At 42.7% G+C, this 209,127-nt stretch overlaps 7 protein-coding genes and 3 long non-coding RNA genes across 23 annotated transcripts; 4 read left to right on the forward strand and 6 right to left on the reverse strand.

The window, feature by feature from the left end:
* Positions 1-5,950: 5,950 nt before the first annotated feature.
* On the reverse strand, positions 5,951-14,829 carry npas4l (neuronal PAS domain protein 4 like). The gene is made up of 10 exons (XM_018680231.2): positions 11,624-14,829; positions 11,369-11,517; positions 10,218-10,381; positions 9,895-10,040; positions 9,704-9,803; positions 9,184-9,448; positions 8,985-9,094; positions 8,393-8,528; positions 7,005-8,281; positions 5,951-6,892 (listed from the first exon to the last, which is right to left on the reverse strand). The coding sequence occupies exons 2-10, from the start codon at positions 11,467-11,469 to the stop codon at positions 6,864-6,866; spliced, it is 2,328 nt and encodes a 775-aa protein (XP_018535747.1). The 5' UTR covers positions 11,470-11,517; positions 11,624-14,829; the 3' UTR covers positions 5,951-6,863.
* A 96-nt stretch (positions 14,830-14,925) lies between these two features.
* On the reverse strand, positions 14,926-41,508 carry klhdc3 (kelch domain containing 3). 3 transcript variants are annotated; one of them, XM_018680235.2, is made up of 12 exons: positions 41,356-41,413; positions 40,713-40,803; positions 39,564-39,805; positions 38,151-38,327; positions 37,794-37,909; positions 37,638-37,709; positions 36,023-36,236; positions 35,452-35,538; positions 33,709-33,817; positions 21,518-21,591; positions 20,661-20,739; positions 14,926-18,503 (listed from the first exon to the last, which is right to left on the reverse strand). In XM_018680235.2, exons 3-12 carry the CDS (start codon positions 39,715-39,717, stop codon positions 18,437-18,439), a joined length of 1,149 nt encoding a protein of 382 aa, XP_018535751.1. In that variant the 5' UTR covers positions 39,718-39,805; positions 40,713-40,803; positions 41,356-41,413; the 3' UTR covers positions 14,926-18,436. The 3 variants fall into 3 exon arrangements, with proteins under 3 accessions (XP_018535751.1, XP_018535750.1, XP_018535749.1); XM_018680234.2 differs by having other exon boundaries at positions 40,713-40,767; positions 41,356-41,402; XM_018680233.2 differs by lacking the exon at positions 40,713-40,803 and having other exon boundaries at positions 41,356-41,508.
* Positions 41,509-52,427: 10,919 nt separating this feature from the next.
* LOC127143392 (protein myomixer-like) lies at positions 52,428-53,452 on the forward strand. Its single transcript, XM_051076543.1, has one exon. It carries the CDS (start codon positions 53,201-53,203, stop codon positions 53,426-53,428), a length of 228 nt encoding a protein of 75 aa, XP_050932500.1. The 5' UTR covers positions 52,428-53,200; the 3' UTR covers positions 53,429-53,452.
* Positions 53,453-53,570: 118 nt separating this feature from the next.
* On the forward strand, positions 53,571-81,084 carry LOC108885782 (spectrin beta chain, non-erythrocytic 5). 6 transcript variants are annotated; one of them, XM_018680236.2, is made up of 34 exons: positions 53,571-54,081; positions 54,661-54,753; positions 55,988-56,116; positions 58,790-58,936; positions 59,457-59,648; positions 60,440-60,526; positions 60,754-60,872; positions 60,966-61,080; positions 61,174-61,251; positions 61,339-61,454; positions 62,815-62,977; positions 66,448-66,593; positions 66,703-66,799; positions 67,268-67,417; positions 67,669-67,818; positions 68,348-68,604; positions 69,668-69,797; positions 70,116-70,310; positions 70,769-70,921; positions 71,824-72,041; positions 72,374-72,557; positions 72,651-72,806; positions 73,120-73,497; positions 73,708-73,827; positions 75,579-77,558; positions 78,138-78,272; positions 78,362-78,436; positions 78,533-78,619; positions 78,727-78,818; positions 78,919-79,004; positions 79,091-79,154; positions 79,255-79,472; positions 79,964-80,104; positions 80,199-81,084. In XM_018680236.2, exons 1-34 carry the CDS (start codon positions 53,584-53,586, stop codon positions 80,456-80,458), a joined length of 7,209 nt encoding a protein of 2,402 aa, XP_018535752.1. In that variant the 5' UTR covers positions 53,571-53,583; the 3' UTR covers positions 80,459-81,084. The 6 variants fall into 6 exon arrangements, with proteins under 6 accessions (XP_018535752.1, XP_018535756.1, XP_018535754.1 ...); XM_018680240.2 differs by having other exon boundaries at positions 80,202-81,084; XM_018680238.2 differs by having other exon boundaries at positions 66,706-66,799.
* Positions 81,085-86,184: 5,100 nt separating this feature from the next.
* Positions 86,185-89,675, reverse strand: ntpcr (nucleoside-triphosphatase, cancer-related). Of its 2 annotated transcripts, XM_018680243.2 has the most exons (6): positions 89,568-89,667; positions 88,850-88,880; positions 88,540-88,702; positions 88,347-88,449; positions 87,550-87,759; positions 86,185-86,946 (listed from the first exon to the last, which is right to left on the reverse strand). In XM_018680243.2, the coding sequence occupies exons 2-6, from the start codon at positions 88,863-88,865 to the stop codon at positions 86,869-86,871; spliced, it is 570 nt and encodes a 189-aa protein (XP_018535759.1). In that variant the 5' UTR covers positions 88,866-88,880; positions 89,568-89,667; the 3' UTR covers positions 86,185-86,868. The 2 variants fall into 2 exon arrangements, with proteins under 2 accessions (XP_018535759.1, XP_018535758.1); XM_018680242.1 differs by lacking the exon at positions 88,850-88,880 and having other exon boundaries at positions 89,568-89,675.
* A 1,216-nt stretch (positions 89,676-90,891) lies between these two features.
* map10 (microtubule associated protein 10) lies at positions 90,892-93,599 on the reverse strand. Its single transcript, XM_018680250.2, has one exon. It carries the CDS (start codon positions 93,499-93,501, stop codon positions 90,979-90,981), a length of 2,523 nt encoding a protein of 840 aa, XP_018535766.1. The 5' UTR covers positions 93,502-93,599; the 3' UTR covers positions 90,892-90,978.
* Positions 93,600-94,246: 647 nt separating this feature from the next.
* On the forward strand, positions 94,247-171,305 carry LOC108885784 (signal-induced proliferation-associated 1-like protein 2). Of its 6 annotated transcripts, none has more exons than XM_051076493.1 (21): positions 94,248-94,579; positions 122,259-124,038; positions 127,687-127,820; positions 129,132-129,320; positions 133,742-133,916; positions 134,116-134,219; positions 135,521-135,678; positions 136,323-136,899; positions 142,493-142,767; positions 148,482-148,736; positions 151,903-152,049; positions 153,548-153,651; positions 153,812-153,900; positions 155,158-155,531; positions 157,331-157,612; positions 160,690-160,828; positions 164,074-164,293; positions 165,710-165,841; positions 168,237-168,354; positions 168,970-169,045; positions 169,459-171,305. In XM_051076493.1, exons 2-21 carry the CDS (start codon positions 122,529-122,531, stop codon positions 169,603-169,605), a joined length of 5,205 nt encoding a protein of 1,734 aa, XP_050932450.1. In that variant the 5' UTR covers positions 94,248-94,579; positions 122,259-122,528; the 3' UTR covers positions 169,606-171,305. The 6 variants fall into 6 exon arrangements, with proteins under 6 accessions (XP_018535765.1, XP_050932450.1, XP_050932452.1 ...); XM_018680246.2 differs by having other exon boundaries at positions 94,249-94,579; positions 168,967-169,045; XM_051076495.1 differs by lacking the exon at positions 165,710-165,841.
* On the reverse strand, positions 108,945-114,122 carry LOC108885787 (uncharacterized). Its single transcript, XR_001961292.2, has 3 exons — positions 113,776-114,122; positions 113,587-113,678; positions 108,945-112,532 (listed from the first exon to the last, which is right to left on the reverse strand). It is a non-coding gene; the product is annotated as an uncharacterized LOC108885787 (long non-coding RNA).
* Positions 171,306-177,633: 6,328 nt separating the features above from the next.
* Positions 177,634-182,568, forward strand: LOC108885789 (uncharacterized). The gene is made up of 4 exons (XR_001961293.2): positions 177,634-178,620; positions 179,737-179,828; positions 181,577-181,667; positions 182,334-182,568. It is a non-coding gene; the product is annotated as an uncharacterized LOC108885789 (long non-coding RNA).
* Positions 181,662-187,504, reverse strand: LOC108885790 (uncharacterized). The gene is made up of 5 exons (XR_001961294.2): positions 184,980-187,504; positions 183,880-183,943; positions 183,405-183,477; positions 183,147-183,208; positions 181,662-182,360 (listed from the first exon to the last, which is right to left on the reverse strand). It is a non-coding gene; the product is annotated as an uncharacterized LOC108885790 (long non-coding RNA).
* Positions 187,505-209,127: the final 21,623 nt, after the last annotated feature.

Consider the following 209,127-nt stretch of genomic DNA (forward strand, 5'->3'; position numbering starts at 1 on the left):
AACGCAGTACGACTTTATTCAGAAATATTAATATCTACACAAGGCATATGTTAATCCAGATATCTTCCAAGTGTCCTGCAGAGAATGCATTATTCAGAAATGCAACTGGAAATCTTCTTTACTTGACTGTGACTTCAGCAGTAGCAGAACTCTGCCGTTGAAGGACGTGAAAGACAATGATTATACGGCAACAAAGAAAATCCGAATGTGGAGATCAAACGTTTTCCAGCGCATCAAAAGAAAAGCTGGAGAAGAATCTTTGCTAATGAGAGTTTGAACAATTACGCTTTAAAATTCTTTTTAAAATGAGAAGAATGGAGTAAAGCAGTTGACTTGAATATTGTCTCTGTTATGCATGAGCTGAGGCCTTGTGCCCTTTGAAAGAGTTGCACCGTCAGAATTATTAATGAAGGCTAAACCCAAGCTAACTGAGCGTTGAAAAGGGCCTGATGATTTGTGATGAATTTTAAATTACCATCTACTCGCCCACACAGACAAAGAAATAAAGGCAAGATAATTTTACAGTCCTGCCAGTCAAGTCGGATTAAATCCAGTAACAATGACTCATAAAATGCCATACAAGCTTTAAAAGACAAACCAATGACAAAGAGAGACCTGTTATATGAAATATCACAACATACGCTCATGGTGAGGAAATGTGACCAACTACATCCACAAGTGTTCCAAAAAAATCACTGTGCACCTGGCAGCAACATTATCTTGGATTATATAACAAAAACCCAGTAAGCTCATCCACAACAATACAGCCACTGACAGGTGAAGTGATCATCTCGTTACAATACAATGTTCTGCTGGGAAACCTCGCGACCTCCTGGCATTCATCTGGATGTTACTTTAACACGTACCGCCCACCTAAACATTGCTGCAAACCAAGTACACATACCACCATGGCAACAGCACTCCCTGACAGCAGCAGCCTCCCCCAGCAGTGCTGCCACCACACCACAACAACTGCTCAGAAATGGCTCGAGGAACACGACAAAGAGCAGAGTGTTGACCTGGCCTCCAAACTCACCTAATCCCAATCTGACCGAGCATCTGTGGGATGCACCGGAACAAGACAGCTCCACAGAGGCCTCACCCTGCAACCCACAGGACCCAGAGGATCCACTGCTAATGTCCTGGTGCCGGACACCACAGGACAGCCTCAGAGGACCTGTGTCCATGCCTTGAGGGGTCAGAGCTGCTTTGGTGGCACAAGCAACCTACACAGAATTTGAAGCTTGAGCTTGGACCAAACAACAAAAGCAAAAATCTTCGGAATGGATTAAAAAGCGAGCAATCGTTAACATCCTGCTAACTATCTTACTGCCTTTCCACATTAAAAACTGGCTTGTCAAATCGATTTACAAATTTCACCATTTAATTAGGTATTAATAATTTCTGATGAAGCTATGCATCAATTATGCTGTCATTTATAAATCCTTTTTTATTTGATTCTATCTATTGATGAATTAATTTACTTATTTTAATGTCCTAATTGCATCTCAGTTAATTAACAGCTTTTCAGATCATTTTCAAACCTCTCTGAGCCCTCCATATGATCCAGTCCTTCATGTTTATTTGTGATTACCCCCGGGGTTCTGCAGAAGTGGGGAGATAAACATGTTTATGATACATGGCCTGTATACATGTACAGCACACATGGTGCATTTCTGGCTGTACGGCCAAATGCGGGTAAACATTAGTAATCATTGCCATTTTCATCAATTACTTTAAACACCCACATCACTGCACCAACAGCAGTGCTTGAAAAATCAAACTGTGTCTTACAGAGATCCACCTACCATATGTGCTGCTGTATATTGGAATTCCAGCACAGAGCATTGATTTTCTGAATGCTGGAGGTTGAGCTTATGGAGGGTAAATACACAATATATAGAGAGACTTTCCTCCCTTAAAACTAGTAGTGTTTCTACTGCAGGAAAAGGAACTTAAACCTAAACCTATGAAAATCTGCAGGAGATCCATGTGAAGCACAATATTACATCCAGGCACGTATACTGAAGTCCCTAGTGGAGAGATTTATATGAGAAAATGTTTTTTTCAATAAACAAGAATATCCATCTACAAAGAATAACATGTTTATCAAATCATGCCACAGTGGGATGTTTATGTCTCGTCTGTGGACAGGTGCTTTGCCTTAAACAGCAAACTCCTCCCTCAAAGAGCACAGACGAAAGTAAATCAAATATTCATATGCAAGCATAGGCTGCTGTATGTGATCTTCTCCCTGGTTGGCTGGCCTTTTTCTCATGAATATCAACAGGATGTTGACTCTGCATGACTGGAATCCAGTGTTGAATCAGGGCTGTGGCTTCAGGCATGGCAACAGGAGGAACAGGAGGGGTCCTGAAGGAACAGGCCGCCGTCTATTTTGGGTCTTTTTGTTTAACCCAATTACAGTGTCGTTGAGCTCTGACTGAACCAACACCAGTCAGGTGATGTACCTCCTTTGAAAAGTGGGACAATAACGATACAGACATGGAAATGTGATGCAGCCAAAACAATGTCTGGCTGTATTATATGTTGAGACAAGGAGAAAATGAATTATACACTGGGAAGGTTCTCCTCATGGAGCGCAGAGAATGAAAAGGCAGGTCCAGGTTAACGTGCAATAACAGCTCAGGTCTCCCTCATGACAGCACGCGACACCTCTCTGTGACCTTGGCGGGTATCCTCTGTGTCACGGCTTCCATCTGCCAAACAATCCCAGGGCAAAATAGACAAATCACATTCTTAGCTGGATGGCTTTCCACATCTTCATCTATTTCAAAATAAATGTATACCCCAAGATAAGCTTTCAATAGAGCCCTCAAGCCTGGTGACAATAAAAGCATGAAGCCGGTAAATAAACGAAGACACGGCGGCGCCACCTGAGGCCCTGTTGTCTGAAATCAGCGAGACTTTCAATTTGGAGAGTTTTTCTTTGCAAGTAAATGAGGTAATCATTTGTGAGGAGCCACCGGTGAGGCAGGATATGAAAACCTAGCTACTTGTGGGAGGCACAGCTTTGAAAAGAATCTCATCCATGAGCTGCTCTGTTTAACTGCAGTGATGCGCTTTTCCCTCAGCATCCGCCCTCCAGCCATCCACCTGAGAAGGCACTTTAGGAGCTACTGAAGTAGGGCAGACGACAGTTTTGCCTCGTGTTTCTCCTTTGTCACTTCTACTGTATGGCATCATCTTCAGCCGTAACGCCGGTCTTCAATACCAGATATGAATCATAGCATCATCTGAATGCATTTCATCATTCACTACCACTGGCAGACTCCTACACTACTTCACCACTCCTGTGAGGCACAGATTTAGTTAATTTAATTTCACATCATTTTAATTTAATATCAGAGAGACAGCAGGGCCGCCTGTGTAATTAAGTGATACATTAACCCAAGTTATAGAGATAAAGTGAGTGTGTTCCTGCTTTTATGTATAGATAACATAACTATACATACATATACACAGCCAGTGTTCCCAGTAGCAATGGGTGGACCACCCTCTCGAGTGCTCCAGTGTTATGCTGAAGTCTTACACAGCTTCAATATATACCAGATGTCATGGATACAAGCCAAGCCAAGCAGTTACACTTTACATGCTTTGCACATACATCACCAAGGTCAATCACACAACTACACAACAAAGCAAAATGCCCTGAAACAGCATCCACACTGGCCTGTCTCTCCACAGCTTTCACCTTGTACACAGCAGGTCTGTCACAATTCAATCACAGCAAGCAGACAGAGACATAAAAGTCTTCTATTATTCTACCTGCTTTGTTGTCCAACCAGCCGACAGGTCACTCCGTGGTCTTCCCTGCAGCCTCAGCTTGACCCGGGCCTCGGGAGCGTTGTGGACTGAGCGGGAGAGGAGTCTCCAACTCACCTGTGCACGTGCTAGCTGCACCGGCGTTAACTACCGGTGTCCTCGTTTGTTATTCCGATTCAGTTTTGTAGAAGTTAATTCAAAGTTAGTTGGTAAGTTGTGAATTTTTTATACTGAGTGCGAGCACGATGTCGATGCAGATACCTTAAGTTTCCCCAACTACACGACATTTGGATTGCGCACTATTTTGCAAGGGCGCCCCCCATGGACGGAGGCCTTACCAGAAAAAAACTGGGTTTTCAGCGGCAATTAGGAAACACCGCAGCAATTTCTTCCCTAATCACGTGTGAATGTTTAGCGGTTAGAACAATATATACTGTGAATAGTAGTCTTTTTAATACATACATAATACATACATACACTGACCTACTACAACCACTACTACCTCTATTGCTAATAATATCCTGTTCTAATTATAACCATGAAACCACAGGGATAGAAAAGTGCCAAACTCTCTTTACTGCTGTATTTGTAAACTAATCTGTGGAGACATGGGAGTGTTAGGTGTTAGAGGAGTGTTCACTGTGTGTGTCGGTGAAGTGAAAAGGTGGATTTTTGCTGTCTCCTCGGTGCGGACAAACACGTCAATGCCATGGACTTGGTGTCATCATGCCTCAGGGAAATCATTATTGTTCCAGGTAACGCTGAGTGATGCAGGAAGACTGGAGCAGAGCAGATGTGGGGACTTGTTAGGAACTTTATTTGCCATTGTACCCTTCAACAGACATCACTCTTAATTAGGTCTCTATGGATAACACTAGGCATCTGGACTGTTTGCTCATGAACAGAGTGAATGATGTCCTTTTGTGCTCTTTTTGGCACACTCACACACACACTCACACTCACACACACCCCTCCTCCACATTATTTCAAGCTTGTTTAAGTAATATTACACTAATGGCATGCAGATATCTGTGTTAGTGGGAAGCTGTTGGAGCCATCACTCCATCTAGTGGCTGTTTTAACTTGCATGAGAAAAACATGGGGGCTCTGCATTGCACACACTGCACCAGCAGCATGACTGTAGTGCCCCCTGTGAGCTTTTTGTTCCACATTCATGCACATGGACCAAGTGCTACATCTCTGTTTAACCACGGCGATCCATCAGTCACCTCAGCGCCCCAGTCAAGTCACTTCTTTGTATAACTATTCATTTATGCATTGACTCTGCACATCTGTCCAAATACGTAATTGATTCCTCTGTGTACAGTTTATATGCTCTCATTGGTCTAACCTGCTACAATATGTAAAAATCAATGGAGCACTGAGGAGCCCGGTGGATGTTGTACTGGGTCTGGTGATCCCACCACAATCTGATCAGATATGGAGAAGGTGCACATAAAAAGACACAGTGAACCCATTTGTGATAAATAACTGTTCCTACAAAAAGTATATTTTTAAAGCTGCACTGGTCAGTATTTTTATATTAACAATGACTCAAGTTATTAAGTGTAATGAGAAAGGTGTCGTTTTTAGTGATGAACCCACAAAGAATTATCACCCTCCCTCAGCTCAGCTCTATGGGCTATTTCAGTGTTTTTCAGTCCATTGTTTTAGTTTTATGGCCTGCAACTTTACTGTTTCAGTTCACTCTCACCCCTCCAGCCACAGTAGGTGGCTGTTTTTACAGAAAAAACTTGAATTGCATAAAACAGTTGCATGCAATGCAATCCTGCCCAGCACAACAGCTGATAAGCAAAGTAAGCAACTATCAAGCACTTATCAGCTAAAAAGGCAAATATTTCAAACGTGAATACTCAACTTATATTCATCAGACTTGTTGATGGCATGTTGTAGTGCCTCCACGTAGCCAAAAAGTCTATAAATTCTGGTTTTTAGACACATGCAAATTATCCTCACTGCTTTATTTCAGTCAGGAGGATGTACTTACCAGCTTGGCACTAATGGAATAAAAGTCAGATGAAGTACACGAGGTGTTTTAAAGTATTAATTTACAGGACAGTCATGTATATTTTACATCTGCAATCAGTTTTTATGGAGAAAATATATTTAAAACTCTAATTAATATATGAACAAAGACCAAATGTATTTTTCTTCAATTTATTTCAATTTCAAACATGTGAAGCAAATGAATAACACGATAACACTGAACATTAAGACATTTACAGTTCCAGTACCGTGGAAAATATTTATCTGGAATGCATGAAGTTTCACACTGTTAAGTGAATAAAGTTAGATCAGTGTGTTCATTACCTAATAAATACACAGAACTCTTAAAAGTCAGACTTGGAATGTATTTCGATGCACCACTGAGGTAGGTGTTGTAGTGACAATCATCATTATCTCGCTGCTCGCTGACTGAGGTTGTTTTCTTTATTCATAACAGCTTGAAAGAATTAATGGCATGCCAACAAAAATGAGATACTTCAAAAATAAGGAATGGAAATATTATTTTTAGCAAACTTAGCAAACTGATAAGTGTCTTGCCTGCATGTTTTAAGGCACCTGAAAACGAGTATTTAAAAAACTTTGTTAGAAGGACTGATCATAGCTCACCCAGGTAGCTTTGAAATCTAGGTAATATTCCTTTAAACAGCACATCTCATTTATAAAATTCTTGTGCCAATGACGTGATAAAGTGCTCAATGGTAAACTGTGGTCACTCAGTATTAGAAGAAAAATATACCTCCATTTCAGTGTGTAAGTGTTGACAGGCAGTTTAAAAAGTACCTTTTTCATAAAATATAAGACATCAGCAAAACATTAAACACAGTTGACAGCAGTCTGGAGGAATGAAGACAAAGCTGCAGTCTCGAAGAAAACAGAATCTACTTTAGATTCTTTTCTACATTCAGAAATAAGTCATCTGGGAGGAAACAGTGTCTCAGCAAAGATGTCCTTTAAATGTCTTTGCTCACATTCTTCTTTGAATCCAGCGAAGGAAGGTTGTCCTGACAATATGTCATACAAGTGATAGTACAGTAAGTCACAGACTTATTTCAGTACAGGTTTTCTTTAGCAAGTCCATCTGAAGGGAGACAGAAAATAATATTAGTGAAACGTATGTTTGATGTGTATAACATTTATAAAGAAAAGAGGACATCATTAGTGTCGTAGTTGCACTGTTTGGTATAAATTACCTTGCTGAAGGCTTCTCTGCATGTAGTGGTTGAGTTGATGCAACCCAGTGTTTTGGTCATGGTGTCCCAGCTGCAAACTGAAGGGATCCATGGCAGTGAACTGCTCTGCAGGCAGCGGGTCCTCTGGAGTGGCCGTGGAGAGACCCAGAGGCTCCTGCTCCGAGTGATGGGGCCCACTCCTGCTGCACACTAAACCCTGCTGGTAGCTGTATGATACAACAGCAGGGCCGGACGTGCTGCCTTTTCTTGCAGCCATGTCCAAGTCTTTCAGGATGCTGTCGAACATGCCATCATCAAGGACCAGCTCACGCTTTAGAGGAAGGGCTGAGGGGAGAGGAGGGTGATGGGGCCAGTCACAGGCGGAGGGCAGGGTGTTGGTAGCTGCAGGTTGGGTCATGTTTTGAAGCGGGTTCAGGGTGTGATACATGTCGAAGCTGCTGGCCAGAGAGGAGATCTGCTGTGCCAGAATACTGATCTCTGCCTGCTCCCTCTCATTGTACTGGTTAGACTCTGTGGATGTGGGAGACTGGCTGGGGGTAAGAAGACTGGAATGCATAGGCAACACGTGGTGGGGCACATGATGCACTTGGACAAGGCTGCCCCCTTCTGGCTGCTCTAGGAGGCTGAAATCGTCTTGATGCAGAGCACAGTCCACTGGGCTCTCACACATGTCGGACGCAGACAGGCAGTCTGGAACTAATCGAGCATCAGATGTACAAGCTTGAAAATCATAGGCTGGAGATGAGGAGGAGAGTGGAGAGCGGGAAGTGAATGCACCAAAGGCCCCCTGGTCAAAGGTTTGTTCAGCGGCTGCAGGGAGGGAGTCGGAGGGCGACTGGTGACAGGTGAGCCCTGCCTCTGGGTAAGAGTAATAGGAGGGAGAACCCTCAGGGGAGGACAGCAGCTGATCTGTGTATCCATGCACATCCATCAGGAGGCCATGGCTGAGCTCCTCCTGCTGCAGAGAGCTGGAGGAGTCTGGGCTGTAGGGAGGGGTGAAGAGAGCAGGGCTCTCACCCAAGGGAACAGGTGAGCAATCGCCTTGGGAGGAGGCGCACGCCACATAGTATCTGTCTTGCTCTGACTCCCTCCTAGCTCTGGCACCTGGCTCCTCGCTTTGGCTGTCAGATGTCCTCTGCCTTTTAAAACATTTAGTGTTGTTGTAGGTCTGAGAGTGAGGCGCCTGTTGAGCTGTAAAATTGCAGGAATTTGCCAGAGACGACGGCCTGAAGGCATCGCTGCTGATTTTCTTCTGCAGAAATCTGGCCTCTGTTTCACTACAAGAGCAGAACAATGTCTTATAAGTCAGAGTTTTTAAGTTGAAAAGCAGTGAATCATTCTTCTACACTTTCAGTACAAGTCTGCAGGAGAAGTCAAGTTTGTCATACCTGATGATGTAGTTAGCACAGCTGATGCTCTGACGCTCAGGATCCTTGTTAGCTTGAATGTAGATCCAGGTCCATGACAGATCCTCGCACTGCAGTCTCAGCACCATCTCTACCTGGAAGCCCTCATCTGTCTGCACTGGAGCGGACAGGGAAGAGACATTCATGGTTAGTGTCATGCAGGCTCAAAAGAAATCTGTGCTCCAGCCCTGAATTCTTAAAATAAACAAAAAATTTAAAAATCTACACAAAAATATCATTTTTTACTCTCACTTTTTTTTTTGAAAATTAATGCAGTTTTTTATGTCCCTGTGGAGCAGCTTGAGCTGATTCTTCTCAGAAACTGTTAGATTAAAAGATTAAAGGGAGAAAATCACCCTAAAGACTTGCAGACTGCTCACTTCATTAGAGAAACATCACTGTACCACAATTGTAGCTCTAATATCTATAATTAATATAATTTAATCAATAACTGAAAGTTATTTTTTCAAGTTTTATTTTTGAAATTTTAACTTGTTTATTGTTGCCACAGGCTGGTTTATAAGTACTAAGTGTCGTACAGAACAAGTTTTCTGGCAGTGAACTGTACACTTACTTAAACTTCTGTGAGAATCTGCACTTAACGAAAGGTCTTCAGGATGGACCAGACTGTACCACGACCGACCAATCATTTCATCTGCTGAATACCCCAAAAAATATACAACACTGAAAAGGAAAGACACACAAATATTTGTCAGTAACCAGCATAAGAACATTTTGATTCTATGTGTTTAAAGGGGAAACTGTAAATGCACCTGTCTGACAGCTGAGTGAAGGTCATATCGAGTGTGTGGATGCTGTTGAAGCTGTGGCAGAGGTGGGAGTCTGAGCTCCGCAGGTGGTTCACTGTGGGGGTGCAGAGGGCCACAAACAGAGGCTCGGTGGGGGGAGAGGCTGCACAGGAGGACGGACAGGGCTGAGGGAAGGACTGGAAGCTCCCTCTGACCAGCATGGAGCAGCAGCTGCCGTGTTGCAGCTTGAAGGCTTTGGAGGTTTGCATACAGCATATAAAACTCCTCTCTGAAGGAAGAAAACACAGGAGCTTGGTTTTAAAGCTTTACCATGAAGTAACTATTCCATTTTACGTCCAATTAACCATTTTACTTTAGAAGCAGCTCTCTGACTTCTCCATTACATTTTACATTTTGTCTGTAGATCAGGTTTTAACTTTGAGAGTATACCAGCAACACAGCCAGTGTCCATGCTTATAATTGTGGTAATTATACACAGAGTTTAAAAGCATTAGCATAGCAATTTAAAAGTCTTTATTGTTACCTGATGATGAGCTGTTTTTGATGTCCAGGTTTGATTTAACAACATCAACATCAGAGCGATCCACCATGTCATAGAAATTGTCTCCTTGAAGCACATCAATCTGTTAAAGTGACATCAGATCAGTTTTTCAGATACAACAGTGTTCAATAACTAGCCACTAAAAGATGTTCAATTCAAGATGCTGTACTCACCATGGACAGGCCAAGATACTCAGCTACATTTTCGGACACGTAGACCAGCCTCCCTTGGGTGGTAGTGACCAGGATGAAGCCATGCAGGGCTTGAAGAAAGGCCTCGTATGGCAGAGAACAGTGTGATCTCTCCCCAGCTGGGAGTCCTTAGAGAGGACAGAGGGAGTGGTTACACTGTAAGCATCTCTGCACGTTGTCACATCTGTTATCTTTGATATATTCCCCACAGTACTGCAAACGTAGTCCCATTTTGTTTGACAGTGACACATGCTGAATGAACAAAGACATTAAAGAATGACTGTAAGTGAAGTGTGCAGACTTACCCTGGAAGAAAACAGACTTCCTGATGTAGGTGCAGATGGCTGCCATGGAGTGCAGGTAGGAGAGACGCTCCTGGTCTTCCTGGGTGATGGGCAACAGAGCCCGCATATTCCTGATCTCACGATTGATGTGGTCCCGTCGGGCTTTGGATGCTCCTTTGGTTGATCTGTGAGAGACCATGATCGCTGAGGTCAGAAGTTGAAAGAAAACTGAGGAGAACTAAAATCTTCAAAGCCAGAGTTGTCAACTATTGCCACACTTTCATTTCAAAAACTCTGCCTGAAATCTCTCTCCTCCATGGAGCGAGCATGGAGGGAAAAAAAAGTAATTGGCCTGAAATGATCTAGCCTCTTTTTCACAATTCAGCCTGGTGTCTCCTCCCCACGAGCTGAAGCGGACTTTGAATATCAAGGGTTCCTATGGAAACTGCTGATATGAGAAGCTGCTGTGTCTGCAGCAGAGATGAGGGCTCTCAGTAGACTTTGTCTGTGTGATCAGTATCTGTCTGGGCCCATCCACAGAGAGCCTGGGGTTTTTATAGCTGCCAGGGTTTCAGCGTGGGCGTCACACACAAAGGAGAGGCTGGGCTGGGCTTCTGCTGCTCCCTTCATTGCCTTATAAAGTGGGTGTCCTCGGAGCGGGGCGCCCCACGTCACAAGGACACAGCAAGTGCCACATAAGGAGAATTATATCAGGCTGAATCAATATTAAGAATAAAGATCCAGAAAAAAATATATAATTTATAATGTGTGGGCTCTATTTCAGGATGCTCTACAAATATCAGACCAAGATGTGAAGACTGTTTATGGATATAACATTAATGTTATTCCACTTTAAATTCACATACACAACATGAATCCACAGTGAAATCTTAGAAGTGATGTTTTTGCAGACACCAAGTCACCCTCACTGAAGCTGTAGTCTGAAGCAGCCTGATGTTTCTTTTAAAGCAGTAACAGCATCATTGTGGTTGAATTAGTATGTATCACATAAACTACTAGGCTGCAGACTGGAGAGAACTGGATTAAGTGCTCCCTGTGGTGTATGCACTGCACGCAGAAGAGTCGGGTCTTAATTTTCTCAACAGGCGTGTGCTGGTTCAGCCACTAGAGGACGTGGGGCTCAGAGAGGAGGAGAGAGGAGCTTCACTGACCTGATCCTTCTGCAGAGTGAGCGGCGGTCATCCTCAGGCAGATGATGAGAGGTGCACGGAGCCTTTACATGACACTTGCAGGAGTTGCACCAAATAGTCATTTTGACGCTGAAGAAGCCAGTTGACGCAAAACACGCGCAGAATTAAATCTTGGTGTCAGACATGAGACAGAATAATAAGTCTAAAAAAGCGACCAAATGTTCCGCTTATCCTTCAAAGAACACGCTGAGTAAGAACTAATTAAATGATTATTACCTGAAACGCTGAAAATAACTGCCTTGAGTGAGGAAACTGTCTTGGCTAAAGAGAACCCGCCTTCATCTCCAGCATTACAGGCTCTAGTCTGGATGATGAGTGTCAAGCCCTGGAGTGCGTCCTTCCTTTTATAGCCCAAAACCCGACACCTCTCATCCAACTCAGCCGGTGGGCAAGGGGAAAAAAAAGCGCAAAATGGGATAATGTTACTTGTTGTTCCGCCATGACAAATGATCGAGGCGGGTTATATTTAGTGAAGTGAGCCCTAAAAATAAACCGTTCAGTGAATTAAAGTGGTAAAAAGAATAGATGTCATTAATAGAGAATACAGTTTGTGGCCAATCAGCGCCTGGAACTGCTGATCATAAATATGTTGTTTGTAGTGGAAATCATCAAATTAGCTCCAGTTTGAATTCACTAAACAAACACTATGGATTCTTTTTAAGAAGAAACTTAAAGTCTGTGTCTCCTGTTAATTCTCTCTGCAGCAGCTGTGATTAAAAAGTTAAACTCAACCTGACACCTTTTTAAACTCAACACCCACATTTGAAAACAGCCCTAACTTTTTTAAACCAAATTATTAAACTGGTGTGTTTTGTTGACATTGGCTATACAATGGTGGAAGAACTATTCAGACAAGTACCAATACTCCAAAGTAAAAATACTCAATTTCAAGTAAATGTTCTGCAAGTACAAAATTATTTCAGATAAATGTACTCAAGGGATCAAAAGTAAAAGTTCTCATTTTGCATAAAAAATGGTGCCTGTGGCTGATACATTTTATTATACTACATTATTATGTGTTTTGTAGCAGCACAAAAAGTACAGTTAACAGACAGAGCACATGAGAATCCTTTGTATGGAGACTGAGTCCTTACAGACAGGTAATACTTCATTTTCTGTAATGGACTTCCAAAACATTTCATCCATTCAAAATCAAGTTTAAGCAATTATCCTAAAATTAGGGAAAGCCATGAAGTGTTAAGGTAATAACTGTAATTTGGTGGATGTAATTTTTTTTTGAGTTATTAACCGAATAACTCAAACAGAAAATGTGGTTTAAAACATCCATATAAAACTCATCTAATCACTCCTGGCAGGTTTTTTACGTTTTGCGGTTTAACATCAATTTTCATGATTTTAATGACAGAAAAAGTGATGTGTGCTGCCTCGTCTGTTTAGTTAGAGCTATGATTATTATTATACTGTAGCGTAGCTGGAAAAGATTAAATATTTATGTGACAAATAAATTAAACTAAAATCCTCTTTTAATACTTCTATGAAGGGTTGCCACTTCTCTGTACTTTGTCATTGTGTGACTGTTATTGTTTTTCTGATAATGGAGTTTCATAGAGAAACGATCTTTCTCTTGACACAACCAGCACCAAACTATCAGTTCATTTAATTCCTCAACTTCACTAACAAAACCAAGCTTGGGTCTAACATCCTCCTCTCTCTTAGTCAGAAACATATTTATAGATCTTTAAGATCTTTTAAGATCTTTTTATTTTCCATGTCACACACTGGTACAAAAAATACCTAAATTAACCTCATGTTAACGCACCAACAAAAAGCACTGAGCACTGAGACTCCCAGTGTCCCATACACAGAGGCATAATAAAAGAATGTAACAGTCAGGTTCTCATTAGGCACTGTGAAAGTTAAACACGACAGCCTGAGCCCAGCTTGACAGTTTAACTTGCAATATCATTATCATTCAAGTCTCAGCAGAAAACCAGCTTGATGCATCATTGTTTAATTTCTGAACAGACTTGTGAGGCAGTCAGCTATGGCAGTTTGTCTTCAAAGGGCTTTAACTGCATGTGTATTAGTCACTCAATTAAACCCCTGCTGGAAGGGAATTAAGCTACAGGTCTGCAAACATGACGCACTGAGGCTGAGCGGCTCGGTCACTCACACAAAATTAGTTCCTGTAGCAGATGAATAGATTATGGGCATCACAAAACATGACTAAGGCGCACAAGAAAGCTCGCATTTTACAAAAGGCTGCCCGCCCATCTCTAGAGGAGTTATTTTTGTCAGAATGAAGCCTGCATGGAGGACTAAAGATTTAAGTTTGTCAGTGTCAGTGTTATTAAATGGTGACTTGTTGCTTTCTTCTCCATCATTTTTACACAAGTGTAACAGCTGCAGCTACAGTCCTCTAAGGGCTCGTGCTCCTTGAATGCCTCTTTTCTCAAATCCCCAATTTAGTGGCCTCAACAACACTGGGAGCGGAGAACTAGAACTTGAGTGAAGGAACTGGACAGGGATCAGGGGGACAAGACAAAACAAATCACTCTGAACAAATCCTCAGTCTGATTCTCAAGGGCCAGTGGGATCGTCTGAGTCCTGAGGGGAAATTAGAGAGTAATTCGCCCGAGCGTCTCCCTGCATTAGTGCCTGCGCTACGGGCCGAGGCAGGCTCCAGAGCCAGACAAGGGGGACCCAGCGCAGCCCTGCTTCCTGTGTGCGGCGGGGCCAGGCGGGACAGGGTGTCTCTGCTGCCTCACTTTAAGCTGACCCTCCGTCTGTGGCCTGCACTTAACACCGCAGATAACGCTGACTTTATAGCACGGGGCTGGTGACAGACAGGAACAAACTGCCAGGCTGCTACTGCTAGAGGAGGCAAAGATTGGAGCTGGGGTTCAGGGTGAAACACTTTCTAATGATAGCCCCCCCCACCCCCCAAAAGCAGCCGCACACATCACATTAAGTAGTCTGAGGACCAATGGGGGGGGTTGTGTGGCACCATGGCTTCAGAGTGCCCACTGAAGTAGACAGTGAGGGCTATCAGACGGGGTAGATGTGGCTGGTTTTGAGCAGGAAGCAGGGACGGGGGAACTGCAGGGTTCAAAGACCTGGTACAGTAGCTCCAAGAGGAGACTCCATTCCATAGATAAAGAGGTGGAAATTGGACACATCTGGCTTTTTTAAGACTTAAGTTTTGTTGAGGTTGCACATCGGACAGTAACACAGATGGCCAGTTCAGTCTTGACCAAACCCACACAGTTTTAGAAATCATCATCAGTCAGGGTCATTACCTCTTTAAAACACTACTAGCAAGACATTCCTACTTTTTGCTAACACGACTGCAGCAAAGCCTCCAAAGAATAACTGGACTGCAACTGTATGAAGAAACTGACCTTTACCTTAAGACTAAGATACAACCAATACATAAAATACTGGAAGGGATAAATGAACTACATACTGCATATGTGCCACTCAGATGTAACCTATTACATGTTAAAAAATTGGAAAACTCGACAAGTTCTGAAAATAAGTTAAAAAGGATTCAGAAGTTAACAACTCAAATTGTCTCTTTTTATTATTGATACAGTTATAAAGCATATTGCACAGGAAGTCCTGACCAACCTTGACAGATAGAATCCCCTCTAAAAATGTGTAAAATATAAAATAAAACAAAAACAAAAAGCATAGGAAGCCTGCACAGTTATGAAATGAATCAAAATACACTCCATACTTTGTTCTGTTGTTTTTTTCTAAGCATTCTTTGCTCTTTATGAATTATTCAACAACATATTGTCAGCCCTAAGAATAGCATACACTTCTTGGCATGTAATCAGTTGAGTCACATACTTCTGCTTGGCAAATCATTACTGCTCACACTGAATAACTTTATCATGAACATGCGCTATAATCTAATGATGCATTCATTTTGGTAAAACAAGAGTCACCCTGTGAATTTTACTCAACTACTTTGCTAAAGCCTTCTCACAAAGTTCAATGAGAAGTAACAGAGGAGCCTCAGAAAATGCAACTTGTATGGGGTTTCTACATCACTGCCATTAAAATGTAATGCCAATATTATTTAGGCAAAATTACTGACACTTTGTCATAAGCACTGCCGTACTGGAGGTAAGTGAGTGACCATCACTGAGGAAATTTGTTGTGCAGGGTTTTTTTTTTTTTGCCCATTTTGTCTACATTGTCATTTACTTAATAGTGACTTTATATCATATTCCTGAAAAGGTCTTAACTTAAAATACCATCACCCATAATCTTCAAGCAACAAGAAAAAGACCAAAATCCTGAAATAAAAATGACTCCCACATCACACATTAGAAAAAAAGAAATAAACAAATATTTTCAGTTTTGCCTGCAGCCATTTGGTGTCACATAAACAATTCAATTTGTTCACCAGAAGTTGTTGTTTTCATATATGTGTGTGTATGTGTGTGTGTGTGTGTGTGTGCGCGTGTGTGTGGACACACTGTTAGCTTCCCTGTGGTTTCACTGCATTACCTGTTGTACAGTCCAAGTAACTGGGGTACTGAGGAATTTCAAGTGTGTGATATGTCCATGTGCATGTGCAGTGCAGAGGGCGTACGACTCTCTGAGTCACATTGGCACCACCGGTCTGTAAATAAAACTCAGACTTGGTTTGGGCAGGCAAATGTCTCAAACTCTGGAGTCTACTTAGGCAAAAAGCAGCATCAGCATGTCTCAGCTCTGTAAGGCCTGACATGCCACGTTTGGCTTTAGTGCAGTTATCTGGCGACTTCAAACCTGCATTTAAGATTGTTTTACACTGCTTTACATGAAATACATAGATCTGTAAACATTTATGATGTAGGTCAGAGTTATTCAGTCCTGATGTTTGGGACCCAGAGCCCTGATGGGTTTCATTCTAACGAGCCAATCAAGGACTGACTGATTCAGATTAAATTGAACCATCTGGCAGGACAGAAAACAACAGCACACATTGTCCCAAAGACCAGGACTGAAAAGCACTGATGCAGCTCACAAGTTTTGTGGTAACACAGTTCCTATTCACATCTCAGTTTTGCAAAGTTTAGGGCTTTGTACTGTTCAGGACCAGATACAACAAACATCCATGATTATAATGTTAAAATAAATAGGCAGTATTAGTAACATCTCTTCTGCCTGTAGACTCATCTTCACCAAGTCATTCATTTCAACATCATGCTGTATTACTTATTATTCCTACTTATAAGATTTAAAGGATAAGCCTGGTGATATTCTCTATTTTCTTATAGTCAACAAAGACCAAAACCAGTGATAAACAAATTTAACGAGCCTGATGTATCTTACTCTGTGGACTTTCAACGTTATACAAAAACTATTAAAAACACATAAATGAGTCAGAGTTGCACTAAGTGACATGTTTCTTCATAACAGTGAAGAAATTACTTTCAGTCAGTCCTAGACACAAAGTCCTGCTGCCGTAAGAGCTCAAAAGTGCACCAAATCAGTGACTGAAAACAGCCCCCAACTACTCCTGTTTGAATAACAGTTGATAAAGAGTGTCCAGCTCTTGTAGCTGCTGTTATTGACAACATCAAAAATACAAAATATCATCATCCTTATCCTCTAGTTAAAGTAGACGGAGAAACAATCTTTAAAAAAGACCACCACCATTCTTATGTCTTCAAAGTTCTGTTCCAAAATTTGTTATTAGTATTAATAAAATAAAAACACAACCTGAATAAACAAACCCCAAACCCCGTTCCAAGTTATTTTCATGTAGTTGAGTGTGTAATCTGACAACAGCCCTTATGCATTTATAACATCAGCTCAGGTGTCGCTTTGCTCATAATTGTACACGTGCACGCTTTCCTGGTTTTTCACTCTGAAGACGCAGGTCAGGGGAGAGTCTCTGAATGTTGGATTGTCTGTAAGAGGAACAACTACATTATGCATATTAGTGATGATCTCCCCGACAACAACAGGCAAACTGAAGCAGGTGGGCTAGGATTATGTGTAGACGGGACCACGTGCTTATACACATACACAGTATATATTTGCATCGTGTTTTCCTTCCACATTTGGCACTGAAAAACAAACTACAGGGGTTGAGGGGGCAGGGCGGTGGCCGATGAGTCGCACTCTTCCAATGACATTGACATTTCTTGGAAGAATACAACAGACTACCACAAGTACAAACTTCCCTGTGAAAAGGCTTTTTTTTCTGGGAGAAGGTCGACGTCTCGTGTGTGGGAAGTCTTATTAAAGACTCAATGATACATGCTATTGAGGGAGGTAGATGGACTTGATTATTTTACAAGGCAGGTGGTTCGCCTCAGCCGCCTTGCAAGTCACCTTTGACACACTTAAGAGCAGTGGGGTGTCAGCCGAGTTATTATGAAATAGGGAAAAAAGCTAAGCATTAAAAACCAGTCAAACAGAACCTTTCACAAGCATTACACCCCAACAATAAATATTCTGTCTCCTTGCATCTAACACCTAAGTAGTTAAGTTAGCCTTCTCCTGTACAATAACTTCATTTGCCGTAAATGGACACGGTTTTAGGACCTAGTTTAAATTGCAACATATACAAACTCACGACCACCTCAGTCTCTTTATATCTAGAGCTGAAGGTTCACATCTGTTTCTTCGGGGAGATCTGTTGAGTGTGACATCAGGATGACGTCCTCAACAAAGAGGTTAGCTCTCAAGACCTTTGGCTGAAGTTCTCGTCTCTTCCTGTGCTTAAGATTTGAAGTCTATGATTATCATAGGCTGATTGGATTTCTAGAGAGGCTAGAAAGAAGAGAAAAAAGGTGAACAGGTGTCAACGATTTCTGTCTCACATAACCACCGTCTTCAAGGGTTAAAATATCCTCAGACACGAGAAAGCTTGTTGTGTCCAAGGAAGTCATAGGCAGGATATTTTGGTCAGTAATGAGTTTTCACTTGAAGAATGTGGAAAATAAATCCAATACAGATCCAAACTCTACAAAAACCAGTCCCTCAGAGCTCAGCTGATTAGAAAGATAAAAGTCTGGCGTCCTGACACAGATCTCTGGTTCTGCTTCACATTCAGCAGCATCAGCCGTGGGAGGAGAAGATGGGCCTGCTGATGTTGCTGTTGGTGGTCATGGCTGCCAATTCCCACCTGGGGTGGACAAGAGGAAGAATTAACAACAAAAAATGTTTTTCATCTTGAGGAAGATGGGAGGCTCCAGGATAATCACATTGTATGACCATACTACTGAATATATTATCCTGATGTTTTCAATAACCTTTTCTGATTCTGATTCTAATACACAACAGATTTCTATTTAAAAATCTACAGCACTAATAATCACGTAGTTGTGTGACATTTGCTCTCGCCCTGTGCTCCCTCTTGTCCGAGCGAAGGACTACGATGTGGACGAGGATGAGAGGAGGCCCCGCTGTAACATGAGAACCAGGAGCACGGGCTGACAACAGGGTCTAGTGCTGACCTGATGACAGGTCAGAGGTCGAGCTCCAGATTGTTATCACTGGCTCTGGTTTCACACTCACTCCCTCTCAACTGCTTTGTTCGTTTTCTTTTTTTTCGGTGCGCGTGTGTGTTTTAAGAGGGGAGATTGGCATTGGAGCTGGAGATGCCAGTGAGGGGCAAAAAGAGTCTTGTGACCCCACTGAAAACTCTCTAAGGGTTAGAAACACAACTGCAAACACTAAAGTGGGGAGGGTGCAAGGTGGTAGTGACGGTGTGAGAGAAATGAGAGGCTAAGAGGAGTAATTAGTATCATGTTCCACCAAGAAAAAAAACACTTAATGCAACCCCTCCATTTCAGACACACTTGTCTAATGAGCAACATCAGCTTGACAAACTCTATTCATTAAGGATATTTGAGAAATGGTTTTATACTTGAAATGGACAGACTGAATACTGCAGCAAAATATTATGCTTTACATTATTGGGGAAAAAAATCATTGATTTCAATGAATGTGAACCTGCCAATTTAAAAACACCACTTTGAACATTTCACCTTAATATGCAGCCGAGTAAAGGAGGCTGACAAGACAGGAACTGCTGACAAGACACTATTTTAGATGCATATTCTGCCTTTACATGCTTCAAAATCTAGTTTAAAATCTCTAACACAGTTATTACAACTTCCCTACCCTGTGATTACAACATCACAACATGTCAATGTGATGCTCTCCAACTTTTGAGTCTCTCTCTCTCTCTTTCTCTCCCTCTCAAAAAAAGAAGTGTCAAAATAATTTTCCAACTTGTCAGCGAGAGGGGGAAATTATGTATTATTAATTTAATTAATCACAATGGGTTCTTGAAGCAACAATGTTTGCCTTTTACTTGTACTGCATCTCCATTACAGTGTCTTTAAAAGTCTCAAAAGGTGATGTTTTTCTCTGAGAAGGTAGATCTTTGCATTTATTATTTCACTGTTGTTTTCCGGCTGTGAGTATGAATTTAACTTGGAGGAGATGCATAAAAGAATCAAAGCAGGTTACATTGAAAGTCCTCTCTAAGATTTTCATCATGATGCCAGAATAAAAGAGTGTGTGTGAGCATGTTCTAAGAGTAAACTACTGAGCCAGTGACTAATACTGTTACATCCTGTCTGGCTGTGATGAAACAGAACCATTAGCACCATTAACTAAACTCTACCAAGCACAGGTAATTGATCATTTCACAGCTGGCTGTCTAAAGTAGCAGCTTGCAGAGAAATTATTTTCTATTCTATTTATTTTTCCCAGAACTTTATTAAAATAATGCAACAATGATTTGTGGAATATTACAAACCCGCAGAGGCTCTTCATTTTGCTGATGGCACAAAATGAATGAAAAGTGTTACTATTTTGTACCCACATAAACAAAAGATAAGTTTCTGTCACCTAGAAAAGAAGTTTTGCAGTTCTTGCAGCTTATAAACATTTTATCAAACAGAATTGTTTTTCGCATGTCAGTGCAGCACTTTACGTGCAAATTGCACACAGACAGACAGATAATGAACAGACTGAAAGCATCATGCAGATTATGCTAATGTTTAATCGTGATTGTCTGATTGATTATATAATTACATACAAATCTTACATGTAGGGACTTAAAGTAAAGTCAGACAAAAGCTAAGTAAAACTTGCACTGGTTAAATGAAGGATAATGAGTCATAATTTACCTCTTTGAAAAACAGCCTCATTATTCAGAGAGGCAGAGTGGTGGCAACAATGGCAAACATAATACAAACTGCATGAACATTAGTATGTCAGTTCTATGACAAAACAGCACTAATGTTTGAGAAGGGGATGCTTGTCTGACCTGATATCATGTGGGAGTCCGGACTGCTCCAGACTGTACTGAATAACAGCTATTTTGCATAACGTCTTCAAATTAGGGCCTGAAAAGAAGAGGAAATGTAATGAGTCACAGACTGATCATAGACACTAATCACACTCAGGCTAAGAATATCCATTTCAGCTGTGGGAATTCAAAATGGAGACAGGCAGGTCATATGTGAGAATCTGCAGATGAAAGGGGTTAGCTCTGCTCTCCATGATGTAAAAATCACCATGTTTTGTTAACAGCACGCTGCAGAAAAACAGCTCAAACAAACAACAGAAATCACACATGGGAACATGTAGAACATGATGATGCTGGTGTTAAATTAACTTCATACACCAATCATCTTATTATAAACCTCCTTCCCAATGCTAATTACAAACTTCCTCTCTGTTACTATCACCGTCATGGTTGCTCCACCATATGGTCAGTGATAAACAGTGCGAAGGCACACGCGACTGGCACGTGGAGGTGTATGCCACAGGGGATGCCACTGGGTACTGCCAGTCCCATACGGTCCCTGTGTCCCTGTGTAAGCCCACCTACACACACACTAACTGTGCCTTGACAGCATTAACGGCTACCCCATTGCTGGCAGGACATGGCTATATTTGGTTGTCTGTGAGACGGAAGTAACCCCATGTGATAACCCAATGCAGGGCCAAGGCCAGGCTTACTAGGTGAGAAATGAAGCAGTGCTGTAAGGAGGGTACTGGTACTGTAACATTTATTGCAGAGATTGACAGATATCTTATTTAACTGAGCAAGGTGGCTGAAAATACTGGGATGGTACATGGTGACTTGTGTATCTGGAGGATAATGACAGGGATACTTACTGAAGTCTAAGATATACAGGTCTGAATGATCCATGAGGTTAAATTCATCCCCCATTCCTTGCTCTGGACAGGGACTGTAAAGAGAACAAAGAATTATTTTATAAGATTAATGCTGTCAACAACAACAAAAAAAAACATTGAAACAAACTATTTACGAGTGGTCAAAGCTTTAAATCTATCCAGGGGGATAACAGCAAGGTCTCAGACTTCCTGTCTGTTTTCATAAGCATGAATCACACAATGTGTCAGTCACAGAATTCCCAGCAATTAGGTACCAACAGTGTCCCTAACACTAACCACCCTCTCACCATCTTTCTTTAGTCACTTAAGTTCATAGTCAGGGAGCTGCAGATTGCTCTCGAAAAGAGCAGTACTGGTAACACAGCGCTCTGCTCTCCTTATCATGTGCGGGCATGATTTAAGCCCACAGGAAGTTGAGCACTGCAGTGAGACGGCAGGCTGGTCCTTGCTGATAGACTCCCAGACCTGTGCAGCCGTTGATATCACTGCACATCTGTTTCCTGCCACAGCTAAGCACACACACACCTGTGACACACCTGGTGCACCACAGCTTAAAAAGCTTAGCTGTGTCACAACTCTCTTCAGTCATCATCTTTGTACCAATTAGTCAGTTATCAGTTAATTAAAATGCAAAGCATGGCCTCTTGGAAGGAGAGCATATAAAAACGCACAGGAAGCCACAGCCTGTGGGATTGAACTAATATTTTAAGGAAGATTTATTCCCACAAGGCAGTGAGTATATTCCTGTAAATGTATTCGATGCACCTCATTGCTTTATATGTAACAACAGTGCACAAAGAGACCTGTCTAAGTTGGAAGATGAAAATGCACATTATAGTTTTACACTACCCAGAGGACAGTTTCAACCAAACAGGTGCCTTCACCAAGCCGTTTAGTGTCTATGAATATCTATCATGTAGAATAACTGAGGGATTTGGCAGCCAGAATTGGTCCTACAGAATAATTTCACAAGATGCTTTTCTGCTACGCATGGACTAGCCACTGTCTGGCAAGTGTCCAACTGAAGACACCATCAGACACCACCACAGTACTGCTGAAGCAATTTAGCAGAAACTACTTGTTTTGAATTGCTTTGAATTGCACTTGTTATATTTCCCCTTTCCTTAAATACCTTTCCATTTTTCATTCTTGCCCCAAACCACCCTCTTGCTGAACACAATATACTCTCTCCTCCTCTGTCTCTCCGCTCATCAATCTCTATACCTCTTTCCCGCTGTCCTCTCCATCGCGTCTCCCTTTTGCTGCGTGTTCAGGATGTTGTAAGGGTTTTACGTTGCTAATCTTCCCTAAACAAACACTGTGGTGGCTTAAAGCGGCCAGGAGAGGTTTAGAGCACGAGCGCAGTCGTCCCAGGGGGCCAGCTGGGGAAGTCATTACGCCCCCTGCCCCCCAGGGAGGTGATCCACCCGGGCTTACAGCATGAGCCTTTATCAGAATACCTGCAATCACCCAAACCCCCCACCCTCCCCCCGTCATCATCAGGCTGTCTACTCCTGGACCTGCAGTTCATTGCCAGCTGTAACATTACTGTGCCGATTAAAATGGCAGTTTTCAATTCTGGCTCATTAAAATCAAGAGCAATGCAAAATATCAGGACTTTATAACAGTTTTAAAAAATACTACTGTTGGAACTGATTGATTGCTACAAATGCCATCTGAATGAAATTACAGTAATTAAAGTCATTTATTAAAACAATCAAAAACACATTTTATATAAACTACTATGAACACTGGTCATTGACTTTCATGGTGGCATTGAACCTTGTCCAGAGGATATTTACTAGGACTTCAGACTGAAGTGTCCTTACACACCAGCCAACAGTCGGCTGCTGGATGCCACAGAGCTGTCATTAAGCATCTGTGGTCCCAAAATAGCCTGTAGTCTTTACTTTTGCAATGTGTCTGTCATCATTGGCTCTAGTTTGTCCTTATCAACTGCTAGTCACAAATTCATTTTGTTGAATATCATGACCTTTATTATGAAAAGGATAAATCCAAATGACTTTAGCTATATTAGATACTGTAGGTGAAGAAAAAACACTAACATCAACAGTCTGTCTTCATTACACAAGTAATGAAAAGTAGCATCTCTATCTAAAGCACACACTGTGGTAGCTGTCAACTACTGTGCAAGCTCACATGGAGAAAGGGTACAGGCCTTGGATGCTGACGCGTGAAAGGGAGCAGATAAGAGGATGCTTTAACAGGAGCAACGAGAGAGATGAAGATTGCATCCCCTGGGACAAGGCTTTCTCGCATGCTCATGGATAATGACAGCCCGGGTGTGAAATTCGGCAGAACATTAGGGCATGGTAATGCTTTATTGGTCACTGCAAAAAGGAAGAGGCTGAAGAGGATCATAGAGGCAGAGGAAGGAACAAGGAGGTGGTTAGGGGGTTCTGATAAGCTCCTTTTTATACAGCCTGTACAGGACGGGAATGTTGGGCCTTTATTCCACCTCATTGTTCTGTGTTAACAGTATGAAGACAGAATGGGAGGCATTGCTGTAGGTAGTCACACAACCAAATCAATGTAACCTGCATTGCAGGACACTGTTGTCTTATATGCCATGCATTTGATTGCCAAAGTGCAATCTAAAAGTACTCAGAGCTGCATTATGCCGGTTTGGTTTGGTTCAGTGTAAACAAGCAAAGCCGGCATAATGAGGGATCTTCTTAATGGCAATATAGCAGGATCTGTATTTAAAAGGGGCTATAGACTGGCAGTAGCTGGAAGCGGGAAAGTCACAGTGTGTGACTTTATGCAGTGTCCTGGTGTTTGATGGGTCACTTTGTTACTCGATCAGCAAAGTATCACTATGTGTGAAAGTGCTCCTCCCCCTACGGCAGTAGTGGTTCCCAGTCTGAATGAGGCCTGAATGATGCCGCTCCCCCACTAAAACAACATGGGTTGCTATTTCAAACAACACTCAATGAGGGTGTCTAATCACCCAATTGCCAGGCTTTTCTAGCAATGCACTGCCTGCTCCACCTCATTATCTTCCACTGAGGTCTCAAAACGGTAGAAGAAAGAGCTGAACTACTGTCCTGAAACTAATGAGGGAGCACCACAGAGCCTGGGAACGCTCCGGACTCTCTGAGGTGTCCAGGAATTTAAGAGCCCACAAATTTTGCTAATGACTTTCAGAAACAGCAATAGTGCAAATAAAATGACGAGAAAAAGATTGAGAGTTGGAGGAAACTCCAGCAGTGACACCTTTGCTTTCCAAGTCTGTTTTCAGCAGCTTCATTGGCCATATCCTCATTCTTGGGAGTGATACGATCTGCATCCTTTTCCTTTCTCCACTTCCTATTGAACTTTGGTCCTTCAGAACCATCTAGTGCACAGGAACTCATCACGCACTACAACTTCCTGCAGAGGGCCTTATCAGGACAGCCAGACATGCATCAAATTATTTCAGCAGCACTTAAGTATTGAGTGAAAACATTGGGAACCTGCTGGGAACAGGTAGTATAACAAACCAAAGGAAAAAAAGAAAGTAAAGTACTTCTACATCAATACAGTATGCAACACATGAACCATGACTAGATGGATATAAGTATAATGCACACAGCACTTTAAAAAAATAATTTAAGGAATATAAGATTATGGCTGCGCAGTGGCAAGACTGTGAGGTAGGTAGAAAACATTTCTCCCTTTGAGAGAGCATTGATTTTGCTTCCCAAAGTTTTAGCTGTATGTATGACAGCATGCAGCCATGCGATTATTAAAAATGTCAAGTAATTTACTGCAAGTAGCTGCAATTATTTGGTAATAAAATTCTTTTGACTTCTTACCATCACTTTAAAGAAAAACATCTTATTAAATGACAAAGCCTGATAAAAGGGGTTGACTGGACTGTTAAGAATCCTGCAAGAGTTGGCAACGGTAAACTAAGCTAAACTTTCTTAAACAAATCCAACAGACTTAGTTATCACAGATCGATGGTTTCCCGACAATTTCTTCTGCCTTAATCTTCACTGTCTCACCTCATCTTACCAAGCTATCTGTGCACCCTCCTGGGCAGTGGCTGGACAGTGGATTAAGAGCTGTAGCTGCCCAGACCTAAGCCCCATGCAGAGGGTGAGATACAAACTACAGCTGGCTCCCCAAAAGATACGCTTGACTTAAGATTAGGCAGAGGAGATGCCAGTCGCTAGTGAGGCACACATGCATCTCAGATTGCAACCCCTGTGGACAAAATGTAGTTGGACTTGGTGGGGGTACTCGAGAGGAAAACTGGCCTGACAAATCTCAAGCAAATACAAATTCAGCCCCTTTTATCAGGAGAGGATGTTAACAACCTTGCTGCCCATAAAACTGTGGAAGTGGACTTTAAATAGTGTTACAGGACCTTGAACACAGCTGGTTAATATACAGGGGAAGGTCTCAAGGGGTTGTCAAATGCTCCTCTATAGCTGGCAGTTTCATTTTGGAAAAATAAGTTACTTCCTCTATAGCCCCAATCTTCACCTGCAGCTCAAGACTACAACTCAATGTCAGCCATCAGGTGACACTCATATCAGGAGATACTGATGAACATACAGTGGCTACAGATCATAGTCATAGTACATGTGTGGTTATGCTTCATGTCTTCTATCAGAATAACTAATTAGCTACTTTTGCAAGCCAACATAAGCTTATCTTTTCATATCCTGCTATTTTACTATTGCTACAAGTGTTTCTCCTCATGTTTGTCAGATCATTCTCTTTTACTAACAAAAGCCTTGTAGTGTTTCAGCAAAGTCTATTTTACTGCCAAGCTCTGTTGTTTAAACATGACTTGCTGATTGTGAACAAATAGACAGATATTCTGTTAAATCATTTGGCTCGTGTGTTTTGTTTGTAATTTTTACTTGTCTAGATAGTCTGGCATTGTTCTACAGAAGGGGGCTGAAACCACCAGGAGGTGTTTTGGTTGTAATGACAGTAGTAAATCTAGTTAATTTAGACACGTCAATTTACATGGACAACAGCATCACAAATAGGTGACACATATGCAGGCTGTTTATCTGAGCCGCTGTGCAACACTCAACCCTATGACACCTTAATGTATACAGCCTATTAGTGGGTTAAGGAGGGTTAAGATGCATATGAAATACTATCATGAGCTTGTCTTTGAAGAGTAAATCACAGTGTTGCTGTGCTGCCCCAAGGTCTTGTCCTGCCACGTGCGGGATGCCCCGTATCCTGTTGGGGTCACCTCCACTGTTTGACAGGTTTTATCTCAGGCATACGAAACACACACACACACACTCACAGACAATTAATAAAGGAAACTTCTGCAGCCTACCCTTTGACACTAAAGGCCAAACGACACCACGTGTGCGGCATTAAAATCTATGGTGTGTTGATAGGCATGTCTCCATGGAGCCATGCTCCATTGTGGCAGATTTTAATTACAGGCTAAGTGTAGTAAGTGCTTAAAAAATGGCTCATATTTACATTGAACTATGATCAAAATAGAACGCAGGAATTTTCATGCAATGCCTAGCAAGAGGAAAAAAATGCTTTAGAATTGTTCTGCCTTGGTCCCATGTTATGTTTAGTCTAACATTTGAACTGTCAGGTTCAACAATGATAACAAGCTGCACTTTAACCAGCTAGGCTATCACAACAGCTGCCCCTTCAGCCATTGATAAGCTGTAAAATGGCCTTGTAGGTGATATCGAGGCACCAGGCTTTTGACCCTCCTGATCTACTAAACAAAATCACTGGACTCTGCAGTTGCTCTCCAGTTCAACAACTTGCTGTTTTGAAATGACCAGTTAAATTCCACACAGATTAAATATCATGGCGAGATTCTGGTGGATTAAACAAGAGGTTCTCTGCTGGGATGTTTTGGCTACCAGTGAGATTACCTGGTATGTGGTCTCCCTCTTTCTCATAGTATATAGGAGCCACACACTCTCCCTACCTGAATGCTTGCAACAACTTGTTTGAATTCTGCGTTAAAACTAAAACAGACTGAAGCCTACAAACAAATTATACCTAATCTTATATTTAGAAATTTTTTACTAAACCAGGGTTATGAGCAGCAATGTTTCTGCATCTAATGTTAGGAATGGCGTCAGTATGCTTTCCATCTTTGCTCCATGTACCAAGCCAAATGCATATTGCCAAATGGGACACATGCGTTAGGGCTGGCAGAGCAAGTAAACATGTGCGTGTGCATGTGCACCACTCTGACGTCAGCTCGACAAGAGGAGCTGTGAGTCATTAAGTCATGTGAATACATCCAGACACATGGCACACTACACCGGAAAAGAGAGAGAGATGGAATGGGACTCAGTGTCCTAATAGGAAATCTCAGCAGTGACCGACAGTGGCTTCCACAATTTGACTGAAATTCTGAACCAGGCGGAGTGATTCACAGAGACTTTGATATTTGCGGTTTTAAAATAACCTCCTTTTGAAAAGACCCCAAAACAGAATGGAGTGGAACACAAACGTGGGGACAAAGTCACATTTAGATGTTGGCTGCAGCTGTGACTGAACTGAAAAGAGACAAAGACCTAAAATCAGGCCGAGCCAATATCATCCAGCTACAGAGCTGTGTTTGCAGACCTCTCATAGATGTTTAGAAAGGTAAATGAATGTTTACAAAATCAGGAAAATTAATATCTGTGGTAGAGCTTTAACCAACATTTATTTTCATTACTGATTAATCTACAGGTTATTTTCTCAAGTACACAATTATTTGTTTGATCTATAAATTATGTAGATGTATATAAATATCTGTGGAAAGTACCCACCAAGAGTTCTGAGTCCAGTGTAACATATTTAAATGTCTTGTGTTTGCTCAACCAACAGTCAAAACTTTCAGACATTCAGTTCACTATAAGTAAGACGTAATGTAACAACAGCCACTATAAAAAGATAAGGCTGCAGCTATAAACCTCATTCCCTGCAGAAGGCACAAGTATTAAAACTGCAGCAGCTGTTACTTTCTTTGTCTGTAGGCCATGACAGCAACATTTTCTACATTTGCAGGGCTGAGCTGGTGGTATCACTGCTTTCTTTCCACGCTAGTATTAGCATCTGACCAAAAAAGTTCTCGCTTACAGAGAATCTGCTGTCAATTATGGTGTATCTCTACTACCAGTAACCTCATCATCCTTTGTCTGAACTTGGTTTCTCACATCACTGGATTACATAACAGTCAGAGCCCTTACCTGGGCCTGCCTAAACATAGTGATGACAAGAGACTCATTCATCATTTATGGCCACTTCTGCACTGTTAGACCTAAACTGACACCCACTGGCTGCTGCTGCTCACTGTGAAAGCCAATTAAAACGCTTTTAAAGAACTCTCATCATTAGCAGTCCATATAAATGTGTGGAAGGGCCAAAAAAAGCATACAAACCCAATTCTACAAACGACTGGGACTGTTTTAAATCTTAACATTTAGACAGAAAAGTAAGCCTTCAATTGCAGAGTGACATTTGAACATAAAGAGGTGTTTTAAATCAGTCATCATTACAGCCTTCAGAGAGATATGAATACCCGTCAATATATTCCCTAAATACAATAATGGAATGAATACGCATCGTCATGTCCAAGTAGTTCAAGGGCCAGTGCCAGATTTCCCTTCGCAGATTCCAAGCTGTCTGCTCCCAGCATGCCAATCTGTCATGTCCTTGTTCACATCCTGCCCCTGATAGGATGCCCTGTTCCCAAGCTCAAAATGCCTCCCGATTTAGCCCAACCTGAGCTTGTCGTAAGCAATTATACACAGAGTGTGATGAATGCCAACAATGACAACATAAGCTCAGCAGGAGATCAATAATCTATATGGCACTGTCTTCATGTGCAACTCAACTTCAGCTGTGTTCAGTTCCTCGGAAGGTGAGAAAATAAAGTTAGCATAGCACGTTGGGTGTTGCTTGTGTGCGTAGGTTAAGGTCAGTGCAGGTGGAGTTAGTCATGCACGGGTCGTCCTTCGTGGGGCAGTGAGCAGGTCTCAGTAAATGAGTGTAGCAGAGGCGCTGAGGGTATATCAAGTTGCACTCTGTGAGAAAGAATGCCCCCTTAGGTCATAAATCAGAGATGGGGCAGAATTTCGCGCCTCTCTGCAGCTCAGCAGGCCTGTTTACACTGACGAAAGTGGCACTCAATAGACTACCACTAATGCTCAGCCTGTCATTTACACACATGCATATACGCTCTGCTGATCTACCTTCAAAGAGGTGCAAGTGTGTACCAAATAAAATACTCAAAAAACAGAGATTATACTGCACTTAATCCTGCTTTATGGCAACCAATTTAATAACAACTCAAGAGAGAAATTCAATGCAAACATGTTCTAACATTAAACACTTGGTGAATTTCAGTCATAATCTCATCTTTATTCTCTGGAGTCCATATTGTGCTGTTGATGTTTGTTTTACAATCATGTCACACCTCAGTGTTACGTCCAGTCCAAAGTATAGCCCCTTTGAAAGCAGAGGGCTCTTGGACTTAATAGTTTTATTGTCCTTCACTAAAGTGATAAATTATTCCTGAACAAATTCCTGCAAGTAAAATAAATATCATAAACTGGGAATAAATATCAACAGAGAGGTTCTGTTTTGGATCAATTTGAAAGGACAAGCAACCCAGAAAAACAAGATGTGGACCATAAATTTCAACACAATTTCCTTAGCAGACCTACCAAAATGAGGAACCCACAAAAAAAACACAAGCAAGGTGTCCAGCAAATAATTCACGACAGCCTGTGTGAGCATTTGTCAATTGCACAGAGACAGACACCAATAACTTTTTCGCCCTGTTAACTGCTCTCGTGTTGTTAGGTCATGCAAAAATAAACACAGGAGACAAGGCAATGCCTGGTTTTCAATATAATGTTCTCACTAAATGAGTTGTGTATAATGAAAAAACACTTGCTGTCTAATTTTAAATCATTGCAAATAATGACGTTAAACACCAACTGAACCTCAGTAAGAAAACTTTCTTAGTAAAGAACAGAAAGCAAACAAACGACTGTGGCAAACAAATGTGTGTGTTTGTGTGTCTTAGTATGTGTGCTTATGGCAGTTCCTGTGTGTAAGAGGCTTAACTGTGCTCATGTAAACAACAAACATGCAGTGCTGGTCAAGAAGAACCTGTGTGGCCACAACTCGTGCAGAGTCTGTAAGGATCATGCTCTAATTTGTACAGTAACAGGAAACAACATCTTGGTGGACTTAGGACAACAGAGCAACCACTGTACCACAAAGCCCTCTACTTTACAAGCAACACAAACAAAACAACATTCTCCCTAAATAAAAAAAATACTCTGGTAGACAGTAGAAAAGTTGAACCCTGGCCCTGGCCAATCTGCCCCAATGCTTTAAACAGGATGTTGGAGATATTGTGTGGTGTTTGATTTCTTCCTCTGCTCAGCCAGCACCCTCCATCATTCCACTGGCCCCCTATGACACTCCCTTTTCCAGCCCTATCTGCTAACAACAGGAAATCATGACTCCTTAAAACCCGTCCTGGACTAATCCTGGCGAGAAACCAAACAATGAATAACAATCTTCAAAAATAAGCATCGTCTTAAGCTCTTCATCCATTCAGTCGAACAATTTCTGCCTCTTCCTCAGTTCCATATCAATAATTCAATCCACTGACTTTTGACTGCTACTGTTGACAAGCAGAAGATTTTGTTTCTTACAACTAAAGTTACTAATCTGAAGTAGCCTTTACAAATAGATCTACTGGAGTGTTGTGAGAACAGCAAGAGTGTGTTTGTGGACTACATATTGCACTTCTCTAAAAATGCTCTTTTTTTTTGCATTTTTGCTTAATTATCATTACACATACTCTACCAATTAAAAGATACTCATCATTTTAATGAATATAATGCTGCGTCATAATGGCTAAATCTAGATTACGCTTGTGTATTAGGTTGTGGTCCTCCCCAAAAACTAACTAACCAGCAGATCCCCCGAAGCCTGAAACCCTGAGGACTTGAGGACCTGTAGACGTAGTGGGGCTGAGAGGACTCTTATCCAGAGCCTCCCGATCTTCACTATCAGGTTATCCCAGTGGGGCTTGCCTGATAACACCAGCCTTGCTGATAACAGTAGCCCAGGTCCTGGACTACTCTGGACCATGCTAATGCCATTAGCTACCTCATTACTGCACTGGCTGCTGGCCTATCACCAGCCCAGTGGCACCTCACCAGCTACGAACCCCCGGCAATCACTACTGTCTTACAGCCAACAAGGGACTCATCACAGACTGCTGTCTGCAGGAGCCAGACCCTTAGTTTAGCATAATGAAAAAACAGGGCGGCATTTCTCTTGAGAACACTTGCTTCATACACATTATGACGACAAACAACGAAAAGCTTCAAGAGTATGAGAATTTAACTTTTGACTTTTGACTTTTAACTTTTAACGTTTGTTTGTAAAGAAAGGAGTTTGAAGTGCACTGAAATAGTTATCGTTAATAACATTAATATTTGGTTGACTTTAGATTTGTGTGTTTAGATGTTTAAATGTGTGCAAAGCAGATAAAATGGGAACTGAACTCTGCCATTTGTCCAACTAAATTCAAGTTTTGTATGTCCTATGCTTTTGAAATGAAAGAGTGATTATGGTAAGATTACACTTTACTGAACAGTTCCTCAGGTGAGATTACATATTTTAATAGAGTGACCACTTCACTTTATCTTATCTCAGTATCTTAATATCTTTGTATATCTTTGAAAATAGCCTGTCGTTGAAAATCTAAGTAGCTTGTTATTTAATATCCTGGCTCCAGTGTCTATACCATTTCTCAGAATCAGGTATTTTCAGCTGTGCAGTAAAAGCCTGAAAAATATTTTCATGGCCAGAGTTGTTGTCACCAAGAATGTAGTTATACAAGTCAACACAGTCACCTTAATACACACCAGTCAAGTTCCTACAGTAATTTATTATAGCTTTGCAAAAGGTGACACGTTGTTTAAATGTTTGCTGTTCTCTTTTGAGGTTATAGTTTGGGAAACCAGTGAAAGTCTCCTCACTATGTTAGTTTTACCCACTTCAGGAAGAAACAGACCAAGATGGAGATAAATCCTAATTCTAAACCTGTATATATGTTTCCCAAAATAATACAATAGGTTTTAATAATGATAAATGCGTTCCTACAAACACCTGGATGCAGCGACAAGCAAGACTTTTCAATGCAGTCTCTTTTATTCAACTGTAATACCACGCAACAATGACTCTGACAAAAATAAACGAGGCATGTTGTTCATTATGATGGATTACCAAACTCAAGCAAGTTTTTTTGCAAGTTGGTTTTTAAGGTGCCTGAACAATGGTGTCTGGAGCCTATGACAAACACATTTTTCAGTCTGAAATACTTAAAGCATGGATCCATAGATCTTTGAAAAGTTCATGTAAACTTTTGACTTTAAGACATTTTGGATATATTCTAGATTAAGAAGCTGGAAGCTGATGACACAAATAAGTGGTGCCAGTTGTATTCTGCATTTAGCTGTGTGGCACCACTCTGTGGATGTGAAAACAACGGCTCAGCTGGCACATGGTGGTTTTATCAACATGTGACGTCAGCTTAAGCTTTTATCAAACAGTTCTGTGTGAGAAATGGATGCAGGGGAATGAAATGAAAAAAACAACTGGATATTTGAATGCAGAACAATTCAACTGCGGTCTCTGTGATGTCTAATCCAAATAACTGTTTTCTCCAACAAACTGGTAGACTTGAATGTCCTACATACATTATGTGCCTGCATGTACATATGCAAGTAACCTTGCTACAAGGTATGTGTCTGTAGACACTGAGGGGTTTTTATTTTCACCTTTTGTCCTTTAGGTTGAGGGGGTAATAAGGATGAAGAGTAGGGGCATGAATATGAGTGAATGTTTGGAAAATGTGCTCAACAGTGACTGAACTGTTTTGTAGTTATATGTGAATATATTAATATTCTTTAATTAGACATAAGATATGATTAATGATATAATTCTAAAGAACTAATCAATTAATTAATAAGGAATTTACCAAACTTTACCAACTACAATCAAAGGGGAAACCTAACAGAGAAAATACTTGGGAGCATTTTTAATTACAGTGCACATACAAACCCTTCAGATACAAAAATGTGTTTTACAGCACAGAAAAAAAATTCCAGTAATGATATTTTGAGCCTCACCTCGTTCCTCCAAAGAGGATGATTCGATCTCCAACCATACAACAGCACTGCCGTCTCCGAGGGCATGGGCCTTTCCCCTTTGGTTCCACCTTCTTCCAGGAAAAGGCTTCTGTTGTGGGCAAGATGAGAATAAAGTTGAGATAACAATATTTACGCATAATGATGGAAAAAGAAGAAAAAATAGATGCACATAAGCCTAGCTAACTTCTTTGATAAGAGATGGAAGACTCAGTAAAACTTTATATCCTTGCTTTAAATAGCCTGAGAGAGGGATCTTTAGAAGAGCAAATTGTGATGTCTGTTGGCTACGTCATGGCAACTATACAAACTCTCAGCCACTTAAAGTTACATCAATGTACTATTGGTATTGTGCCAAGGGAATAAGGATAAGTGAATGAAAAGAAGAGAGGAAATCTAACCTTCATTTAAACACAAAAATATTTCAGAAATAGAAACAAATCCTTTCTTCTGCTCAACTGAAGTGGTGATATGAGTGATGATGCTGAAGCTGTCTCAGTTGTTCCATATAAGGATGAACTGTGTAGCCTCACTCTCTCAGAGCCAACAGCATCATAGCATCTCTATAGCAACAGGGCACTCAGACTTTAGTGGATAATTATACTATAATTGAGGTGCTGCCATCTACTGGACTGCAAAGACCAGGCTTTAATGCTTAACAGCAGATATCAGGTTCACCCAGTAAAATCCTCTTCAGCTGGACACCAAAGATTATACAGAGTACTTCACACATTAATAACCTGTGATAAGAGGCTAACTGTTATGATACATATTCTCAGTGTATTAATAGTGTTATCTCAAATATGACTGAACACCATAATACACGGCTGCTGCAGTTTCCCATACCAATACCTAACATTAAAACAGGCAGGGGCAACGGAAAATTAGGCAACAGTCAAAGTTTATTTTCAATAACTAATGTCAGGTGCTGTGTTCAAAACTTTCATGTCTTCCATTACACAAAGTTAATCAATGTAAAATTATATTTTAATTGCCATATAGGACACTAAATTGTGTCACATCAGCTATAACAACAATACTTTACGAAGTGAACACACCTCAGCCTTTCACAAATACACTACAAACCTGAAATTTTCTAGACATTCACTGGCAAAGCTATATGCATGAAAGCAAACGTCCGAATCAGTCGGACCAGACCTGAAGTGGGCTTTATCCTGTCAACTCCCTAGTGTTAAGTCCATGTAATGTCAGAGTGAATAGAGCAGGTAATTATCGGGAGAATTCACAGCGAGTGAGTGGGTGTGTTGACAATGTTCTAACCTGCAGTGCTGGTCTACCTGCAGGCACCACCCCTCGCCTAAACCAAACGGAACATTTCCAGTGGGCGAGAACACGTCTCACATGGACGTATTCCAACTATGTGCTCATACTCTGGACACTGTCCGGAGTTCATAAGTGACAACGGATCAAGACTCCAGTGCCTGAATTGTTTTTAATTCTTTATATCAGCTCTGCCTGTGTGCATGCTTCTGGAAAAAAGACAAGGTTTTTCACACAAAAATGGAGCTGCCAGCCACTATCACAAGACTGCCAATGATGTAATGAGGGAGGAGAGGATTGTCGGCTTGACTCTCTACAGAGGAGTGAGGAGGAAAGTAGGTCAATGTCAGCTAACACTGCCAGTGCTGCATTTCCTCTATGGAGGTAAACAGTCATCAGCACAGGTAGACTCGCCCAATCTGACATTAAAAAGTAGTGAATCACCTGGATTAAATTTCCAGAGGTCGTTGAAATGCCGGTCCAGGCGGGCGTTGTATCCTCCAAATATGTACAGCTCACCGTTGTAGGAAACTAAACACAGAAAGGAAAACAAAATACAAACCCACCCCCAATTTTTATGGTCTAATCACAAAGATCAATGACATCTGCAGCACAGTAAATAGAACCATGTGGCTCAGTTAAATTAGCAGACAGTGTGGGCAAAAAATGCATTCTTGTGCTAAGTAAACTCAGAACAAATAACACTATTAATACTCCCACCAGACAAACAATAAAAAACAAACCATGCCTGAGAACGAGATGGAGAAAGGTCATACTGGAAAATGACTGAATTTTTACACAAATGAGTCACCACAATAAGCAAACTTGAAAATTATTCCATAAGTTCTTCCTCTTAAAAACATATTGCACACTATTCAAACTATGCTAGTTTAAGTGTCACATGGCACCCAGAGTTATCTTAATTGAGAATAATTCAGAGAGAAAGTAATTTTTAAAAAGAGATCATAACAAATTTGTTCATCATAGTGATTTCATGTTTCTTTTTGAGTCTTACAGGCTGAATGACTCCTACGTCCCTCTGGTAATGGCTGTGTTGAAGGGGTGCTCAGCCAGCAGTTGGTCTCCGTGTCGAACACTTTGATCTTGTTGCAGTAGATCTCGTTGTTGGAGTGGAAGGGACCAAAGCGGTCAGCTCGCCCTCCAAACACAAACATCTTTGTCCCGATGATGGTGGCTGAGTGGAAGTCTCTCCAGCGTGCTGGAGTGCCCTGTGAAGGAGAGATGGGAGATGATGCTGTGACTGTTATACCTTTGCACTCCGTAAAGTTTCAGTGTGGAGACAGAGCAGGACAGGTAGGACACTTCAAGACTTTGACTGCATTCTTAAATAACCTGAACTGCACCTTATACAATACTTTTAGGTCAAAATGTCTCTAAACATTCTATGTTTATCATAATCGTGAATGTAAAGCTTCATCTTCACACTGGCAAAATTGAAGTTTCTTCATGTAAACAGCACCACCTAGTGGTCCATGTTACCAGCTACAAAGGTACACAAATACAAACTTCTTTTTAGTCTCTCAACAATAATTATATGGACACTGTATAGATTTTTTTGTGGAAACTCAGGTCTGAATAATATTGCATCTTATACTGTCTGTGGTTACTAGTGAACAATAGATAAAAAAGACAAATATACAATGGTGAAATATGATCTCACTGAATGCTCAACAAAGGCATGCTTCTACTCCCTTTGCATTTAGCTGGCCTATAGCCATGGTTAAGCCTTTCACATGCCTTCCTTTCCAGAATGTGCTGCAATTGTTTTCCACAAATTTTATGCAGGCAAGCAGGCTCTTTCACTTGCTTTATAAATAGGGCAGTGGAAGAAAAATGAAATCTTGTAAAACAGAAAGGCTGTATAGATAATGTCAGCAGTAAAATATTACCAGCTTAATGTAAAAGATAAACCTAATTATAAATATTCAAATTTACTGTGCTCAAGGAAAAACACTACTTAGTGCAGTAGTGAAGTGAAAACAAACAAAATGTAGTCAGCTTAACAGCAAACAGGTTTTGAGTAAAAGCACAGCAGGAATGTTTGTTTTCTGAAAGGAATGCAAGTCTGAGAACATGCAGAAAAAATGTATTATTCAGTCACATGCACAACTAAATCTGTAAGCACCACACTGTAATCTCCTTGATGACAAATTGTTATCAGTTAGGGGCTAAAACTGTGGACTGGTGGAGAGAGTCCTTCCTCAACCAGTTCACCCTAGGGACTGGTGTCTATGTTTAAAACATATTTTACTAGAGTTTATCACATGAGCAGGTCGACTGCACACAAACACAAATGGCATTTCCCAAAAGGGGAGTGTATATAATCCTCTGTGAGGCTTTTTGTACTTGGCCACCTACCAGGGAGCTGCATTACATTGCAGTGTCTTTGTATCCAGCCAATCTGACCACTGGAAGCTTGTGCAGTAGCACTGCCAACCCCAGTAATAACCAACGGTTTGCTGATCTCCAACAGCGCTTTGAATGTAACTGAGCTTGTTGCCAGTCCATTCTATCTTTGTGTTTCTTTGAGTGAGAGCTTTGTGTCCATTTTTATTTGGACTTGAACATTTAATCGGTTTTTGAAGAATTAACTGGTGGTTGTAACTCACTCTGGCATTAATTAATGTCCAAACCATGGTGGTGGTGTCCAGCTTGTGGATGTCATTGGAGAAGCAGTCAGCCTGAAAAACAGCAGAGGAAATTAATTAATTCATGTTTGAATATTCAGAGAGCAAGTCCCACAGTGAAGAGTGATAAAGACTCACCAGCTGTTCATATCCTCCAAATATATACATTGACTTCCGCAGGACGCAGGCTGAGTGGCCATCCCTTGCCCCTGGAACAGTCCCCGAAATCTTGGGTGTGAACCATCTGTGGGTGTCTAAAAAGCAGGAACAGTTTATATTAACTCCAAGCACTCTTGCGAGGGACCTAACTTCTCATTTTACAGTACTGACATAACACTTGAGTCATCTGCAATGGAAAGCCATCACACACATAAGCAGGTGCAGTTTTCTCTCCCTCCCTTACTAACACAACCTCAACATCAAACAGGTGCATCTCGAGGAAATACAGCCTTAAACTAACACTTAACAGCATGAGTTAGGTGTGGGTCTACTTACTGACATCAAAGGCATAAAGCACATTGCAGGCCCCCTCTGTGTCGTTACGCCCACCCCAGAGGTAGATAATATCATCCAGCAGCACAGCTGTGTGGCCATAACGCATATACGGCACTTCACAGACACGCTCGTGTCCTCCCGTCCTCACCGGAGGCAACTTCATCCACCGCAAAGACACTGAACAGTAAAGAAAAGCATATGTTTGACAATATGTACTTAAGACAAACCCTAATGCCAAAATAAATGTAACTACATGGAACTTTCAGACAACCAACACATTTTAGTGTAAAGTAATAAAAAATAAAAGCCGCAATAAAAATTTGTGAAACAACTGGGAGCTACATGTACAAAGAAATTTTTATATGAATTATATAGTATGAAAACATAATGCAATGTCAATCCTCTGAATGAAATCCAAACTGCTTATTTGCCTGTGTGTTTTTATGTATTTTGAAAGGCTCAAGACAGAAAGTGAAACGTAAAATTCTTGAAAAAACAGACAAGTTAAGAAACAGGTTAAAACAAAACAAAGGACTTTACAAGACAGTGGGGACTGTAAGGTAGACATCAAAGAGAAGGAGCACAATGCAAGTGACAGGATAAAATGCTGAAACAATAGCTATGGTGGTCCCGTTTCCATTTCAATCAGCCGAGGGCATCTTTATCAAAGTTTGTTTCCACAGTTCCTTTAATGGCACAGCATTAACAGGTAGGCACAACCTACTTTAGGAAGTTGTAAAACCCTAAAGCAGGTGGCTGAAAACACAGAGGGGAAAATCTGTAAAATAGGTTACAAGGAAAAAAAGGGAACAGTTTTACAAAAGTTAGAGCAGCACATTTAGAGAAAACACCTGTGTTTGTGAGGTAGCAATGGAAAAACAACAGACAGAGAGAATTTCTCAAACCACAGTGGAAAGCTTGGGGGTTTTAATCACCAGCTGTACTGAGTTACCGTTATGGTGGTGAAGGTTCAACAAACTCTGAAACGCTCGCTTATCCTTACTTCCTAATTTGAAAAACAAATATTTTCCTACTTGGTTACAGATAAAACAGGGCATTCAAAGAGGATGACTTTTCACCTATTTAAAACAAATAATTTGAGCACATGCAAAAAAAATTTGAGTAGATAGGTAGGAATGTAAACCATTTCTCATAAATATAATGCATATACTGGGGTTCCAGTGTGGTCCTAACGTAAAAATGAAACACTTTTCACTGAAAAGCCAGAGTGCTCTTGAGACCTGAAAATTGTATTTTTTTTAATTAACTACTGTTGTTTTTCACTTAATAAAACAGTTGCACTCATTGTCAAGAAAATCAGCTGAAAACAAGAAATTGTTTCAAGAATTCATACGCCTAAATTCTGACACTTTCAAGAATATCCTCAGATATAAATGTATATTCACCACCTACCTGTGTTGAAGACATGCACATCAATCTGACGGAGTGTCTCGTAGTCCTCCCCAGAGCAGTAGCCTCCAAAGGAGTACACCTTGTGCCCCACCGCCACAGCAGCATGGTTGACTCTCCGCGGCCCTCCTTCTAGGTGCACCGACCAGCGCAACATTCCACGCGCAAGCACCTCTGTGACTGCCAGTCCTTAGACCATCACTTTGACGCCTGCTCAGACCCCATTAAGGCAACACCGTCGAAACCTGTCATGAAAACAAGAGGAGTAGCACTTTGAGAACAGTAGGGCAAACTGGGAGGGGCAATCAAAGAGAACACAAAGGGGAACTGTTTGTCCTCTTGGGCTAAGAGTTGCTCAGCTCTGCTGTTACTGACAAGCTCACAAGCCCCTGTATTATCTAAGCTGGGAGAGTATTTTAAGAGGTGATTAGACCTACACCTACCACTCTTATTTCTTTCTGTTCACTCTTACCCCTGTGCCCCCCTGCTGCACACAAAAGTTTTAAATATAGAATCATATAAATAAAGGAGTGAGTGTGTTTCTAACCTACTGAAAACAAAGTGATGATGAAACTGTCATTTTGCTGTACTGGCAGCTGGAGGGAGTGGATGGTGATACAAATCAAAAATGTCTAATGAAAACTAAGAACACCTATGTAAAGATCTGCAGCTCATAACTTGAACTTCAACAATAAGTTCTGCAAAGGGTAAAAAATGAACTTGTTATCCTCCATTCATTGCCCATGTGCCTCACAAAAACAGCCTGCAACTTATGAAAAACAAGTGATCCTGCCTCTTGCAAAACCCTATGTGCCCCTGCTTATTTCGTCTCAATGACTCACTTTCTCAATGACCTCCAACCTTTGTTTGCTCTTAAAAATAAACCCCCAGAAGACCAATTAGCGTAGACCTTTCTATTTCAAGCCCACGCATCTCTGAAAAGTAACACAGGCTAGATCTAGGCAACAAATAAATGTGAGTCTAAACTTTATTAAAGTATCTGTTTTGCTTACATCTTACTATGAAGGCTGAGAGTAAACTGACTCCTCAAAATGCAACTTACAATGGTGGCAATAATTGCCTTATCTTTATTGCAGTAATACGGTTTCCAGTATTTCCCTGATTTAATTAAACAATTTTAGCAGTCCTCACCCTGTGTCCTCCTCACGTAGACTTAGAGAACAGGGACATCTTTGTGAGAGCTGAGCTGAGTGGAAAACAGACTCTTCACCCTCCTGACCCACTGAACAGGATATTGTTGATATCAGATGACTAGCCATGGCAACTTCAAGAGACCACAGTGGCTTTGTACATAGTGCAACTCGGTTAACAGACAAGAAAATCGTTGCAACCTACTGCACAGGTCTCGCTGATTGATAAAGCTAATATAGACCCGGTGACATTGAACTGTAACACGGTTCCTACAGTCCAGTTAACGCCTCATACACAAGCTAGTCGGCGATAGCTATGAGACAGTAAACACACAGTTATAAGAAACGGTGACTAACCGCTGGAGTCGCTTGTCTCACAACATCAACTTTAAAAACAAACGTGTATCGATAATAACGCTCCTGCATCCAGCTGTTTGAGAGCCGACTGTCTGGGAGGAGAAGCTGTTGCTAGCTAGGCTAAAGCTAATCAGTATAAGCTACCTTATTTAGCTGTTAGCTAGCTAACCTGGACTAAATAAAAACCGAGCGGCAAGAGTTAAAATATCGGCTTTTATTTCCAACCTTACGAACCGGTTAGGGACAATATATGCAATAATATAATCAGAGGATTATGGTTTCGCTACCTTCTGGTCGAGTCGGTTGTGGTTAACTGGTGTTTAGACAGGCAGTGCTATCTAGTGGTGGCCCAAAACGAACGAACGAATCTTTTCTACTAGTGTTTTTGCGAGTTCGATACGAATCGAGTTTTTCGTCCTGATAAATGCTGCATCCGGGAAAAAGAAATTTATGTACCAATGTCAGACAGTAATTATTGTTAGTTTGCTGTAAAAGCACACAGGGAGCATCAACACATCGCTAGACTTAAATTAAAACATTAATTAAACCACGTTATGTGGCCTTTAGCTTAATGTTTTTGAAGGGATGATGAAGCATATTAATTCATTTTCACATGATACCAGCATATAATGTTAATGTATCTAGGACTCTTGTGACCTAAAAGTTGAACACTCAATACTCGAAAACCCGAAATACTCGATACATTAAAGTAACACTTCATCATCCCGGCACCAGTGGGAGGACCAACCGACTCTCGTGACGTGTTGGGCGGAGAAGCGTCCACTAGCACCCCCTGTTGGCTATTTTCATCCTGGAGAAAATTATTTTCACATTGACAAAACCCAGTGCCCAAACCTCTATTTGCGCTCGTTCTACGGGTTTTAATTAGTATTCATGTTTACACGTTTTTTCATCAAGGAATTCTTTCCATTCTCCAGGGAAAGGTTAAGTGTTTTCATGCAGCATGGCCTGATTAACCTGTTTGGAGGCCTTAGGCAAGTCCTACTTGTTGGCTAATGACCCCCACCTCCCGCCCCTTGGGTATTTTATGTTTAGATTTACCTGTTGCCTCCAGGTTTGACAGCAGCTTCATTATAAAGTTTGATTGAACACAGGAATAGGCCCCATGTGAGTGCAGTATAGATAAAACAAATACAACTAGATTCTGACAGAGGGCCTCTCTTTGAGACAGGGCCAAATGATTGGCTAATAAAGCAGTTGTTATTAGAAAAATCTGTGCTACAATGGCCAAAAACCAGTCCTTCAAATGACACAGCCTGATAAGAAATCATATTTTTTGTACCGCTGCTTATAACTAACTAATACCTACATTAAGGGGGTCAGAAGTCAGAAAGGTTGTGAACCACTGTTTTGACAGACTAAGTTGGTGAAGGAAGATGTTGGAGCAAGCTGATGTAACCCCCGTTCCCACAGCTGAAGGAAGCTTATTTCTGTCACACACAATAACATAGGTTCCGCAGTAGATGGTGCTGTTACACACATTTTGGATTACCCATGAGCTCAGTGAGCTGTCATAGCCCCTAATACATAGACTCCTGCCCAAAATGTTTTTAAGAATATGATCCCTACCCTAGTATTACTGGTCAGATAATGTGATCAGATGATCCAGTTGGTCTGGTTGAGGTGTACTTGGGCAATGCACTTAATAATCTGATACTCTGCGCTGGCTGCTTGCACGACAGGAATTCATAAGGACTGGAGGAGCATGGTTAGTTATCGCGCAGCATCCCAGGAGAAGTTGTTTAAAAACATTTAGGCATGATAGATGCATACCAACAAGGCCAGTGTGTTCAACCACTAAATAAGCCGACGACCTCAGATTACTCCCGTGTGAGATTGTGGTCAAACTGTGAAGTTATTAGGTATGAATTTGTGCTTGATATAAAGAAAAGTCCTTCATCTTGCAAATATTACAATGCTGTCAATAAATAAGAATGTGCTCTTGGGCAGCTTGCCTGTGTTGGAGAACAAAACAGTCTTCATCCGCGGATCATATGGGCATGACTGACCTAATCCTACTGTAACTGAGGCCCAGGTGATGGGGCTGAGGATAAATGGGAACAACTCTAGTGGAACTTTCTATTTTGTAGTATGTGAAGCCTGTCTCATACAGTGAATTTTAGTGGGTCCCATTAAACAGCCAGTTTCACACGTCTAGACTGTAAATATGACACCTCATGCAACTTAATTTTGCTACCTAATTTTTAAGAGCATTGAATTACAAAAGGGTGGCTTTAGCTTGGTTCCAAATGGTCAGGTTAGAGTGAAAGTAGAGCCTTGTAAAAGGATTATGGCAGCGAGGAGCCATGTTACAGCTGCCATGGATCTGCCCATATCACTGCCCAGGTCTGGTCCACTTAGGAGGAGCTTTGATTGATTCATTGTGTATAGGCATTCCAACCCCATGCCAGCTGCACGTCATGCACAATGGTGAGATTGTGGTTGTAGCTGCCCAAACGACAGCTGTCCATGGCTGTCCCCTGGAGCTCTGGTAGGTGATTACAGACCACAGATGGAAAGCCACAGAAAAATAGGTTACAATACATTGCAAGGTGTAGTAGATTCTAAAATTACTATCATTCAAAAATGTAAAACATCTAGATCCCTGTAGTTTGTTGCTTTTGTAGTATCATTGTAGGTGTAATGTCAGGTCAGTAAAAATCCTGTTTTCAGAAGTATTGCATTCTCTATCTCAACCTATTAGATACAGATTAAATTCTGATGTGTAGATCCCAAAAGCTGTCCACTCAGCAGTCCTTTCCCATACTCTACTGACATTACACAGTTGTTGTTAGATGATGTTATTGTCTGGAAGCGGACCCAGGAATTTCTGGAAATGGCCTGGATAAGTTTATTTAAATGATCACATGTCTGGGACACAGGATGTTATTTTGGGTAATTGTTTTGTTTTTGAGCTTGCACATCCAAACCCCAATATTGCATAATGATATGGGATATAATACACTGATATTATACTAAGGCACGCATACACCTCCGCCTATTAGATGTTGTGGTCTCAATCTATAATACTAGAATTATACTGACTTTTCACCAACAGAAAGAAAAGAAATAGAGCTGATTTGTTTATTCCCAAAGATTACACTTAAACCTGCTGTTATTTGGTTATTCCAGACGTTGATAATCTCATTAACATTTAGAGATTCTTGTCTTGTCTGACCCCTCTTTACAGACCTGATATGCGTGAGTGGTAGCTGCAAAAAGCGAGTTTCTTATCTCACAGGAACAGAGAGCCCAGCCCAGTGAAAGTCTCTGTGATCTCTTGCAGATACACCCAGTTTGTTCTGCCTAAAAAGTCAAGCCTGCCATCCCACCTGTCAGCATTTGCACACATTGCGTCACCCATCTGCCCTGCTGAGCCACTCTTTGACACATTTGCTTAGTGGTGTGTTTTACAAACTTTATAGCCAACACATGTGGTGTCTGTCTGTTCTTATGCCTTGACATAGAGAACAGGAGTTGCCCAACTGCAGCATAGCTCTGCAAGTCAACAACAACTGCTAAAACCAACTGTTGTTTGGTATTCTTGGGCAGGCCCAGTGATGGAAGCGCTTTGCAATGCTTTGTGGCAGAGAAAAATACAGCCTCTACTTAGAAATGGCTCATTTGGTTAACCTTTTTCTTTACCATGGCACATAAAAGTCCTAAGAGTGCTGTTATTATGAACAGTAAAACCAACTCCATGCAATATAAACCAATAAATGAAAGGAAAGAACTGTTTGTTGATGTTGACGTGAAAAACAACTACTATAAGTTCAGTTCAGTGTAATTCTGCAGCATTGTTTTTGCCTGCTTCTCTATTATATTCAACTACTGCGTGGAAATGGCCTGAAAATGTCGTTATTATGTTTTACACAGTAATAGACTTACTGAGGTTCCTCCACAGTTTCCACTATGTATTTCCATTGCATGGGCCCAAAATAAGTCACATTCTTGCAGTAGAGCACGCTCATGGTGCTGTGGTCATTACCTCAAAAATGGTAATACTCTATCTTTTTAAGTCTTAACTATCATTATATGGAAATATGCTTATAAATCCTGCTACGAACACAAGCATCTACCAGCTAAGGTCAGTGCTTTACTACAGCGTGCAGAAATATTCCACGGATGTTAAACGTACTGATTTGACTTCCGCTATAGCTGGATTAGGTCAACAGCATTAAGCAGTCCAGAATGATGTCATAGAGCATGATCTAAGCCTGTGGCCAGATGATTAAATCATACATTTTCCTTTAATTTGGGGGTTATTAAATGAACAGAGCTCCTCTCTGTGAGTTACTAAAGAAGACGATTGGTATGTGCCTTAGGTCATTTTCTCGCTTATGGCTCATTTGAATTGCTCTGAAAAAGGAGTGAAATTAGTACTCTGTAGCAGCTTTTTATTGGTCAGGCTATGTTTCCAATTACCAATTAACCAACAAACCGTAGTTTATAAGCAAAGTCATGTGGCTGTGCAGGGAGGCCAGTTATTGGACAAAGCTTGAAATCCTAACAGATGAGTGATTTAATAGCATATTATCATTTCCATTCTGGTCATAAAAACATGCAACAAAATGCTTATGCAGCTGTTAAAAGCAGGTTTGACCTTTGTGACTATTCTGTAGTTGATGTCTGACCTGAAAGTCAGTAAAGATTGAGAAAATAGAATTACAAAACCCATTACTGCATTGCGTTTGTGATAAAATGTAATGTTGTGTTTACTGAGAGTGACACCAAGATTGGTTTGGTTTAGTGAAGTAACAGAAATCAAACTTTAAGTGTTTGTTAAGCTTCATTAAAACTGCAGCTCTGTGGTTTACGTGGCCCTTGACTTCCAGGTTATGGAGCAGGTGTTAAGGGTATGTGGTGATTCTGTTTGTTTGTTTGCTTGCGGCTTCAGCACCGCCCGAAAAACAAACCCAAATGAAGAGAAGAAAATGTTTCTGGCTTCAATTCAACCACACAAAGGTGTGAACGTTCACTTATACCTTAAACCATTGTTATACTCCACCCCCCCACGATGATTTCACTATTTGATTTTTATGATGCTGTGTTATTGATGCAGTTTGGTTTATGACAGTGATACCAATACTTACTATGATCATATATAATGGGACAAAATAATTACCATTCCACAGGGTCTCTCAGATTGACTGCAACAGGAGAGACAACTGGCAGCAACAAGTATTTTCATTTGAACCACTTTAATTATGTGGCTCACTTTCTATTTTTGCCCCAAGAGAGCCCCACCTCCCCCCACTCCTCCTCCGACACATTTGGGACAGTTGTCTCATAGATTGCACAGCACCTGTTTTTAAACCCAATTGTTATCCCGCGCCCTATGTGAAGACACTTGCACCTGCTCCTATCATCCCCATATGATGCTCAAATATAGTAAAGTTTCTGTGTTCTTTCTTGTGATCCATGAATTTATCTTTTATCTGGAACGTGAGGAACTTTGTTCAGTCACATGTGGTCTCTCTAAAGCAACAGTTTGGCCTCAAATGCAATTCACATGCTTTTCACAATCCTGACATAGCTGCAACAATCTATGCCAACAGAGACAGCAGTCTGGATTATTCTACTAGTGAATAGGGCTTTGTGAACGCAAACACCCAGCAACGTGAACAATTTCTGCTTTGTCACTGGTAGCTCTGCAGTGAGGTAAAGGTTATTTGAAAGTAAAATGTCCACTAGTACTTTATGAAACCACAAATTGAGCCTCCTAAGTTTTATTCTTTGATGGTACCACAAATGCTCACAAATAGTGGCTGAACTTCCCAAAATCATAATATGTCTGTGTAAACTTCCATTTGCTTTTTAATGCCTTGAAAACCAGACAAACAATGTTTTGTCACTCTGTTTCATTCTGTAGAAATGTATCACTGGTGTAAGTGTGTTTGTCAGCTCAATCTTGGCATCAACAAGCCACACATAGCTCAGACTGGTGTCAGCAATGAGCTCATCCATTCCACTAACAGGAGGTGACATGAGTGAGGCAAACAATAACGCAGAACTTTCAGGTAGGTCCAGCTTGTTATGTAAAGCCCTCAAGGCCACCTTGTATGTCAAAGCAGGAAAAAAAATTACATTCGTCTGCCCTGTATTAAATCCAGACTCTTTGAGGTGAAGTGTAATGACGTCTTCGTGGGGAGATAAAATGAGTGTGACCCCACTGCTTTTCAAGGTTAAAGAACATCTGTAGGGGTTTTAACAAGTTGTCTGTGTATTTATTGGTATTTCCTTATTTACCTCCAATTAGAAAATGACAGAGAAGAATTACCTCAACCAAAACATTAAACTAATCTGCAACGCAATAGTGGTGTTCAAAAATGACTCAAGATGTACTTTGGCTTGCCTACATTTTTCCATTTGCCTGAAGCACTCAGATGAAACAGTTTTCTTTTTCTTCTGCTGTTTTTCTTGTGAAGTTTTGAAGTACATCATGATTACAGAGCAGATCCATCAAATGCCTGGAGATGTAAATGTTTAAATGTAAATATGTAGGTTCGCTTCTTTTCTTGATTCTTTGATTCTGCATTAAAAATGTTTAACAAGCCTGTCCACTTGGCAACACTGGTCCATTCACATGTCAACACACAGGCAAGCAATAAACTCCAGGCAGGCCGAAGCATATGATTAAAGTTCCTGTATGTGATTAATAAATCACACTGCTGGGTCAACAGAGCTTCCAAATAAAGGCTTAAGGCACCCTACTTGCCGCTGGAATGACATCAGAGGTCAAATGTTAAGTCTCCCTCTCCGGGTGATTGATATTTTTGGAGAGGGCAAAAATAAGGTGCAGCTTTTTTCTGTTATTCAACCTTTGATATGAGAAAATTGCTTCCTGCTGCCGGAGCACGGCCATGTGAAACTATGATGTCACATGATGGAGTGACCTCATCCCAACAATGAGCCTGACTGCCACCTGAGGGTGGCTTCAAATTGTACTCTGGGGAAGGTGTGTGTGTCCCTGCTTGCTGATGAAAATTTTAATCACAGATTGCTACAGATTGGAAAACGCTTTTGGCGCCAATTAACATTTAAACTAATATGAACACATGAAATAACAAGACTGAGCGTAGCAGCTCTGTGAGGCTGTACGTAAACACTAATGTCTGCATGCTAATATAACCACAATGACGACACTAAATGCATTAGTTCTGCAGGTGTTTGGTCGTAATCCAAAATGGAGGACTTATATTTTTAACCTGATGGTGGCGCTAGGTGGAAAGTTATGGGGTCACCACAGTTACTGCAATTTATCCTCAGGGGGACTTAAATATCTCTACCAGATAACATTCCAGTTTATCCAGTAATTGTCTAGATATTTCACCAACTGCATATTATCCCCTAAGTCGACAGGATTCGTCCTCTGGGGACTATGAGTGTAAATACAAATATCTAATGTCATGGTAATCCATCCAAAAGTTGTTGAGATATGTCAGCCTGGACCAAGGCAGTGGAACAACAGCCAGACCAACTTTGATTCCAAAATTTTTCTAATACGGCCAAACAAAATTCATTCTCAGTAACCCTTACACTTATTGAGAACAAATGATTTGATGGATGCCAATTTGTCATCAACTGGCCTCTAGTCCAGACATAAAAACACAAACTAGCCATGAAGTGGATACATTTGATAATCTACAAGTTTCCTTGCTGAGCAGTTGGATAAACCTGAATGTTGACATTGAATTATCAGCTTTTTCAGAGCCAGTGAAAGCCTCTTTTGATCTTAAACTTCTATAACCTCTCCAAAATCACTGTTTCCCAACTGTACTGCCTGATGTATTTTCCTAACGTTGAGGCCAATTGTTATGGTAGGGACAAGAAATCTAGGAGGTCTGAGTCAAAACAAAGGCCCTTTTGTCTTAAAGCCAGGTCTGACTCCTGCCTTTTTATTTTAACATACTTAATAACACAGGCTTCTGACACTGTTTTCTACTCATGATTCCACCTTGCTGCCAAAGTTGGAGGCTGAATAGAGCAAATATTAGAAGTTGCATGTTTGCATGGAGGAATGCAGAAAGAGGAGGCCAGAGATCGTGGCATTATTGATGTCAGTTACCTTTAAAAAAGCTTCTCTACATAATAACCACCTATAAATGTCTATAACATACCAAGATATTTAATAAGGTTAAATATATCTTACATAGGAGCATTTTTTTAAACAATGCCACTGCAGTTTAACAGATTAAAAAAATACATGCATCATGGCAGACAGTTTCATTTCATTTTCATTGTCTCTGCTTGCCTCTCTTCTGCCACATAAAAAAACTTGGCACTGTCTCTCTCTAAACAATGAGTACTAACTGACTAAGATGGCATTTTATTGCAAGTGATGTCATCCAACTGCTTGGGCTCTTCACGGTTGTGATAAGAGTGGACATGTTCAGAAGAAATGTGTGAAACAGGATTCCCAGGATTAAGTACCACAGGTGTGCGTGAACGTCAGTTGATAAGCATGCAGCCTCGTTAGGTCAAGTATAGCCTCAGGGGAGCATCAGAACTTGGTGTCACAATTATGCTGTTATTAAATCAATGATTACAGGATTCAGTGCTTCAGCTTTTATTTTTTTAAGAGGATTTGATTGAAGTTAACGTTATGAATTGTGTTCCAACCCATTCCGCTCTCAAGCCGAAGAGATCTGGGATAGGCAAAACCCATGTAGTAAAATGTTGAAAATGTGACTTTTGTAATGTGTTTATATTTCCCCATGTCTATGAACTGCAGCGGTCATGTTGTTCTGTTCAAGCACAAATCATTTCATTGTTAATGCTGTGTATTAGCCTCAGTGGCTGAAGTACAAAAGCCCACAGGCGAGCCATCTGAGAGGCGAGGTCACTGACAAGATGTGGGTTCAGACTTGTGAGCTAAGAACAAAGGAATTTAAAGCTATATAGATTAACAGATAAGCAGTAGTACAAATTAATGACCTCACATTGGCACTATTCCCTCCTGTCTTTTACATTGTATGATTCTTTGACATTCACAGGCTGAACAGTGAAAACAACCTTCTCTGTAGCCTTTTGTTCTTTCAATTCAAACAAAGTAAAAGTAAAACGTCGTCACAGACTCTGTGTGCTGCTTCTAAAGACTTAAAAATTATGGTAGTGATTCAAGTCTGGCATCCAACATTAACCAATACATTTCAGCCATAACTATAAAACTAATAAACAAAGACTTGCTTCTAATGATTTAAGAGGAAAGTTTTAGTCAAATTCAGTTGATCAAGGATGGTGGATCTGCGCTATGCAGAGCTGGAGAAGCGTCCAATGTTGGGGTTAGACCTCTCTGGGTACTTTAAAGCTCAGGCCAAGCGTGCCTGATGTGACACGCGAAGTCAGTATTTTCATTTTTCTGTTCCTTTCATATCAACCATTTTTAAATCTTCAAACCTTTTCTTTTCTGATCACAATCCAGAGCACAAACTTAATCTTATCTGTACTGAAACTTGACCAGCAGGCCGATCATGCCTTAGTGATGACATACACCAAGTGGAAAAGTACAGACCCCCTCTAGCTCCCATGCATATTCTCTCCTCCGCCACAGCTATCAGTCTCCTTTCATGCGGGCAGCCTCAGTGACATCACCCCTTGAACAAGTCTTCTAAGTCGTATTTACTGACTCTAATAAAATGGAAGATATCTTACAAGGGTGATCACTAACCAGGGCCTGTGGTGGGAAAGCATCAGGGTTTTATTATCATCCTGGGAGGCAGTGATATCAGCCATCAGGCCAGAACTAGTTTGTCTTTAACATCCAACCTCAAAGATGCAAATAAAGGAGGATGTCACATGTAAAGAGCTCTCAGATCAGATCAAGGCTGAGGTTTAAATTATTTGTAACGGATGTGGGCAGCATAGTTTAACATTACACACAAGATGTGAACGAGAGCTGTGAAGAGAGAGGGAGGACTTCCAGGGTAAACAACATAAGGAAGGTGTTACAGTAGCCTAATCTGACTTGGTTGGCAGAGGTGGGACACCTGGTTCAAATCTAATCTGACACTGACTCGGTTATAAATGTTTACAGGCTAAAACGGGGCATGCACAAACAGATCCTCCTGACTAAAAACAAAAGAATAAGCTTTCATATATTTCACTAAAGTATTTGCAGTAGGACTTTCACTGAGGAGATAAGGGTATTCTTTATAGCCTAAAACTGTGCAAGGCAGCTTTTAGCAAACAAGATTTTTCACTATGAAAATCCATAATCTAGTCAGTCAAGATTCTTCATGTATAAAGTTGAATAAATATATTACACCACAAAAAACTATAATAATAATTCCTCCTGGTGTTATTTTTAGGGTAGATCAAACAGTACTCACTATTAAACATGGATGCAAACAGCTCAGACCTGTAGCCTAATCCGTTTTATCCTTTTTTTGAAGTTATGTTCGAAGTATATGTTCTGGATTTTTCATTACTTGCTTTAAGATGTATTATAGACACAGCTGTGGATTGGCTGTTGATTTGCCTTTACACAGCATGATTTGCAAAAAGATGTTTACATATATTTCTTTTCCGACAACAACAAAAACGATCCTAAATTAAAAATAATCTCCCACATTTCCAAATGTTCCAACTGAACACAACCAACATTTAAGCATCCGGTGGTGTCATAGTCACGCAGTGTACTCACTGCACACATAAATCACACACTTTTAGAGTCAGTCACCCAGCAATATGAGGAAATGGCATTTTAAAGTTAGCCAAACCCCTTGAACTCCACCCATCTAGCCTTCCGTGAACACCACCCAGCCTGGGCAGAATTTATCTCTGATTTCAAGCTGCAACACATTAAAACTCTTCCTCAGATGACTTCATCATGAAACCAGAGCCTCTTTTAAAAGCATCATTAACTGTGTCGACTCCAGGGCTACCTCTGCCATATGGAGCCCTGCTGAGCTGCCCTGCTGTCAGCTCAAACAAAACAGTCACACTGGAGACATAAGAGCGCATGACTGAATACTTTAATGTTTCTGTTTCTGTTAAATGTTATTTTACTGCACGAGTTTTTATTCTGTTAACACTAATTTCAAAAGCACTGTGTTGTAAAATGAGGCGTGCAAAATGCTCGGTTTCATTACATTCACTGGGGTTTCTTTATAAGTGGCTGAGCTGCTCCTGAGAGCCATTGGACCAGGTGCAGGGGTCATGTCAGAGGGCAGCGGAGCGAGGAGTGAGAGTTCCCTTTTTTGGGAAAAAGCTTTCACCAGTGGAAGCAGATTCTCCCCTCTGCTCCCCTGCAAATATTTTCTCTGCTGTCTGCCCTCCTCAGTAATCCCCACTCCCCTCACACACACACACACGCTCGCACGCCACCCCTGCCATTCCAATCAGTCAGCCCAACATGTGCTCTGTTGAACCCTAGCCACCATTAAGGAGTGGTAGGGGTCATCATCTGCTTGACTGTAATTTGCCCCCCACACTTGTCATAACAGCAGGTCTGAGGTTTAAGGAGCAGAGCGACAGGGATGTTCTGCTCCATTCAGCTGCAACCTGTGTGACAACTGCTCCTCACTGATGGGGAAAGAGGAGGCTCAGAGCTGAGGAAAGCACTCTCACTCCTGGACCGGCAGCACTTACATGAGCCTCTGAAGCTTCTCAGGTTTTAGCAGACAATCCTGGATATTTTTTTTTTTAAATCTGCCACTGACAGACTTTTTCGTATTGCAATTTTTTGCACTGGAACAGAGCACAACGCCTCAGGGCTGAATCCGTTCCTCTGCACTTCCACGAGGTGGAGGTAAGGTAGAGGCCGTGTGGGTGTGTGTGTGAGAGAGTGTTTCAGCTGAGGATATTACCTCATAGAGGATAAGCTGTGATTGAAGAGGTCTAACAGAGGTCTCTCACTCTGACTCCATTACTCCTCGCTTCTTATCTGAGCAGATTTTCTGTTCGAGTTCAGAGGGGAAGTTTTGACAGCCAGGCTTTACAGCCCTCTCTCCGCTCTGTCGCTCCTGACAGAGAGAAAGAGAGAGAGAGAGAGTGAGTGGAGAGGTGGTGACTTCATCCCCTCTCTTAACCAACCCTCCTCCTCCCCCCTCCTTTTTTGAGCTTTCTTTTTTTCTTTTTCTTTTTTTTTGCACAGCACAGTCAGGCAGCATGCCAGCAGTTTTCATCTTGCTGCGGTCCCTGGTTATCAGGCTCCTCAGTAGCAGACTGGCAGGCTCAGTGGCACAGTTCCTCAGGAGAAGCCTCTCTACAGGCGCTGCCCACCTTGGCACGGCGCTGCGCCACGTCTGGGACCGCATTCGATCCCAGGAGTCCAAGGAAGCCATCCTGGGCTGTGTGCTGTGCATTCTCAACATGCACAAGAAGGTGGAGAACTGAGCTCTTCCTCCACTTTCTGTTCAACCCTCTTCTTGCCTGCTGAACAGAGACCGGACAACTGTTGAGTGAGGAGAGAGTACGAGGGGATGTGACAGACTTTTTTAAAAGCTCATTTGGACTTCAGTTTATTTTGTTTTCTTATCAGGACACTGGTCATGTCTGAAAGCATTGTGAGGAAGGTGCAGCCCTTCACCATTGGGACCAGACTGTCAGTCCCTGCTGTGCCAAAATGCCAGGATTTTACACAGAGTTACCTGCAGAGCCCGAGTCTGGACAACTGCACATTACAGCACAACCTGAACTCGCTCTACCTCAGCCGATCCCAGGTCTGTGCACATGGCCCCTGTCTGGTCTCACCCATCGTCAAGCAGGTAGCTCCCATGAAACACAACCAAGAGCACATGGCAGCAGAGGACCACCTGAACCAGAACGTTGCCTCTCCCTCTGCTGTCTCCAGATCCATCAAGAAGATCACAATCTCTGGGAAAGAAAGATCAGAGAACAAGATAACGGTGGGACCGGCACAGCTTTCTATCGCAGGGTCCACATCTGAAAACAACAATAACAACAACAACGTCACAAGCACATCAGATCCACATCTGCCCAGGATTGTAGGAGTGAGCTGTGAGAATAAGCCCAATTCTCAATTCAAGGTACAGTAAACACTTATGTATTAATGAAGCAAATAATAAAAATCACATACAGCTGTGATCTGTTTTAATATGGCAGCATAATCAAAAGACATTTTCTGGAATAAAAAAATGTGACAGACACAAAATTAGAGTTTTCTAAGATGTGTATAAAATGTCACATAAACTAGGTTCATAAATAAGTCATTTACTTTTAACTGTTTTAACAAAAATGCTCAAAAAGTATTTACAAGCAATGAACTTAACCTCAAACTCAGCATGGAAGGTAGACATTTTGTACATTTTGTCAACATACAGTTTGACTACAGAGTTCAATTATTTTTGAGGTATTAGTTATCATAATATATCATCATAAAATATCGTTTGAAACATGTAAAATCTTATAGTAATTATCTAAAGTCGATCGACATATTTGTTTTAATGAGTAAAATGTAACATTTATTGTAATTAGGACATTTTTCACAAGCACATGCACTTCTAAACCCTTTCTAAAATGCAAATAGCAGCTTACTGTTCATTTCTTTTCATTTACGACTCATTTTTAACGCTACCAGCTGCATTTCTTTCACCTTTGTGTTTTAGGTTTTACTCAGAAAAGACAGTGGCAGCGATGAATTTCAGCCCACACACGGACAAACGAGGCTGAAACTGAACGGAGATAAATCTGTTCAACAGGTAAGCTAACCGCTGGATTAAACAACAGCTCATATTCATCTTAAATTCATTTTCTGATAGTGGGTGTTTTGTTGTTGACAATGATGCTGTTTTCCCCTAACGTAACTCAGAGTGTAGAGAAACAGTTGTTTTGTTGTGAGGCAGTGGGGTCTCTATAGCCAGCTGTGGAGTTGATGAATCTCTTGGAGTTTAGGAAGTGAAGTCATGTTGTGTGTCCGCCAAACTCAGTTTATTATATTATACATTTGGAGCAAAGTTACACAGAGGTGGAAAACGAGTGGTGGGAGCAACGTGTCTTTGAACGCTTCACAAATAGCCTGTTGTTTCCTCTTGTTCGGCTGTAATTTATTAAAGCAACGGTGTACAGAAGAAAAACAGTATATGTATATGGTAGGATATTGTTTAAAGTCAGTGGGCTGTTGGATTTGGCCTGCTACTTGTTGAAGTCATCAGTGTGTGTTGAGGATGAAGTGCTGTGTTAGAGCAGACCCCGCAGAGGCAGGGCTCACTGGAAAACATGAGGTCAGGGAAGATGTTAACAAAAGAAAAGGCTTGCTGAAGTCAAGTCCTTATGGAGGCTGGTTATAATAACACACTGACACAGCAACGGCCTCATTTCCCCTTTTAGGACAAAAAACTACAGCAGTCATTCACGTCATCTCTTCTTCTGTAACCACAACAATACCTTGCTTTTCCTCTGCTCATATGTTATTCATGCAAATGGCAAAAAAGCCCATAATTACACAACTGAAGGTGGTGGTGCCTTTTACCCATACAGGGATGGACAAGTGAACGTGATCTGCCAAAGTCCTTTAAAGGTGATATGTTTACATGTAAGGCTGACAGACATCCAAGGATCTGTCCGTTCCTGCTTCCTTCATGTGCCCAGATGTTTCCTGATTGGAGAGCAGCAGGAATGCTTGTTGTGCCAGTCGCGTTCATTTCATCTCACGTAGCGCTGACAGTAGGTTTTTGTTAAAAGGGACCTTGGGGCCAGTCTGACACATGTTGGTAATATCTCTGGATGTGGGGGGAAAAAAGGTTTAATTAACATGAATGGACACTTAAATATCCTCTTATTGTGCGGTGGAGAGCTGTACCTCCTTCTTATAGGTTTCATCAGAGGCAAGAATCATCTGGTGTTCAGGTTTTATCTAATTAAAAAGGCTAATGTTGAGGTCAAATTGCCATCACACTTTCAACACTTTGTTGTTTGTGTTGTGTGCTCATACAGATCTCAGTACCTGAATCGCAGAGGAAAGAAAGTCATCTACACAGACAGAACGAAGCATCGGCAGCTGTTACATCCCAGAGTGACTGCTTCACTCAGCGCAACTCACTCTTCAACAAGGAAGTACTGCAGGTAAAATATGACATGCATACTAAACACACACATGCTGCATATGTTTAAATCATGAAAAGCTACTGCTGAACTGTTTCTGTCTTCCCTCACATAATTGGAAACTAATCAACTTTTTGAGGGGGCGAGCTTTTTCCACTTCGCTTTTCCAGAATATGCATATTTTGCAGATGGACATGTTTTAAATCATTTTAAAATTAAACTTATCAGAATCTGTCATTTCCTCTGATGTAAAAAAAAAAGAAAAGCTAAATGAAAAGAAGCTGGAGTGGGTTTATCTCAGAAATAACAAGTTAGATGAAATCAGAATGGAAGTTGCCTGTTGCATGACCCTGCGAGGAGAACAAAATATGTACTGGTTCTTATTTTGTCCTGAGAACTGTATGAGCTGTGTTCGGCTGAGGGAAGAGAGGGAGGGGAAACCGCCACAAGTGAAGCAATTATTTAGGGATGAGATCATTGTTTGGCTCCATCTCTTCACGCCTATGGCCCAGAGAGACTCAGCCAAGCAGCACAACTGGTTGTGTTATCTCATCACTGCGTCCACCCCGGCAATACAAGGACATTTTTCAGCGAGTTCGGCGGAGGGACATTTTGTCCAACAGTTGGCTTTGTCATCAGACCTCTGTTGAGCAACTGTCCAAGTGATAGTCCCGTTTACTTCCAGTTATGAGAAATTAATTTTGGATGTGTCTGCTGAAGGAAACATATGATGTATGTATGTGTTGAAAACAGCTCTGTAGCATGTCGTTAATGTTAACAAGCTTAGCAGCCCCTTTGCTCTTAGCTTGGACCTTGCGTTTCTATTGCTTTTAAAGGGAACAGCCTTTTGTATTTCAACTTTATTTGAGAATTTAAATAGCGGTGAGGTTTTGGTATCAGGGGATCTGCTTGTTTTACAGGGATTTGGTTACTTAAGTCAAGTCAGATTTTATTTATAAAACCCAAAATCACAAATCGCAAATTTGCCTCAAGGGGCTTAACAATCTGTACAGCATTACGACACCTTCTGACCCTAGACCCGTAAATCGGACAGGGAAAAAAGAAACTGCCATTTGCTAATGAAAGTGTGTTATTACAGTGTTACATTGCGGTGGAAGTGGAAGTGAGCTTTCCGGGGAGAGACTTTTAAAGGCCCCTGATTTTTCAAGCTAGGGGAGCAAAGCAGGTCACCACATGGAGAAGCTTCATTCAAAGCCATCTGTCTCTGAGGCTGCTCTGCAAAACATCTCGCCTTTCAACATCTCATTTCCATGATACAGAAAGTAGAGAAACTCCCACTCCCACAGTGTCCTCAGGACATTTTAGAAAGTGTGAAGATGTGCACACTTTGTCCTCGTTTTTCACTTAAAATGCTCAAATCTCTAAAAAACAGTCTGAAAAAGAGTGGGTTCTTTTTACTTTCACCAAACATGGAATTACATTTTTTAGTCGTGTTTTCCCATGTGGCCGCAGATTGTTCCTAAAAAATCAGAATCCATGTCACAGTCTGAACTGCATTCATTAGCTGTCGACACTTTGTGGCTAGACTAAGGCCCAACTGTACATTTTCGATAAACAGACCATTGTTGTGGAGAGTGCACAGGAAGAAACAAGGGAATCATAGACTTCCTGTATGAGGTCATTATAATGCCATGGGAGCCAGTGTGAGGAGATAGGGGCAGGCCTGTTTTGTCAAGCTCTTTTCCTTCTGTTCAATCCAGAAATACCTCCGCTGCCCCGGGGGCCTTGTAAAGTTAATGACCTGCCTCTTGGAGGAGAATTGACATCACATTTTAATTTCAAACAAAGACTTGTTTAGGGGACGTGTCATGTGCGCTCCTGATGCTTTATTGATTCAGAAGAGGGGTTGCTGCAGAGTCTATTATTCACACTAAATTCCTGGGGAAATAATGCTTTGATGTAATGGTGTAATGACTTATTTGTGAGCCTAATTGTTATTTGACATTCTGCAGAGTACATAAAAACAACACTGTGAACAATAAAGTTCTGCTGATTTTATCTACCGTACGACTCATTGGGGATCACTTTGAGAAGTGGAAGGACCTGAGTTAATTTATTTCTCCATTCGATTATTGTAACTCAGGTGGGTCGTGGACTCCCCTCACTGTGTTCTTTGCAGAAAACAAACATTTACTTTCCAATACTTTCTGATTTTGGCCACTTAGATTGCAGTTCTCACTCCATACAAATGTTGCCAGAGAATTTAGCTCTGCAAGACAAAGCCTTATGCAATGAAGTCCAGGCACTTGCCAAGAGAAACTTCTGCTCTGCATAATATGACACTGGAGAACAAAGGGCTGTTCTTGATGCGTCTGAGGCTACGTATTACTCTAAGTCAGGGAAGAAAATGTGGCCTGTTCTGCTCTCCTGATCAACAGATATAAGACTATGTTTACAACTATGACTACCACTTTGTTGAGTGCAGTGTCACACAACAGAGCTCACACTACCAATAGGCTGTAGATGAGTCTTGGGGGTGAAAAGCTCTAGATATGATGCATCATTTGACTTTTTACAGCAGAATAAAACATTAAGGATTTTATGAATTAAATAAAACAGAAATATAAATGTGCTGCTGAATCAGGACTATAAACAGACCTCTGTGGTCGACTATGCTGCGCACAGTGTAAGGCGTATCTTAAACATTTCGGTCTGTGTGTATTTGTGATGTAGGCAGAGGCGTGGATCAAAGGCAAGCTGCAGGATCTGAAGGATGGCTGTAATATTCAGCACTGCCCCCTGCAGGACTGGGAGGAAGCCTCACAGACGCTTCAGAGAGACCTCAAAGACTTTGAGAACACACTAATTCAACTCAACCAGGTAACAAAATGACTCAACACGAGGCTGAAACCTTACTAAAATATTACCATGTTACCAGAGCAGGTATGCCAGAGCCAAAAGAATATGATTATTTTAACTTTTTAGCAGGTAATGGGGATCTGAATGGAGCCATTAATCACTGTCTTTGGTGCTAAAAGAGTCTGTCAGCTCACATAACACATAACATAATGACGCTGTAGGCATTTCCAGACCAGAGCGAAAAGCAGACCCTCAGTGTTCCAGACGGTTCTGTCAAGTCAGTTTATACTTTCTCCCTCAGGAGAAATGTTTGGAAATGGTACATTGCTGATAATTAACCTCCTCTGACACTCAGACAGCCCAGGAAGGGCAGAAGCAGAACCAGGAGATTTTTCAAGGGTATGTCCAAGACATGAATGGCAGTTTTCCAACAGTCGAGAAGCAACGACTCTGACAAAGTTGAGACTTCAAATGTACTCAGCCACTGTTGTATGTTAGTCTGGCTGCTCCCATGACTTTATGTTTCTTTCTGTTTCAAAAGATGGGCGAGCAGTTGATCTGCAAGCTGAACCCTACGTCTGATCTGGTGAAGAAGCAGCTCAGCCAGCTCAGGGACCAGTGGCAGACCCTCAAACAGATGGCTGCAAATCAGACGAGGGCCCTCGGTGGAGCCAAGAACCTGCAGGAGTTCAACAAAAAAGTGGACAGGCTGGAGGCATGGATTAAAGAGAAGGTAAAAAAAACATTCCTCTCATTTTCTAGAGTAATATTAAGTGTAAGAAGATTTAACTGCAGATTGATGGCTATTTTTTACCCTTTTGCTATCCCTTTTTGAAGCCAGTTCTGTTGAACTATTGCCCAAAACCGTGACATATTTTAATAATGGTGGTTGTTTGTTTTTCAGCAATTTGCTCTCATTTTCAAATTTAACACTAATGTGAAACAGGATGAAATGTGAAGTGAGTGCTTCAGATCATTCAGTTATTTTTATACACCTTCATTTAAATTTCACAGATAGTTCACTCCTGAGTCGGAGTGAACAGTTGTAATCAACAGTTGCCAAGATAATTGGCACAAGAAACAGCACGGGAAGTTAGCTCAGTGTCCTGAAGACATCTCTTGTTTGTGTATATTCACCGGTGTAAAACATCTGCCTGTCGTTATCAAAAGGCAATCATCTAGTGCGTTTTAAGCCTGTGTTTATCCCTCTGTTCATGTCCATGTCTGGCACAGTGGGACTGGTGATTGATAATGGACCTGTGGGAACATAATGGAGGATGTTGCTTATCAAGTCCATAAAGCATCCATCCCTAGGGGAGACTGTATTCTCCATTTAGTTCCATTCTTTCTTCTGTGCATTATTATCAAGTTCAAAGTTTCTCTCCTAATGCTGTCGGCTATATCTGTTTAGCATCCTCCTTGGTAGCAGGGCTAATGTGGTTTAATCCTGGTGCCTCGGAAAAGAAATAATGGTTGGGTTCCTAATAAATGGGGGATATAAACACTGACTTGTACGTGTGCCAGCAGGAAGAGGAGCAGTCTCTGGTGAATGTCCTGGGGGAAAATGTTGACAAAATGCAGCTGACCAGGAGGATTTTAGATCTGAAACAGGTGAGCGTCGCAAAAGAACTATTAATAATTAACAGAAAAACATTATGCATGCTAAACAACATTCCTTAGGTAAACTCATACACATTCCCATATGTTAATGGTTTATATTTCAATTTTGTAGAGGTCTCCAGGTCATTTATCTATGGCAGACTGTAATTTGTCTCCCAGGGTGTATGGTAAAGACAGCTGAGGTCATAGTTGGATTGTGTTCCCTTGTTTCCCTGCAGGATGAGCAGCTATACAGAAACCTCCACGAGGAGATCAACCACTTGGCCCTAAAATTGGAGAAGCAAGGGAAGACAGATGGAAAAAACATCTCCAGCAGGAGGAAACACATCAATAAAATGTACACGTTGTCCCTTAAGTTGAACTGCCATGCTGCGTGAAGCATCTAATTGAAGACTGAGCTTACTTTTACTGCCTTCTGCTGTCTGTGTAGGTGGCTGAAGGTCCAGTCTCATCTGAAAAACTACCATGAAAATCTTCAGCTGGCACTGGAGGTGTCCTCGTTCTACCAGCAGGCTGATAATACTTTGTTTGCTATCAACAACATGGTAAAATTCCCTGGCAGCTTAATTGTTTCTTTTCCACTTAAAGCTGAGATTCCCATCTTACTCACAAATACTGTCACGTATCTTTTCTTTCAGAGGAAAAGCCTATCTGCATCCATAGAGGTGGACAGCTTTGGAGATAGAGAAATCCGTGACATTGCCAGTCAGATCATGGTAGGAAACATCTTTTCACCTCAAGCAGCATCACTTGGTCAGATCCTGAAGCCTTCTCTAACTAACCTACAGGCCTGTGTGTGGTAGATGCTAGATGTGAGTGTGTCCCAGCTGTCTAATCTCCATCCTGCCCTGGCCGCTGGCGTCACACAGAAGCAGAGTGAGGTGAAGGACTGCTGGGCACTTCTTCAGAAGGTTTTCAGGTAGGACAGCAGGCCAAGGATACCACCGACAACTTTGGTGGCCTTGTGAATATATGCGCCATTTCACCCAGTAATTGGTCCTCCACAGGTTTCCACTGAGCTGGAACTGTATTTTGCTGTTATTACTCTTCTGGTACCCGACATTAAAAGTCTGCACTGGCAAAACCTAGAAGAAGTTTTCCAAACGCAAATGAGCTTTCTCTCTCTCCTCCTCTCTCTCTCTTGATTAGGCGTGTTTAATTTGGGTTTGAATCATTGAATGATTATAAGCAAAGTGAAGGACCGGTCTGTCTGGCTGTCTGGAGACTGCCTGCCACGTGGAGCATCACTCACCACACACTTTTTGGTTTATAATTTTCAGTTTTCTGCTCTGCTTTGGAATTTGACAATGTGTTTGATTACTGTACTGGGTGACTAATGTCTTGGCTTTTACTGACTTAAGCTGGCAACATGGTTTGTTCTCCTCTCTATTAAAATCCTGCCGTCACCTTAAATAGTCTGTGAAATCTAAGACAAAACATGTTTACAAGAATATTTTGGAATTTTTACAGCATTTGTAATGCAGATTTATTGTTACTTTAATAGCCTACAGTAAGAATTCAGACTTTTGCATCATTATACTATCAGAAGCAACATCAGCTTTAATGAGCTCAGTCACATTTAAATGCTATGGTAAACTGAGAACCAGACTACAAGAAATGCCACACTGAATTACTGACACTGGTCACAGCCCTATAGCATGCGCAGTAAAACATGTGGCACTCCGAAATAATATCCAAAATTTAAAGGGCCATCTTCTATGAATGCATCAGTAAATTTCAAGGCAATCTTCCCACTGGATATTTGACGTAAAAGTGGGAACTTTGAGGTGGTGGTGAAGCAAGGATCAGAGGGTTATGAAATGTTATGATTTTGTTTTATTAAAATCATTATGATCCATCTTCTGGGGACCATGAATATTCATGCTAAATTTCATACGAGTCTCGCCAGTAGTTTTCACGTTATCCTGTATTGCATCAAAGCATTGGACATTGCAATCCTTATACTCTACCTGGGCAAAGAAAACTGAGCATTTTCCATGTTTATAATAATAATCAAGTCCACAGTTCTGACATCCATCTCCAGCAGCTCCTGCTTTCCAAATATTTCTCAGGCTGAGAGCTTCTCATATCAGCGGGCTATCTTTAGTATCCAAATATTACATAATCTCATCTGTCTTATCAGCTGTGTTTCATAGCTATTTAAACCAAATAACACAAACACTGGTAGAAAATTTCAGAGCCATAATTGGAGTTCATCATGGTCCTCTGAAGCCCTGCTGTCAGCACCACAGTAACCTCCTGCTCTGCTCGCCCTGCAGGAGTGACAGGACCACACTCTGTCCCTCTGGCTCCACTTTCACCAGGGAAGATGCTGACCCCCTGACACCGGCGCGAGAACCCCAGTGCAACGTGGGAACGGAGACACAAAGGATCATGGGAAAGGAGGTGAAGGAGGAACAGAATCGTCTGAAAGGCTGCGTGGTAAGTAGCTTCAGTATTTCACTCTATTACTGGAGAAACCACACTGTGGCTGTTGACTGGGAGAGAACAACGGCATCAGTGCTGGCAAAAGATGAGCTCAGCCTCTTCCAGTGCTACGACATCTGTGGCTGCAGAAAGTGACGCACTTTGTCCATTGGTTTGGAAAATGCCGGATTTACAATTTAAGCAGGTTTTTCCTAAATAACAGTGTTTCTGGAGTCTGTCAGATGTGCTGTAGAGCAGTGGTTTCAATTCTTGGCGCCCAACAAACAGCTGGTTTTCCATCCTACCAGCTAGTTAGTTGCACATCATCTGATGTCCCTGCTGTGAGGAAGCCATTGATAAGATGGTTACGATCAATACCAGTCTGGTGCTATATAGAATAGAATGTATTTGCTCTGCATCTCCAGACAAGAACCTCAGTCTGCAAATGTCATGAATATTGCCCTGTAGGAGTCACAGGAAGAGCTTTTAGAGGTGTTATTTACCCTGGCACAAAAATTCCATAAGTTTCCATGAAAAATGTCAAGCCGTGACTGTACAACATGGTTGAACGGTGGGCCAGAGCAAATAGGCTTTTCCTGTCGACCCAAAATTTCACTTTATGGTAGAATAATATCTTGGCTTTCAACCGGTCTAACAAAAGTACACAGTCATTGCATTAATTCTATATTAATAGATGGTCTGTAGGTTAATCCAGGGTGAGCGGTCTATCTGCAGAGCATGTGGATTTCTCAGACTCGACATTCCTCATCTTGGATGCCTACCAGCATTTTATTGAACACGTGGGTGCTCTTATAGTACTCCCACTGCCCATAAACCTATGAGGAAATACTATTTGCGTCTTTTAGAAGAAGACGGATTCAGAAACTTAAGTGTGTGGTATGTTAAAAACCAGTAATTATGTGTATATTTAGTCTTTTAAGTTAGCACATTAAACCTCCTCACAGTCCATGAGTGAATGCACAGTGGCTATTTGTGTTCAGCCCAGACGTATCCCACAATGCAATGCTCCTCTCCTCTTGTTGACCCTGAGTTCTTGCGAAGTCCCTGCTGAGCCTCTGGCCTCGTTTTGCCCAGTGAGAAAGTGCCCAGATCCTTGAGGAGAGAAAACTTCACTCTTTCCATTCTCCCTGTTTTTGTGGTTCATTTTATTTCCCTGCTCATGTTTGTAGGCTCGTACTCGCCACCTGTGACAGGAGCCCATCAGGCCGGCAAGCCAGGCTCAGAGTTGTTTCTCTCAACAGGCGCTGAGCTTGTTGGCTTGGCTGTCCTGAGTCCTTTCACTGCAGTTAGTAATCTTTATTGCCCCGGGAGCTGGGAGTTACCTGGGTGCACTGTCTGTGGGAGCCCCACTCGTTACTCTTTATGGGAGGATTAATGAGATACTCCAAACAAAACGCGGGAGCCCAAAGGCCAAACTCAGAGCCAGGCACAACCACCAGTTGGACAGTAAAAGTAATTTGTCACATACCTTCGCAGCGCTTTAACTTCAGCTCCTGGGTGTGCTGAATTGATTACAGTATTTTTAAGGTCTGTGGGTTAGTGGGGACTCGTGCTCGTATGCAGCACTTTCAGTGCATCTGCGGACACACGCACAGTTGATTAAAGGTAACTGCAAAGGTTTTAGTGTTTGTATGTGTATGAGTACATGCATTATAATCTAAAGGTCCATGTCTGTGTTAGCAGTGGCATGGCCTCTTGTTTCGGGAGGTAAACATGGCTATCGTCTGTTTCTCAAGCTAATTGTAGCCAGATGCTAGGGCTGCAGACCAGATGGGCTTGGTGCTAAGTGATAGTTCTTGGCTGACATCACTTCATAGCACACTGCAGAAAGACACAGAGGGGAAGAGGAGATCAGTCGAAAACAGATAAGAATCAACAGTACCAGATAAAAAGTATGGTGAAATACGAGTGGACGAGGCCAAAAACACAGAATACCACTGAATATGACAAAGAAAATCAATAAACGGTTATTTTCTGCTGAGGCTGACATAACTCTTTTTTATATGGCAGAGTGTGATGTTGAGTGCTCCACAGGAGTTGTTTACAGTCGAAGCCGCTGTGAAGGATGAACGACAGAAGCAACTATCTGAGGAGGAGACGTCAGTGATGGCTATCAAGCCTGTCAAATGAATCACACTAGGATGTTAGTTTTGCAGCTTTAACACATAAATGGGCTGATAATGTGCCTCTCTGAAACTCAGACTTGCCTATAAAATGACTGGCATGTTAGTAAATGATGTTAGACCCCTTCAATTTACTGCATCTCACGCATAATTTTGGAGGCGACACTTTTCTGTCTGACTCACTGCTTCTATAAGCCCAGTCAGAAAATAACGTGGTTAAATTAAAGCTACTCCATAAAACACTGTTATTAATGGTTGCTTTGTGCTTTTTGGCTGTTATGTAAATTCAGCATTTCAGATTTTTTTTTATTTGAAAGCATTGACAGATGCATATTTGCCTTTATATGTCATATTTATGCCAGCCAGATTTGGTAAGTAAAGCAGAAAAACACTTTATTTTCCTCGGTTGTAAAGTATTTGACAGTTATAAACACATTCTTGCACTGGTTCTGTTGGACCCTGTTGCAATACAGTGTTTTAGACAGCCCCTTGCAATGGACTACAGTTGGTAAAAAGACCAACTGTCAGGATATCCCACTCTGTAATAGTTCAGATACACGTAGCTCTCAGTGGAAACCCTGCTGCAGAGTCCTTTGGCCAACCTTTAAAATACTCAGATGGTTGTAAAAGAGGCTTAGTGGCTGTTGACGTCTTTAATATATTTCTGCACATAGACAAGGTCTGTAGCTCTAACATTGACCTTTCTAAAAACTCCACTGCATAGTTCTAGGTGGACGGCCATGGAAATCAGTATCTAAGGCTGAAAAAACACTGCTGCTATTTAATGAGAATAGGGGATAGGGGATTTAAAAAAGAGTTATGTTTCCAACTGCAATGGGTCTTTGGTGCTTTTTAGTCATCAGAGTGGTATAGCACATGTTGGCAACCTTGTTAGGCTTAATGCATTCATTCATAAAGCAATTATAATTTATTTAAACTTTTGCTGCCATCTGTAGTATTTTATTACAAACTTTGATGCTGTCAAACAGAAATAGCCGCTTGTATCTTTAGCCTAGTCTGGGTTATTTCACTGAGAATAGCCAGCCTTTGTAAGAAAGTATGCTTTGGGACGTTTACAGGAGAGACTTTACTCTACTGTGGGCAGCTGTCCATGTTGTCCAGCTTCTAGCCACATTGTAACATTCACATTAGCAGTGAGCCACAGCAACGCCTCATTGTCTAGTGACTGGTTACAGCATAAAACCCTCCATCTGAGACATTTATGCATCCAGTCAACATTTATTCAGTGGATGGCTGACAGCAAAAGCAAAACATTACTCACATGTCATGTTGCTGATCTTTTAGATTTTCCTACAGAGACATTTACTCTTTTGTCCACAGAGTACTGTTGAATGTGGGAGTGGTAGGAGAACACCGAGCAGCCAAAGCCAGGAACAGCAATCAGTGAACCACACCTCTTCGCCCATGGGAGACAGCCCTGCCTGTGCGCATGATGTCATCGTCAGACATCAATTGAAGGGGGAAAGGTGACATTTCAGCCTGGCTTCTCCCCCTCTTTCTCTCTCTGCGACTTACATAATGAGAGGTCTTTATGTAAGTCATAATTGGAGTCACATGTCTGTGTTTTCTTTGCAGCAGGAAGCCCAGAGCAGAGCCCAAAGTTGCCACTGCCTCGCAAGGCCACCCACAGCTTCACGTACAGCTTCAGAAGTTCACCGTGTCTGCTGACAAGGTGACTGACCCCTGCCAGGCACACCTGCACTTCCCTTTACACCAGAAATCAGCTTTCCAGACTGTGTGTGTACTCCACAGAATATATGCTGACACAGAAATGGTTCATCTTCTGTTAAATCCTCTGACCTCAACCTCAGAATCCATTACTATGAATTATCAAGTCAGCACTGCAGTTGTACTCATCAGTTATTACACCCTTCCCTTGTAACCAGCCACAGACATTATGTCACATTTTAAAAAGAGACTAAGTTGTCTTGTGTCCAAGTGTGACTTGTGTGCTACTGTTCTCTCATTTCCAGTAATTATCTTGATTTTTTAAAGGTCAGGATGGGCATCATGTCCTGGATCCCAGTCGCTGTGGCTCCTGGCAGCTAAATGCCATCTTTGTTGTTCTGCAGTCAGATATTCCTCACCAACTGTTCCTCTCTCAAACCTTTTCTCTGTTTGTCTCTCCTCTCCATGTCAGACTCTATCCTGGCTGAAAGACAACGTGTCCATGGCCACACAGGTTTGTTCAGTAGCCAGCTTCGAAGGGCTGGAGGCAGCCAGGAGATGTCAACACTCTCTGGAACAAGAAATCCTCACCAATAGAGCCAGGATAGAGGTGGTCAAAAGGGTACGTTGAGGCATACCATCACATTCTTAAAACATAAGCGCTGGATGAATGCCTTGAATAAAAATACTCCCCATATTTTACAAACTGGGCACCCTGACAGGTCTGGTTTGTGTATTAATCAAATAACGAGCTGACATTTCATCTGAGACAGCTTTAGTTACCCAGAGCTGCAGATTATGTCTGTATTTTGCAACATAAATCCCAGTCCGAAGTCATCACATGCTCTCATCAGTTTAACGCCCTTTTCTCAGGAGGGCCGCGGGCTGGTCCGTGCACAGCACCCAGGCAGCACCAAGATCGAGGAGTTCCTCGGCCAGCTGGAAGTCCTGTGGGAAGAGCTGCGGAGGAGGCACCAGAGGAACGCCATGTTTCTGCAGGTCTCAGAGGAGCTTGGTTTTAGGGTAAGGTTCATAAAATATTTCACAATAAGCAGTCATCTGTAGTCATACTGAGGCAATTACCCACCTCTGAAGTTATAAGGAAATTTGTGGTTTTGACGGACGATTCTGGATCAGTTCTTCCATTGTGAGACGCTTTACACTGGCTCAGAGCCTGCGCTGTATGCATACACTCATGGTTAGAGGCTCATTTACTTTTATCTTTATGACCTTAATTGGCAGAGTCTGTAAGGTATATCCTCAACAATTTATGAAGGCTAATCCAAGGGATATAAATTGTGCTTCCATATAATTCAATTAGGAGATGGAAAGAGGCTGCAAATCCACCCAGATTGATGACTTAGTTGGAAAGCGTAAATCTTTTAGTACAAACGATCTAGGTCAGAGCATGGTCTACTTCCATTAAATATACCTCTTATTGTCCTCTTGGTACAGTGCATCACTCGTTGTTTTTGCTGTGCACTCAATCACTTGCAGATCACAGCAGCAAAACCTCTACATTTATTAACCTTTCTGCTTCTTTACTGTATAGGTCGTAAAAGTGCTCCAGGCCCTGGGCAGTCTGGAGGCCTGGCTGGAGTCCGTGGAGCTTTCCATGAAGGAATCTGCGTTAGCAGGTGACCCTGAAACAATGAGCATGGCTGAAAGGGAGAGCTGTCTGCTGGAGAAAGAGGTGGCAGCACGCAGCCTGGAGCTCAGTGCTCTGAGGCAAGAGGTGGACCGCCTCCACGGCCACAGTCACCCACACACACGATGCCTGCCAGCACGCATGGAGGAGGTGGAAAGAAAGTGAGTTTTTCAGAGCAGGAGAGGGAAAGGTCAGGGGTAGCCCCCTGATGTCTACCATCATGGAAGACTCATGTTATGGATGAGTCTTCAGACTCTGGTCGTTTTGCTCGTCACTGTGGTCAGGAAATAAAGTAAGAATTCTGTCAGTGTTTCCAAGAGGTCACAGGTTTGGGCTTGCCATGTCTGTAATCCAACATGGAAGAGTTTATTCATAAAAGCCCCTGTTCTTATTTAAGACAAACAATTTCACCCCATAAACCACAAAAATATATATCATAAGCTGCTTTTTTCTCTAACCTGGCAAAAAATATTCTCCATGCGCTCATTCACTGCAAGGCTCAAGTTTATTCATTTGTGAATCATGCAGCACTTAGTGAGGTCTACCCCACAGTCCTGACATGCACTTCACCCACAGCTTGTCAGAGTGTGTCAGAGTCACCCATTCCATGTTTGCAAGATGACGCCTCTCTTTGGTTGGGCCTTGAAAGGCAGGTTGTTGCCATGGTCTCTCAGTAAAACCCTCTGATGTTGGCTTTTTTTTACTGGACATACCGGTGTCCATAAACACAAGTTCAGACTCTGTAAAGAACACAGATCTAACCAAAGAAAATAAAGAAACGGAAAGGGCTCAGTTTGAGTGTTTCCAGGGTGGGGGTGTTACATGGGGCAGGGATGGGACCTTGTGCAGTCTGAGGGACCATTGATGCAGGTAGAGGCTCTTACTAAGCAGCTGTAAAACAGTTGGGATGATGTCATTATTTAACGCTACATACAAGCAACTTAAGGCTCATTTATTCTGGAAAAAATACCCTTTCAGATGACTCCCTTTACCATCTCAAATATAAACTCTGCACGGACAGAGCACCTTCATGCCCTGAAGTACAGGATATGTTTATGTGACACATGATATATGATTACATAAACAGTGCTCCAGCATGGTGACTTGTGGTCTCTGTAATGTGGTTCTGCTGAAGGATGTAGGATTGTATATGCGGATGTGGATTACAGTCAAGGTGTAGCTGGTCATTAAAACATGCCTGCTTGTGTGTGTGTGTTTCCTCAGGTACCATCGTGTCCAGAGTGCCCTGACCCAGCAGAGCTCAGAGCTGCAGGACACACGGATGCTGACTGAGTTCCTGGAGCGCGTGGAGCTGGAGGAGAGCCAGGACGGTTGCCAGTTTAGCCTGGGCCAGGTGAGAAACATCTCATCAGAGGTGGTACTCAAAGTGGCAGGTTGGCCAAAGTTAAAACGGAAAAAAACTTTACTTTCCACTACCCTCTACTGAAGATATAGTCCAAATGAAAACTGTCAGCAGTGTGTGGTCTGTGGATTATTCACAGTAATGGGGACTCAGATAGGACAGTTAGATATGAGACAGATACAAATATAAACCTGAGCAAATAAAACCAAACGTATGTGCCTGACTTAAAACCACTATGGTTAAAATGTGTTTTTTATATTTGGATTAACAGACATAACAATAGCACCTCTCTCTCTGTGTACCTGGCAGCCTCTCCACAGTGAGATTTCCTCAGCTCCTACTCTGCTGGGACTCCAAAGCAGCAGCAGTGGTGAGCCCCTGATAGAAAGCATGGGGGACCCTGTGGAGGAGCTACGAGAGGCTGTAGAGATGCTGAATGACACTGTTAGGGAAAGAGGGCGATCTCAGAGCCACGACCAGGCCATCCAGGAGCTGCTGAGCAAGGTAAGGGGAGGGGAGTCAATTTAGACGGCGTGTGCATGTGGGAACTCTAGTTCTAGTTCATTAGAACTAATGGTTGCGGCAGTGTTTGTTAAGTTATAATGATCTTAGATGATGCTGAATGGTTTTTAAATCCCTCCACTTTTGTTACAAACAGCTGCACAAACCAATAGAGCCACATCTGGTTTCCTTTTGTCTGTGGCTGTGTACTTTAATAGGCCCCAAACGAGCCACCACTCCCCTTCACATGAGTACTTTTGCGTTAATTCGATTTATTTTTGGTAAAGCAGCAGTACACATGTCAAAACAGCACATACACACATGCTGGGAGGCGACTTCATGACACCATTTTTAACACTAATTTGCAATGTGGCTCTCATCGGAAAACAAATAATATACAGCAAAGTATAATGACTTAATGGCATCCTACGAGTACTCATGATGACTCTGTGCCCCGCCAGCATGCCAGCCTGGCAGTGCGTGTGGAGGAGTGCTTATGCTACAGCAAAGAGCTCAGCCTGGACATCCTAGAGAGGGAGACAGACATGGCCGTCCAGTGTGAGCCAGACCGCTGCGGCCTAGAGGCTCTGCAGGAGAAGCAGGACCACCTGGAGGTGAGAGGATGATGCCGACACATGTTGCAATTACTGTGTAAACATTTAAAATGATTCACTGGTGCTAATACGATCCAGTATTCCATTCCATTGACTCCGGATTATGGACTTTTTGCTCTGTGTAATGAAAAAGGGGAAGCCCCCCTCTCTTTCTCGCTCTTGCCTCCAACACATTGTTCCACAGTGTGTTTCCTGTTGTGCCAGATTTTCTCACATCTAAAAAAGGGCCAGCCCACCCCGCTTTGTGCTGTGTTTAATTTATTATATAAACTGCACCATGCAATCACACACATACACACATAGAGTGTGCAAAAGTTTATTATTCACACAGGATATTTATTTATGCTCGTGTGAGTCACTGTTCTGTTAGCTCTCAAAGTGTGTGTGCGTGTTTGTGAGTAAATGCGGTGGGGTGTGTACGTGCGTCCGAGGGTCACAGGGTTGGAGATGTGAGGTTGGGGATGGTAAAGTTCTGTGTGAGTCATTTTTGGGCAGTGTTATGTTTATCACACACACACACACAGCTGTCTGGACTTGATACCATTGAAGAGCAGAAATGACCTAATCTCCTAAACTGAAATAACTGTGCCGTCAGCAGACAGGCATTCACAACTCAGTGTTCTTGAGGCTTACTGTAGCTGAGAAACGTTATGAAGCGTTACTCCCAGAGAACCCTCAACGCTATTAATTACTGCCTCGTCAAAAGGAGAAAAAAGTGGTCAAGATTGCAAGCTTGCTATAGCGTGGCAGCCCATATGTAGACCATATGGTCTCTAGCTGAATAATATGCATAAAGCTATGGGGATGAGGTCATAGGCATACAGAGATACAATTGGTACAGGCTGTCTGAGTGATGCCGGGTTTGATGGGAGATGATAGATCTTTACTTTGATTCTCCACAGATTGACTATGAGGTCATCAGGGAGGAGGTAAAGGAGATGGAGGACCTGGCCTCTCGGTTGGAGGAGCTGTGCCCAGAGAGAGTGCACGCTCTCGGGGCAAAGATCCAGGCCACGCTGCAGGCCTGGACCGAACTTGGAAAGAGTGTGACGGAGAACAAATCACGTCTGCACGAGTTTGTGCAGCTACAGGACTTCTTCAGGAGCTACCTCGCCATGATGTAAGCAGGGTGTGGGGATGCTTTGACCCCTTTCTCGGGCCAGACATTCTTTCGTAATTCTCTTTGTGAGAACATCTGCCCATTACAATATCTTTTCAAGGAAAGAACAGGATGTTCTCCTTGTCAGCACAGGTCCCTGGTGAAATGTATAATTTAAGATGTGCTGAAGAGGTCAGTGCGAGTTTCCTGGGCCGAGTGTGACAACACGATGAATATCTGTCCTATCAGAGAAAGTCTGGTCATTCTCATGTTTTGTGAATGTATGGTTTTTATCACAGCTCTGTTCCTTGTCTCCTCACTGCCTCTTACCCCACCCCCGCTCCTCTGGGCAGCTCATGGACAGAAGACACCAGATCATGCATTTTCTCAGATACCGCCTTGCATCTTGGGAAAGATGGGCAGAGGCCACTGGCTGCAGAGCTGGACATGCAGATAGAGCTAAAGTTTGAGGAGTTTGATGAGCTGGCGGCCACGGGGAGGAACCTTTTGGCCAAAGACCACCACCTCACACAGATGGTGAGCAGGGTTACACACTGACTCACTCTGATACTTGAATGTATTGTTTGAGTCATTTTCCTGCTTTTACAAACCCTGAGTAATGTCTTGCAGGTAAGAGAGCGCATAGAGGAACTGAGGAGTATGCTTGGCTGGATCCTGGTGCACTGGAGGGCTCAGAAACAACAGTGGCTTCACAAGAAGAGCAGACAGGAGCCTTCACAAGATAACATTTATTCTGAGGCCACAACGTGCTCCCCGTTAACAGAGGTAAATGAGCAGAAAGGTATTTATTGTAGGATGGACTTGGGTCATAGTATGAGAAAGAAAGAATCACTGTGCAGCTAGAACCAATCCCCATCACAAATCAGGATATCAACAAAAACATAAAACAACTAATAAAGCACTAAAGCCTAATAATCGTCACAATAAATCACAAAACCTCAAAAATTTAGGACTGAAATATTGACCAGCTGTGGATGAAGAGCTGGGGAAACAATGACAGTGCCACGCCTAACATATGTTTCCTGCTATTGGAATTGTGAATATTTGTTCATTTTCCTTTCCATGGGTCCCTAAACAGAGTTCAGCTCCTGAGTTAGAGGCCCACCAGTCTCATCGGTCCCCAGTCGTCTCCTCTGATGAAGACAAATTAAAGGCAGCAGGAGACAGCCAACCCTCATCCCCACTTCCCAGAGAAGCTGAGAAAGAGGAGGAGAAGCAGGTAGAGGACGGGTACGAGGTCATGAACAGTATCGGACCACGGGGCGGCGAGGCTTCCTCCGCAGAGTCCCCCAAACCCTCTATTGTGGTCCTCAAAGAGCCCAGCAGCCCCGCACTAGGGGGCACGGTCAACCTCATCCTTAGCTTTGGTAACACAGGGGACAGCCAGGTTCAGGTGCTTGACCCGCCTGAAAGGACAGAAGAGGTGGTGGAGGACACCTCTGAGCCTGTCCACAGGGTGAGAAACGCACTCATCACTTCACACTAACACTGAACATTATAGAAGTATTACTGGCTACACACACTTCTTCCCCAAAAGCTCTGAAACAAATGATTCATTCATTCTCTGTAATGACATGCATGGGATCTCCCTCCTAGACTGTCTGCTGCTCATTCCTCCCTCTCCTTTGGCCTTCATATCTTCCTTTTTCCCTATTTTCTCCCTCAGCCCACTGTGCCTCAATCTTCTGCCTGTAAAAACTTTTGGAGGCGCTGCCAGGGGCTTTTGGAAAATACTTTGGGTAGTTTAAAGCGAAAGAGAAAGATTTATCGGCAGAGTGCAAATGAGGTAAATTGCGCGGAGTGAATTGGATTTGCATGCTGCGTCTCGAAGTGTGCCGGGGATGCATGCTGTGTGTAGTTGTTTTTTGGGGGCAGCATGTTCTACTAACCCGTGTTTCAAGGTAGAGCCAGTCTACAGCTACCCCATGTTATTGCCCTGTCTGTTAGCCATCATATTTGCACTCCAAAGACACTGTGGCGGGATAATTTACATTTAATGTGAGAAAAGTGAGAAAAGACAACAAACCATTTTACGGTCAGAACTCAGTATTTCCCACTTAACTCCACTCATAAATGCAAATCCAAAACCAAATAAAGTCTGTTTGTAATGACGTACATTCGGTCATGAGATTTAATGGGATGGGAAAGAAGAGGTGCTACTTTTACAGTCCATTTGTTCAAATATAAACATAATGAATGATATGCAGTGATACATCTGCTCTCCAGTAAGAGATCAAAAATCCGTCCTGTTTTCAGAGAGAAATATAACATGCATAAAGGAATTTATACCAAATATATAGTGTCAGGCCAAACCAAAAATCTATTTCAGTTACAGTAAAACTGAGTGTTGAATTGATTCATTTTCTGCAAATGAAAATACTGTATTTTACAGCATTTTATTTAAAAATAGACTGTGAATATTCTTAGCAGTATTGACATTTAAAAAGGTCATGTAACCCGCCTGACGCTCCAGTCCAGAGACAAGAGGAATTATCTACGTAAGCACTGAAGAGAAATGTGTATATTTTGGATTAATGTAGAGTGAATGTGGATCCATCTTTGTAATAATCTGTCAGCAGTCGTCTCACCCTTTCAGCTTGTCTTGTGTAAACTCAGATGAATGGTTAAATTCCCAACAGAAAATCCAACAGTGAATCAGTATGTTTACAATCCAACTTTCCTCCGGCATTAAAACTTTTCTTTGGACCCCAACTTGTTAAATGAGCCAGGAAAACACTGATGACAGAGAGAGAATGAGGGTGACGAGTAAGAAAAGCACACAGAGTCATCTCCCTGCTGTGAATGTTGACAGAAGCTCTCTCATCTTCTTCTGTCATTTCACCACAAGCCTGATGTAAGCCTGGTCTTGTTTGGCTCTCCGTGGCTGTGCCACAATTGTGCATAATAAGTGACCTCACTCTCACTTCCTGTGAAAGTTGTGCTCCAAAATGGCTCCCAGCAGGAGTGCACCAATACAGGCGCAGCCATTAGACAGGGAACTGGTGCTGAACTTTCAGGAACGGCCCCCAGACTGCACACCATGATTTATAGTCTGGGGCTTCCACAGAAACAAGAGATTAGTCACAGAGTTGAAAGGTCAAGCCATTACAGCTGGCTATGACGGCATGTGCAGCTACATGTGATTTTGATTAAGCCCTGCAAGTGTGCGATTGCAATCATGTCCATGTTCCTTTGTCCTTTCATCTAATTTTTTTGTCTTTCCTGTTTTTTTGTACATTTGCATCGCTGTATGAGGGTCATACACTCCTGAATCCATTGTTTTCTGGGATGTGTGGGGTGTAGAGAAACAGAGGCTGATGTTTGTCTCTGAAAAGTAGCTGATTGCCACAGTTGCTCTCATGTCATCATTCATCCGTAACACATAAAACAGCTCTTGTTCTCGCAGAGGGATGCAAAGCTCAGGCCTGCAGCACGCATGAGTCTCTCTGGGGTTAACCATTTACGATAACACATTGACAGCTTCAGTGAAATGACAGCTCATCAACACGCCTAATACCCTTTTCTCTCTTTTTATAGGTAAGTACCTACTTGCATGTCAAGGATAACAACTTGGCTGCGGCCCCTGTGTATGAGAGTATCACCCTGCCCCGCCAAAAGAGCCGCTCTGCAGCCTCAGCTTCCCCTACTTTCTCACCAAGCTCCTCCTCCTCACCACCTTCCTCTGCACCTGCGCCTCAGACGACCAATGTAACCTTCCACCCTCTGACGGGAAGCGGCAGCAGCTCCATCTTCAGCAGCCTCAAGAGAATGGGCAAGAAGAGAAAGAGAAAGAGAGACGCTCGCAGACACACTATTCAGAAAATCATGGGAGTGGAGGAGCAAACAGAAGGGATGCCTCATTACGCCTGCGAGACAGTCACATATGACACACACACATGGCCGCTGAAGGAGGACAGGAGGAAGAAGAGCTCACCAAAGGGCCCAGCCAGTGGGGATGGAGTGGAAGCTATAGCCTATATGAAGAATCCCTTGTTGAAGGACATTGATACAGAGTGTTCAGGAGAATACAGCATTACTCCATACGCTGTATCAGAGGGGCCAACCACTTTATCCTCCACAAGTCAGGTGAGAAGCCACTGCAGATTCCTCTCTTTGGGCTCTGTGCTGAGCTTCGACCTACCCAAGGACATGACGCTCATCCCCAGCATTCAGGACATCATTACAATCGCTCCCCCTGAGTCCAAGAAAGCAGCAGGGACTGATCCGGACCCCCACTCCCAGAGACACTCAGCCCTGAGCTCTTTCAAACAGACTCGACCCACTCCTGCCGTCACACACAGTTCATCAGACATCAGCTTTTCTGACACACAGACTGCAGCAGTTGTAGAGAAAGCTCTGTCTGACGTGGACAAGAGTTCCCAACCACCACCTCCTCTTTCTCCAGGAGAAGATGAAGATCAGACTGTACCATGCAACGACCTATCCAGAACTCAGTTCAGTCTGCACGAGGAGGCAGAGCAGGAGTGGGACAAAATGTCATCAGATGTTAAAACTAGTACAGCTGACAGGGATGGGACCAGCCAGCTTCGACAGCCTCCTATTTATGTGAACCAAACCCAAAGTGCAGCTGCACATAAACACGAGTGCCCTAGTGTCCACACGCTCATTCGAGATCTAAATGGACACCAGTACCACAAATGTGCAAGACCCCAGAGTCTGCGTGAAGAAAGCCCTGGACTTCAATGCCTGAGCCAAGCTTCTCACATGGTAGTGAATCTAAAATCAACAGTGAGTGTGAGTGTTCGTCAGGACTCAGTAGACTCTGGAATCTCTACTTCCAGCAGTATCAAGGTTTGCACTGATGCACCGTGTCCAGATATCTCACAGCCAAAGGGAGTGGTGGGGAGGCTCATGTCCCTTGAGGTGGGAGGTATAGACTGCACTAAAACAAGAGAGAACAGTGTCACGTCCTCAGGTCCATCTCCAGACGCTGCAGAGCAAGAAACAGAGCCTGTCCACCTCGACCACCAGCAGTTTGAGGAGGAAGAAGAAGAACTGGAGGACATCTGGAATCAGACGACTAACTACAGACAGAGCATCTGCTCCGACATCATGTACCAGCCCAACCAGGAAGACTCTGTTCCCTCAGACCAATCCAGAGAGCCTCATTCTCGGTCTCCTTCACCCAAGACCCCGGCTGTGCTCTACAGGAACCTGGTTACAGCCTCTGCACCCAATCTCCTCGTGGCTGAGTTCAAACTGCCGTCCTACATTCAGAGCCTGCTGGGTTATGACAAGGAGCAGAGTCCCAAAGGTCACCTCCCTCCACTGGCTGTAGGTGACAGGAGGTCCTGGGCAGCGTTTCCTAACAGAGAACCAGCTGCTGCCAAGACCGCGGTGACAGTGAACGAGACGGCGTCTGATCCGGTGAAGCTGCCAGATGTAGGCGACAACCAGAGATACATATATCAGTACAGAGAGGATGAGGAGGAGGAAGAGGAGGTGGAGGAGGCAAAGGTGGGGGAGGAGGTGGATGAGAACACAGGTTGTTCAAAGGTGAGGTCAGCATTTGATAGACTGTGATGTCTACACCTGTGAGACTGTGCTGTTACACCTTTTCCCTTTAAAGCGTCAGTTCACCCAAATTACAGGGGCCCTTATTTTTTCACTCTTACTGGTACAGCCATGCAGACTATTTTAGTTTTATTTGCCCAGGTTTTGAGAAATGTATCTTGGATTTCTGCTTCCACCATAGTAGAGATGAATGGCACTACCAATGTGCCTTTCCAGAAGTTTCCAGTGCCTTTACAGGTATCTCATAGCAAAGGTAAATAAAACCAAAAATATCTCCATGTCTGGATACCACTAGACGTTAGTGAGAAAATATATTTTATGTAAATTGGGTGAAGTGACCCTTTAACACACTCCTCTCATTTACTGGAAGTCTTATTCATTAGTTATAAATCAAAATGTTTTCTCAATATTAAGAAGCATGCCAATAGTTATTTGTATATAATGAATATATTTAGCAAAACTTAAACTTTAGATGTTTTATCAGTAAAGACAACACAGCTGCATGGACAACTAATATTTTTGTCACCAGTTATGACTGTGGCATCTTGTCTTTCTGAACAGGACCAGTCAATGAGTCTTCTGTCTGTTCATATGGATTTGAATGGGGCCTGTCAGCAAAGAAAAGCTTCACAAAGCTGGGATGACATGGAGAAACAAGAGGAGCTGATGGCCACAGGAGGGCGCTGTTTCACCCTGGTGAGACTTGTAATGCAATCTGCGCAGCTCTTTGTGTATTAGGAATACAGCACAGCTTGTATGATTAACCACAGTGTTAATTCAAACAGGCTGGAAAGCCTGAGATGCAGTCAATGGAGGGGACTCTGGAGAGGAAGCACAAGCTGCAGCTGGGAGGAAAGAAAGTAAGGAAAGCTCCATTTAGTGTTAAAGCCAGAGGCACAGTCAGCAAATGTAAAACCCCACAGTCAGCAACACACACGCTTATCTTATTTTCACAGGCACCCTCCAGAGGCTGGAACTCCTACCATGCTGTCCTATATAGACACACCTTGTGCTTCTACCAGGATAGAAAGGACACACTGAGGGTAAGCAGCAAAAAAAAGTATAGCAAAGAGCCCAGGAGAACAAAAATGATAAATAATTGAAGTGGATAGTGTGAAGCCAGTGATGATCAGCCAGTGCTGTGTTGCAGAGTTCTGCATGTGGCCTGCCGCTGAACCTTATGGGAGCTGAATGTTCACCTGCACCTGAGTACACCAAAAAACCCAACTGCTTTGGACTACGGTAAGACCGGAATGACCTCTAAATTACAGTGGTGTTTCATAGATTACACAGATTTAAAGGCAGTGATAGATGTTCAGACGGCTGTGTGTTTGACCCTCAGGCTCCGGGATGGGTCTGAATATCTGCTCAATGCCCCCTCACGCTTTATGATGAAGAAATGGATGATGAAAATACAAGCGAACACAGGTAAACATTATTATTTAAAAGCTCATTCATGCCAAAACTAAGTGTATGTTCCACTGGTGTGATAAACATGTTTTTTGTCTTAAAAGGTCACAGTGAGTCTGTGTCTTCAATATCAAGTGTCCCTGTTGATCAAGGCCTCCCCATTTCCTTGTAAGATATGGTGTTTAAACACCTGCTCTTCACAACCCTTCATTTCTACATCGAAATGCCTTTAATCCTGACAGTAACGGTTTATGAATAATCATTTCAGAAATCCCTCCCTCTGCTCCGGTTGTCATGGTCTGGTCAAATGCCACTGTCCCTCCCGACATGATGTCACCTCCACGTTCCCCAGGCGCAAACCACCGGGCGTCGCCCAAACCAAAGAGATTGTTGTCCTCACCAGAGAGTTCAGTCAAATGCCACAGAGTCACTTAAGGAGTTTGGATGAGCAGTCGACTGTCTCATCCTCACATGGAGGCTGCTGTGGTAAGGCCTTCTGCTGTGTGGACAAAAGCTATATTTACCTGGGGAGGGTTTACCGAACGTGCATCTGCTCCACATTCACACTTAGAGGACGGAATACAGGCACCACCCTCCATTGTTGGCTACTGAATATCCCCACTGGGCCACTCATGGTTAGATGCACTCCTCTCTGCTAGTTATTGATCGAACAGGATTTGTATTCATTCAGGATTTGTAATGATTTTATCAGCCAAGCTTCTTTACCCTTGGGGTGGAGCTTGAAAAGGAATTCAGGATTTAATTTAGCACTGCAGTGTTTCAGACCGCTGTGATAAGTGCTCTGGCTATCAAAGAAAACAGTGAATGGCTGTTGCAGGTGTTGTATTTACCACTAGGGGGAGCCAAGGCATTGTCTTAACACATAAAACAACTGGTATCACAGGACTGCACAGAAACAGCTCAGTAAATGTTTTACTTTCTGTTGCTCAGTTATTTAATTTTTTGTCCTTCTCTAGATGATGATGATGAAGGTAGGGTAAAGCAGACAGTGACTCACAGATTGTCTGGAGCATCCAGTGACAACTCCCCTCACTCCCCTGTCTTCAGTGGTCAGGACTGGCTCAGTAACAAGCGTCGCTCCCATTCCTTCACATCAGGTCAGTTTACAGTTATTAACCTAAATGTTCTGTAATGTGCCTATAAACAGCCACTCTTGTCTTCTAATGTTCTGTACACCTTGTTTCCTCTCAGCAGCTTACCAGAAGATCAAGCCCGTGTCACAAGCCCCTGGAGGCCTGGAAAGAGGCTCCAACTACTGTGTTACTCTGGTGGTTGGAGACAAGTCATCAGACAGCACGTCCATAAGCAGAAGCTCTGAGCCTCCACTGCTGGCTGCGGCCGGATGGCAGCAGGACACCCATCAGGAATCTGCTCTGAGGAGCTACGCCAGCCTGCCGCGACCTCGCAACAAATCCGTCTTTAAAAAGTTCTTTGGGAAAAGGGACCTCTGAGTTTTTTTAAGTGATGATTTTACAAATAGTTTCTAATGTGCAGTGCACATATACAAAGAAAACACTACTACTGACTATATTTATGATTGGAAGAGCTACCACAGTTTTATTTTTGATGTGTTTTATATAAATCACTTGTGGGTTGAAAAGCCTTTTTACGAGTATTTATATCACTCTTCTTTACTTTTCTTGTTCAGTTGAAAGGAACAATTCTGTGTGAGTGTGCACTGTGTAGTTGTAGATTAGTTCACTGAAAAACACGTTTTCCTGTCAGTCTTATTTTGTATTTCTTTTGCATTTTTTTGGATTGTGGTGTTACAGTCTGTGTGTACAGTAAACCTTCCTGCTCAGTGGACAATCAGTTTATAAAACAGCTTTAGAGAATGACCCCAGTGATATCACCATGACTAAGTTACATCCAAGTATTAACAGTATACTGAACTCCCAACACGTAGCGTACCAGATCATGACAGCTCCCCTCCTTCACATGTACGTGTGGCGCACCAAAACGTTTTCTTCTTACTTATACAAAAAGCAGCAGTTTGATACTGCTCCATCATTTGATATTAACACTTTTTAAGTACTTATTGTAGCAAAGACTATTCATAATAAAACATTAAAACCAATGATTTACTGTGAATCCATGAAGATACTGATTTTTCTTAGTGTGTTATTCAAGCTTTGTTGTCATCGCTGGAGGCTTTGAAGAGAAAAGGGATTAGATGAATAGAGATTAAAGGCCAGGCCAGGCTGAGAACATCTTCACATCATTAGACTTATTTTTGCATATTAAAAACCTGCCACCATTCAAAGACATGATTCAAACAAATCCATAATCAACACTGCATATATGCTAAGGAACCAAGCGTTCTCCACAGACATTATGGCTGCATAATGAGTCATATGCATAAAGAGTTTGCAAAATACTTGTGTTTAGCATTACAAAATATTCAGCGATTCCCTACAAGATGTCCCTACAGATTAGATAGTACAGGGAGGGAAAGGGCAAAGAAAGTGATCTATTTGTACAAATGTAAAGGTTCTAGAAGACATGATTTAGGAAAGGTTACATTTTTGTGTAAAGTGCATGCTTTGGAAATTGCAGGTGGCAACACTGTAAACAGGTTAAAATATCCTAAAATGATAACTGTTCACTTGTGATGTGTTGTATGAGAGATGCAGCTGAAGTTAAAGCACTGAAAGCAGTAGAAGTGTAAGCACTGATGGGGTCTGAAGTGTCAGCTGAAGTGTAAGAGCCAAAAGCAGGTGAAATCAGTGGAGGTGGAATAATGGATTTCAATCCCTGGAAGCAGCTGAATGATCAGTTTGTATGTGAGCACTCAAAGATGAAGCGTCAGTGAAAGGGAAGGATAAAAGCAGCTGAACGGTCATTTAGGGGTGTGGTTAAAATGTTAGTTGAACAACAGACATTAGGCCATGCCCCTGTGAAAAGTGCACCTTTCTCCCATTGAAGAGCAGCACTACAAAAAAATAAAAGGAGGAGGAGAAGCAGCATTGCGTTTTGGCACAACCATTACACCACCTTTCCATTCATAAAGCGCTGCCAAAAGTCACAGTGTGGTCTTGGCATGTATATATGCATACACACATGCACACAGCCGCTACAGTAGCGTATGGAATGGAAACAGTTTGAGAAGTTGTGCGTTTGTGGTGCAAATTTGTCAAAAGCATCCAGCAGAGGCATTAATCACGGCAAGTCAGCAATCTGCGAATCATTATCAAGACTCTATAGAGCTGAAACTGTATGACTCAACCTCTCACAGCACTGTGAAATACACCCTACGTTCGCTCAGTTTATATAGAAAAATCCCTATGTAAGTCATGTTCATGTGCCACTGCTATGATCTATATGCTATTAGTGTACTCCATGCAGGACAAGTTAATGATCCACAGTGACATACAGGATATGACTGGCAAATTCACATAGTTGCTTCATGCACATATGGCACCTATTTTCCTGACATGCATGGACTGCAAACATTGGGTTTTTTTCCCTCCACAATAAAGACAGTTTCTGTGTGTTTTTCTTCTCTGTCAAGTTTGGAATGACAGCCACATCCTTTGTGGCCCCGAGGGACGCAGCACTGGTCAATCGATTGATCACCATTCCCCTCGATCTTTGTGTCCTCTCCGCGCCCTCTGACCTCCACATCATCTCCTGACAGCTCCCACTGCTTCCCGCACAGCTCCGGGGGTTTCAGCCCTCCCCTGCAGAGACAGTGATGCGCTCATTCTGCATGTGAGTGTCACTAAACTCTGGGGGTTTTCACTCGGAGTTGTGGGAATATATGGCGAGGCAGTGGATACCTTCACCACAAAACACAACGCCCACACACTTCTCCACACTTTGGTTGATGCATTTCCCCTCTCCGACCACTAATGACAGCTCACATGACATATCCTCCCAAAGGTGAGGTAAAGTCCAGGTTTTGGTATGTGGTGAACTAAAGGGTGACTCACAGCGGTTACCACAGTCATTCAAAGAGATCCGGAGATCACAAGGTACTGTCAAGGTAGTGTAAGAGGAGAAGGATGTCCTCAGGCCCCCACCCCTCCCCTGCTGTTGATGGAAAATAGTCCATGTGGCATCACAAAGCCATCAGGTCAAAATAAATATAGATTCACGTCAGCATTTTTGGAGAATAATAAATCCTGCTCATTTCAGGAATAACAAAGAAGAAATTTGTTGAGATCATACAAAGATTTTCCTTTTATTTTCTTTCACTTCTTGTTCTTCTTTGAGCTTTGATCCTGAGCTCAAAAGGTAGTCCTGCAGCGTGGTGTGCTACTAGCCCGGACACAGGCTTTGAAACCCAACACTGTCTGCCTCCAGCAGCCCCGGGGAGCCCATGAAAGTGATGTAATGGGAAGACTGGTTTAGGAATCATCAGTGGTGGGCAGAAGGGTGGAATAGTGGTTAGGAACCCAGATCAAATGGCTTCATTTCCAAAACCTTTAGACCCCATTTGACATTAACAGCCCACCTGTCAAGACCAGCGGACATTAGTTCTGCTCATTAGCACAATGAGCTGAATTAGAGCTCGGTTATAGCTTCCTGGGAATATATCTGAAATCACACTGTCTGGCTGTTGTACTTTGCAGGCTATGCAAAGCCTTGTGGCAGAGACTGTGAGAACTCACGTACCCAGTACATGCTGAGAAACAACCTTGATTCAAGGCAGTATTGCTAAGCACTTACCATGTGCAGGCTTTGGCACTGAGAAATCTGACATCACAGATGCTAAGAAGCCTTAAGTCCACATCTTACAATAAATCATACGATCATCCTGGGAAATAAACAGTGAATTTGAAGTCCGGCTTTGGGAGAGCTGGAGCAGGCTTTTGTGTATCTCCCACATGGTCTCTGAACAATATGTCAGATTTTCATCTGATGTGTTTGGCATTTTGGCCAAGGGCTTCTTGGACAATATATCATAATATGTCCCCGCTCTACAGCTGTCAGTGTGCCTCCTGGGCTGGTACCACAAAGTGCAATAACTAGAGAGAAATTTCCTCATCTAAGCACCAGCTCCCCACCATCCACCCTCACCCCCTCCTCCCTCCCTCCAACCAGCAAGCTCCCTTTTGTCCTGGATTGTTGGTAAGCTCCTTGCATTTCTGTGTCCTCCATGTGTGGGGGGATAAAGGGTGGAGGGTGCCATACAGACATCTGTCCCGCAGATATGGTGCGTATGCATCCCTGTGATATGGATATTAATTCACCTCATATTCATTCAAGCTTTTCTATATGGTCTTTCAGGCCTTCTGCTTCAGACGCATCAACACATTCAAGTCCCCTGACACTGAATCCAATTGTTACAGTTACACACGGTTAATATGAATGAGCAAACCCACGGTATTTACAATAAAATATAGTAAGCAGGGTGACACGTCTGCACAGTCTTACAATAATAAGAAGAAATGTAATCAAAAATAATCGTTGCCTGTGCGAATGTTTGGGCACCCTACTAAGTCAGTAAAGTAAAAACTCCTCTGGCAGCCTGTGAACACTTCTTGTAGTCTTTCTATTTTTGATTTAGGAATTGTCATCCATTCCTCCTGCAGATCACTTCAAACTCTGAGATTTTTTTAGGCTGTCTGATGTTTAAGATCTAAACAGAGACTTTGAATGATCAGGTCAGGGGGCTGTGGGGAAAGCTCCAAAAGCTTCAGCTTGGGTTTGGTGAAGTGGTTCATGGTGGATTTTGAGGTTTTCTCTGGATCATTGTTTGGTTATAGAAGCCAGCCTCATTTAACTTTGTTGACTGACTGCAGGACCTTTGCATCCAGAATGTGCTGATGTTTAGTGGAATCCACTCTTCCCTGTATCTGTTCAGTGTTTCCTGTGCCACTGGTTTTTAGCCATTTTATCACAGGGCCTATTTTTAGCAGTCTATTTTAACCATTCAGCCATCACTTTCAGCTAAAGTGTTCCAACTTCTCTGCTTCCTTGCTAGCTTTCTTAACACAGCTGACTCAATATGAGGATATTGACTCTAATAAAAGAAGCCAAATGTCTGCTATTTTTCCCAAATTAGATGAGCTACTCCACAATCTTTACTTGTACTCACTGCTGTGAATGACAGTACAGACAATATGGCTTCCTAATTACATCATAACACATCAAATGCATCCACACACACACACACACCCTTTACTTGGTAAAACTGGCAAAGTCCTTGTCACTGTTACATAACCCATCTGCTGCCCTGCTGCAGGGTGCGGAGGATCACCTTCCAGCTCCCTCTGCAGCACTGCTTGGCTTTCCCACCCTGAACCATACCATCAACTCTAACTGCCTGTTACCTCTGTACCAACAATAACAAAATAATCATGTTTCCATGTTAGTTCAAAAATACAACCATAGCAATGTTGACTTTGAGGCCAATTTAGCCACTGTTAGTGCCAGTTGATCCAGCGGTACGTCAGCAGTGGCCACAGAACAGATGCTGGCGCAGCAGCACGTCTGACGCAGATCACAGCTGGCAGTTCTCTCTGCAGCCAGCCTGACAGGTTACATCAGTTATACAAGCAGTGTTAAAAAACCCTGCCAAAAAAGCCTTCCATGTATTTCACTTTCAAATGACCTGAAGACGCTTTGGTGTTGAAACAAATATCTTTACCAGAGGGTTTCTATTAAAAACCTTGATACATCTGCCAGACTTTGAAGCTCACACAGAGTCAGTGAGGTTTACAGTTGTGTATGATCAGTCACCTCAGGAAACTTGAATGTTCTTGAGCTTCTTCGGTCTCTACCTCACCTATTTCTAAAAAAAGATATTTAAGAAGAATATAGACACTTTGTCTAAAACAAAGAAGTGCCAGATTTAATTTGCAGCTGTTTCTGGTCTGTCACAGAGTTTGACAACACGTCTCATTGTATAACTCTAAACCCATCAGAGACCTCTTTTGTCCTAGAACATCAGAGTAAAACCCTTCATGAATGCACTCTGACATCTCTAAAATCCTATATTCAGTGATACTGTAGTTATCCTTTACTGTAAGCTGACTGCCCATGGACAGAAATTCCATTATCTCCAAGGACAGAGCAGAAAATATGCAAAACAAAAGTGAAGCGTATTTATGTGTACTGTTGTGCTGAATATGGAAACAACAGTAAAGCATATCAACAGTATGAAAACATTTACAACTGCTAAACAAATGACCAATTTCAATCTTTGACTATAAGAAATGAAACTGTCTCATTGTTGAAAGGAAATAATGGTTTATTTTTCCATTTCTTCGTCCATGCTAGTAGATGAATAAACCATGAAAGGATTGGACATACATGTACTGTTAAATATTGATTGATGTTCAGTGGGCACATTCACAGGTTGACAAGACAAACACAATGGAGGCTCACATAGCACAGGGCTAAATTCATGACAAGAGGCACTGCTTTGTTTGCTCGCTTTCAAAGACAAAGCAGCACCACTTGTCCTTGTGAACAAATGAATATTATGCACTAAAAATGAGAACTGCCCGCCAGAGTCTGGGTAAGACCAACAGCTAAATAAAAAATAAAACACAGCTGTTTTGAGGACCAAGCAGTCTTTTGCTCTGAGAGCATGGGGTATTTACACACTAACCGAACAATTCCCCTGCTGTGTTCCATCTCACAATCAATTATTCAGCATGCAATCCATTTTGAGGTTGCGTGAGGATGAAAAAAAAAGAATTGTGTACATAAATGCATGCATGTGACACACTAACTCTTTCAGCAGCTCTGGCGCCCATCAGGTTGGGTCACAACCCTGTTACAAAGTGTGTACAGACCCAGTGGATGGTCTGGCTGTGTTTAGTGTATATGCACTGACACAAATAAAACTTGTTGTCAGCACAAAAATACACACAAACTGCTAAGCTGTTCCCCTTTTAATAGCTCTGTATTAGGCTGTATGTTTTAGACAGTCTTGTAGTGCTGCTAAAATGTCTTGTAGAATAGCATTTCTGTTCTCCTTAGACACCTAAGTGGGAAAAGAAATGAGCAAAAATCATTACAGATGGTAAGTGGGGATAGTCTGTAGACAATGTAAAGTTATGTATATTATGTGCTGCCAAAGCTAAGTAATATGAGAAGTGTGACAGTTGTCTTGTTGTGTAGGATCTGAGCCTCAGAGGACACAATGTCCACTTTGAGATTATCAAACCACATGTTGTAAACACCAAATCTCTGACCTACTGTCTCTAAGTGAAATTACTCATCATGTTTGCCAATAAAAATGTTTACGCTGCTTCTTTACCTCACTTGATATAATAACTACTCCAGCACAGTGAGTACTTTGCATGACAATATCCATAACTGAGTCTTCCGTGATAAATTATTTTGACATCTGAGACCACCCTTTGTTGTTGAATCAGTCACGCATGATTTAGAGTTAATCCTGCTATAAGAGCGGGATAATGCGGGGCATGCCCCTTCTGCGTTAGTGAGCAGACTGACTACCCTCCTAAGACCAAGAGGATGCAGTGTAAACAGTGTCCTATGGCTATTGTGGGACTTATAAGCCCCTAAACTGACCTAAATATCTCTCTTTTTTTCCAGAGAGTGTGCTAGTGTTCGTACTCACAGTAAAGACTTTGACGTCTCTCCTGCTCCGCACTTCTTCCACGAGACCCAGTGGTTTACCTTTAGGGATGGGAATGGTGCCCAGGATGGTGCAGGAAGAGCCATCTAGGGTCTGTCTCACTGACCTGATGAACGACTGGCTGAAGAGCTCCATTTTGCCAATTTCGTCAATGACAAACACCTTCCTGCTGGCCCCAGCTGCTGACCCCACCTGCAAAAGAAACATGCTAACATTAGGGCAAATGCGCTGTCGATTCATGCAGATATGTGTGCTTGATGTTAGTTATGATTTGGAAATGAAAGGGAACCAGCTCAGTTTGCATATTTATCAATAAAAAGAAGAAACAGGTTTCACTGGTGGCTGTGTGGCTAATCTAACGTGTGGCGAAAGCTCATCACGTTAATGTGTCATGTGTGTGAATCTGATAGTATGACTGTGACAGTGGTTGCATGTTACACGCGACGGGTGCTGTGAAAAAGCTTTAAGTGAGATGAAAGTGGAGCATGTGCCGCCAAGGCACAGACACCTTCCTTTACAGCGCATGTGTAGGCGTCACTCCGGGCTCACTTACATGCCGGATTAATCACGGTCACTGACAGCCAGACGGCACCACGAACACTAAAAATGTCACTCTGGAATTTATGTGTTTGCAAGCTTCAAATTATTCCATCAATTCTAAGAAAATCAAAGGTTTGATGATTTGTTAAGTGGGGAGACATGGGAGGATTCAGCTTACTGTGATCTACTGATAAGGGTGAGTTTAGTAAAATAAAAAAAAGCACATGTTGCCATCTTACGTTTCTGAAGAGGGGGAGAGCCAGGTTTTCAAATGAAGGCAAGTCAACCACATACTGCCCAACTGTGTATTCCCGTCTGCCATGAGACGCACCAGCAACATCTCTGTACGTCAAGATGAAGTGAGTGTTAGTCAAAACACAGTGATAAAAGACAGCAGGTAGTTAGGTTTGGATAGGATGACAACCCCGCTACCTGATTCTGGACAGGTGGCCCCTCTCTCCTGTCATAGTGACGACATCAAAGCCGACTCTCCTGCCTCCCTCTCTGACCTCCTCTGTGTAAAACCCTTCAACACCCACTCCTGATGACACTAAAGCCTCGCAGGCTTTCTGGACCAAAGTGGTTTTCCCCACACCTGCAAGCAAAAACAAGAAAACAGCTGCAATATCACAAGTTAAAACTAGGGTACATGGATTTACTGTAAATGTACATTAATCATACTGGCGACGTTATTTTTTAATCAATGCTCTACTCAATGTATATACACCCACGCATGGATTACCAAATGCGTAATCCATTTCAGCCTCAGGGGCCTGAAAGGTTAAAGATGCATATGACCAAAAATATTCACAAAACAATGAAAATATATTCAAAATGGTCACAAAGAGATGCAAAATAACAAAAAATAGACACATAGCAATCAATACAGATCCTACCACTACAAATCCACCATAAAGAGAGACACAATACTACTACAATACTGATATGTCTTTTTCAGTCTGGGGATCCTATATAGGAGGGGTGGTGGGGCTTTTATCTCTCTGTGCCCAGGGACCCATTTTCTCAAAACTGGTGCAGTGTAATACAGCAGTCCTGCAATGAATAGATCCTGCTTTCATGACGGTTATAAGGCTCAGTTTGTGTCATTTCAATCAGTGTGGGTAGACTATAAAACAGAAACACCTCTTTCATGCAGGGAGGATTCATTGCAGGACAGCTGTATAGTCCAACTTATCTGTCAGAAGGAATTAATGGGTAAGACTGACTGAAAACCCGTCAAAAGTCATGTTTAAAGCGGGACTGCTTGTATGAACGTCTCCTCTATCTGTTCTCATTAAACCATACCAGTATAATTCGGTACTAGCCGGAAAAAAATAGCTAGAAGGAGCTAACTTTTGTCAAACTTTTACTAACTAACGTTTACTGACTGGGACTCTGCTTCTGGATTTACAGCAACTTTAACTTCAACAGCACCGTACACACTGGATGTTAAGTGTTACCTGGAGGTCCTGTCAAGAAAACGTGTTTGAACATCTCTGTTTGGAACCATTCGACGTGCTGCTGCAGCTCTTCCGTACACAGATTTTTGACGCATGCGCGATAAGCACTAGCCCTCAGCACTTTATTTTGAAAAATCCAGCATAATTCGGTTGTTTACGGGCAAATTTAACATTATTATCAACTCTTATACATTATTTATACAGTGTATAATTCATGGTTTTTAATTGTTTCATTTAATAAACAGGTGAACGATGAAAATAGTCGTTATTCAGCTTTATGCATGAGACGTCATCAGTTTTATATATTCATACATATTAGCAGTGATGAACGAAGTATTTGTACACTTTATTAAGTAAAAGGAGAGATAGCACTATGTAAAATATTTCATTAAAAGTAAAAACCCTGCATTTAAACTTTTGCCCACCGGAAGTAAAAGTTTGTTCTTTAAAATTAAAAGTACTTACTGTGCTGAATGCCCCCTCTTAATATTATATTAGGCGCCATTTCATTGGGTTACTACCAATGCATTTAAGTGTTAACAGCAGTTGAACATTGTAGCTGTTTGACGAATAAGTGCAAGTCGTGTTCTTAAAGAAGTTGTAAGTAAGATCTTTGTGCCACCAAACTTGGTTTCTTGCTAGGAGCATGTAGTGGTGATGGTGCTTGCCACAAAATTCAGCCATTAATGCGTTTGCAAGTTTAGAATATACCCTCTGAGCAGCGCTACATTTTTAGGGCAGTAGGCCGTTAGCATGCTAACTTCAGTAGAAGAAATCTAGCAGCAAAACACTGGCATTGCACTCCATGTCTGGAGACAATTCTTGGTGAGTAAATGAATGAAGTTTGATGCTGAACTTGCAGCATTTCAAATGAAAATCTAGTACATAATATAATAACATAATAACATAATATAATGTAGCACCAAATTTTCCACCAATGTAAATGGTTACAGTTTAGTTGTCCCACTGATTGTAACTCACAGTATCATGCAAAAACATAACAGTCTGCTTTGCTAATCAAACAATGTTAAGGGTAATATGCAAAGTAGTGTGTGGTGTTACCTGAAGTCAGGACCTGCTCTTGGAGCAGTAGGGAATTTTCAGTTTGTGACAACTCAACTGGGAATGAGAGCTCATAAATGAAATGATTTGCATAAATGGTGCATGGAAGGATTTTCTGTTCTCTTATGTTACTAATAGACTCATACTTTATACAAACGTCCAGTAGCATAGTGTTAACTGAGTGATTAATAGGTAAAATGACCATATTACATCCACAAAAAGCTTGTCTTTATTCAAAGTGATCATCAGACTTAAAATTTACATATTTGCAGGATGTGAACAGTACATTATGACGACTCATCTGTTTCAATAGATGATGTTTCCATAATGTAGAATGACATATTTTTCTTTACATAGTGTAACCAGGGAGCTTGTTGGCCACTAGCTCAGAGATATGCTGATACTCTTTTCTAAAATCCAGAGATCCAAGCTCATCCTCCAGTTCCTCTGCCTCTTGTGGTTCAAAGGAGGATACTGACTCTTGAGAAAATCCTTGAACTGTACCACTATTCCTGGTCGACTCACTCCTGTGACCTCTTGATGATATGAAACTCTCAGCACCGGAGCTCCTTTCCACTCTGCCACTCTCTGTCATCATCTGCTTTCTGGAGCATATGATTTGTAAGGGAGCTGACCGGTCTCTGTCACCATCATCGGAAGAAAAGCTGATGGCAGAGGCGTGGGTGCGAGGTCGAATGATGTGTGTGCCCCTCAGAGTCCGCTGTGGGGAGCTGGGGGCTTTGACAGGCACGGGGAGGTGTGCTCTCCTCTGGACAGATTCAGAACCAGAGTCGGAGGTGCACAAGTCGGGACGGACAGGAGACTTCGGAGTTTTGGGTCTAGAGGGCTCAGGGCTACTCATGGGGTCAGGAGAGTATGCATCACTGGGTTCAAGGCTGTTAAAATCATCAGCGTAGTCTGCTTCTTCATTTCCTTCTCTGCTGGAGTCTGAAAATGAAGACTTTCGGCTGCTCTGTCTGCTGCTTCCTGAGGATTCAATTTTCTCTCTATGCCTGTCAGATTCAGACCGGGATAGATTTGATTCACTGTGACGCTCGCTCTTGTCTTTGTTTTGGGAAGCGCTGTCGCTACTCACACTGGGGATATGAATACATTTCAAGTCTCTTCTCTCAGAAGAAGAAAGTTTTTCTGAAATTCTTGGAGAGTCACTGTCTTGTTTATCATGAACTTTCCCATGCGGGTTTTTCTGTTTAAGTGAGGTTGTTTCTTGGAGTGCACCGTCCACTGTGATGCCTTGTATCATTGTCTCAATATTTTCATCGAGACTGGAGCTCTGATTTAATACTGATTTCTTATTGCTGGACTTGATGATTTTATTCTTTGCCTTGCTTTTGGCCTTATCTGCCCGTGTTTCATTCTGTATCAATTCCATGCATTCATGGCGTTTTACTTTAAGGGGTGATACTTGCTTTAGCCTTAGATTAAATGTTTTAGTGGTTCCATAAACAAGCTTCTTCCCAGGAGATTTACTAGAGCTTTTACTCTCAGTCAAAGCCTCTTCTTGTTTGTCTTTCTTGTGTACAGATGTAGGCCTAGCTATTGGAGTAGAACAGTTTCTAGGGGGGTGTAAATGTTTAAAATGGGGACTTGTCCTCTGTCTGGTTTTCTGCAACGTTTTCCGTGGTGTGTCTCTGTGTTCAGCTGAAGGCTCTGCGGATGCAGGCCTGTAAATCCACGCTAGACTGGGATGAATAGACAAAGGCTGTTGTGGGTTCTGGCCATTCAACTGTGACAGCTCTACAAGAAGAGCATTTAGCAGAGGCAACTGTCGTAAAGCTTCCCCGAGGACATTTGGACTCGCCCCACTGGTTTCTTGGTTTCTCAATGTTTTTGCATCCTTTCTCATTCTCTGGTCTGTCGTTGGCGAACCTGGACCATCACTCTTATTTTCAGCCATCTCATCCTCAGAGCATGAGTCTTCAAATGTAAACGCCTCTGAGTCAAGAGTTAAAAGTTTGTAATCCCCACCTTCATTTTTGCTTTTTTCCTCTGCAGAATTACGGTAGTAAAGATGTGGGGGACAGAATACAGTTAAATCCTCCTCAAAATAGTTCTCAGTGTCTTGGACTGTTTGAGGAACTTGTGTTCTTGGTCTGTGTTCGATAGCATTGTCCTGATTATCCTCACTTATCAGGATTTTTGTATTTGCCGGTCCCTTGTTTTGTGTGTTTCTGCTAGCATCAGACTTGTCCAGGGTGGGTGAATTGACACAGTCAAGAGGCACTGATTCTGTAGATATGTTTCCCTCTTTGATGCCTTCTTGTACATGCTGTCCTCCATGTAATCTGGTGCTTTTAATATCCATCCTGTCCGTGATATGTGGCAGTAAACTAGCTCCCAGACTTAGCAGTTTATAACTCAGGAAAATCGATCCAATTTTCTCCCCCGTGAGGCTGCACATGCCAACAAGCCCCCTTTCTCCGTGTGAGGAGGGAGCAGAAACACCATGCTCAGTCACATCCTGCCTGATTCTGTCCATCACTTTAGCCAGTGATATCAGAGAGGAGCCAACTAATTTGGGAATCTCCTCTTTCACATCCAACACCATGGCATAGAGAGGGGTGTTAGATAAGTGGGTGTGCAGTGAGTTCAGGTTCATTTTGAAGAAACAAGATTTGCCTCTGTGAAAGGCGAATTGTCTCCGCTTGTCTTCCTCATGCTTTTCGGGTTGGTTAATGTCACCAGTTCTGTGTTGAGGCTGATAAATCAGCAGCGTTGGGAAATCTAGCAGTCGCACTCCAAGAGCCAGCTCGTCGGAAACATTAGTATCCCTCTCGATTCGGATATATTCCACCAAAAGCTCAAATGAGAACAGAGTCTCGAGATTATCATTATTATGTCCTTCTGACATCCTGGAAACTGCGTGACTGTAAAAAAAAAAGAGCCACCAAACTAACTAACAAGCTTTTAGCTAATCCGCTAACTCGTAGAGCTTTTAGCTTCCATCGGTTCCATGGAAACAAACGACTGTCGCGAGTATTTTACGTCATACAAAGTCCAGCGATACCTAAGAAATGTAGTTTCAGGGGGTCCTTCAGCTATAGCACTGATTTAAAATGAACTTAAATATCAAAAATATTTCGTAAACAAATAATGTATTGTGTGTTGTTTGTATTTATAAATACAGGTAATTGTGGGAGTCTCCATGGAAACAAACAACTGTCGCGAAGAATTTACGTCATACAATGCCCAGCGATATCTAGGAAATGTAGTTTCAAGGATGCTTTAACCGTTGCACTGATGTAAAACGGACTTAATTATCATTTATATTGTTTTTTAAACGAATATAGTGTTGTTTGTAATTTAAATACAAGTAATTGTGGGACTCGGTTTATAAATATAAAACAAGGGAAATAGAAAAATTAACAACTGCAGAATATCTCCTTAGATAAGGAAAACACAACATATTACAAGCACAGGTGCAAGGGATAGAGGGATGATAATTTACTCAGTTATAGTTTGTGAGAGCAACTTTTCTGCAGTTCACCAGATGGTGCCACTGTAGGGCTTATTGGGCTTATAGACTAAAATAGTCTTGTGGTGATTGGCAACGGAGCCACTGTACTTAGGTTACATGGCAGGCTCATTACTTGAATTTAACATGTGGTGGACATCAGTCTTGTTAGTCTCCTTTCCATATCTGCGCACAAACCTATGGTAGTGATTTGTCAGAGTGGACTGGAGTGAAAAACAGAGAGTTTGTACCAGCGTCGGGTGGGCGGAGTCATTTTCCTTGCGTGCTGTCATCACAGGAGATAGGTGCTGGATGGATATTGCAATGGTCCGCGCGACTTCATTCTGGAGGCTGAGACCGAAAGAGTGGGATGAAAGACCCGACTGCTACTGCTTCAACTGGTTTTACTCCTCTGGGATAATTAACAGCGTTAACAATCTCGCGACCCGGGCCAGGACACCGCTCACGTTGTAAGGTAAGACCCAAGTGTCCCTTTTCTCCCTCTGAACCGAACAACAAAGTAAAAAGTAGGGCTGTAGCTGAAAGTGAGGAGCGATACGCGCAGTGGAAGTAGCGAAAGGCGTACAGACTCACTGGCACATCGATGGTAACAGTGAACACAAAGGATAAAGTTACTTTCAGCCACCTGAGCAGAAACATATAAGAGCTGTAGGACATGATGTTTCAGCATTAGCCTATCTATATCCTATATTTGTGTGTATTCATAAAGTGTATGGCCAGAGCTGTGGTCTGTTGACTTATACTTGACTCCTGTTTGTTTGTTTATTTACCAGGGAGTACATTAGCCTCACATATAGACATGATTAACTGCAAAATGCATCAAATTTTATATGCATATTCCTGAAGGTATGCCATGTGATATGAGTCCCAATTAAAAAATTACGGTTAATGATATTACATGTTGACGTCATATTTTTGATGATGATGATGGTGGTAGAGGTGGTGGTGCTTGCACACGCGCGCGCTGGCAGTGGGGTGGGGGTACCTGGACTGGATTTTGCACAGAAATATTTTTGAATGAATTTGTTTAGTGGAGTGCGTCCATGAAAACGGTGGGGGGCGATAAAGGCATCATTGTCCAACTGGTCATTGGTGGTAAAGCCTTCTTGTGCCCAGTGTGGGTGAGGACCACAGCTTTAGTCTCACAGGCCATGTTTAATTGTTCTGCAAAGCCCAGAGTGTGATGTTTTCTTATTTATCTCAGCAGTGGTCAAAGCAAATCACACACTCCACCGTGCTTTACTGTTGTATTGTGTGCTTATTTGGGGGAAGTTTACTTTCTGTAGCAGTGGGATCTTGTCAGTACGTCCAGACAAAGAACAAGTTCCCCTGACACCAGAGTTGTTTAGATTCTTTGTAAATAATATCTGTCGGTTTGCTTGTATGCATACAATCTTGCTTTATTACTTGCTGCTCTTGTATTCAACATACAGAGCACTGTATACTCCACTGAAAGCGTAAACAAGTGAAATGTTGTTTGTCTTCCAGTGCCATATCCTTTGCTGTCTTCCTGCAGGAAGTTTATGCTCCACAATGAATAAAACCCCAATAAAGGGAAACAAATAGGCCCATTCTTCTGCTGGTGGCTAGCTGCAGACACAACAACTAGGTGCTCTGGGATGTAAATGCAAGTTTCCATCGCTTCATTTTCAGTGCCTCTGGATTTATGTCCTTTTGGCTTCACAGCTCCCATTTGAACAGATCAAGCATAAAGAGTTCCCTGCTCGTGGAGCGTTAAAATCAATAAGGCACCATTATTTTTTGTGGGGTTTTATGTCTGGGAAAGATTAGTTTTTCTGTGGGGCTGTGCTGAACTAAGTAGGCATGGGAGTGTTTTAAGATGGCTCCAGTATGTTCATGTCCTGTTATAACATTTAACATATTTTCCTTTAACACTATAAATGTTTAGCTTAACTCCAGCTGTCATAGGTCTGCACATCAGGGAGGCAATTTATCAACTGACCACTCTCCTGAAAGGGCATAAAGACAGCTGTAGTGATGTGTGAAGAATTTGCTGCTACTGTGCACAAAAGCAAAAAACAACCCAATTAATCTGCTCATTTTGTCTGTCATCATGCAAACATTTCTATCAGTTAACCTATTTTCCGACTGACTTTGGATTCATGCCTTTCCTCATTATGTAGATGCACACAATACTTAACCTACAGGGTCTTTATTTCACTTGATTCCTGGCTTGTTGAATTTTCTGTTGGAAAGTGTATCTTTTTGTCACATTACAGAAGGGAAGGCATGCGTTTTCCAGATAGATGAAGGATAGATTAAAGACACGCTCTTCCCTGATGTAGATGGAAAAGAGGCTGCCTAGGTACCACATCTCACCCACTGACAGCAGTGCACTGCTAGAGGGAGACCTATTCAGCAGCCATAATAATGACAGTGCCAACGAAAATCTTTCAATCTTAGTTTGAATAGAGATCTGTTGCATTCTGCCATCGATAGAGTGCAGAGAGGGCCCCGAAGAAGAAATATGTACTCATCTATTTCTAAAAGCGCCTTCTGCATGACTAACCAGACAATGGGTAATTGAGCTGGATAGATATGTCTTTCAAAATAAAGTTATGTGCACAATGTGTGCTCAGCTGAACAATAAGACACCTGTCAGGTTTGGCAGAGAAATGGCTTCCTGTGACATAGCCACAGGCCATATCCAGTTGTTATCATTGCAGAGCTGTTTAGGATGTCTTCTGGCCCTAGTGGGCTTGGAGACGCCCCACTAGAGTTACAGCCGTCATGTTGTGTTTGTGGAACAGAAATTGCCTGTAGAGATATTACCATAACACAGGACTGTCTGAGGGCTTTCTGGAGGTTTGGGAATTACTTAACAGCAGTGGCTGATTTCAGTCTTGTGGAGCACTGACCAGTCAGTGCACCTAGCACTGGCTGGCTTTCCCCTTCTTTGTCTCTGTTCCCACGGTGCTTTACTACCAGTGTGCTGACTAGTCATGTTTTGGAGAACAGTAGAAGGAAAAAAAAACTATTAAAGGACTTGGGTTCAGACCAGGTTTGTTAGGGGTGATGCATTTCTCCTTATTGTACAACAAAAGCATGCCAAAGCATGTGGCGCCCCTCTCCAACACCCCATGCATGTGACGAGGATCAGGAAACCTGGTCTGGTCTGTGCCGGCTGACCAGCTGACCGGCTGGCTGGCTGGCTAGCCAGGAGTCACAATAGGCCTCTCCAACCAAATCCTGTTGCTTCAAAACCAACCAACCAGCAGACAGGGGATCACATGCTGCCTGCTCCTGTTGTGAGAGCCAGACTTTCTCTTCGTTTTTTTTGTCAGGCTTTGTTTTGATTGCAGTCTGGATTTATGGAAGGATTTAGGCCCACTCATCACTGTCAGGGAAAGCACAGATGCCGTCATTAGGTTGATGTTTTTTTGTGAATCGATTCCTGTTCCACTAGGGTTTTGTTTGTGGTGGATGTGTGTGGTTTACAGGGCAATATTCATAATGTGCACAGTACAAAGACTCGGAATAAATCTTTTGATTTGGAGTGGTTAGATTTGTAACATTAGCAATTGCGTAAAAGCTCCTGAACTATCTTCCTTATCAGTGCCAGCAGCGCCTCCCATTAGTTTGGAATAAGAAGTAGCAGTAAATCTTTCATATGATTATCTGAGGAATGCTGAAACATGGTTACTGTTTCTCACTGCTTCAAGGTCAGCATGCTCTCTTAAGGTTGTTCATAATTTTTGTTTGAAGTCCACATCATACGACTTCTCACGTGTAATCACTGTAATGGCATTGATATGGCATTTTCAGCAGCTTGCTCAGACGCTGCCGTATGTCAGTGTGCATCTCTGGGATCCACGGGAAGATGCCAGCAGCCCGTCACAGCACTGTATTTCCACTCTTTATGATATGTGCACAAATGAGATGTTATAGCCTGTGGTACATTTCTTAAGGACATATGTGGATTGGCGCCCTGATGTGCCGCTTTGCTTGTTCATTTGTTTGTGTCTAGTGGATGTATCATTGGTTAATCTGACCTTACTGATGTGGTTAAGCCTTATAGTAGATACAGTAGATTAGACACAGATGGATGCCGTGTTCGTTCAGATGAAACAGCTGCCATTTAAAGATATTTTACTAAGAGATTTCTCCGTTGTACTTGACATGGTTTTTAAGGAGGAATGGGACAGTTTTCAGTTTTCAACATTTTGAAGTGTTGATGGCTAAGATTGGCTAACATAGCTGCAACACCAGCCTTTCCCATGTGCTTTGATTATCTCGTGTCTGCTCTGCTGTTTAATTTCCCACCGTCTTGCCACTCATCCAGTCGCTCGCTGTCGTGCTGGGCACATTTGAGTTGAAAAAGCTGTGCCATGGCTAGAGGGGAAGCTGCTGGATGGAGTAGATAGTAATAATGACCGAAGTCAAATGCTGAGCAGTGTCATCACCATTGCTGGCTCTGCTGACACACAGCCGAGCCTCTGAGGGATGGAGGAGGAGGTGAGATGTGAGGGCAGTGGGGAGGTCAAAGGTTTGAGCCCTGTGATGACTGACTTTGCCATCACTGTATTGCTGGACCATTAATGGAAGAGATTAAGCATGCATCCGGACCAGTGGATGATCTATGCTATGTCCTCATTACAGCTGTTTTGAAGGGCTTTTGTTGTTTTGCAGACAATAAATAAGCAACGACATATTGCAATATATCCATTCATTCGATATTACTACTGTGTCAGTGGTCATGAAAACATCCTCATATGACCAGCTCAGACCAGCATGGGCCTTACTGTTTAAGGCTGACCTTTAACCCTCCCTTATCATTTTACTATAAGCTCCATCCTACACATGCAACTGACAGACGGAGCTACGTATGATCTTTACTGCATGGTGGTGGCTTACAGATGTAACCCTGACAGTCAACACAGATCTAACTGTAAGATGTTTTTCCATCTGAGAGAAAATCATTAATCCTCCAGATAATCTCTTTGATTTTCGGACACAATAGTGAAACATGGGTCATCTCTGTTTATAAAGGAGGACCATGATCATCATAATTACTAAAGAATTTGAAAATGAAGATTTTTGTTTCCCTTACTCACCTCACCCCACTGGTTATGCACAATGGGTTAAAATAATGGTGCATTTATGCCTGTGGCTTGATCATAAAGCTGAAGAGCAAAATTGAAGCAAACCACCGCTCTCTGGCTCTGCACTAAATCTATTAGTCTTCCTGTTGTGAACGCACAATAGTTTCATTGAGGCCTTTCTTATCCTTTCACAACAAATTTTGCCCAGTGGACAGCAGAGCAAATGCCTCTTGTCAGAGCTGTGAGCAGGGGAGGATCACTCTTTGTTTCACCAAGCCAATCATTTAATGTCATTCCAAAAAAAACATCATTTTCATGCATTATGGATTTGCACCAGTCGAGCATATAGCATATGTGTCTTGCCAAGATGAATTATGTCTGAACCTCCTGTTCCCTTGGGGACTCATTAGTGTCCATATCAGGAATGTTGGGGAAAAGGCCATTGAAAGTTGCTGACTCTCCCTGCATGTTTTGTCTACATGTCTGTCACTGGGCCACAATGGAGAAAAAGAGCGCTGGCCAGTCATTAACCCGATGGCCACTGAGTCCAAGGACCAGTCGTGACCCATGGGGTTAACTCGGTCTGTGTTCCCCTCAGTGGGCCCAGACAATCGGGCCTACTGACCTCTGCGGTCGCGGCCAGCCTCCAATGGGAGATAAGAAGGGATTTGGTTTAGTGCCTGTGTGTAGGTGTAGGTGACAGGTATGGAACTTTAAAATCACATATACTAGATGTAAAATAAATTAGCATATTTAGATTAACCAATAAATTCTCAGTATTTTCCCAGCTTGTCTCCTGTCAACCAATCACCTGCCAATAAGAATGATAAAATAATGAATAAATAATGGGTTGAATTTGATGGTGGGACAGGATCGATGGAATTATTTCACAATTTGCTGTGATTCATTTTTGAATTTCCTTGTATTTATTCAGAGAATGATTTATTTCCTAATGTCTGCTAATATATTAGCCATGTTTGGAGCCCTAGAAGTTACAGTAAGCTTGACCTGTAGTTGTAGGATCTAGGCCAATACCGTGCGAAACCCTCCCATGCAAACATCTGCGTCCTTGACGGTCAAATCGACCTAGTGTAAGCCAAGGAGCAAATAGCCATCGGATGAGTTGTTTTAAAGCGTAGAAGTACGCTGACTTGTTTCTGATAGAGGTTGATTGTAATTAACAAGTCAAATGGAGCAGAGCCGTGACAGATGTGCCATAAAGTGCTCAGCTTTAGTATGTTTGCGTGCGTGTGTGTGGAAGAGTCATTGAGGCATTGCTGCTCGAGCCAGTATCCTTCACTTAACCTCACCAGTGCACTGCAGTGCCTCCACACTGTTGTTGAGCACAAGGTTTTATTGAAATTCAATTTGACCTACATGAACAGTAGGGTTGCTTCAGTAGATATTACACTGTGCACTGGAAGACAGTTTCTTTAAGCAGCGTTTCCTCAAGGTGTAAAGAATATCTAAGAATAAAAGCAAAAAAGGTTTTACTATTCTGTTCGCTATTGTTGTGAGTTGTCCTGTTCTGCTTTGTGTGCAGTTCTGACGGGACTGTACAAGTTTTCTTGGTATCAGCCTTTCTACAGGAAGGAAATTTCTCCTAAACAGCCCGTTATCAATTGTGAGAAACCGTCTGTTTTTTTGTTGGTTCCTTTCATGTTGCCAGCTCACAGACATGAGACAAATTAGAAACTGTTGTCACAGTCTGTAGTCTGTCATTGTGTTTTTTAAAAGCGCTGACGAAACATATTGGGTGGAGGATGTTATTCTTGTTTCCGCTAGTCTATAAATCAGATGATAATGAGTTTAGTTTACTGAATGTTACTGTATGTGGTTTATCCCGGGAATCCCAGAGCTTTAGCAAAACTTCAGGCCATTTGCAGATTCTTTTGCGGTGTGTTTTTCAAAGTGTTGTGATGAAATGTATTACTCTTGACTGTGTTATTCTTTCATTTGACAGCAGCAGCAAGCAGTCAAAATCTTTTTAGGTGTTGGCTAGGAGAAATCAGAGCATACCAACATACTTCCAAGAAGCTTCAAAATCAACTTCATACTGCTGGCAGTATCTTTGAAAAATAAATAATATGTCTCTTTTGTTCAGTTCAGATTGTGCTCTTGAATTATGCACACCATTAAACCAGGGCATCACCATGTAGCCTTTGTATCCACTTACTGAAGCACAAAAATGCCTGTACATGATGTTGCCTTTGGCCTATTCCTGTAACTTGCTGTTAGCAAAGACATGGTAGTCTGCAGCTATTTTAGACAAGCCTGAGATACTGGAGTTACTGGTGTGTGTGTGTGTGTGGGGGGAAACCCTCTTACACAGAGTAGAAAGGAAGGCTTAAGCAAAGAGGGGCTGAACTGTGAAGGACTTACAGTCGGCCCGGCCTTTCCTTCTACTCTGGGCTGCTGCAGCAGTGGTATGATGTGTTTAAGGAGCACCGGTCCAGCCATGCAGAGCTAATTCAGAGCTAGAGTAGTATATTCCATCTCGTGTGTTTTTTTTCTCTTTGTTTGCTACATCATTTTGACTAGCCTTCCTTTTATGCCATTTGTAAAGGCTGTTGACGGGGGATAATGATCTGGAGTGACAGTGACCTGATTTTTTTTTCTTTCCTCTTGCTTCTGTAATCGCACTGTCTGTCAATGTGGAGATCAACTGCTCCCCTCCTCCTCTCTGCTGTGGACGTTTGGAGGTTAGCCACAGGGGGTGGGACGCTGTGGAATCCACAGCTAGAGGGGCAACACATTTGACATTGAATGCTAGCCTTTATATGGGTTTACTGCCTTAAAAGAAGAAGGAGCAAAGGAGAAGGAGATTACATAACACATTCAGGCCAACACTGTCCCAGACACTATGTTAGATCCTAACAAGAGGTCTCTGTATAAGTAATTCTTACAATGCCCTAACAGTTACACTGTGTGTTCATTCAATGCTTACCTTCTGCAGGCTATGTTTACTGGAAGCCTGTGGAACCTCTCTGAAATGTAAACAGGACTGTAGGGCCACATACAGTTCAGCGCTGAGCTGCATGGGCCCAAGCCAAAACACAGTGAACACACAACTGCTGGATACACAGCCAGGTGCTGTGTATCTGACCACAGGAGCAGCTGTATAATTACACTGTTCTCATCTGTCTCAAGATAATCTGTGTTTAGGTGGAGAACACAAACACCAAAGGTCAGAGGTCAAGATAAGCTTCCAGCTTAGTAAAAGTTGAACGTTTGTGTCTTTTTCCTCCAGTGATACTCTGCTGGCTAAGATCTTTGTTGTCCACATCCATTCACTATGTAAAACTCCAGTGGTTAAATGCACATATGCCAAGAATTCACATTTTTTCCAGCAAATATCTCACTAACCAGATTTCCCCCAATCCCCTCCATGATTAAGGAAACAGTTTCTCATTAAATGACTCTAAACAAGGTTACCGCAGAAAGCCAACAATAATCAGGTTAGTTAGATGCATGTAAACACACTTATTCTCTTCAGGTCACACACGAAGATCCATTCTCTCAGGTGGTGACATTTGACATTTTCTTGGGGAGGGTAACGAGAGAAATGAGTGTCAGTTAATTGTTTCCTGTCATTTTGTTTAATTTTCACTGAAAGGCGGTCTGAGTCTGGGTTCCCCCGAGGAGACTTCTTACATTTCCCCGGACTCAAACGTGGCCAATCCCCTGGTTCGTCCATGCTGCTGTTTGTTGACTCCATGGATTGCTGCTGCTGCACCATTTCTTTGTCCCGTCAGTGTTTTTGTTGTTGGGCTGCAGAATCAACAACGTTACCATGACTACATTTACAGTGTATAATGTGATGGGTTTGGGAACCTTTTCTTCCCATTGACACTGTAAAAAGGCACACCTCTAACCTTGAGCCTCTGCTTCATAGGATTTTGCTCCAGGGAGTCCCATACTGGAAGTCTGTTATTGATTTAGTATTGAATGGTATTACTGTCTGTGCTTTCTCAGGGGCCATAGCAATGCTGAGAATTCAAATATTTCAGATTTCTTAGTTGCTGTTTGAAGGTCAGATTCATAGTGCTAAAGGCCTCTGTCTTTCTTATTAACCATGCAGGTTGACTAATATCTTATTTATAGCAGTAGCCCGTGGGAGTCGTCCATGTTATCAGACCCTGCTGGATATAACACCGCATTTCCAGTCTACCTAAATGAAAGCAGGACTTTCTGTTTGATTCTGCCGAGTTGGTGACCCTGGGTGCACGTTGTACAGCTGCCAGCGCCTGGTGTTCTCTCCAAATGCTGCCATCTTGGTGACATTCTTCAGAGCCTGCTGCAGTTTAGAGATAAGGAAGTGAGGAATAAGGAAATCGGAGCTTATTTGGGATGCTGTTGTAAAGTCTGGCCAGCTCTGTGATTAAGGACAGACACCTTCCTGTGCACATTTTTCATCTTGTGCCTGATCTCTGCTTGAGTGGGGTGGAAGTGCATTAAAGTATCTAAATCCAGCTCTTTTTATGTCATTCTGAATTGCATAAATATTGATGCTAAAGGACTTCCATGTGTATTCAGCAGTGAGGTCTCCCGTGAGGAAATTCTGCAGTGAGCAATACAACTGTACATCTTATGACTGTTGGGTTTTCCCACCCACCCCACCATTCTTTGTATGCTCCCTTCCCCCCCTTCATAAGAGCACCTCATCAGATCGTTGACCTCGATCGGTTCCGAAGGTCAAAGGTCACTCTATCACTGGGGGCCCTCACGTCAGGTCAGATCAGTGCGCTTGGCTCCTGGTGGAAGGAATGAATTCATCCGCACTCGTCTCCCTGGACACTTTTCCCCATTTAGCATTCAGGAAGGGGGATGGTAAGATGGCGGCATAACGACGTGGTAGCAAGAATAGAGAGAAGATGTGAAGGCGAAAAAAAGTATTCATGTCTCCTCTCCCTCTCAACACTTTTTATGTGTGGCTGTAAACAGGAGCTGATGATGACCAGTTGACTGGAGGAATGGGATGTGTGTATGTACTGTATGTGAGGTTTTTTGTTTATGCCAGCTGACTCCTCTCTAAATCAGTGAGATCAAGGATGTGTTGATGAGTGGCAGTAGAGAGGCAGGAGGAAATTTTAGAGTGCCGTATTTGCCCTGATGCTTGGGTATATCATTAACATTATTAATCAGTGCATGGAGACAAAAGCACATTGTGTGATTGTGGACACGTGGGCATTTGTACATGTAACACTGTGTGCATTTGTGTGTGCTTATACGTAGGTGCGCGTGGGTGGATGGTTCTCAGTGGGTGGTTAGTCTTTGACACCCTTTTAGCCACCACACCTCCCTTAAACACACCCACTGCATGCCAGGCCAGCTGCAGCTGTTGTGCCTCAATGCAAGAGATGTAGAAAATTTCTCTCACTCTGCAATTAGAGCTGCAGATTGCTGAATAGCGCACATTGCGATGTCCTAAAATTGCACTTGGTCGCCTTTCTACCACCAAGAACACTGAGTAAATAGAAACTGATGAGAGCAAATCGTGAATAAACCGGCCCCGTCTGCCTCCGAGTTGACAGATTGTGTTTTGTGCAAGCTGCTCCTTGTGATGTGCTGTTACCCTGGTTAAAGAAACCAAAGGGTGGAAAAAGGCCTCATTGATGGGGTGGGTTTCTCACGCCTGACTGAGAATGTTCGCTTTCCATCGAGTCAAGTGGTGTATTGTGATCTCAACCAAAGAAATGCAAATATATAGAACAGATGTACTACCTCTTTTTTCCCCGTTTGTCGGCGGGAGTAATCCCTCACTCCAGTGGAGATTGTGTTGGGTGCACTCTGGGTGCAAGACTAAAGTGTTAACAAGGGAAAAGCCATGTCACCCTGGCACATGTGATGGCTGCCCGCCTTTCAGGGCCTTTTCTCAATAAGGCTAGATGCTCAGGATGGATAAATGGGAGGCTTTTGTGGCCTTTGCCAGAGGGAGAACCACACAATGAAGGACACACACAGAGCAAGGTCTTTTCCAGAGAAAACAGCTAAAAGCAGCATTTCTACAATCCCTCCTCCTTTTTCTCTTTCACTCCCTCCTTCACTTTCTCCTGTCTTTCACTCCTACTTGCCTCCCCAATCTTTTCCTCCTCCGTGAGAACTGAACCTTGCTCCCATAATGTTTCCATAAACGGGCTGAGGGAATGGAAATAACTCAGACCATTTCCCATTGCCTCCCTCCATCCACTCTCCCCCTACTTGCAGTGTCTTTACAGGGCCACGGACGGTACTTAAGCACACTTCCCTTAATGATGCACAGTGTTTTACACTGCTCTGAGCACCAGCAGAGTGCACATTTAAAGCATCTTCTACACCCTGGACAAGGTAGCCTGAATACAGCTGTGCTGCTGCTACTTCATCAAGCATCACCAGGCCCTTTCACCACTGCTTTGAACAGGATGGAGGTCAAATTGATCCTCTGCCTTGGATTAAAGGACCACTGCATATCCTTCAATATGCCCAGGAGACACTGACTCAGAATTACTAGTTATTGTAGTCCTGTTTCATTCCTGTAATTCAGGTTCTCTTCCTCCTTTAATTCTTCTTTTGAGTCATTTTTGCCTTTCAGTATAGCCACTATTTCTCAGTCCCTATCTTTCCTCTCTCTGTTTGTCTTTTTTCTTTTACTCTCCTTCCCTCTTTGTGACTTTTGGCACATTATTGTCTTAACTGTCACGCTGTGGCTGTCTGGGGTTTTACATGTACAGTACATTTGCATGTCGGTTGCTGCCTACATCTGCAGGCCATCCTGCCAGGACTGGGCAATCTCTCAAGTGGGTGGCTTCCCTGGGAACAGATGTTTTTGATGCCACTTGTAGGGGAAAAGCTTTGAAAGTGACTCCATAAAAGAGATGCCAGCTGCATGACAAACCAGGGCCGCCTAGTTCTCAGGAATTCTTTCGGAGCCATTTCTCTCTGAGCTCTGGAAACACGGCCTGTGGAGAATAAGAAGAGTTTTCACTTAATCAGACTGTTCCCTTTGGAGAACTTCATTAATTACAGGAGGAAGTTGCTGTACTGGAACATATGTTACAGATGGCCACGGACTTAACTTTGGAAAAAAAAAATACTTCTTCTTCTTTGTCTTATTTATATTTTGGTATCTAGATCTCTTTTTCCAGTCTGTGAGGTGTGGTAAACTACCTACACATGCCAACAGTTACATTTCTAGATGTAACCCTTGTTATCCTGCTTGTTTGGTTGTAATGTTGCTTTCCAGTTCTCTAGCCAATTGTAGTGCAGGCACCTGGCATCCTCCATGGCCATTTAAAAGCACTGGCAACTTTGCCCATACTGCTGTTAACAGTATGGTTTCCAGCGTCAACTTTCCTTTGCTTCCTGACTGCCTGCTGCCACAGCACACATCCGTAGAGCAGCACCCCTGATCTGGCATTCAGCGCTCTCTCCCCTGCCAAACTTCCAATGAAAAGCAGCTCTCTGGCCAGTGATTATTATTCACGTGCTAATTTTAGCCCCTGCAATCGTCAAAAACCCTCATTATGCGCCCTATGGATGAAGCACGTCATCTGTGCCGCACACAAATGTGCTGAGCCGGAACTATTGGTGTCTGCCAACTTTTGCCAAAGTATAGTTTGTAGGTTGTGGTGGTAATGCTAGTACTCTGCCTCAGGAGTTTTGTACAGATCCTAATCACATGTTCATAGAAAATGAAAGAGCAAAACTGCAAAATATAAACAAGACTTGGATAAGCACTTAACTGCTGGAGGCATTCTCAACGTGCCAGTGGCAATGTCGTAGTGTTCAAAAATTAATCCATTAGTTTGTGCTGCGGTGTGATTACAGCAACAGAATTAAGTTTACTTTATCTGGTATGAACAGAGATCAAATTGCTTGCGATGATTTTAAAAGCAGTATGTTCTCAAACTGTAGTTCCAAACATTTTAGCCAGCTAGTCAACAAAAGAGTAGTTATTTAAATAAATGTAGATGTCAGAAGATGTAAAATTATCTAGTAATTTAAATGAAAAAAACTAAAATTAAAAGCATGTGTTATACTTCAACTACATGTATTTATCTAATGATTCCTCAGATTTATCCTGTGACCCCTTGGCGGGGAGTTTGGAACTGACTGCTCTGAAATCATCTGGTCCACCTTTTCTTTTTAGATTCTGTCCAACTTTTTTTTTTATTATGTTGCTTTGTTTTGCTTGAAACTCTGGAACAATGTGTCTGTCCCTGTGTTTACCCGATCACCACTCATCTCTTTGCTGCTCTCTGCTCCTCTCTCCTTTCCCTCCCTCAACTTTTTTCTGTCTTTGTTCTGGAGGGAGTTCTGCTGTCACTCAAGGCTGTCATATGCAGAAAAAGTTGCCTAGCAACAACATGGAGGGATGCGAAGCCACTGTTTACTCTCCACCCCCTCACCTCGTGTGCCCACTACCCCCTACTCTTTCACTCTCTTCCTCTGTCGTGGAGATGGAGTGGCATGGGAGGACAGGGGAGGCAGCACAGCCTCCTGCTCTCTGATGAATTCAGACAACAGATACAGAACAAACTGAGGGGAGGAGAGAGGGTGGAGAGAGGGAAGAGGAGGGGGGTGGAGAGGGAAGAGTGACATTCAGAGATGCTGTGTCTGCCTGTTGCCTACCAGCTGCTATTCCTCCTTTCCTCTCTGCAGGAGGAACAGGCTATTTCCCTAAACAGCCCCTCTCCCACTCTGCATAACTAAGGAGAAACTTGTCTTACCACAGCATGCTGTTATCAGCAGGACTAAAAATACTGGACAGCAAATGTATCACATGCCTGGCTATCGTCACACCCTCATGAAAGAGGGCTCAATCTAAGCGCATACAGGTGCCTTTCATTCTCTCTGGATTATTAAATGTCCCCTGGTGGAAGCAATCACAAGAAAGCCCTTTGTTCCTTTGTTCCACATTATGCCGTTTTAACTTGTTTAGTGTTGTAATTACGTAGCAAGGTTGAATGGCTTCCACACTGCCATTCTGAGTTTTGTTGTCTTTTCAGGGTGACTGTGGAATGACAAGAGGTTGTTTTCAGAAAGAGCAGTCTTCACTGCAGAAGTGATACAAGATTAAGACACCAAGCTAGAATTCTCCTAGACAATGTTGTTTGTATTTTGACCAGACTTTGCATGAGTAAGTTATTGCACTTGCTCATCTTACTTGATGATGATGAAAAATGGCCTCAGAATGATCTTGTAGGAATAGTTCATCATTATGGGAAATATACCTATTCACTTTCTTGCCAAAAATTAAGAGGAAAAGATAGATACCACTCTAATATAAATCTGCTAATGAAGCAGCTACAGCTCAGACATGCTTAGCTGAGCTTAGCTTAGCATAAAGATTATGAGCAGCATGAAAAGGTCAGCCATGGAAAAGAAATGTGTAAAAAGTTATGTAGCAACTCCTCTGAGTCTCTGTTGAGTTTCTCTGCACTCGGCCAAGAAATGCTCACATTAATCTTCTCATCTAACTCATACTTCTAAGCATATTTCCCAAAAGGTCCAACTATCCTTTACAACATGCAGTATGTGAAGTACACAGCTAATTTTCACTATCCAGCTCAAGTACAAAGCTTAACAGTTCTCAAATCCAAAGTAGATAGTTTTCAAAGTTTCCGAAAAAAGTTTGTAAAGTCTTGTCATGATAGAGAAATCAGAACCTTTGAGTCTGGTCGCTCTCATTTCAAATGTGAAGAACCAAAGTTAAGTGTCACACGAAAAACTAAAAGTACATGGACAAGCCTCTAGAAGTTCAGTATATTTATTTAAATGAGTCAAATCTCTCCACAACATTTGAAACATGAGCTGTGAACGATGTTTTTTTAGTGTTTGTGAATGTAGGTCGTCTTTATGTGTATCCGTTTGTGTAATGACTACCCTTGGTATGTAAATTACCCATCAGACCAGTCGTCCATGTGCAAACGAGCGGTGTTTGTGGGATTGTGTGTTCCTCCACAGGCCCCGCTGCACATGTGTGTAGGCTGATGAATAGTTTGTCTGTTTGCTGGGATGCAGTGACAAGAACTGTTAAGTGTTACCTCCTGGGGCTTCCCACTCTTCAAATAAAACTCTTTTCCTTCCCCTCAACTCAAATCAAAGCTGCGAACCTGCGAGCAGAGGCTGGATCAAAGCACTCTGTGGCACAAAGACCTGTACTTGCTGCCATTCATTCAGCTTGATTAAAGTCTGTCATTTCCTGCTATTAACATGTTCCTACCTCCAACCAGAAACAGACAGAGCAAAGCAGTCATCAGGAAGTGGTTAGAATGACACTGTTTTAGTGTTTTTCCAATTAAGCTCTGTGAAACTCAATTATGTTGCACTATGCAAGGGGAGAAATATATCATCAAAGCTCAATTACCCCACAGAGTTGATCTTTATTTAACTTCTTCGTGTCCAAATATGGCTGACTTCCTCAGAAATAACATGCTTACACATATTCATACCTGGTAGTTGCACAGCATAACTGCAGTCTTCTGGTTTTGGCTGTTTTTGAAGGTTAACGGCATCTTCCTCAAAGGTGCCTCAGTGGTTGCTGAGAAGGTTTTTATCAGTCTCCACACCCACATTTCATCACAGTTCACAGATAAAAACCATAAACACTCACAGTCACAAGTCTGCTTCACTAACTCCATGTCAGAGCTGTGACACACCACACCGACCTCAAACAACTAGTATCAGCAAACAACAACTGATCAAACACTTAATGACGACTGACGTTGCCTGATGTCTGGGATTTGAGTTTGAACACCACAAAGACCGCAGCTTACAGGCAGCTGACTTGCACTTGCATAAGAGAAAATAAGCACTCAGAAAACTGTATATGTAATACAAAAAACAAGAACACACCACTGTGAATCATAATAAGAAGAGAATGAGTTTGATTTAAAAAAGAATCGGTGCTGTACTGTTTAATCGTTCAGTGATGGCTCAGCTGTGTCTGGTTGTTTTTGTTTTCACCAGTTTCTAATGGGTTCACCTCTTCCTCTCTTCTCCTACAAGCAAACAACCAGGACTGACATTGTTAGTGCATAGCAAGGCAAAGCATTGCCTGACACTGCCATTTGCAACTTTTTAATAGACCGCTGGCTTATTATTTCCTTCCAGGCAGGCGCAGAGCGCACATGAATACCAGCAGTCATCTTGCAGTCAGCTGTAGTCTTTGCAGTGTGGTTTTATCAGGAGATGTGAGGCAGCACATCAGTCAGTCTGGGTTGGTGCTACTTCTTTGGCTTGTGTGTATGTAGGCCCTTAAACCTGGAGCTGTTTGCAGTGAAGTACTGGAGAGTAGCACCATGCAGAGTTAAGTCCTTTCTTTCTCCCATGCTTTCTCCCTTGCCCCCCTGTCTGTTGCCCCTGCTGAAGGTAGAAATATGCAGGCTCAGCATATGGCATGTGGATTGAAGGATTATAAGTTTTGAAAGAAGGGCAATTCCCCTCTCTGGTCATGTCTTTCTCCTCTTATCTCAGTGTGTTGAAGGTGGTCATGGTTGCTGCTTGCTCTGTTTGTCAGACAGACCTTTGTACCACGCTGTAGTTCATAGGAGAGGGAGCAGATAAGTGGATTCCTCTATCTCCCGCCGCCGCTCCAAATGTCAGCCATCGCAAGGAACTTGGAAGGTCACAGGCTTGACCTGGGCATCTTTTTCCGCGGGAACAATAGCTTTTCCCCCTCTTTTTTTCTTGTCCTTCCTGTCAGTCCATAGAAGCTCTGAATGTCATGGTCCACCCCTCCCCCCAACCACCAACACCCAGCAGTCCTTCTCCCCCCACCACCCAGAACAGCCACCTACTTTCCCTTACATATGCTAATGTTTCAGTCTCATTCAGCTGTTGGTGGCTTTGTCACAGGGGGAGGGAGAGGGTTGTGTGCATTAAGGGGCAGCTGTATGCATTTCGCTAAATTGACTCCCCAATGGCTGCCAGACTCGTCCTTATTTTACTCTCTCCTTAGTTTTTTTTCTGTCTTTCTCCATTTTCTTGCTCAAACTAGTTATTGGATAAAGGAGCAGAAGGAAGAGTTGTGGCGCCGGTGTTTATTTTAGAGGCTTTCTGCTGTGAAGTGTGGTGGATTTCTCTCTCCCCTGTGTGTTTTTGGGTGGCTTGTACTCAACAAGTGGCTGATGGATTTAATGCACTTGGATGGCATCTCCACAGTGGGCTCATTACCACAGTGGCTCACAGGGCTTTGTGTCCTCTGCTCTTAGGATTTATGGCTGTGATGAAAAAGGACTCTCTTAATCAGGTAAGCATGGCAACTGTTGATGTCTGATATTGGACTTTCATGTAATGGCCTAATATGGAAAAGTGTAAAGGCTAAATAATGCAGGCTGACCTCAGTTTTACCAGCATTTATGTGCAGGATAAGCATTCTATAAAGCGAGGGAAGTTTTATTTTGCAGACAATGGTATGTATGAGTAGTCTAGCCTGTGGTCTGTATCAGAAGAGGAATTTGTGAGTGTGTGTTTCTGGCAGACGCAGCACAAGAAGTTCTTCTGAGGTGAATAAATGAGTGATTCATCTGTGTATCTGTGCCTACTCCTGTCCTCCTTACAGTTATCTTCCCCCCTTGCATCTTCCGGTCGACTAAACTTTATTCTGTGTCAGCTGTGGAGCCTCCAGCTGCTGCCCAGAAGTCCAGATTGTCTCTCTTACGCCAGATTTCTGTCAGCAACACCAGGCCAAGTGTGAAAACCAAACTTTGAAAAGAAAAAGGAGTACCACTCAAGTGAGTAAGAGGAGGGAGAGATGGTCCGTGCACTGAAACATTCTGAGTTCAGTCAGCTTGTATAAATTCTGCTCCTTGATTGATGTGTGTGCGTCTCCGTCTTAACAGTGTCACACAGCTTACCTACTTCCCTCCTCTGCTGCACTGTTGCTCAGTGATAATGTGACAATCTGGACTCTGACTGACCTCAGCTGAGGAACAGAAGCTTAAAGGTTCTCAGTGCTTTCAATCTGAACTCCTCACAACTCTTTTCACAGCTTGCCTTTTGCGAGATGAGAATGCTCTTCTCACCATTTCTCTCCTCCTCCTCTTGTTTTCTTTCTACTGAGAGAGTGCACTCTGCTGACAGGCTGTCATTGGTATGGAAGTAGCTGGGTAAGCAGCAGGCTGCTGGGAAGCAGCAGAGGGGGGATGTGTGCTGATGGAAATAGGTGGTGGTTTATTCTGGAGGCCTGCTGGGCCACATCAACCCTGCACGTCCCTTTCTGTCTCCCATAGCAGAGAGGGCCGGTGTGGCTAGGCCCAGTTTTGGGGGGGACAGATGGTCCTTTTTGGAGAAGAGCCACAGCACAGTGCTCTCTGTTCATGGGGCTCCGCTGGAGCAGCCAGGAACAAACACGGTCTCCTTCTGTTGGGAACATACAGGAGCTTCAGTCTGCGAGACCTGAATAGGCTCTGGGAGTGACATCTAAAACTATGCATGTGTGTCTTGGGTGTGATACTAATGCTGGTTGTTACATAATGGTAACTGACATTCAGCTAAGTGCTTCGTGATAGCACTGCAAATCACATTTCTAATAACACGGTATTCCATTAGTCATATTAGTCAGTATTCATTAATATTGGATCAGAATGGGGACTCTCTGCTTTATCCTCTGCCAAGTTTACAACATCACTTAAATCTTTTAACTTGGTGCATTGTGGAGCTCTGTTTTCCGCGGTGCTTGTTCTTTGTTCTCATGTGAATAAACAGGGAAAATCTGTTGTCCTGTCTATTTTAATTCTCAGATCACCCTGAAACAACTAAAGGACAATGGCAGTGTGCTGCCTGGCAGGCGCTGGGCAGATAGCCAGCTGGCAGAGCAACAGGGCAGGAGACTCCCATTTTCAGTGGAGCCAGGAGGAGGTCTGCCTCTCTCCCGCACTACACCTACAGCCAGCACTGCCACTATTGAGCCGTTTCATATGAGGCTCAGTCCAACTTAAGAACAGGGGCTCTTTTCTTTTCATAACATAACTTTACCGCATAGTTCAGCTCCACACCTTGTCAGTGTGTGATTATGTGAAGCTACCATCAGCGTCGTGACTGTGGTTAAGGTCCCATTTGATGGATTGCTGTTAATAATTATGTTAATCTTGGCATGTAAAAGCCGTCATTCCAGTGCTGCAGCTGAAGCAAAAGATGTACTTTATGTTTGCATTAGAAATACTGATGAATGAAGTATTTGCTTAGTTGTAAGTGACTGAAGAGCACTCTAAGACCTGTTGTGGTTATTTAATGAGAATATAGCATGTGAAAATACTGCTAGGTGATTATTTTAGCAGCATAAATTCTGCATTTGAGTGAACACAGGACATGCTGTGGTGCTTCACAATCCAATCAATTACTTTGAAAGAGAAACAGAGATGAAAGATATGTGTAGTCGTGCAGCTAGGATCAGTATACACATAATTGGATTTACCTTGACTCCCTCTTCTTCTAGTTCGCTGGCTCCTATACACAATCATGGTTTTTCAGACCACTCTCTTTTCTGGCAGACCCCCTTTTCTTTGTCTGTAACAAAGCATATGGTCGATATTATGAGATCTGAATGTGTGCAGGAAATGAAAAGAATTCACCATTATGCGGTTTCTGTTGGGTAAATACTTACTGTTCCCTGAACCAAGTGAAATGGAGTCAGATCACGGGTGACCCCTGTGCTTTAGACTCAGCTGTAGCCAGCACATTCCAGATGGAGCTACTGCTAGCACGAAGCGGAGCAGACTCAGGGGTGCACTGGTGTAGGAAAACAGACTCATGTTCATGTAAGCTGCCTCCATGATAAGACAACGGCCAGAAATAACCACCAGTCCAAACCACAAAGTCCACGGCAAAGCAAACAGCTATCTTTTGTTTAATTTTTCCGGGTGAGAGCATAACTGTTGACAGATGAGGTGTGGCGAAATGACTGTGATCTCGGGTTAGCACTGCAGCCACGGGAGCAAATATCAGACAGTGCAGCTCATAACATATCCTCTTTGTCTGTTGTATTCCAGCTGTTGTCTGTCTTGTATTTGTGGAAAGCTGTTTGGTTTTCTTAGGAAGTATTGAAGTCTTATTCTGGTATGAAGCAACTTCCCTTTTACAGAGATTCCTGTCTGGGCTGCTCGATTCAGAAGAGAAACAGGTGAAAGGATTTTTACTTGAGTTTTATATAGATCAAAATGCAGACAGAGCATACAGAGTCTCTTTTGAAGTAGTGCTCATGCCAGAAGTTAGACTGCAGACACTGCAGTGTTTGTTTGATAGAGGCTGTGTTCTCCCTAAGTCCATGCACCTGGGGCACTGACTAGGCATTAGTGAATGTGGGCATTTCCCACAGTGCATTGTGAGGCCCAGCGCTCGGGGAATGATGAGACAGTGAGGGTATATGTTTACTCTGTGCTGTCTGACCTCTTTTTTATCTCTTCTACTGATTGTTCGTCTGCTGCTGGGTCAACTCAGGTCTGTGCGCTCTGAGATGTAAACAAAAAGCCTCTAATCGTCTCATTCTTGCAGAAGCTGCCTCTGCTCAGCCCCTCTCTCTTTACGCAAGCACACACACTGTGTGTTTGTGTGAGTGTGTGTGATTGTGGGCATTGCCAGGTGAATGGGGTCATGTGAAGATGGTCGGTAGTGATGACATGACACTCATATGCTCTCAGTGGAAGATTTTAGCTCAGAGAGACTCAGTACACACACACTGGCTGTCAGATATAGATGAGTAGTAGTAGTAGGGACTTTTAAAAAACAGAAATGTCATGTTGTCTCATGCGGTATGGCAGGTTTGCAAAAAATTAAAAGCCCTGGACTGGGTTTTGATTGATACAGTGTGTGTAGGCCTCCAGTTATAACTTCCAGCTTTTTTTCCCCAAAGACTCATTCAAAGCACCCCCAGCTGGTTGAAAATGTCATTTGATCAGTTGCAGTTGTAGGTATTGTTTTTGGGGTGCATATGTGACAACTAGAGCAACAATTTCAAGGCAACTTTGAAAGAAATTCATGCTATTAATATGTTCCACAAATACTCAAGGATCTATTGAAACTTGTTGTTGTTGTTGTCGTTTTTACAAAGCAGCTGGTACTTGTTTGCACATATCACCCTTCATATCACCCGGATTAGATAAGAAGTGCTGGTAATGTATTGTAGTTTAGCATTCACAGAAATCTCAAATCATCGTACCTGGGCCTGAATCATAGCCCAGATGCAAAATAAAGAATGTGCCAGAATGTTGTGTTTGAAATACGCTTCTAATGCAATTAAATAAATGTCACCAAGCTCATTTACTTGGACTGCTTATTGCTTGTTAAACATAGTTAATTGAGTTTTGAATGTGACAAATAGAAGAAGATTTTTAATGATAAGGGTCACTTGTTTTTGGCACATCATTTAAAAAAAAGCTGGCACACGTTCCCCTCCTCATCTGTACTAATCTTCGCTTCTGTCTCCTTGTTTGGTTTCGGGAACAAACACATCATCTCCTCGTCTGCTTTTTGGTGCTGTGAAGCAGTACAGGGACCGGGTCTAAATAATCTTCTCCACCCTGTCATATGAGCTGTTGACTATTAGCCGGTGCATCTTTTCATTACGTATTTCATCGTCAGAATTTCTAGACAGATTTGCTCAAAATGAGACGGTGGGATAAAGGGGGACTAGTGGGCAAATGGTGGGTGAATTCAGCTGCCTGTTTGGTTACTGACAGTCACATCCATATATCCTCTCTAATGGGTGATGCTGTCAAATTGCTGCCCATCACTAGTGAAGTATTATTTTTAATTCTGTAGCTTATTACTTATGTAACCCCACTTAACCTAAATAAATACTAAGCATCTGTGGTTGTTAAATTCTCATCCATGTGAATATTTTTAAAGGATAACTAGGCTGGATATGGTTTGCCGTTAGTTTCCACATATCAGGCTCGATAATGCAGCTGGCTGGAACTCATTTCATTGGTTTCCTTACCTCCCACTGAGGGTGTGACCCTCCATTCACACTGGCCATTAAAATCTCAGCATTAGTCCCTGCAGGCTATATTGGCACATCAGGGTGTTCAGTTGGTGGTCTGACCACAATAAGAGAGGGTGGAGTTAGATGATTGGGTTCTTACCGGCTCAGAAACAGTGAGTTATCACTGTGTACAGGAAGGGGTGTGTTCGGCCATTAATGGCAGGGCTCAAGCATCAGTGCTAATTTGAGTGTCAGCTGGTGGGAGATACCTCCCTGTTGTGAGGTTGAATTGTGGGACCAGTAGATGAAAGAGGAAGAAGTTGAATGGTGCATTTGGTTTTCTTTGGTCCATACTTTCATAGCCTCAGTTGGTGTAAGCAGTGGTACACACACACACACACACACACAGAGTCCTAACACCCCTTTACAAGAGTCCTTTCTGGTTATGGAAGCACTTGGGGAAGATGGTATGCCTGGTTTCCCAGGCCCCAGTAATGAACTCTCAAGGATAACATCGCCCAATTAATTGGTTCTGTGGTTTAATTGCATGAATGTCTTTGAGCAAGGTTTGGCAAAACTCCCATAGTTTTTTTCCCTCCCACTCCACCACTTTCACTCCTCTTCTTAACCTCACATTCTCCTTTGCAATAACCCAGTTAAGGTAGAGAATCGCTCCAGTGAAGCAGAAACAAGTGTTTTCATCAGATTGGTGATACCCGTGTCTGGTTGCAGGCATATACCCCTCCTTCTCTTGCTGCAAGTGTGCTGAATTTAATATCTATTCTGCCCAAAACCGATGCATATACCCCTCCCATTCTCACCGCAAGGTTGGAACAGCTGCTCACAATAGAGGATTGAAAACAGAGCTTCCACGTTGTTTTAAATCAACTCCTCAGAGGGCGAAACACTAACACCGTGTGCAGCTCAAATTTGATCGGATTTGAGAGTGGAGTGACATGGAATGTGATTCACTGTTTTTATTGTAAGTTTATTGAGGAATCAAATGGCGGGCAGTGAAGCATACGCATCGTGCCTTCAGGTCTGTTTGCTTTCCGCTTGGATTTTTTCCTTCCTCTGTGTTAATGATAAACACACTGTGACACATCCAAATGTCTGACTGGCTGCAGCATCTCAGCATAAAACAGTAGAAGGCAGGTAACAAGGTACTAAAATAAACGGGGGCCGTGAAAGTGCCAAGGAGGACTTGTAAATTTGCTTCACATAGTAATGCTGCCCGACTCACTATATGATGAAGCCCATGAGCTGGAAAATTGGTGTAATCGTCTTGGCCTCTAACCTACATTGCACCCTAATTTGGCTGCGGGAGGGGAGGATGACTGCATCACGACTTGGCCCCAGCTCCGGAGGTCGAGGCATCTTGGGGACAAGGCCAGCTACTACTTCCTGCTTGCAGAGAACAGAGGAGCATTAATATGGCTCAATTACACAAGGCTTTATTAAAGATAATTGGCCATAATAACAGGTCTGTGTTCACCCCAGGGCTCGCAGTGGCCCAGCAGCTTGGTTGGGGCTAAGTAAACATGTTTGACTTTGACCCGGGGTGCAGTAGGCCGGACACTCTGGTGGATGCCGCATTTGCGGAGGAATGTGAAAATCCAAGAAAGTGAAAAGTAAGGCTTGAATGTAATTGCCTCATTTGAAGGCCATGTGCTTTCTTTTACCCTACAATATGTTCTTGCTGAAGCTTTGCCAGTGAACCTAATAATATAATAACACAATGCCTTGTGTTTATATTATTCTGTATTCATGCACTGTGGGTGTAGTGGCAGAAACATACAGCAAAATTGTGCCTGTGATGTCCATACATATGCAGATCTTGATATTTTACACCAATAATTGCGACTTCTTTGTGACTTCTTACTGTTTTACTGAACCTGTGCAACATCAGTTCACTGAGTTCATGCAGCATAATATATTTTGAAAGGTCTAAGACATGTCATTATGTGACATGTTTGGCTTTTCAGAGAATCACTGCTACCTGAAACAGGCCTTGTTGCCAACAAATCAGGCATGTAAAGGATTTGGCATTCCACGTTAGAATATTTTTAGGGCTAATGGCACACTCCTGCTTCTTGAGCATACAGTATGTGCCTAATTTCCTGAAGTGCCGTCAGCTCTGAGTGGATTAGTCTTAATAATGTGTTTGCAACTGGCATCGAATAAAGCTTCAGTGTTAATGTATGCACTGCTGCTTTACAGAAAATCCTTGCATTACGATTTCATTTCCATAAATCTTGTTTGCAATTTCTCCTTTTTCCCCACTATTAGTTCAAGTATCTAAGGAGCTTTTGGATCATTTGCAAAACTGAAACAGAGCTGCAACCAAACCCAACAAAAAGACAGTCCACAGCTTTCTTCAGAGGGACCTCCTCTCACGTTTGTGTAGGAGTTGTAGAAGAGACTAATGAGAAGTCAGTCAGTCTAGCTAGCCCGCCAGAGATGGCTGACATCATGCCGAGTGTCCTGCTCTGGTGACACGGCCTATCAGTGATAGTGGAGTATTAATCTCAGGATGGTGGACAGAACATGTTCACTTCTCTGACAGCGTATTAATATCAGCCGGGCCTTTAATCAGGCCACAATGTCAGAGGATTATTTTAAGACCTGGCAGAACCGCTGGGCCACTCCTCTCTGGATGAACCAAGATGAAAGACAGACTATCCAACATCAGAGACAGAAAATGAGTTCATTACTGTAATTAGGCCTCTCTTTCTCTCCCATCTCTCCTTATCCATCTCTTCCCCCTGTTCACCAGGCCTTGTGTCTTAAACACCCATAATGGCGATGCATTACTCCAGTAATAAAGGGCTGTTAGCAAAGCAGACCGCCCACCCTCCATCTGCTGCCTCCTTCGTACACACAGCCACAAAGGGAAGGGCAGAAAACGGCCTCCTTCAGGTCACACAGAAGATAGATTCTGCTGACCATGTAGCTCGTGGCACTCTTGATTGGTTGAGGGAGCTGGGGGGTTGGATGTGTGGAATGAGACGTGATACAACTGTGTTCATTAATCACTGTCGTAGGGAAAGCAGCTAATAGAGGGAAGCACAGACCACCATGTTCACTGGTTTATCCTGTCCTGTCCTCGACGTTAAATAAAGGCCAGCTCACCCTTTTCTGACCCCGTGTCGCTACACAATCGGGGAGAGGCTGAACAGTATGAACATAAACAGTCTAGTCTCCTGCTTCTATTTTTTTCGCTGCAGAGGCAGAAATAGGATGCTATAGAACACAGCCAGGAATTAAAAGAATGTGAATTGATTTTAAATAGTGTGCTTTCAACACGGAATATTTGCACCAATGCCTGATGTATCTCTTGGGTTTTATAGCTTGATTTCTTTTCTAAGCAATGACATAATGCTGTCCTAACAATGATAAGAAGTGTTAAGATTTGGTTTGTCTGTCTTGACAACATTACACTGCTCTATCTCTCTTAGCTGCTCAACAAAGACCACTGTGAGAAGTCATTCATGCTGTTTTGTTGTCATGCACTGAGATTACAGTATGTCACTTTCTTTGTTCTTCCCATTCTTCCCAGTCATCCATAAAAAAAAGCCTCAGCTCGAGTGTCACCACTGATAAAGCTGTTTGCACAGGTGGCACATTTCGCTGTCACTCGCTCTAATTGTGAGTGTGAAAAGACAGTGTTCAGTCAACGCTTGACATTTGGGTGTTGGTCAGCATGAGTGCCATACACACCTCTGCTCCCTGTCATGCCTGGGAAAGAGACCTGAAGTGGATTTTGGTTGACAAGAGAAAGCTAAAATAAAATGTCTGACAGCAAGAATAGAAGATTAAGGGAAAACTATTTTGGATCATTTTCCAAGATTCTTTGTTTGTTTTGGCCACAGGACATTTCACATGGTGTCTGGGGGGTGATGGATAGTTAGTGTCAACAGAGGTCACTTTTCCTCCCTTTTCACTTTTGTTAAGCCATGGAATGAAATTTTATAAAGATTTCAGAATATATTAGTTGTAGTTATACCCGTTTTTGAATGGGAGAATTCACTTCTGTAAGTAAGGATGAATTGCTTTCTTTAGAGAAAATCAAATTCCACAACTCTGGCCTTTTCAGACACAGACTTTGTCTGTGTTTAAACTGGGAGACTTTGGCCTTGTTCACTTCACTGCAGCCAGTCAGATAATCCATTATTTATCATTTGCTAACTGCAACGGACAAACATATTCCCCAGAACAGTTCTCGTGGCTTCATTATGCATTCACATGACACAACACAATATCTCGCTGTCCTCTCTAAGCCGTGTGTTAAATACAGTTACACTACAGACAGTTTAGTGCTTGTGAATGATGCTGTGTCCATAATCAAACTAGTCCGAAATGGGAGTAAGAGGATTGTCGATAGTTTGGCAGTAGGCGCAACTGAGAGGGTATCATTGTTAGTCTACTCCTACACATCTGGGTCATGCATGCATTAACCTGTGTTTGGCCCGGGCAGAGGCGCATACATTATTATTACAATGTTTCCAACTCGTCCCAAGTGTATTTTGTCTACTCTGGCTTGAAGCTAATCTTGAAGTGGCCCACATTTTCTTCCCAAAATAGTCCACCCTCCTCCTTAACAGCAAATGACAGAGAAATGTAAACACTTGTCTGGAAACAGAAGCTATCACGTTAAAGGCCAGTGGACGGGGCTGAAGCAAAGCCTCTGATGCTGGGCCCGACTTTATCTATCACATTCACAGTGAAACCTTATAACGAGAACAGCTTTAACAGGGTTTATCATCCTCACTGAAGCAAAAAAAGTAGCAGTTCAGTACCCTGCTCTTGGTGATGTGGGGAGGGTTACTTGGTAACTCATGGGGTTTTCACATGATTGCAGTACTAGAAGAAATGAGGCACACCACCAGCCCCAAAGAACAAGAAAAAAGCATTTAGGTCAATGTAGGAGGACTCGCAGTCTCTATTGTGGTGTGGTGTGGTGTGATCTTCCATGCAGTAGTCAGGGTTTGAGGAGATAAATCCAGTGTAACACCTCTCTGACTTATCCCCACTGGACCTTCAGGGCACCTGATGGTATGGGATGGGATCGATGAGAGAGGAACCTGCTTGCGTTTTCTGGAGCTGCTCATTTCCTCTTGGAGTCGCGTTCAGTGTCAGTACACAGACCAGTCTTTGTTAGCGTCTTTATTACATTGTCTGTGTCAAATCGTTTTACGCAGTCGAACGAGGCTATACGACCAACCTGGCGCAAGAAAAGCCTACACATGGCTGATGTTCAGGGACATTACTTATGGATAAAAATGGAAACCATGTGAGTTTACAGCTTGTGTGTGTGTGTGTGTGACATCTGAAATACCCAAGAGGGAGCGAAGCTGCTTTTCAAGGACAAGCCGACCAGTGTTTTCACTCTCCTTCTCTCTGTCCTCAGACGTTCAGGTTAATGAATAAAACCGCTGATGTCAGCCTTTTGTCTGTTTATTGTTTCCCTAGTTGAACAAAACTGAACAACAGGAAAGGTTAAACTGTCTCCTCTGAAGTTACTGCAGTGGAGTGGACTTCATCCTCATGTTTTCATGATTAAATTATTGCATTGCTGTTTTTTATTTGTCATAGCCAATTTACCTCATCATGCTCTTGTTAATTTCCCCCCATAACCAACTACATCAGATAAAAAGACGAAATGGAATTGGCGTTGAATATGCAACACTATCCCTACTGTATAATTTGCAGGCCTGATGATGCTGCGAGCGGTTGGATGAGATCTTGGTACATGTGAACATTTAGCTGAACATCTGCCTCTTGTTGGTGTAATTTGCTTCACCACCATCTGTTAGGCATTGGCTGGAAGCACCAACAAAGATATACATCTATCTTGTTATAAACCCATAATGGCACCGACTCCACTCGAGTACACTAATTAACTGTATTCGATGATATGCAAAAACTAATGCAGCTCTACATACCCCATGGTGGGAGTTTATTACAAGATAACTGGATACACACAATTCAGGTCAGCAGTGTGATCATTTTTATAGCTGAACTGAATGTGTTGTGTTTTGAGCTCATCCTATGGAGTACAAACCTGTTTTTCTTGTGTTTTTAAATGAAAATGTCTCACTTACAGTGTTATAACCCACTTGCTGCGTGTTAACATTTTCCTCTGTGTTTTTGTTTCCGTGCCATAGATCCGACTCTTCCAGCTGTCGTTCTGCATTGGCGGCACGCTGTGAGAAAAGACTCCACTCTGCTGTGCCTCAGCGCTCCTCAGACACTTGTCCTTGACATCCAAATGCTGTGTGTCGAGCGTCGTGCCAGCCGCCTTCTGTGAGTTATGACGACGGCTGCCTCATTGACTCAGGAAAGAGGCTCCTCCTCCACTCACCAGTGAGCAAATCACATGATGTAATGAAGACGGGTCCTGGAAGTCTGCTCTTCAAGGAGTTTGCCAGCAGGATATGAGTATTTTGAGCCCTGTGACGGATAACAAATCAAACCTTGTGGGAATTGTGGGAGGCCCAGAAGAATACTCCAGAGCCATGCAGTCAGAGGAGCTGTTCAGCAGGAAACTCAAAGCCCTGAATGGTAGCATGGGACCACCAACCTCCAACATGCAGGGGAAACCTGATGGTTCAGGCAAAACAAATGGTACTCCAGCCATGCCTAAAATGGGCGTCAGGGCCAGGGTGACAGAATGGCCACCAAGGAAAGATGGATGGGACGGACGGCCTTCACCGAACTATCAGAGCGTGATACCAGTGTTTCAGAACGGCCAGCAGGAACATACTGTGGAAATACTGGAGCAAGGTGAAGCAGTTTGTCTGGAAGTAGACTACTCTGACAAATACACGCTGAGCGACCTCCTCAGCCACTCCCCGCTGAAAGGTCTCCACCCTATCCGTCAACGCAGCAACAGCGATGTCACCATAAGTGACATTGACTCTGAGGACATAATGGACCAGAACGCTGTCAATCCAAACACTGGGGCCTCGCTGCACCGCGAGTACGGCAGCACGTCCTCCATCGACCGTCAGGGCCTGACTGGGGATGGCTTCTTCACCATGCTTAGGGGCTACAGAGTGGACACCCTGGACCACCGCAGCATACCACCTCTGGGTTTCCCCGAGTTGTTGCGCTGTGATGCCTCGCTCTCCCCCAGCCTGCAGACAGCAGCCCAGATCGCCAGGGGTGAGATAGTTCACATCCCAGGCTACGACTACATAGACAACTCTCTCCTCTACAGCCGGGAGCGGGAGAAGTCCTTCATGAGGCGTCTCAAATCAGAATCATCAGAAACGTCTCTGTTCAGGAAACTACGGACCATCAAGAGCGAGAGTGACGCCTTGCGGCTCTCAATAGAGGATGACCGGCGACCGCTCAGCTTTCAAAAATGCTTTGCCCACTACGACGTCCAGAGCGTTCTTTTTAACATCAGCGAGGCGGTGGCGAGCAGAGCTAACCTGTGCCAGAGGAAGAACACGACCACTGGGGCTTCAGCTGCCTCAGCTGGAGCTGGTGGCGGGGCTGGAGTTGGACCTGGACCCGGGCCTGGACCTGGACCAGGGGCAGACGGCGGAGCAGCAGGATGTAGCAGTGGAAATGCCCCCATGTTTGAGTCTCCGCTAGGCAGCAGGGAGGACTTGAACCCCAAGGAGAACCTGGATGCTGATGAGGGGGACGGGAAGAGTAACAACTTAGTGCTGAGCTGCCCGCACTTTCGCAATGAGATCGGTGGCGAGGGCGAGAGGAAGATCTCCCTCTCCAGAGCCAACAGTGCCAACTACAGTGGTGTGTCAGAGAGCTGCTCCTTTGAATCATCTTTGAGTTCCCACTGCACCAACGCTGGAGTCTCGGTGCTGGAGGTGCCTCGAGAAAACCAGCCAATCCACAGGGAGAAGGTCAAACGCTACATCATCGAGCACATCGACCTTGGAGCATACTACTACCACAAGTACTTCTACGGGAAAGGTAAGGAATGCTTATGATTAATGTGTTTTATTTGTGTTGATAGATTATACAGTGATGATACAGGAGGATTTGGATGACTCACTATTAAACTTCCCAGGACAAATCCATTTCCTTGTAACTAGACAATGCCGCGTGAGAGCAAGTTCCCAAATGGAACAGCCTCCGCTCGTAGGGTCAGATATCTCGACAGCCCAGTTATTTTTGTAGGACCAGATGAAATAAGGTCCAGAACAATAGCGGGCTTGTGTTGGGTGCGAGGGTGTATGTTTCACTTCCTCGGGAGAGGAGCGGTCATGTCCTCCCTGTGATATTGCTCTGAACCCTGCAGAGAAGCTGTGATTAGTCATGTGAGAAGAGAGAGGTGAGCGAGAGGGTGTGTTGCAGCTGTTCCCCCCGCGGGGGCCACAGGGGTGTGAGGAGCCCTCATATGAAACTTTAGGGTCAGCAGAACTACGCCAAGGTCCCAGCTCCTCTCATTAAAACACCTATGTGACTGATGCTGGAAATACCATGCCGACCCCGGCCCATCATCGCATTATACATGTCTGTTTTTCCCACTGTCTGTGTTTGCTGCTCTCAGCAGATTAAATTACCCGTTCTTAACCCCTCCCCCAGAAAACAGCTGCTTCACCTTTCACCCTCTCAGATGCCTGAACTTCTTCAAACAGATACTCCGTATTAAAATATTCCTCTTTGCGACTGTGTGTAACCTCACTCGGGGCTCGGATGTCTCCAGTCAAGGTTAATGAGACCATTACAGATCTGCTCTACTTACAGTGCATTTGAATGCACCATTGAGGTTACTGTGATAATCATTTACTGTGAAATGTTGCTTGACTCACCACTCATCTTAAAACTGGTATAGTCATATTTTGTATTTAACCTCGTTCTGTGGCAGCGCAGGTTGATGTATAATTGAAATGCCCCTTGTTGCTGTCAGTTTAGCTTTGATGTTATAGATTTTACAGTAGATGCCTTTTTCACAGTATGTGGATCTACCCCTTGCCCTCTTTTTCATGAGGTGTTTTATTGGAGAGACAAGTCTGTCGTCACCTCTGCTTCACCGCAAACACTCAAACACACAAGAAAGGCACACACACTCACACAAACATGACTGCATGTCACCACTTTAGGACAAGCTTTTATCAACCTGGGCTGAACATTGATCCTATTGATTGCCTAAAGCCCTTTTTCCCTCAGCAACAGGAGTGTCTCTCCCAAGGCGGCCCTAATGGACACAGTGTTTCATCCACACCCATGTGCCAAGCCTTGTTGCATATAGGTCGTCTTCATATGCTGTGCATGTATGTGCGTAGATGCAGAGATATTGAGGCTAATGTAAACCATGTTTGGAAATAAAGTGGCCTGAAATAAAGTTTTGCAGCATCAAATAAATAAATAAATGAGTGTAGGACTTTTTAAAGATTTTGCAGACACTTCTGCAAAGAGGAGTGACAGGAAGAGGGAGAGGATGCATTTGACATGACAATCAAAGTCATTTTTCAACCTTTGGCAAACTGTCAAGTCCAAGTGATGAGCACCAGTGACATGTTCAAGAAATGTGTTGGCGAAAAGCTTTTTTCCACAGTCGACAGTGTCTCCCTCACTGTGCCCTTGGTATGCCGATGCCTAGCGGCCTCATATGCATAGACAGCCCTCCTACCACCATTTGACCTTATGCCTCACAGAGCATTTCCCCTCAGTCCACTGTCCCTGACAAGCCATGCATTCCTCAGACGGTTAACCCCGCATTGCCTCCATACAGTTAATTTATTATTCATGCTGATATGCGCTTTGGATGCCACAGTGACAAGAACCAGTGGATTCACATTGCATGCTCCACATGGCATGGATGCAATGTCTAAACTTCTGCAGATATCTCTTTGCGAATCTCAGCGCTTTGAGTCCCCTGCTGAGGTTTTCCTTTGGTTGTCTGCTAAATCCAGGTCTTTCTCCCTGGCTTCAGTCTGGATTAGCGAGTGTTTGCTTAAGGCACTGTTGTTCATGTGCAAAGCTTTGCTCCTGTCCATGCCCTGAACACACACACACAAAACACACATACTTGGCTTTTATTAAACTAATAGTATACATTGTACAATGATATAATACATTTGGGATATTCTCATTAAGTACACTGTATTGTGAGTGTCTTATTTAGGCAGTTTTGAATTTCAAATTAAATACTTTTTTATGACAACACAGAAATTAGCACTGGTTCTTAAATGCTTAAAACTAGCAAGACTAAAAGACTAAAACCCAGAGTGATCATTAAATTTTTCATTATACCCCATTATAACAACTATAGCAACTTTGCTATTCTGCAAGCGTCAACAGAAATTAGGCTAACATGTTCAACCTCTTAGCAGTATTATTCTAATCAGTACATTACATGGCAATCTGCCCATGTGATTATTCGAAATTTACTGCACAAATTAACATCTTGACCCGAGGTTTACATAAGCGGAAATGTCAGTCAGAGTGTCCACAAATAATAAAGCCTTCATCCTTCAGGGGACATAAAGGTCACGAGGAAATTTAATGAGAATCTGCCCATTAGGGTTTGTCATTTTTGTGCACACTGGAGAGGTGAGGGGGTTATACCGTCTCTGAGCGCCACGAATATGCCCAGGAAATTTCCTGAAAATCCATCTGTCAGTATTTGGGATTGACAAGTGCTGGAAAGGGGGGGGGGGTATTAAGAATCATCTTTCAGTGGGTAGTAAATATTCATAGCAAATTCTCTGCTTTTAAGTCCCAAAGAACTGTCAAAAACTGTCCCTGCTAATGTTCCACTAAAGGACACAAATACTCAGCGGGAACATGCTGGTGGCCTCATGGTCTGAGGCACATGCCATGTAACCACTCTGTCCCTGGGGTTATATGCAGCCAGGAAACTTTGCCTTGTCTGTCTCACCCCATATTTCCTTCCACCATGCACAGACAGTTATCCAATAAAAGCAATATGTCATTAAAACAAAAGCAAAAGCTTGACTGCTGCATCAGTTAGTAAAGCCCAGGTTGCAGTGGCTGACTGTCTGTCTGTAGTTATGTGAGTCAGGCAGATGAAAACATGATGAAAACAGCATTCCTGACATGTTCTCTTTCAGTTTGGAGGCATTATATAGGTGTGTGTGCAGTGGGATCGTAAATTAATCACTTTGGAATAAAGAACAAAAGATTACTGTTTTGCCCCACATTTATCTTTACCAAGTAATGCAGAATAATCTGTAATATTACTTTGCTCAACAAGTGTCTGTATTGTGAGAAGCAGGATGGTGTGTGGACTATGTGGGTCAGTGATGGGTCAGAGTGGGTCAAACTTTCCAGGGCTGTATTTTAATTCATTTATTTACTTTTGAAATCCTGGCGCTGCCACTACAAGCCAGTTTCTAATCCAGAGTGAATCAATTTCAGATCTCCACTGGACCCCAGCTGCTCTTTATAATCGGTGTCACAGCTCAGTCAGGGTCAATCCACAAAGCATTTTTACATCAGTAAATAAATATATGGACTCTGTAATGTACATTGATGTTCTGTTAAATCAAAAGCAAACAGATTTCTATGAATTAGAGGTATGTCATTTCTGAGAAGTTCATGTCAATGATCAACATGTGTGTTTAATTTGGATTTTTCTTGCTCCACCTCCAGAGCATCAAAACTATTTCGGGGTAGATGACAATCTGGGACCTGTGGCAGTCAGCATCCGCAGGGAGAAGTTGGACGATGGAAAGGAGAAAGATGGAATGCAGTACAACTACCGGGTCACCTTCAGAACCAGTCAGGTAACTATAATACACTGATGTGCACTCTCGCTGCCCCGCTCTATGTCTCAAATCAGAGTAGAACAATAATGAATGCATGGTTAGAGAAACTTGCGTGATTTCTGTCGCTCTATCAAAGAAGTGTTTACTAGCTAGAAAATGCTTTTAAAGAGTATTTCTCATATATTTCATTCAGCAAGACACGTTAAGGTCACTCTGCTCAAGGCTCAGTCAAGCATCACAAGAATATAAGAATGCTTCAATACCCCTGAAAACAAGAGGCAGGCTTCTCACAGCTCTCCGTTCCCAAATCTGCTCCTAGCACCCTAACGTGTCCAGTGATTCTGTGCCAGTTGTTACGCAGTTGACCAGTCATGCAAACACTGATCCAGTCTATCAGTCAGCGTGATCGCCCTTCCTTGCTCACACTCTTTCACACACACACACACACACACACACACACACACAAGATGATTAATCCACAAACTGAGATGCACAGTCTTACAGTCCTTGGTGGTACAGAAAGCTCCCCTTGATTGATGCTGGGTGGTCTCATCCACTGAATAATTCAGGTGCAACAGATGCATCAGGCAGGGAAATGTCACTGATATCTAGTGCCATTCTTGGTTTAAAGCACCACTCCCATGATAAAACAATGTATCTGGGTCATGTTAGCCCTGCAAGTAGCACGCAGACAATGTTTTAACTCCCCAACCGCTGGAGTGTCTATTTGCATGTGCTCCTGTCATTTAGCCTCAGCGCTCTCTGCCTCTCTGCCCCACTCTCGTTCTCCCTTCCTCTCTGAGTCTGTTAAGTAATCTGCTTTTCAGAAAGCCTCTCTGTCGGACAGCCATTGACTGCTAACGGTCATATCCACAGGCTGTACGGAGGGAGATGGGATTTATGCATGAAAATGTGTCTGTGATGTTCCAAACAACAACACAGGGTTATAGAGTGGGTGTTTAGAAGCTGTTCGGGTCAACGTTTACTGGCACATTAATGGTCTTAACAGTAAAATACCACTTAACATCTTGTGCTCAGTTAGCCTATCTTAATTATTTAGAATGTGAGTTTCTAATGCCTTCCAATAGACCCATAATGGAGCCATTACCCTAAATAAGCCATAACATAAAAGGAGATTATGACTGGCTCCCACAGCAGCCAGCATGGTTCTCATTTCCAACATTTTGGATGATAAAATTAATCTAATGTGGTCCACAGATACATTAGATAGAGTTAACACATTATACAGGGGCTGCACTAGGACCTCATAACAGACTTAATTCAATTAGTCAACTTAATTAACTGGATGACCTCCCTCTTCCCTGTCAGCTGACCACACTCCGTGGAGCCATCCTGGAAGATGCCATTCCATCCACGGCGAGGCATGGGACAGCCCGCGGCCTGCCATTGAAGGAGGTGCTCGAGTACGTCATCCCTGAGCTTAACATCCAGTGTCTGAGGCTGGCCCTCAACTCCCCCAAGGTCCCGGAGCAGCTCCTGAAGCTGGATGAGCAGGGGGTAAGTACCTCAAGACATCCTCATGTCCTCCAGATTTTGTTACCTTCCTAACCGAGCCAAGCTAGCTGTTACCCCTTGTTTCCAGGCTTTATGCTAAACCAAGCTAACTATTGACAACAATATTAAACCCTAAAGCCTGGTGAGTAAGCCAAGAATAACAGCTCCCTCCCCCACACGTCTTTTCCAGGTGTTTCATTTTGAAGCCGTCACTGCCACATATCAGTATTGTGAAGTTAAAGTGAAAAATGTTTTGACTGAAAAGAGTGATCGACTGTCTTAATATTACTATATAGAGTTTGTATTTAAGGTAAATCTGTCTGTGTTTCTGACATTTGCGACAGCCATGGGAGGAACCTGGGGAGGGATTAAACTTGGCGGCAGGAACCTTTGTTTCACATGTGCGCTGCTTATTATAGATGAAGACAGGCTCCCAGGTGGAGGCATAAGCCAGGCAATATCACACTTAAGCAGAATCAATACAAACCCCACACTTTCTGTAGCCGGCATCGACTGCTTTGGCACACTTTTTCTGCTAATAGGACGCTCGGGCACAAGCTAACTCACTTTTGATGACTTACTTCAACTGAGAGCAGGTGATTTGGTATTCTGCCTGGATGGTGCAGGATGTCATCTTGTATTATCTCTGTTTGAATAAAATGGCTATTAGAGATATGGGCTCTATATTCACAGGTGTCAGAGATGGATTCATTGTGTGATCTTAAGGCCTTTATTTTCTCATCTAATGAAACTGCAAGATGGAAAGAAGCGTTGGGGTGGGGAGGGTGGGTGTCCTAGCTAGTGCTATACTGCTTGTCATATTATCAGAGAATTGGCTGCTTATTAGTGTAATTACTTGTGTTAGCATGAGCCCGTCCTTCCAATTGACAGGGGAAAGACTCTTATAATAGAAAGTGGCAGCCATGTCCCTCTTGTATATGAAGATTTTGCTACACACACAAACAAGAGCAGTGTAGTGTCCTCTCTAAAGCCAGTTAAATGCACTTAAGACGATGACAGGCATTGTGTATCCAGTTATCACAAAGTAACTTTGTAAGTAAATGCTCTAGGAAGTTTTTCCTGCCAGATCTCAAGGAGCTGATAACGGGAGTTTGTTCACCTGCCATACAAGTCCTCATGCCTTTGCTATGAGAGACTGTCTGCAGATACATACTGAAAACTGACACATGGGGGGAATAAAGTAATGTAAGAAACTACTTTGAGAGGAGGAGAGCCCAGGCTAAGTGGGGCTTAAAGCTCTTCCAACTGGCACTCCTCCTCACAGACCTCAAACCAAATGCCCGGTGGAGGCCAGTTTTATATTTGGACATCAGTATTTTTATACACCCCTGTTTTAATCATTAATGTTATGCTTGCCGTGCAAATGTTTAATATGTCAAGCACCCCCGTAATCTACTTCTTAACCAAGCTAGACTTCCACCGCCCCTGTAATGTGTTTATGTGAGGAAGCTAAAGTTGGACAGGAAGAACTAGCCTTGAGTGGTCTGCCAGGCTTGTTTTGTTTTGTTTTAGTGCATGATTTTCTTCCACCGCATGTAGAGAGCTTTATCTAGCCCTCTGTTGTGTGTACTTGAGTGTGTGTATGTGTGTGAAAAGGCTTCTTTTTGCTGTGAACAGAAACCGCGTCTGGGCGAGCAAGAGTATCCTGGAGCAAGACAGCCTTCACAATATCCTCATGATCAGTTCTGCAGAAAGAATATCCCTGAAAGCAGTGTTGTAGAGTCTGCTGTAATGGCCCAGGATGTAAGAGGAGAACAGAGCATATGTGAATGTATTTTGGATCGCATTGTAGATCATAGTGAACTGTGTGCAGATGGACTGGAGAAGGCATTAGGCAGTTAATCAGATTTTAAGATGTGATTTCAGGTGATAAAAATCAGAAATGATACATTTTTCTAAGAAAGCCAACGATGTAAAACATGTATCTGTTGTTTCCATCTAAAGACTAAAATCTGGAAAATGGAAGGATTCTTGTTTAATAAAAGGAGTTTATCAGCTGCATCAGGTTCAAAATTAAAAATGTCATTTTCAGCTTTAATTTATAATACTTGATAATAAAAGAAAGGATGTGAACAAGATAAAGCTTCGCCTGGTGGTGTCTCCATGGCCTCTAGAAAATATAACTACAAATAATAATGTTTGATGATAGTGAAGACAACATCAGGGAGGTCAGAGAAAGGCTACAAATCCCTTCTTAATAATACCAAACAAATTACCCTTTTCTAACCTAGAAAGCTGTAAGAGCAATGAGAATAAACGCACGACATTTCTCAATTACTAACACTGCTTTTTAAGATTTGCAGTGGTCCTACAGTGGTGAACAGGTGAAGCCTTTGCAGAACTATAAATCACTCCTGATGCCCACAGCACCAGCTCAACTCTAAAGTATAATTCAGCTTTAAGTAAGATTTGTTCCGCGAGTTCAAGAGAGTAATCTACCACCCACCGAGGCAGTTATTGCGGTGTAGAAATCACCTCTCCCTTATGTAAATCAGTCCCCTGTCATGATATTGAAACTTGAAGATTAGCTTGGTGAAATTATGAAGTGACCAGAATTTTTTCCCCTACATTTACTCCCCACTTCCTTTTAAGCTCTCGCTTCTGCCCCAAAAACAGCAGTAGATTTTTGTGTGTAATGGTGCGTGACGATTGTAGTCAGGATTTGGGAGCCATGTTTTGGATTTTGCTGCATCCGGACACTGCAGTGTGGACAGATGTCATGGTGATGTTGTGTGTTGTGTTTTGACGCTGCTGTGTCCCTCAGGTGCGTCTCTGCTCTCTCCAGGGGGAAAACTGTCCTCATTTCTCTCTCCGCTCATTAAGTATCTTTCCATCACTGCATTTATTTTGGGTTGTTTTGTGAAAGAGGAGAGGGGACGACCAGTTTTTGTTGCCCTGCAGCACCGGATGGATAGAGAAGAGGGGTGGGGGAGACATTAGGTGAAAAAGATAAATAAAGAGAGACAAAATTACTGCTTTCTAGCAACTTGCACTCAGATTTTAGTTAATCACAGCTCCATTAAATGGGATGCAGCTTCTTCTTTTCTTTAAAAGGCTGCTCTACCTTATCAGAAGCTGACACCACCAAAAAAAGACATCAGAGCCGGTTACACAATGAGCCTCACCTCAGGAGCATTACTCATCTGTATATGTGTTATGCGCCCTGATGTGCTTGCACTTTTTAGGCAGCGACAAATTCACACCAAAGGGCAATGTGATTGTCCTTGCCATGGGCCAGTCTGTTAAGAGGAGCAGGAGGTTAAGTGAGCCCATATAATGCAGGATAAAAAAATAGAAGACCACATCACTGCACATCATGCCATTTCCACTGGGCTTGATGGTATAATAGCTTTCCGTCACCGCAGGAGCTTTAGTGCAGAGCAGACTGCCTGAGAGAGGAAGTCACCATGACAACAGTGTCAGGAGCACACCGGGAACTGATAACCTGTAACGGAGGAAAAAGACAATTCCAATTTGTTTCAGTATATAGATCATTCACTGACGTTCACATAGAGAGAAACCCTTTTTCATCTTGCCATATTGACCTCGGGTCAAGATCAAGGTGCTGTCCTCAGCTGTGAATATTGGGCAACAGGTGCCAGAAGCAGGGGGCTTTTTTTCCATCTATTTTTTTCTCCTTTGACTCTCTTTCTTGGCCAGCATCAGGGAGCTATAAGCTATAAATGCCATAAATAAAAAATTCATGTTGGTGGAGAGGGCTCCTGCTCTCAGCGTGCAAGTAGAATCACTCCGGATGTTTTATTTCTTCCTGTCTCTTCGTGAGATAAGTTCATATCAGACCTGTCATTTCTGGATAATATTAACGCTCCCAGTGAAAACCTGTGAGATTTGACTGGCCTGTCTCTGTGTATGAATATTTCTCTTTGTGAATAAGACATTTATCTTTACTGAAGCGCTCTTTGTTGACTGAATCAAGAGTATTATTAGGATTTTGGGAGATCAGTGTTGTTGCCATTCAGGGCTTCCTACCAGTATTTCACTGCTACATTTAAGACTTTGCTGAAGGAGTTCTTTTTTAGAGAGGATTAAAATGCTGTTGCTGGCAGTTTTCTTGCCATAAACCAAAGCTATCCTGCTATATGTCTGTAATTCACTCCCTCGTTGCTCTGCAGCTGCTCTTAAGTAGCAGCTATTAGCTCGGCCTGATTTATGCTCTGCTCTGAGCTCCTCAGAGTTCATAGCCTGGCTTCACAAAAGGGAATTTCAGCTCTTTCCTAGAAGGGCTATGAACGCCTTCACATTAGCTGTGACATGATGGAAAGTGGGCACTCGCATGCTTTGAGTGCATAATGTACAGTATGTACGACTGTGGCGTGTGATATATATCAGCTACAGGAAAGAATACTTACTGACTGAGTGTCTGTGTATGTTCCTCCTTCCAGCTAAGCTTCCAGCACAAGGTGGGAGTGCTTTATTGCAAAGCGGGCCAGAGCACGGAAGAAGAGATGTACAACAACGAGAGCGCTGGACCGGCACTAGAGGAGTTCTTGGATCTGCTCGGCCAGAGGGTGCGCCTCAAAGGTTTCACCAAGTACAGAGCTCAGCTGGATAACAAGAGTAAGATAAAACACACACACACACACCAAACTAAACACTCGTAAAGTGCAAGCCCACACATTTCTCATCCTGCCGAGTGCAGATGCTATATACAGTATCTTAATCTTGATTTCTGTTTCAATGACATCATTGGTTTATCTGATGCAGTGGCGTTTTGTAATGAGGCCTGAGACCTTCACTGCCCTTTCCTGTGTTTCAGCCGACTCCACAGGCACACACTCTCTCTACACCACCTATAAGGACTACGAGCTGATGTTTCACGTGTCCACCATGCTCCCCTACACGCCCAACAACAGACAGCAGGTTGGTAAACTCTACTCTTCATGCTCTATCCCTTCCAGCAGGCCAGTGTGTTTGCTTTTCTGTGTGGTGAGCCGGTGTCTAATGGTGGTAATAAGTCCCTGAGCCGCTTCCTTTTAGGATGTCTTCAATCCCGGCTCCTGCCAATCTTCCCCAGAGGCTCATTTTGCCGCTGTAATGACCCATCACTTGAAAGCACGAGCATTGCTATGGTAACGGTACCCCATAGTAGGATTTTAATAAATGCATCCCCAGGGGCTGGACCTGACGTGGTATTAGATGGGTCTCTGTGTCTGTCTGCACTAACAAGTGGAATTAAGTGGATGTAGCGGTGGACTGGCGAGCGATGGCCCGATAAAGCCACGATTACTGAGGTTCATCTCCGTCTGCACCGCTTGTATGGAAGTACTGTTTGAGTCCATATAAAACCTGTGGGTACAACCCTGCAGAGATATGAACAGTGAATGTACTGAAAGAGGCGGTGAGTGAGTGTGTGTGTAGGATGGGGCAGCATCCACAGTGAAACACCGCAGGGACCTGATCTGCCATGTGCGTCTGAGTGGCAGGATTTGAGGGTGTTCTTTCTCTTTTCTTCTCTCCTCCTTTCATGAAGTGGGATAGTTTAATTTAATCCCTGGTGGTAATCTTCCAGCAGGCCCAAGCAGAGCTCGTCCCACTCATCCCTTCATCCTTTCCAATTCACCTCTGTACCCTCTAATCCTGCTTGTTTCGGGCTCTCGCTGACCCTCACTGACAACTTTATACCACCAAGAGAATGAGGTTAACTATCTGCACAGTCCAACAATACAAGCAGGCTAAATTGGGTTTGGGAGAATATGTCTCCCTCACCCAAAAAGCCTAAATTGGGTTAGGTGAATATATCTCCTCTACCCACAAAGCCTCTTATCCTGATTTTGGAAAGAACATTTCAGGTTCGTAACATGAAGCTATGATTCCGTCAGCGAGCAAAAGTGCAAGTTAGCTCTGCAAAATGTTTGGTTTCCTGCTTGTGGTGCTTGTACAGATGCCACAGATATTACATTAACACAGCTGTGTTGTGGAGACACTTGAATGCTTTCAAACCAGAGAGAATGAAGCTGCTCCCTTCCTCCTTCTTACAGGCTGCACAGGCCTTTGTTCAGCAAACCTTAGATACTCTTAGTTTCCTTTTTAAATTCCAAACTTAATTTAAAAGAATAAATGTGTTTTTAAAACCCTGCACTCTTGAACTATGTAACTATATCCACCCATAATGAAATGTCTGTCTCCTTGTATTTAACTCTGTTTCTCCCTCTTTTTTATAGTTATTAAGGAAGAGGCATATTGGCAATGATATCGTCACCATAGTGTTTCAGGAGCCCGGGGCCCTTCCTTTCACTCCAAAAAACATCCGCTCCCATTTCCAACATGTGTTTGTCATCGTCAAAGTCCACAACCCCTGCACTGATAACGTCTGTTACAGGTAAATAGAACAAGCATGCACCAAGCCTGCAAGGCTCTCTCAAAGCTGTTTTACTCGGGCAGACAAAAAAACAGGAGGAAAGAATATGGTGGCATTGGGTCAAGCTGCCAAATATTAGCGCACTTCACCAGTAAGTGCACTAATATCCACAAGACAATTTAGGGGAATGTGTTTATCTTTTGATGTGCTTTGCATAAATGTCTTGATGCCAAATGGCACTACATGAACTTTTAAGAGCACTTAATTTGAAAGAATAATAATAATAGCCTGCTGAGTGCTTTCTGTGGTTTCTGTCATGACTTCATAGTAATGTGCGGGAGTCACGAGGCGCTTTTGATCTGTTCAGTGATGATACAGTTATTATCTTCAGAGACACCTTGAAATTATGACTTACGACTCTCTCCTCGAGTGTTTCTGAAGTCAAAGACGACTCTTGTTAATAACATAGCATTTGCTGAACAGAGCGAGATTAGTCTGAGCTCCTCTCAGTCTTTCCACGAGAAATAATTTCCTTGAAAGCCATATAATTTCAACACTTCAAATGGCTGCTCATTATACGTACAGTTCAATACTGCTTCACTTCTTTTAGTTTCTTTTTACTGTCACCAATACATCTGATTTATTGATTCCGTCCTGTTTTCCAGCGTGGCTGTGTCCAGATCTAAAGACGTGCCTCCCTTCGGGCCCCCTATTCCCAAGTCTGTAACTTTCCCAAAGTCAGCGGTTTTCAGGGACTTCCTGCTCGCCAAGGTCATCAATGGAGAAAATGCTGCACACAAGTCAGAGAAGTTCAGAGCCATGGCGACTCGTACGCGGCAGGAGTACCTGAAGGACCTGGCAGAGAACTTTGTTAGCACTGCTACTATTGACTCTGCTGTCAAATTCAGCTTCATCACCCTCGGAGCCAAGAAGAAGGAGAAGGTGAAACCCAGGAAGGATGCACATCTGTTCAGCGTGGGAGCCATCACATGGAGCGTCCGCGCCCGGGACTTCGGCCAGTCGATGGACGTGGACTGCTTGCTCGGCATATCCAACGAGTTCATCGTCCTCATTGAGGAGGAATCAAAAAATGTGGTCTTCAACTGCTCGTGTCGCGACGTCATTGGGTGGACCTCAGGGATTATGAGCATTAAGATCTTCTACGAGCGTGGGGAGTGTATCATGCTGTCCGCCCACGACAACTGTGGAGAAGACATCAGGGAGATGGTGCAAAGACTAGAGGTAAGACCCGACTATGTTAATCTCTCTCATTTTTGAGGTCTTAATGTCTGCTGGATTAGACCACGGGGGGAGACTAGCTTAGCCTTTGTAGCATACCTCCTGCCTGTCTCCAGTGCCAGTCTTGAACCATACCATACAAAGAGATTTCAGGGAACAAAAGACAGATAATCAGTTTTAAAACATTGTATTCCTCTCACAGAGGGAGTAATTCACTCTCGGTTGGCACTGTGTGTGGTTAATTGAGGGTTTCATCTTGGTTTGACATCCAATTTATTTTAGATGTAATGAGCATATTATAGTAAAAACATTTAAGTCGTCAAACCAGTGGTGTGTCAAAAAAGTTTTAATGAATTGACCAAGGTACACCCCAGGTTAGCACTAATACACAAACACAAACTGACAGATTGAAAACAATCTTAACTTTAGCACCAACATTAGGCAAGTAATGATGACACCTTTGCCAGTTTAGCCACAGCTTTTGTGCACCATGAAAGAAAAGCAGAGAGACAGCCACTGTGAGACTGTCCCTTGGTATGCGTGCTGCGTATATCCTCATCTGTTGCTCTGTTTGGTCACTCTGGTGGAAATGATTTTGTTTGCTATTTCATCTTTGTTAAACAGCCTTTTCTTAACGCGCGAAGACGTCTTCATAGTAGTCTTAGTGCCATCTGTAAGCGAGCCTGTTTGTTTTCACCCTGTGTATCTTTCCCAAAAAGTGACCTGTAAGTAACTCCCATGAAAGAAGGAATAGTGGTTTATCATCAGAATCACACATGAGCTGCATAGTATATGCAGGAAAATGGCCGCCTTAGCTGTCAACAGTGCAGTGAGACATTTTACTTTCGTTTAGTTGCGGTCTCTCTGTGGTGAAACAATACATTCTCTAAATGTTGCTCTCGCCATTGTAGCTTTACTACTTCACCACAAACCTTGTTATTTTATTTTCATCATTATGTAAGTGGAACTGTTGCTTGCTTAACCTATATGCATCCTGTCAAGTCTCATGTGCTTCAGCATCAACACTGAGCTCCTGCTATAGTATTTTCTTACCATGTGTTTCTTTCACTGTGTCTTGTAAGAGTATGGCTTACAGAAATAACCCAAAATGCACTTGTTGTCCTGACCTCTCCCTCCTGTCCAGCTGGTCCTCTTTTGAACAGGAGTGTAACTTGAAACTGCGAAGTGAAAGTGTCCAGAGAGGATTATGAACCTCTTGTTGTTAGCTTTCTCTTATCACGCAGCATCAGCAGAGGTGAACAGTCGACCGTTTAGGTCACACATTTACAGATGTTGTCCTGCTCCTTATCAAGGTAAACCATTATGAAACATCACAACTCTTTCATCAGACCAAAGCCAGAGCCATTCCCTGCGGCAGACAGTTCATTTTAATGGATTGAAAGATTAGCGATGATGTAATTTTGGCCCATTCTTGTGTTGTCTGGATGCAGGTACAGGAGGAGGCAGCTTAAACAGGACACCAACCCAGTTTTGAAGGGGAGGAGAGGAAACACAGACACATTTTTTGGGTCTGAGAGACTAAGAATAGAGGACACTTGGCCTCAGACTACTTCACTCCTATTGAGAGCTACCCACTTAGTCCAAGTCCTCTCATTCCCGTTCTGTAGGTCTGCCTCGGCCATCTGTACAACGCTGCAGCTCTGGTCACATTGTGTGGTTTTGTGGGTCACGAGGGTCTAGGGATGGTGAAGTTGAGAAGAAAAACAGGTCAAAACACCTGGCTCCTCTGTCCAGATGCTGTCATCAGATGCCTTGTTTCCACTCGTCGTGTTGGTGCAGAGGCTTGTTTTTCCCTTTCTGGTTTCCATTATCTGTTTACAGAACTTCTAATCAGGCAACCCTTTGTTTCCTTTAAATTATATTGAGGTTGAATCCCGAAAATCCAAACCTGAGCTGTGTATGACCTTATTTCTGTCTGCCTGCCTGCACACTCTCATCCACTTATCCCTCATAGTCCCTCTTTGGCAGCCTCATCAACAGTCTCGAAATTTCCAACAAACCCCAGCCAGTAAATCAATTGGTGCAGCCAACGACACGGGAGTAACAATCCATTTCCTGCTAAAAACCTGAACAAGAGTCTCATTCTTCTGAGGATTACGATAGGCAGAGATAATTGCACCTCGTTTTTATTATCATATTTTGCAAGGAACTATTTTCAGAAGAGCTTATAAAAGTAATAATGAGTAAAATAAAATGTGCAGATGAGCACAAAGGTACTGCACATCTGAGCCACTTCAAAAACCACAAGATCCCGAAGAAGTATTTACCATAATTAGTCTTAAAAGGACACGGATGTCATTCAGTGTCTTCTTTGCTCATCATGAGAAAGGACAGAGCAGGATATATTAGCATTTGTGATTAGCCAAAGGACATCATTTCCTCATTCTCTATGCTAATCTCCCCTCACATTTACTGTCCACTTACCCACGGGATTTGTGAGGGATATTTCACAGGAGAAGCTCAGAATAAGTATTAAGAAGTTGGTGGCTATTTGTATCACTCACACAGACGGTGGAGCAGCAGCAGGCGGCACATTTGGGCATGAGCTGACCGTGCATACTTCGTCCCAAAGGTGTCTGTGTTTTTCTAAATGTCCCAGAGGTTGACTCGAATCATGTTTCATTGGAGGGATTTACAGGCTGCCGGACCTGTGATGTAATGCGAACCAGAGTGAACAGATTGCCCACTGTAGCACACAGAGGAGCCCAGTGTGAGAGCACTGTTAAAAGCTTTGTGATAACGTCCTGCTCTCCAGGGTGTTGCTGAGTTGGGTGGCCGCGTGTTCGGCGTTTATTAGACAAGTCATCTTGGCTCAGGTGCCGTGTATGCTGGGGGGTTTTTTTTGTTTTGTTTCCTGAACAAAGTACAGACAGTATCCTCCATTTTGTGTGTGTGTGAGTGTGTGCCTTTGTTCGTGAACTGTATGCATCAGCAGGGCTACAAATAAAAACAAAGGACAGTATGTGCCATAGATTAGAGTGACAGAAGAGGCAACGAGCAAAATAAAAGACAAAACTATAACGATGTTAAATTCTTGAGAACAGTTTACATCAACGTCTGAGTACAACAAAGTATAGCAGAATCAATTAGTCAATTAATCGATCAGTTTAACATCAGATATTAAAAATTCTCTGGTTCTAACTTCTCAAATATAATGATTTCATGCTTTCTTTTAGTCATATATGATGGTAAACTGAATATCTTTGGATTTAGACTGTTGGTCAGATCAAACAAGCACTTAATTCATCACGTTTTTCACAATTTTATGACATTTTCAATTCATCAAGAAAACTATCAGCAGATTAATCTGTAATGAAATACTAAATAAATGACTCAAATGATAAAAAATCATAAAAATAGTTGCTGGTTAATTTTCTGTTGTAATTGGTACTATTTTTTGGTTTTATGATAACTGCTGACCCAAATGACAATTTGCAACGAATTTGCTCGTCTCCCGTTAAGCAAATTGTATCCCATTAGAAGTATTTTGATATTGACAAGGTTTTGTCAAGTCTGAGACATATCCCAGTACAGACAGTTTCACAAGTGTCAAAGCTACTTCTGACTCAGACGTCTCACTGAGGATAAATGCCAGCAACACTCCTTGACAACAGATTTGAAGCTGACACTGTCTGTTTCTTAAGGGCATTGTTGAAGTTTTATGTCACCAGTCATTAGAGCCGATGACGAGGCTCTTTGCGGTGATGTTTTGGTCAGCGGGACGCCAACACATGTCACCATCCCAATCAAAATAACTTTACAGGCCATAAATCCTCTCCTGTGAGATAATGAGTGTCCTGTTGCATACAGCCATTATGGATTCGGGCCATTCGTAGGAGAACCTGGACACATTAATTTTGTGCTTGGACTGAATAAAGGGCCCTGATGAAGGCATTTAGAAAGCCATTATTTAGGCCTAATGAATTTCTGACAAAGGGCAGTTTGATTCATGGTCCCTAATACCCAGACCAATGTCTTCCTCATACACAGGCCATTTACTTCCAGGCTTTGCCCCCAGAGAGCTTTTGGACTTCACATTTCCAATTTCTTTTGCCCTTGATGTTTTAATGCAGAATGATTGTTTAGTTTGTGGGTCATCTAACTGAAGTTCTCCTCTGGTTTTTATCTCTCTTTGAAAACTGAATTTTTGGGTCAGTAATTATTGTGAAATGAGGTTGAGACTGTGATTTAACTAATGAGAGGATGAGTTTTTTCTAAAGTTAATAAAGTTATAGGGTTGTGCCTTATTAGGAATCAATGCGTGACAGTCCACCGTGTTTGTCTCGGGTCCCCTCTCACACAGCGGGGTAGGATTTCTGCCAGTGTGAGAATCTGTTGGAGTGTTGACAGGCCATAGTCTGAGTTAATGTGTCCCTGAAGCCAGCTGCCACTCTGAGGTAAATAGAGGCAGTCACCCACAACTGAACCAAGACTAATCTGATGGGTGATTAAAACTCATTGGATGCAGTGTGAGGGGTTTTTTTTCCCAGCGGTTGTCACAAGAAAACTGTCCAGTACATGGTCATCAAGGTGACCAAAGTTAGCTACAGTTGCATGTTTTTATCTCTTGTGCTTCACTTAAATGTTGCTGCTGAAGCTACAGCGATGTCTGAACTTCAGATGAACCTGAACTGCATTAAAGCAGAGGATTAGGCCACTGCTGAGCAAAGTGAGCAACTTATTTTGCATGCAAGTGCACGATTTGACAAGAACCTACTTTAAGCTTCATCCAAGCACGCAACCGCTGTGCATGCAGAGCCTATCCACTGAGTACCCACGGGTGAAGTCTCAAATCTGTGGCCACAGTCTACAGAACTGAGAAAAAGGGGTGAGGGAGATCATGTTTTCACGCTGGATACAAACAAAGTGTGTTCATCAGCTGCCAGTTGATGCAGATTATGTGTTTTCTGTACAAACGTTGCGCTCCAAAGTCCTTCCTAGTCATTAACTCTGACTAATAGACTCAGCTCTGTGGACAAGTCTGTGTATCAGGGGCCAATTAGATCCTAATTCCCCATGCAGCAGCCACAGAGCTACTGTAGTTAGTGTCCATAGAGACAGGTGTGTGTTTGTGTGCGCAGAGCATGTGTGTTTTTAGCTGTCTCTGTGCAGCTTTTGGGCTGAATCACTTAGCTCTGTGATGTACCCTCTTATTAACTTCCATTTTGAAGGGTTCTTTGAATTAGCCAAACAAACATGCTCGTGCACTCCAGCCTGAGGAGAGGATTTATACTCTGCTTCAAATGCTCTAATAGTATTCTCTATGTGTGTGCTCATGTGTTGCTTGTGAACACACATCTATAAGAATAAAACTCGACACTGTTGAAGGCTACTTTTTAAATATACTGTATTAGCTTAGAAAGCTCTTATTAAGGGATATTAAGATCACTCAACTTCCAGTCTTTCTCTGTCCATCTCGTGCTTGCTTTCTTTTTTCTCAGTGTGACTGCGTACAGTCTACTGCCCATTTTAATGTGTATTTAAAGTCCTGCTCTCTTTATCAATGCAACCAAGACAAAACTTGTGTATTGTTTTAATGTAGATGATAAACAAATTGATTTTGTTTTGTTACCAGATCACCACCAGAGGCTGTGAGACATCAGAGATGACTTTGCGTCGGAATGGCCTCGGACAGCTCGGTTTCCACGTCAACTTCGAGGGCATCGTGGCCGACGTGGAGCCCTTTGGCTTTGCCTGGAAGGCAGGGCTGAGGCAGGGCAGCCGACTGGTGGAGATCTGCAAAGTGGCTGTCGCTACTCTCACCCATGAGCAAATGATTGACCTGCTGCGCACCTCCGTCACTGTCAAAGTGGTCATAATCCAGCCTCATGAAGACGGCACCCCACGAAGGTAATTCCTCCCCGTTTTCTAAAGATCCTTACCGAACTTGCAGACTTCCTCTTGTCGCTGAATTCAGGCTGTTGCACTGTGGTTAGTGAGGCAGAGAAGCAGGTGCTCCTCAAAAATGTATGAAGTCGCAACAGTAGAAATTTATTTTTCTCATTTTTCCATGCAGCTGGGGCAAATTAGCTTGACATTTGCTCTTATATTTGAGATGATTAGCATAAAGAAATGCTTACATCCAGTTTTTGTTGCACCAGGGTTGATGTTGTTCTCTGCTGATTTCTCTGGAGAGGAGACTCTCTTTGTATTGATGTGGCTTTGTTGCGAGAGAAAGCTCCAGCAGGGCTGTAGAGTCACGCAGACACGGACAGTCAGCGTTTCTCACTAATGATAATGAGAGGAGCATTTTGATTAATGGCTCAACTCTCGCTGCCTTTGTCTGACAGCTCACATTTGCAGATTGCTTTTTTCCAACCTCACCCAATCTTCTATTCAGCAATTAGGATGGGAGTGTTTGGCTTTTTAGGGACACACACCCATAGGGAGACTCCATCGTCCCCGTAATGAAAAGAGAGAAGCATATTTCAAACGATCTTTTGTGACAGGAAGAGATGAAGGTCTGTGTAGAATGCTTGTTCTGAGAGCACATCTGCTTGTTTTGTCTGCGAGACACAGACAGTCCTGTGAAATCATACCCATCACTCTTTCACACTCACATTTTCAACATCTTTGTTTTGCTTCAGGCTGACAGATTTGTGTAGCAGCAAATGCTGTCTCCACTTTCTCACAGATAACCACATTCAGAAGTGTGCAGAGAGAATACCTTAATCATATTTTCTTTTTGCAACGTTGCTGCTAATGCTTATGTTATTAGCTAATTGCTAAAATTAAAATCCTGTGGGCGACAACAATTAATGAATTGCAATGTATATATATTCTGTTTGTTTATTAGTTAACCCTTTTCTAAACAGATGAATAGAATAAATATTCTGAATGAAAATGATCTTAAACAGCTGTGTGTATATGTGTGTCAAAGACTGGATAGTAGTCACATGTTTAGCTGCTTTTCAACTTTGCGTTCTGGTCTGGCAACAGAGGAGTAACATATTTGCTCCCCCAGATGGTGGGCTAACATGCCTCGTCTGTGAATCCAACACAGCAGCCTCTCTGGCAGAACCGACGTCTAATCCTCTTACCACGATCTGTGATGATACATGATGATACAATCATAATCGCAGTTCAGGGAAGCAGAAAGCAGACAAAACAAACATCTTCCAAAACTGGTTCTGTGTCGACAAACGCGTGTCTCGCTCTCTGGAGATGTGGTCACAGGATGGAGGATTCGGTAAATGGATCTTTTGGCATGGTGTCTGTGCCAGTGGAAGACATCTGGCTTGGTTTGAGTGACACCACTGAAGCCTGTTGAGGTACTTTAGACAGCCAATAAGAGATGTTTTGAAAATACACAAGTAGTAGCAGAAGTATGCATTATATCATCCTGTATGTCCTTAATGGGTGGTATGATGCATTGCAGGCTGAGTTTGACCCATATATGGCGTTTACTAACAGATGCACATGGCAGATTAGTTGGTATTACAGTACAAGACCATACTGGTCAGTGCTGCTTAGATCTACTGGGAGATTTCTCCGTCTTACTGAAATAGTTTCTCATCGCCGTCCCATGAGAACCAAAGGGCTTCATCTCGGGTCCTGTGAATTTTCTCCCAAGGCTCCGACAAATCGAGAGGTGAGAGGTCAGGTGAAGAATCTCAAGGGCCCTCAACTCTTTTCGCTGCTGCATCTTTTGAGTTGCTTAAGTGTTGCAGTCAACAATAAGTGCTCCAGTTTCTCCACTATTATCTCAAAGGAAAGGAATTCAGCAGGGGCCCGAAGGCCCCAGTCAGTCCCCTGTGGCCAGAGAGAGGGGGTTAGTCTAACAACAATGGACAAGAGTCTCATGACCTCCAGACAATGTACCCTGGCTCCACACTGCTACTATGACAAGTAAAAAATGTTTTTATAAGCACATGTTGGACCTAGACAGAGAGTGTTTCCTCTTTACTGTTTTTAAATACTCAGACAATTATTTATTAACTGTGTGATTCCTCCAGATTCTTTGAGGACGGATGGTGTCATTTGGCTGAGTGAAGTGACTGAAAAAGGAGCATTTAGACCACTGTGTAGCACTGTTTTGTGGCAAACCTCCTGAAGCTGTTTTTGCCTTAAACGGTTTTACCCCGCTCAGTCTGAAGCCAGAGGAGATATGGCTCTAATATTAGCCTTACCTAGTACTGTATTTATTTACACTGGAGGCAGGATGTGGTTTTAGCCCAGTGCAATACCAGGGGCTTTTCCATCATCACTCTGGAAAGCTTTAAACAAGTTCAACATGTTAGCCTTGGATCAAACTAATGAGAAAAAGATGAAAAAGATTAGTCTTTGAAACAGGAATGCGATGTACAGAACATGGCGGTGATTGTATGTTTTGGTATATGGTCATCAGAGATGTTAGAGTAAACAAAAGGATCAGTACATTATGGACTAAAAGAGATGATTACTACAAGACGCACAAACCATAACCGAAACAAAAAGCAACTGTATCATTCTTTCAAGTGTTTTAACATGTTGTACATTTAAGGTTTTTATCACAAAGATTTATGTTTGAGATTGTGGGTAACCTGAAATTAAGTGGGTTCAACCTGCACCAGACCCCTGCTGATAATGAGTATTGCCTGTGACATTCAGAGGGCCACTTGTGACCTTTCCTTTGAAGTGTCATCAGACTTGTCATCATGGATTCTCATCTGGACCGAAGTTAAGCCGGATTTCTCACTTCCCATGCCGACACCCTGTGAAAGAGAGCGCCGCTAAACCAAAACCCAGAGAACCTGCATCACAAATTGCTCAGCCTTAATCCCCCCCACACATTCTTTTCCTTTAGATCAGTTTGCAAAGAAACGCTCTTTTCTTCTTTCTTTCTTTCTTTTTTTAACCTACACACATTTGAGCACACCTTATTTAATGAACCTCTTGACAACGGTCTGCAAAGGGCTGGTGGAGGTCTCAACCTCTGTGGCTCTTTGCTGTGACATGGACTCTGACTGTGGGAATGGATTAGCATGTCCCTCAGTCGCCCGCCATGTCATTAGAGTGACAGCTCTCTGACTCAGGTCTAAGGTCCTGTTGTCACACTGATCTATTGTAATTCGTTAAGAGCCAATGGCTGAAGGAGCTGATTGTTCACCTCTGACAGGCCAATAACTGAGCTGCACTCTTATTTACCTGGAAGTGAGCAATGATGTTATTTTAGTAACGTTACGTCAAGTTGTGGCGATTGTGTTGTCAAATTATTTCCTCCGATACGTCAGACATAGCTGTGTTTTTAGTTGACTGGATGTTAGTTTTAAGTTGTGGATGTTCTCCTGCTCTACAAGCTTATGTAGGCCATTGTGGTGTAATTTATAGCCCCTCACATTAAGCTGGAAGTGTGGAGCAGCACTTCTTGGTGGAATCAAGAGGAAGCAGACAGTATTATTTCTCTCCTCTCCTTATGGCTGGGCTGGTTGTGTGTGACAGCCTCTCGTCCAGCACCAGCCTCCAGCTCAGGTTTACCCGTTGACCAAACACTGGTTTCCTGCTGTTCCTCCATGATTTATACACAGAGAGTTCCCCCCTATACATTACAAACAAGAAGCACATTCCACATACATCAAGCTAATACGATGGGCGTTTCCACTTCCAGCAGACCTTACAGGGCGCTGTGGAGGAGGAATATTAGGATCATAAGAGAAATTTACTCTGTCAGCTCTTTGTCGTTCTGGTGCAAAAAGCACAGCAAGAGACAACGGCTGAGACCTTTCCTGTTGACAACCTGTTAGCTAGGTTTAGCCTGCGCAGGGACTAATGATGTGTGGCAACCTGGCATGACCACACACACACACACACACACACAGTTAATCAAGGTGATAAGTTGGTTAGCAGCCTTGTTACAAAACCAATTGACCATCAGTCGAGGATTTCACACTCTTGTTAGAATCCTTTTCTTCTGACACCTTTTCTTTGAAGATCTCAGGGGGAACGATTGTAATGGGATAATGATTCTACCTGTTAAATCGCTTGTCTATGAGCTCAGCTGTATATACATTAGCTTCACCCAACAAGATTAATTCCTTTCACATGTACAAACGTGGCTGTAATGCCACTCATTACTCTCACTGTCCCATATATCAGACCAGTGATGCATGCTGCCGACATACAGCAGATGAATTATGTAAACTGTGAGATGTGGAAGATGTAGAGCATTTCATTGACAGCCCTTCATCACAGATGAGGCCAGCCTGGCATTGACCAGATGTGAGAGACATGTGACAAGTGAAGGATGATCTTCTAGTTAGATCTTGTAACACCCACAGCTCTGGTGGGAAGCTGGCTGTAAACAGCCCAGCCACCCATGGCCCAGTTTGATGAAAGGGTCTCTCTGAGAGGGATTACTCGCCCCCTCCACCGCAGCCTTTGCAATCAGCCAGCGCACCCTCCTCAAGCCCCGCTGTGTGTACATGTAGGACCACAGCAAAGTATACACAGCCCCCCAACCCCCTAACTCCCCACCAGTGGATCCCGGAAAATCGACTTTGGAGGGGGAGGGCAGTGTAATCATTAGGGTCATGCTTGAGATGCTTTTGGAGAGCTAGCAGAGCGCCCAGGCTGTTTAACCCCGACCCACCATCCTGTAACCCCCCCCCTGACGTCCCTCCAAACATACACACCAATCCTCCATCCCAGCCCCAAAGATTAATGTTGCATGAAATGGCATCACAGGCTTCGTCCATCCCAGAGATCTTCAGTGTTGTTAGCAGTAATGGGATGGAGATGGACAGAGGAAAAGCCTCCTGCTCAGAGGAGACCTATTTTTGATCAAGTGGCAAGCTGAGACTTTCGGTTCTGTTAAAACAGGCTGCTGTTTTCTAAGTATCTCTGATGTGCTTGTGAACCCTCAGTGTGCACATTCAAATGTCTGCGTGTCCCTGTGTGTGTGTTTATTGTTGTCCATGTACGCTATATCTAGATGTCTGCCTCTGGCTAAATATTTCTGACAGCATTAGTGTGTTTTGGTGTCGTCATGGCAACAGAGAGGACCCCCCCCCCTCCCCATTTTTTTTTTTTTTTTTACTGTAGACATCAGGGACATCAGTTTTATACAGTTATAACGCACAAGCTTGGTAATGCAACAGCAAAATGTTACTGAATTGTCAATTTAATGGACTGAAACCATAATAAAACATGTAATGTAATGCAATGTAAAAGCATAATGTTATTGCATTACCAATAATCACAGGGTATGTGGATTAATGCAATAATTATGACTGATAATGAGCTATTAAATTCTTCTCGTTCTTATGATTCATTTGAACATAAATACTGAATTGTAATTTTAAAATTAATTATAGATATATACACACGGCTGAGGTAATAATTGTGGATTAATGTGAAACTGTAACCTAATGGATTACATTACATCAAATTGCTTTGGTCCCAGATTAATCTACTGTGTTCCCCATTGTAATTACTGGTACTATTCAAAAGGACAACTGTAAGATTAAGATGTGAGCTGAGAGTTTAGATACCTGCCATTAAACTAGGCTGTTACTGCTGCCTTTTCATCTCTCATTGCTGACCTTTAACCTCTGTCTCCTCTCCCATCCTGCACCCCTCCTTCTCAGGGGCTGCTCCGAGCTCTACCGCATACCCATGGTGGAGTACAAGGTCGACAGCGAGGGCACGCCCTGCGAGTACAAGACACCCTTCAGGAGAAACACCACCTGGCATCGGGTGCCCACAGCTGGTGGTCAGCCTCTGTCCCGAGGCTCGCCCACGCAGGGCCCCGATCGGCTGCAGTGCCAGCAGATCCTCCAGCAGCATCAGGCAGCGATTCCACGAAGCACCTCCTTTGACAGGAAGTTGCCCGATGGATCCAGGTGAACTGTTTTTCCTCTCACTTGTTTTCCTCTGCCCAGAGCTGTTTATATGAAATCAAGAAAACTCCCACTCCTTACCAGACAGGTTAAAAACAACAGCAGAGAACTATAATTTAGTTGGTAAAGGTGATGCCTTGTTTAGAGTGATGTGGTGACGCCAACGTTGCATCAGAAACGATATCGCCAGACTATAAAAGACTGTGAATTTACATCATGAAAGAAATGTCACATCTTATTCAGCTAGAAACTAAAAACTTTCATTTTTTATCTTTTATGAGACTGAAAATCTCACATTAAGATAAGATCGCAGCAACATTATTTACAGTGATTGCAAAAATTGAACAAAACTAATTAAGATATTAATGCTTTTAAGACATTTTTGGAAGTCAAGCTTTCTATTCAAGGTTTTTCAGAAAGCCAGGCAGAACAAAGCCTGCGATCAAACGTCATGATGCACAAAAGATCCAATCCTTTTTGAGATCAAATCTTTGAACTCTCAGCCTTTCTCATTTAGAAAAGAGCCACAGTAACACTTTGAGCGGCTGTTATTTTGTTCAGTTATTTGCATATATATAAATGGGACATTTTAGTCCAATGAATTCACGGCCTCTCTTTCATCTCCCTTTGGATGATAAGGCCACACTCAGACTTTGTTCCTGTCCTAGGCGGTGTTTCTTTTGGACATCTCCATTGAGCCATGTAAAGTAGTGATTTGTTCGTTCTAATGAAACCCCTGCAGTCATGATAACCTTTCCAGTGTGTCACACCGACCCCCCCTGGTGTTGCCTGTACTGACTATACTGGGATAATGGCCGCCTTCTCTGCCTAATCAGAGCTCCTGGCGGTGGGAGCACTCCATTCTCCTTCGCTCCTTTTCTTTCTCTCTCTCCCTCCCTCTTCCTGCACCCTGCCGAGGAGGAGGTGATGGGGACACTGACACGGCTCAGCTCATCTCATCCAATTACTACAGAAACAAAGAGAGTGCTCTTCCTGGACCACGATATGTAGCACCCCAGAGGGAGCGGGAGTGGAGGAGGGGGGATGAAGGAGTCATAGACTGAAGAGGGTAGAAGGGAGGGAGGGAGGGAGAATATTATTACAGTCTCATACTCTAGAAAAATGAATAAACATGAAGCTTAATTGATTAAAAAACAAAAAAGTTAGCATGTAACATATGCATGTAGCTTACACATGTAGTGGTTACTTTAGAGAAGGGAAAGTAAATAGTTTATAGCCGTTGCTTTCAACCAGCACATTATGTGCCGTAATTGAAAAGGCATGAAAACTATCTAACAAGCAGAGAAGTCTAAACTGTTAAAATGAACTGATAAAAGATTGAAATAGAGAACTAAAAGTAATGGATGAACAACTGACAGTGAATAGATGGCTAAAAATAATTCACAAAAGGTGAAATAGACGGTTAAATTAACAGAAAAACACTGAAATCGTTAGCCAAGAAATCGATAACAGAAGCAGAATTATGGATAAAAAGTCAAAACAGTTTGTGTTAAAGCAACATAAACAATGACACTCATGTGATATATTTAGAATATGGCAGGTGTCAGGTGTCTGTCAGGGCTGTGGGGGATGTCTGGCAAAGAAAATCGGCACCCACTGGTCTATAGGACACATATGAGTCTTTATTGCTCAGATAAAGCCTCATCCCATCCTCTTAGAGCAGAATCCAGATTTGGCACTGTAAAATATGACACCTACTATGCAGCCAACTGAGACTGACCGCTAATCTCTGCAGCCTTAAATGTTATTTCAGTGCAGAGAGAAAAATGACATTCAGAAACCCTCCTCCCCCCCTTCCCCCCACTCAAGAACTTTACATTATGTCAATGGAGGAAAAGGAGAACAAAAAGCAGCTGCTGCTGTTTTACGTTAAAGTGCCTGGACCCGGCCGAGGAGACTAACACTTCAGCCAAGGAGGAAATGTAGTGATCTGGCCAAAGCGCTCGATGATGTGTGCCGCGATTGAGTTACTGACAGTTTAGTGAGTTTCCCATGGAGGTCTAAACAAAGGAACCTGATGACAAAGCAGAAAGGGCTGATGCAAAGAATTTGTCAGCTTCTGGATGGACATTTATATCGTGATTTTGGAATTATAAGGTTCCACTGGATTGTTTTTGTTAGATTTATCTGCACATTCCCTGTCTTTGGATGTTGCTTTATGCATGTGAGGAATCAAATTAATAAAGACCCAGTCCTTTATAAACAAATATATAAGCACAAAAAGAAGAAGCAGCAGATATGAACAGTATAGAATTTGCAGCGAGAGACTGGAGACTTAATGTGAAAGCCATCCTGCCTATGTTATTGCAGTCTTCTTTCCATCTGGTCATCTAACCTACTTTGGTGTATTTGGTGTTAAAAGGAAGGCCTCTGGGCAGCAGACATAACTTGAATCCAGTGTTTATTTTTCACTCCAGACCGTACTCCGCAAGTTTTCACTGGCCAGGCGAAAGTAAGCAAAGAAACCTCTTGTCTCAAGATATTAAGTCAGGTCAGGGCTTATTGGAAGACAGTGAAATAGAGGAGGTTGAGCTGAGATAACAGGCAAAGTCAAAGGAGGTAAATGACTAAACTTTATGAACAGATCACATGTGAGTGGATAGTTCAGGAGCAGAGTCAAGTTTGTGTTTCTTTGCAGAAATCTCAAGCATCCTCTTACATTCAGAAGCCACCTCTGCCTTCACTCTCGGGGATTCGCCATCTGGATTCCTCAGTGAAGCTTATTACCATAACTAATCTCTTTTTCTGTTTGTCTTTGGAGAACAAGACACCTTCTCCTTCGCTGACAGTTCTGACATTTTCTTAGAGATTTTCCACGGTGCTCACATGCACGGGACTATTCTCTGGAGTGACACCCTATAATATAGTTATTAACACTGGACAAAGACGGAGGGAATGTTCGTTGAGAAGTTTCAGCTTCTAGAGAGTCTGTACAGATAAAATAGTGCTGAATTATTATAGTATCAATTACTACAACTAATCTTTTAACTCATTTATTAAGTGTGGTGGCCATTTTTCACTGCTTTCTGACATTTTGTAGACAATCAAGCAATTAGATGCAGCCCAAAATATTTTATTATTTAATATATTTGACCATCTCCTCAGTGTGTTTAATGCTTGTATATCTTCTACTCCTCTGTTTCTGCAGGACAATGCAGGATATGGAGAACCCCCAGGTCACCTCATGTAACAAAGGAGACCAGCACTACCGCAGCTCCCCCAGCAACCAGTCCTCCTCCAGTGATCCAGGACCGTGTGGCAGCAGCACCTGGTCCCAGCAGCCTGGATACGATGGGTACGAGGCCACAGCAGTGTTACTTTTTTCCCTTGAAAAAGCCTCTAAGTAGTCCCTCCAGGATTATGTGGTTTTGCAGTAATGAATGCAGCTACAATCAGTCCCAGCACTATTTCTGAGAACTTGCAATTTTGCAAAATGACAGCAATTTTTCCACATGAAATGACCAAATCATCAACGCACTTTTGGCCCGTTGTTACACTATTTTGCAGGGATTGAGCCAACGAAACAATAAAATTATGCCTGCCATGGCCTAATACCACATCCAGACCTTAAAAGAGAGAAGATGATGGAGGGTGATGAGTTTCATGTATGAGATTATTATAGTTTCCATTCAATCATCCCAAAGCCTTGGTTTCATGATTTCATTCAGAAGAACATGAAGGTCAGCTCAGACATAAATGGGCACTTTGTAAATTAAACCATACACTTTTATAGCCATTAAAGATCCAAGCCAAGTGCAGTATTTTTTCATTGTTATAACTTTGAGCACATCTTCCTTCCTGTGTTCAGGAGATTCAAAAAGGACGAGCACTTAAGTATAATAGGAAGTGATTATAAAGAATTCTTTCTTGTCCATCAGTATTTCTTACTGCGACTCAAGTGCCACTTAAGCAAACTATGGTGCAATTTTGGAGGAAGCCACTGAAAAGATTCTTTTTGTTAAATATAACCAGAAAAAATGAAGTTCTGCAGAGAGCATAAGACAGCCATTTGAGCAGATGGAGGCCTTGTAGCTTCAGCCAACCTGACTGCAGCCACCACATTTTCTTTTTGTCTTCAAAATTTTCCAGTCAATGTGTTTTCTCCCCTTCTGCAGCCCTTATCAATCCAGATCTCTCTGCAATATTCTGCTCTTTTTCCTACTTTCAATCATAAAATACTTTGCAGGGCTGCACAGGCTTCAGTCTGCACGGGCGTAACATCTGTCAGACTGAGTCTTGTACATGAGCAGAATCCATCAGAGACCATTGTCTGCCTGTAAGTGGTTACAGACCATGACAAGCGGCTTAGCTCCTCACTGCTGCCTTTCTGTCAGAGGCCTCAAAAGTGCACTGAACTCTGAGGGATCACCGTGACCTGTCAGAGCTGCCACGATGCGGAACAACACACATGTTGACTAGCCCACTGATCTCCAGTTAGTCCAGAGTCTTTGTTGAAGATCATGAGACACCGCGGCCTCTGTTCATGTGCTGTAACCTTTATTAGCTCTTTAAGGTTTAATTAAGACCCGCATTGAAAAATTTGCTGCTCTTTCCCTTTTGTCAAGAGCGAGAGAGCGCCTGGCATGCCAAGGCGAATGAAAGGAGGTCTCTTGTCAGCGTTGTCTGGCAGCTTCTTTATTCTATTATAAGCTCAAGTGATTCGACCTTAAATGATCTTGAGCTAATTGCTGTACGCGAATCTGTTGAAACCTTTCTCTGACTAGAATACAGAGCTCAGTCTGTAGACAGAAAATAATTTACAGCCCATTTTTCCTCCTCTTTTCTTTCTGCAGATGTCCCTCCCCTATCCTCCATGAGCGTGCGGGGGACATCCAGGGGGGAGATGGGGAGATCCACAGGGAGAGAGAGCCCACTCTTGAGAGGACCAGATCTGCAGGTGAGTCTGTTTTCTTTCATTTAGGTACAAAGAATGTTTGGAAATATATTTTTTAAATGCATTTGACCCAGGGCTTTCATCACATGCACTCATTGTGATTTATGCTGTCTGTTCATACCTGCTACTTCTCTACACTCACCCTATTCTTCTTGGTGCACAGAGGCCAAGTGGCACATCCCCTCCACCAAGATCCTGAACCCTCTGAAGCAAAGAGAAGGAGGAAAAGACTCGCCCAACAAGCTGTCCAGGGTAAATCTCTGACCTACTTTCCTTTCAGTTTGACACAAGCTGCCCAAGTAACATTTAATGGAAGTGTTTTGAAAAATTCTTTGTCGACTTGCTTTGAGGTCCACGATGTTTGAAAGTTTAATGCAGCCTCTGCGGTATGTGTTCTGTGTTTGGAGTAGAGTGTTTTGCTCTGCTTAACTCTGCACTGTCAGACCTGGTTTACCCCACGTCGTTACTCGAATCGGGGTGAGGTCAGATTGCCCTTGTTTGTGGGCTTTGCAGCAATCAGCAGCTCAATCGGGGTGTTCAACCTCATGTCGTCCCCTCTAGCCACTCTTCGCAAGTATCACTTTCTCTTCATCAGCTTGCTAACGGGCGTCTCATCTCATCACCATTTGTGGTTGTCTCACACTTTTCTAGGACACATTTTCCTAGAAGGTTGAATATATTAAGTGTTTCAGCTTCTCATTTTCCCCTTTCTCTATATCCCCCATCATCTCATTTATCTTTTTTTTTGGCCCATACACCATCTCTCTTTCCTTTCTCCTTTGATGCTGGAGGCTGGCACGTACAGCTAACATCTTCTTTCAGTTCTTTCAGCCCGTGTTACATTAACCCGGGCCACTGGATGAAAATTCAAACCATTCTCTTGGCACTGTATGTCCCTAATGCACAGAGCTTGTTTTTTTTCATATCAGAGTCACTCTTTTTGATGTGATGTGATTTATGTTGCTTCCATGATTTAGCAATGTTTAGCATAGCATAATGAAGACCGCAGGATCACAATCCTGAGGTCAGAGTTTATATCCTCTAATTAAGCATTGCTGTTAACCCTGTTCGCTAGAGGCTGGTTTTTGGGTCAACAAATTGATTTTTAAGGCTGCTGATCTACACTGAAGCTAAGTTGGCCTGACTTAGCTTGATGATGGCCCAGATCATGTGGATTTATCATACGAGTACCAGAACTTCAGAGGTCACGAACAAAGTGTGTGACATTCAGCATACTCTATTTATATTTCTTCCTGTTACTGTCAACTGGCCTGACATTATTGTAGGCCTCAAGAAAACTAGCTGTCGCCTCAGTCAGGGGCACATGAACATGTGATGTAGCCTGATGGGTGAACCCCTCCCGTCTGGTGTGCCAAGCAAGTTTAAAACAACCGTAAGAATTATTTGCAGCTGCTGTTTGGCCTCGTCTGATTTACTGTACTTCTGTCTCCTTCACCCCTCTCTCTCTCTCCCTCTCCCTCTCTCTCTCTGTCTCTGTCTCTGTACCAGGCGGGTGATAAAAACTCAAGCCACTCAAGTAGCAACACCCTCTCAAGCAACGCCTCCAGCAACAGCGACGATAAGCACTTTGGCTCTGGAGACTTGATGGACCCGGAGATTCTGGGCCTCACTTACATCAAAGGGGCGTCAACAGACAGCGGCATCGACACTAATCCCTGCGTGGCCCCCGGGGCCCGGGTGCTGCTGCAGGGCAGAATGGGGGAGCAGGGGCACCCCTGGGTGTCGGAGCACCATGAGGACGGGGCGTCAGAAGAGGATCACGGGAAGTTGTATTTACCACAGGGCTACGCCTCTGCCATTATGTCTAGTCATGTGACGGAGGGCAGCATTGGAGACTTGAGCGAGATCTCATCCCATTCAAGGTACAGTGCACAGACAACTGGTGTATTTTATTGATTTTTTCCTTCTAAATGGACGGTTAAATGTGTGATTTCCAGTTGTTTTAGCATCAAAAACTGCTGTTTAGGAGCACTCAGTGTTTGGATCAAACTAAAGGAAAACCTCGAATGAATAAGTGGAGATGTTCACAGCCAACAGGGGATAAAATCATATGCTACGGCCTTTGTAATAAGGGGTTCTATGCCCCGAAGCATCGAGGCTGTGGAGACTTACTGTGGTTGTTCCTTTAATTTTCACCCATCTGTACACTGTGACTAATGTCAGTGGTGACTCTGTGATGTGTTTTCTTCTCTATGGGCAAGTACTTTCTGTCGTCGTTTAATTCAAGCGTGTTGGGTAATTGATTTGCCCACTGAGTAAAAGTCAGACTCTTGTCGTGGTATATGGCTCGGAGCACAATCCACAAACATGTGAATGTACATTCACACATACACCGCCGCTGCCACCCTATTCAGTCGATTATCTGTTCTGTTAAACACAGAGACAAACACATAGACAAAAGGGATGGTTGCTGGCTGTCAGCTGACCTTTTCACCCTGCCATGCCCCCCTCATTCCTGACCCACAGCCTGACTCATCCAGCTGTGCTGAAGCTGGTGGGTGGGGCTGCTGTCAGGCTGGAGCAACATGGGGGGTTTCATCACACCACCGTCCAAGTCCTCCTCACCAGACCGGGGCCCATCTGGGAAAGAGGAGGGGTGTCAGAGAGGGTTGGCCCTGAAGCCACTCACAGTCTGTCTCCATGAAATAGAATGGGTATCTATTTGTTTATGCCACACAGGATTATGTTACCACAATCTGTTCAGATCATTGACCTGCTTGGGAGGTGTCAGAACTGTCCACTGCAGGATATCATTCAGAAATGAGGAAGGAACCCATGCCATCACCTTGACCACTCTGATGGTTCCCACCTTTTATGTAATGGTCTTTGACACCAGAGTGTCATCTGAACAAACAGTGAAGCAGCAGGCGCACATTTTGCAGGGTGTGGCCCAGATGGTCATGAATATGGAAACAGAGTATGGAGAGCCTCCAGCTAAAGCCAACTCTGATGTCTCAGGGTATTTTAGGAGAATGTTTTGTGTTTGCTGAAAGTTTTCCAGCAAATAGCACGATGCTAGGACCAAAAAGGAAGTGAGTGTGAGTAAACAAGAGCAGAGACAGACTGAAATGTTAAGAACTGTGCAGCCTTTTCCTTACACTATTTAGACTTTTTTCTTTTAGGATCACAAAAAACATTTTCCCATTTTCCCATAGTTGTATTTAGCACTTGCACTTAGTTTAGTTAAATGTCACTTTTCAACATTTTGAGCTTCAAAAACCAGCTGCAAGTTTCAGCTGCTGACATCTCAAACAGAAATGAAACAGTCTGCATGGCTGGATACCACCAAGAGTGGGTTAGGAAAAAATGTGTCTATGTGATTTGAATGCACTGACCCTTTAATCACATTTGTCAGTTGATATTTAACTGAACAGTGAAAGGACAAAGTTCAGCAGGAATTGGTCACGTGATAGACTGGAAGTGAGTCATCGTTCGATGTAGGCTAGAGGTGAACTAGATGCTGAATGTGGAGGAAATAAGCTCATCCTGTCCAAGCCAACAATCATTATCATTTCTCAACATCTGACCGAGCTCTACTGCTTTTCTCATTTTTTTCATTGTTAATGCTTTTGTTATGTTTTTTTCCCTCTGCTTTTATATTCATTCATTTTGTGGTCTCTTTTGAGTTACATTATGCTTCATCTTTTTGCTGTCTGATCAGTGGCTCACACCACTCTGGCAGTCCCCTGGCCCGTGGGGCCAGATACTGTATGTCCGCTGACTCCTCCAAGGTGTACACCATCCCCCAGACCAGCAGTTCAGGGCCAGGCCCAGAGCCAGAGCCAGGGCCAGATCCGGGGCCCAGCTCAGAGGCCTGTGGACAGACACGGCCAGAGTCTGGTTGCAAACTCCCAGTGAGCATGAAGACGACTGATGATGATGATGATGATGATGATGATGAAGCCCACAGCGCTGAGGGACCTCCCAGCATTTCAGAGTGTGGGTGAGTGTGTGTGAGAAAGACAGCAAGAGAGAGCATGTATGAGAACATCACTAAATATGCATTTATAGTAGGCACACATTAAAGAGTTGGTACAGTTTGGTTTCAGTTCACATGGTTCACATTAAGTTCAATGCTCGCTATCATGCAACGCTTAGATGACACAATTCTGAAGCACGCTAACTGGCCTCATCGGTACGGTTTCTCACACTGTAGAACCGTTTCCTCTCAGACTATTACACTTGTGCCAGACCCATTCCAATACAAGTCCCCCCCCTCCTCCACCAGCCCACCCAGCGTGCATAAACTGGCCTTGATTGAAGCCGACAGCCACAAAATAAATAAGCTCAATGAAGCCGCGGACATAATACACTTGGCACATGTCACTTGTGGTTATTGATCGTTCCCGTGAAGCAGGGTCCCCGTGGACCCTGCCAGGCCGAGCCACTACCAGATCAGCATCTCTGCTGGGAGCCGAGCAACGATCCGCAGACAACAACACACTGCTGTCACACATGCAGCCCAAAGACACCAGCCGCAGAATAGGCCTGTAGAAATATTGCAAAGGAGGAGGGGATGCATGCTCAGCCAGGTTCAGACTGTACACTCTCCTCAGACTATATAGACTGTATCTGTCAGATGATTAAATGGTCTGCTGTAGAAAGCAGAGAGCCATTGAAACACAGCTTTGATGGTGTGAGCATAGATGTGTGTGTGTGTGCTTGTTCGGTGGTGTTTGCGTGTGGGCTCGGGGCATATTTTGGAGGAGACGATGTGAGATTTGCCCTGGAAGAAACCCCCTGCTCTAGCTCCCAAGTAATTTCATTTAGGCTGTGAAATTTGCCACTTAAGCGCTGTGTGATTGATTGCATGCACTGAAGTCATCTTCTGCCAACTTATGAAAAAGCTCTGTAATTCAGTTATCCTCCCCATTGTTTGTTTATATATTCCTACAGTTTTATTTCATCTTACATAACAGTGCCTCATGATAAATGGCCTAATATTACTCACAGATATTGTTCTAACATAATGAAGTTTCTCTTCCCCCTTTCTAAAAAGTTTTCTCATTTGCTCTAACACTGTGTGTAATGCAGGATGTGTAAAAATGCTCCTAACCTCGGGCTGTTTCTCTCTTGCTTCTGCTTCTTGTTTCAGAGGAGCGGAGAGCTTGTTAGCCTTCCTTCTCAAAATGCTGTCTGAGCGTTCAAGGTACACAGACAAACCCCCGTGGCCCCGATCTGACCCAGCCCAGCCTGCCCCACACACCCCACACCCCATGTTTCTCTTGTACCTGGACCACATCCCCACCCCTCTCTCATGTGCTGGTCCTGGAGGGCAACCAGCTGTGCACCAGTGGCTGTGACATTTCTGCTGTATCTCCTACAGAAACTACTGCTGTGTACTGTCCACCAACACTTCTTCCTCTCAGACCCTGATCCAACATGCTCTCTGAACATTTCTGTTAAAATGCTCTTCAGGATATAAGCAAGTGTGAGCATTAGTGTGTGTTTACATCAACTATTTTTATACCAGTAAAGTCAAGAGGATGTTAGAAGGTCAGATAATTAATCATGCACAGATCCATCATGGCATTTCATGCTGCTTCCCTCCTAAAATCAATCTCTTCTGAACAACATGTTCCCAAATCAGGCGTGTAGCAGTCATGTGCAACCTGACCCTCCTGCTGCTTCTTTGTTTTTTATCTTTCCAGTGAAGTGGAGGCCAGTAACAGTAATTGGCAGGATGACATTAAAATGTGTATACAGTAGAACAGGCAGCAATGTCAAGTTGCATCAAAAAAATCTCTACCCGTCAGCCTTTATTGTATTTTCTCTTTTTGATAAGCCAACGCTTTCTGCCTCAGCCAAGCCTAAAAATAGTTTTTGGTCTTTTTTTGAGTTTCAGGCATCAAAACGTGTGTTAAAAACTGGCGGATAAAAACATACCACCTTTCTTTCACACCCATACTCAAGACCTGCTGTGCTAAAACACCTAGTACACATTGTGTAGGCAATAGAAAAGAATAACCTTTAATTGCAAAGGTCAGGGACTTAGCGTTGTTCCAACCTTCCCGTAATCACGGATCGATCATGTAAGAACAAATTGGACAAGAGCTAAGTCGAGATCCAGTGGGAAAAGAAGGGGTTTTTCCCTTCACTTCTTTGCCTTCGATGCAGCCTCCAGACTAGGGTAATTGTTTTTGAACCGGAGATCTCATGGATAAGTCAAAATGCATCTGGCAGTCACACATGGACATTTGCAGTGCCCGTCTATGTATTTAAGGCTTGGTTGCCATGGTGCCAAAAGCTTAAAACAGGGCAACTCTCAGCAGTAGTGTCTCTAGGTAACCATCTCAGCCAAGCGGTCCCATCGTCTCGCCGTCTACTGTATCCCCTGTGGCCATCTAGCACCCTGCCAACAGCACTCAGTGTGTCATGCTCACAGGCTGCTCTTTTAAAGCAGAGGTCTCACAACCACACGACTTTACCAGCCAGGTCAGTCACATCCTTTCCCAACCAGCACCACCGCCTTCCCAAAGAATCACCCCCCCCCCCCCGATCACCACCACCTCCAAAACAAAACATGTTACCTCTTGTGGGTCCTTCTCCAGCCCTGTCTAACAGCTCTCATGTCTTCTTCTGTTGTTGTCTGAACACTGTAGAGTTCATTGTTTGCACTTGCACTTGTCTCTGGATGTATTTTCTGTCCAAAACCCTCTTTTTTCCTTCCTTTCTACCTCTCACAGTGCTTGGCTGCCTTCTTCACAGTCTCTTTAATCATGAGTTTGGCAGAGTGAGATGGGACTGGGTGGGATTGGAAATAAGTTTTCTTCCCTAGCTCCCTCTCCAACCCTGTTACCCTTCGTTCACCTGACTAGCATGGAGCAGGGAGTCATCCTGATTTTGGCATGCTAAGACGGATCCTCCTGAACCATTTGTGTGATACTGACATTATTTTCTAAATAGCCGGGGCCACCTCTCAACCCAAGCTCTGATGGCTCAAGGCCTCCCTTGCAGGATGTGGCTCGTTCAACCCTTCTGATGAGCTCTGCTCTTCTTTGCCCTCTGTATTGTCCACAGGCAGCTGTATGCACAGGAGACTGCCTGCCGGCTCCAGGCTGCTGAGCGAGATGGAAAATCACTGCAGAGACTTTCAAAAGAAGAGTACCTTAAAATGATGCTGCCCGACAGCCCTCCAGGAGAAGACAGGAGTCGGAAGGTGAGGTCATTTTGACTGACTGACTAGCTAACTTCTGTTTAACTCAAATAAAACCTGTTGAAACTGTGACATAATGATTGATAGCATGATTACATGACATTGTGAGGATCTACTGAAACCCCTAAGGCTATTTTCTCATGCTGACTAACAGCAGTCCTACATACAAGGCCAGAACCAGAGCAGATAACCTCTTGCTGGGAAGCAAGTACAAGCAGGACAAACATCTGCTGCCTATCAGCTGGCCCTGCTGCTGAGCACCACAGCTGATAGTTCTTGTCTCTCCAGACACAAGCCTCTTTCAGTCCCCACTGACTGGCACAGAGTGTTTGGTTAATTTAATTTATAACAGGGGCTGAGTTTGCTCAGTCGGGATGTCATGGATTAAAGGCAGGAAGTTGCAGAGAGTGCATTGATGTTTGATGTTCTTGGGTCCTGCAGACTCTATTAATTGCATCTTGAGTTCCCTGCACTATTCCCCCATCCCCCATCCATTATCTACCAGGAAGGGACCCTAGAGACACACAAATGGGTTATTTTTGGACGCTGCTCAATTCTAATACAAATGCACTTCATCCCTTGAGAAGACAAGCATGTCCTCTGGCACAGGCAGGCCCTGTCTGTCACAAGAAGCAGCAGTGCGCTGATTAGTTTGTCTTACTGTTGTCCACTGGGCTTACAGAATATAAAATATGGTGCTTGCAAGAGAACAGGGAGCGTCAGTGCCTTTCTAAAATGAAAGCAGGTGTATCAGGCCGGCGCTGTGATTTTCCTTCATTTGGTTCTATTTCGTTTCCCGCAGAGAAGGAAGGCGCAGTAGCCAGTACAAAGGTGCACGGTGCTGCCTGTTGGATTCAAAGAGTAGCGTAGTCTTTGTTGTAATCTCACTCTCCAGTCTGATTGAGTGCAATGATACAGTGTGTAGAAAAGCAATCTGGGAGAGCAATGCAAGAGGGAGGGCACAAAGCCAGACACTCCAACCATATACACATCTGATCCCAATGATCACATTCTGTTCTTTTCTGGGAGCTGCTTCGCTGGGACTGCATGTTTTCAATCATCAGCTGGCACGTAAAGGAATCAAATTACAGTAATGACAGTGTTGGGAACATCATTGATTTATTCCTGGTTTAATATAACCTGACTTGCTTAATCTCCTAAGTAATTAAACAGAGTGTACGGTAAAGGTTAATGTGTGTGTCACTTCCGGTAGTCACCCGATGCCATTCTTTGTGTGGGTGAGCAGGTGCAGAGAGATTTTCCTTGCCAGCCGCGGTGTCCGCTGGGGCGCCCTTCCACAGACAGGCAGACTATTGTGTGGCTGACGTAAAGGAAAGGCGCGTTCACAGCTTATTCTCCCACAGCGTTCCTCTTTTGAACCTCCTGTGGGAAAGAAAAAAGCGTTTGAATAGGTGGTTGTCCAACACATCCTCCCAAGTGGCACGTCAAAGGGCTCCAAAGCTGGTTTTTGTCTTTGTTCGATGTGGGCAGGGAGGAAAAAAGTCAGGGAAATAAGGAAAAATATAGGTGGATGTGTCACTGTTGCTTCGACTGATAAGAGCTTTGCTTTGAAAAGAATTCGAACACATTGCAGCCCAAATCAGGCTCAGACTGTTGCCAGCTGAGGTGCATTTAGACACACTGATATATTCAATAATTGTGCCTGTTTGATTAATAAAATATTTTGTGTTTAATGTGCACAGCAGGTTCAGTTAACCAGTGCCAAGATGTGTTCAGGGAGCCTGATTTCAAGCTGTAGATGTAATAAATAGACTGCTTCTGAAAAAACATTAAGCCCTATTGCAAATGGTTTCATTTACCGTGACTCCATTTACTGGAGCTCTAAATCTGTGCTATTTTTGCTTTATATAAGAGAGCAGCAAATCCTGTTTAAAGTTGTTTTGATGAGCGAGAACCTTATGGGGTCTAATCTTGTAAAGTTGGGTGGGAAAACTTGCAATAAGAGACAACCTTGTTAAGTTTAAGCCTCGGAGATGTTCTTTGGAGGCTGTGTATGTATGCAGCTTTGAATTCCATCACATATCTCCACTTTAAAGACGTACTAGATGTTTGTTAAATTCTCACCGTGGGATTTGTGGGGGATCTGTCTTTGAAATGGAGATGGCTGGGTGTTGGCTTGTGGGGGATACCAGTCTAGAGTTGGTTACAGCTGGGAAGCCAAGGGCAGAAATTTACCCATCTGGCCAACTGCCCCGCATATCATTTGTGGCTACTTTTGATGTCACTCCTGCAATATTTATGTAAGCTAAACGGGACAGTGATGGATGGGATTGGTGTTTGTGGTTTTGTGTGTTTAAACAGGGGATCATCTGTCAAAATTCTGGCCACGGTTGTGAAACTCTAGTATCTCTGCAGTGGTATCCTGAGTAATTCTCTGTGCACAGGGGACATCCCCTCAGGACGATGTCGCTTTTCAAACCCTCACAGCTTTTGTGATTGTTCATCATAACCTTGTAGCTCCCTTTTACCCCTGCATTGGCCTCTGTAAGTCTTTAGATGACTTCCCTCTGACTCTAGAGAATACACACAAAGCTTCAAACACAATTTATATAAGTCCTTTATACCTGCAGCTTCACTAAACTGTGTTTATTGGTCTTTGTCTGGCTTGTAAACAAGCAAATGTGCACTGGGTTTATTCACAAATATGACGAGCCCTGCATTAAATCAGCATATAGTAACACTGTGCTCCACTTATTTTACTGACAATCCCTGGATGGCAGCTCGTGCTAGAATTAAGTTAAAGGAGCCTTCCAGTATTTTTCTACCCAGCATATTTCCCATAAATGTGGCCACTATGACTCAGTGGGTCCTGCTAATTACCAACTCATTTTTTGGGGGAGAAGGACTCGAGCAAAACAATGTATTTCTGAGCAACATGACTCATGACACATGAATCATTTCAAATATCTTTTGTTTGAAAGCAAACACAGAAAGTAGAAGTTTCTTTGTTGTTTGTTATTTTAATTTTATAACCATATGATTTGCAAAGAGAGAGGTGTATTTTGATAGAGTTGACAAGATATTACATCCTTTTCTACCCTGTTATTTTCCTCAGAAAACAGTTTAACTGCAGTGAAAGTCAAACTTGCAGACAAATGTGTGTGGATGAATACAGTATGGCAGGATTTTTTAGGTCAGCTGGCAAGTTGATCTGGATGTAGATCCCTCCATCCTTTGCACTGTTGTGACTGTCTCTTGACGAATTGTTCACCTCTTCCTTCTCTCAGGTGTCGGCGGTCGGCAGTTTGTCACCGAGACGCTCCCTGTACCGGACACTGTCGGACGAAAGTGTGTGTAGTAACCGTAAGGGTTCGTCCTACGCCAGCTCGCACAGCTCAATGCTGGACCAAGCCATGCCTAATGACATCCTATTCAGCACCACCCCACCTTACCACAGCACATTGCCTCCCCGCATGATCCACAACCAGGGAGCATCCAACCTAAGAAGTAAGTACAGAAAATGAAACTCTCACTAGGCTAGCTGGTGCGAGAGAAACATCTAAAAATGTATCTAATACAGGATACTGCAGAGAAGCTGCTTTAAAGCAGAGAAACAGTCTTAGAGACACGAAGACTGATGTAGACTTTCTCTGCATGTTGCTCTTGGATTATCATCCTTTTCTGGCACCAGACAAGAGCCAGAATACAGATACTTGTTTGAAGAGCCACTTGTATTCTACAGATATCATTAGCACAACTGGTACACACTCCAGCAACACTCCTCAATATAGCCAATTAATTCGAACTGGGTGAAGTAGTGTGCAACTTGTAAGGGGCCTACTGCTCCATCTGCATTAAGCAGACACCTGTCACTGCTGGCCAGTATTCCCCTGTTCTCCCAGCATCCAATGAATATGTATTAGCAATGAGAGGTATGATGTGTCCTGCCTGCGCCGCTGCAGGTCTTTAAGATCTCTGACATGAACATGCCTATTTTTCCATCAGGAGTGTCACAGTGTCTGTCATACATAATGTTTCATTCACTCATCAGTCCCAGCCTGCCTCCCCTCTCTGTCCCCCCGTCTCATTTCCATACTGTTCCTCACCCGTCTCTCCAGCTACCGTCGTTAGAAAATGGCTTTTGGAAAGATGCTTCTCTCTTTAGCCTCTTCTGGCTGTCAACCTGATGGATTCCTGATTGTTTTGAAGGGTAGTTGAGCACACAGGCTTACTGAAACAGCCCAATTTGGTAAACAGTGAATCACTCAAGCTCCAAGACGCTGGATAAATTGAAAGAAGAGTGTCAGCATCACCTCAAGCTCTCTCTGTCTCTTCTCTGCTTCTCCACTCATGTTTTTCTAAACGCCCCTCTGCAGAATGGGAGCTTGTTTATTGCATTCCCTGTCTTTCAGGGACAAGAGGGAGGGAGGGCAGGAGAGACAGAGGGGAGGGAAAGGAGATATTGATTGAAACATGAAGACATTCACTTAGACAAGTCATTTATCGCCCCTCAGACAGCGCCTTGCAAGTGCTATGCAGAGAAGGCGGTTTAATGTGATGCTAGCCTATCATGCTGTCACAGTGATACAAAACTATTCTTTTCAAAGTTAAATTGTTTACAACCTTCAGGAGGATTTCTTATTTAGGTGCATCCAGATTAGAGTTGGAATTAGCTGAAGGTATGATTGGACAGGAGTGTGAATAGACAAGCCAGGTGTTTTTGATGTGCAGAGCCTGAGTCAGGTAAATATCTCTTTTAGCAGCGATGATAGTTAAAATAAAACCCCTGCCCCCCACCCCCTTCTAAGCCCCTCCATCCTCCCAACCCCCTTTTGTCTGATGCAAACTGATGGGGCGACTCAGTTCAGTCCTAAAGTCAGGCCAGGCCCAGACACTGATCGGAGTGCCTGCCTGTCTCTGCAGATGAGTTTTGGTTCTCTGACGGCTCCTTGGCGGACAGGTCCAAGTTCAGCGACCCGGGCCTCATGCCCCTCCCAGACACTGCCTCAGGCCTGGACTGGTCTCACCTGGTTGATGCAGCACGAGCCTTTGAAGGTAACCAGCCTGGCTGAAGCTGCTGGCACCTAGTGTAACCCCCCCTCCTTCCTCCCCCTCTAACCGTCCTGGCTGCTTAGCACATGTGTGTGTGCGTGTGTGTGTCTGAAATCTGCAAGTGTTCGCTGGCTTGCATGTGTAGGATTGTGTGCGCTGTGTGTCTGCGTTTCTTCTAGTGTCTCCGAAGTGCTGTAGGAGGTGACTTTTGGGAATCCCTCTGCTTTTTGCGCCTCTGTTCTGAGCCCCATTGTGATTCACGTCAAGCACTGCAACTTGGGAAAAATGAGCCATCATTTCTCAGCACAGACATGGAGCCAATTTTCACACCATAAAGCCAGCAAGTCACCACTCAGGGAGAGCTCTTACAGCGATGCCTTTTACTATTAAGCTCTTGGGTTGATAGTTTGGGGTAATTTCAGAGCCTCCCTCTCTTGGCCTTTTGTCCGTTAAATCTGAGCGGTCCACTGGAAGATGTGAGATTTCTTTCCCTCTGCAAAATGAAGACAGACGTTTCATCTGGCCCACAGCGGCAGATTCTCTCCTTAGAAGTAGAAATCTTTATTTTTAAGATTGACTCGTGTTCCTTATAAACTACCTGAATGGCTTTTTTTAGAGTATTTGTGGTTTGTAGCAGCACCTGACTCTGGTGCAAGTGATTCAGGAATTGAGTACTGAAAGCTGTTTTTTCACTCAGTCTCACTCCAGGTTCAGTTATTTAGCTTTGATACATCTCTCCACTTCATGGTCAGCATCATCACTTTTGTTTTTTTCCTAGTTTCAGTACTTTTTTGACCACTCCCATGCCAGTGTATTCCCCATCTATCACGGAAACTCTTAACAAGCCATGAGTTCCTTTCCACTTGAACTCAGCCTGACCCCGAGACCAGTGAGCAGGCAACGTAGCATGTGACCACTCATTTGTCATAATTAATGAATCCTCTGTAGAGTTTCTTCTTTGATAGCTACATTTCCTGCTGCATAGCCCGCAGCATATCATTTAACAAGAGTGGAGTCAGTGGAGATGATGCAGAGTCTGACTGGCAGCAAGAAGGCAGTTGTCACGGCAGCCTAGCTGGCCCAGAAAAGCGCTGTGTAAACTGGAGGCTTGTTGCTGAGCAGAAAGTGGCTCCAGGCTGCCATTGTGCCATGTATGTTTAACCAGCTCTGTTTAGAGCCAGGAGGGGAAAGGGGTTGGCACAGATGTAAAGCATTTATAGCATTCATAACCTTGGTCATGTGAATCCTGAGAGACCGCTCGCATTCATGATGCAGGGAGGCCGTTTGGATTGGCTCGCAGGATCCACAAAAAACATTATGCTCTCATCATGTTTGAAAGTAGAAGCAGATGGAATTAAAAATGGGCTTTGGTAAATTTCAGCAACAAAAGGCTTTTGGTGCAATAACTGAAAACTCCCGCTGTCAACAATCGGATATGTTTTAATATCCCCTCATGAATAAATACAGCACAGTACGCTCGCTCACATAGATTGTCGTGTTTTCTCTTCAGTGTAATCTGTTTTTGTTTGATTTCTCGCCGTTTGTCCACTAAATCTGTGGACACACCAGGTCACGCAAAAAATGACAAGCTGCTCTCCTGCGCCCGTCGCTGCTTCCCTCGAAGTCTTTAATCTTTCTGATGCAGCCATCGAACATGAGGAAAATGTTCATTCATATGTAAATGAAAGCTTGGTCTCCCTTTCCTGCCTCGTCTGAGCAACCAACTCTGGGCTCCATCAGCTTTTGTCTTGGAGTGGATTAGCTTTCATTTGGGGGCTAAATTAATGGAAGGGTTTCCTTAATCTTTTCTATGAATATGTAGATCCTCCTATCTTTAGTCTCAGACCAAGGGCTTGAGAGAGAGAGTGGTTTCTAAAGAAAAGAGTATTATGCCTAAAAACTGAGCAGTCCCAATGCGTAACATGCCAAGTTTGGGTTTTCCATGGGGCTTTGAGCGAGCTTAAGGGCCTGATATGGTAAAACAAGCATGACTGGTGCCTTACAGCTCTCTGGGATTCAGCCCATTATGTGCCAAACAGCTGTCAGAGGAAACTCAGAGGGGTGAGGGCACCAGAGCAACACCCAGGAGACTTGGCTTTATCTGTGATAGTCAAGAAATGCTCTGTTTACCACCTTGTTCCTCATTGTCTGGTTATAGATCTCGGAGTTTGGGTGGACCGCCTTCTGTGGCTTTGTAACAGCACTTCAACCTCAACCATTCATTCATACAAAGCATGAATGAATCACCCCATCCTGTCAGGAATGTGTGCATGCGTGTGTGTTGTTCTGCCCTACTTTAGTTGCATGTTGACACCATGAAACGCGCTGCTGAGAACATTTCCTGCTTTTGATGTTAAGGGCAGATTATGACCTGTTACGTCACCTGTTCTGTCTCCAGACCAGCGTGTGGCATCTTTCTGCACCATGACGGACATGCAGCGGGCCGAGGCTTTGCAGATCTCGAGAGAGCTGACCAGACGGGTGGCGGAGGCAGAGGGAGCAGCGCTGGAAGCAGAGTAGGCTTTACAGACCAGCACAAACACACAAGCACCAGTGCCTCAGTAGCAAGTGAATAATTTACTCTGTGCTCAACCACCACCTCCAAATAGTGATTATCCAATCATAGCTTAGCAGCCATACCTATGTCTATGCCAAAAACTCAAGAACAAAGGTGTAAGGAGTTGATTCAACTGTCAGGCTAACTTATCTCCTCCAGAAAAATCCCCATGCAGTGAGTGAGAGCCAAGGTGTTAGTATATTAGAGTTGAGTGTAACATTAGCAGCTCTGTCCTGCTCTTTATGTGGCTTGGAAAAGCTCCAGAAAGATAGTGGAACATTTGGCAAACACGTTGGGTCTATTTCATCCTCGAATACTTTTCTGTGGTGGAAGTGAATTCTGCTAAAAATGAGAAGCTCTGCCTCAAATCAAGGGCCTATTGTTTTCAAATTAATTAAAAAATCAGTGGTAAATCTGCCACTGTTATTACTATTAAACTGCATACCTGCTGTGTGAGAAGAGAAATCATGACAGGTGCAGCAGCACAAGACCAACTGTCCATTATCAGCAGAAGCTGTTGTTGTGTTTTATTTATGTGATAAACAACTTCCTTTATTGTGTTCTCCAACAGCAGCTCCCCCTCCACACTGACCGGCAAAGTCAACCAGTTGGAGGTGATCCTCAGGCAGCTGCAGCACGACCTCAGAAAGGTACGTTCACGTATATCCAACTTGATTTCTTGATTATGTTTTCATCACCTTTATGATCGGGGCTGTGCACGTCTGTGTCACATAGCTCAGCAGAATAGACAGTGAGTAATGGCTGCCCTGAGGTCTGAGTAATACAAACTCGTCCACTTAATTCAATATCCTGCTTCCTTTCCTTATTGTGTCCAAGCCCAACATTTCCCCACCTCCACTAATGTGCTTGAAATGGAGAGAGGAAATGCACTTTTATTGGGACAGAGAAAAGGCTGCTTTGCCATGTTAATGCCTCCCATTTACACAGCGCTGACGAAAGACGGATGTTCTTGTAATAGCAGGGGCTTTTATCAACCACTTTTGTATCCATCATGTCCCGGTGTTGACTATGTGTGTGTGTGTGTCTGTGTTGATGTGCTCAGGAGAAAGAGGATAAGGCGATGTTGCAGGAGGAGGTGCAACACCTGAGACAGGACAACATGCGACTGCAGGAGGAGAGCCAGACGGCGGCGGCTCAGCTCAGGAAGTTCACAGAGTGGTTCTTTCACACCATCGATAAGAAACCTTGAGAGAGAGAGAGAGAGAGGGAGAGAGAAAGAGAGAGAGAGAGAGAGAGAGAGAGAGACCCGCAGAGCGAGAGGGAGAGAGGGCGAGATGGTCTTCAATCCTCCCGGGCACCCACTCAACTCCTATTTAAGACTCCCAGATGATCCACAGGCAAACAAACTTTAAAACAAACCATTACCGGCCCCCAGAGTAATCGAGACTCTTTAAAAAGCCCCTGCTTAGGAGACTGTCGTGCAGCCCTGTGTGGAGAGACTTGAAACCCTGATCTGGACCTTAGTTTTGGGATCCTCCTGTGTCTGAAGTGCAGGGCTGTTTCTGACGTTAACGGTTTCTCCACATCGCCAAACGAGACTCTTGGGAAACGTCCTCATATCCGGCGCTGGAGAGGAATTGAGAAAGGCAACCCCCGGGGCCCCCGCCTGAGTCCCTGGGATCTTCTTACAGTAGTGGAATGTAAAGCTCATTTACTGTAGTCAACATATAATCTACCTACGTATGTCACGTCAGTCTACTGTACTGTATACTCAGCTGTACTGTATCGTACTGCGCACACTGTCACACAGCTGTTTCTGTGCCGGCCTTCACGGACACAGGAAAGTAGGGAGGGCGAGGCGCGGAGGGGGGAGGAGGGGAGGAATGTACTGGACATAATGAAGTGGTACTTACTGTCTGCTTGCACCAAGAGGAATCCACATGTGGCGGTCTTGAAACGTACTGTTGGGGGGGAAAAATGAATGTAGCTCAACTGAGACCCTTTTGTTTTCTCTGGATTTCTGATTCCCAAAGTCACAAAAGTTTCAAGGTTTGATGTTTCGGGCCATTTTCTTTGAATTAATTCCACTTTTTCTTTTCCTCAGTGTTGTATTGTAGGGTCACATGGCAGTAATTTTGATGTTTAAAGGTGCTTTCTCCCTACACACATGTTTGTCAGTAGTTTCCATTCACTGTCACGATGTCCTAGCAATAACAAAGTGGTAGTTACGAAACTGTGTTTAGAAAAAAAAAAAGAAATTAGCACAAACGTGAAGAGTTCCTGTTGAGAAGCAGTTGTATTTGACATGTATTTATAAAACAGGAAGAGACTGTGCCTAAAACTCTTGGTTGTAAATGGATTGTTTCTCTTTGCTTTTAGTTCTCTTTTATAAACACATGCCTTGTCTGTGGCTCACTGATATGAAATCATGTGTATGGATGTGTGTGTGTGTGTCTGTCTGCGTGTGTGTGTGTGAGTGTGTAGTTTATCACAGCAAAATGTGTTTTTATGCAGTGGTTTCTAGAGCATTAGAGCAAGCGCCAGTGAACCACACTTACAATGCCAAATGTGTTTATTTCTGTAAATATCTGCCACAGAAGTGTCTTGTATTTAACACTATTATTTAAGCTTATTTAACCTAAAGTTGTTTATTTTATTAAGGGTATTTGTTTTGGTTTTTTTCTGCACTAAGGAGAGATAAAGCTCTGTGTATGTTGTAAAGTGTGTAGCTTGCCAGGGCAAAAAAAAACTATATATTTAAATATATAAATGATGATTTTGGAGATTCCAACATTTGGATGCTGCTAGATTACAGTTTGCTGGTTTGTATGCTTTTAAAAATGTCTCTCTCCATAAACAGTCTCATCCCTGGTGGGACACTGGTTGCTTTTTTTGTTTTTGTTCTATTTTTTGCTTTGTTTTTTTTAATAAATGTAGTTGTAAAATTAAGTAATTTGACCGTCTTTATTATGTTTCTCTTGACAGATTTCCAGCCATAGTTTGCATTAGCACCCAGTGGTGTTAAGGGTGAGTTCACATCTTTTCAACTCTGTCTCAAACAAATAGTTCAGCATTTTTGGAAATGTGAAAATAATGCTTATTGTACTTTGCACAGAGCTATGCTAACTGTTTCCAGTCTTTATGATACACTAAACTAATCGTTTGCTCCAGCTTTGTATTTGTCATGCAGATGTGAGTGTGGTATAAACCCTCTCGTCCTACTCTCTGTAAGTTTTGTCTCCACAACAGCTGAGCAAGAAACGCAGGAGAAAGGAAATTCTGCAGTAAAAGACAGAGTCTGGTCAAATGAAAACTGTATTTCCACATGCATCAGTATAATCAGAAAAAACAGGAACAGAATGTTTATAGATATAAACCTATATATGAATACAGAGTGGCAGGAGAGCTGAGTGTATGTCCTCATCAGACAACTGATACCTGTTCTCTGGATGTAGTCATGAAACAAAAAGCTAATTCTGAACAATGCATTTGTTGATCTCCCGCAGGAGAAGACAAAGATAACAACCTTTTCTATGAGACTTTTTCATCCTCTGTTTTGTAAACAGCAGGTGTGCTAAGACTTTTCGAATGGAAACATGAAACCATAATGTGTTTGTGACTTGATTCCCTGTGAGTTGGTGTGCTTTAAATAAATGACAGATGTTGCTTTCACCGCAGGGACGGCAAAGGACTCGCTGAATAATTAATCATAAGCCTTTTTGGGTGCAGAGAGAAAAACAATTAAATTTGTTTGCTACTTCCTGCATAAACCTCCAGCCCAGCTGCTGGAGTGTGGTCCAATCTATCACGTCCTCCAGAGGCTGGTGGGTATGCAGCTGCATTGAATTGTGGGTAGAGCCGTGCTAGGCTACGTCCTTTTTGGATTTGGTTTTGTTCCCATCGGTCTTACCTGTGAGGGACTCGGAGCCAGTTGCTGTTTGCATATTTGAAGTTTTTGCACCACCTCTGCGTCAGCAAAGAGTGTGTCTGAGGTTATGAAGCAATTTCAATAAAATGAAGTCGCTTCATCTAAGTGTGAGCACTTCATGAATGAGTCTGGAGGTTATAATATTACCAGGCAGCCTGTTCTGGCTCTCCTGGGAGCCTCCTGATCTCTGACCTCTCCATCAGGCTACTCCAAACCATAGCTGCCTATGAAATGCCTGGACGATTGTGTGTTTGTGTGTGTGGAGGAGGTCTGGATCTGGCCAGGAGCAACGTGCAGTGAGATGAGGTAGTTAATCTATGTGTGTGTGTGTGTGTGTGTGTGCACGGTGCCAGGACAGCAGATGGGAGCTCACGCTGGCACAAGACGAAAGTGTGTGTCTGTTTCAGATGGAAAAGGATTCCAGGGTGTTTAAGATCAGGAGTTCGACCAGTGACTGAAGAGAGGAGCGGTGCCAAATGACTCTGGCATCGGGGGAATCTGGAAAAATATCCGTGGACGGAGGCCGGGTCAGCTGCAGAGAGTGAAAATGAAAAACAAGCTGTGACCAAAAAATGCACGGGAACAATCTATAAACTACAATAACAAACTGGAGTTTTATTAGCCTCACAAAATATGCTGACAAGCAGTAAAGTTAGACCCAATCCAATACGTTTAGAATCTGCTCTAACCAGATGGAAGAGCTTACAATCACACAAACCATATCGATTCCTGATATTTGACTGTGTCAGCAGTTTAAAGGAATAAAGGCTGGCGTGTCTCCTCCGCTCAGGAGCGACGGTCATCCACCAACACGCAGATTTGTTGCTCATCACACATAATAGCATGTGACTGGGACACAGTTGTCCTGCTTCCACAGTCCCACAGCAGATGCTCCCCTGCTGTGAGTGCCACCCCAGTCAGGATCGTGTTACCCAGAATAGGGTTCAGCATGCCCAAAGCACAGCTGGCAGAGCACAGAGGGGGGAGGGGGAGGAACAACTCTGTCGACCGTGTGTGTGTAGGTCAGCCTGTAGTTATTGCTTGCAAAATATCACATATCAGTATCGCCTTCAGCTATCAGCTTCCCTGAAACAATGGATTTGATTTTGTGTGTCTGTTGGATTACTGCTGAAAATCAACTCCAGGATTTCAGGGAATTATTCATTAATAAACAAGTTCTGTCTATGCATTATTCAGAGTGGCTGTTGTGTGTAATCCTCGGCTCAATATGTTAATACCAAGTTTTCCACTTTAACCAGAAACTTGGATGTATACAGTATTGACCACTACTCAGGTATTAAGCACTGAGGATGGTGAAAAAAGGAAAATTCAATAGGGTTGCCTTTGGTCTTGCCAGACAGTTACGAAATCTCAATTGTGCTGTGTGCCTGCGAGGCGTAACGGCAGGATTAGCTCACTCACCCGGGCTGCTTATCTGTGTGGCTCATCTCTCCTCTGCAGGTGCTTTGAAATTCCCTCTCACTCACTGGGGAGTTGCATCTCACACACAACACAAAAGAAAGGAAAGGAGAGGGGAGGGGAAGAAAGGGAAGATCCTCCAAAACCAGCAGACAGTCATCTCTCTCTCTCCCCCCCTGGGCCATCGCTATCTGTCAGTCAAGTCACAGGTGACCACCCTCTTAGCTGAACCTAGTGAAGGGCGACATCTTATAAACCGCTCGCCTGCCTGCCTGGCCTCAATAGAAATCAGAAAGGGTAAAAAAATAAAATAAAGAAGAGGGAAAAAGTCATTTTCCAGAAAGGTCATTGCTGGCAGAAAAGCCTGAAATCTCACACATCCTGCAGAGACAAAAGCTCAGCAAACCTCTTGTGCTGTAGGTGTGGGAATAAAAGGAAGGCTCATGTCTTGTATTCTCTGTGTGTGTTGTTTCACTGCCAAATTAGATAAAGAGACAGGAACAAATAGATAAGACAGGGCTGCTGAATTATCTTCATTTGCTGAGATGTCCTTGTCTGTTGTCCTTTTCAGCTGCCGAGCAACAGCGAGCTCTGCTATTGATTGTCAATCGGCTTCTTCCAGTGCAAACAGCCTCGGCTGAGAGGAGGCATTCAAGGCGTGGGGCAGGTGGGTGAGTGGGCGGTGGGTGATGGTTAGGAGGAATTCAGGCCCACATTTCTATGCTGACTTTTTCCCTTTTTTAAAAAAATCTTAGATATTGATTATGCAAAGTTGTATTAGTCTGGCCTGGCCTGTGTGGCTGAGTAAAGAGGTTGTTTTAGAGGGTCATGGGAATATTGATGTCTGGAGGGTGAATGGTAGGTGTGAGAGCAGGGGCGTATAGTACTGAATAACAAACAACCCCCACTGACCCATCATCAGCAATAAAAGCTTAACCAGAGAGGAAATCAATCCTCTGTGTGAGAGGAGGAGACACAGAGACACTGGAAGGTCAAATGCAAAAAGTGTTTGAGTCTCTCTTGTTGGCACAGTGAGCTCAGGAATGAGTGATGCCAGAGCTCCTTTACCTTCAGCCTGGCAAACTCGCATCATGCTGGGGCCACGTGCAGCTTATTAAAACAGACCTATCATTATCTGCAGGCAGGTACCGCCTGCTTTGGTGGAGGTATTTGTATTTGACTTGAACTTGCTTGCTGCAGTAGAAAACACACAAGACTGTTTCCTGCCTTATTCTCTCCAAATGCAGGGATGTTATGTTTGTGAAAGAGCACATGTCTGTATTTTGAAGTGTGGAACAGATGTGGATGAATTGAAGGATTACTACAGTTGTTTGGTTTCATCTTTTGGGGACCATGAATGTCATTTTATGGTGAAGTGGTGAACCAGCTTTCAAAAAGACATTACCAGGCATAGAGCCAAGCTGCTAGCATAACTAAAATGACCTCTATCCCAGGTTATTGTGCATATTTACATGATCAAACATGTCTTTGAAAGTGTATTTATATCAAAGCTCTCATCTTCTGGCCTCCACCTGAAGGACTTACGTATATTTCTGTCCTCTTCCGTACCCCCTACAGTGGAGCTGATCAGGGATAGCTGTCTCCTGCTTCACATGCCAGATGGTGACATTTATACGTCTTTATTCGGCATATCAACAAAAGTAATAAACGTTCATCTCTGAACCCTAATAAAACATAAAAAAAAGAGGATTTTGATTTGTGATTTTAATTAGCCTGCTTAATAGCAGGACTTTATGTTCACAAGGAGCAATGAAGCAAACACTGAATATTGTTTTTTCTGAATAGCTCATTTACTGGTTCAATAAGTACAAATTAACGCTCACTTCTTCCTCTCCCAGTGACAGCTCAGTTTATGATGTGGGAACAAAGCTCCACCATCACACCCCATTGTAATGAAGGATCGGTTACAGCTTAGATTACTCAGCTGAATTTACCATTGAAATAACATGTGGCTGTAGACTTTTAGATGTGACTCATCAGGATATTTTCTTAACTGTCAATCTGTTCAGCTCTTGAGTATTTATTTATACATTCTAAGTCAATAATGAGACAGAAAGGAACATCATATTTGATTTAAAGTACAACATAATAAAGACATGAAGGAAGAAGTCTCCGGCCCGCATGTTAAAGTTGACTTCTGACTCCAGCCATTAGTTTGTATCGACTGCTTGTGCGATCAATAATGTACAACATAATAAGGTTGAATGTGTTTGCATAAAACAGCAATCTCAAGATGAACAACCTTTAATCTCAGGAAAACAAACTGCTCCAATACTCAGATGTGCTGTTGTGTGTGGGTTTTTTCACTCACTTACTTGCTCACGACTTATTTGTCTTTGTTCCCTGGTGCGACATAACACTTTGACAAGTGCTCACCATGCTGCCTCTGTAATTTATGTGTGTAATAACAACACAGAAGTGCAAAGCTCTGGTGATCTATACGTCAAAGGCAAGCTAGATCCCCAAGGTACGACACATTCTCACTTCTCCATCAGTTTTGCTATACCTCCATTTCACATGACACACACCTCCTCCATTCAGCGTCTCTGTGTTGTGTGGTTGTAGATCATTTTGCTTTAATGAATGTGTCAAACTTTAGAGGCCATGTGGATAATGTTCCTGTTATATATGTACATGGTATGGCATTTTTGCCTTTTTTCTACTTTAATCTAAATATTTTGTGCACTTCAGAAAAAAAAATGCAATGTAATGTTGTTTTTTTTAGATTTGCAAATGGCAGTGAATGGTACTGTCCATCTGTTAGTTGTACAGACATTCATGGTCCCCAGATGATGTGTCTTAATGACTTTGAATTGTGATTTTTTTGTAAAATGTCTCAACATTTGGACGAATTGTCATTTTTGTTTAATACACACATTCATGTCCCCCCAGGATGTACTGTAAAGTGTTATAATACTTTGGTTTATGACCCAATACATGCAAAACTAATGATATTCCCATCATCCTCAGCTGTGATTCGTGTTTATTGGGTGACATTTTAGAATACAGCCCATGCTTTACTCTGTAATTCTGCTCTGTGAATCAGGTTCCAATAAAATACTTCCCGGTTCCCCGCTAAACCAAAATGATAAACATGGTAAATATTGTGCACATGTTAGCATGCTGATGTCAGCATTTAGCTCAGAGCACCACTGTGCCTAAGTACAGCCTCACAGAGCTGCTAGCATGGCAGTAAACTCTTAGTCTTGTTCTTTTACAAGGTACAGGAACAAACTTTGCAAAATCACAACAGACCAGGCCTTTGATGTTTTGTGGTTATAAGACCAAGCCTTTGTGTAAGGATTTGAAGCAGAGGAAGCTTCTGAGATAACATGATGCAAGGATCAGAGAAGAATGGGAGAGAGAGAGGGGTTGATGATGGAGGCAGAGTTTTTTTGTTCCTCTCTTTCTCCTAATGCTCGGCTTATCAACAAAGCCAGGTACCAATCTGCCTCCCTTCCACTGCATTCCTCTGTGGAAAGGCATCTAGCCTGGATATTCTGCAGCTGAATGTTATGCACTCTCCAGCTAAGGACAGACACACACTGAGACAGAAAAAAAAATGTTATTTTTTTTTTCCTGGTAGCACCTGCTTTTCTCCAACTTGTGGTTACTGTGATTGTGCCCTTTCTCATGCAGTCTCTAATCATCAGCCTCTATCTGCGCACCATGTGTGACAATGTAAATGGGCCAGGGAGAGGGAAAACGAGTGACATTAAGTGCAAGTGCGAGCCATGTGGCAGCTTGTGTGTCTGCGAGCAGCTGGAGGAGCTCGAACCACAACAACATCTTCAAGGAGCGAGGTCAGGTTTCTATCACACCACCCACTACGCAGCAGGCTGAATATAACAGGGCAGGTAGGCAACCTGCCAAAATTATATGTATTACGAACACTTCTCTTGCTTATGTTCATCCTGACCTAGTTGTGTGGTGTATTTCAACATATTTCCTAAAACTGAAGTTCATGAAAGAGTTTGCATGTTTTAGCCTACTTTGATATGGTTTGTGTTTGAGATGATTCACCTGGGCTGACAGCCAGAAATGTGCGTGTGTACAATTCATCATACTGTTTGCCATCAACCATCTTCCTGTCAGTCTCCTCTGGTGTGTTGTACAGCTACAGCAAACACAGACAATGAACAAACAGCTCCTTGCAGGTCATTTTAATGTAGTTTTACCCTCTTCAGACAATAAATTAAACTTTTCTGATGTGGTTGCTTTAATTCGGTTCTATATATACAATGTGTCCCACAGCCCTTATAAAGATTGCTCTATTTAAGCCAAGATTCAACCTCCAAGAACATTCTGTCACCTCAGTTTATTCCAGGATTTCTGTAAACACTAATGGAGTCCTGGCAGTCATGTTTTCCATATTTGCTCTTTTCATGTTGGAAAACAACCTGAAAGGACTTCATCGTGACCACAAATCGATATTATTTCTTATACCCAATTCTATTAACATTATTTATACCTGAATTCATACAAGGTGGGTAAAGTGGGGGATTGTTTTCTCTGTTGCAATGACTGAAGCCATTTGTAGGGCTTCCCTCCTGACACTGATGACGTGGTAGCAATCGAATTGAACGTGCTTATACATCCGAACGTGTACGTCACCGCGTTAACGCGAAGCAATGCGTGAGCACGTCCGAACGTCCTGTGGCGTGGTTAGCTACTCTGGCTAACGATTAGTCTTCAGCTGGGTGCAAGTTGCCTCGAGGGAATTGTAACTTAATCTAATTTATGTCAGCACCGTGACACACTGACGCCCCCCAAACAATCATGGAAAATAGATTAAAACCGAAAACCTAATTACCGAAGTAGCTAAAACAAGCTTTGAAGCTAATCTTCTGTCGAGCACGAGTGAGGCTGGACGCTGAACACACCTGCGGCGCGAAGGTAAGGCTAAGCGGCGAACTAGCTAGCGGCTAGCGTTAGCATTTACGTTAGCGGCTAGCGTTAGCATTGGCCTTCTCTTTTAAGACTTCTTTTTTACCTTATTTCCATTCTCAGTCGTTTTTATCGCGTGGGCTAAGAGTGTGTTTGTGTTTCCGTGACTGAGGCGTCCCTGACATGAGTTGTGAAAACAGGAGGAGCTCTTGATAGTCTTTTTAAATCCCTATTGTAATTGTTTTCAGTCATTTTACCGACATTTTGCATCTCCTTGTAATATTGTGTGCCATCCTGGTCATTTTAACTCAGTTTATAGCGGTCTATCATGTCGTTGTCATCGTTTTGTGTATATTTATGGTCATTTTGTGTTAACTTTACACCTGAATATCAACGTTAGCAATAGCAAATTTGAGGTGCCGCCACGGCTACACCCTAACAGCGTTAACAGTGTACTGACTGAGTTTGAAGTCCATATAATTAAATCTCTAGGAGGAGTTTGTTCAAATACAATATCCCCAAATTTGTGTACTTAAGACAAAATGGCGGATTTCCTGTTGGTTTCAGGTCATGGCGTCAGAAGACATTTTGTACATCTGGGCATGTTATTTATGTGTCCACAGCTCGACGAGGGATCACTTTTGAATGTGTCCGGGGGACGCTATAGAGCCGTTTTGCAGCGCCCATTCATAAGTCCCCTAAAATATACTAAAAATATGTACATTTTCGCCAGGTCTGACGTATGTGAGTTTGAGAGTGTGAGTTGTTGGCCCTCAAAAAGGCGATTCATTTCGGACGATGATAAAAATGATCACCGTACTTCTTTGCATGCTTTAGTGCTTTTGTGCCCTAATAAGAAAAGTAATATGTAATGGTAAACGTTATCTAATATTAGAGGTAACAGTAAAAGTAAACTGTAATATAAAAGTAATGCAGAAGTAATGGTAATCCAAAAGGGAAGGGAAAAGGCCACGTTATGGTTAGACATAAATAACTTGTTAAACGTTCTGTTTCAGCTGTAATGTTGAATATCTATCTGTCTTTTCATGGTTAAACTGTTAATGGGAATAAGTATTAGTGTATTGATCATTTTCCTTTTGTATGTTTGTCTTTGATTTTATCCAGGTGTCACCACTTCGTCCACGACGTCGTCCACGATCGGCGAGCCGTCTTCGTACAATGAAGAAGTTCTTTGAGACCAGGACGGAGGCCTCCAGGTAATTCACAAACAGCCTTACATCAACTGTCCAACACAGAGCACTGATATTGTTTATGTTCATTATTCAGTATATCAGAAAAGTGCAATAATAGAAGTAATCTGCAATGTATAAGTAATCTGTATTAATAGAAGTAATGTAAAAGTAATTAGCAACATCAGAAGTAAGATGTAATAGTCAAAGTAGTCAGTTACTAGATGTATTTTGCAACAGTAAATGTTATCTGTAAATTTAGGAGTAATATGTAATGGGAAAAGTAATCTAATATTAGTGCAGGGCTCCAGACTGCGACGAGTTAGTCGCATTTTGCGACCGTTTTTAAAAGACTGTGCGACTAAATTTTACGAGTAGGAGCACCAGTGCGAGTTGCAAATATGCCTGCAGCCCTGTAGGTTCGAGCCCAGTGTTTTCTAAACACCACTTTATTTGTTGCGGCCCAAATCATTTATGTTCGCTCCTGCTTCTCTGTCCGGGCGGGGCTGCAACCTCAGTGCGTGCGCTACGCACACGCGAAACGGAAGTCAATCGGCCGTTACTAGAAGTGCATTAAAAAGTAAAATATACTGGCCTTTACCTCGTCTTTATCAAATCACCTGTTCAACAAGCGATATTTTAAACATTTGTTTGCAGTCTTTTGACATTAACACAACTACAGCGCGCTGGTTATGCTAATGACCAATTGTTGTTAATAAGCCAAAATGAAAGCTATCTGTATGCAGTCTAACTGGTGAGTTTGCCTCTAATCTTAAAATTTGCCAAATTCTTGTAAACTTTACTTGATAAGACAAAGCAGCCCCTGGACATTTTAGATTTCTTCCCAGTGAGATATTGAGTTCACAGTGATTTTACTGTTGCTGCTCCAGAAACATAAAAATTATTTTAAAAAGCAGTTTAGTAATGAAAAAGAACCAGTAACAGTATTAGCTGGACTGGTAAGTGTCTGGATGGATAAAGATAAAATCCTAATGATCCCATCCCTATAACTGGTCAGAAGCTTCACCCTGACTTTAGGCTGATGAGCAAATCACTTTAAGTCTGGTTTAACCAGTGATATTCTATGATTATTATTTTCTATTGCGCATAGTGGGATCACTCTTAAAAATGTGAAGGATTACTTTATTTTCTCCCATATTAAAGTATACGTATAAGTCAATGTGATTGAAAAATATCTTCAGTTTGATTGTACAAGATGATAAATTCTTAATTATGTGTACGTGCTAGACACACAAGACTACACTGTACAAAAACAACAACCAGTAATACACTCATTTACTTAAAAATGTTCACATAAGCTGCAGCTAAGACCTTGGTAAATTTGGTTGTAATTCATTAAATGAAAACAATGTAAAACAGACATTTTAAACATATGTATGTACGTGACCGTTTGTGGTGGAAGAAATGCTCAGACTTTTAAATGAAGTATAATAAACAACACAAGTTAAAATTTAAATTCAAACTGATAGTGTTTATTATTGTTGAGCAGTTTACAGTATCATACATGATTGCTTTAATGATTAGTTGATACACATCAATCATTTTACTTCCTCTCAAATATTTGTTGTTGTTGGCTCTTCAGAAGGTGATGACCGTCACCTGTCCATTTTCGGAAACAGCCTCTGTTTGTGAAATGTTGTTTCAGCTGTAATGTTGAATATTTCTCTGTGTTTTCATGGTTAAACTGTTGATGAGGAATAAGTAGTAGCGTATTGACCATTTTCCTTTCTCTGTTTTTCTTTGATTTCCTCCAGAAGTCACAATCGCAGAGACCCATTAAAGATGAGAGACGTTGTCCATGATGTCGTCCACAAACGGAGTTGGGACCAGGACAGAGACCTCCAGGTAATTCACAAACAGCTTTACATCAACTGTCCAACACAGAGCACTGACATTAAATTGTTTATGTTCAGTATATCAGAAAAGTGTAATAATAGTAGTAATCTGTATTAATAGAAGTAATGTAAAAGTAATTAGCAATATCAGAAGTTAGATGTAATAGTCAAACTAACCTGTTACTTGATGTAGTTTGCAACAGTAAATGTTATCTGTTAATTTACAAGTAAGATGTAATCGGTTAAAGTAATCTGTAACACTAAAGCAATGCAGAAGTAAAAATGTCACACGACACAGTAAAGCATAAAAAATGAAAAAGGCTAACCCTAACCCTAGGCTACAAATATTCACTTTCATACAATATTAAACAGACCAGCAAAATGTTAATTGTTCAGAAGCATTTACTTTGAGGTAAGAGTAATATAACAACATGTAAAAATTATAAACAAGACAATATACACAGTAATAGATTGGATTTGAATACTGATATTATACTGTGTAGAGGTGTGAGTGTTTCTGTGGGGGGAAAAAAAAGGTAAGATGGCTGCGTTAAGATAGTTTCTTTGTCTTAAGCCACATTTCATAGTAAGGTTAGCACAGTTAGGACATTTCAGGAAAGAAAAAATACATTATTTGATCAGTGTCTGTGACTAACACATGTTCTTGTCTTTGCAGGAGGAGAAGACGACAGCAGCTGAGGACCTGAAGTGGATGAAAGAAAACAAGTGTTGAGAAGCTGAAGAAGACCTCCACCATCTGACTGCTGTAAACACTGCTGGTTTCCTGTTAAAGTGAAAACACTTTGTTTTTCCCTCCACCGTCTGTAATGTAGTCCAGTGACCACAAGGAAGCACTTGTTAGAGCTGGTTAGGGTTAATAGTTATGAGCACATTTTCCACAGACTAATGTCTTTATTAAACACCTGTGTGAACATTCAACTGCTTATGATAAAACTAATTAATTAATAATTATACAATAAGCAGTTAAATGATCACACAGGTGTTTAATAAAGACATTAGTCTGTGGAAAATGTGCTCATAACTACATTAACCCTAACCAGCTCTAACATCTGTCATTATCTTTGCTGCAGTTTGTTAAATGTTGTTCCAAATAAAATCATTAAAAGTGTCTTCCTAAACTTCTGAGTTGCATTTCTTTATTTTGAGACTGCTGTTATACAAATCATTTAAAAAAAAAAAATGTTATTTTTTTTAGGGTTTTATACTTTTAAAAGGTTTTACACTTAATGTTTAAAGGTTTTCAATGTATTAAAAGTGTTTCTATTCTAAAGTTTTATATTTTTATACACATTTTTAGACTTATTTTTTTGCAGCTACAATGTTGAAAAATACTAATTAATACTAACTAAAACTGATAGGTTACAGCAGCATTTATTTGTTGCCATTTGTTCCAGACAAGGTTTTAAAATGTCAAACTGCAGCTGAGATAATGACAGAGTCAGACTGAAAAGAAGAGACTAACACTGACCTTCTGGAAATGTCTTCACATCTGTCTCTTCTTTCTGTGATATAATGGTTGAAGCTTGAATCCTGTGGAGAAAAACACAACATTAATATAAAGATGTGACTTTTAACACATCAAAATAATGTACTGTACATTCATGAACTATGTAAATAAACTTTAATAATGAGTTATGTCTTTTTGTGACAACTGTTCATACTTCAAATCAATTACTGAAGATATATAATTTAAGTGCTCTGTGTTGGCCAGTTGATGATTAATTACCTGGAGGCCTCAGTCCTGGTCTCAAAGAACTTCTTCATTGTATGAAGACTGATCGTGGACGAAGTGGTGACACCTGGAGGAGATGACAAGAAAAAGCATCACATCTTTAAGTATCAATAACAATACATATTTGGGAAAAATTTACTGAAGTGATTTTCTAAAATTTCTATATTAATTGTCAACAAATTACTGTAGAAATCATGTATATTAAAAACTTTCACTTAAGTCCATTTTTGAAAGCAGGGTTTTAACTTCTGGTATTTTTAATTATACTTCAGCCCACAGGCAGAAAATTAACTCACAACTATTCTGAGTTTTTAAAAATTATTATAGCTAGTACTATTTTCTGACAATTTATAGACACAATTAATCAGTTATTATTATATTCAATACTAAACTCATTAAACACCAAGGATTTAAACAATAACACTGGTCCTAACAATAATTCAGCTCATCAACACATTTTTTCACTTACCTGTTTAGTTTGTCAGGTGAGACCTGGTGTTTCTGTCCAGGCTGCAGCAGCTGAACCAGTAAACCTGGAAAACACAAGTACAACACTTGAAAAACAAATTACCTCATTAATAAAGAATAGTTAATCTCCAAAACCTGAACGGTGTGGAAACTAAACACAGTGTGAAAACAAAACACTAAAACCTAAACAATCACACTTTGAGTTTTGTGGTGAAAAAATTAATTGTGTTACTAGAATATGACTTTGTTGAGCTCAGACAGAAAAGACATTTTTAAAATATATATTTTTTAATAATAATTTCTGAAAGCTCTTTCATTGTGACCTACTCTTGAGGCTTGAAACTTGTGGAGGAGCACAGAGTTAAAAATCTAGTTTTCAAGCTTGTATTTAACAACACTGAGTCTCAAGTCACCACAAACAAAAATCGAATCAATAATATACACAGCAGGGGATCAATGGATGACTATGGACAGGTTACTACCACAAAGCTACAAAGACACACAAAACGACAGAGGCAAAAACTCGAGTCGCAAAATGATCACAATGAGATGCTTAACTGCCACACTGAAACACAAAATGACCCCAAAGAAACATTAATTACCTGGAATAGACACAAAACGTCAAAGACACAATATGATGCGAAACAACCATAAAGAAGCTGACCATAAGTAGATGAACACAGGCAGCTAGAAACGCAAAACGATGCAATACCACCACAATTAGACACAAAATGATCACATCGTTCACATCGATCACAGAGTTATCGTAAAGAGATGCAAGCGGAGTCGTAAGGCTAAAGCTAACGCTCGACTCTAATGCTAAAGCTCGTAGCTGATGCTAACGCTAACACCCAGGTCTAAAACAGTCAGGTAGAGACGCATAATGACATAAATATACCACAATTAGACACAAACCGGTGACAACGACACGATAAACCACCATAAAACACCAAAACAAGGAGACACAAATGTAGTTAAAGTGTAAACAAATACAAACAGTGGTTTACACAGATCGCTAAGAGCCTATTGTGTTAACCGTTCACCGTCCACCATCACAAGGTAATGCTAATGCTAACGCTAGCCGCTGACTGTGTGCCTTACCTTCGCGCCGCAGCGTCTAGTCTCACTCGTGTTCGACAAGTATCCAGGCTTCTTCGGTAAGGATATTTTCTCACAGTACTAATAAACGGAGGCGGCGGTCCAAAGGTCCGTGTACATAACGGCCAATTGATTATCATTTTGGAGTGGGAAAACAGTCTTCGATCGATCCGAGCAACCAGATACTATGCACACCTGTGAACAATTTGGGAGTCGTTGATTGCATTTCCACTTCCGGGCTTCAGTCGCGTTCCTCTGACGTCATACGCAAGCGAACGATTTACCCGGGATCTGTCCAATCACACACGAGAAGTGTTGTCCCACCACTTCTGCAATTTGAAATGCGTCTTTTGAATTGCTGTTTTTAGCCACAGTATGGCTTGAATATCGTTTATTAAAACCTGTTTTTTCCTAAAATGGATTAAATAAAATGCTGTGAAATAATGTATCTTTTTGTAAAACCTATCATCCCTTATTGAAATAAGAGGACTATGTTATTTCTCTTCCTCTTTGAGGTCATGCAGTCAATGATGGTCATTACTTTGATAGAAAGTGCAGCCTCAATAGATTCAAGGCAACAAAAATACTCATGTGTTTATGGTTAAAACCACGACTCACTGTGTCTTGATTTGAAAGCTTCAGTTGTTCTCCACTGTCCATCAAACGACTCCTCTGTTGTTAATGATAACACTGTCTATTGTTATTGTTCTGTTTACCTGCACATGTGGAGTAATCCTGTGATGAATGAACAAACAGTCAGGTGTTGAGAGGCACTCTGGGAAATTTAGGAATTTACTGAGGTCAAGTGGGTTCATCAACAGAACAGAACATGATCGTGACAGATTGTTGATACAGTATACAACAGTGGAAGATAACATTATTCAAAAGGCGTTAAGTTCAAGTTCAAGTCAATAACATACACCCCAGAACAATGACAAACACAATCCAGTGCAGTACATGTTTAACAGCTTTTCCCTAAGCCCTTTGTATGCCAGGATTTAAACACAGAGTACTACAATAAAAGTTACTCCTCTTTAAGTGAGCAGAAGCATGACTCAAAGCAAGAACAAAACAAAAGGCGACGTCTCCTCCCATCACACTTCACACTAGTATCACTTTGCATGCCAGGCACTCTGGCACTCTGAGGAATGGAAGCATTATATAGGGATGAAGCCAGCCAGACTTAAAGTCTGGCTGTTGATGGGAACAAACATCCGCCCTGCTCCTCCTACGCTTCACACCAAGCACACAACACATAGGATCTAATGAACCACCATCTGGCGCTACAGCAGACCTGGGCGTCTGCCCTGCACAGGCAACTCACAGAAACAAGTTCCCAAGTGGCTTCACCATCAAGATCAAATTCACAATTGCAGTGAGGGTTCAGCTTCAGATGTTGGCACCAAGTGCAGGCTAAAAGAGATGCATTCAGTATTGTCATAATGTAAGAATTACTGTCAATTCATTTGTCTGGAAGCTGAAACATCAGTGTTGTTTGTTAGCTGCAAAACAGGAGTGTTTTTAATCAAGAGCTCACATTTGTCCATGTGTCAGCATTGCGTTAACATATTTATGGTGCTACTAAATGCTCATTTATTCCATTTGGCTGTATAAAAAAGGGCAGGTAATGGCAATGTGTGCTTGTGCTGTAATAAAAGAGCTGAAATGAATTTCTCTGTGTGCATGAAGGCAAAGCGATGAGAGATCACGATACAGGCAGCTGAAGGTTTGCACACACAATAGGTCTAATTCAGCACACAAAGGCAGCACATTGTGTAGAGGAGATGTGAGCGATAGCAGAAATGAATAGCAATTGAAAGGTGTGAATGGCATCTCTCATTAAAAGCAAACACGCAGAGAGGCAAATAATCTTCTGATCCAGACTATTCATGCTTGTTTTAGTTGGACGTTCACACTGCTTCCATGTGTGAGAGAGCTGTCAGCTGCAGAATTACTGCAGTGGGAGTTTTTTTGTCGTTTCAGAAAGGAAAAGGTCTCTTTTTGTCTACCTACCCTGCTGCCAGGGCGCAAACGAACTCTCTCCTCCAATGTGGGGTTTTGTTGTCACCCTCCAGGCTCAGCCGATGCCGGGTTTCCACGGTGACGGAGGCGTGAAATGTGCCCTGCAGCCAGGCTGTACAGTATGAGTGGCCATACCGTTTCATTTCTTTGTCTCCTGACCATTCAGCATGGCAGCAACAAACAAATCAATACAGCCTGGCGCACACGTGCATGTTGTAAATTCCTACAAGCTGCAGCACAGCCTCCAGAGCTCCTCAGGCCTTTTCTGAAGTAGAGATGGAAAGGCAAAGGGGAAGGGGTCATCAGCAACAAGGATCAAAAACTTTGGTTCAACCATTTAAGCTTAAAAATCCCTGTTTTTGTACACTGACACACTTCATTGTTAAATCTGGAGCAATGAAAGCTTCTGTGCCTGAAATGAATGAAGATTACTACAACAGCATTATCATACTAATGATTACTATTATCATTAACATTGTAAGAGTTACAATAACGATCCTACAATCATCCTCACGACTTTAACAATTAGGATCAGTGTGATTCTGATTATTATTACATCTATCTATCTATCTAGAAAATATGGAACATGTATATAATTTACTGTCATAACCTTTTTTGACATTAAACCAACTGTAAAACCAAAGGCACTGTACCAACAAACAGAAGTCTCATTTTGTTGACTTTCTTTTGCCTGGGTGTGTGACTGTTTTCTTTATAAAACCACCAGCTCAGCAGTGACTCTAATGAACTGCTTATTGTCTTTGTATAAGAGCCTGCTGCTGATTAAATGTGGTCATGGTTACATGAGTTGTCTTGACTTCTTGGTCTTTGCCAGCTGCTTTTCACCGAGTCTGAGCCCTGCCACACAGACCTATTAGCAAATTCTTCTGTGGGCTTAACGTCACTTCTGAGCAGTGGGTGTAGACGTGATTGCTCATATTCGGGCATGTTTCCAAATACTTAAGTAAAATATTACAGTGTAAGCTTTCCATCTTTGCCAGGGTAATCCTGATTTAATTTTGGTCGGCTGATTAACATTATATCTTGCTATCTATTTGCCAGAGGTTTCTCATGGGGGCTTTGTTACGTTTTAAGCACAGTGAAGGTAAGAGAATTAGCCTGCATTACTGTGTAACTGATCTGATTTCAACTGGGAAACTCCTTCTTTCTCTCAAACCTCTCAGATCAAGGCAACTTGAGAGCAGTGTGGTCACCGCTTTATTGTGCTTGTCACTACAGTTCACTATGATGAGATAAAGCAGATTGAAGTTACAGGGGAAAGTTAAATTCTTTGGGTTGGTTTGATGAAAGACATCAGAGCGGTGAGGTAATTTTATATTAGCAACGAGGGCACGAAGCTGAGGGGGATGTCATAACTGCTGCTTAATCTCTTGCTCTAAATTTGGCTGCAGGAGTTGTTGTGAAATACATGTTCACTTTTTTATCTGAGGGTAAGATGAGATTGATACCACTCTTCACAGTCATGAGTGGTCTTCTTTTGCTTGATTTTGAACTGAGCTCTTTGACTTTCAAACAATAAATATTAACAGTCACTTCATACTGAGATAGAGGACCTGGTCTCTCGTACCCCTGAGCCTGGCCTGGTCAGTAGTCCATCCATGCTTATCTACATAACTGTCTTGTGCCAGACCAGAGGCATTTGTTAAATCCTTACACAATACAAAGTGTAAAAAGTTGCCTGAGGAGATTTCCATTCATCCAGGTCATGGTTATCTAAGAAGGATAGAATCGAGGACAACTGGACTTGGTCGTAGAGACTTGAAGATGTTTCACCTCTCATCCAAGAGGCTTCATCAGTTCTGACTATTGGTCTACTCTTCTAACTCTTGGTAAGAAAGCGAGTGAGTGCACTTCTGGAAATGTTCCATTATATAATAATACACTGTGGCAGGGCTTTTGTTTAAAGATCCACTGAGAGATGCGTCTGTAATTCCCACTCTCATGCTTTCAGGACATAATGAGTTTAGATACTACTGTAGTTAACATGATCTAATGAGGTCAGAAAAGGGTTAACCGTGTCCACCATCTCTAACTGCTCTGAAATGACTGTGGAGTCTGCAGGCATAGGCCCCAGCACCAGGCGAGCTGAACGAGGCCGGAGGAAGGAGGGTAACTCATGACGACAGTTGGAAAGAGCAGTCGATGTTCTGCAGTGTCATGTTGTGATCAGGCATCACAGGCACTTCTCCTCTACAGCCGAAATACACAAAGAGCCTGACAGAGACAGCAGAGCAGAGCAGGAGGGAGGGAGCGAGCGGACATCCACTCAAGGGCGGTGGATAGAGGGGAGCATTCATACCCTGCACTAGTTTCGAGTTTTAGGTGGATGACTTTGCTCTCTCTCTCTCTGTCTGGCTGTTTCTTTTGCTCTTTGTCTTTCTCTCTCTCTCTCCTGGCTCCTCTCTCTGCCCGAGGCGAAGCAGAAATCAGCTGATGTCTGCACAAACACAATGACCCCAGGTCTTGTGTGTTCTTGAACCAGCAAAGAAAGACAAAACAGCAAAGAAAAGAATAATGGAGAGAGTGGAAAGAGGACGAGTTGTTTGGAGAATTGTCAAAAATTAATTAAGCATTCCTGCTTTGTCACTGTTCCTTGATGGCAGCCATTTTATCAAGGCCCCTGATGAATAGAAGTCTTACTAGTACTACTCATTAAAAGATATTGATCTTAGCACAGATAAAGAGGTCATACACCGCTCAGGGAGGTAACTGATAGATGGGGAATAGATAAAACTGATCCTGTCTGCCACAGTCCCACCAGTGTTTTAACCACAAATGTTGTTGTGTTGTGTAAACTTCTGTCTCTTTGTTTTTTCTGCTTTGCCAGTTGTGTTTTGGTTTGACGACACAAATGGCAGAGGAGGCCCACAGGTACGGTGCACTCACCTTTATGTCACTTCTTATTTAGGTCAGGAGGGGTCAGATGTACTGGCGCAACAGGTCACTAACCATGAACAAATAGACATCTGTTCATCCAGCAGCGTGTGTAGGTGGATGTACACGTGTGTGCTCGGACCACCATGACTTTATACCTACAGAACTATTTTTTATTCATGCACGCTGCTTAAAGGTTATCTGCACAGACAGATTATGAGAGGATGGACCCCTGTGCAGAGACAGGTAAGAGGCTCCCAACTGAGGATCTCCAGACTGAATAAGACACTTCTTTTCTTTCCAAAACCTCTGTGCATCTGCTATTTAAATTATGAATAGGATTATGCTTTTTTTTTTCTTTTTTTTTTTTTTTTACCAATGATGCATTTAATAGTTTTTTTTACTAAGCACTTGTACTGTAGCACTCTTGTTTTTTGTTTTTTTAGGGATTTTTGTTTGAGAGCACGCTTCCAATTTTTGATGACATCTGCCTCTTGCTCCCATTGAGCTTGAATGCACTTGTTGTTAAGTGGCTTTGGACAGAAGTGTCTGCCAAACAAATATAATGTAACATAACATTTACATTCATTTTGCCTTGTTTTTATGATCGGCTGCACTTGATAAGTGTTTAATGACAGCTTCAGAACAAATTTCTGGCAACTGTCACAGTTGATGTGGTAATTTTGTACAGCAGGAATTTGAATTTTCTACTCTGTCTCTCAGAGAGCACTTGTCAGTCTGACAGACTGTATTATATTGTTCTCTTTCTCCTCCAACAAGTGGTTGAAACACCAAATGTTAAATGTTTGTTCTCTATCATTATTGATTCAGTTTTTTGTTTTTGTATGACACAGTCGTCGTCCTAATGCCCTTCTACTGGCAGACATCAATTAACCAAGTCTTCACAGAGCTGATAGGCAGGAGAAGGGAGAATGGCGAAGACTGGCTGGCGTTTTGCAGGTGAATGGCATCAAACAGGCAGAGATGATGAGTGTGAGGAGGCAGCGGCACTGGCACAGGAGACACAAGATTAGAACAAACACAAGAGATTCACAAGAGATATACTCAGAGTTCAACAAGCCGCTGAGAGTCCCCTGGTATGGTGGAATAATCTGACAATGTGTGGATGAAAAGCTGGGGGTTCTTACAGTATTCTGCGGTAGATGACTGATGAGAAACAGGTGTGCTGATGAACCAGGTAAGCAGGGTGCAGAGCCGTACCCCAAACACACACACACACACACACACACACACACACACACACACACACACACACACACACACAGACGAGGGGGAGAAGGCACTAGGGAAAACAAGGAAACACAAGAAAACCTTGGAGCCACAGGTGGAGCTGTGACAGGACTGTTTCTCATCTATGTCCACAGTGACTGGTTTATGTCTACTTGCAAGCTGTTCTATTCATCTCCATCTTTTCAAACACAAGACAAAAAAAAATTATAAATAGCTTCTCTCAAAAGGATCCTCTCCTAATCTATCTTTAAAGAGGTTTGGAAATGTGCATTTCCTAAAGCCAAGAGATTTTCTCATAAGGTGGAAGGGAATAAACAGCAGAGGGAAAGGCAGTTATTTCTCATGCACTCACATCGAAATGACTGCTGTCCACCCACACAAAGACGGCAGGTATAATCAGACTGTCAGTCAGTAGGAGAGAGGGCAAAAGCATTTCACAGTCAGAGTGAAATGAATGCAGGTCATAGACTTATCTATGCATGTAGGTCAGAAAGACACCAGCAAAAGCATGCCTTTGGATTATGGACACCTCCACCCGGATCCAGCTCCATGTTGATGCTGAGAAGGTGTAACTGAGTCCTCCTGTCAGAAGGCTAATCCCTCACAGGGACGGATTTAGCAGCCACATCTCATCAAGCTTTCATCTGAGTCCAGATCTGATGTCATTGAATCCGCTGCCCTTAGTAACAGAGTTATGTTAAGAGCAAACGGCTTCACACCTGCTCGGCATCAGCACTGAACTGATGCTGCTGCCGTTTCAGGAGATAGACGGCTCCTTCCTCATCAACAAAGAGCATCAGGAAGATTTGGAGCAGGTCAATGCAGACTGTCAAATGCCAGCGGGGTGTGCTGGTGATGAAGAGGAGATCTGAGGCAGCCTCAAAGCTCTGATCAGTCATCCCCAACCCAAACCCCCTAAACCCCCTCTGGTGCCTGCGGGGCCGTCTGCAGACACCCTGCACACCACGCGCAATTACACTTTAAGCTGTTCCCAAGCACAATTACCTTCGTTCCTTAGCAAAGCAACACATGGTATTGCAATAATGCATGGAATGGTCAATGATGGCTTGAGTGAGTGTGTTTGTGTAAGGGGGGAGGAGTGTTAAGATAGTAACACTACCCTTTATTCTGTCTCCCAGGTGGAAAGACCACACTGTGATCAAAGTCTCTTTGAAGGTCTGTGTTTATGGAGTTAAAATGGCCACTCCACTTTAGAGATGTCTGACTGTGTGTTATCTCGTATTGATAATCTGCCAAAAAACAGCACAGGTAGTAAAAAACCATGTGCTTTTTATCCATGCTAGCAACATGACTCCAGGGCAGTGTTGATCAGCTGGTGCACACTGAAATATCTCAGCTAACTATTGGATAGATTGCCATGAAATCTGATGCCCTTAGGATGGATTAACTTCAGTCACCCCTTCATTTTCTACCATGTTGCGCCATAATGAGGCCAAAACTTATGACTTTATGAAGCTTTGTGTTAGTGCAAGCAGAGGACAGAACCTGGGCTCATGCCACATTAATGCTCAGTATCATTCATCAGCTACTGGCTACCAACTGACTAGTAACTTCCAATTACATTCAGTGGTGAGTCTAAAACAATCAATTCTCTACTTATTCCTAATGGCTGCACTAATTGCACCCAGTGAGTTAACTGTAGAGACCTAAGTGACCAAAACAACAAAAATATGACTCATGTCGTAAAAAACTGTAATTAGCAATTAAATAGAGAAAGAATTTAAAAAGTCAACAATTGTGTAGATGTGTTTAAAGTGTGGGAGTGTGTGGCTGAGGTTGAGGCAGTTTGGAGTCAAACGTGCACCTCTCCACATGCACTTCCTTTGAGGGCTCCACGCACGGCTTGGTGCCATCAATTGTTAGAGATGGTGAAGTGATTAATTTCTGTGTCAGGTCTTGGGGCTGATTGGACAAGCCTTTGGGGAGAGCTGGATTGATTGGATGGTTCCTGTTTCTGTATAGCTGCAGTGGTTGTGATGGTGGAGAGCGGGAGGCGGGGGGTGAAGAGGTGTGGGGGTGAGGAGGTAAACCGTGGCTCGCTCTCTCTCTCCCTCTTGCTCTCTCCCCAGAGATCGGCTGCAAATTAATACAAATCAGAGCCCTCTTCTCTGCCCGAGCCTTGTCGCTCACCTTCCCCCCAGGTAGGAAAAAGGAGAGAGGACGACGGAGCAGGTGCAGCCAAGTGCAGAGCAATCGGAGGAGAAATGATTGGAATATCAGTGAGCAAGTGCTTTTGTGCTTGAGAAACAATGTGTGTGTGTGTGTGTGTGAAAGAGAGAGAGAGCGAGAGATCAGAGGAAGATATGGAAAACTATTATCACAAAGCCTTGGAAAAACATATGGCGCTCCAGTTTTGCTACTGACACCTGTGTAGATACTAGTACGTCTTGGTTAAGCAGCTGAACAGATGTTTGAATTTTTAAACCTTCAGCTGTCATTTGGATCAAAACTTATTCAGGTACTGCAGCTCAACAGACAGAGACAAACCTGGATGTAAAAACGACTCACATCAAATCCTTTCTGTATTCGTGTGACTCAGTATGAATTTAAGCCTAGTCAGTGATGGTTGTCATGTGAGACCACACAAAGAGGACAGCAGCGGCACAGTGATGGTGGCAGAGTGACCCCTTCTGGTCTGATGCCCAGCACAGCCTGCTCTGCGTACCCAGTGCTCCCAGTCTGACTCAGTAGTGGTTTGTTGTGCAGAGACAACAGTCCCAGACCAACAAGGATCAAAGCCATTTGTGCAACAACCAAATCCACACCTGTTTCTTAAATCCACTTTGAATATAGTTCTGTATCAGTATTTCTAAAATGTCTGATTCAGTTCTACGCTTTGGTGGGTATTGATTCCTTCTTGTTGTGCATCAAAAACATCATTTAAATGGGCACATGATACAGTCCAAATTCACTGTGTGATCTTCCTCATTTCATTAATGAGACCGGCCTGTCTGGTTCTACTACTGCACAGCAGAGGTCTGTGAGTGTTGTTTGTGTGTCTGCAGAGAGTTTGACATAATACGTTTGAGTGCCAGAACGTGTGTGATGTTAATCCTCAGGGGACAATAGTGACACTTCGGACTGACAAATACTTTTAATCTCTCTTTCATAACACAGCATGTCACTGCGGAAAGAGAGTACCTCTGATAAACCGCAGCCTGTAGACCATGTCAAGTACAGCTCTGTGAGAATAACCTTGGACACTCCTTTGATGGTGGCGACACATGGAGATTAGAAGCCTGGTGTCAGTGTGTCAAAGCTGATCTAAGTCCGGTGGCTCTCTCTCTGATGATGCCTACTGTCAGAGGTGGAACACGAGCCACAGCTATCAGAGCTCTAATAAATGAGCTCTGCAGAAACCATCAACTGAATCACAAAGATTAGAAAATACGACGAGCAGAAAGTTGAATTGATCTTCTTGCAGTTCTCAGCAGTGCATTGTTACCATTACTGTCCTAGTTAATAGGTCTACATGTGCCCAACATGTTTAAGGAAGGGCTGACAGTGGACAACCACCACCCCCTGACATTTTGGAAACCCAAATGGGGCCCAATTTGTTGCCCAAATGTCAGGAAAAGGGGATTAGGAGGAAAATAACACACCAGCCTGTGGCAATTCATGTTTAACCAATGTAGTAACCGACATATTCACCCAAAAAGACCACACCTGCACCCCCTTGGTTCAATTATTCAGTCCAATAAAATCCTGGAGCTGTTTGCTGTTGCATCAGTTAGTAACATAAGTGATTTCTAAGTGGAGATTTATGCATCACTAAATCTTAATGAGATGTACCACATTAAGTAGTTCTTACTTTGAGATTAGTTGTTACTAAATATTTAAAACTAGTAAAGTAGCTGTGTAGCTCACTGAATTAAGTGACAAAGCTAACATTGGCTTCCTAATATGACCCATTTAGAGGAGTAAAGAAATATGGCCGACACCTCTGACCTGAAGCTTTTTTAAATTGCAATAAACTCTGAAACATCCATGTCTCCTTCTATGCACACACAGATAAAATCTATGGGAAGAAGCTATGCTATAGCTATCGATGCTACGACAACTTCCTGTTTACGTGGTTAATTGTAATGGATGTTTCCTAGCAACCAATTTACACATTACTAATAAATTGCTAATTTTAAAACTCACTAGTTGTTACAGAAGATTTCAGAGGAACTAAAGAATTGATTAATAAATAGCTGTTGCAAGCCAGTCCTGTACTGTAAGGCTCTAAATGGACACAGAGCGGGGCCCATGAAGGGGTCCAGAATGGATCTCATGGACCCACTTATGGCTCACCTTGGCCCCATTAGAGACCTGCATGAGCAGACGCACTGTATGGAGCGGATGGACAATTTGTTATGAGCCCCCGGCGGCTCAGAATCCAGCCCATGTGTGGCTCACATGGACATGTCGGCCATTTTATTCAAATGTTCTTCCACCGGGTATTCACTTCTGTCATTCATAGCACTTAAATGCAATCAGTGTGCCAGGAACCAGAGCTCATTTGCTTCACAAGACTTGATTAAATCAGTCCTCAGTGAGAGTAACAGTGTTTACTTAGATTATAATGGTTTTTGTATGTAGGTCAGTCTGTGTCTGGATGTTCTTGTGCAGTTTTGTCAAAGTGCTGTAGCACGAGGACTCCAGGGCTACAAGTGAGTCGCAGAGGGAAGCTTTCAGCTCCCTTGTTCCTCCTCTCCCCTCCTCTCCTCTAACCCTCCTCGTCTGTCATCATCCACACCCGAGTGCTTCTTTATGGTTTGGCCTTTAGTGAAATGGTCCATTGTGCATCGGTCTATGAGCTCACGAGCCCTTTATGCCCCCGCAGGAAATCTACTGTCCACGCTGGAGCAACAGTACAGTTAAGACTAATGTGTCAGTGATCAGTGGCTCTTTAATTCAAGACAATAAATCGTTTAAAACCGCTTTTGTGTTTCGATTTTGTTCCTCAGGATGCTTTAGGGCAACAAAATTGTCTGTCTTGGTCACAGTTGCCTTTATCTCAGACTTAATGAAATGTGGCTCCAAATCCTCCCTCAAGGCTATTTTCCCCATGAAACCTGTATGTCCACAGGGTAGAACACCATGCATTCCCAAGGCACCGCTAATCACCCCTGAATCAGATGCCTTCAGCAGTTTCACAGGACAATACTGTTGCCACTGTTAAACCCTGAGGCAGATCACCATACGGAGCAAGAGCAGGAGGTATCTGTAGCAAAACTGGAGCACCATATGTTTCTCAAAGGGTTTTTTGATAATAGTTTTCCCTGATATGAGCACGCACACACACACACACACACAGAGAAAAAGAGAGGGATAAAAAAAAAGAGAGAATGAAGCTTGAAAGGCTCAAGGAGGAGGAAAGCCCTAGATTTGCTCACCAGACAGGCTTTACTGATGAAAGCCGCATCACATAGACACACACACACACACACACACACAGAAGACAGAGCCTTGGGCCAGCGATGGACAGACTGCTGCTCCCAGCGGAGAGCTCAGTGTTCATGGTTCAGGTGTGGCGCTCTCTGAAGCTACACTAAATGAGGTTACCTCACCAACTCAAGTCGGCTGCAGTTCTTCTTCTTTATCATTTATGTCCGTTCTTCTAAAGATCCCCTCCAGACACATTTTATATTACATATAATATAAAAATACTCTGGATCCTTGGAATGATAATTTATATCTGATAAATTACATCCACTCCCTCTCACTGAAAAACGTCTGACAAGGTCAGAGCCTAGAAGCCAAACTAATTAATCCTGTACTGCATATTAATTTATTCCAGGTGAGTTGGCCGACTGAACTTTAACATAATGCAAAACACAATTAAACATGAGGTCTTTAAGTCTTGTCGTCACCAAACTTGTGTTTTTACACTTCTGTTTTTGTGCAGGTTAAACAAATGAGATATAACATGTTCATTTATGAGCATCAGCATCATGCTGATGAGCAGATTTTCTTACCTATGTACAGAGCCAGGCTAGCTGTTTCCCCTTATTTCTACTCTGTATGCTAAGCTAAGCTAACTGCTGGATATAGCTTTATATTTATCCTACAGACATGAGTGTGTATTCCCAAAATGTTATTCCTTTAAGAACACAAAAGGTACAGGATCTGAACCAAGATGCAGTGTCATGGACAACTCTGCAGTTTAAGACATGGACGTTATCAGCAACAGTGAACTAATATGTTGATGTGTTCTGACAGTGGCAGCAGAGGGGATCCGCTGTCACTCTGAATGTCTCAGCTTGGCAGACCAGGCAACACAAGAAGCAGCTATTTACTCATCAAAAAAATGCAACACCCCCAAAATCCTGTCCTCTGCTGGTCTAAATCTGCCTTTAATAACGTGCCTTATTGCACGGCAGCAAAGATTTCTATTAAATATTAAAAGATTTATATTGACTTTGTGTGTCTTGTGCTCCATTATGATATCACAATGAATTATTCTGCCATGGCAAGCAAATCTATAGCATGGAATTACTGTGAAACGCCTGCTGGATCTGTGAGAGGTGAAGGTCAAAGATGGGAGCATCAGTCATACTCAGACAACAGCAGCACTGGAGAGCGCTGGCTTCTGCTGCGCAGGAGAAAGCCTCAAGGATCCCCTTTCAGCAGATGGGGGTGTGTTAGCAGGACAGAGGCAATTAGGCCAGCTATAATCCTCCATCTGCTTTCTCCGTCATCGCCATACCATCAGCCAGAAGCAATGGTTGCTCCCAAACCCAGAAGACCGGACTTCTACCATAGCAAGAAAAACCCTGACTGAGCACGACGAAACTAAATAATCAGCTGTTTCTCCTTCTAATTGCATTTGACCACTTTCTGTTCCATTTTCCTCACCTGCACCTGCTTCTTTTCACACACACTTTGTCCTCTTTTTTCACTTTCCACAGGAACTGAGCTGCCGGCATCTTAACTTAACTTCCTTGAAATAAATAGTGCAGAATAGACACAAATCTCTACATAAATAATAATCTTTCCAGTTCAGTTCACTGCCGTTCACTCCAGTGAGATGCACAGCAGGAGGACATGAAGTTATGCAGCTGAACCAGCTGTGACCTGTTGTCTCTTGGCTAACAGAGCAGAAACATCAGGAGCAGATGGGTCTGAACAGACATTGCTCCAAAGTCTACCTTCCTGGTGACAGGCTTACAGTGTCACTATGCTTCAAATGAAGTGCTTGTCGGGCTGTCAAACACCTTTCCACCATCAGGACTTGAGGGGAGCTAGCATCTAACTTTTGCAAACTTTCCAATACAGACATTCTGGCATTCATACCCACTTCATGCAGTGACTGGCCGCTGTGAGAAGGTGAGAAAGTATGTAGGATTTTAACTTCTCTGTCAAGTTTCGAGGACAGATTGACAAAAGCGTGCGCTGATATTCTCATCTAAACAGATGGATTACATGTTATCCAGTCAATACTCCAGATGAATAAATTCAAACATGTGCTAGATGTTTAGGAAAAGAGGTTCAAGAGAGGTTTTTTGCCTCCTGCAACATCCATTTTGCTGCAATTATCACAAGGTCTTTAAACTGGGCTGAGGTTAAGTGAAGTTCCATTCTTCTTATTCCCACATTGCAAAAATATGTCTGAAGAGACAGAACAAAATGTTTCTACCTTCCACTTTTTGAATTGTGAAGAAAATTGACTACATTGGTGTTGAACAGCTTTTACCTCTAGACCCCCATTGTCACTGATGAATGTGAATGCTGCACATTGTTGGAATCAGGCAAATTTAGGTCTGGATGGATACCACAGAGCAGAGAGGAAGTCATGGTGACTGTGCACATACTGAACATTAACAGACCATCTGCTGGACTCTTCTGCCTGTCTGGAAAAGACATGACATTTGCTGGTTCATTTGAGCTGTCTGTCACTTTAATTTTTCCTTTCAAAATGTCTGTTAGTTACTGTTGTGAGTGTGGATTAAATGTGCTTTAAAATCCACAATACAAGTGGCTTGTGTGGTTGCTTATTTAGCTATTGTGTCTAGAATTAAAGACTTATAGGACTGAGGGGATTGACAAATGTAATTTCTCCATGACAGCTTTAAATCCACACAGTGCAGGTCACTCCAGATATATACTGTGATAAATGTTAGACACGCTGTCTTGTGGGACAAACATAGATAGAGAATATGCTGTATTGTGGGGCAAACATCCAGAGTTGTCAGCAGAACCAGGATAGCCTATATATCATACAGGCTCCTTTCTCCATGCCTACATGCCTCAGGCAGAGTGTACAGCAACAATACATGAATGTTACCATTGCCACCAGTGGTGCATTGACCTTCTGCAGTGGTAACAGGTCACAGGGAGTACAGTTCCTGCCTCAGGACTAATCCTGAACAGCTAAACAGCCTGACGAGAGGAGACGGAAAGAACATACCATGCATTCATGTCAATCAAATAAATTACCTCTTCACCGTTTTTAGCAGTTTTTAGCACCTGGTTCTGCACTAACTCCCTATTTATGTTAAAAGCTCATTTAATCTTGATTCAGTGAAATCCAGACTGCACACTCACCAAGAACGACCAACTCCCAGAGGAGATGGAAAATGATTCACTCAGCTAGAGAAAAAGTGAGCCCTCTAATGTGTAGTCATGTTCCCCCACTGAAAGAAAAAGGCTCCTTTTTTTTCCTGAGCTGTATGGAGGTTTGTTCCATCCGCTGCTCTATCCGGGGGCGTCAGCCTTACTCTCTCAATGGTCTGCAGGAACACAGGCTGAGGGGTCAGTGCATTAGTAGCTGTTATTCTGCAAGTCTACAACTCAGAGGGAGAATGAGGGTAGACAGAGGGGTAGTCATGTTGGAGGTAGTTTTTTAGCTAGGCATTTTGTTGACAGAGCAAAATTATCTTACCATAACGACATAAAATAATATAAAACAAACTAATTGATTCCACAACACTGTGGACATTTTGAGTAATTATGATGGAAAGAGTGAGGAACATATCAGGAACTCATTTAGTATTTCCTAATTAACTCTTAAGGACTATAATATAGATGAAATATATTACTTTAAGATATTTAACATTAAGATAATAAGACATTTTTTGGCCTCTTGGGGGCAGCACAACAAGCTATAAATCTAACATATCATCGCCTCACAAAGTTATTGGTGTTGCATATTCACTCAGCCAGCAGTAACAGGGCAACTCCAATATCCACAGTCCATTTGCCATCTGGTGGGAATGAACCAAAACAAAGATGAGCTAAGATGCTAAAATGTGGCACAAAGCTAAGGGGAACTGCAGAGTTGGGTGATAGCTGACCACTTACTCTAAACTGGATAATTAGCCTGCCTGTACTGCTGTATGTTTAGTTTGTGCAAAAAGAGAAGCATTTCTGAGAATTCCTGACGCAGAGAGATAATCATCATGTAATAGATATCACTCTTATATATCTAGATTGATTACTGGCAGAGCCATTTGGTCTCCAGATAGAAAAAATTACATCTGACATGCACTAGTGGCTTAGACAATCAGTGTAGCCATGGCCACACTTGATGAAATGCCTCCCGAAAAGGCCACCTCTTCACATTTGTAAAAGTCACCTTCCATTATCTTCCAATTGTGGGAGTCGGGTGTTCTTTGAGCTCTGTAATGTTATCTTTTACAAGTGTGGCAGGACCAGCCTGACATTTGTAAACAGTCACTTTACTCCTTATTCCCTCGATTCGATGTCTTTATGAGCAATCAGTTACGGCTGCTGTTCTCCAGACGGCTGGGGCTAAGCTAGTCTTACGGTAAGAACGCTTCCAGAGCTGCACTCATCTCTCTGGCTAAATGCCACTGTGTCATCGTGCTGGTATTTCACTGAACGGGTCCTCAAAATCATGTGTCTCATGCCACTCCACCAAATATGAACTGATTTCGATTACATACACTGGGCTGATAATAACACAGCAGTGTGGCTGGTGGTTGATTTCAAATACCGTGTGTGGGTGAAATGCAATGTGTAATTGGCAGAGAGAATTGGAGTGTGTGAACTGGAAGTGTGAAAGACAAGCAACAGTCCTCTGAGCATATTGGAGAATGTGCAATCTGCGGTCTGTTTTGGTTTTAATGGTCAAGCACGAATCTCAATTTATTTGATTTACATGCGCAAGAAACATCAGTCTCATTGTATTCAGACTGAGACAGTTTCTCTGGACACGTCTCTCTAATCATCACCACATGATGATAGATGATGCAGCTCTTTATTACAAGTTTTTCTGCTGTTTTTCCATACTTACAAGCTAATTATAGATATTTAAAGGATCACAGACTGTTGACAGCTTAGCCTTTCCAAAACTGGAGAGAAGTAAATTACCTCGGGGCTCTGGGCCTTAGCTGTAAATTTTACAGCCCTTTTTAAAAGGAGGAACTCTCACTGCATTATTAAATACTTTTCTTGAGTCCATGTACACTATAGGTCATGGCAGTCAATTGAGTGCACTTGATTGATGACTAAAACCTGCATTAACTGATTTTTCAGGCCACCTGGGGGCAGCAGAAACAAGCTGCTTTACACATTCGGCACACACGGAGTCGAATTAGCTTTTATTTGAAGCCATTTTTCAGGCTGCCTGACGTATATTAAGTCCAATATTCACTAAAAACAACTGCTTTTAGGAAGTGAGGTCAATGAGAGCAGTGAGAGTCAACCAAATCATTAAAGTCATGGACTGTAAAACTGTAAAATGCTCTGTAGAGTTGATGGAAGTTGCAGCGGCAGGTGATTATTTTCTGTGTTTGTCACTATGAGACCCATTTCCAAATAAATGTAGGAATCTGAGCCATTGTTAACATACAAATATCAACTGTGGCAGCTTTAATTTTTACCACAGAAGGAATTCAAGTCTAAAAAAAAAAAAAAAAAAAAAAAGTGTTTAATTAGATCCTCACAGTCCCATAGTTTCTACATTACTAAATGAAGTCCAATGCCAAGAAACCCACAAGATAATGAGTGCATTGTTTAGACCCCAGCTGGCTGATTCATCACCATACCCTCCACAATGTGTAGTCATAAAAATACAAGTGCAAGTGTGGTCATGTTGAAAGTAGTGTAGCTGCCAAACTGTATCCTGTGGGACATGTGCGTATAGAGGAAGCGAAGTTGTGCTCCTGGCAAACCCTCCGCTAATAGCAGCTAATGTAGCATGGAGAGCCTGCGAGACGTTCTGCACCTGCTGTCATTCATTTCCATTATCCCTGAGTGGGAGTGCCAATGGAGATATCAATCAGTCTGTGGATACTCATGCTGAAGCTGTCATGTGCCACCATGCCGGAGTGAGCCGTGACGGACAAAGATGGATGACACATCCCGACACAGGGAATATCTTAACAGGAGAATAATTAGCTGAATGCAGTTCAAGCAGGCCTCGAAGGTGGTGTAAAGAGTTTAAAATTCAGCTTGCATGGGAAGCTGAGGGGAAAAACCTGATGAGGCTCAGAGGAACTGCAGGGGAATGTTCACCGCTGAGCGTGAGAATGACTTCCAGAGTGATGCTGCAGATAAAAAATGATGACGGTGTCCATATGTCCACATCCACCAGCTACAGAAGTAGGTCATGTGATGGAAGAGCAACACCTGAGCCAATCACTGGCTGGCAAACATGACCATGGTACACCCACTGCAGCTCTACTGGCTTTGATGGAGCAGCGTCAGGTGTCTTTTCAAAAGATTTATAAATAGCACATTGCTGCTCCCAGAGCTGCAGATCTGCCTCCCTCTCAGTGTCATTAAGTCCAATTGGAGCGGTAATTGCTTATAGCAAGGCAGTCAACCACGTCGCTGATGGATGGAACACGACGACTACTATTTTTGGCAAAGCTGCCAAAGCTGAACGGGACACCTTTTATAGCCAGCAAAACATTTTCTCATCAAATTTTTTACCTTACAGGTGCTGCCAAACTCCAAACCTAATGTCCTCATTAGTGCATTTAATGCATTTATGCATGAATTGAGAGAGAGAGGGGGGAAAAAAAGGAAGAGCTGAGAGATGAACTGTTGGCACCATTTTCTCTGTGTGCATGGCATCAATATCAGAGATCACAGAGTCTTATTGTTGACCCAGCCAGGAAGCCTTCACACAATGAGCTTCCCTGATTGTTTTGTCACAAACATTACACACACGAGCAGCAGGCTGTTGAAATGAGAGCGCCCATCAAAAAGAAGAACAATACACCTCTCTTTTTCATTACATTCTCTTTACCCATGGGGGTTCCTCTTTTTTTTTTGGCTGTTCGAAGCAACCAGCCAGAAGGTTATTTTTCACCTCACCACCTCACCTGTCCCGCAGTCTGCTCGATGACAGATAAACCCAGTGGGTCTGCTCGGAGTCTTGTGCCTGCAGATGGCACGGCGGTGCTGATGGGGCACTCTGGTGTACCGGAGACTGCATGGGAGGATGTGCAGAGGGGAGGTCTTACAGAGTGTGAGTAATAGTAACACTATCTGGACTGTGAAATGCCAGGGAGAGATGTGGGGAATGGATGAGCCAGCGCCATAGCAACGAAAACAAAGGGAGGGCAGCATAGCTAAGACTCCCAAGGCGACTGTTCATGCTCTTTTCCTGGATTTCCCTTATCACCAATAACAAGATGTTCACTGGGGCTGACAGTTCATTAATGCTGGAGGCTACCATTGATTTCTATACAATATTTGTACATATGCTGCAAGAATAAATGAGAAAAACAGCACAAAACCACAATTTGCCCATTTTTCCCATTGCAGATAATTCCCAAATCAGATACAAGCACTATTGGAGGCAAAATTAATTAGATTGTGCCAGAATAATGAACTGCGCCTGCATGTGCGTGTGTTCCCCTGAAATAGTTTTTACACTTTTTCCAATTAAAAAAATGCCTTTCCCATTCTCACTTTGTACTAAATGAAGCCCAGTGGAAGATATACAAAGACAGAAATTAACAAAGAAAGCAGAAATTGGGGAGGGAATGGGATGCCTGGATTCCAGGCAGCGGCAGAGCTCGGTTATAGCCGTTCCCACCGCGTCCATGACCTCGTGGGTCGAGCAGAGACAGATTCCTCTGGGTGTTTAAAAAGGGCTCCTCAAGTTCACTTCCTACACTGCAGGAGGAATGGGCTGCTGTATAGGAAACCTCCTGAGGAGACACAACAAAGTGACCTCATGGCTCTGCAGTGGACCGGCTGCAGAGCAGGATATGGCAGCTCCCTCCGCTGTCCCTCTGCCAGCTGTATATTAATAAACCTCAAAGACCTCAACTCATAGTGCGACTGCATGTTTGCTGTTTGCTTGTTCTGCCCTTGAAACTGCCGTGGCCTTAATTCATAATGTTATATGATGTTCCAGACAGGACAAGGTCAGGAAGGTATGAGGACAAAATGCACTTTTACTTTTTAGTGTTGCTCCAGCGATCTAGCAGGGGTCAAACTGAGGTTATTTTAAAGAGATTTAGTTTTTTTGTGCTGTGCTGCACAGCCTTAGCTGCTGGATCAGTGAGCTGTTTTTGAAGAGGAGCAGTAAAATGACACATAAAGTTTGTATTATTGGGATTCTCAACATGATAAACACAACCTAATTACCTCTATTCTACCTTTCTGTGTGAAAAGAAAATTGTTAATTGGCAATTTGAAGTGTTAAAGCAAAGTGCAGGCGGCAGCCATGGTGTCTTGCTGGTATCGTTGTGACTCACTTCATCATTTCTGTTGATTTGTTTTATCTTTATTTTTTTAAATAAAACACCAAACAATGGCCACTGCCTATTGAACATAAAATTGTAGGTTTGATTGGACTCCCACCAGGGTTGCTGGGGGATCAAACTGAATTAACTAATATGTTAAAGGGACTAAACAGCTGCCTGGATCTCCAGATGTTAAACAGCTCTTTAATGTTAATGTCTCTACAGTCGTAAATCTACCTCAGGATGTTTGTTTTCTTTATTGGTCTCATTTTGACAGATATTTGAATTCTGTAAATGGATGTTACATGTAAAGCTTGATTGCTTTTTCCCCTTTGTGAGTGTAATTCGAATTAAAATACAAACAGATGGGGGGGGTCTCGGTAATATCACATAATATCCATAAGTAGATGTGGATTAATACACAAGTGTGATATGGAATCAGCTTATGATTTCACATGATATACAGAGTGTGACCGTGAGGTTAAACTGGGGTTAGATCAGATTAAGTCGGTTCAGGATATGCATTAGTATATTTGACATAGGTGAGGATGTACAGGATGTATTAGATTTAATCTATAAATGTTAAGTGACGCTGTAATCAACTGATTTACAGTGGACCTGTCCACCTGCCCCAGTTTGAGCAGATCACGGTAAAAGTCAGTGTTTCTTGTGTTTCACTGCCCCTGTGGCTGTTTATATATACAGCTGCGAAAGCCACTGGAGCAAACTAATACACGAGGAACCACTGCAGGACAAAAAACACTGTCATGATGATTTAATTAAACTCTGCTAAATTAGGTAAATAAAGCTGGTTTGAAGCCTCAGATGTTTTTAGGGCTCGATATTGATTTTATGAGACACACAAATTAAAGCGTACACATTATTTTTGTATCCCAGAGGAGGAAAAAAATACCTCCAAACAAAATTAAATGCTTGAGATTTGTCCTTGTCAACCAAAGAATCTGCCTGAGGTGAAATCAGAGCAGGATATTAAAACAGGCTATTCTGTAAATATACAGAGCCGCCCTCATGGCAGTGAGCGTAAATCTCCAAACAGAAAGAAAGTAAAGTCAGGCAAAGAGCTCTAAAGTCCAGCTGAACCCTCACACATGGGTTTGTAACTACACCGAGTTTTTCTCGGTGTCATGACACAACACGCGGCTTTAATCCACTATCAAGCTCTGAGATGAATATTGATGTTCCCATTTAAATTTATCTTGCCTCCTGTAGCTGCGAGTCTGCTTATCTAGGTTTACCACTTTCATTTCATATGGATAATTCATGCGGGGTGATTGTCACGCAGATGTAGGCAGCTGTAATTCCAAACATTTGTAGCTGTACAATATGATTAATAATACATTAAGGGACAAGCGTTCTGGTGAAACAGCAAAACATTTCAGAACTACTTTGTGTTGTGTGGTGGAGAAGCACTGCATATTCCAACAGACATCTATTCTCAGAAGTGTGTTACAGCCTGCATCTTTTATAGATATACATCCTCCCCTACAGGAACACTCTCATCGCTATCTGTTTTCTCTGTCATTCACCATTTCTTCCTCTCTTTTTCACCCTGCTTCCACTTTAAATTCCAAATGGCACTAATGTCCTTGGGCTGCTCTTCATCATCTGTTTGTTGCATTGGTGTGTTAGTGCTGAAAAGGATGGCAAAGTTTAAGAGGGCCCGTATACACTAGCTGCTCTTGACACATTTATTAAAATGTGGCACATCTCAAGGCTAAATAGCTATAAATAGTGCGTTGGGCTCTTGTCAAATACGCTGAATTTTGTGTGTGTACTCTTCATTGCGTTAAATCAAAATCCTCCTTCTTGTTACGCTGTTAAAATCCATTGTAAGTCACATGCATCCAACATTAACAAAGCGGCTGTTCTTCATGCTGGAGTTTGACGAGCTGTTACTTCGTCTAAAGGTTTTCAAATTCTTAATAAAATGCTGCAATTTCTTGACAATGGGAAAATTTGATGGCAATCAATTTTTTGGCCATTTGGTGGCAGACCAGCAAGCTACAAAAACCAACGTTCACTCAACTTCTAGCTCTGTTTTGGCCTCCACCAGCCCCTGAGGCAAACATCTGCCTCTTTAGAAGCTAAATGCTGATAAAGAGGCGAAAAAACCAAGCGACTACCGTTATCTAGCTCAGAAGATAAAAACCACACCCAAAAAGTGAACTTCACAAGCTGCTGGAAAGTCACTTCTCGTCTTCTTCACCCTCTGTGGGTGCAGCCCGGTCTAGACAGACAGCTGCTGGGAAACAGCATCTCACATCACCAGCTCCCTCCTCCAGGACAGGAGGCTCCTCTAAGTCTCATTAGGCCAAACTGGCAGTTCAAGAGGACCACGTGCCCAGCCTCCCATGGCAAAAACCTCCCCATCACTCCCAGGAGCTCTCATTACTTCTCTCCCCTCCCCTCCGTCTCCCCCCTGCTCCTCTCCTAAAGGCAGCCAGCTCCATCCATCAGATCTATCGATCCTGCCTTCCCCTGGTGTGGTACCTGTCTGTTTTTGAGACTAAGTGGGAAGGATGGCAGAGCTGGCATGATATTTCAGCTTTCCAGTGACAGCCATGTCCCCTAGGGATGTTACAAGGTGAACTGGTGGCTGGGCTTCTCGGAGGAAGTGCTCCTCCGTAGATCTAAATGAAGGAGCTCTCCCCGGAGGAATTACTAACAATATGTTTTTCCTGCCTGGACATCGAAGTCATAATCAATTCTCTGTTTCTTCCGCAGCTGCTCGCTACAAAAAAAAGAGGCCACCCCATTCCTCACACGCACAGCACATCTCTTCACTCAAACTGAACCCAAACACCACCATAACTGTTGTTTAAGCTTCGACAGTGATGTTTCACAAAAGAGCACGGCTACTGTAAATCTTTTTAAAGAGATTTGATGGTGTGTCACACAGACTTACTCCTGACTTTGATCTTATTACCCTGATGGTTTTTGGGCAGAGAAGCAGCCTTAAGCTTTTACAGCAATTGCCTTTGAGAAAGCCAGTTTAGATCAGTCTGACATGAGCAGTTGTTATACTTCTAACAGATTAAATGCACAGTATGTGACACTGGTTTGGAAAAACAAAAAAAACTTGCTTTCATTACATCTCTTCACATATAAACAATTTAGCATATTTGACCAAAGAAATGATTCGTTTTCTTCCTATTTCATCTACATATTTAACTTTAACTTCACTTTGCTTTGGTTTAGTGTTGCTGCAGCGATCTATCACTTCCTTTTCCCTCGTCCTAAAGTCAGTGGGATTTTGGTTTGATGCCTGAAATAAGGTCTGTGGTTTTAACACAAGTTCAAGACACTTCCACGTTTTATTTTTACGACATAAAATTCATCAGACGATACCCCACCCACACTGTTTTCTGCAATAATCCGAAACCCAGTGAAATAATCCCATTGGTTTTTTGTCGAGGAAACCAGGATGATGCTAACTTCCAGTCTGGCCGACAAAAATACGTCATCCCTGCACCTCTCTGCACTTCCTTGATTTACCCCAAACAACTAACACTGAAAACTTGTTGCATGTCCTGGGCAAGCGCTGCGAGGAACCAGTTCAATCACTGTTATGATGTATGCTCTTCTGTGAAAATTACATTAAAGTTGGAGTGAGGCTGTCAGAGCTTATCATCATCACTATGGTGCTATTAAACAATCCCGTACTTCAGTGGCCTTCTACTGCAAATTATCATCATACAACCTCCTCTATCAGTCCAGCCTCAGTGGTTCATAGTACTTACAGACTCCTTTATGATTAAGCCATACTGTATCAGACATCAGATGCTTGAATCATCAGAGATCTTTTAATGGGAAATGTGGGTTTTCTGTTATTTTTTCCCCAGGCTGTCGCTGCTCAGATAGATGACATGCCACGGTAATTATTCCAAGTTCAGTCTGAATGATTAAGTATGTAAATGAGTAACATTTCTGACTGGGTTCTGGAGAATCACGACGTCTCTCTTTCTCTGCACAGACACACATGTTGCACACACTCCTGTTCTTTTAAAACTCCTGTGTTTCTTCAGAAGGGCTCTCAGTTTATCATGAGTAATTTCTGAGAGGACGAGTGTGTAAATTAGAAATATCAAATTGAAGATGAAAATAGACATGTGCTTTGTGTCCCTGAGTGCATCTCTTCCAATCCTGCGATTTCTCATACAGCCATAAGTGATGGAAATAGGTCTGTTTCTGAGGAGACTGCAGCTCCCACCGGTACAGTGTTTATAATTAAGTGTGATTTTCGACGTCTGTATGAGAACACAGGAAAAAGAGTGAGGCGGGCTATT

This window comes from Lates calcarifer, linkage group LG16_LG22 (genome assembly GCF_001640805.2).
Source record: "Lates calcarifer isolate ASB-BC8 linkage group LG16_LG22, TLL_Latcal_v3, whole genome shotgun sequence".
NCBI lineage: Eukaryota > Metazoa > Chordata > Actinopteri > Centropomidae > Lates > Lates calcarifer.

Bases quoted from the DNA above. Each gene is read 5' to 3' on its own strand.
- LOC108885784 (XM_018680246.2), top strand. From the start codon at position 122,529: ATGAGTATTTTGAGCCCTGTGACGGATAACAAATCAAACCTTGTGGGA. The intron at 142,768-148,481 runs GTAATTCCTCCC...CCTCCTTCTCAG, and splicing joins GAAGACGGCACCCCACGAAG to GGGCTGCTCCGAGCTCTACC. The intron at 155,532-157,330 runs GTACAGTGCACA...CTGTCTGATCAG, and splicing joins GAGATCTCATCCCATTCAAG to TGGCTCACACCACTCTGGCA.
- LOC127143392 (XM_051076543.1), top strand. From the start codon at position 53,201: ATGCCAGCAGTTTTCATCTTGCTGCGGTCCCTGGTTATCAGGCTCCTC.
- klhdc3 (XM_018680233.2), bottom strand. From the start codon at position 39,717: ATGTTGCGCTGGTCGGTGCACCTAGAAGGAGGGCCGCGGAGAGTCAAC. The intron at 38,328-39,563 runs GTAGGTGGTGAA...TTTACTGTTCAG, and splicing joins TGTGCATGTCTTCAACACAG to TGTCTTTGCGGTGGATGAAG. The intron at 18,504-20,660 runs GTCAGACAAGCA...TGTCCACCCCAG, and splicing joins GGACTCCCACATGATATCAG to GTGGGAATTGGCAGCCATGA.
- ntpcr (XM_018680242.1), bottom strand. From the start codon at position 89,601: ATGTTCAAACACGTTTTCTTGACAGGACCTCCAG. The intron at 88,703-89,567 runs GTAACACTTAAC...TTTTGCTTGCAG, and splicing joins TTTCTTGACAGGACCTCCAG to GTGTGGGGAAAACCACTTTG. The intron at 88,450-88,539 runs GTAGCGGGGTTG...CTTGACGTACAG, and splicing joins GGCCACCTGTCCAGAATCAG to AGATGTTGCTGGTGCGTCTC.
- map10 (XM_018680250.2), bottom strand. From the start codon at position 93,501: ATGTCAGAAGGACATAATAATGATAATCTCGAGACTCTGTTCTCATTT.
- LOC108885782 (XM_018680236.2), top strand. From the start codon at position 53,584: ATGTCTGAAAGCATTGTGAGGAAGGTGCAGCCCTTCACCATTGGGACC. The intron at 56,117-58,789 runs GTAAAATATGAC...TTTGTGATGTAG, and splicing joins TCAACAAGGAAGTACTGCAG to GCAGAGGCGTGGATCAAAGG. The intron at 70,311-70,768 runs GTAAGGGGAGGG...GTGCCCCGCCAG, and splicing joins TCCAGGAGCTGCTGAGCAAG to CATGCCAGCCTGGCAGTGCG.
- npas4l (XM_018680231.2), bottom strand. From the start codon at position 11,469: ATGACTATTTGGTGCAACTCCTGCAAGTGTCATGTAAAGGCTCCGTGC. The intron at 10,382-11,368 runs GTCAGTGAAGCT...GGTCTCTCACAG, and splicing joins TCACTCTGCAGAAGGATCAG to ATCAACCAAAGGAGCATCCA. The intron at 9,449-9,703 runs GTAACAATAAAG...TTCTTCCTTCAG, and splicing joins CAAAAACAGCTCATCATCAG to AGAGGAGTTTTATATGCTGT.